Raw genomic sequence first — 202,598 nt, 5'->3', positions numbered from 1 at the left:
AAGGTAGCAAGTTAGCATATAAAAACTCTGAGTAGAAACATGGTTTAACCAAATACTTTTTTGTCCAGGATAGATAATCTCTCAAAAACAAAGGCATGAAAACTAGAGCTGAAATGAGTAGTTCATCAATTAGTTAAGCAAAAGAAGAATTGACCTACAACTAGACTGATCATCAACTGCTCTATTTCTTCATCTTACATGGGAGTAAACTATTAAGATATAATTATCAAGTTTTTGACAGAACAAGTTTACTGAATACTTATATCACTTATACTGTTGAGAAACAGAATTTTCATACGGTTGCAAATAATGAATATATGTATTATTGATTAATCTGTTCAAGTGTTCTCTTGACTAATCAATTGTTTTGACCACAAATAGTGTAACAGTGGAGAAAATATTTACACCCGTTGATGCAATGACTACAAGGTATCTGTTCATCTACACATACGTATGTTTGGCTAAATGTATTATTGGATCATGATATAATTGATGTTTAAAGACCTTTGATCGATTAATCAGCAATCAAAATAATGAGCCTTTAATGCATACACTGTGCAGGTGTGTTGTGTGTTGGGTTATTTTCTGCAGAATAGTGGTCACCTGATCTTGGGAGATTTGTCACATCCTCAGACTAATTGTGGTTATTGTCCCCAAGGGTGAGGAGCTTCAACATGCATCACTTGAGTCTGATGCAAAACAACAACAACATTGTATTCACAAGCTAAATTGAGATTAAGGGAGATATTGCTCCAATCTTTGCAGCTGCACATGGCTGCATCGTTCTCTCAGACCTGGCACTTTCAAATGCATTTTGCAGACTACTGAAAATAACAAATAATGAATCCAGATTACACAGACCATTTTGCCCTGACATTGCAATGGTTCTGTAAGATCTTTTAAATAGCATCATGACTCAAAGTGAATCCAAAATAGGAGTTAAAATGAACTCTCTCTAATGGGTATATGCCTGTCTAAGCTACATTACTCTTCCTCTCTTAGTGGACGATAAGCTGCGACTCAATGAGCTACGCTGCACTCCACTTTAGCACAACAGAATCCACCCTGATTCAGGCAATTTAGTGTGAGTGCTCTTCAGCATCTGCCTCAGCTGTGCGCCACACAACAAAAGCCCAGGGAGGCGGAGAGGTGAGCGTCTGCGCCCCATCATGCCATGCTGTGTACTCCTGTAATGAGTCAGTATTTAGATGGGTGGAAACAAGTCCAGAAGAAGATGCAGAAATTGTGCTTGTGGGAACAACTCAAACATAGGGGAGGGATAGCCTCTGGAAAAAGAACAGGACAGAGATTAAGTGTCGTTCATTAAATAATTCTGACAATTATGTTAAAACAATCCAGATACAGCATCCACGACAAACATGTTTTGTTTGAGAGACGGGAAGGAAATGCTGAAAATAATAATTATTCGATTTTCATCCAGCTTTGGGCTCCAGTAGAGCTGTGCAACTTGTGCAAAGACTGAGAGAGAACAGCCTGTCACGAAGTCTAAAACAGACATGCATAATCAGTGAGATGGAAAGATTCTTGGAGACTGAATTCTGGGGACTGAGCAAAGAGTTTTTTATTTTCGACTTGAATCCTGTGTTGCAACTACATACAAGAATGGGGGGTCTGTGTCGCATGAACAATGCCTGAAATGTTAACATCTCTGTCAACACAATGAATCACCACAGTCTGTCACAAAATAACACTCATTCTTCCACATTAATCATTACAGTGCTTCTCCGGTGGCTTCCCTGTTACCGCTAGTCACGACACACGCGCATGAAAAAACCCACAATGCAACAGCCCCGCTCACTACCAGAGAGAAAGCCATTAAGGTTCAGCAGAATATAATACACATATGCTGTGTAAACTGGGCAGAATATCATGCATCTCTAATTATTACTGTAACAACAAAGAGCCAAAAAGTGGGAGACAGGCAGGGCGGGAGGGCAGGAGGGAGGGAGCCACAATGACCACTCAGCGACAAGCTGCCTGAGACTACACAGAACCCCGAAGCCTGGCACATGCACACAGCTCTCTCTGTGTGTCCATTCAGAAGGCAGACAAGCTGGGACGAGCCGGATAAGCCTGCCTGTGACTCCAGCAGGAAGAGGATCAATAGGAGGGAATGCACCATTTCAGATACAGCCAGACAGAGCCAGGGGCAGGGCAGAGAGGCAGGGCAGCACTTGAGTACTCATTATGTTGTGTAGGATGACACAGTGTGTGCAGCTACTCCTGGAGTCATCTATGATTGGCGGAAGACAATGCAGATCTATTGGAGATTAGGGCAGACCGCACAGTTATTGGATAAAATAACTAATTAAAAAAAAATAAAACGCACAATGAGTGTGTTGCCAATCGCCATAAAGGTTACAGAGCTAAGGAGGATAATTGTGCGAACACGTTGATAACAAGCAGAAAAATGGTCAATAGAGGCCCAATTTTGACCATGGAAATCTTTTTTCCCCTTGTTTGCTGGCATACGAACAGTTGGCTGCAGCTGAGCGTTTGGACATCACCCACCAGCAATCAATCAAATACTGATGTCCCACCTCCCATACTAACAGAGTCTGAAATTAACACCTGCCAAGAATCAAATGCCAGTAAATAAACAAGGGTCGCCCACCATAGCAGCCAAGATTATGATGCCTCAGCTGGTCTTTTCCTGCTCTCAGATTTTGTCCCTGCTGACCACCGTACACTTCCTCTAACACGGATCCAATCAAATCAAAGCAAAACAGTGGCTGGACATCAAACAGGCCTCAGATTAACAGCCTTTTATGCTGGCTCAATTGAAAAAAAACTGCTAAACTCTATTTCCCTATTGACTGTATGGTTATCCAAACTAACACTGGTCTAAACATAACCACAAACAAAGAGACAGGATTCTACATTTGACAAAAAAAGACATGTCGGCTCATTGTCTGTCAGGAGCTTACTCAGATACTTGACGTCAGATTTCACTTGGGGCAGCCTCTCTCATGTGGTGAAGGTGTGTGAAGGTGGGAAGTGTTAGCTCCAGATGCTGTCACCTCCATCAGACAAAGATTGCAGATTGCCTCATTAATGTTGTCAGGCTCCATTCATTCAGGTTAATTCTGACATATTTAAGAAATAGGAGCTTTGACACCCAATCCTAGGCCTTCTCGGTCAACTCTCCTCTCGTCACATGATATAAATCAGCAACTCTGTGACGTGACACTGCTCTGTAGCTGAAGGAAGCAGAAATGTATTAAATTAAATAAATTAAATAAAATTACAGTGGAGTTTTCATTTGATGAACGTGGGCGCTACTGAACCACGAAAATTAACCTCACAGGTTTTATGTAAAAAATGAAGTAAGATGGTGGGCAAGTTATGTAATCAGCATGTGCTCGGACACATGTAGCACCGACTAACAGATTGTAAAATGATGAAATAATAAGAGAGCTGCACAAAGACAAACTGAAGAAAGTGACTTCCTTTGCATCATCAGTCAAACTCTATCTAATGATGCTGAACATTTAATAAAAATTATTTTAGTATTGATATCAAAGACAAAATAAAACCATTATGCATGGGAGACTTTTCTCTAAATGTTTATTTTTGTTTTGTAGATGTTGACTTTTTAGGAATTTATTTGGTGCTGCTCTTTATATGACATTTTCATTTATATTCATTTTCTATGTATTTCATTTTCCATTACCATGTTAATATTTTAGTTTATCATACATTTTCTTTTCTGCTTCTTTATGTTGCAGTTAGTGAAGCATACAACAACCCTAGCAGTGTGTTGACAGCCTAGATTTCAAAACATAAAAAAAGATAATAACCCAGTGTTTTCTTATGTCTGTGTAGCGAGCTTCCCTGCAAAAAATAATTCAACCTCAAAGTGACATTCTAAATGTAATTTTCGCTGTATATACGGAGAGAATCTATATGCATAGGGTATCCTGCCACCTAACTAACCAGACAACTGCCACCGAAATGCCATCAGTTTAAATCATCTTTCTGATGAGTACGTGCCGCGCATCGCCCTGCGAGAAAATCAGTCTCTTGCTAACCACATCAGGATAAAAAAACGTTTGATCGTCACACAGTCAACTATGCTCCACTAAGGAGCTCATTTGTTTTATCCTATTTAAAATTAGTTATACTTTCGAAGTCACCCATGGGGATATTTGTCCTATGAGTGCGACCTATCTTATCTATTTAGGGGGATTGGGCAACCATAATGCAGTGCCTGGGGACTAGCTGCAGATATGAGGTCAGAACCTTGTTAAGATGCAATAGCTGGAAAGGCTGGGAATCGTTCAAAATCTTTGATGTTTCCTTAAAGATTATTTTTTTAGTAACAATTTAAAATGTTGTTTCAACAACAAAATTACATTACACATCATGGTAAAAACATTTAGGTTTGTTTTCCAACTCCTTGGCCTTGTTACACACATCATAGAGTTTTACCTGGACATTCATGTAATGTAATTTAAGACGGCCAATCACTAGCACTATTTAATCTTGGTAAAAACATGTTGGGTACCTATTGGCAAACTGAAACTGACACTGATGAGATTCACTCCTTTATGCCTTAAAAAGGCTTTTTGCAATATGGTATCAAATCTATAAAGCATTTAAGTCAATACCATAAAAGTATTAAAGATTGGTGCTCAGGCCTGAAGGAGTATATATTAATGTCTTTCATGTCTTTGGAAACCCAGAGAAAATCCATACAGACCCTGGCAGAAGCATGAAAACTCCTTACATTGTACTAAGAGGCAACAATACTGGTCATATTCATGTAGAGAAAATCCTTGATTGCATGTGTAGCTTGATAGCTTTATGGTCTTCACACACTGTCAGAGGCTTTCTGACAAGGGTATGCTTGGTACTCCACCAACACAACTCTGTTATTCAAAGCCATCCCTGATGCACCTCATTAATCCATGCCACATCTAATTGTGCTGAGCCATTGCAGCCAACCATTTGTATTCTTAACAGTGCCATGCTCTTCCTAAAAACGTTACCACTGCAAAGTAATTAAGGACGCCTACGACAAGAAGGATGAGGATGGTTACCACCACACCAGCTCACTTCAGGACCTGTGAAGGTTATCAATAATATTTAGACACTTTCAGAATTTAGACACTTTCAGAATACCAGACTCCTTTAAAATATTGACTAATTCATGCTGTGTACAGTACACAACACTGTGGTTATATTTCATCACATCCCCTTTTCACCAGATGCCAAATAACAAGACAGTAAGATAAGCCTATCACTAAGTAAAAAGGCAAAAACAAGATCTGGACAAATATATGTGTGTAAATTTGCTCGATTCCAGACAAACACATTAGGATCCTCACACCTAGTTAGGTATTAGTTATCACAATTACCCATATTCTTTGAATAACAGAAAGAGAAACTACAGCATGCAAAGGAAACCCTGACAGGTGGGTTGCCAGTGTGTTTAAAGCATCCCATGTGCTGTCTGTGAGGCTTGGGGAGGATAAGGTTTAAGGGAAGGGCATGTAAGGTCACGGTCAGTTAACCGTAATAGGTATCTCGTCTCGTGTCATCTTTCAGTCAGCCACAAGACAAATGTTGTGAGTCAATCATTTAGCACTTAAGGCGGGACAGCAATAATATCTGACTAGACAAGCAATGACTCATAAACAACCTGTTACTACACCTGCTCAGGAAATCTGTTCATGTTTACCGCTAGAATTAACTGTCAGGTGTTAATTTCTACACAAATCCAATCCCCAGTCAAGACATATATCTTGCACAAAAATTCCCTGCACCTAATGATAACACAATACCCCATACCGTTACTGCTCTGAAAGAAAGAACCACAAAAGAGGCATATTGTCTGAATAGCACTTTATTAGCTTCATTAAAGGTAGTAATTTGAAGCTGGATCATGCATTTCCCTCACGTTCATGACAGAGCAGTCAGTGCAAGGAAAGCCCAAGGTTGTGTTTTGCATTCTCTGACACCGACTGACTAGGCGTGGTCTGTCTACACAACGGCTCCACTGAGGGCGACAGATGGCACAGAGACACCTAATGACACAACATGAGCTTACATACACACACACACACACACACACACACACACACACACCTTGTCGGCCAATCAGAGACTGGACTGTAAAAATAGACACTGGGACAGGGCTAGCCTCCAGAGAGTTGACTACTCTATTTCTCAGGGCTAAACTCTCCAGAGACATCTGCAGAGGGGGAAGACTATCGCCATTAATCTAGGCACTTAAAACCAGGGTTGTGATGAATTAGGGTAGGGTAATGCCTTTTTTTCTGAATTTATGCCTGCTCGTTATACGTGCAATACATGCTGGTTTCAGCTAAGTGCCCTGGACTGATTTCATTACCAGTGGACATACATGGATTTTAGTGTCCTGTACACCTTCACTGGATTTTATGCTATTATACTTTGAAAGCGGAAAATAAGGTTTAACACAAAGTGCTACAGGATATCCATTTGCACTAATATCACAACATGGGCCAGGATCTGTTATTAATAGATATTAATGGATCACATTTGCTGAACATTCAGACAACAACCAGTCAAGCTGATTACTACAGATCCTTTAACATTCATTCAATTCTGTCTGTATACTCTACACGTTTGAGCTGCAGTTCATTGAATGTTCTGTTACAAATCCTATGAGCTGCGCTACTGGAATAAATTTGCCAGGAGCGGAAAAAAACTGTGAAAGCCAGACCTCATAAATTCAAGTGATCTGAGAAGTTCTGTTTGAGTAATTTTTATTCAAGTCAAGTCGTCCTCTATTTTACTGGAGACTGTACTCTGTCCTCAGTGTAGAGCTGCAACAATCAATAAACACTCATTAAACAAATAATTAATAAGCAACCATTTTGATATGAGAGTTAAGTAATTTCCAAGCAAAAATGCTAGTTTCTTGCCAAATTATTGACTGAGGGAGTAACGTCAAGTAAAAGACAAGGCCTGAAAATCAGTCTGTATTAAAATGTCTAAAGCAACAAATTCTACTTGCAACAAGTGGAGTGTCCTTAGGAGGTAAAATATGCAATGTGTCTGTGAAAACAAATCTTGTCCTAGCTGATTGTCTTACAGAGAAATTCTACTACTACAACTATTTTTCATGCTAACTTATCTGTGGATGGTATACAAATCAGTCTACTAATGCAGACAGTCAAACACTTTAGTTAAGTGCAAATAAACAACTTGATTAACTTGATAATCTAAGCACAATTAATCAGTTCAACCACCAAGGCATAGATTGCACCTCTTTACTAGAAGCATTTCTTCTCTGGTCATTTAATACAATATCTTTTTTGGACACTAGCAAACTAACCACGATTTCCTCTGCTCACAGCAAAGTGCTGCTCAGCCGTGGTTCAGCCACATTCAGTCTCACCAATTTCTTGGCAGAATAAACTGTGAAAATTATCTTTCACCACAATTTTAATGCTACGTTGAGTAGAGAAAGAGAGAGAGACTACTGCCTATCACCTGAAGTTCTTTACGTGAACTTTTAATATAATTACTGCCCTTGTGAGGTACAAAACACTTTGTTAGAGATTTGTTATGTGATTGAGGCAGGTGTAAAACGGAAATTTGGTTCATTATGAAATTGTGGCTGCCCCAGTCTGTACCTGTTGATGGTGGTGTTGGAAACAGAATATTTACAGTCACTTCAAAAATATTCTGTTCCCTGCACTTTTTCAGTTGTAGATGCAAGATAGCACAGAGAAAAGTGAAAATGTTATTGATGAGACATTTTTGTATAATAATTAAGTTGAAAAACTGAAATCTCTCCTTTATTAAAGTAACAAAATTGAAACTATTAATTCAATTACATCACACTCATTGCAGCTTTGAGTCCTCTGTCTCTACAAGCTTTGCACACCTAGATATAGAGGATTTCACATTCTTTCCTGCAGATCCTCTCAAGCTCTGTCAGATGGGATGTGAAGTGTGTCTGGATGGCTTCAGGTGAATCCATAGATGTTCTATTTGGTTAAAGCCTGTACTTTGGCTGGGCCACTCAAGAACAGTCAAAGACTTGGCCAGGAGCCACTGTGTTTGTTACTGTATGATTTGAGTCATTGTTGTGATGAAAGGTGAAACATGAGGATTTCTTCAAGGTATTTGTGTTTGGCTCTATTCACCCTTCATCACGATGCTACCAGTCTCCCTGTCCCTACTGCCGAGAAGCACCCTCATAGTTTGATGCAGATGCCCTCATATTGCTTTGTCATATAGGAATGGTGTCAGGTGATGGGAAGAAAGTGGTGCTTGCCAGAGATAATGCATGGAGATCTATCACCCAATTCAAAATTACATTATTTTGTTCTGACATGCAGTTTGGATTATGGGACCTTATGCACACACAGCTGTGCGCTTTTCAAAACTACATGAAACCAATTAAATTAATCCAAGGTGGACTCCTGTCAAGTTATAGATGCATCTCAGGGAAAAATAAAGCAATTTGGACCAAAACCCATCACGGCAAATACTATATATATACTTTTCAACACTTAGTGTGCAAAGGTGAAGGGGACTGCCTAATTTCTGATGCCAGTGTCTCTGTAGCCATTGGTCATTGGTTTGAAAGTGCCACTGGTTTAGTTAGACAATGAGATGGGAAAGACATGTGCAAAAACTGTTAAAAGCAGTAAAGGTTTCCGATCACAAACTTGAACATTCAACCTAATTTATCCATCAAAAAGGAGGCACGATATGTAGCCATAACAGTAAAAAAAAAACACATTCCAATAATTGCGCATGTATCCAGATTAACAAGGCAGGACAAACCAGAGCAAATGCGTTGTGAGTCTTGTGGAAAAAAATAGTGCCTGGCACTATTACACTCCAGCTCCAACCGATTCCTCCTTCCCTTTATATCATGATACATGAAACCCTGCGTAGACCCACTTGTCCATCAGCCACAGTAAAGCTGCTTTCAGACATGCACTGAACTCAGCAGATCCTCCGCATTTTCTACGGAGGAGGTGCATGTGTGAATGCAAAAGTCAGAGTGAGAGGTTCCAGATTATGTATGGACTTTCTGTACCTGGCCTCCTAGCAAAAAGTCTGTAGAAAGTCAGGAGAATTCGATGTGAGAACACAGCTGGGGCTGCCAAGAGCCAGTGGGGGGTTGATGACGCTTCTAACAGGAATATATATATAATATATATATATCCTGGTGAAAAAGCGGTCACACACATAGAAGACATAGACGAAGATGTAAAGAGAGTTTGTAGTAATAAGACCCGACACCGATGTCTGTGTTGTCAAGAAAATCACATGATCTACGCAGCAGAATTAATCCGTCACTTCCTGCCTCTGCCTGCTGCACCTGGCTGCTCCACCTCTCGCCTGAATAATGAACAGATCTGTGCAGAAAACCCTGCGCTGTGTTGTGCATGTGTGAAAAGCAAACTGCGTACACTCTGCATCCAATCCTCCGGACTTTACCCGCAGGTCATGTCTGAAAATGGCTTAAGACAGAAGAATGCTATAGATGCCAAAACTGCTGTTGTCAAACATCCTTAAAGCTCCAGAAAGGTGGCTTGTATCTGCTCCTGTAACACCAACCCTGACCCTGTTCAATCATAATGTGTCTTAACTGTGTGTTGCTGTAGCCACTCAGGCAGAAAAGGCAGCCATGTGCTGTCATAAGGTAGAGAACAGCTCTTCTCTGCATATACTCTCCTCAGTAATGGTGGCTGTTGTGAAGGGATTTCCAGGGGGAGTAGTTACGCAAGCCACCAGTATGCCATTGAGAATACAGTTGATGATTAAGTACATGCAGCACAGTCACTGATTTCTTAAGATGTATCGTATGCAAGTGATGCTTTACACAATGTGTGGCTCTTAAAAACCTCTCAATGCTCCAAAATGTATTTGGCAAAAGAAGGACGAAAAACAAGCTGTGAGTTGTGAGCCTATAGGGCAATGGGTCAGTAAATTATAAAACCTAGCTTGAACTGCACCCTCCTTATAATGAGTTAATACTAACAGAGCAGTTAAGCTAATAATCTTTAGAGATCGGAGGTTCTCCTTAATTGTTCTCATACATTTAAAGGTTGCATGGAAACCCCATCTCTATGTTGGCCTTGTTACTATGAGTGTTGATGTGAGATAGTTTAATTTGCTTCAGAGGGCCTGTCATCTGCCTTTGCGCTCTATGGCATCCATGGGAAAAGATGCACACTGGGGTTCATGACACATCCGGCTTCTGCTGGCAAAGACAGCAAGATGGCTTTCAGGCAGTGGAAGTTACTGAGTCATACTGCGAGGAGATCCTTCAAGGAGGAGCATGAGAGACATGGTGAAAAGGACCGAGGCCGACAAGCAGACAAGCTGGCAAACATACAGTGCACACAAAAAAAGAATGGCACAGTAGTATGGTTTGTTTGGATATTTGATTTTCCTTTGGGTTGAACTAGTGCTATACTGAGCTTACACCATTATGTATTCACACCGTGTGATGAAGTCACATTTGTAACCCTGCACGTCTTTTCTTGTCCCTGATCCTCTTTCATGTTCTCACTCTCCGCTGCACACTACCCTCACTGGGAACAGGCTTCATTAAGATTTTAGTGATCAATAATTAGACATGGTATTGTTATCAGGATCAATATTGCCTCTAAATTAAACTGAAATCCAAAGCAGACTGTTTATTGTGTTCATTAAATCTTATACCTATATCCATTACGTATGATATTTAACACGTCAATTGTCACAGATATTTTATGCTCCAATTCATCTGCTGCTGTTTACGTTCACTCTTTTGGGATTAATTGAGATTGAGTAAAGAAAAACAATAAATGATGACTGCTTTTACCTGCAGTGAGCTGTTTCATTTCCGTAGCCTGAGTTTATTGCAGTTCTATAATGAATGAATGTGAGTATCACTTTTATTCACTTTACCCCCATAGTTATCAAATAGTTAATACCACTCAAAAAGCTGCTAAGAGTTAATGTCATGCAGTGTGAACGATGTAGTGTCATTTCATTGTTCACAGTAATTAGAACACATGTCAAACTCAAGGAAATCCCGATTAGAAAGTAGCAGCTTCCTCTTTCTGTTATGGGACAACACATGATCATTTATCAGTAATCTGTTCAGTCAGCACAACTACGTACATAGCAGTTTGAACATATGTAATAAATGAGTGTTTATCTTCATAAGATTGTTTTCATTTTCCATCTGAACGTCGAAGGTCCAATTTCCTATGCAGCAGCATCCTTGACAGTTTCAGTGTTTACAGGTTGACGACCGTTGTGCATCACTGGCAAGGCATAATGCATGGATGTTTAGACTACCTTATTGTTTGACTTCCATTAGACAGGTACGCAAAACAACCTAATGTTCATATTAATCATAAACATTATTCAGGACTCATGCTTTTTACTGGGCATCATTGGTACACGCACAGATGGTTTAATGGGATGTTTTACTGCCTGCATTTAGATTAACAGCTGACTGACATCTTTGTCAGTTACTAAAGCCAGATTTGAACAAGACGGCTGAGCTGGAGTGGAAATAAGGTAGGCTGAGTATGCAGAGCGACAGCCTAAGGGATCTGTCACTCAAAACTAAGCCACTGTAATAAATCATTATATCACAGAGAGACAGAGAGAACCTACATGTTTGGGTCAACACCCAGAGCTTGTAACCAGAGGAGCTGTTCAGACGTTTTTTCTTTGTATCACACAGTGAAGCCGCAATTACAACATGCCATTGTCACCAAATACTGTGTCTTGATATCCTCCTTTTGAGCATCATAAGGCTACAAGTCAAACCTTTCAGAGTTCAATGCAAAGACTGAAGCCAAGCATTCAAAAAGAGCTGGACACAGGATTACTTGCACCAGATCCCTTAAAACGTCTGCGTTAACACAGAGTCACAGTGAAACTGAACTAACATTATGTTGTTAGTTCGTGTGGAGCTCTGATCACAGCAATATGGGTCCTAGAGATTTGACGGGAACTCCCCCTGTGGCAGTTCTGAGTTCTTTGGCAAGTGTTTTTTTTCACAGCCATTAAATCAGAACCACACAAGATGAGGGCAAAACAACTTAACAGCTGTGTAGTCGAAATGAAAATGACAGCAACTGCTATGAACAAGTTGCAATGAATAGCTACTGTACCACACAAAGGTAAATCCAATGATCAACAACAGGCTGCCAACAGTTTTTCAGCCTCTTAGATTCAGATTTCAAAATGGACAAAACAGTACAATTACAAACATCCCAGAAATGGTGGTTGTGGTGTACCAGTCCAAGGTCGAGGTTACCAAGCCCAACAATATCAAAACAGCCTTCAGCGTTTCAGAACAAATCTCATTCAACCCCACCATCCTGCGACTGAGCAGTTAACTGTGGTACCCAAGTGACCTCTGACTCAAAACTTCCTGCTACACGTCCTGAGTGTGTTTGCGTGTGTGTTCAGGGTAAAGGCTGTTCCATGCTTCTGCGTTGAAGCTATGCCCTAGGTATGTAAATCGGGACCAATTGCGTAATTACATTTTGGGGGGGTAAATGTCAGGGTACGGCTTAGGCTCTGCGTAGGGTACAGGTCATTAGCCAGGGTTCATACACATTTAGACCAATGGATTTCCATGACTTTTCCATGACTTTTCAATAACTTTAAACCAAATTTCCATGACCGAACATTTTGTGAAATCTCAGTGTATACGGGAAAAAGTGACAAAATGTAGTATTCAAACTAACAATGAGAATTCCAAGGCATACAGTATACCTTAAATGACACAAACCCAAGTATGCCTGCTTATATTTTGAGCGTATTTCTTTAAAAGCATATGAATTATTTAAAACTCAGCGGGATGGGCATTCGATTAAATTGTCTTAATTGATCGTCGGGAGAATTAACGATCGATTTTCGATTAATCATTAATATTGTATATTAAAATTCACTATTTATAGGCTATATTAAAATGCAGTAAAAATAGAAAAAATTGTGTGTTTCCTCATTGAGGTCTTTATTACAAGATGAACAACTCTTGTGGCAGTTAAACGGAATCCGTTCAATGGTTACACTTGTAAATAAGCGCTGCTGCAGCTAAGCCCCGCTGAGAGAGCAGCAGCTAGCCGCTGAGAGCTAGCTCGATTTGACGGCTCTCGACCTCTCAGTCCGGTCGTTGTCACGCCCTCTATCCCGGAACCCCTCAACCAGACCCGGGTCTGTCCGGGTTCCCTTTCCCGTGGACTGACAGTCCGTGTGCGGACATGAAGCCGAGCAGCGAAGGCTTAGCTCCGGGCTGCTTCCTCCAGCTGCTAACATCCTCGCTGTGCTGCGTTCAGGGCGACTCGGATATTCAGACCTCCTGCCACATAGCGAACATGCAATAATTTTCATCAATGAAAAAATAATGTCATCGACAAAATTCTAATTGATCAATTAATCAATCGTAGATTAATTATGCCCATCCCTAAAATGAAAGACATGAAAATATGAATATAACAAATTTCCCTGACTTTTCCAAAACTTTTGGGAGATTATTTTTTTCCATGACTTTTCCAGGCCTGGAAAAACACATTTTAAAATTCCATGACTCTTCCAGGTTTTCCATGACCGTGGGAACCCTGATAAGCATATGCTACAGCTTCAACGCAGAAGCATGAAAAGCTTCAGTGTTTGGTTTAATGTTTACAATTCAGCACTCTCAGTTAAAACACCTTAATATTATATTAAACGTTCAAGCCTCTTACAACTCGTTCTACAATCAGACTTCACACAGCCAGTGGTTATATCTGATTGGAGTCAGTATATGAAAAAGGATGGTAGGTGTTGTCAGTGTGTGGTACTAGTCTGAATCTCTCTGTGTGTTACTCCCTCCTCGTGAAGCAGGTTGTCGTGACTCTGTGAATGAGGAAATATGTGGCCCAGTACTTTGCATTTATCAGCTACACACATGGCTACATACACCTCAGTGTGAAGGGAAGTGACTGTCATAATGAGAAAAAGGTAAAAAATGTGTTAAAAAAGGGTGGTCACCGTGCCATCTGTTACAAGGGCATTAACAACAGAAATATGTATCTATGTACTGCAGAGTGCAAGCAGTGCAAAGGCAAATGTCAGTGAACGATGGTGTAATGCCCTTTCCGTTACTTATTCATTATTAATTTCAAAACATGCCCACAGGTGCATGTTAAAATCTCAGATTGCATTGTGTCCAAATTACCACCATGATATAATTTTCACATCTGAAAGAAAATCAAACAAACAATTGACTGTGTGACATGCTAACCATAGCAATAAGGATCTCAAAAAGGGCCCTGAAAATATTTCTGATTTAATATAATATTCATCTTGACAGTATTATAAGAGGTGACATGTAGGTTTCTTTCTATCTTTGGACATGTCTATTACACAATTTAGATTGCTCTGCTTAAATGAGGTTAATTCCCATCCCCAGTGATATCGCTTTCTAAATTTTCTTTTCCTTCTAGTCCTCTGAAATCCTAATAAAATATGATCAACTGGAGAATAATGTGACACTTAACTGATCCCTGTGGCTGTAGGCTAATGCATTTATGTAAAAAAGGTGATTATTGCATATTATCTTTTCATGGGTAGGCACATTTTCTGTGAATAAAGAGCCTTTGAATAAGAGTTAGTGGTTTTCTGGGCACGATTATATATAAAATCTTTCCACTGTGATGCATTAGATCTAACCAAATTTTTTCACATGTAAAATTGCTAGATGGGTTAAAATACACGACTGAAGTACTTCTCAAGGCTCACCATGTATAACCTCATCTGTGGTAATCACTGACATCTTTTCCTGCATACTGAATAGATCAGAAACAGTTATGGCTGATACTGCTCCCCTCGAGATAGTGTCTCCTTACTGTGATCTAATTAGAGGTTGAAAATAACGTCTTTCTTTCCTAAATGAGCATCACTTTTTTCTTCATTATAATATTAATTCATGCCATGACCTTGTCTGATACAGAGGTATCTCCAAGTTGCCAGGCAATGACTAAGCCATAGAGCAGTATAACATTAGAGATGGTGACACATTATGGTGACTACATAGAAAAGAAGCCTGAGGCATGGCAATACCGCATTTTCCCTGCTCCTTGCATGGTAATGCATCATACAGTGTTTCAATAATGAATGCACCATGATGTGCATGGATGCACGAGAGGACACACACACAGACTGCCTCTCTTCAAACTACATAAAAGAAGTTGAAAGCTAATCCTAGCCAACAGCCTATTTCTTTATAACAGTAAAATTAGACATGCATTTTCAGACATACAGCAAGTTTGCTCTCAGTAGTTTTAGTTGAGAACAGTCATCTCAAACTCATGTAAATTGGGACATGGGTCCCTTTGGCATGGATAGTGACATGATTTTAAGCTAATTTCCACTGTCAGGGGCCACAGGGGCCACAGATAAGGCTGTGATGACTTGGTTTGGTTCGGATGAGGTCTGCTTTTCCCTGCTCCTCTCAGTGACAAATAAGACAGGGAGAGGCACAGAAAGGGAGCCAGAATGTGCAAACTGTTTGTAAAAGCCTAAACAAATGAGGAAATGTCTCTTTATTTCTAAGTCAGTAGCCTAGTGAGAAAAGATGGTACGTTTTGTCAAGTGTACCCAGATTTACACAGCCAAAGGTGACTGGTTATGGAAGATCAGAATGGAAAAGAAACAGCCACATCTAAATGGCTCTGAGTTTTTTTGGCAATTGTTAAAACAGAGCTTGAATCCTGTACAAGAACATTAATATCAACATATTTTAACCAAAGATAAAACTCAGTAGTCACATTTTCTGCTTTGGGTCATTAAAACATACATTCAGTGTGTAAAGTAGTCTCGCCTATTCCCTGCAGATGACTGAACACCCTGTCAGATATTAATTCTGTCCCTCAGAGCAGTGGAAGTGGAGAGACCATATGCCTAAAGGTTTGACAGTCTAGGGTTACATGTTCACAGGGATATGTTTACAGTGCTGGCCCCTGCCTTTTTTTTTGTTTTAACTTAACGGATGACAAGGACGCACTGTTTTAATTTCCTGATAGCTCAGAGATCTTAGCATTGTTTTCATTTTGAGAGAAGCAGACATAATATGAAATTCTTAAGATTATGATGTTTAGGTTAAAAAAAACATTATGTCCTGTAAGTGGTGTGTTTAAACTGATTAATATTAATCCATGATATAAACTAACAACTCCAATCTCAGGGGAATAAAATTAAGGTTACTCCCTCCACAGAAATTAATCACTGAAAAACAAAAACCGAATAAGCCCAGAGCCTGTTCCTCTTCTGCGAGCAAACCCTTAGGAAAGTATGTTTATGTTCCTCCCACAGTGCTTCATGGGGTCATGTGCACGTGTAATGTCATCTTCTCAGCCTCCTTCGGCAATGCATCTCCTCTAAACTCTCTCAGACCTGGATCTGTCTGATCCACTCCAATCACTGAAGCGTCAAGTACTACTGGATGGCACAAAACCACAGCCCATCCTGCCTCTGCTTCCTAATACTGGAATAAAACCATTGCAGCTGTGAGATTTAAAAAAAAAATATATATATAGTGCAAATTATGACATTGCAGAGAGTCTACAGTTCAATTTACAGGATTCAGATATTGCACAGACTGTTTTACAGTGATAAAGAAAAATCTCCTGCACAGATGTTAGAGCCTCAGTTGTGCTTACTTGAACATAAAGGTTTATTACAACATGGATCTGTATATAGTGAAAATCATTGGTACAACGCGCATGCAAACAGCAAAAACCCCAAAACTCCAAAGACAACAGAAGCATTTCAGTATTATACCAAGTGGGAAAGAACAGATAACAGTCAAGGTCACTATGAGTCACGTCAAGGTGTCCATTATCCTTAATGAGTGGAGGCTCTCAAGGTTCACATTATCAGAACACCAGAGACAGGATGGCAACTCCCAACACAAAACATCTCATTTTGGTCGGATATAGTTAATGTCATACACAATGTTAAAAGAGAAGAAAAGATGTATTATTCATATATTCCCAGACGCACAGTTAAAGAAAACATATCAATATGAAAGTCTAAATTGACAAAAGATCCAACACATACATGGCTGACAGTAGCTTCCCCAGATATTGTGTCTAAATCCTGTTTTTTCCATGATCTTTTCCATTATGAAACAAATTCCGGTTCAATACACACCCTTTAAAGCTTAACGGTAGATTGTCGGGAGACACTTTGTCGGGAGACACTCTGTTCTCAGCAGATTAGTTATTTGATAAGACAAAACAAAAACAACAGAAGATTGAATCTATAACAGCACTGCATCACGTCAGTGGTTATCTCTGGCTTGCATTGATACTGGCTCCTACTCGCCTATATCCTTCCCCTCCCCCTCCTCCTTAAAGATGTTTTTCGCCCTGAGCTTTGCCTAACAGGTCAGCAAGCATGTGGATGAATTTTCTAGGTCGTTACCACTGTGCTAACTGCTGTACTTGGCTTCAGTGTCGCTCCAGACTGTAAATTAAGATGAAAGACGCGTCTTCAATTCCTTCTGTTGTACAAAACTGAAGCCAAAATATCACAGATACGGGTGCCGCCATATTGGGCTTTTTTGACCTTTTAGTTTGCCAATGTCCCATCCATTAACATGGAGAGGACAGGATTTATGTTTGTAACCAGCCATCAAAGGGGTATCCAGATTTAGCTCTTCTTTTAGGGAGCTGTTATGTTGTCTATCTTTATTTTACAGTCTATGGCCAAAGCTTGTTTTATTGGCTGAACAGAACACTTTTTCAGCAAATCACAAAGCATTTTATCCGTGACTACAAAACAAGTGCTAGTCTCATCCAATTATGAAAGGAGAAGCATACACAAGCCCAGTCTTAGGGGAAGATACATACATATGCTGCATCTTGTCTTATTAGGTTAAAAAATACATGTTCATAATAAATAATTGCTGAAATACATTTTGCATAACTCCTCCAATAGAGCACACTGTAGCAGCCCTGTGTCATTTTAATCAACAGTCACATATGGTGCTCAAAAGGTTAATTACTGACAGAAAATAAACTGACATTCCATCAAGCCATTTATAAGGGAGAAATGCTCAGCTTTTCAAATGTAAAATTTGAATTGACATGCTGAAGAAAATAATTTAAAAACTATTCATCTTTTAAAAATAACAACAGCAGCAGCTTCAAATGTATCCATTTTAACTGCATGTTTATCCTTCCTTGACATTATGGGTTTTATTTGGACAGGGACAAACTACAAAGGTCTTTACTATCAATCAAGCTATGTACCTGGGTAAAACGTTTGACTGTAGTCATTCAGCAGACTAAGAAAGCAACATTTTTTAAAACTTGCCTTTTTGGGGAGAGAGAAATCTACTGTTGGACTTGAAGCTATTGTTTTTAGCATTGACGATCTATACCCATGAACAAAACTAAGTCAGATATAAAGGTCTGGAGACATCTGTCAGTTGTTTTGTTTGCTCTGGAAATGGAGCAGCATGGAGCTACGTCATCAGTTCCACATGATCTGACTGATGATGTAACACAGACTAAGAGACACAATCCTACTGTAAACTACAGCAACATTTTCCTGTTGAAAAGAGCCATATGGTGGAATGTAGGCTTGCATCTCATCAGTCCCACATGTTGGGGATATTCCGAACTTATCTCTTATCTTGCCCAGCTTTCCTTTCCCTTTCTCACTTTGATTTCCGGGGGCTATATTTCATTTTCTGTCAGAAATTCAGTCTTAGGGCAACATGATAGCCAAATGATTAAAGCGTGTACCACACAGGCAAACATGCCCAAAGCAATGGGTCCTTGACTCGACTCCAGGCAAACCGAACCACTTATTACATGTCCCCTCCTCTCTCCCGATATTTCCTGTCTCTCTGCACTATCACTATAAAACACAAAATGTCAAAAGGCCAAAAATAAAATACCATATAGTTTTGAAATTATTCCATATTTCACCAACCAGCTTGAAGATGCTTGAATAAAAGATAGGTCAAGAGGATTTCAAGGCCCCTTAAGCATCCAGTCTGAAAAGATGTTAAAACTTTCAAACCAAATGTTACCAATCGTTTTTGCACTTGACACCGCAGTAGCTCAATGGAACACAATGGGCCTGAGAGAGCCTGTGAATAAAGAGTGTATTGACCCCACACCACTGGAGGGCAGTAATTGGCCTCTAAGCTGGTTTGTCAAAAAAAACTAAATAAGAAGCTGCAACGATTGAAGTGGCCCCCATAATTAGCAAGCAACTCACAGTATTTTTATTGCTAACAATAACATTACGTCGACTATGAATTCAATATATTTCGTACTTCCTTTCCTCATTAAGGCAATGAGTCAGCTAGTCTGTTTTTTATCACAAACAAGGCAGTAAGGTAACAAGAAACTAAGGTGCAGAAATGCAGAAGATGCGTCAAACCCAATATTGAAATAGTGTCAGAATTACACAGTTCATCTGCAAAGTATATTTTGTCCTCTTCAGAAGAATTAAGTATTGACGGCTTAACTATAAATTCATTTGATAAATCTTTTAGCATTTTCATCTGGAATATCGCTGTTCTTAAAATGCTAGTATGAATTTCTTATATCTTCAGATATTCTGACATGATCAGTAACTGCAAAAATCTAAAACCATGTTCTCTCTCAAACAGAATAAAGAATTTTTAGAGGGATTTATTCCCTTAATATCTTACTATCATTCATTCTCTATCATTGTTGAGCTCATCTAGTACGACAATTAAATCAGGAGGTGTTTCCAGTTATTCAGAAGTACTCTATTAAATTCCATGTGCTGTATTACAAGGGTGTGTTTAAGTCAGCAGTGCATAAGTGTCAAACACTTGAAGATATGCTCACATTCAATCATGGAATTAAAGAGAATTTTTAAATTTACATTTGCACATAAAAACCTCCAATGAACCCAGGATAAATTGAATTACCATTACAGTGCAGCTAGGTCTCCACTCCCACTGCGTTTTCCTCCCCTGCCTGAGGAGCACCCCTGTAAATATCGGATTGTACATAAAGGATTAAAAGGAGATGCCACGAAAACCCTGAGCCTGAGTGTAGCAGAGAGCGCTACTCCAACCATAAGCTCCTCAAATTACTGATTCTAATCAAAGAATGGGCAATGCGAAGCAGTAAAACAACGATTAATCGGCCAACATCTGGCCTTTTGAGTTAATCGGCATTGATGTCTGCACCAGTAAACATAAAATATCTACAGACATTTGAATAACAGGTTCTTATGTTCATCTTTTCATCATATATTTTTTAATTTGAAATACGTAGAGGTTCAGATCTTAATTTTTCCATGTTTTTCAGTCAAACAATTTTGTGTGTCATTGTTATTATAAATGTGTTGTTTTGAATGAAAAAAATGAAAATTACAAAATCAACATTATAACAGAATCATATTTCGTCCATCTCTTTCCTGCTCAATATCGTCATCTGCCATAGGGTTGACAATGACTGCAAAGGATATTTACAAATGTAATTTGACACAAAAATCCCTCAATTAGACTTACATAACGACACATTTGACCAACTTAGAGGATCTCATTTCAAAGCCTTTATCGTGGCATCGGATTACATAACAGATGATTCAGAGTGGAAGTTGCGCTTGCTATGCATCAGTGAGCCAGAGAGACCAAATAATCCAACACTGTCCCGGAGACACCCACCCTGCATGCACTTTACTTTCAAGGAGACCCCTCCTCAGTGCCACCATCACACCCGAGCAGGTGCATTGAAAAAAAACAACATGCGTGTTATTTTTGCACAATGTACCTTTAACTGAGCCTGTGAGTCAACCCAGGAGTCTGTTCGTGTGCATGGATGTGTGTAAGTGTGTGTGTGTGTTCCTGTACTTATGGATTTGTGAGGACCTACTACAGCATAGACCCTACAGAGTGAGGACATTTTGACCGGTCCTCACATGGGCTATTTGAGGGTTTAAGACTTGGTTTTAGGGTTGGGGTTAGAATTAGGGGTTAGGGTTTGGCATTCAGTTTGGATGGTTGAGGTTAGGGTAGGGGTCTGGGGAATGTATGATTTCAACGAGGGTCCTCACTAAGATAGAAGTACAAGTGTGAGTGTGTTAATGTGTGTGTGTGTGTGTGTGTGTGTGTGTGTGTGTGTGTGTGTGTGTTGTGTGCGTGTTTTCCTACAAACAGAGGAGGGAGCCCCGCATCACACCCCGTCAACAACAAACACGTCCCATCCCGAGCACGATTCTAAGCGGGGACATTTTCTTGATAATCACCACGCCATATTTCCATTCACTTGCACGCTGATGCAATTTTTTTTTCGGAGCAGTTCTCCTCGAGCACCATGATTTATTTAGTGCACAATAATAACGCTAAGTCAGCGTGTGGGGGGGGACTGGTCACGCAAAGACAGCCCGGAGCCAGAAGATGGTTCCAGAAGAAATAATGATAAAGAATAGAGCCCGGCTCCCTGATGGAGGCGGAGGAGCACCTGCTCCAGGAGAATAAGCGGAGTGGTGGTGCCTGGCTGCGGGCGGAGGGAGAGGGAGGACCCGGGGAGGAGAGAGAGGAGCTCCCTGCGGTCCCGGCTCACTCAGTGGAACGCGGGTGAAAACACACAGAAAGAAAGAAAGAAAAGAGATAGAAACATGGAAGAGGAGGAGGGGAGAGGGGGGGGGGGGTTCTCTTACCTGTGCTGCCCCAGAGAAGCAAGGCTAGAAGAACATCCCGTGACTGGACCATCGCAACTACCCAGGTTAACGTGCGAGTAAAGCGGCGAAGCCAACGTCTTGTCTCCGCTCGGCTCCCTCGGGTGTCCTGCCTCTTCTTCTAACGACGGCTCATCCCAGGAGGCGGGTTAGGGGAAGGTTATAGGGTTAGAGCCGGGCGGTGGTGATGACAGGCGGCGGTCGGAGGCAGATTAGCGGCGGTGATGAGCGCCAGTGCACCGTTCAAAGTCTGACTGACAAGCAGGGCCTGCTCACACTCGTGGATTCATCCGCATGGGCGGAATAAGAAGCACCGCCCCTTAAATAGTGCGCTAGGGTCCTCAAGTGGAACCAGTGTGTTGGGGAAACCCCTCCTCACTGTCATAATAATAAATATAATACACTTCGTACTATGGATGTTATTATACGGATAGTTCACCGGAAAAATTAAAATCTACTCTTTGTCTAGTAACCACTATGCCAATGGGGGGTGGGGTAAAGTGTTTGAGTCCACAACACACTTTTGGAGTTTCAGTGGTAAACAGCCAAATCCAAATAACATACTGAAGCACTAATAACAGAGGATGAACACACCTGTAAATTAGTCATCCTCCACAAACCCAAATAATTTATCATCTATATTATACTGTTCCTTAATTCAGGTTTACACTATACATTTCTAAGTAGAGCGCGGAGGGGGTCCTCCAGTGGAACCAGTGTGTTGGGGAAACCCCTCCTCACAGTCATAATAATAAATATAATACACTTCGTACTATGGATGTTATTATACAGATAGTTCACCGGAAAAATTTAAATCTACTCTTTGTCTAGTAACCACTATGCCGATGGGGGGTGGGGTAAAGTGTTTGAGTCCACAACACACTTTTGGAATTTCAGTGTTAAACAGCCAAATCCAAATAACATATAAAACATACAAATGTCTTACAAGTGTCCTAGAGCCCTGACATTCAAATTGCAATTGAAACCACGTAATTTACTCCATGTTAAAGCCTGAATATCTGCACTTATCATCCTGGCTGGAGCCACATTCACGCTAGCTCCTCTATGCTCTCGCCCCAGGGCCACGTGATGACATCAGTCATACTCAGCAGTAACTGAAGCTAAGCAGCGATGCTACCCAACACATCCTTGTGGAAAGCTTCTTGTGCATAGTTGTAGTAGATAATGAGTGAATTTTCATTTTTCTGTGAACTATCCCTTCTATAAGTTGCATCATAATTGTACTAAAGCACTAATAACAGATGATGAACACTTCCCCAGTCTACACCTGTAGATTAGTCATCCTCCACAAACCCAAATTATTTATCATCTATATTATTCTGTTCCTTAATTCAGGTTTAAACTATACATTTCTGACAATATAAATCTAAGCGAACTGTATATACTGTACATTGTACAAATGCACCACCGTCATAAGATTAACATACCTCGGGTATATAAATGCATCCTGTACATAACGATCCATACTTGCTCCAGCAGCTCTGCACTCTGCACCATATGATTCACCTACACCATACAAGTAACCTGTATGTTATCGATCCACATTTGTTTGAGCATCTTTGCCCTCTGCACCACTGCACCACTGTCCTCTGGTCAAAATTAGTCAATTCTTTTTGTCCAGCCTTGCACATTTTTGTTTCCCATTGCACTGCTGTCTTGTTTAGTTTATCTCTATTGCACATCGTGGTCACGCCAATTTTTTGTACTAGTTTCTTTTGGTCTGCTGTTAATTGTCTATTTGTGTAAGTACACTGTATGTGTACTCAAACATGGCAAATAAACCCGATTCTAAACGATACAGGGCATTTTGTGTCTCTTTTTGCTCATTGCGCGTCTATCTGTGGTAATTTTGTGTCGCTGTTGTTTTGTTTCTTTTTGTCCAGTTTGTGCGTTTGCGTAATTTTACGTCAACCTATGTTGTGTTGTGCATCTCGTTGTAATTGCTTCTTATTCCTTTGTACCAGTTATTTTCCTCTTGTTGTCATTGTTTGTCTCTGTGCTCCATATTAAACTATTTAGGGTCATTTTGTGTCATTCTAGTAGCTTTTCATGTCAGTTTGTGTGTTTTTCAAATTGTGTTAGTTTCTGTTGTTTTGCATCACCTTGTAGTCACTTTGAATTTCATTGTACCAGTTTTCTTTCTCCTTGTAGTCATTATGCGTCTATTTGTGGTCATTTAGTGTCACAGACATTTTAAATTTAATTTGTGACCAATTTACATCAAGTTGTGGTCATTCTCTGTCTCTTTGTATTTGCATTGCATTCCTTTGTACCAATTATGCATTGTAGACATTTTGAGGTTCTTTGTCATCATTTTGTGTTACTCTGTGGCCATTCCTGTCTCATTGTGGTCATTTTGTGTCTCTCTGCAGATACTCTGCATCTAGTTGATGTCAATTTATTGATTTTCTCACATAAGATCTCAACAGTTTTCTTCAAACATAAGGCTCCCTGACCCTTGGGGCCCCTGTGTCCTGAAGGCCTGTTCAGTAATCGAGCCACACCTTCAAGCTCACAAAAGATGTTAATTTAAAGACATTATTTTATTCGCTAAAGATGTCCAACAGACAGTCAGCAGCTAATTTGAAAACTGATTTATCCGGACAGTGATTTCCAGATTTTAAATTTGATAATATTATGGAACTAATCAGCGTGAATCAATAATTCCAATAATTGTAAGTTCATTCTAATTACTAGCATTAGAAATTCTCAATAAAACCCCCCATGGTTGTTTATCTTTCGGAAAAGTACTGTGAACCAACACAGAAAGTAATAAAAAGTCTTTTTCATATTTATATGTTCACTTAACTGATCAGTTGTGTTTTTATCAAAGATGAATCTTCAAATATAATGATTCACAGGTAGTTTGCATGTCTTGAATTAAAACAGAAGCCCCAACATTTTTAAAAGCAACTGTAAAATAAGCCAGTAGAACTTTTATTTCATAACAAAATACTACTGAGAACTACAGTCAAACATTTGAAATGTAACATGCAAGAACAACAAAAAACCACATTCACCGCCTCTACATACTTCTGTAAAGGACTGCTATGAGTCAAATACTCCCTTGACACCCCTCAACCCACCAGTGACTAAAAGAGCCTTATGCAACACACTTAACTTAAAAGTGAATTCTATAGTACCTGAGAGAACAGCGATGCAAGAGAAAGGGGGCTGTTGTTTGCTTGCACAGCAGGGTGGGATCGTTGCACTTGGCACCATGAGCGAGCAGTTCCCTTTGATTTGCCCTGTTGGCCAGCAGTGAGACGCAATGAGCCAAAATCTAATAAAATAAAATCTATCTGTGGGCTGGCTGAAAATGTACGGTGGTCAAATGTTTCACATTTTCTGAAAACCCTCCAACAGCGATATCCCCCCACGCATACCATGGGTGGCCCCAAAAATGTCCACAGACACTCCCTTTTTCAGCCCCCTGTTTCAAACGACCATCAACCAAGAAATATCCAGACGGAGCAGAGAGGAGAAGGGCAGCGGAGGTGAAGTGGGCTGGCTTCAGAGAGCTGTGGGGGGAGAGGGACCGGGGTTTGATTGGCGTTTGTGCCTCAGCATCACAGATAGGAAAAGTATGACTCAGCTGATGAGTCACATAAATGCCCTCTGAACATAACGTAGTGTTTTATTCAGTGTGCGTTTGAGTTGCATGAAGCTGATGTAGCTAGATTTTATTTTTAGGTTGGTGTTCACAAGTGTCTTAAATTTCCCAAAACATTTCAAGAGGTTTCTCCATGCCCAAGTTATTACTTGAGAAATCTCACAGCTGCAGTCAGCCAAATTCCTTGGTGCTAATTAATAAAAACTTGACTGGCGACACAATTAGTCGGCAGAAAAATGACTAAATCACATCATGCAAGAACTCTGTGCAGCATTTTAACTCAGTCATATCTTCTGTGCGACAGCGTAGCTTGAACTTCCACACACGCTAATCTTCTTCATAAAAAAATACTTTTATAGAAGAAAATTGTACTCAAACATCACCCAGAGAGCCATTAAAGCCATTTGCGTCAAACTGAATATGTGAAAAATCACATATAACATGCTCTTTCATTGACTCAAATCCCTCTCATAACTTTGCCAGAATCTATTTGGCTTTATTTCTCGTGTTCAAACACATATAGCAGTGGATGTAGTAGTAGTACATGTTCCTGCTAATCATTTGTTGTATCCTTCTCAATTTGGTAAAGAGAACCACAGGAGTGAGCAGGGAAACACTCATTTTACAAACACGTACATGTCTCCCCAAAGTAAAACATGACCTTTCATTACACAGGGCTGTCTGAAGGTATTTTGTATTGGTCCATCTCTCTGCCTTCCTCTTTTAGAGTATCTCTCCCTTTCTGGTCTCCATCCCCTTATCCTCTTTCACCCATTTCAGCCTTGGCTAACATGTATATTCCCCTGGCTTTACGCCTACATGCACATATATGTGCGGTCCTTCATGTCGACTTTTACAGTGGTGATTTCTTTCTATCCATCCATCGCTCTATCTATCCGTCCACTGGAGAGGATACACGTGAACATCCTCCGCTGTAGGAGGTTTTAAAATAGCTTATCTCTTACCTCCTCCACTACTGCAACAGAAGGAAACACACAGTAGTGCTGTGAACATTGGTTTCTGGGTCACGGTAGGAAAGAAGAGGTCATTTGTGCAGATGGGGAGGGGTATGCACATGTGACCAACGATAACACCCAGACCCTCTCCCTCTTAATGACTGTGGTGTGCATTACATAATAAATCAGGCAAAATAAAATCAAACGTTGACACATCACTGCAGTGTTTCTGTGGATCAGTGGGTTGGGAGAAATGTAGAATCGTGGTCTGACAGAATGTTGTATGAGTTTTATTTGTCCATAGCTGGATCAAATGTACAGCAATTTCCTGTATAATTCAGACTGTAAACAGGGTGGGCTATGAAATTGAACTTAACCCACCACAGCCAGAGAGTCACAGGTAGAAGGCAGACGGGCCAAAGCCAATGGCAACTCTAATTCAGCGTTCTGCAGTCAGGATGAATGACACGGTGAAAAGCCTCAGAGCACATCCCTGTCCTTCAATTATCACCTGTAGTGCAGGGAGACTGAGCCTCCTATAATCTCAGGACTGAGGGGTGTGTGTCAGTTTGCCTGAGTGGGAGATGGTGTTGTCAAACAGTGGATTCATTGTCCTGAGAGTCTGTCCTGCGGGGCACACAGGGCTCCTTTGTGGACTGCAGATATTAATCTGCGTAGGCAGAGATCTGGAGGAGTCAGACTAAGCTCACATACAACCACACACATCAGTGCACACAGACACACAGATGGACTCAGCCATATGCATATTCATTACGTAACAGAAAAAAAGAGAGAGAGGATGCAGTGTCCAGTCCGGTGCTGCTTCCCCCATCATAAAGATTTCATTCTTCAGAGATGATCTACACAACACATTTAAACTGTCGTCACCGCTGTGGGCCCAAGGTGTCATTGTTAGATGCCATTGTAATGTTCCACCCAACATCCATCATCAAGCACAAAGAGGACTCAGTTCCACTCGTTGTCCAGTGTCCGAGTGCCAGACCAAGACAACGCCTCACCTCTGTCGCAGCAGCTCAGCACAGGGAAATATTCTGTGACCAAATAATCACAGTCGTTAAAGTCAAAGAACTCAATTGAAATACAAAGTAAAGTATATTATGAGGATTATTTACATTTTGAACGAGGGTTTCAAAACAGACAGTTTAAATTATTGTCTTAAATATATTTAAATACTTCTGTTGGATATTGAAAATCTCCTTTTGGTACAGTCAAACAGCAAAGTATGCCAAACATATTTTGAAGCCTAACGTACATGACATAACTGCAAAGAATGACAATATAATAACATTAAAAACAGAGACACCACAAGTTAGGGTTAAATCAACATCATCAACATCTTAAATCCATGCTCTCTAGCTCATATAAGTGTTATGGTTGGTTCCTTCATCTCCTGTATATCTGCAAACCAGATATTCTTTTGAACGATATAACACCCTTTAAGCTTTTCCCCCTGTTTTAGTCTTAAATTAAATGAAGACAAGATCGGGCAGCGTCAACGCACAAGAATGTAAAAACAAAACCAATCTTGAAGATTTTACAGTAGACTCATCTTTGAAATCTGCTGCCACCTAGCGATATTAGAACACCACAGCATGGAAGAGGAGCCTAAGATAAGATTGCATCACGTCCCTGAAATAGCACCTCAAGTGTGATGTGGTCTTCCTGACACGTGGGGGCAGCATATCTCTACAGCTAAGTGGCCCACACAACATCTTGCTGTGTAATTCATGCATGGATAGAGTACAAAGACAATTAGGAACTAATGTGAACTAATAGTGATCACTTCTCTACTGTAAATGTGGTGTAATTTGGAAAATGGTGGATAATGGATTTGCATCATATGCCCAACGGTGTCTGGCCTCGAACCCAAACTGTCCGACTCCGACCCAACACTCCAGCTGGATGGGAGGTTTAACACAAGCCCACTGCAGTGGATCTGAATGAATTGAGTGCAGTTGTGTTTGATTGATGGTTTTCTCTTCCTAATGTTGTTTTCAGGCAAATGCTGCTACTTGGTTGTTGCTTAAAAAAAATCTCCCTCTCAGCAGTGTGCCTCTATTTTTCTGTTTTTATTTTTGTGATATTTCCACACCATTTCTCACACATCATTTTGTCACTGAGCATACACATCCAAGCACTGGTACATGGAGTTGTTTACATTCATATATCACTGTTACTCTGGACGGTGACAAATAAAAGCAGCTGTCAAACCCCACTGTGGAGGCAGTTGTTCTGTTTTTATATGTTTTTTGCAGCAGGTTTTCCAAGCTGCATTTCTATTAAAAAAACACAGATTATCACTGATGACCATCACAAATTGTTTTCTAAATGTAATTCAAATTGGTGAAAAGAAAAACTTCTGGAATTGTTCTGCGTTTCTGTTGGATGTAACCGTTCGATAAATTAACTCTATTTTTAGCCCCATAGAAAGATTTAATATGCTCTGAAAACAGATGTTACTGTCACCACCATCAGCACACACACACACACACACACACACACACACACACACACACACACACACACACACACACACACACACACACACACACACACATACACGATATGCCTCAGCCAAATTATTGTAATAGATCCATGTCCAAACATAATTAATATAAATAAATTGTATAAATTCATCACATCACAAGCAAACAGCCCCCTCCCCAAATGCCCTTGTCATAGTTTATAAATTGTACTAATGACTTAATGAGAGTAACCAGATGATTTGAAGACTTTCACTGCGGACTATCCTCAAACATCCTGCAAACTGAGCTTAGCATGCAGCAGCTTCAGTGATACGCAGTGACAGTTCGCATCAGATCCTCGGTCTTTCAAGAAGCCTGTCACTTTGGATTTCACTCAAGATGTCTGACGAGCCTCTAACACACTCAAACCCCATCTCAAACCCCGGGCTATGCAGAGCGCTGCTCTTAAGAAGCTGTCTGCAGTGTGAAGAAACTCCAAAGAACTAAAAAAGATGAGAGATGTGTGAAATGAGTGATTGATGAAAAGGATAATCTTGTACATGCACCGAATGGGATCAACACAATGAATACACAAAGTGGAGTATCTGCAGTGATTATACCACAACAGGTTACAATAAATAACCTACTGGGATAAAACAGACGCCCAATCTTGAGCTAAACTAGGTCATTGCTTTCCTTCTGTGTGCTATGTAATTAACTATTTTCCCTGAATATGTCGCTGGCTACTTTGGGACTTTTAGTGTTATTGGGTTCCCAGTAGGGAGCCCACGTATAAGAGCTTGGCTCGGTGTGTTTGTCCATTCAGTCTTACTTTAACAGGTTTTTCAGTGTTCAGTGTGAATGTGAATAATGTTTCGGCCTCTACGAGCCTCTCGAGGCCGGCGGGGCTGTTATCCTGCGAGCCAACCTGGAAGTTAACTCTGCCACGGCTCGTTGGCTGCACAACCCACTCTAACTTCAGTGGGGTTTTGAATGTGCATTTAGATTGATGCCGAGAAAAAGGTGTGAGTGTAAAACACAGGCAGTCATCAATGGAAATAGAAGTGAGCTCTGTTTCGACACACAGCATATCAATAGCACTATGCTGGGAAGTCTTTAAACCAGAAAACAACAGAATCAAATCTAGAATAATATCTTAATTTATATATGACTTCTCAAAACAAAGTGATAAAGTGCTTCACAAAAGTAAGAATGCATAAAATAACATAAGAAACACATCCCGAAAAGAGTACATAAAAGAATTAAAACGTTAAAAGTGTGACTGAAATTTAAGCATGACCATCCATTACAATCATAAAAAGTAGAATAAGGTCAAATCAGGGATTGCTGTATGATAAAAACACATGTTCAGCTTTGGTTTTAAATTCACAAGATCCTGATTTTTACACACATAAACATCACTCAACTATACACGCATTGGTTGAGGTGAGTGATGTTTATGTTTGGTTTCATCAGAATCTATTTATAATTCTCTGACAAATCGACCAGAATGACGCAAAGCTTCCCAATCTCCTCCAAAATTCCTGTATTCACCCCTTGATCCGGAGTCGCTCCTACACACACTCCTACTCCTACCCATCTTCTTTCTTGACCTATACCACATCCACAAAGAATCAAATGCAGGTGAAAACATAACCGTCTTAGAGAAGCTATATAAATACAAAACAATTTATTTTTTGTTTTTTTAACAAATCCAGATTTATCAGCCATAATATGTTTTGAGGATTCTGTAAAAACACCTCAACGATTTAATTTTACCTTGTTAGATTGAACACTGACTTTTTTTGAGGATTAAGTTTGCTCACTTTCTGGAGGAGAGTCAGATAAGCGGACTGATACCGCTCTCATGTCCGCACTGAAATATGAAGCAACAGCCAGCAGCCAGTCAGCTGAGCCTGGAAAACACAACAAGCCTGACTCAGTCTAAAAGTGACAAAATCTGCCTGCTAGCGTCAAAAACTGAAGTGCAAAATACGATTACATTTAAAAGAAAAAACAAATTCGAGGGGGTTATGTGCTGGACTATTTCTTGGCTATGAGCAGTTGTCAGGCGACCTGCACATATTCCAGGAAATCACTGCTCCGAGCCAAGAATTAAGCTTAGCTACGCTCATCGGCTGCTGAATGTAGCCTCACATTCAACAGACAGATAGGACAGTGGTATCATTCCTCTCATCTGATTGTCCACAAAGAAAAAAAGTGCATTTCCCATAAATATAGAAAATTAGCTTGAAAGATTTCTCTTATTTAAGACATTTTAATCAAACTCTATTAATTTCCCAGTTATTTTTTAATAAGAGATCTTAGATCGTGGACAGTGGTGACGCATCGTTTTGAATAAAACTGTGTTGTAGCTCAGGGTGTAGTGGTGACTCTGGCATTACTCTCATTTCCAACAATATTTTTTGAACTTCAAACAGAATAAGATGAACTTTGAAGGGTAGATGTTCAATTTTCCTACCCTTTCCCTTCTATTGATTGCGTGAGAAAGATACTGACAAATACCTTTTGCCTGTTGCTCATTTCCTTAGACGCCACTTATAATTCACAGAATTTTCCATCACCGCTCTTCTTTTCCCTTCATTGTAAAGTAACATGAGCAAATTTGCTCCTACAACTTAATCCAAATTCAGACACTTTATACTTTTTATTCAACATCCAAAACTTTAACATGGTGCATTTTAACAAATTATATGAAGATGATTTGACTTGGAAATCCCATCAATTTCAACCTTTCCCAGACACATTTGAAATTGTGCATCAAGCATTTGCTATCTTTAAAGTGGTTTCATACATTTTCCACCCAATTCTTCATTACACTCCCTGTTATGTAGTCGGAGGGAGATGGATCCAGCATAAGTCTTTACAGTTTTAGTTATTTCGCCCTTTGAAGTGTTGCAAAACAAAATATTATAAGCAACTATTTATTCATGATTTCTTCCGAATGTTATTTTCTGTCAGGGTTTTTTGCTTTTTTACTTCGCTCTAATATGGAATGGGAGATGATTGACCCTGAGAGGTCTGAAGGCTTAAGATGTTTTATGTTTTATGTCGGGAGTTGCCATCGTGTTTCTGGGTCTGTGAGACGGTCAACCTCGAGAGTCTGTATCTCCTGAGGATAATGACTTACAGGGAAGTATCTGTTCCCTCCTATTTGCTATTAGAGTGAGTATAAGTCACAAATTGACAGACATATTCCATAATTCATTTTTACCCTTGATTTCCTGTGTGTTTCTGTGTCTGTTCTGGGTTTTAGTCTGGGTTTTTTGTTTCTGTGTTATCTGTCCCTGCTTGTATTTCCTAAATATCCCTCGGGATCAATCTTTCTATCTAGGTCTGGGTGACATAGCCAAAAGTTATGTCAAAGTAAAAACTTTCAAGATAGAGAGATCAGTCGATATGGATGACTATCACGTTAAATGTCTCAGTATTATTTCTTTTTAAGTTTAAAGACAGATTTTACTTCTCCTGAGTAAAGGTTGTGGTTTTAAACTCTTATGAGCAGAGAATGACAAACAACTGATAAACAGCAAAACATTTAACAAATCTGAGGTGTGATAATGTATATCTCCTCACTATGGTTACCCAATGCATAAGCAATATATTGATAAATATAAAACGTTTGTTGTATTGGTTATGATAACAATTATATTGTGATAAATATTGATATTGTTTATTGAAAGAAACACAAACACAATACACATAAGAAAAACGAACTGGTTCACACCCGAACAGGTACAAAGTCCTTCAATTATATTTCCAGTATAAGAGGAACATGGATCACAATGTGTTTTCTGTGTTTGTCATTAGCATCTTGGACGTAAAGATGTAGCCTCTTTGTTGTTACCCTTGTGTGTTGATTGGAGTTCAAGACAAACAGCGTATAACGATGGCCGCCTCCTAGATTGGTCTTCTATCGTACCTGTCTGTGATTCCAATTAAGAGAGCGAAACCCCCCTCACATCATTGTTTTGCCCATTTTTGAAAGAGAAGAAGCAGGACTGCGATCCCCGAGTGCTAATTAATTACACTGTCTAATGGCGCGTCTGTCCGTCTCTATCCACCTGGCCCATTAACTTTCAATTCACAGACTGGATTTTTCACAACCTCTGTACAATTAAAAAATGTCAGGACATGCATTTCTCAGCTCATTCCGCTGACAATTCTCACAATTGATTGCCTTCATTAAGTTATTAAATTGCATTTAAAGAAAAAAAAAATAAAAAAAATTAAATGACCCATTTGATAGCTCGTCAATACAGCGCCCTTTTACCAAGCTAATTTGATGCTGCTGCGGTTTGATATTAGCGAGTCCATTCAGTTCAGCTCTTATCCCTCATTCTGTCTGAGCTCAGACAGTGTTCGTATGCATGTCTCTTCTGCCTAATTCAATTCATCACTAGAGCAAAAGACAGAACTATCACACTGGTGGCTTTCTGCCGGATGGTTACATTAGAGCCTTGCTTCATACACAAAAGCACAGTGACAGGGGATATGTAAAGTGAAAAACAGTCTGACTGAAATCTAAATTTAGCTGTGGTTTCATGCTTATCATCATTTACACAGTCTCCTGATTGTCCAGGCAACGAGAGCTGTCAGGTTCAGAGCCACATCCAGAACACAGTCCATCTACGATTCATCCATTTAATACTACTTTCTTACAGTTTTACAGGAGAGCAGCCCATCATGCAAGTTCACCTTGTGCGAATGTCTTCGAATTTGATTCAAGGATTCGCTTGGACTTGAAGATGAACTGTTTTGGTCGATAATGGTCAAAGAGGATTGGCAGTGGAGAGGTTGGAACTGTTTTCTCACAGGTTTGAATCCTGGTCTCGGCCTGGGCCTATTTCTGTTAGGAGTCTCCCTGTGTTTTTTCTGCTATTGCTACAGCTTCCTCCCACAATTCAAAGACATGGGGTTAGGTTTGTCTCTGTATTTTGGCCCTGTGATACACTGGTGACTTGGCCAGGGTGGATCCTGCCTCTTGCCCTATGTCAGCTGGGATTGGCTGGGATAGATCGATGGATGGTCCTCAGGTCAAGGTACATGTCCTCACATCTGTACCAATCTTCATGTAATATATCAGGAGCAACGGGAGGGAATTTTATTATGGCTGACACAAATACCCACTTGGACTCAAAGATTAACTTGATTTTGCTTAAAGGTCAGAAGATCGTGGCCTCTCGGACCTAACTAAATGCTTTTTTAAACTCAAAAATTCAGAGTAATCATTGGAGAATACATGTATTACATATTTTTTTACTAAATTCCTTCAAAGTCTTATATATATATTTACATACCACAGACATAGATGAGCAATTCCACCCTTACTCTATCTATCTATCTATCTAGATGTGTAACTTCCTGTTCAGTCCATGTTATAACCATGTTGTGTTTGTAGAGTTTATACAGTCCATATTGTTACAGTCCATGTGTTGTAGAATGTATACATTCCATGGTGTGTCTGTAGATTTTATAAAGTCCATATAATGTTTCTGCTCAGGTGAGTTGAAGGGAATCTGTTTGAAAACTTTGAGGATGAGTAGAGAGAGAAATCGAACCTGGAGCAGATTGTGGAGGACAGACAGGCGAGTGGGACAACAGATCACTCACTGTTTGTTGTATAGATTGTATATAAATAACCTGATTTGCTGTCTAACTCTGGTTGTAACTCACTTTAAATAGAAGAACATCTACAACAACCACACTGTGTTTCTTCATAACGTGTGTGTGTGTGTGTGTGTGTGTGTGTGTGCAGACTCTCACTTCTACTTTATTTTTATATTCTACACACCTTTATAAACTTGGCCACCACTTTATGAGGTACACCCATAACTGTTGCAGCCTGATTCACCTATCCTATAATATAAACTTGACCTCAATGGAGATTATGATGTGCAGTTCTAAAGGGGGTTTTAGAGGCTATGATTTGTTGCACTGTTTACAGGTGTTTCTGGTATTTTTGCTCATCCTATAAATATTAGTGTCAATAGGTTAAATATCAGAAACACCTCTCAGTATATTCAAATAATATCTTCTTTTACTAAATATGTAACAAAACACACGGCGTCCTGTATTATGCTGAAGGAAATATTGAAAATGCAGAAAAGAGACTTTTAACACATATCTGGAGAGCAATCACTTTGTTAATACGAAACAAAAAGATTAAATCTCAAACAAACCCTTCTTATGTGAGATCTGAGAAATGCAAAGCTTTGTTTTTAGGTTCATTTAGAGTTCTAATAATCTTAATCGTTTAGTGTATCCGTGGCCTGTGTGTTTTCTGGTGAAGCTGTTAGAAAGAAAGTGTCATGTTTGTTTCTGCTGGAGAGTGGAACCAAAGAACCTCTCAAACCTCTCATTTCACTGTGTTTTCACACGGTGGCCGCAGCTACGCTTGGATTCTTGACATCACTGGGGTAGAAACTCAACAGATAGTTTGCTCATCTGCTTTGTCCAATGCAAACAAGGAGAGTGACACGTTGGCTGGCATCTTTGTTGTGATTCAGAGTTGCACTTTAAGAGGAATTTGCATGCACATTTTCTTTAGCAGCTGGTACATACTGATTTTTGGAACCTGCAAATGTCTTTAAATACAGTTTCTACAATGCTGTGGGGGGTATTTAAAAGGATTTAGTGATTTTGTTTGTACGGGTTCCAAGATTCAAGAGACTTCACTGTGATATTTAAAGTAAAATTGCATTGCACTGTCCCATCATATTCTTATATTGCTAGTCCTCCACTTACACACAGAAATGAGGATGTGTATTTAACCCAGCACATATTTGTAGCAAGTGAAATGTGACAGCTGTTAAATTTACAAAGCGGCCGGAAAAGAATGCCGATGCAACTGGCTTCAACAAGATAGAAATCTAGAGTTTTGTGAGACGCACATTGAAAGAAAGTTGGCAGAAGACATGGGAGGAATAGAGGAAAGAACTGGTTTTAATGAGTTCAAAGTGGGGGAAGTCAGGTGAACAGGAAGGAGCTGAAGAGATCAAGACTACTTGGATTATTGGAAACAGGTGAACATAACACAGGCAGATGTTACCACTGTGGGTAAGAGACAACAGAGCATCTGAGCTGTCAGAAATATGAGATGAAAGAAGGCGTCTGATTCAAAAGCTCCAAGATAAAAGTACACTTTGATCAGGGAGATAAAAAAAATAGAACTCTCGAAATGAGAGTTATTAAAATCTAATTTGGGAATTTGAGGGAAACAGGAGTTTTTTAATATTGTAAATCCTTGACATTTTGAGTCACACTCCAGACCAGTTGGTGGCAGTAAAACATCAATTCATTTTTTCTCCAATCCCTGAAAAGAGATGGTCTGTTTACCAGAGACAAAGCTCATCGGCTTTCGTCTGGTCACAAATTACCTCTGGTGACACCAGCCAATAATTTGGGGATCTTGGTGCAGACAGTGGATATTTGGACATAGATTCAGTTTTCCTTTTGATCTACTTTGTTTACAGTTCAACTAGTTTATTTTATCACACACGTCGCTGTCTGCGTTTGAACACAGACAGATTAAAGAATCTAGACGATGTTGTTCGGTCAACGGTTTAGTTTTTACCTAAGCTTCCGTCCCTAAATCTTGACAGATTCTTCATACTCACACACATAATCTTAAATACATAACCAACCTGCTAGAACTTGATCCTTGTCTTAGCCTATTTTTGACAATGTCTAATGCCAAACAGCTGCTGGAAGTTTTTGTGCAGATGAGTAAACAGGAATTACATTAATACCGAGGATAGGTATTTTCAGATAGTTTAAATCGAGAGTTTATTTTTTTCTATTACGTCTAAGCAGATTTACGAGTGTTTAGTTGCGACGGACAGTGGAAGTTTTGATGTCCTTGGACAAAGTGAGTCATTTCTCATTACACGTATAGTAGCCGTCATATCTTGATGTGCCTGAGTTATGACTCTGAGGAGGACAATGCCATCTGGCACTAAAGGTTTTAAAGTATTCTACAGTCACTGCCTCCACAAGCTGTGTATCACAGCCACTTTACCTCTAGCTAAGTGGAGTGAAACTTTATTAGCATATACCAAACATCACGAAGCGTCGTATTTTCTGCTCCTGGAGTTGAGGTGCTATGAGTCATATTTCGTATTTATGGTTGAGAATAAAAGGCCAACCCCAAGTAGAACATAAACACACACTTCAACCTTTAATTGTCTTTGTTATGCTTGTGCATAAGTTGTTATCAGGAACCCAGAGCCAGACACGGTGACTGGCAGCGCTATGCAAGCACAGACTTCTTGTTCATAAATGTAATGATTAATACAGATTGTGTTGTAATCTGAGAAAGCGTCCTGGCATGAAGGATGAGGATTATATATTTTTCATCTGGGAAACTAATTGAAAAGGCCGTTGATGGTGCTGTTATCACTCATGTCCCCAGCTGAGTTTGGTCCAGGGTGAGATATGAGTGACAGAGAAAAAAGGGATACTTAATGAACAGCATATGAGTGTTGAATCAGGCAGGTTGTGCTTTGTAGACTGGGACATCTTTTAATAAAGATATCTGGTATTAATCAGTATTCAGGCATTCAGATTCAAGTGATAATACCTGCAGTCTTTTGCACTCACCTTTGTGATGGTTGAATGAGTTGGCAAAGTCGTCCTTTTGCTGGAATACATCAAATATTTCAATGTGCAGCCCAAGGATATGTTTCTGTTTAATTCATGATATGCTGTACATTCATGTCAGAGAAACATTTGCATGAGTTATTCGTGCACATATGGAATCAATTATTCTTTGTATGCATGAATGTACTTTATTTTAAATATCTACTGTGATGCAGTTGGACTGTTTATAAATTGTGATCATTCTGCTGTCGATGGAGATGACCTGTCATCTTCAATCCCTGCAGTGACTGGACGATTTGGTTTTCCCTCTGCACCACTTCTACACCCATCACATGTAAACCGGATTTTCTTGGAGCCAAAACAAAGTTGTTTTATTACAGATACTGGAAACATGGGGGAATTGATATGTTGGCTTTATCAAAAGATAATCAAAATAAAAACTGAACTGTAAATTACATACATTTTACAGAATAAACAGATATAATGTGTTAATTAAAGTGCTTGAGACATGCTTGTGGATGGATTTGTTTAAACTTCTGTCCCGAGCCAAGTTAGCTGTTTCCATGCTCTGAGCTGTAGACTAGGCTTACAATCTCTTAGCCGTAGCTTTAGATTTAGATTTACTGTCCAGTCATGGTAGTGTAGGGCCTCTTGTCCCTACTCTACCATGACTGGAGAGTAAATCTAGAAGAAAGTGAAAATCAAAATGTGAAATTACTCATTTAAAATGCAATGGTACAGAATCTACTTGTGACCCCTTATCCCAGGTTATTGCCCCTTGAACAGTGTCAGCGTACGGTAAGTTTATTTCAGTCTCCAAAATGTTGTATCTGTCCTTGTGGTTTGATTTTAATAGTTTTGGTTGTGTTGTTCTTGTTCTTTATCAGTCGCATTTGAGGGAGTTCAGCCTCAAGGCTTGAAGTGAATATTCAGTGGTTTAGAGAGAAGGAAAAAGAAAAGTCTGAAGAAATAATCATAATTTTGCAAGATCAATACTTATTCTCTTTCTTATTCCTGTAATTGTCTCATTACCCCTTGGATTTGCCTTGAGATCCACCTTTCAGGTTGGGAATAGATGAGGGCGATTATCCAAGAACAATCATCACAAACTTGTTAACTCAATCACAGGCTGCACTCTGAATTTCAATCTTTTCTCCTGAAATATCAAACCTGAACCAGCCTATGGACTCTGTTTGCACCGTTTCAAGCACATAGAAGTTCCTGGCAGATCGAACTGTGCATCCTTGTCTTGAAACCACGTCACATCTTAAAACTGCACCACATCCTTACCAAGAATAGAATGTGACTGCTTCACTCACCTCTTTCCCTCATTTTCTGCTTTTATCATCTTATTTTAAGTGCTCTATCTGTCAATGAAAACTGTTTCTGGACCTTGTGAGATCCAGACGAGTGGGGTTGTGCCGACTTGAGTGAAGCACTCTGCATGTTCCCTCAGATGCTTCTCTTTTGAGGGGGTATAACAGATGTGTCATATTAACTCTGTTAGTGCTGATCGTTACTCTGCAAAGTTTACAGATCATTTGTCAGTTTTGCAAAGTGAAAGCTGGGATTTTGGATTTTCAGTGAAGCAGATTTTTTACAGTCACTCAGAGCTGCAATCTCTGCAAAGATCACCTACATCTGGGACTTTTGCACAGCAATATTTACAAGCAGATTCAGAGGCAATTGACATATAAATCATCCATGAGGCAACTCAGATGAATAGACGTTTCTGTCGAGAATGAAATGGTTGTGTTGGTTCCATCACGTTGACCTGTTATCTCACACAGAGGAAACATAAAGCAGAATGCATCCCCAGCTGAACATTCATTGATGCCGTGTGAGCTACACTGATGGGTTTTATTAAGTTCCATTGAAAAGGGAAGAGCATATAATTCAATTCTCTTTTTCTCACTTAGAGAAGATTAGAACAGGTGAGCTCATTTTCTATTGTCAGAGGCAGAAACCCAGTTCCTGGATAATAATATCTAAACAGAAGATTGTTGGTATATTTTCAATCTGAGTTTATAAGAAAGATGCCTTGTGCTGTATATGTGATTTAAAGACAATAACATTTTAAAAGCAGCTGTGACTTTTAAGTTAGGATTTGTGTTTAAGCTATGCCCTCAGCACGGATCTATATGGATGGGGTTTGTTTTTTCTCTTTGGTCCAGCAGACTTCCACGGCGCCTAGAGGGATCCCCTGACTTTTCCTCTCGCGCCAACCTCAAGTGGATTTCTGTGGAATTTGGTTCAGACACTCAAGTGATAATTGTCTGCATGGTTGTCACGGTGTTGTGCAATAATGGTTAGGAGTGATACCATAAGCTAGTGTGCCTTTAGGCGTTCAATAAATTTGGTTATCAAAAATAGAAAATAAAACATTAATATTTAACATATTAATATTAAATCATAACTTTAGTTTGACTAAGTTCTCGCGGGGCACCACCCTTCATAGAAGGGAAAAGATAGCCAATTTATTGATTAAGATCAGTCTCATTTAGATCTAGTTCAATTAGAAATCTTAATATTTACTATTAAAGACTATATAATGAACAGTTAAGGTTTATAGAGTTCTTGACAGTGTAGAGGTTGGCAAACTTCACTTATGCAACATTAATGACAGGACAAGGTTAAAAGAAAACATTTATTATAAACATAATAAAGTATTGAAACACAAGTCACTAACAATATGTGCTAACTAACAAAGATGTGTGTGTGTGTGTGTGTGTGTGTGTGTGTGTGTGTGTGAGGGTCTCTCTGGTGGCTAACAAAGAGAGTCACACCTTCCTGTGGTCTTTTAAGATCTCTAAGATAGCAGGCCCCCCCCCCTCCTTCTGGTCGGGGGACGTAGCTAAGTAGGTGAAGAGATATGCGGGGTCTGTGAGAATGCTAATCAGAAAATGGCAGGGTCTTTGTAGAGCCCAACTCACATTAACCTTGATTTAACTTGTAACACAATATCACCACATATATCAAACTTATAAACACCACACAGAATCAAATAAACAGTCTTATTTAGCCTAGTAAAATTATTAAGCCCAGATAATGTTACCAGTCCAAGGACAGGGAGAAAGTTGCTGTGCAGTTCGGGTAGCAGTTCTGGCTTTTGAAGTCTCTGGTTCGTGTGGTCTCTGCTTCCGCGGTTCTGTTGAGCTGTGCAGTTCAGTTGCTTATTGAATCTGTAGTTCTTACCTGCAGGACACCGAGTCGCTGCAAGGAGTTTAGAAGAAGCTTGAGATGCGTGGAGGTTTTCTTGAGAAGATGAGCTGGAAGCTCGACCTTTGACCTCCAGTTGTTGGAAAGAGGAGATTTGAGCTGGAAAAATCAGGTTTCTCCACTCGCCGATGCAGGAGGAAAGGCCTGCGGCCTGTTGTCCTCAGTGGTGATCGGTGGAGGAAGAGAGGGAAGCAGCCTGGACCCCCCCTCCTTTGGAGTTGCAGGAGAGGCGGCTGACCGCCTGCTGTCTTCGGTGGGGATGAGGAGAAAAGAGGAAGACTTTGGGGGAGCCTTGATCTTTTATAGACCCGGTTGCCCCTTGGTCATGGGACCAGACTGACCAATTGGAGTTGACCCTGGTAGATATTCGCACCTATGTGCGAAGATGCTGAAACAAAGGGGACATGTTGCCTCCTGGGAGTTTGAGTTATTTGACCTTCTCAGGCCAAAGAGAACATGTTGCACTCTGGGAGATTGAGTATTCTCCAGCCCATGCGGCTTGTCAGGACAAAGGACATGTGCTTTCAGGTTTTGACTTCCAATACAGGCCTGAAAGAGAGGCCTGCCTTTTTGCACAAAAACCATGTCCCAACAACGGTAACACGGTAATTAGATTGTCTCTCAGTAGAATGCATACGTCCACCGAGACACAACTGTCCCCTTAAATTCAATGAAATCGCGCCACGTTACGCATTCATAGATACCATTTTCCTATGGCTGTTTTTTTTAATCATCAAGATCCATAACTTATTAGCTGGGAAAATCAATTAAATAGATGATTTTGAATTCATTCATTTAAATTCATAAAGTAATATATTGTGCTTAAACTAATTGGAATACCTCAATCCCAGAAACGTGTTATAAATTATAAATAAACATAATTTCCCTCCATAATTGATCAGAACTTATTTAATGCTTTTGGAAACTGGCGAGAATGAAGTAACTGTCTGTACTTATCAACAACTTCTAAAACTGTTGGTCACCAGGATGAATGAGTTGTTTCCATACAGAAGAAATCTTCATACAGTACGTATTGGGACACGATTAGTCCTGAAGTTGACATTGTGAGCTTTTCCGAAGCAGCAGAGTAGATGAGTGCATCTCAACTATGACTCTATTTATGCATTAGCAAGCCTCACTTGGAATAATAGTACCAGGCCCCATCATACATCAGCAAAATAGATCCTTAGAAGACACTGTTTACACAGCAAAAGTATAGTTCATGTCCAGCAGCAGCAGCAGCAGCCACTACTTTATCTTGCCTTTTTAAAGCCTGCCACTGGGCAGGCAGCTGGAAGACGTGAAACCAAAGGTCAGGTTGGGGATGAGTAAGACAGTATCCGGAGGCCATTAAGAGGCAGAGGGGGAGGTAGAGAAGGTGCTGAGGCCAGCGGGGCTCCTCGTGTCAATGCAGATGATCTCCATTCATGTTTACTCAAGAGTTTATTATCCTCAAGGACAAGTTGTAAACAGTAAAATATATTAGATTCCAATGGTTAATGGAAGGCTTAGGGTGCATGGTTTTAAAGCAGATTCCCACTTGAATAAGACCCCTCTTGAACTTACAGTAAATCGCGTACAAGGATTTCATCGAATTTTACCGGGAAAGTAAAATGATAATGACTTTACCAGTTTGAGGACCATTTTCGTAATATTCATCCGCACAGATGAACGTTGTATGGTGAGGCTAAACTATAAAGAAAGGAGAAGAGGAGCGTTTTTCAATATGTCTGATCTTTATTAGAGATTTCCGTTCTTTCTTTGTCCTCTGAAGTAAAACTCCAAATATATTTCATTTTGTGATAAAGTTAAATATGAGTGTTCATATTCCGCAGGTTGATCCAGCTGATTTTAGATGGATTGCATCAGAAAGTGTGTTTTATGTATCTCATTGTATTTGACTGTGTGTTTGAGCCCTATCCTTCAAACTGAGCTTTGAAATATGTTAATAGTCATGCCTCCGTGATAGCATCATGGTGTCTGGATACCAGGGCTGAGGACCCAACTATAGTGAGGCTTGGTATTACTGAAAATATGTGAAATTCTTTAATGTGTAATTAGTGTGTGCTCAAACACTGGAGCATTATTTATGATGATATTGTGGCCCAGTATTTATTTCACAGACATGACATACATTATGAGGCCAAAATACCAGGACAGCTCCTGTTGCTAATGAAGTCTTTAGATAATAAGGGTCACAGTGTAAACACAAGCCACCATTCACCCCCCCGGTTGTGATTTTGAATAATTCAGTGTGTGAATCAGTGAATGTAACGAACTGCGACTCTTCATCAGTGTGTTTCATTTCAAACGTGGCCTCTTTCTCTTTGCACTGATTTCCTGTCTGGTTCGTTGCTGTGTGAGTGATGAGGAGAAGGTGGAATTTTTGTTACATTCTTCATGATGAGCTCACTCGCATGCATGTGGCAACCACCTGCAGTAAACAGTATGAAACGGCAGCAGCAACACTGCCTACAGTCAGGGCGAGTGTCTCACCACTTTCCTGGTGTGGCTCCTTGTAGCGTGCAGTGTGTGTCCCTCGCCGCCTTGCAGTGCGCTACAGGCCTGATGACACACAGGACTGCCGCGGCTCTGCCTGTGGAGACACGACTGTAGTGCAGGGACTATTCTTTTTGTCCTAGTCTCTCTGTTTGTAGCTTTACTGCAGGATCAGCACTTGACTGGAGCGTGGCAGAGGCTCTTCCTCTCGCCACTCTGTCTTTGTTTGGCTGTATGTTTAAACCTTTTCAAGTGTGTGTAATTGTGAGAGCTGCTATACAATGTCTAGAAATGCTCTTTTTTTAAAAAATAGCCCACTTCTCATGGTCCATGACACACATTGTCCTCCGGCATTTTAGCTCACGATGTTATTACATGTTCATAATGAACTAGACAGGATTCATTCAAAGGCGTTGATAAAGGACATTGTGAAACCCCGACTATAATTAGGGTATAAGTCTCAGTCTTAGAAGGGGAATAGTAACACACCAGCTGGTTATGAAAATCCTTGTAATATTAATGTTATGTTAAATATGCCTTTGGTCATATGCTGATATTTCTTCTGAGATAGTCAGCCATTGGACAATGAGTAGCTTTATAAATTACAAATACTTGAAAAACATTAATTTCCCTCAATTCAGTTGAAACTTGACGCAAGAGAAAAGTTAAATAAGACCAAATTAAGTCTGGCTAAAACACTGTTTTTCACACCTGAAGAAATCCTGTCTGTTTTTATAAAGACCCTCATAACACAGTTTCCATTCATTAAAAAAGGAAACCTTTTAAACACGGGGGAGGAAAAGTAATCTGTGATGCTAAGACTGTAACTCAATGAACTGTGACTTTTACACACAGGTACGGGTATTAAAAAGTGAACCTTGCTTGGGAAGTATTACTGAACTAGATTGTATAGTGTTATTTATTGTTTATATTATTGAACAGATTTGGATGGTTAACCAGTAAAAAGCGAGCTAAAGCTAATTTACAGCCCTGTTTAGGTTTTATAAGTGCACTTTAAATCAGACTGTGTTGTACATGACTGAAAACACACTCACAGATATATCATTTCACTGACTGTTTGTTTCAAAGAGGATACAAGATGATCACATTCACTGAATAAAAAAATGAATAGAAGATGTTAAAAAATGTAAGGAAAATATAAAATATGAAAAAAGCTTTTATTGTTATTCTCTCTCCTTTCTTTAAAGGTCTGTTCAGCATAACAGAGGCAGCAGCAACATATTGTTGTGTAGTATTATCATAACAATGGCAATTTACATACAAATAAGTGCACTATAAAGTCCACTTTACAGTTTACAGGCCACTAACTATCTAATTAAAACACCCAATTAAAGCTGAAAAAACTCATGCTCCTGAAAGGCCAACTCAGAAAAATGTAAAAAGAGGCGTCCATTCAACATTGATACAAAGATTAGTATTAAAGGTCCAGTGTGTAAGATTTAGGTGAAAGGGATTTATTGGCAGAAATGAATATAAAATAATCCTGGGGATGTTTTTACTAGTGTGTTTCATCTAAATTTACAAATTGTTGTTTTCCTTGCCCTAGACTTGACCCTTTATATTTAAGTAATTTAAATTTACACTGGGATCAGGTCCTCTCTACTGAGGCCGCCATGTTTTTAAGAGTTGTCTGAACTGGACAAACTAAACACCTTTTGAGTTTTTATGACAACTGAAGGCTTCCACAGGTTCTCTCATGTGAGGTGAGGGCTATTCAGCTGCAACATCAAACTTCACCACTAGATTTCACTAAATTCTACATACTGAACCTTTAAGACTTGCGTTTCAGCTTTATTTCTAATTTGGGGTAAAATTCTAATTGCTGCAATATTGTTCACAGAAATATTCATTTACGAGCCAGTTCTCTACAGTTAAAGCCTCTGGTTGTTTTCATCTATAAAGCTTTTCAGCAATATTTTACATCTATTTTTTCAATGGACTCATCAGAAGGTTTGACTGTTTGGAGTTTTAAACCTTTTCCATAAAACGGGTTAAAACATATTTATTATCCCATGTTTTCCAAAACATTTGCAAACATAAAGAATTGACGGGATATTTTAAAGTCATTTTATTGTCTCTTTGATTTCAGTAATTGAAAAATGAAAACATTTTGATGTGTGAAAGAATATTCTTAGGGGCTAATTTGTGTATCCAATAGGATTACAGATGATTGCTACATGCACTGTCAAGGTTAAAGCATTTCATTGGATTTTCTAAGGTTTGCTTTTTGCTCTCAGTTGGTCTCTGAAGTGTGTTTTGCAATGTAATCAGTGGAAATGAACAACACAGACCTGGGGAAAACATTTACTTAGTTTGTGTTGAATACTGTAAAATGGCATATAATAAACATGGTGTCATTTGTTGAGATGTAAGAGTCATAATGGGATGAACTGGTACTCACACAAACGGATCAAGAGTCTGTGAATTGAGGTCAGGTTTTTGTTCCCGAGCAGCTCCTCCGGGAACTTAACTCTGGGTGACTGTTTCTAACCTTGAACCTACATGTGCTACAGGTCTTTACTGTGGCTGCCATTGGAACGACAGCTTGGGGTCAAATCTCGGTCAGGGCAAAGATAGTTCAGTAGTTGAGGCATCTGAGCTGCTTCCACTGAGCTGACGAGGAAAAATGTCACCTGACTAAATACAGAGTGGATATGAGTCAGATACAGAAGTGTGAGTGACCATCAGCCTCCTCCTATACATGACTGACATCAAGCGACACACATGTACAAATGAGTCATTCACTGATCCACCTCACCAGGACTGACAGTGAGGACATTTGACTGTCATTCAGACTGGATAAATGTGGGAAGAGAGGGTGCATGATTCGAACTGAAGGGGTAGAGTTACCAGAAGGCAGAATAACAGATATGCAGAGCATGTACAAATACCTGGATATATCTCACAGGCCAATGGGAGCCATGCTACCACACAGACATAATGGCAGTAGTGGTAGATGTGGCAATTCCAGCTGACAGTGAAGGAGCGGAAGAAGATTGAAAAGCACCAGGGGCTTAAACAGCAACTGAAACAGATTCTGAAAGTCACCGCCAAAGTTGTCCCAGTGGTATATCAGCTTGTTTAGAGTGACAGCGCGTGTTAATGATATTGCAAATGGACGGAATTATCTGCCTCATTAATTTCCTCCATTAAAACAGAAAGATCAATTGCCAAATGAAAACAATGTAACAAAGACGTGAACCTTGGTTCAGACTTTCAGCTGTAAAAAAAACACCCATAGTTAGCCAAGGTAATAGTTCTGGATTAATGGTTTAAATAGTTTGCTAGAAGTTATGAAAATGAACTGTGAGGGATTTTTGGTTGATATGTGTAGTTTCTTCAAAGAGGTGGTATTAATGTAAATTTGACCCAAACAAGCTGAACATTTACAATTCATGTTAAAACAATATACAATTAACATATACAGCAATAAAAGCCCAGTTTTAAATGAATGAACATAAGAGGTGTCACTGAATCTGCTCTTGACTTCACAAGTGTTGTGTTTTCAGTGAGAAAAGTTCCCCTAAAAATATACATGTACGATGGAATGGACCACTTGAAGCAGATAAAAAGGTAAAGTAGGTCAATGCATCCTTTCAAACCCCTAAAAGGGTTGAAGTGGCCAGAGATGCAAAGTGCAGGTCGCCATAGGTATAACTGCTTGTTAAATGTAACAGGGCGTGTGATATAATATCCATACCCACGTCCAAGCCTTTAGTTTGCAAATAAACAACCATCACGTTTTTAGTCATCAATTAGGGTAAAAAAGGGACTATATCATTATTTTGGTTTTCACAGAGTTATTACCTCTCTGACTATCAGTCTTGCTAGCTGCCGTTAGCGTACACCGGCAAAAATCACTCTTCAAACTGGAAGAGTGTCTCTGTCCAGAAGAGCGTAGTCCTGGGAAAGGCTAAGATACTCGGGAGAATTCCTCAAACCCCCATTATCATCTCTGTCAATCCCACGTGATGTGTTAGTCCTCCTCAAGCTTTGGTCAAATCATTATTTTTTGGGATTTTGGGAGTTTATGGGATGTTTTTGCCTGATTAATGTGAAAATGTGTTTTTTGCTCCACGTTCAAATCTGTGGTAACATTCTCAATCTGACTGAATCTGGTAAAATGCTTGTATCTGATTTATTGCTTTAGAAAACCATGCAGTCTGCAGTCTTTTCATACAACAGGTTGAAATTCCTTGGTTTTGCTGCTTCCATGGTGAAGCATGTTTTTATGTGCCCATTGTTGGCTAAAACCAGTTATCTGTGTGTATTAATATGATGTTATTACTGGTATTATATAATTGATTTCACTTTGAAACTAATGTAGAAAATTATAGGCATGGTGTTCTTCATTAGGTAGCCCCCAGCCATTTGGCTCCCAGCTCAGATGGTCATGGACAGTTTGATGCTAATGATCCTGCATTATGCTGTTCAGTCTACTGTATGTAGGTTAGGTGTTTTCAGCCAAGCATTCCAGCTGTGTCAATATTTCCAGTAAAGCGTCGCTAACAATACATCAACGGTTGCTATGCCAACAAGTGTCCACAAAGCTTTATTCAGGTCTTTTTCTACTCTTCTTCTATAAAACATCATTGTTGCATACAACCCCTGTTGTGTTACTGTGCTATCCATAATAATGATTACGTTATTTTATATTCATGCTTTATTATTATAAAGTCAAATAATCCATTTTACTTCTACTTCCACAAGGTGTACTCACCTCAAGACTTCTGCAGATACCAGGGGCTACATTAAAATATTTAGCTGCTCAGTTTATTTGAATAAATAGAAATGATGAATTGATTAAAACAAAAACAAATCAGTTGTAACATTGGTAACTGCAGTTAAAGTTGAATGTGTGGAAGCCAGTTGACAAGCGAGCCTACAAGTTTCAAGATTTAGCTTATCTTAAAGTTTGAATAAAGAGATTTTCAGTTTTATTCCTCACTAGAATGTGTGAGCGGTGCCTCGTATCATGGTCCAATTAACGGCCCAAAATTTAGTCCAACCAAAAGAGGTGGTCTCGAGAAAATTAATAAATAGAAGAAATCCCTGGATTGCCTGTGTTCTTCGCCTCCAACAATATCATATTTTAATGAATAGGAGGTTAATTTGATGAATTTAAACTGTTGTAGAGTACTGCGCCTGACGCTGTTAGTAACACCAAAATACTGTAAATTGCTATGTGAAACCAAAGCTAAAGCAGATTAAAATGTCCCTTAACCCTTCATGTTGTTAGAATACACAGTGAATTCAAAAGATAAACATCCAGTTAAAAATTCATCAACATTAAAACAACACTACAGTCGCTTAAGGTGTTCTTGACTTCACAAGGGTTCTGGTTTCAGTTGCAAAAGATGCCCTCAACATATACATGTTAGATTCAATGTCCCTCTTGAAGCAGATAACAGGTAAAGTAGGTCAATACATCCTTTCAAGCCCCTGAAAGGGTTGAAGTGGCCAGGAAATGCACAGTGCAGGTCCCCAGTATTTCAGAGTTCAGACTAATACAAATGGGAGGACTGAAACAATATTTCTCTTGGAGACACATGGAGACAAGAAAAGCACACTCAGGCCCATCCAGCCAACTTGACATACACTATACTCCAACCAATTTATTACCATTAAGCCTCTCTAAGGTTCCATGTGACTCGTGATTTATTACAATCATCTGCCGTTTGTCTGTGGCTTTGGTTGTACACAAAATGGCCTGCACTATCATTGGCTGATAAATATGTGCAGCATGTGTTTAACATTTAAGTGTTTACGTGCTTTCTGTTTTGGGGGAAAAAGGCAGAGAAGGATGACGATCATTACCGTGTGCCATTTATACATTGTATTTATTGAGATTTGAAAACAGTGAATCCTATTGCTTCAAATGAACAGATTTATGATGTATTTGTGCAGGTGCATGTTTGCTTTCTTTAGCCGCTGAATTCACAACAAAATAATGATTATTTAACAATCAACACCATGGCAGTGACTTATTAAATGATTAAAACAAGCCCCAAGATAGTTTTGTTATATTCAACAATATTCTTTTCATCAACACAGGCATGGATGTGATTTTACAAGTGGTTTCTACATGTGCGAGTGTGACCAAAAAGAGGCAGGAAAACCAATTGAGTGCACATGTTTCATCGCTGGAAGGCGTAGAGAATTGATGACCTGTGGTGATATATTTGGAATATAATTTCCTGTAATAATTTGCTATGGATGGAGGAAGGATGGAAATTTGCTGTAATACTATTAAAGTTTACAAATCCCGTTGTGCTAGAATAAGTAAAAATTGAATGTGAATACGCTTTAATGCAGATATATGGACGGCGCAGGGGCCATCCATTACTCCGCCCGTGGTTCAATCCTGTTATGTTACATATCATACACACGTTAGTTTTGTTTTACATATTATATGAAATCAATTGAATTTTGCATTCTCTTCCCTGTCCACATACGTCCTTAAAGCATGAGCGAATTTACATTTCATTTCAATAAGCCTTGTTCTTGCTCAGCCATCGGGGGTCACTTACAAGGGTCTGATTCAATTATTCTTCCTTTCACAACAAGAGGAAAACATTTTCATGGTGAATGGTTTGCCTAAATAGATTACCATCTCAAATAATTCAATTTCCGTTAATTTGATTGATTTTATACCAAGGGGGGAAAGAAATCTTAATTTAAAACCATTGCATTTCTAATCAAACATTAACTGCAAAAAAGGCCTGGGCGAAAATCTTTTTATTACCGGTTCCCCACTAATTTAAATAGAAAATGCTGACGGCTGCCCTATTAAATGGCACCACTGGTATTCTGTGTGTGTATGACTGTGTGTGTGTGTGTGTGACTATAGCTTATATGCAAGACCTCCAAAATAAACTACTTAACTGTTTGCAAGCCGCATTGACCATTCCTCAAGTAATATACAGATAAGAAGAGCGCATGCACACACGCACACACACACACACACACACACACACTCACAGAATCTATGGCTGGCCATTACTACAGAGGACCCAGATGAAGCAGTTCAGTCATCTGATCCATTCGCATCCATTATTCATCCTGCTCGGGGAGACGGAGACGCTGGGCTTCTCTTCTCAGAGAGACCCCGGAACCCCATCTATTCTCATGAGCAAAGGAAATGCCATGCAGTAGTGCATCAGCGGCACAGCACAAGAGGGAGAGAGGGAGAAAGAGGAATGGAGAGACGAGGAGTGAAAACAAAAGTTGGGAGAGTGGAGGGTGTAGCGAGAGTGCCTAAGACCTGGATTGAAACACCGGGCGTATTGTAAATCAATTTATAGCAAAACCAAAACAAAGAAAGTAAAAAATGCACCAAACAAAAGTACAAAGAGTGGATACATAACTTATTGAGCATATCTCCACCAGGTGCATCCTGCAGAGCAATACCTACTGCTGTGGTGTTGGAAAATCAAGCAGCCTGGCCCGTGGCGTGAGGAGCAAACACCTTGTGGAGACACCCTGTGAGTGGCAGGCAGAACTGGCGAGCTGCCACAGATAATAACATCTGAAATAAATGTGATGTGTGGAATTCAATCTGTAGTGATAGGGACGGCTGCAGCATTAGAGTGAAGTTCTAAATGCTATCTACTCATCCATGGAATGAGGACTGACACGCAGTCTCAGAGAATAGATTGTGCAATTAGCAGCCTTTGTGCTGTTTTGACACAATGAAAAAGGGAAATGAGATTCAGTGTTGTCATGCATGCTTCTCTGTAGCTCTGTGATTCCACCCAAGATATTCCCAATGTACCAGCTTTCAGGTGAGAATCAGTCGGGTGAGTTGAAACGGTGAGATAATAACAAACACACACACACACACACACTGAGGATGAGAGAGTTCACTTGGACACCCTTTATTAATAATCTGCAGTGTTTAATTTCCATTCAATCAGTGTGGTTTTTAAATTGTGAATTTCTGATGGGTGTTCTCACCTCCCCAGCTCCCAAAGCTTCCATTATACGCTGTAATACTCCCTTCAAAGAAAAGGGGGCGCTCTTTGAGTAGGCAATGCACAACGTGGCTTTAGGATCAGAGTTTCACCAAACTTCACTGACTATTCCTTTAATTAAAGTGGGTTTGTGCAATCAAACTCTTCTTTGAGGCTTCAACAACAAACAGATTTCCACTGAATCTGCGTCATTTTAACTCCACATGTTTGGACCTGAATTGCCTGTGATAAGTGGATGTTGTTCCAAAGAACCCAGGTTTAAATAGCTTTCTCCTGTAAAAGCATCATAAAACAGTAGAATACACATTCCCTCTAACAACAGCAGCAGCCACTGACCTGACTCCTCTAATATAAACAAACTAAATGCTGCTTTATGTGAGAATTATTTGCGCTCCGGCCATAAAAACCAAAGTGCAGACATAGTTGAGTGTATGTTGGTGTGCACCCACATGAACTAACAGACCATAACCATAAAAGAAAATGACTCTAATATTCCTATTAAGTGTCTGTGGTTCTCTGTGGTGAGTTTATGGTGACCCCACCAGCCTCCACGGTATTTTACACATCCCATGGCTTCACTGTAATATGCCTCCAATACTCCTGTGGAGAATAACACCGTGTCTTTGTGGTCCAGTGACAATAATACACTTACTAGGTATCCGTGTAATAGCCTATTCGTCTGTGATTTTATAGGCCTGGGTGTCATTGCAACATAATGCAGCCAAATATGATCGCAGGCTCCCTACTCGAGCCCTCCCTCCGCCTCTCATGTGCCTACATTTCCATCCCATGGCCGTCTCTAGGTGATTTAGCGCCGCCAGTCTCAAGCAGGTGTCCAACATGGCGATCACGGGGAGCGGATCTCTCGCTGTTTCTCTCTCGGTTTTCGTGATTTCACTCGCGTTTCTTCCGAAAGGTAAGTTTTTGATTTGTTTTATGATGCTCCCCCTCTCTCTTCTATTCTGCGTGTGTGCGTGTGTGTGCGTGTTATGCAGAATTCACCCCCCCCAATCCGCAGCTGAAGCCGGAGGAGAAGTTGTGGTGCTTTTACGCTCTGGATGCGCACCAGTATCCCCCTGAAATCCCAGCATCACTTTTGGTGCCGCTGTGGTTCCGCTGGGTTCCCCGGGACTGTGGGGACCCTCATCCCGGCATGAAGCTCTTCACTGACGGGGGTGTTGTCCTGAGTTTTTACTGCAAAGCCCCGCATGCTTTGAAAAAAAAAGTAAAGAGTGCTGCACGATGGCACATGTGGAGAGAAAGTATGTTCCTGGGCAGCGGTACCCGCGAGTGAAGCGGTCGTGCCGTGCATGGATCGGGGGCAAGTTGGAGGCTGTGCTCGCTGGAAGCCTGGCTCTTTATTCTGAAACGAGACCGATTCTCCGGACGCGAGCTCCGCACTTTCATCCTTCAGTCAAACCGCATTAAAGCTCCACAGTGCAAACTCACCCCGAGGTCTGACCCCCCTAAAGTCTGAGCTTTACGTGCGCTTTGGAGGAAGAAAACACGCATTGCAGTCTCTCACAGTGTCCTCTGGCCGCACAACTGCAGCCTGTGATGCCTGTGTGTGTGTCTCTGTGTGTTTGTGTGTGTGTGTTCCAGTCCGCAGTCTCAACTTCTCTTAGTGAGCCTTGGAGAGGATGTAAATCTGCCACGGAGCTGTTTGGCTTTCACAGCCTGGATGTGCGCGACCACCGCGGTCCCCACAGTCCGATCACACCCCGTCATGCCACCGCGGTTGCATCAGAGTTGCATGCGTCAGTGTGTCTTGTTATTTTTTTTTTCCTGGGAAACGTATCTGCAGACAATACTGACGCATATGAACCCATTAAAATGTCAGATTGCAGCCGCTTTAAATCCTCCCTCCAGCGCCCGGGTGGACATGTTGTGTCGCCAAATGGTGAGCAACAGTTGTGATGACAGGTTTACACATGAAGTCCAGCGGAGTGACTTCTGAGTGGTTTAATTTCCCTTTTAGATATCACCATTAGTGGCCGTAGTTCTAATCTGCATCACCCATCAACAGGTTTGCTCTACGTGTGTGTGTGTGTGTTTGTGGTCAAGCATGTTGTGAGCACCTATCCTCAAAGTCACCTTACGGGGACTTCTCCTCTTCTTTGGGAACCTAACGTAAATCATTAAATTCTAAGGTGAAGACATGTTTTAGGGTTAAAGTCAGGTAAAGGTTAGGTTAAGGTAAGGGTTAAGTGAGTAATAACTGGTTAAGGTTAGAGTATACTTCTCAATGAAGTCCAGTGTGTGTGTGACAGAAACTGAAGTTACAAGTAAAAAAAATCTTTTATATATTTTTTTTACAGCTCCTTATTACGAGCATTTCATTTCACAGTTGTTGGATTTATCGTGCCCTGTGTTGAATTGCAGTTGAATGACATTTACAGAATTGCCCGGCGTCTCCATGTCATATTAATTTAATTAACCTCTCAGCCACATAAAATAATGCACCAGGAACAGGCAGCCTCAACCTCAGGCTGGAGACAGCGAGGGGCGGCAGCGGCAGGAAACTGATGCAGTCTCTCTCTTTCTAGGTGGATTCAGGACAGAAATGTTCTGATGTGACCTCAGGTTTTTTCATTTGTTTGTTTTTGTCTCAGCGGCCGCGAGCAAGAGAGAAAAGAAAAAGAAAAAAAACAATCTCTGGCTCTGTGAAGTGCTGACAGTCTGATTTTAGACAGCTCCCAATTTGTCCTCGTTAATAAGGCAGAATCAGTGGATTTAAACTTTGTCTCGTGTGTCTAGTGAAAGACTCTGAGAAACTATCTGGGTATTGAGTTTATTATAAAATAGACCAATGAAAGAAGGTGAATAAAGAAAGAGGGAGGGAGGGTGAAAGCTCAGCCTCAACATCATAAGGTAAAGCAGCTCTCATAATGACTGCTGAAGCTGAAGAAGCTGCCTCGGCCTGAGCGTCCTGTCGTGGAAAACGCTGGGACTCTGCATCTTAACACAGGATCTGTATTTCCCTTAGTGCGTCTCCTGGGGTTCGGCCTGTTGTAGCATATCAGATCGTCGAATTTCACGAGGTTGCATAATCCCACTTATTGCCAGTTAAAAGTCATTCGTCAGGACAGAGCGATGGTGACGCGGATCAATACGAGCTGTCGCAAATCCTCTGGGCAACAGTGAACGACAGGATCCTGCAGAAACAAAAAGGAAACATACAGTTGTTACGGCGCTCTCGGTTCGCCTGTTGGCATGTGACATGGCGAGTGATGGAAGATGTCCGTCTCTTCGGCGCTCACGGGTTTGGCTTTGAAACAGATGTTGCGGGAATCATCTGGCGGTGTGCAGCTCTGGCCTCAGTTTGTGTTTGTCTGAGCTCTCCCCAACGTTACCATAACAATGTTGATCTCCTGGTGGTTTTTGCTAAGTCTCTGTCAGTGGTGCATATTCAGGCCTACAGGAAGTACATGCACACAGATAGGGTCATTCAAAAGAGCAAAGGACTGGGGCTGGTTGTAGCAGTACAGCTATTCTACTATGCAGTATACTATAGAGTAAATAGGAATTATTATTTAACATGTGGGCTAAACTTAACTTCCCTTGGGTCATTTAATCTATAAACATGATGAATATTTTATAAGTTACCTCCAACAAGGAGGTTATGTTTTCATGGCCGTGTGTCTCTCTGTCCGTTAGCAGGATAACGCAACAACTGCTGAATAGATTTTCTTGGAACTTGGTGGGAGGATGAGACATGGGCCAAAAAAGAACCCGTTACACTTTGGTTCAGATCCGAGAATGTTTGTCTCTTTCTTTAACATTGCAGGATAGGGTCATTTTCCAGGGCATAAATCATGTCTTGGTAAAATATAACATCAGGCCTATTTAGAGGACTGATATTTATGAGTGTTTGCAAGTTGATGCAGCTTTATTGAATTTAAGGGAACTGTTGAGCCTCAGTATGCACTCTGTTGTCTGCCATTGGAGTTTTAAAAAAAATCATTTTTCTTTTGAGTATTACAAATGTTATTCTGCTAAATAACTGGTGGGCATTGGTTGCTGTAGTGGAGTAAGAAGTCCAATTATTTCCCCCTTAAATGTAGTAAATTAGAAGCGTAAAATAACATTAAACAGAAATATGTAAGTGCAACTACATCAAAATGATTATTTTACTTTAATCTTCCAATTACTTTCTCAATTAGTTGAAATAACACAACAAAATAAAAGAAATGGTCATCACAGTTTCCTGAAGTCTGAAGTGATCCCATTAAAATAGTTTTAGTGTCAACGGTTTTAATGGTTTACTACAAGGCAAAGAATAGCAGCATTCTTCCTCAATCGATTAAATGATGATCAGAAAGGCTGCTGATACATTTTCTGACCATTGATTAATTGAGAATTTTGTTTCAGTTCATCAGTTCCATCTCTGTGGCAAAACAAGGCGGTCTTCTCTGTTCGATCTGTTTGAAATACCGCTAAGAGTTCAGTCCTGTGATTCAGGATAGATTTCATATTGCACCTAATGGGCCACAGATATGTGCCCACTTGTGAAGTATTTCATTGGCTGTATGTTATAGATCACCACCGTACATCATTTGTAGCAATAATATACTCTTCTATTTAAAGAAATTGAATTTATTGCTCATTAAATTTACATTAAACTCTGCTTAATAAGCCTCACTCTAATTGCCAGATAATGCATGGCACTACTTTATGCGGTGGCAGCTAATCTGTCTGGTGGAAAGGGAGGGGCTGGCAGGAGGAATGGCAGCTGATGCATGTAAGGAATTTGGCCATTAGAAGCAGATGTAACAAAGCAAGTCATGTGGTTCTCTGCAGTTATTATTTCACAGAGGACAACGCACTACCATTGCCGTGTCTCTCCCGGTGCATCTGCTCTGAGTTTTGCAGCTGCACGTGTCGTTCTCGCCAGTAAATCAAATATCTGTGTTTACGCCGTCACCACCTTGCCTGCGCGTGGCAACGAGAGTGCGAATGTGCTGCAAACTTCACACTCCCTTGGCGTTAGCTCATAAAACGGGCCAGAGTGCGGAGGTGGCTCGCAGCTCGTAGTGAATGGGGTGATTTCACTTTAGTATTTGTCCTTCCAAGTCTGAGGTTGTACCAAGTCAGCCTGTTTTGATAGAAAGAAGTTGGTTATGAAAGTCCATGTTTTGGAGGGGAAAAAAAGAAAATCTCTTTCTGTCCTTGACTTAAAAATCTTTTCAGTTTTTGAAACACTCAAATCTCACCTGAAAAACATCACCTTGGGTGCCAGGTGCAAGTGTTTTCTGTCCGCACACTCAATAGTTGGACCTTCAAGTAAATACTTTATCTGATTGTTTTGTCAAGGTCGCAGGAATGCTGCTAAAGACACGCTGTCACTCAGAGTCATATAGTAAATATTAAAAGAAGAAAAACTCTGGACGTTTCTGTGTAAGGGATTTGCACTGTGGTGTCAAACTGAATGACAAATCGAGGATGATCAAAAAGGTGTCTGTCTGTCTGTGTTGAGACGTCGTAAACAGTCAATTAGCAGAAACGGACAGATGACAGGTCCTTTCATGATTGTACGGACAGAAGCTTCCATTAATGACTGTGCTGGGGTAATGAGGAGGAGAGCTCATGTCTCCGCTCATGAATATGACATTGTTCTCTCTGTTCCCTGGATCTGAGAGGCCTCACTCTATTGGCTGGGATGCTTAGACGGTGACAATCAGGTCTGCGGTGAAAAAAATGGAAATGCGATGTTTTTGTTTTGAAAAGGGCATAGAGTGCACATTAGTATGGGTGATGGAGCAATTACAAGCCACCATTAAGGCCTTGGAGCAGCCAAAGCACAGCACTCTGTAAAGGAAGAACTCCTTCGGGCAGATATCCTCCATGCTACAAGTCAAAAACTGTTTTGAACAAATTAGATTTAAGTTTAGAAAAAGAAGACATCCACAAATGGTTTAAAAACATCCCCCCTCAGTTCCCAACATATGTTCGGCGAAGTATCGAGGGTCACACTCAGTCTGACCATTCATCCGTCTCTGGCACTCATCGCAGATGCCAGTAATTGTGATTTCACTGGGGCTGGAGGAGATTCAAGTTTCGGCACCTTTAAACCTTCCCTAAGTTTTAGTGTTCTGCATTGCCAGATAATTTATGAATTAATACAGCAGGGGAGCTAGAGGGAGAATCCAATTACTACTTGAATTCAAGTGGCGGCTTTTGCGGCGCCTATCCCGTAATATGATTCCATGTTTTTTTCTTATAAATGTTCAGCCATTCAAATGTTAAAGAATATCCAAACAACTGTACTGTAGATTCTCCACCAAACCATTTTTGTACAGTAGCCTACTTCACGGTTTATACCGTTTATAGCTGCTGGTTGTGAAGCCAAGTTCTCATACTTTGGAAGGAGCTGAATGCACACTCCTCTTCATGTAAGTGTTAATGAGGGACAGATTCTAAAACGTATGAGTGAAAATAACACACTTGAAATCTTTCCATCTTTCTCTGCAGCTTTATGTAAATCGTGAGGTTCTGGCTTGTGTTGAGACAAATGTTTCAAGATTAAACTAGACGGATGTCTGAAGATTACATTCGCCATGTATTGCCTAATTTACTGTGTTAAAGAATAATTTTGGTGTAATAGTGCTAACTAGATAAACACAATTAAACACAACTTTTTTGTGATGGGCCGTTCGCTCATTCAGACCTTAGAAACAGTCTAATGGCAGGCCTTTAAAACAACTGCTCATATTGTTGTATAGTTTTCACATTGTCACTTGATATATCCTATTTATACAATTTTCATTATAGCCACTTTCATATTGAAAACTGTGTCTTTATAGTCTTATGTGGTCCCTGATAATGGAGACACCATATCTATAAATTATCTCGAAACGCCATATTTCTATAATGTAGCTGATAACATTTTCATGAACCTCATCTCATTGCTCCTTTAGGGTATTTTCAATGTCTCTCCTGCTGGGTTAAGAACATCTTGTCAGAAGGTTGTGGATGCATCTCACATTATCAAAAATGACACTGATCAGCCCAAAGGAGCGTTCTGCATAATTTGTCTACTCATCCATGTGTCACATGCAAGAGAGACATCACTGATCTGACTCTCACAAATATTGCAACCAGCATTTAAAATGACAACTGTTTTGGCCGAGTGAGAACCACAATTACAGCCTGAAACTACAGGGAACGTATTCCCTGACTGACGAAGGTCTAGACAGGGACTGTCCTGTCATGTGAGCACAACCAAAAGAGAAGTTAAACCATAAAGAGAAGCGTGAGAGTGGCTGAGCCTCAGACGTGAACTCACAACATTAGGACTAAATAACTGCTGATCAATGCGGAGGAGAAAGGACTCTTTCAGAGAGCCAAGTCTGAATCTCTAATCTATAAATTCAGTTACCCAGCTCCCACTAATCCACTGCTTCAATTGTAACGAAAACGATCCCGCTGCCTTAGACAGCGGCTGCACAGTCTTTTCAAACAGAAGGTGTTTTTGTCTGGGCCGACCGAGAACAATGAGCAACAAGTTGGCTCATCATTGCATTAGTTTTTTGTTTTGGTCACATTTAAAGCTATTGATTTTAGGGGCTGTTTGAGAGTTGGTTGACCTGCCCTCCCTCCTCCGTCGGCCCAGTTCTATCTCATATGTCCACTGTGAACTGACGGCAGGCCCATTGTCTTCTGTAGAAAACCCGAAGGGGAGAGTTTTCATCTACCGGGCTGGGCAGTTGCGACAGGTTTCGGTTTCAGAGTCGCTGCACCTTCCTCTCTCCTCTCTGAGTTTGTTTGGACAGATCCGAGCCTGATAAAATAACCACTGTGTGCCCTGATTCCTCTGTAAGCCGCAGCGCATAGGTGGGAGTAATGCAACACCACTGGAGAAAATCAAAGGTACAAGAACTGTGTATCAGTTTAAGTGGCGACAGAATGCAAACACTACACTAATCAATAAATCTTACATTGCAAACAGAGGGGGGGGGGGGGGGGTGCTGCAGCTGCCACACTTCACTGTTAGATAAAGAGTAAAGATGTAAAAGGATCTAATATTCCAAGATTTATATCCACAGTGAGATATTGGGACAGCTACTGTTCCTCCTCTGGAAGCAGTCGCCCCCTTTCTCGTTGGAGGGCTGTTTGTGAATGCATTTATGCAGACTGAATGAAATATTATTCCCTTACACAGCAGGACGCAGCTCAACTTGGGTGCAACATTAGAATAGCCGGGTCCTTCCAAGTCTCCGTGTTCCTTTTCAGCGGTGCCCCCATTGCACCATAATGCTCCTCTAATTTTGTTTGAACAATACACGCAGGGATGCCAGCCGGAAAGAAAACAAACAAGTCTCGAAGAAACAACATAAAGGCCCAGAAAATGAGAACCCCCCCCCCCCCTGTAACGTAATACAATGCAATGGCTTGACAGTTATTCTCACCTTAAATGTTCCAGTTTTGGTTAAGGGTTACTTTCAGTGACTTATATATTAATATATATATATATATATATATTTCTTCATAAGTCAATTAACTGACCACTCATTTATTGTCACCACCATTGATTGCATATTGACTCTGTGGTCTTTTCTGAGGTTCTATTTTGTGGGCTTCATTACATTAATGGAATGGTTTCTAATATTTTATTCTAGGGTATGGCTCGGTGAAAAGAAAAATTAGTCGAGCCTGACCAGAACCTGGCAGGCATCCTGTTTTTTTGTGTTCTAACCTGATTACAGGTACCTGCAGCTTAAAAAATTAAGCACATAGACCAGCCAACATTACTTAACCGCATCCGATTGTACTTTAAAATGTTTGCGTCTTGTCCGAACTCGTCGGTTCCCTATGGGCTCAGGTCGGGTTTCAACTCCTCTACTTCTGATAGTGTTTACCCTCGTCTGTATGTATGGAGAAGCAAAAACTTCGGAAGCACCTCATCATGAATTAACTCCAATATGACAAGATCACAAACACGATCATATCTGAGGGTCAGTTTGACATTTTGGGAAATTATTCGAGACCACTCTCATGCCACCTGCTGGTTATAGCTTCGTTCATAACATACAAGTGTAATCAATGCTCTTATCGGATGCTTGGTAAGAAAGTGAATAAGTGTATTCCCCCAAATGTTGAATTTTTCATCACATCACTGACAACTATCAACTTTTAAAAGAGGCAAGTTTCACAGTAAAGGTTTATGGTTTCACAAAATAGAAAACTCCAGTAATAGTCCAGGCAAAGTAACCCATTTTGGAGCAAAAAATAGAAGTAATTGTAAAAGAATTTTTTTCAGCATAGATTATTTCTATGAGGTGTCCAGAACGACATACTAAAAGTCCTAAGAAATCCTAGTTGAGGAAATATGTTTAATTCTCATCAATGTGTGCCAATAAGGCCCGGCAACAATACAACCCAAAAAGACTATTTTTTTCCTTTACTCCTATCAAAATGAAACTTTACACAATGAAAGTAGCCATGAAACGTAACATTTTTTGTATTACAAGTTTCTTTGAAAATGAATTTATGTATGTATTTGTAATACATATGAATGGTGTTTCTGCCTATGCAAATTAGAACATATTCAATAAGTGTGGAGCTCATGTGCTTGTCAAATTCATTTCAAAAGAAAGTTGTAATACAAAAAAAGTTACTTTTCATAAATACTTTTACTATGTAAAGTTTTATTGTGGTAGGAGTAAAGGAAAAAATTAAGCCTATTTGGGTGTATTTGGGGCATATTCGATTAGTGTATAGCTCATTTGCATATTCAAATTCATTTTTAAAGAAACTTGTAATACAAAAAATGTTACGTTTCATGGTTACTTCCATTGTGTAAAGTTTTATTTTGATAGGAGTAAAGGAAAAAAATAGTCTTTTTGGGGTGTATTGTTGCCGGGCCTTATTGGCACACATTAATGAGAATTAAACATATTTCCTCAACTAGGATTTCTTAGGACTTTTAGTATGTTGTTCTGGACACCTCATAGAAATTATCTGTGCTGAAAAAAATTCTTTTACAATTAGTCGGTCGTAAAACGCTACTTTGCCTGGACTATAAGGCGTCTGGTTCTTAGGAGATTATTTCATGTGTGCATCCAAATGCGCTCAGGTTTTTACTTACTTGAATACTTTAATTTATACTTGTCTCGTAGCAGCAGTCGTCTTTGTAGTGAAGCTGCCGAAAAAGAAAGTTGATGGTTGCAGAATTTACAGTCGATGCAGAAGATTTTTGTCCCATCTCCAGGTGAATCATAAGAAAATTACGATGCTGTTTACCCAGGGGAGAGCTGTTGTCCGACAGGTTGATGCCGCCTGCCTCTGAGGCATCATGCTCTTGAGTTATCGGCGTGACGATGGACCCATCTTAATTACTCTGATACAGCAGTATAATCTGTCATTGTCAGGCAGATCAAGACTGTGCAAACCAAGCACCGGGACTCATTCACCCAAACCAGAGGCCTATTGATTACGTCTCATACTTGAGTCATTGCGCTGCGGAGAGACATGGGAGGCAATAGAGCTAATGGAAGGGGGAAACTCAAAGTCACATTGCTTACATCTAAGATGACAGGTAAATGTATTTGAAAGGAAATATGGGCTTGATCCATTGGCTCCCAAACAACCGTCTGTCGATAACTAACAAGGAAAGTAAACACCGAGCTGCCAGACGAACAACTGCCCTGCAGATCGCAAGGGGGGGGGCTTACTCCTCGGCAGCTTCTCTCTTCCTAAATCAAATACATATCTGTGCTCAGCATAAATTAACATTTGGATTTGCTGTAGCCTTCTGTATAACAAAAGGATGTCGAACATTTCCACGGCACAAGTACACCACTTCTATCACGTTGTTGACTGTTTTTGAGAGGATCAGGTCAGATGCAAAGAGGCACTAACTACTATTCACTTTATGAATACAATGAGACTGACACACTTACCTGCTCGGTGCATGAACTGCAACTTCAAAGTGCCTCTGCCAATTAAGCCTAACAAGGAGACAGTAAAACTTTTCTTTTTCCAAAAAAGAAACTGTTTTACTTTTCGAGAGGTGTTCCTGTTTCGCACAATTAGTTTTAATTACCCTCTAAGTACTGGATTGTGGGAGAAAAGTTCCCATCGTCAGCATCCTCAAAAATCAACATTTCTTTTGTAGTCTATGAAGTTACTTTTTCAAATCTACTCTTCTAAGGTGCGAACAAGTGAGTGAACTCAACTCGAAATCTGATTGAAATAAGTATGGAGGAAAGATTTTAATCAAAGATTCCGTATCTACTGACACAAAGAATGTATCTGTCTTGGAATCTTTGGTAAAACAATATTAACAATTCCCTAAAGAAGACATGATGCTTTTGTCTTTGCTCTAGCGTGTAGTAGTTCTAGGAATATCCCAAATTAAAATTATGAATCTGAATTTGAGCATAATATTCCTCCTTTAAGTCTAATTAAGCTATTATAGTTAATGTTTGCTGTGATATCTGAGGTAGTCAAGGTCCCAATTCATATTTGTATTCATCATACGTTATTTGTGCTACTATATACTCATATCCCTGCTGAAAAGATTGAGCATAAAAGGGAAATCAACATATTTGTGCTTTTAACATCCACAGCCTGATTTCCAGCCTCACAAGGTTTTCTATTCTTGAATTTAAATATGTACATGAACAAACTATTGCAAAAAAGAAAACCCCCAAAATATTGCGTCACAAGCTTTGCATCCACTCTTGACACATTTTTCTTTTTGCTCATAGCTTTGTGTATGGTTTTTGTTTTGGCTCCTTTAATGCCGGAATTGATATTTATTTATTTCCAGTCTCTGTTTTCCCAGAGGGTTCTAATAGGAGTGGTGAGGCTTGTTGACTCTCCCTTAATGAGCTATGGACCTTAATGGAGACAGCAATGCAAGTTTCTTTTTTCCCCTTCATCCTTGTGTGCTGATGTTTGTTTTTGTAATCTTTTTTTTACCTCTCTTACAGCACTTTATAACTTTCCTATTAAAAGTCTTGTATTACTTATATCGTACAAAACTGCTCACACTTTAGATGGATCTCAGTGGCCAACCTCCATTAATGCTTTTCATTTGTCAAGATAAGCCGATTCCACTTGTCAGATTTGCACAGAGTTAATTCTTTCATCTGTTCCTTTTCGTCTTTGTTCCAGCAGTGTACCAAGTATATTTGCATCTATAACTGTATCCAAAACTATTTTTGATACTGTTGTGTGAGAGTGCTCTAGAGTTTTATATCTTTTTGAGCAGCCACACCCATTCACGCTATACGCATCAAATGATCTTTTATTAGTTTATTTTAATTACATTAAAGTACTGATTCTTTTATAACTGACATACCTGCTCATGATTTAATGCATCAAAAACTATTACTTCAACTTCTGGTTCATATGAAGTTGCAGCACTCACCACGGTTGCCTAATATGTATTTCTGTAGAGCCATTTGTGCACTTTAGTTCATATTTGTACGTGGACTTGAAGCTACAGGAGCATTTTTGTGACAAACTCATAAGAACATTGTACAAAAAACGTGTGCAATAAACGGGACAGCTCAGCGACAAGATAACAAAGTGGTCGCCTCTCGCCATACACCTCCAGCGGGTGCAGTGACAGCTCCTGAGCAACAGGGACCTTTGTCTTTGTGGATGCTGCCATGGCTTACAAGTGGAAATCCATATTTTAGTCAGCACACAACCCGAAGGAACGAGCCAAGTTCATTCCTCACGTCGAGGTAATTTTAGTTCTTCAAGCTCTTTCCTGCAATCAGGTCTCATTTAGTTTTGACAGTCCATGATGCTCCCATAAATTTAATAGGTCATTGTAAAGCATGCGCCGTCTCTGAAACTGTGTTTCAATTGGTTTTCTGTTGTCCTCCGAGGCAGAACACATGGCAGCACTCATTAGCACAGAGCTGCTGTTTGGTTCCCCACCTATCTTCTGTGACTTCTTGCTTTTTGTTTGCCTTGATGTTATAGAACAATAATGATTCAGCTTCAGGACAGGTTTACAGAAACTAGTGAAATGTAGGAACACAGTGGCTCAGCGCTGCAGAGACTGAACTGGACTCACCCCCTCATTTCCTGTACAAACCATGTATAGATTTTCTTCTAGTTGCTATTACAGTAGCTGCAGCGCTATATGCCAATGTCATTCCCTTATGTGGAATCCAAGGACTGTAATTTCATGTGAGCACATGACACAAAGCACGACTTTTGTTGTTAAGTAAAAAACATTTCTTCCTATGATGTACTCATTACTAAAACACTGAATCTGGTTAATGTGCACATCATGTCTAAGTACATAGGGAAAACTATTTAATGTTGTTTATATTGGCACATATCAGCAAATGCATACCAATATGTCTGTGAAAGAGAATTTCGGCAAATCGTATATGAGCTCCATAGTTTTACTTCTTTACTTCTTCTCTGCGTGGTCTAAACTCACCAAATGAAAAGTTTGGTTTGTCAGCGTGAGTCAAATTTAACTCTGCATGGTAAACCTCAGAGGAAGACAGAGCTACTCCAGTCTAAAAACAGATATCAATAAATGTAAACAGCACTGGCCTAGGGATGTCATTAAAAAGAATAGCATGTCTAGACCTCATAAAGCCAAAAACATATTGTCATTTCGAAGCAGCAGGAGTTATTGCCTGTGAGCACTAAGATGACATCCATCAATTTAGGGTTTTATTGGAAAATGTAGATAGGCTGCTTGGGAGATGTAAATGATTTACTTAGCATAAAGTTTTGCTTGAACAGGCAGGGAGATAGTGTAGTTAGTGAGGTTAGGGAAGTATGGTTGTGACAAAGGCGGTATTAAAGCAGAAGCTGATTTCCCAAGCCTGAGAGATCCACCGTCTGTGCATGAATAAATAGGCTGGACCTGCACAACATGGATTATTCTGCTTCAAAAATCAGTCGACTTAAGGGTTGTCAAATGCCATACATGTGTAATAGGATTGTTGTACATGATTTCATTCTGTCACTTGCACTTAAATGTCATATCTTCTAAGGTTTTCGCTGATTGTTTCTCACAGTTTGCATGAATTTCTGTTTTATTTCTCTCTGCCGTTTTTTTTCTTCATATTTTGTACGTTCAGGCCAATTGAACAGAAGCTCCTCTCTTTTAAGATTATTTTCACTGAATTTCTGAAGCTGTGTAATAAAGACAGTTTATACAACATGTCTCATTACTGCCTGTCAGTGCAGTAAGACAATATGTGAACAGATTAAATTAACATTTTACATTTGGTGCATGGATGTTTGGTTCCTCGCCACAATGTTTTCTTTTTTTTTTATGCTGGAGCGACAAAGTACGCAACATTTGTATGCAGCGGTTGTGTATCACTCTGACATGTTGGCCTCATCTTTCAGTAAATCTCAAATCTACATTTATTCAAATGCGCTCACAGCGCTGACGGTTGACACTGCATAATCCATCAAAATGTTCCATTTGAAGAGAGGCACTGGAATTATTTCGAATCATCAGAAAGCGGCCTTGCTGGTGCTGAAGCCGGCGTAGAAAACGTTAAGAGTTTGAACCAGAGGATCAGAAATACAATGTGTTGAGATATGGCAGCTATGCATGGCATGCAATCCTCCAGTTGTAAAGTATTTTCTCTCAGTCTGACCTTGTCCTTCTCTTTTCTAATGTTTCTTCCAACACAAGAGAGCAATTGTATTTCATCTCAGTTGTAGTTGTGAGAGAAAAGACAGCGTAGGTCACTATGAGGAGTGAAATAATGTCTTTTTTCAGGGATTGGTATTGATTCAATAAACTGGTTCTCAGTTCGGTCAGTATGAAGAAGACACTGATTACATATGAGACACGTTTTGTTTTTATTGCGATAAACTGCACAATTTTGTTTTACAGTCAACTATAAAAACACAATAAAGACACACTATTATCTCCACTCTGATTAAATGAGAAGTCTTAAAAGACTCAGGAAACCTTTTGAGATTCATACACACCTAAATTTCATCTCCTGTTCATCAATTTACATTTTCGAGTTGCGTTAAATAACCATAACATATCTATATATCAATATCTGCAGAAAATAGAAAGTTAGCTGTTTCTTCCTTTCCCTGTTTGTATCGGTCACTCATCATGTTTATTCATTCTCGTTTGCTACGTAGTGTGAATAAGACTTTAATACTTTGCCTCACCCCCGAACATGATTTATGCCTAAATCACGAAAGGTAGATTTTCATAAAATTTCTCCAATGATTCATTTCTTATTGTTTTGATTGAGTAAACCTTGGCTGCCATAGTTACATATTGTATGATTAAGTTTAGTTGTAGTTTAAGTTCATATCTAGTTGTTGTGAACAGTTCAAATTCCCTAGTTGTGCTATATTGTGTAAAATATCTGAAGCACGTGTTGCACAGAACAAAGATGTGATTCAGTCTTTTCACTGACTTGAGTCAAGGTCTCAGTTCAGTGTATTATGTTATACTTTCATGGACACAGATATCAGCGCTGCACTTCATGTGTGTATTGGGAGCTCGGAGGCGGTTTCTTTCTTCTTTGTTCCTGTGTCCAATCCCAAGGTTGGAAAGTGTGGTTCAGGGACCCATGTGTAAAGAATGAATTAAGCAGCATTTCTCTCTGCTTCAGTTAAGGTCAACACTGTCCTCTGGATCTCAGTCACACTTTTTTATGTGTTTTTAGAGATGGAAATTGAATTTTGTTAATTAAATTCATGTAAAGCTCAAAACACTGGATCACCCCCTGGTAGCAGTATATGTCATTTAACCGACCTCGTGTAAGTGGATGGGAGTATGGATAAACTAAAAAGTTAAAGTATATGTGACAATTTTAAGGTAGTTCTCCACGCCATCACTACATCGCAAACTCTGGCTCTACATGACGATATGGCAGCACCTATATCCAGGATATTTTGGCAACATGTCAAAAAGAGACGCGCCATTCATCTCCATGGTCGATACTCTGAGATCTGTTGTACTTTAGATGTAAAGGACAACAGCCTTTATTCTTAGACCCTATGACAGGAAAAGACACATACTTTAAGTCCACTTACTTTCACTTGGCTTAATATAATGAGGCTACAGCAGGAGATTGTTAGATTAGCTTAGCATAAAGACTGGAAATGTGGGAAACTGCAGAACTGGCCCTTCCCAGGTGAAAAAAATCCTACGAACAACACTGAAACCTTGAAATAATTAAATAAATCGAGGGTAAACATAGCAGAATATGGATCAGAGCATATATTTAGGCTTCACCGTATGGGACCAGACCCTTCACTTCATATCCTGTACAAAGTGCAGCCTGGAGATATTTTTGCTTTGTGCAACACAAAGAAAACGTTATCAAAGTACGAGCAGATTTATTGTGACGTGTGTTTTTAGCTATTCACAGAGAACATCAGTGCTTCAGAATAGAGAGATGGCAGTCGTCTCTTTGCCTTGATGACTTGTTGATTAGCAGCACATGTCGAGGAGAAGCGAGCAGAGGGAACTTTCATGGTTACACGGATGACACATTGAGCCCACGGCTGTGGATGGGTTGAGTGACACCTGCGGGGAAACACCTGTCTGTCAAACTATATCGTAAGTGTAAGTTACGTTATTAGGAAAATGATGACACCTCGTTCATATGTAACGTGTAAAGTACGTTCATGGTAAACAAACTATCAGTGTCGTGTGTGACATGTTTTTGTCTAGTCAATATTTATAATTGTTTGTAATGATTCCTTAGACGCACACACGCATGTCAGACAAACCCGCTGCATGTTTGTTTTCGTCTCCGTCCGCCGCTCTTTGTGTTGAGTAGGTCACCTCAGAATATTCATCACCTCTTAGGTCATCAATGCTGACGTAACTTGCGGCAAAACAAACCATTTCACTCTCTGCTCTGTGGCTGAGTATTGCCAACCCGCACCACCTCGGCCATCAGGCATCCGCGATGGCATAATTATGGAGTATTAAACCGTCACAATGACATATCAGTCAGACAAGATATGCACAATGCCCGTGAGGCCTACTCGCGTTACCCTAACTCTTGTCAGAATGGCCTGAAAAATGGAGGATTGTTTGCTGCCGGATGATAATTACGATCGGTGTTTATGAGACCCATCAAACCTTCAGTCAAGAGGAGCTGCGCCTGAAGGTGACTCATGGATGTATCGCGTCAGACCACGGACGCCGTGGAACAAGGCTTTCAGACAAGCTGTCTCCTCTCGCCGAGCCTTTTAAATCATCATCACTCCAGCCATATGATGGTTCACATGATGTATCACCTGTTAGAGCCGCGGCATACGCACCAGCAGCAGACAGTGACAATGAGTCTGGCAGCGAGCCGCTCAACAGCCGCAGTCGTCTGACGCATCTGTTTCCTGTTATTAAGCCATCGCTCGCATGCTGTTGTGTTAAGCATCACTTAAACCGCCAGTTAGATTCGGGGGATCTTTCCTTAGGCCCCCGCTTTTTTTTTTTAACACCACAGTGTGTATGGCCGGTTGCATTTTCCATGACTTCAATCAGCTTGAAGAAGCTTGTTAGGCTGACACCTCCGACACCGCTGCGATTCTGCTGTCCGTCCAGACGTCGGCCAGCTCCTGCTCGGCTGTCCGCACGTTCACACTCTCCGAGCAAACCGGCTTTCGCTCATATTCATCTCTTTTGTGTCGGTTCTGATTGTGATACTCAAGCTTAATTGTTGACATGTCGACACAAGGACGCACTCAGACGGATGTTACAACAGAATTCATACGGAAATGATGTCATTAATCACCTTTTAAAGTTTTTTGCAGGTGGGTGATTTTGCTATTTATGAATAACGGTGGAGAGATGACAGGAAATGAGGAAGGGGAGGAGGGATGACATTCAACAGAGGGCCCTGAACAGACGTGGGGTCGTTGCAATCACATGATCAGCATCAGGAAATAAATTCAAGTTAAAGTGATGGTGCCTCTTTTCCTTTGGTCCAGATACATTTAATTAAACAAATGTCATTAATATATTTCTACAAGGACATTTTGAGTACTCTCAGATTTGTTTTCACTGATATTAATGCATTTCAGATCATCATAATTAAACAAGGAAATCATTTGGAACCTTTCAGATTGCTTTGATGATTTTGCCAAAAATGAGTCCATACATCACAGGCTGCTAATTTTATTATAACCCAAACAAATTATGAATGAAATGTTCCTGAAATGGTATAAAAACATTGTTTCATTCTGTTTTTCTTTCTACCAACAAATCTAAAGAGAGGAGACAAAACAAAAATTAATTTATTCTACCAACAAGTAGTTTTTATGTATCTGAAGCCTGATGTACTGGAGCTTATGTGCCATAGAAATTGACCGTAGTTTTTTTACTCTTACTCATAATTCTTCTATTTTTGCTGCTTTTATTTGACAACTATTCTTGATAAAGTTGAAGTTGTAGGCATTTATTAAGTTTGATCCGCGTAGGTTAAATTAATTATTTATCAAAATGGAGTGTTCAGTTTCAATATAACTTCTGCTGTTGATCCAACTTCAATCATTCACCTTATCCAGATATATATAACTTGGTGCCATTTCAGTCACGAACGTACGTGATTCCTATTGTACACATTGATGTACTCTTTGCAACTTTTCCGCCCACACTGCAAACGTTTCTGTCGTGTATTGGATGTTCATTCATCACCGTGGAGATGGACACGGAGCAGGGAAGATGTTTGAACAGAGTGATGAGGAGATTTTCTTTGAATATTCTTAGAATTATCTCTCGCTGCATTTTCTCTCCGTTACAACAAAGTTATGTGTTTAAGGAGTCCAGGAAGGAGGCGCACGATTCTGTTGAGCTTATGATTTGTTTGCAAATTACTCAGACGATGCCACGCGAGTGTTTAAACTAAAACTAAAGTACAACACAGCTTTTTTTCTTTCCGGTAGCAGTGAGCTGTTTGAGTGGAGCTGGGTGAAGGAGGGATTGGAGGAACACACTTCTCTGTGAGTGAGAGCGGGAATTGATTTCACTCCACTCAGATACTCTGTCGCCTATCTGCATTGGAAAAGGCCCCTAACAAGTGCCATGTTTATCCCTGTTTGAGTAATGTTTGTAAAAAACGACAGTGCTCAACTGTTAAAAAAACTAACAAATCAAACCGTTTCATATATTTGCACTGAAACAAACACTCGAGTGCAGGTACTAGCCAGCTAAAGTCACGTTGGTGAGAAAGAGGAAGCAGAGGCAGCTGGTGAACCTGGTGTGTGTTCATGTGGCTGAGGATTTTATTTCCCATGTACGTCTCTTTACCGTGGCATTAATAGCTAGTATGGCACGTTAGCATTAAAGTTGGCTATGTTGCATGTCCCGAGAATAAAAGTTGCTTAGTTAACGCCACGCATATGCCAACCTTATACTTTACCATGACATTTAGATTTCTCCTTTTATTGTCTCTCCACTTTAATTGAACAATTGCCACTAACAAACCAAATAACAGGTTGTGTATTTCTGCTGGAGATATTTTGACTGAACATATGACATTCTGTTGGTGAAATAAGGAATATATGTTATATTTGCCAACATCTAACACATTAAACAGAAATGGTAACAGTGGGTCTCATAAGTATCAGCAAAAACTGTGAAATGCCAGAATTGTCTGTTAAAAACAACACCTACTTGGAGTGTGAAGTAAAACCAGGTTATTTTAACCAAATCTCTTTACTTACACATGAAAACCAGGAGTCTCATGTCACAGTAGCAGCTGCAGGGATGTCCCTGTTATTCTCTTTATTTCTTCTCTTCGCTCCCATTTCTTTGTTTCTCTCCTCTTTATGTGCCACAGCCTCTTATTACAGTTAGAGGGCAGGTGTGTGGCCTCAGCTGGGCATTATCCCAGCCCAGATTGTCCTTGGACCCCCGTGTCTGTCTCATAACCTCGGCCGCGGCAGCCCCATACATCACCCCGGCTGTTCTTAAAGCTTCCCTTACCATTGATTAATCCACTTTAGTCCGATTCAGAAATGATCCCAGGCAAAGCATCAAAGCACTTCATGGAGGTGATTACTCACTCATTAGCCATATGTTTGACAAGTGTGTCCTCCTGGCATCTGGAACCTCTCCATTAATCACAAACACAGACCCGACAGAGGGACATGATGAAATGATGAAATATATATATTCTGACAGAGTATCAGTGAGATGATATTATTGATGGATTACACAGGGAACTGTCATAAGATTGCACGTTATTCACTTGATATATGGGTGCCAAAAATATTTTTTGGGTCATCTTTGCTGCCGCCATTATTCCTCATGGACCATGTTTCAGTTATTATCGGTCTGACCCACTCGGAGATGGAAACGCTCTGATGTCAACACGTGTGGCTGCAACCCGATGAAGAGGTTTTAAGCGAATGGTCTCACCCGACACCTAAACACGTTTTCCTCCACATAATATAAGGAGACACCCCTCCCCCCTCCCCGCTCCGAACCACCCACTCCGTGTCTCCTCTCCCCTGTCTTCCTGGGCGATCTCCCCAGGCTGCGAGGACAAGACAAGACAGGATGGGATAAATTATAGCCACAGAGCCCCGGCTCCCTCTCATGCTTTCATTTGCACCAGCAATTAATCAGCCATCACTGGAGAGCCCTTGCATGTCAGGCTGAGGATTTTATTAGGGATGTCCTTTATGGGCCTTAATGAGACTTATGTCTTCCTTGAGTATTTCATTTGCTGCACATAGCCCGGCTGCTTGTAACCTTGAGGTGAGGAAGGTTTTTTTTCCGACAACACTAAAGCTTGGCAGGCCTTTGTTACTCACCTCTCAATGATCTTGAGTTGATTCGCTCTTTCATCTATTGCCTCCCTCACTATTCCAAATCCTCTTGTCTTTCATTCGTCTAATTTTAGACACAATTAGGCCTGATTTGTTTTATTTCATTCTGACATTCCCCCTGGCTTCTGCTTTTCCAATGCTGTGTTAAGGGAGTTATTGAAAACGTGGCAAATCACCCTTTGGTTTTGTTTGTCTTGTTTTTTTTTTTTGAAACACAGAGATAGACAGGGCTGCAGCACAACAGCTGCAGCAGCACGATTAACATAAAGTGCAGAGGAGGATCAGTTCAATACAACACACTGGTTGACTGGGTGTACAGTGAGGTCCAAAAGTCTAAGACTATTTTATCACTGTAGGTTGTATTTCAAGTCGGCTGGTTTATCTGTTTAACTGTTTCAAGTAATAAACCTACTCAAAATTCCGAACTTGAATATGAGCAAAATAGGTCTCCTTTATATAATAAGCTCAAATAAAGATAGTTAGACAGATGGATAAATGTATTAGTTTGATCCCATGAGGGGGAAATTGCCCAAACCCCGAGAGGGAGAAGATGTGTCCACACAGATATACAATTTTGCACATCACTTTGACAAACAAGCTGCTGTTTTAATAATGAAGTCAGTCAATAATAACTGTAGCTGTAATTTGATTTTATGCTGTGCAAAGCAGAAGCAGTTTTTCCACACAACAGCATGATAGAGTAGAATATATTCAGAACTGATCCACTGACAAAAAATGCTTAAATTACAGAAGTGAGCAGTAAACAATGAGGCTGGTGTCAATTAGATCAAATTAAATGGCCTGTTCTGCTGTGAATTCCTCGTGCAGGAGCGGCCGACTCTGCCACAACCAATAAAAACTACTCAAAGAGAGATAATTACCGAAATGCAAGTACCTTGAATGACAGAATGGCCGTCATTACAAAGCCTATAGTGTCAGAAACTGGATGTTAACTCGCTGAAAATCTTCAGGATTAAATAACTTCTCTTTGCAACTTAATACTTTTCATCCAGATGGTTTTTTAGAAACTTTAAAGACTCAAACTTTCAGAACAACATCAAGACCATCTGTGTATTTCAAAGATTGCTGGAGAATCAGATGCTCGCCTCTGTCTCATATGTAATGGCAACACATGAGACGCACAAACAAGGAGTTAACCAAAGAGCAGATGCAGTGGTTTCTCTGAAGCGCAAATAAATATTTGTCTGTTCTTCATTAAATATTCTGCATGTTAACACAATTTAACTTAAACTACAAGGCAGCAAACCAAACATTCAATTCATGTTTTCTTTTTAAGAAAATGTAACACTAAAGTAACACAACAACTAATGCCAGACACACTTGTAGCCATACCGTCTAATATCCCTCATGATTTAGCTTTTTTCTTTCTGCTTTTCTTATCACGTTGTTGGCGATTTTGAAGCCGACCTGTTCTGTTTTGAGCGCGCCCCCAAACTGCCGCAACCACAATCATGGCGAAAACACTGGAGTGGGCGTCACCCAGTTAACCCAAAACCACGGAGTCAGCCAGTAAGAGGATATGGAGGCCATCTGGTAGCGTTTTTACAGTATGGTGTGGCAGTTTGCCCGCTCGTTCTACGGGAAGGGTCGTATGACGGTCATGAAAGAGCGATTCTCCAGAATCCTCCAAGGACACGGACATGAATATTCTCAGTTCAATTTTCTGGGTCAGATATAATCTGGAGTACACGACCTGATCACATCTGTCCCCAGGTCGTGAAGCGTGAATGATCAAAGTCTGTGACCTTTAAAAACTTGAATGACATCTCGCATTTCTTTAAGCTGCATTTTTTTTTGGGGGGGGGGGGGGGGGGGTTGTCTTTAAAACTACCTCCTTTTTATTATGTATGACATCTCACTGGGCTGCTGTAAGTTTGGAAAGAACACAAGGAGCTAAACTAAAACTAGAAAGTCAATTATCATTATTTTGTAAATAAAATAAAAAAAAGCCTGTAAACACCAGTAATGGTCCGTAGTGTAAAAGTGATTTTGAACAAGAATATTTATAAATATTATTTGAATATTTATATAAAAAGGTACTACAGTTAACATTGAATGAAAGTGCTCAGTAAAACTGTAAAAAGTGAAGTACCAGACTTAATAAATCATGATAAACATAATAAAGAACAAAGGATAAAACTTAAGCAAAACTTGGATGTGAGTGCATGTTTAACTTATATAAATAATAATTCAACCACAATTAGTGCGTTAGAACCCCAGTTTCTACTTCGACAATATTCATATTTTTATTTCCAGGATTTGCTGTATAAAAATACATTGACACAGGAGACAGCGTTAACATGTGTCTTTGCTCTGATTTCATGATCAACACCTCCTCACCACCTACTCTTCAACGAGGTCAGCCAAAACGCAAAGTGGGTCTTTTAAACATTTTGAATCTCTAAGAATAATATTTCAAAAAGCACAACTCCTGTGTGGAAATAAAACATCCACCTTAACCTTTTGTATTTAAAATATGAAAAATATGAGACATTTCCATCTCATCATCCATCCACATGACATCCTTAAATATGCTGCAGCTTTTCATGACCCAGTTCACTAGTGAAGACTCTTCAAGCATCTTTCAGCTCCTGAGGATAGTTTATTCAATATTGTCTTTTTTAGTTCACGCCATCAATCTGACAGTTACAGTTGCTTGGTTGCAGATTAAGATTTTAATAAGCAAACATGCTCCATCACCAGCCTTTATGATGATGATTTGTTTTGACTTGACTGACGAACTGTATTTAGTCTTCTCATGTTAATGCATCTGTCATAATAATCTATAAATAGGAGTGATAGGAAGAAAAAGAAGCTCAATCAATAAAAGTTTTTTTAAATGACACATAATATAAACTTAAACAGATGCATAACCGATAAACAATACAAAAGTTATTCAGAGCAGACTAGACTTCAGCTTTATTAAAGAGGTGGAAACTTAAAACCAAGTGTTTCAGACATAGGCTGAAGAGAGGAGCTGCAGCAATGGACAGTGAGAGGGAAGGGATGTGTTTTCTGAACATCGGAGCATGTAAACTGTTTCAAGTACAAACCCAAATTAAAATTATGAACTTAAATATGAGCACGATATGTCTCCTTTATATAATATTCTTGAATAAGGATAATTAGATAGATGGATAAATATATTTGTTTGATCCCATAAGGGGAAATTGTCAAAAATAGAGAGGGAGAAGATGTGTCCACACAGATATATAGTTATGCACATCATTTTGTGTTATTTTGAATAATATGAATATTGTAATAAGGACTTTTGGTTCTGCCACACACACACACACACACATACGCACGCACACACACACACACACACACACACACACACACACACACACACACACACACACACACACACACACACACACACACACACACACACACACACACACACACACACACACACACACACACACAGAGTAAGACTCACCAGCCGCTGGCCAGCCGTTTGACAGCCAGGTGGTTCAGACTTTGGAGCGCAGCAGCTTCAGTTAATTACAGTTACACATTTGGATCTTGTCAATGGCTAATTTGCAGATGAAAAAACGAGTCAAAAACTTCTGCTTGCTCCAGCAGCCTAAGCGTTGTTTTTGTCTTTCCTAATGGCTTGGGCCTGTCAAGTGGAACAGGACTCAACGGTGCCTGCAGCCCAGTCTTTAGATGCATAGACGGATAAAGTTTACTTTGAGAACTGAAGTACAGCCAGAAAATCGATACTGAACTGAGACAAGCGATCTACGGGAGCTTTGATGAAGTTTGACAGAGGCTGATGCTGCTTTCAGTCTGTGGTATGTACGAAGAAACCACTGGTTAGAATATCTCATTAGCCGACGAGAGCAGCAGTCATTAGTTGATTAAAGATGTGATAATTGAATCATCTTTTTATATTTCAAGATATTATATTTATATTTACATATATTCTCTGGTTCCATAGTTTTAAGATGTGAATATATCATGTCTTCCTCATGTATGTTAGCGAACTGAATATCTTGGTTTTGCATGAGATGAGCGATCTGAAAACACATCCTGTGGCTGTGGGAAATTATAACAGGCATTTTTCGCTATTTTTCTGACATTTAGGTTAAACGATGGGCAGATTTCTGGATAATGAAAATAATCATTAGGTGACGCCTTAGAGAGTGCACTGATTAGAAGTTATAATTCAATTTAATTCCGAATGAGCCCAATCTAAATGTCAGGTTTGTGAGCACACATGGGGACATTCACTGTATTTGTTGCTTAAACTCCTCCTGTGAAACCTGTGCACATAGTGATTAACAATATAGTGAATGTTAAGAATAACATTTTAAATAAAAAGCTTAACAAATTGACATACATTAACAAACATCTCATCCTTACATCTGCTTAAACGGCCTTGTGTGTGTGTGTGTGTGTGTGTGTGTGTTATGACTAATTCATTACGTGTATATATTTCTCATAAATAAAAGGCGGTTTAAAGTAAAGTGTTACCATCTTAATATAATATTTATAAATGTGATTTTTAAAAATGATGGACCTTTTTTCCCTTTTTCTGCTTACTGGAGAACAATGGTGAATATAAAAATATATGCAGCTCCTCAGATGGAGAACAATTGACGCAGAAGAGAATATAATCATATCAAGGAATCTTTAATATTAAAGCTGGAGCTGCACCGTAGAATACGAGAGGGACTTTGTGAACCCAGAGAAGAATTTATTCTCCCACACAGGCCTCTTACCCTGTGATATTTATTGTTATGAGCCAGTTTAAAATGTACCCTTACCCCTGGTGTTTTTTTAATAGATGCCTTCACACTCTGCGACTGTATTTCATTATTAATTATCTGTGTAGAAGCTCCACATTTCTGGTGACTGGCTCAGGTAGCAAACAAATCATATACATGTATATACATATATGAATAGGCTGTAGTCCAGTAAAGGTTTTTTTGAGGGGAAACTGAAGTCGCTGGAAATGAACTGGTGATCTTCGCTTGCAAGGACTGTGAGGCATCTGGAAGAAAATGAGGTGCAGGCTCTTTTTTTTCTGCATTTTTAACCCAATTAATTTGTAGTTTGAGGTGTGACAGCGGTGAGAAGCACAAGTGGAGAAGCAGAATAATCAAATGACTCCCTCCCTGGGACTTAATAAACCAGAAAGTGCTAATTTCACCTTTGATTGCGTGCGGTATTTAATGCCTAAAGAAAGCATATCTAACTTCTCATCATGTGCCCAGTGTGCCTACTGTTTAGTGCTGCATGCGTTACAGTGCATCGTGCCCTTGGCAGCGGAGAACACACAGGAGACTGAGATGGGAAAACACAGTGACTCACAACGTTTTAGACATTGATCTGAAATAAGACAGGAAATCTCTGCACATTTATCCTCTAAATACTGGAAAAGATAAAGCCCCTTGAATGTTTTAATTATCACACGATAAAAGAATGCAGCATTGAAATTCCAGTCACAACATACACCTGTGGAGCAGTGGTTATCGCCTGTAGTAGCTCGTACATAAGATCTTCTCCGGCTAAATATGTTAATTACAGAACAGTTGAGGTTTAGCTAATGCTAATATACACCCTCTTCTCGCAAAAACAGGTTCATGTTAGAATGTACGTTACAAAATACAATACAAGGGCCCTTGCAGCTTATTTGAAATTCAAAACATTACAATTTGCAAATCTGAGCCATGTGTTTAAATGGGTGTTTTTCTTTGGAGTACCATGGTTTTAAAGGAGATGAGAGAATACTCAGATCCTTTGCTCAAGGATAATCACACAAAATACTCAATACAAGTCCAACAGTGAAATGTTAAGTAAAAATAAGTATTAGAATTGCTAGATTTGTTGACAAGACGTCCAAAACTCAAGATTATTCAGTTATCTTTAAACTAATGCTACAAATACTCACACTGAGAAGTTGACAGCAAGACCCTTTTGACTTTTCAAATTTTTTTGATTGATCCTTTATTCATCTATGATATGAAAAAGAAATAAAATAGCTAAGTTGTTTGATCAATGTCCACTGTATTTATACAGCACATTTAAACGACCTTGGTTGACCAAAGTGATTTACAAAGTAAAAGGTATAACAAGAAAAGAGCAATATATAATAGTATCAAATCTGCTAGGATAATAACGTTCTCAACTCGAAAAGAAGGACAAATAAAAGAGATGTGTCTTTGAGGATGTTTTGAAGCTTTGAAGAGAGGGGGCAGATCTACTATCAGTCCAACACCTAAAGTCAACTCTCAGACAAACAACAAATGATCTTGTCTCAGCAAATGTTTGGTAACTGTGTTTTTCAAAGAAAGACTGAAGTGATTGATTTGCTGATGATAAGTAAATCTATCATAGATTAACTAATCGTTGCTGCTGCACTTTAACCTCTGTCCTTTGCGATAAGTTCAGTAGCCAATACTCTGACATTTAATGCAAGAAAGACCTGTCCTAAACAAAGACGTGTACATGGAGAACTCATTTCCATGGCAAGGGTTTTTATATTCCCATCTCACACGTTACAGCAGCAGCATTCATATAAAAGCGGACTTGTCGGTGCCTTACAAGATTCCGGGGGCAAATAAAGGAGGCAGACTGAGTGACTTTTCAGCACAGCCACCCACCAGCTGCCGGAACATAAATAGTAATGTATCATTATGGCTGCGCTGAGGGAAAACACCCTGTGTTTTAGTTCTTTGCGGAGGTCATGTGGCAATCGGTGGGTGTGTTCATGCAGCTCCTGCTTAGAAAAACAGACTAAATTAGACCTTTATGATGCAGCCACGTAGACCCGCTGCATCTCAAAATGACAGTTATGGAGATTTTTGTTTTTACTTCTTTTTTACTCAGAGAGAGACGGAGAGAGAGATGTATTTTCAGTGCCATTGATTGTGCTGACACTGGAAGCTGATGGAAATGACCCTAAAATAAATTACATTTGTCTACTTATTTAAGTCCTAGGAATATCATACAGGAGGTATTATTATTGTTTAAAGGAGGTGATGGCGGTGGGGAAAATAAGATAAATGAATCTTTCTGATTTGCGGTACATATACGCTGCAGGTTTGTCAGAGACGCTCGGCGGCGGATGACTCGGTGGTGTTGCCCCCACATGATGCAATGCACCGCAAGTCCATATTTCTTTGAACCCAGGCTTTCATTGTAGTCTAACAAATATTTATTTTTTGTTAGTGTTTTGAAGCCTTTCTTTTGTTCTGAAGTTTAGCAGTTGCCACAAATAAAAGTCTCTGTAGATAAAAGCCAGAGGAGTATTATTCTCAGCATATGTGCTTCTTGCTTTTTCCGATTAGGATCTGTAGGATTTTTGGAGATTTAGAGAGGATTCAGTCCTAAATATTCCTCTACGAGTGCAGAGAATTGTAATGCAGTCGGAGACAACCCATCATATTCTGGTGTTATCTCACCCTCTGTGCTTTTATCTCAAAATCGAGGTGACAAATACCAAAAGAAAGGCGAACACTTATGATAAAATTTGACAGTGCAAAGAGGGGAAGTCATATTACAAACTAAAAAAGGAGATTTATGGTTTCAATAGCGGAAAGGGGATTATGGGTTATTTCTCCTTTTTGAAAATATAACTATCTTTCACAGAACCACAGCTACTGTAATTTATCTTTACCTTTTCTAAAAATTCATTTTTGGTGCATCCTGTCTTGAGCACAGCTGATCATCAGTATGTCCTATTTCCTTACAGCAGCTTTTTTTCGTGCCCCTGCAATTTCTAACATAGAAATATTTGGCTGCCATGTAGCCTGACAGAGTGCTGATGAATTCCTGGAATGAGTTCCATGAAGTGGCCTGTTTCCCCCCCCCCATGTGAGAGCAACTGTTACATATTCATGGTAAAAGAAATAAATGAAGCAGCCTTCTAAGGAAATGTTGATATTCGGGAGGGACCTCCATATGATTTACAAGTCTGTTTCATTCACTGGTTTCCGTTTTGATGAAGCAGTCATCGTCGCTCCGAGTCGTCTGTAGGTGTGTGGCGCTCACAGACGGCCAGCTGGTTGGCCTGTGTGGTCTGTTAGTCTGGTCTCAGCTGACGTTCGATGTGATTGAGTGGTCAGCGGTGATGGGATGTGGACAGGGATTCGTCTTTGTTTTCCTTCAAGGTGAAGTTTAAGTGATTTTCTCTGTAACCCTCATGAAAGCAAGATGGGTTTAATGGCTAAGTTGGCTCAGGAACAATTCCTTAATTCTGGCCGTTTGTTGTCCGCCATGTTTTTGTTTATGCTGAGCCATTCTGCAAAGTGCACATTCATAGTTTGCAGCTTTCATCCATCTACTATCTATAGCGCTCGGCTGACGCTGGGCGAGAAGCGGGGTCAACTCTGGACAGGTCTCCAGCCCATACATCTTTTTAATTCAATTCAATTCAGTTTGTAGAACATGCATCATCTCAAGGTACTTTACATGGTAAGGTAGAGACCTTAAACATAGAGAAACTCTACCATTCCTACTATGAGCAGCAATATGGAGTCTGTGGAGAGAAAAAACTCCCTCATTAACTGGAATAACTTCTCCAGTTAACCTGACCCCAATCTGCATGTGTTCGGACTGTGGGAAGCTGGACCACCTGGAGCAAACCTACACACATGGGGAGAACAGGCCAACTCTACACAGAAAGAACCCGTGGCCACGACTGGATCCAACAACCTTTTGGCTAACCACTGCACACCGTCTTTGTTTAAGCCTATAATACAAAGCATTCAGCAAATACAACAAATTCTGCTTGCTTTTCATTTATTGTAGTATAATTGTTTTTGTTAAAACTGTCTGTATTCGTGGGTGGGAGTTCTTCAGATAACCCAACCCCAATCAGACATGAAAAATTAATTTTCAAACAAAAAGACTTGATCTGACCTGGAGACAGTCAAATCAAGACCTAAAAAAAAAAATCCCCCGCAGATAATTAGATGTGGTCCAAAATTAGAGGCGACCAGACCATCATAGAGGGAGAGCTTCAGTTCGAGTGGCAGCGGGGTTTGCCACAAATTAATGAGCAGTCTCAGAGAAAGAGAGGAGCACGACTTCATTTACTGTTTTCACTTTTATCTAATGTCAAAAAACACAATTTTGACACTCAAGCTGTGTGGCTCTTTCAATGCAGTTTTCCACTCTGGTCAGGAATGAGATATCTTTAAAACCATTGAAGTATTTGTACAAACAGATATTCATTGTCCCCAGAGGATGAATCCTATCTTTCAGGTTGTGGCTTGGTGGTTTTGTTTAGTTTAGCCAAAAAAAAACACTGTGTATTTTGAGAAGGCAGTATGCATGATCCAAACTTCAGCCAGCCACCAGGATGCGATTGAGATGCTTTGACTTTTTCTTTTGGTAGCCATCACGTCGTCCATCTTTAAATATAGTCTACAGTCACAATAATAAGCACACGGTTGAGGCTATGGTGTTGTCGTGGATAAACAAAACAACAGAGGGAAACAAACAGCGGTCTCTTTTGTCTAAGTCCTGTGTTTTTGTCGACCCACCCATCCCCTGCAGCCTCCTCCTCATGGCTGCTAGAGGTTGCCGTGCAATAAAACACAACTGGCTCGTAACAAGGTGCCGGCACAGACGACCTCTGGCGTCTTGTTTTAACAGGAGGACACTCTCACAAAGCCCGGCTTCCGATGAGGCTTGAGTCTCCATTTTCTTGTTGCGTTGTTTTTGCATTGGAGCGTCTCTACCTTTTGCAGTTATTAAATGTTATATTTTGATTTGCACCAACGCCATCAAAGACAGAAGTGCCACGTCGCTGCCGAGAAACGGCAGAAAAAGGTTTAACACAAAGCTTCTCATTCACACTCGAGGCTGCAGTTCACAGCTGTCAGAGATTTAGACAGAGTTCAAACAGCCACCGTTTTTGACATTTTCACTGCTAGACTGCAGAGAAGAGCTAAATATCATTTCACACCTCACCCATCATGCTGAGCCGATCACGCTGAGCATCTGCTATCAGTTGGGATGATACACTTAAAGGAATTCACAGGTTTCTAAAAAAACATTATTTTTATGTTGTTTTTTTAAACAGTTTTTGTTTTTTCTTAAACGATATTGAAGCGTTTTAGTGTTTGCAGCAACGTTTGTTTTTTCACATGTGATCTTTTAGCAAGAGAGCGTCCACATTGTAATTTCCAAGTGACCAGGTGTGATTTGTGTTTTTTGAACGCTATAATCATTTGCTGTCCTAACACCAGCACTGGGTTGTTGCCTTATTCTACTTAAGATAAGGGTCCTCAAAGGGTTCTTCTTGAATGGCTGAGGTCCTATCAGAACCACCTGCTTGTGAAAATCCTTTTTGTAAGAAAGGGTTCTTCAAAAGTTCTACCAAAGAGACCTTTTTCTGAAGAAATTATTGTATATCTGGAATCTTATGGAATCCCCATAATAAATGTATATTACTTGAGTTCTGCCACAGTTTCATTATCATTTTATTTCATTTTCTACAATAGTCAATGATGTTCCTGTTTTGAATTATGTAAATTGGTTTCTACCACATTTCCTTTTTGAATAGATTTTACAAAGGGTTATGGTTTTATTATGGTTATTATGGTAATTATAACATTGTGTGTAGGTGTTGAAGGCTGTGAATCCAGCCCAGGTCCCTCAGTTGAGGGGCAGTTTAAGATACATGACTCAAGCTGATAGTGGCTTCAGTTATGGTGCATCTCATGTACACAATGTGTGTGTGTGTGTGTGTATTGGAGCTGTGGTTCGATCCTGAGTCTCAACAATGAACGCTTTGTAATATGACTTAACCCCAACACTAACCGCTACACTGATCACTCTAGCCGATCGGGATTAGTGGTAATGCATTCTAATAATAATATCAAAACAAACGACGATGCAGCTTATGAATACTGATTCGGATGTAGATTACCATGACAACGGTTGATGCTTGGAAGCATTCAGGTCTGGCCTTCCAGTGGACGGACAATAAAGGTGGAGCGTGTGATTCAGGAGAGACGGTACAAACAGCAGTAAGCAGAAACAGTAATGGTGTGAAGTCAGGGCATCATATTTTCCTTTCAGCCACATTTAATTTTACCATTATTTTATTGTATTGATCATCTTATACTTGTACATCTATTCAGAAATATATGGCCTCAGTGCTTATTATTATTATTATTGTTGACAACCTGAAATACCTGAAATAATTTCCAAATGTGTTTCTGCTATAGTTGAAAACACAGAATGAGACCTTTAATAATCAAGTGTCTGAAGATGGACCTTGAGAAGCACTGAAGACATTTTGAAAAGTAGTAATAATAAAAGATATTATAATAAAATAATTCCATTTGCTGCTTCGCTTTCAGGGTCCTGTTCTTGTGCCCTTTGTCCCACTGTCATCATGTCTTCATGAGTCAATTCAATAGAACAGAAGCCAAAACATTACCTGAGTTTACATGTGTTTACTCACATTAGGTTTAATGTGCGTCGATGTTCTCAAACAGAGTTTTCACAATTAAATACAACACATTTGCAGCATGTTATCAAGTGTTGAGCTTGAACTTGTTATGTGAAATATTTTTTTATTTACACTTAAACTGTGAACCAAAAGACATATGAGACTTTAGAAATGTTGTGGTAACATGGAGAGATGAATAAAACTAATGTTGGAGTGTCGCCCATTCCTGCATTCAAATCTCTCCAGTCTCATTTCATTTTATTGACTGTAGAACAGTGTTTTTCTGTTTATTTCCGGCGCTGCAGGACAACGGGCGGCGTTGACGAGAGCGGACTCTTCTCTGGCTCTTGAACGTGCGTCACCCTGAATCATGTCATCTGATATTCTACCTTTTCCTCAGCCCCTGGATTATGAATAAAATAATCAGTGTTTGCTCAATGAAATTTCTACCCCACTTCCTCCGGCTGATGATTATCTTGTTTAAAGTATATCAGCTGGAAAATATCCTCTGTAATTTGAATGCCAATGATTCCACCAAACATGTTTGGGGAGAAACATAATATTGTGAGCTCTTATTGGTTTTTTATCTTTGGAAATGCCTTAGCAGTTTCCATTCAGAGGCTCCAGATTCTATGAAATGTGCAATTAGACAACCCCGGCACCTGTGAATATGACCTTTATAGCACGAGAATAGACTTTGACAGTGTGTGCATATCTGATCATTGTTTCCGGATAAACAAGTGTGTGTGTCTGTGTGTCTGTGTGTTTACGTAGTACTGTATATGTGGGAGATTGCTGGTTAGCCTTGCTCCACCTCAGCTGTGACCTAAAGCTTTCTCTGCGCTCCCAGAGGCTTTAATGAAGATGCCGTGAAGCGAGAGTCCGTCACCTCTCTCTTCAGAGCACACAAAAGCTTTTGCCAGGCCATTATGTTCCTCAAGGGCTCTATTTTGTAAACACATATTGCTCCGCTTGTGTGTGTGTGTACCAGTGTGTGTGTGTGTGTCCGGAGGTTTTTTCTGTTTAGGTGGGCGGCCGGGTCAGTGGACATGTGAATTGAATGACTGTCAGGTTTCAGACTTTAGCCTCTACTGCTAAAGCTCAGCCATCTGGCCTTGATGCAGGATGGGAGGTATTGAACCCTTCTTTTTTTTTTTCAGACAGTTTTCAAGAGTTACCAATAAGGATTTTATCCGAGGGGAAAGAAAAAAAAATACATTGCACACTGTCGTCTGTGAACACTCTCTGATTGTAAGTGCTGTCTTCTTCTCCCTCTGAGCTCCTCGCCCATTAATGATGAGCCGTTAAAATGCTCCAGCAAGTCTAGCATTCCCATCAGCAGTGTCTGGACTGATATCTCCCCTGAAGGATAATTTTGCAATATTAATATTCAATTGTGATAACTCTTAAGTCTGTCTAGTTTCTGCATCGGTGCTGCGAAGATAAGCTTAATAAGTACAGTGCTGCGTCTACTATAGGAGTTGAAATGAATAATCTGTTCCTGGTTCTGCTGGCGTGAATTTCTGGAGTGAGTTAGACAGATGGTTATAGCCAGGATTTCAAAGTGATGGAGTAAAACTAACGTTGCCTGCCTTCGCCAACTCTAATTCTTTCATCCCAGTGAGTTGCACTTAACGAAAGCAGTCCCTTGTTGCCTAAATGAAAGTGCACAACAAAGCGAATCTGCTGACTGTCACTACTCAGCACATCAGGCTGCCTGGGTGCCATAACGCACTGAGCAGAGGAAAGTGAAGCAGCTTTCTGCACTCGACTGCTTCTTCCTTCAGGCTGGTGGAGCCCAGAGTCCTGAGAGGTAAATGGATGAATGGAGGCTTTATGGAGATGAGGAGGGTAATGGTACTCTCTTCTCAATCCCAGTGGCTGGAACAGTAGCTCTCTGTTTCTTTTATCAGAGACATGAAAGGGGGACAATAAGCCTCTCTGCTATCAACAATATGGTGTCATTTGAAGCAGATTATCCCTCTGTCGAAGTAGAGGAAAATAAAAGGCTAGGAGACAATGGGTAGAGTTGAGAGCCAAGGTTTCTCGTCCCGTGAGGAAATCCACCGTTCTGCTTTGTCTTATTTCGAAAATCTAATCTAATCTGCCAAAATGCCCACTCATTGTCATGTGTGGAAACATTTCACACTTATTTTCCTCGCTTAAATGCCAAATTCCTTGCTTTGTAGCAGAATGAATGTGATAAATAATAATCTGGTTAGTGTTAGCTTTGTGCTTACTGGTACTGCTATGTCTTTTTATTCGTGGAATTTCTCCTTATGCAGCGGCTGGCGGTAAGAAGGAGGAAGCTCAAGACAGCGATTGTCTAACTAAAATTAACATTTAATACATTCAATGTTTCTCTCATATGATTTGGGCTCTCCAGAAGGATTTTTGACTCACTCAACATTTAGGCTAACCTCATAAATTGTGCTTAGAAAGAAGCATCAAAAACCAAAAGCACCTACTTAAATAAATGGAGAACCACAGGGGGAGGCATTTTAAATGGGGCACCTAATTGTAGAGTTAATTTGTTGTTGTTTTTTAGTTTCATTCACAGACTGGTCCAATTTTGCACAAACAAATGGTTTCCTCGGTGATGGTCCCATGATTAAAGTGGCAGGTTGCTGTGTGGAAGATAATCTCCTCTACCAGCAGTTAAATATAACATTATATGGGACCAGTATAGTTGAAAATAGTGGAGGAAAAATCACACCTCACTTAAGAGGTAAATGCTGTTAAACCACGTGGCATCAAAGCACAGACTGTATATAAAGATGGACGACATGATGGCTCCCCAAAAGTGAGGCCAATGCGGCCATCCCCCTGGTGGCTGGCTGCAGTAAATGTCATACACGCAACATCCTTCATAGTTCTTATCAAACCAGTCAAGCATTCATTCTTACAGCAAGCTGGTTTTAATAAGTTAATGCTATTATAATGGGGTGAAACGGCATTAAACTGACTCACGATGCAAGATGGAAGAATTCTTATCTGGGAGATTTTGGCTTAATATCTGAGTAGGGAGAGGGAGTGGAAACATCAAAGACACAGCTAAAACTTTCAACTGATAAGTGAACTTCAGTGTTACCCTCTTCTGAATTCTATGATGACACAGTTAACATTGGGTCCTGTTTCCCCTTTGGGTCGAATCTGTCTATGTAATATCAATCTATCTATTGAGTATCTAACGATATGCTGAATATCGATCTATCACCAGCTGTTATGATCCTCTCTCACTAAAGCTCTCAGCTGCAGAGAAGCTGTTACCACCTCTTCCATCTTTGCTTCAAAACCAGCCACAGGCTTTGAAAGGTGATAGCCCTCCACTGTCCAAATTAAGAATGAACATTGTCTTTGAGAGGCACAATTTAGCACCATTAGTTTTCCTGCTGCTAAATGCATCTCTAGCTTGAATTGCCATTGTCTGTGAACTACAGGAGAGAAATAGGACTAGGAGAGGGTATTTGCATTTTGTATTATCTTTCTTATTGCTGAATTTGGAAGATTTTTCCATCGTTTGAAAGCAGAAAGTAAATAGTATCGGATCCAGGACCCCGAACGTCATACTCTAAAGGAAACTATACCGTAATTGCAAATAATAGCAGTTGTAAAGAAATGAATTCAGCCTACGTGTCATTAAATGCTGGTGTGTTTGAAGAGTGACGGAAATTATGATCAAAGTTAAATGTTCTGTGGCCATGAGGGAATATGAGATTGAGGAAACAGTATGTGTGTGTGAACTAGAAAGACAGAGAGAAAGAGAGAGAGACACAGAGAGAGAGACAGAGAGAGAGAGAGACAGAGAGAGAGAGAGAGAGAGAGATGAAGACGGCAGAGAACAAATTATTGGGATCAAGCCAGATGCTTCGGGTCTCCATAGAAACTCCCCACACTTCACACTCTTCTCTATTTTCCTTCCATTTCTTTATTTATTTTTGTTGTCAGCAGGTCCAGAATAACTTAATTAAAGCTAAGATAGGCTAGCATGCTGTGCGAGATGACAGGAAGCCTTAGATGATTTGTGATGGATTACTGCATTTTATCTTCCCTTTATTTACTCCACTGAAACGCACTGAAGCTCACTGTAATGCCAAATGAATGTGTGATAAACAGTGTTTTTGTGTTTGCTTAGAATGATTTAACAAACACGTCTTTGCAAATATGGATGTGACTCCCCCCCCCACCCCCCACCCCCCACCCCTCACTTTATACATAATCCATGTTTTTGTTTTGAACTGGTGTCCTGCTGTCTGTGCAGATAGAAGTGCTGGTGGCAGCAGTGGGTACCTGTGAAAAGCTGCGCTGCAGAGCTCGGCTGATAAACACAACTCTTAATTGGACATCATGGGGGGAGTAAAAGCGCATCATCTTCACTTGAACTGATTAACGAGCAAAGTTTGTTTTTCCGTTTATTTTCGGTTTATGTAACGCCGTCCCAGCGATTTAACGTGGTGCGAGATCAGTGAGACTTCTGGAAACACAAATTGGCTTCAGGGAGAAATTCAAAGTTGAGCGTGATTTAACACTTGAGGATATTTTAAACAAAGACGGGCTACTTTTTAGACCTTCAAGGTTATTTTCCCCAGACAGACACCACCTACACATCCGAAATACAGACCTAGTTTCAACGTGTCTTCATGAGAAAAATGTAAACTTCAGCTGGTATCAAAAACTGGCAGAGCTGTCACACGCTGTCAATCAAACCACTGTATCAAGAGCTCTGTCAATCATACATGAGAAGTTTTTTTTCCTGGGCTAAACTACTGAACATGTGTTGGATATTTTAACGCTCCAAGCTTCAAAATGAAGTTCACAGTGGATGCACTCAAGTCGCCTCGAGTCAAAGTAACACAAACACTGTTGAGGTGAGTTATTTTGTCTTTAATGGCTGCTGAGCTCCCAGGCGGAGGAGGTGAAACTCTGTTCAGACCTGCAGTTGGTTAATCTAAACCTATGAGTGGTACTGGGATGGTTAACTGGGGTGGACATTTGTTCCAAAACATTGGGGGGGTTGCTTCCCCCCCCGTAGTGTAGTATATAGAGCTGCCACTACCTCCGAGTTGCACTTAAGACCGTGTAACTGGGCTCTGGCTTCGCGGTTTTCTCTTCCTACTAATGGACTGTCCTCAGCGAGGGGTGCTATCCATCACGTGCACTACCTGAAGTCTGGAGCCTCAATAAAGATTAGGACTGTTAAGGGAAGATGGATGGCCCCTGTCGCCGCCAAGCATCATCCCCAAATGCCTAAATTAAATCTAGAAATTCTCCTGGGGAGCCTAGATTAGCCTTGTAATAGCAGACATGAGGCAGGGCAGGGCGAGCCTTGGCCTCGCTATATTACTGTAGCATCTCTTGGAATATTTATGAACATTAGCTTTAACAGTCATTTTAAGGTTAGTTAAAGAGGACTTAAAAAGGCGGTAGGAAATCTCACCATGGTTTGATTCTCTATGGAATCACTGTGGCGTGAGGGTATATTCCCAACAGGATGAGAGAAGCTGAGAGACGGGACGAGCTAACTGGCTCCTGCCTCCTCCCTCACCTTCCTTTTCTTTTGCCTCGGGGAATTAGTCAAAGAGCGAAACAATCGTTAGAGAAGTCCATATTAGATTGACCTTTGTCTCTCAGCTTACACCTCTTTTGGTCTTTTAAAAGGTTTGTTGCTCCTGTGGCCTTTTAAAGCCAGTGGTTATGGATTTGTTTCCTTTCATTGAGATGGTTGACTGAGGTGACATGGTTTTAATTCACCCTTTAAAAAAGGAAACAAGCACACGCGGGTTTCATAGACACAAGGCTTCCTCAGCGTTTTCAGTGCAGGATTGCAGTGTCAGCTGTTGACATTGGTAAATCTTTTTACCACCACGAGGGCATGATGAGTCAGTGAGCACATGAATTAATTAATCGGTCGCCTTCTGGACACATGATGAGATATTTAAGTCTTTTGGAGACTGTCCAAGGCAAAGTATTAACAGTGCAAATCAAGATTTAATAAGTCTTTTATTTCAGATTACTGACATTTGTTGTGATCAGATTTTTATTTTATTAGATAAAGCAACCTAGAGCTAATGAAAAATAATTGATTCATATAAATATTGATTCATATAACATGATGATCTGACCAATAATTACTAGTATTTGGTTCTGCTTTCCTTGTAATTTACCAATTAATTAGAACCTGAGTTAGATGACAATATTTTTCAATACTTTCAATACTTTCGGTCGACATATTTGAGTCACACCCACCAACAAAAAAAGATTGTTGTAAATTTGATCCAAATTATTTTTAAACACAAAATAAGAGCCTTGTGTTTAAGCTAGGTCATATTACGAAGTGGATTTAGATCAAAGATCATAGGCCTTCAAAGATTGACGATGTGTCTCCACTACCTAAACCAATATCAGAGATACAGGCAAGGTCATCTTGAGCTCTTGACTACATATAGAGTCAGAGTCTGTGCAGCAGTGATTGAGGTGTGGAGCCGCAGTGTCACTATACACACGCTTCAGCCTCAGCTGTCAGTCATGATGTTTAACCCTGTGTCAAAGGACGAATTAAGACCAAAACATAGGAATTAGTGAACTCATTAGGGTTGACGGAAACCAGCGCTGGGAAAATGTATTTGACATATATATTATTTAGTCCATGTACCATCCACCAACATGGATGAGGTGGGGTTTATAGTCTACACTACAGTCAGCCACTAGGAGGCGTCCCAGAGGATTTGGCTTCACTTTGTAGATGTAAAGGAGAGCATCACTCTGTCTTTGAGCAGTTTCATGTTTTTATCTCCAGGCTCTGTCAGCAAACCAAACCTTTCAATTCACTTTCAATATGAGTGGGATCTATCTGTTGTATTTTAATATTAATTTCTAATAGTTTTTTTCTCAATCAAACTGAATATGTTTGCTTTAATGTCTTGATTAGGTAAAATATCACAGCACTCATCTCTGGTGCTCTGCTTTATATACAGTAAACTATAAATCCTCAAATAGAGGCCAAATAATGACAGAGTCTCAAATAATAGCTCCAACAAAAGGGTATAATTACTATAATAGCTCACATGGTAAATTTAGCATAATGTCCATTTCCTCATCACTTCAACAATGGAATCTCATCAATCTGCTGCTGAGTGTCTTTTCTCCAGAAATGCTGCTTTCATTCATTATCGTGGTTTCCAACTGCTTCTTCTATGATTATATATACAACTCTTCCTGCATATGTTTCAAAATAAAGGTCTGAAAGGTACAGGCAGACATCATTGAAAATAAACAGCTGCAATTCAAGGAGATAAATGCATATAAGATTTATTTATGCAATGAAAAAAATATCTATTGAGCAATAATACAATTAAAAGCATAATGTGAATATAAGTGATTAAAGCCTTTGAGTCACCAAAGGGTTAGAATTTAAGAAACATTAAACTCATTGTGATTTTCATTATTATTTTCTTGATTAATCAGTCATTTGGTTTATAGCTGCAAAGTAACATATTCAAAATACTTTTTTGTTTGTCAGGGCAGGCTTCTTTCTGCGGTTGTCTCTAATAGAGGTAAGGTAAAAAAAATATGCATCCAACACTTAGTGCTTCTCCTTTGGTGCACATAGTCACAGCGCTGAGTTGTGCTGAGTAGAACAACACTGCATATTTAAGCGCCGATCACAGTCAGGATGTTTTCCCCGTTTATATATTAAATGGCTGATAGTGAGCAGTCTGAGCACTGAAGGATTTGTGGTCAAACGATATCGCCTTGCTTTAAAAACAACAACAACATTATATATAGATCGTAAAGGAAATGCTGGGCTCGCTCCGGATGTATTTCTGATTATTATTTTTACTGCCAGCGTGTTTGATAGTCTGTCTTCTGTAAAACCCAGCGCTCCGGCTCTTGTTCTTTCCCTCGCCCAGGGGAGAGTCGCTGCCAGTCATTTTCAGTTTGAAGTGTAATGAACTGCCACCAGTCTTTCTTCCACACTTTCTACTCTAACATTCAAATCTAGCATCAAGAACCTCACGCTGCCGCTTCTGCAGTCGGTGGTAAGTGTCTCTCCTCCCCTTGTGTCAATGTATCATGAAAGGTTTTTGTAATTTTTTTCTCCCCTCCTGCTGCCAGCAGTGTAAAGCCCCATGTGTATCATGTCTGAGTGCTGCAAGGGTGGGAAGGAGTCGCTTTTCTCATTTCCTCTGACTGTTTTGGAACTGAATCACATTAGCACAGTGACAGGGAGTATGACTAGACCATAAAACATCCCGCTTTGCCTCTGTCCAAATGAGAGATGGCTCTGCTCAACACTGCAGGTGCTTGCAGGAGCTGAATGATGCAACGGGAATATTGAAAATTACTCCGTGTGGCTGTTTCCTTTTTAGGGCCGGCCTCCCGGCTGCATCTCTGCCTTTGATAGCTCACATTTACCATCTTATCAGATTTAAAACCATTATTGCCGCGCCCAGCGCTGGCTGTTTTATGGCCGCTGCGTTGTGCGCCGACTCCTCGGGACAGGAGACACTGTTGAGCCGGGCTCACAGACCAGGGCAGTGCCAGTTATGGGTAACAGGCCAAAATGTGTCAGGGGAGCTGACTGTTATTATCTGCGATGAAAATCCATGCTATCCTGACGGCTACAATTAGTGTCAGCTGGGGTATTGAGTCTTTAAAAAGGACTCCTGGCCTTTTGGCTCCCAGCCTGTCTGGCTATAGATGTCTCTAATGAGTCATTAGCCGCATGGCCTCTCCTCTCATGAGTCCACCCCATAATGGCACACCTTTCATCTATTTTACAGAGAGGCTGTCGTTGGTCATTAGTACGGCTCTGAAGTCCTATTACCTTTACGTCAATGATGAATGAATAGAATGCGTCTGCCAAGAACAATATCTCTTCGTATCCCGTGGTCAGCCATGACTCTATTTTAATTCAATTTCTCCCCTACCATTAAGAGTAATTGATAATTGATGTGGTCTAACTTCACTGTCAGAAGATGTTGAATCTTTAAACTCAAAGCGTGGGTCCGGCGCGTGTGTTGCTCCGTGTTTACTGGAGGTGTGAGTCGTGCTGTCTTCAGCGGTGGTGGTTCGCTGTCACAGATGATGACTTGACACTGACGTGATCCACAGGGAGCTGCTGCAGCTCCTTGGAAGGAACCTGAAATAACGAAGCCGCTTCAGTGGTTTGAAATGCAGCACAGTGCCCGAACACAGTTCCATCTTGCCCTTGTCTCTCAGTAAAATTATGCAGCTTTTGGATTGTTGTTTTCTCTTCATGTCTTTGTTTTTGACACAGGAGCAAATTGTAAGTGCGTGCGGTGGATTGACAACCTGGGCGAGCTCAAAGTCTTCAGCTCAGAACTGAGGGCAGCATCAATAGGGTCCAGAGGCTGATTTTGCATAACACAGCCTGAGGGAAAAAACCCAAACAAGCACTTTTGTTTTTGACTTAAAGCAGCTCATCACCGCAGTGTCAGTTTACACAGACTTTGTACCTGCTCATGCGGTTTCAATCAGATATTGTTGATATACCTCATATTGATTGAGCAGATGTGTATCTTTAAATACAATACAAACCTATCACAGCCTGAATGGGGAAGTAATTGCTTCAGGCTTTGGGTTAATTATTTAATCAGTTGATGTATTGTTAATCAATTGTCATAGCTGACAAATCTGCAGCCTTTTTTAATTGAATAGTCGTTCAGTGTTCTGCATTAATTATCTGGAGATGAAACTCTTCACACGTCTCTGACACCACAGAGGTTTACACATCGACCTGTGGACGTCAGTGCTGTGAGTAAATATTCACAACCCAATTCATTTACTAAGATAAACTTGGTTCACTGAACTTTATTCTATTCTCTGTCATTGATACGGAAATGAATGAACGCCGAGCTAAAAAGTAAACTCCTCAAACACCTAGATTATATGAAGCCATTTAATAAAAAAATTGGCTTAAATGCTCTATATTAAATAATATTTTATCAATTTTATTGTATAGATTTAATTGATTCGTTTTTTTATTTGACATAGCAAAGTCAAAGTCTAAAACGTTAAACAAAAGTCATGATAGCAACTTATCATGTCATTATTTTGTTTTATTGGGATTGTTACTTGATGTTGACTTTTAATAATTCACTTATTATCTCCACATTATAACTTAATTTATCTTATTATCTCCTTAATTCAACTTTTATCTTATTATTAGAGCTTATGTTTCATTCTATTCTGTTTACTGTTGTCTGCGGAAATGAGGGTTTTCCCCGGTGCAGGCAGACACACAGGGAGCCATGCACAGCTCCACTCACAAGTACAGTCTGGTGATAAATATTATCATGTCATCTGAGTCTATTGACTATCAATAAAGATTTATAATAAATAAACAGTATTATCGTTGTTATAGCAGTTGTTAGCTCTGTTTGGAGTCTGCACCTAACATTTTTCTATCTGCACTTTTATAACATTGTAAAAGTTGTGACCTTGGTTAGCGGTTCAGCTCCATGTTGCAAATTCATGGCTCGGAGTTGTTTGTGAAGCGGGAAACAATCTTTGCTTTGCTTAATGCTGCTAAAGGCTGGAAAATTAAAGTCTGTCCTTCTTTTTTTGGTCGTTTCATCAAGGCCACAGAACAGCAGTGGCAGAGCAGCTTTGTGAAGCGTTGGTAACAGTCACACTATGGACAAAAGCACTGGACTGAATCCTGAAGAACAGAGATGACTAGATGCGGAGTGAGGTTATCCAGTGGAAATCGGTGAATGGAGATCTTGTTATTTCTGGGTAAATAAGATGTGAAAAGTGGCTCTGCTCTGGAGATCGTCCGTGGCTGTTTCAGGGATCGCAGAAAGCTGATGCTAATTCTGTTGAATGGGCGGTTGATAGCTCCGACCGAGGGAGACCCGCTCAGGTGGACAACCTTGAACTCCCCCCAACAACTGAGCCACCGAAGCATTTTGACTGATCATCAGTAGAAGTCTAGACAGTTCGCTTTGGCCTCTTGTCTCCCAGGCGCTGTGTGGACCAGTCTGTCTGTGTGAGTCAATCTTTGTCCTGCTCTATTGGCTGTCACAGTTCAGCCAATTAAAAAAACCTATCTGAAGCATCTGGGGTCCTGAGCTCAATAGAGAGAAGGATGGAGGCCTTCTTTTTATATGATGAACCTGATCAGCCAACTGGGTACCAGGCCAGCGTGACCCTGCTCGTACTCATTCATAGCTAATAGACATGTTTTACTCTCATTTCCTCCTCAGAGTCTAACCTACTGTATATTTCACTATTGTTAAACTCTCTTTATGGACAATTTATCTTTTAACTATCTAAAATCTTATGTGGTCAAACTTATCTTAATCCCTCATAGTTCACATTTTTAAGCAGTATATCAATGGATAATAATATGTGGTAGAATACAAGCACGTAATAGTTAAGAGTATTTTCATTCATACTACATATATCTGAGGAATTAGCCGTCACTTACCCATGTAGTAAATAAAGTGATTGAAAATAGCCCTACCTTTTACAATTAACATATATTTTAATGCAGTTTTGATCATTTAAAATATCTTATTATATTTACATCTGCTCATAACTACATGATGTCAGACTTTATTAATTATGTTTTAACTATAATATAAACATTAATTTACAGTGTCTATACTGTTTCCTTCTAATTAGCTAGGGTTACTTATAGTAAAATTAGCCATTATGTCAGTGGTTGATAGCTTCCGATCCCATCCAGTGTTGTCTCTTAATCATAATAACAGTGCATGCTTTCTTTATTTTCCTCACTACAGTTTGTCAACAGCAGGTACTTGATTGATCAAGATCCCATTCGGTGAAGTGCTTCACACACGACGTGCATCTCCATTACTTTCTCTCGGTAGTCGTGCAGCATCCTTCCTCAGATTGTTCATTTGCCTTGTTTGTGAGGCTGCTTGGCTCGGAGGAAGGGTTTTGAGGTCCCTGGACTCAAATGGGTACAAATAAGCAGAGAAATGGATAAGAGAGTGTGAAGAATCAGGCTGTGTGATGTAACATCCGGCACTGGAAGACACCCTCGTCTTTTGATCAAGCCGAGTGAAAAACACTTCACACAAGGCTGTGGACTGAATACTGGGCTCAATGCCTCCCGGGCTGGAACACACATCCCCTCAACCTGCTTTTCTTATTTTCTCTCTTTGATTTTGGTACAGTGGTTTTATACTCTGTGAATATTCAGAAAAATAAGAGCAGACCGACACTTGTTGCATTGATTAGCTTTCCAGCCATTTCACACCGTCTTCCCGATAAAATCACAATTGTTCCCTGAGCAACACACAAGTGCATGGACCTTCATTACCGCCTGTATTTAGACACATAAGAAAATGCTGAGCATCAGAATATATGGGATAATCTCCCCTCTCTCCGTTTCAACAGAAGCTGGAAAGGGTTAAAACTCTGTGGAAGTACGCTGTGCAGAGGAGAGATTGGCTAATCTGTGAAAGCGAGTCCAATGCTCACTGGAATATTATGCTCGCTGATTTAATGTCCTTTCTGTCTTTTTCTCCTAGGTAAGCACTTTCTCGCCGCTGTGTTGGGGATGGGGGTCGGGTCGCTCGTGGTGGTGGCGGCTGCCAGTGCCTGCGAGGGCTGGGATGACTGATTGAGGTGATGTATTGCAGTGTGTCCGCTCACAACAAAAAAAGCTGGAACTGTTGATTCCTCAACACGTTGACATTTGAAGACGCGGCGGCCTCTGGAACCGTAAAGCTCCTGAGAGGAACTACCCACCCAAAGCAGTTCACCCAATTAGGTTTCTCAAAAGGAAATTCCACTGTCATAGAACCTGGTTCTTGGCTGTTTTGGCATCGGTTCACATCAGTAATGGTATTTCAGATGTGGGAATGCAGCAGGTCCAATAGGGCAAAGTACACGAGGCATCAGCTAATCAGACAGGAACAAACCTCCAGGAGAGTGGAAGGTGGTAAAATTAAAAAATCTATTTGTTGTAGAAATCCATCACAGTTCAACTTCGCCACCATGGAGACCGTGGATTTGCAGTAAGGTTGAAGACAGAACCCCGGATTTAAAAATAACATGAATAAAACAAAACACAAGAAACTAAACTAATGAAAAACGGATTTGTGTCCACAGCTCGTGCAACACAACATATTTGTTTGTGTTTATCTTAAAACTGTTGTGATCAATAGCTGAAGGGTCACTTGTTGCAGTGAACCAAAGATAATTTTCTCTTGACTCTGCAGTTCTCAATTCCTCAGAGAAATTTTTGCCTTTTGGGTTTGACCCAATACTGTTTTAATCCAGTGTCATTGATCTCGTCAGGGCTGTTCTTGGCCTCAGCAGGTCGTTGTTCTAAGTAAACAAATCTAGCAGAAAAAAGATATTTAATTTGTTAGTGTTTAAAAAAATACTGTGAAGGAAAATCAGTTGGGAAATCAAAATACAAATGGGTATCTATATAACAAAAATGGAATCCCTTCTTGAATTAGTGAATTTAATGACTTATTCCTATTTCAAACTGAATTTTAAATTCCATCAGTTATCTATGAAGCAGTATTTTTTTTTAATGATTTTCTTACTCACAGTTGTTGTTTTTGTAAATATCAATAAAATGTAAACTTTTTTTATTGCCTATTAAAATAGGAAATATTTATTTATTTTGTAATTAAGTTATAGATACATAATTTAACATTTTATACATTTTGATGCCAACCATTATTGTACGATCATTTATTGGTTCATGAAATGCTTTGTGATCATACGTTATGACACTGGTGGTCCTACATGCAGTTCAGGCCTTAAGCAGCAGTTAATATTCCTGCAGTATTGACACTGTGATGGAACTCCTTCCACATCAGCGCAGCAGTCAGGTTGTGGTGTGTTCCGCTGAGCCTCCATTATGCATGAGGCCTGACCACCCGTCACCAGCTGTCACCGAGCTGACCACTGAATCCCATCCGGGCCCAGGGGGACGTCACCGTGGTCCATCAGGGAGGGTGTAAGACGAACCCATTGACACGGAAACTCCCACCCCGGATTCCACTTACTGCAGCCCTGCTTCTCCTCGCGGTCGATACCCCTCTTCCCTCCCAGGTTGGGTATCTCTTGTTCCCGGGTCCAGAGGTTGAGCTGCTTTCTTTTTTTTTCTTTCTTCCGCGCTGGTTGTTTCCGTCTTGAGTTGAAGTGAGAGTGAAGCTTTTAACACATCCTGCTCATTCAATGCTTTGCTGTATATTGTTATTCACACAATCATGTCAAAGCTGATCTTCTTACCTTAAATAATAGTAATAAAAATCAAAGTATTGTTCTTCAAAAAATCAACATTGAATCAAAGCAAACCAAGATATTAGAATACATGGTGTAATATAATACAAATGTAAACATTAAATTACATGAGATGATAAGAATGTATAAAACAGTAGGATACATATTTAAAAACAGCAAGATGGGGTTTATGCTGTTTATTCAAGGAAATCAAACAGGTTGCATGTTGTCTGCCTTGCTATGCTTTGTACATTTAATGATGCTAGAGTATAGAGAAGCTAAACCCCTGGAGACAGGACCAGGCGTGTGGTGAGATGCTTTCTTTGGCAGCTGCATTTGAAGTATATTTAAAAAGTGTATATTTAGTTTATATTTAGTGTATGTAAAGCGTAAAGGCTGTATAATCCATCTTAAACAGCATTGCAGTAGTCCTGAGGATGAAAAAGTAAGAATCAATATCTCTACATTGGACGGACGAGATATGGTCTGACTTTCGCAATATTTCTCAGGTGGGAAAATGCGGATTTTGACTAAGCCAGTACAATGTTTAAATTCATTGTGACATCCAAGCTTTTTCTGTTTTCATAATGCCTCTTGTTGTCAGTCAATTTTGTATTGACTGAGTATATAATATTTTTTAAACCTGTGATTTTTTGGTGTAACGCTGACATATCTTCATCTTGATACAGTGAATTTGGCAGCAGAGAGTTTATTTACCCATCCAGCAGCTTAGGAGCAACAGTATCTTTCTTTTGGAGTCATGTTGTGCAGATGTATTCACGCTCCTCTTCTGTTTTTGGTCTCTTTGGTTCTTTTGCTTCTAAATGCTCTGCTCTGTTCACCAGGGATATCTTGCATTATTGGAGCATGTTCACATTTGCTTATGACTTCCTGTTAAGTAGCCGAAATCAGATAACTAAGGTTCATGTCTTTGGTGCATTGTTTATTGATCTGGCTAGTTTTTGACTTCACATTGTGATTTAGTGAGCCCACTAAAGAATATTGTATGATACACATATGTCCTGTCGTCCTCTCCTACGTGGGCTGTGTCGATACTCGTCATTGAGTGGTATGAAGACAGAATTGCGTCTGATGTTGACGTGTTGTCAATTCAATTCCACATAAAGTGTTCTTTCCATTTGAATGGAGAAAATGAATGAATCAGTTATTTTGGTTGCCACTGTGATATCAATATGGTACTACTAGTAGTATCACCATCTTCAGGTGACATTAGTTTGATTATATCGTCAGAGGCAATGGCTAAAGGCAATCCTGCAAGCCCCCTCGCCCTTCTCTCCATCTTTGGTTTAACGTTGGCTAAGCTTCCTGCGATTGGTCCCAAGGTCCGAACGATGTGTTCGCACATTGCAAATGAACGGAAACCATGGTTCAGTTTGATAAGAGATGAGACCGCCTCTTTTGGCTTTTAAAGATTTTGGTCAGTTGATCTGGACCTTGGTCCGAGGCCCCTCTCACTCCAGATTAAACTGTAAAGTCTGAAAGTCCGAGCAAAGCAAGGTAGGTGTGAAAACATCTTTAGACGGAGGAGGAGCAGGACTGATTTAGTTTTAAGCAGTTTCTGTACTATGACCATTCCAGAATCAATACTGTGATTTGTCATGTATTGTGTAATATACTGTGTGTATGTATATATACTGCTTATACTCTTTGTAGGTTTTTATTGATAATACATATTATATAATGATATTGTTTTCCAGGGTCTGACTGTAGATGAGTTTATAGAATACACTGATCGTATGCGACCTCAGCGCGAGGTCAATCATCTCTAAAACCGTTAATAGTCTCTCTGCCCTGCCTGTATTGATGAAGTCATGGCTCTAATAATCACCGTCTGTGTTTATGCGTACAGTATTGTCTATTCAGCAAGTCTAAAAGTGGCCTTTCAGAGCAGATGGTGCTGGAGGCAGGAGACCAGCCCTCCTCTCACCTCAATCTGGATAGCAGGGCTCATCACTCCCTGTCTGGATGGGATGGAAACGAGTTCGCTCAAGGCGAAACAGGAGGCAGCTACATAGCGAGCCTGGTGGAATCACTTTATGTGTTTGGTGTGAATATGTAAAACTGAAGAGATGATCTTTTCACATCCAGTAGCTGTGAGCTGTGGGTTCAGAGAGGTTGTTATTTGAGAAGCAGTAAAGTGCTCCCCCCCCTGATTTTTTTTCTTTCCTAATGTGCCATATGTTTGAGTGAGACACCTATCTAATGTCCTGAGGAAGTCTATAGATTAGTCTTAATAAGCACTTACCCAACTGCAAATACACATAACACAAAGCCTGTATCACCGAAACGTCTCAGGAATAATCCTTATCACACAGTCTTTGTATTCCAAGATCTGATTAAAGAAAATTGAAGGGACTCCGTTATTGCTGCAGCTGTGCAGCTAATTACTAATGTGACCAGTTCTTCCAAATTATATCTCAATCACACTTTGAGCATTAGAATCAAGTTTTTAGTTGAGAATGTGTTAGTACAGTAGGTTGAGCTTCTTGATGACAAGATGAATCGTTGGAACTTTTTAAGAAGAATTTCAAAAGAATTATAAAATGAAAATTAGCTTTTCTTTAGTTAGTAATCATAACGACTGTTGTAGTAAAACCTATATATGAATATGTATATATTACTGTATTACAGATTGCATCACCTATTCCATTTTCTTTACTTGAGCCTCATTTTGTCTCAATGCATTCCAGAGAGATCCATACGATGCTCCAGCTTTATCTAAATGTGTTGCCCGGCCAGTAACCTGTAACTATGCAGAGGACTTTACACGCGGGACATTTGATGAGCTCATAAATGTGATGAGCTGTCAGAGCGGAAACAAACCAGTGGCATATGGAGCAGTGAGGCAGTCCATAAGACGTCTGAGCTTCTCTCTCACTGGGGTTTGGAGCAGAGTTAGTGCAGAGTGCTCAGCCCAATGTAAAAACAGAGATATGGATGGGTTATTGAACAGGCATTCCAGGCCCAGGCCCAGGGGCCAGAATAGGTCAGTGTTTGAAGTAAATATTTCTTCTTAGAAAGTCGGATCAAATGATTAGAAAGAGACACAAAATTATCAAAAAGGAAGCCATGAAAGCTTCAGCTCGACGCCACCTCCTCTGAGCTTCATGTGTCAGCTTGCAACGTATGTTTTGTGTTGTAAGCAGATCCTTTCCATCTTCTCGGTAGAAGATGATCCTGGTCTTATTAGTTCAAAAACTTTGTTCCATAATATGTTTGCCGCGATCCTGCTGTGTAATGCTGAAGCTGCTATAGTGCATGGTGATTGGCTGATGTTTTTTATTTTACGGTGCTGAAGCTCAGAAAAGTGGAATTTGTCTTCTGTACGAAATGAAAAAACAACAGTTAGGAGAAATATATGAATGTGCAAAGACATCACATAGATATAGGTATACATTTCTTTCCAGTCGAACTTGTCAACAGAAATAATTGTGTAGTACGTCTACCATGACATCTGGGATGCAGTATCATCTTTACATGTTTACATTTGTCATTCTCTGTTTATTCTAAATGGTAAATAACCCTAAACATTTACATTGTACTTATCTCAGTGCTTTACAAAGAGCTTCAACATTTTTTTGCACACTCACACACCAGTGGCGGTGGACCTGCCAAGAAAGATGCTCGGGTGCAGTGACTTTCCCAAGGACACTTTGGCACAGGGGGAGCTGGAGATTGAACCACCATCCCTGAGATGATAGGAGAAACACTTTTTACCGTTTGAGCCACAGCAGCTCACTTTTTAAGTCAGTTTGTTTTTCTCCGACAGACTAACTGTGATTAACCTACAAAGCGCGCACAATGGAAGTTGTATTTTTCCATCAAGTGAGAGAATATGTTCTATGTCTGCCAGGTACTGAACCTGAATCTCATTCATAACTTTGTCACTAATATAAAGGTCACATTAGCATTTGTGTTGATAAGCAGCTGGTATGCAGGACCTATAGCACGCACGGCTCTGCTGGTGTTGCCGGGGTTGCACATCACATGGGCTTGTGTTGGTTATAATTGGTTTAATAATAATTCACTGTAGAAGTAATATAAATAACAGCTAAGGAGTCAAAAGTCTGGAGGTAATTTATTTTACATTCAGCTCCCAATTCCGTGCATGTCCATGATCAGCAAACTAATGGAAATGGCTTTTGGTTCCGTAGGTCCATAAGAGATTAGTTAGTCTGAAAAGTTTTCGTTCCTCGTCAATAACTGAGAGTAAATCCTGCATTAATTTTGAGCAGTGGTACGTAACCAGCTGCTGTAAAATCTACGTTTTCAGATGTTCAGGTATATGTTGAATAAATCATGAACCTAATACCCTTTGCGGACTTTTCCTCATATAAGCCAGTATTTTAGGAAGCCTTTTTTTAGAAGGATGCTTCGGGGCTTTACCTGAAATCTGATGCTGAGTGGTGAGTTAATGCATCAGGATGAAACATCCATTTATACATTTAATATACCTCATAGGTCAGCGTATGTCCATATATTGTACATGCTGTTCTGCACTTGTCTCTTCATTATTTTTAAGGGATCATATAGAGTTATAAACCTGAAATGATGATTCCAGAGTTATCTTATAGCTCATCACATTACATTCACAGCTAAAACACACTGTATTTATTAGGACTAATCCCTAAAATGTTAATGTCCTCCAACCCTAAACAAACATATCGTACAATTTGTCCCGACACCCACATACAACCAAGGGTCGTACCAGTTACTGGCATACTGGTCATTTGTCGTCATGGTAACAAGCTTTGGTTAAATTTGTGTTGGTTAGATTTAGAAAAAGATTCTGTTTTAGTTAGAAATAAATGTTTTTTTAATTGTTTTTTTATGTTGTCAAGCTTATGTTGAAGGGACTTTCATTATTTATAAATAATGTGAAAACATATGTGGTTTAGGCTGTGGAAATTACTCAGGACTTTGTTTCTCTGTCACAGATAATGAACAAAAACATTAGTAGCCACGATGTGACTCTTACAGTGAAAACATACACCATGTAGTTTGGGCTTTATAAAGAGTTTAATGTTCACTGCACTGTTCTCACTGGACAGATGAGTAATTAATATCCCTGCAAATATTTCAACATTAAAAGAAAAACAAAAGTTGAAACTGTGTCGAAACCAAGACATATAGATCCAAAATAAAACTTGAACCAACAGTGGATTGCAGAGTCAGCATTATCATGTGCAATAAACTTTAAGGTTGAACAAAAATAGTCCATACCACCGTTAGGATATGAATTTATTCTCTTAAAATTTACATTTTCTTATGTCTGTTTTTTTTATTACCTAAGAGGTTGTGCCACAGACCTGCTGTCAACAGCCTGTTGATGAAATGTCTGCAGGAATATTTTTGATAAGGGTAATAAAAACAATAAGACACAGATGCATAAGGTGTATATCTTCTGACCTTGATAATGTAAATGAAATAGCGAAACTGCAGGAGAGAAATGAAGAAGTATCCCAACTAAATTCAAGGACGCCAGTGGGCACTGTAAGGTTTCCTGTTACTGTAACCTGCATGTCTTTGGATTACCAGAGGAAACCTTTGTTTGGAACGACAGTAACTTCCACCCATGAAGAAAGAAAACAAAGAAAACTGATTTACCTACCCATTAACACCACGAGTTTGACATCTTAAAGTGGACCTGTGCATCCCTCTCTCTGCTCCGTGCGTCTTACTTTACCAGTTAGCATTTTATTGCAGCACCTGCCTTGTGCAGATTTCTTTTTTTCTGCTCGTATTTCATTGAATTTTGGTGTTTACACTCAATAATTATGTGCCCGTGGCGTACTGGGTGTGTGTGCGCGTGTTTGTGTGCGTGTGGGCCCTGACACTGTTTTGTGTCAGTGCATAGAGTATCTGTGTTTTTTCATAAATCCATTTTTGCTGGTTGTCAGAACTAACGCTACTGTCAGCAGCAGTTGATGGAGCTGCACTCTGCTGTAAGACTCTCTGATCTATCAGCTGTGACGTAATGCTCTCCTCAATCACCCGCCCTGGGAACAGTAAATCAGAGTGCTGCTGCTCTGTGTGCTGCTAATGTATGTTCCCTGCTCGCTGCTCAACTACCTACCTCATCTGCAGCTCAAACAGCAGGAGAGCACTCTGGGACTTGTAGGAAATCTTCATCACTTATCAACACCACATTAAAATGATTTACCGGCACAAAATGATAAGGTGGGCTTAGGACATGCGGTTCTGCTACAGGACGTCTAAATATAGATTTTGTTTATGTATTTGGTTACTTTGCAAAATACATATTGTTGTTAAAGACATGGTTGGACTGAATGCAGAGATGATGCAGCAGATGGAATAAAGATAAAGACTAAACACAGACCATCTGAATCTTTGCCGGGAGGCAGAGTGAAGTAATAAAACTATACGAAACTCAAGATCAGCTTTACTGCCAATCCAATTTGATTCTGCTGCGTATCCATATGTTAGTGTTCATCAAACAAGTCTCTCAGATTGAAAAACAAAAAATGTTGTTCACTTGTGACGAAGAAAAAGACACGAAAGCATGATTCAGCAGCAACAATATAATATAATCTCTGTGGTCATGGTTGAAACAATGATCACTTGTTTGGGATATGATCATGATCATAAAAGAAACAGCATTCACTGTCTGCACAGCACAACAGAAAGTGAACAGCAGTCTCCCGTGTCAGTCCGACGTGTAGTTGCACTATCTAAGCTCCCACTGTGGCCTTTGTGGCTTTATCACTACTTCCTCCTTTACTCCTCATGGACAAGAGTCCCTTGAACTCGTAAACATCTGTTGCTTTTGGGCTTTTGACGACTGCTGTGAAGGGGGAGAATACGATAGGAGGCATTTTGGATGTGCAGTCATCAACTAAACCGTTGATGAAGATGCAATGGAAGGCTCAATTCAGATGAAACTCCAGCATATGATGTACTAATGTACTAATTTGTAGAAGTCATCTGTGCCACAAGGGTCGTTACTGTCCTGTTGCACTGTCAGGAGATTGGTAACAAACCCTAAAGAGAAGTGTGAACATGGATGTTGAGACACGGACAGAGCGAGGTCAACAGATGGAGCTTGACAGGACAAGCTGAATCAGTCCCTTCAGATAGGACGGCTCCCACACAACAAAGTCAGAGTGGACAATAGGACACTGGCTGAGATTTGAAGAGTGTACCCACTGGAAGACTTGACTCCAGAGCGAGCTTTGGTAGTTGGAAGGATTATTGCTAGGGTCAGGATTACAAAGTGGTGGGGGGGAGTTTCTACAAAGGACATGATCTTTTAAGTGTGACAGGAGTCAGGTTGTTGGCCATGAAGCAGAACTGACAAGAGAGGGGCTTACTACTCTGAGATCCAGGATGATGAGGGAACTGGAAGAAGTAGAAGAAGAAGAAGAATATCCATCTGGTTTGACAAGAATTTAATTAAGTCTGCTGGATGCTGCATCTTTTTATGAGCCATCAACATTTCTTTTTTGTCACCATCAATACAGCGTCCCGTTTCAAAGCAAGCAGCTCTTGTTGTCATAGCATCTCTTCGCCGGGACAGCTGGTGGCAGAATTTATGGACGGGGATGGAGTTTCTCTAAAGTGTTTAGCACCCAGCCTCTAGACTAACAGAACGTTATGGGGTTGGAATGGATTTGTAAAGGCACAAAAACCAACGCTTGATTTGAAGTAATGACTTTCCCCAGAAGTCCAAGTAAGTAACATGGAGCAGGAAGGGGATTCGTTGAGAGAAAGTGCAATAAAAAGTTTGAAAAACTTAAGAAACGCCGCCACCTCTGCTGTGACCTGAACAGGACCCAGCTGAAGGTAAACAAACGTCCTGATGTCCAAACTGTCGGCACTGTGTCCAACATCTCTTGTAACTTTCCAAATCTACCAATCCCCACTTCACAGAGGGATTAACAAGGTGTGTGGAGGTGAGAAAGTGTTTGGGATTTCAACATCTCAGTCAAGCTCCCTTTATTTATTCTTCACACGACTACTGATGGGAAGCTTCTCACCCTGGCTTCGAGTGTGGCTTTTGGAACAGGGTACCTCATCTGTAGACTTGGTCACTCGACACTTGATATGAAGTGGTAGGTTTCCACGGACATGCTGTTAGAATTACTAAGCGCCGTCACATTTTCTTTTTGCACAGTGGTTCTCTTTTCTAACTCCCCACAGATTCTCCCTCACATCTTTTTATAAAGGGACTAATAAAGCATCTGCACTATTAAAGGGACTAATAAAAGACTTCTTATTGACCCCATGACATTTTTCATAGGGAGCGAGGAACTGTGGTTAGGAAAGGAGATTTCTTTAACTTTAACTTTTGGACCTTTGCTATCAAGGTAATTTAACGATGGACGACATGACAGCTCCCTTAAAGTGAAGTCAAAACATATCAGGCGCCTCCTTGTGGCTGGTTGTTGTATAGGTCAAAAACCTGGCCCCCTCCGTGTTAACAAATGGGACATGGGCCTAAAAAGACAAAAGTTAGAGTTAGGGTTAGCTTTCTTTCATTTTTATATAGTTCTTATAATTTTTTTGCAGGACAGGAAGAAGCACGGATGCATCGTCCATCTTTATAACCTTTGGTCTGAAAGGATACATGGGCATGTATAGAAAAGTATGCCAAGAATCAGTGGTAGAAAGTTATATTTAAAATTATCCATAAGGTGCTACATATAGTTATGTAAAAGTACATAACTATATGTAGCTAAATTTACTTTAATGTGTTAAGTGAAGGTAATTATGCAGAATGGACCCTTTCAATGCGATTTTAAGCTAAAAACCCACATTTATCTTGGCTGAAAAAGACAGAAACATTTCTTGGATGAACAAAGTTGTTACAAACTCCTTTTCTGTCTATTGACTAATTTGTTCAGCTTCAACCTATAGATGTTTGATAAATGTAACAGGTTAAAAAATGAAACAACAGACCAGACAGAAGTGACTTCAGGTCTGAAGTGACGGGTGACAGCTGGAACAAGTTAGAGCTGCAGGTAGAGTTTCCCTCTACACTTGTTATCTCTGACCCAATTTATCATGTTGTTTTTCTTTTGTGAGGTATGGCAGACATGGCCACTGCCTGACAAGCCCTATCCAAACATATACATTAGGATCCCCATCATAACTTCTGAAGTGCACCGCGCAGGGAAGTGTAAACACAAATCTACAGTTTTGTCATGAACAAGATGAAAAGGTGTGCGATTCAGCAGCACAGAGTTTTTTTAGTGTCTTATAAATCTTTAAACAGTTAATTTTCAGACTTTCTCCAAATATAACACTAAAATGCCAAGAGACACGACTGAGAAATACCCAGTTTCAAGCCACCACATTTTGCACCATAGTCTGCACGTGTCGGCTGATCTGCAACACACAAGCTCCAGAGCAAACTTAGAGCTATCATCCGTGATTGTGAGGAAAAAAGCTTTATCAACGTTTCCTCAGGGCAGCAAGGTCAGACGCATCTTCACAATCCCAAAGATAAATGGATCAGGTTTCCACGCCACATGTAGTTCAGGGCCTCGTCTGCCAGCGGCCACATAATCACAGGCTTTCGGCCTTAAACACAGGGTTCTCGGTCTAGTGAGGCTTGTCAAAACACAAAATGTCCCTAAGCTAAAGGAGTGGTTTGACGTGATCGATGGACACCGAAGGGGACATTACTGCGGATTCTCTTCAGTGACCTGCTCATTTTCTCCAGCCTCACTTTGTGGGATAAATGCAGCATGTTTACGTTGAGATTTGAGAATCTGTGATTGTGGGATTAGATCAAAATACCACCTGCGGTAGCTGTGGAGGACGCACAAGTTCCACACCGGTGTTTACGGAGAGCGAGGGGAAGACCGTCTGCAGTCAACATGCGGCTTTGCACAGATTTGCAAATCTAAGTGTAGTTTTTAAATGGGGTAGCATGTACACATTCCCCCGGCCTGGATGTGAAAAGGATATTGGCGGGTGAATACCCCACATGTGTCTGTATCCATCTGACTTGATATTGCAACAGGTGTTACCCTGCAGATAAAATGTGAAGTGAGAAATTTGATTTCTGGTTGAAGGATAGACATTTCTTATCATAGATAACCACTTTACTTCTGTCATAACATGTCTCTTTCTCTGAGTTCAGCTGCTCGAAAAATTCTGCGTGTGTGTGTGTGTGGGGGGGAGATTGTGTGTGCACCTGTGTTCGTTTGCTTGACATGCATATTCTTAGGTTGCATTTTGTGTGCTGTATTTCTCTCTTCTCCTTTCCTCCTTTGCTCCAACTCCTCCTCCTCTTTCCCTCCTTTTCTCTCCTCTCACCGGTCGAGACAGCCCCCCCCCCCCCCCGTGAGTCTGATTCTGTTGGGTTAGGTCCTCTTAAATGATCTAATGTCTTGATCTTAATATGTAATGAGCCTTGAGATAATGTATATTTAGTTTGAGATGCTCAACCAAGAAATGTTGCGCAGGTGGTGGATTGTCAGTTTTTATTTTAAAAATCAGATTTTAAGTATTTAAACAATACACAGAAACTTGAATTCCTTTTTTTTCTCTTTTGGTGTGAGTGGATATAAGCTTTGATGATGCTGCAGCTGCGTTTCATATTTTGTTCACTCTTAATTGCAGGAATGAAGCGCTTCAGTGGAAACCACGTCCATGCGTCGCTGCTGGTTGTGTGTCTCCCTCGGGAGCAGTTGACGTGTGAGAGCTGGCGTTGAGTTTTACTGACTGCAGCGTGTCGTAGAACTGTACAACCCACTAACGCTGACACAATATGTTTTCTTTTTTCAAGAAGTGCACATAGCATTGTTAGTGCACCTCGTCTCTTTACAACATTAAGCGTTTGGCAGAACCCACTGGGCTGTTAACTCTGTGTTTCACTCACAAAGTGAACGTTAGCCAGCTCGATGTTGCTTTTCATTCATGTTACCTTTACAGTCAGCGGCCTGGTTGACGTGAATGTATTTACATTGAGAATGGAAGCAGAGATGTTTGAGTCGTCCACTGCAGTCCTCCCTTCTCACACATGAAAAGTTTACTCAGCCTCAAAACACATGAAACTGTTTAAGACACAGGGTTTGGGATAAAATAGGAGTAACTGCCTCTGTCTGGCTTCTGTTGTAAGGAAGTATAAATGCTGTGTGCATTTGTTATCCAATGTAACGCAGCAGAATGTATATGAACTATTAAAAGCTATGATTTCTAACGTTGCAATCGGAAAAACAACCATCATGTAATAAAAATAGGAAATTAAATTGTTAATGTGTTATTTTTGGCCTGAAAAATTGTGTCCAGCTGGCAAGAGAGATGCAGGATCGTGGCTCAACGTTGGCCCTTTTCAGGCAAATGGCTTAGTCTTTGGCAGTAATTTGTGCAATATCATAACTGATCCCTGGACAGTGGAAGCTGAGTCATTTTGGCAAATAGGCACGTCTGTAAGCTATAGGCAGTCACCTGTCAGAGATCGAAAAAAATCAACAAAATGCAGCCTACTCTCGTCACAAGAGGCGATTAAATACAAAATAAATACAAACGGACAAAATAACATCCTTCCTGCGACTGAAAGCTGTTCTGAGATGTAAATTGAGATTTGCTTTCACGTCTGTAGTCTTATCAATGTCTATTTTCGGCCCCCGCTGGTCAAGCTCTGCCTGCCTTGCTTGTCCTGAAGCAATGCAAGTGCACTAATGGAGCTATAAGAGGGTTTCTAGAGGTTTACAGATTGACTCCTTTCTCTGGTTAGCACACAAGTAGATAGAAAAAGAAAATGCTCCAACTTTGAAATCGTCTACTCAAAATGATAAAGCATTTGATGAACAAAGAGTATATATAGAGTCAATCTCTCAATGGTTCGAAGAGGTTGATATTCTGTGTATTGACAGGACCGTTTCAAATTTTCTTTTAAGTCTGAAAATATCTTGTCGGTTCAAAAATTAAAGACATAGAAAGAAAGCAAAAGCTTGAACATGTGCTTGATCATATAACATCTCATTGTCAGGTTTTTAGTTTCACAGTTGGGAGCTGAGGGCCTTCTTCCTCTGGACACACGTAATTCATTTTAAATTAAATAGTTGATAGAAAAATACATTTACTCTGGTGTATAGTCAACAATTAGAGTGACCAATAATAAAATGTAAATTCAATACAAACTGATTTCCCTTAAAAAATGTGTTTTATTTTCACTTTTACTTAAAAATTAATCCTGTATAGAAGTTCATGGTTGATAGTTGATAGTGACTCATTTGTATTCGAAGCCTCCCCTAACACCAGCAGTTGCCACCGATTGTTTTGATGCACAACTTTTTTAGTGAACAGGTTTTCTTTCCAATCTCTCGGTGCTCCAAGTCACTGAGTCCTGAAATCTCCAAATCAACTGAGGAGCAAAACAGAACATGAAGACGAAGTAACCTCTCAGCGAGAGATTTGGAGAGGCATGATCCTACAGGCTGCTCTGTTGGTGCTACTTATAGAAGTACTGGCACCAATTCCTCTCTGTTTATAAAGCTGGCAGGCCCAGAGCATTGGGGTGGAGTCAGTGGAGATCTCTGATATTTGGCAAAGTCAACAGTGGTAACAGGAGGATACTTCATCATAGTCACAGTCACTGTCAGGTACATGAGACCTTGCCAGCTTTTTCAATTTCTCCTGGCCGCATAGCAATTTGCCAGGCGGAGAAATAGCAGTTGAATTGCATTCTGTGCGTAATTTTATTTGTATAACACAGTAGAGGGAGTGACCTAAATGACGCTGAAGGACACCCACAGAGATATAACCAGTAATACAGTCTGAGGCGCTCTCGTGCTCGGCTGCTGCTGGAGAAGCGTCTCTTATTTGCTGGTAGGAGGTCACCAGATGGCTTGAAAGTCACCAGGCTTTACCCCTGACAAACTGGGAGCCTATCTAGTGTCGACTGTTGTTTACTTTCCGGTGTGAAAGTGTTGGCAAGTGTAGGTGTAACAAAAAACAAACACAGTTTCCCCCTGTGTAATTCTTGTGTCGACAGGGCTTCGGTGCTGGATGACACAAGTAACAATATCACATTTTGTCACTTATCTTAAAGGAATTAGTTTCGCTTTTTGGCAAATGTAATTATTCCACCTTAGTACATTCATGTACCAGCTCATTTACAGCTCAATAATTAACATGGTTGTCTTGATTTTGTATTAATTCGTAGAGTAAAATAAGACAGTCAATGATTTTATTATCTTTCTCTATCTCACCGGCTGCCACCAGCATCGTTTTTATTATATATATATGAAATGAGAATGGTATTGATACTCCCATCGAACTCTCGACAAGAACATAAATTCCAAAGTCTAACATTAACACTTTAAGTGAAAGTGTAAGTTGCTTGCTGTCTTTCAAAGAACAGAAGCTCCGAAGAACGCTGCCCACAAATTGAGACACAGCTATTATGTCTTGATCCTATCTTGGCTGCTAGCATGGCTAAAAGTTCTATACAATTATAAATTCTAAATTTCAAATTCTACATTGTCTTAAATGTGAGGCTTTTTGTGTTTTAAAAGAATACAATTATTATCTTTCAATAATGGCGTGATTGGGATTTTTAATGGTGCTTCACGATTTACTGAAAAAGCAATAAATGAATCGGTTAAATGACAAAAAACTGGACCAAACTAGTTTATGCTTCACTAGAGGTAAGTAGAAAAAATAGTCTTTTGTAATTCTGGTGAACTAAACTCTAAACTAAACAGTTTTAATTTTATCACAGTTCCCAGTTTGGCTGCTGGCTCGGACCGCTGCAGTCGGCTCAGTAATGCAGTCACAGCACTGCCTCGTGTGGCAGCGTGTCAGGATAAGTGCAGTTCACTCGGAGCATGTCAAACAGCAGTATTGGGCTAATGGATTTCCTGTGTGACTCGTGGGTTGTTTCCCTATCGACAGGAGAGTGGCTCAAGTCCTGCCATTCACGACACTGGGAGCTGATAACGCGGGGAAAGGGGAGAAGACAGTGCCACAGTTCACCTGTCACTTTGGCTCCTGCTCCAAACGCTTGCTGTTGATTTGACTGATTGAAGACAAGCCCACTTAAACAAAACAGAGTGTGTGTGTCCCGCTGCGAGTGACACAGAGACAGAGCACGTTGGGATAAATCGGCCTCTTGTTTGCGCTAACATGGCTGACTTGACCCTTCGTGGGCATTTCAAATAACCAGAGGGACCTGACAGGGACAAAGTTGGAGCTTAAGAGAGGAAGTCGCTGCTCGTGCTGACATTACCGGCCATCTGCTTTAACTGGTCGACTGGGAGAACGCCTCAGAGGCACGTTCATAAACCTGTGCAAGCAACTTCCCGAGTAATGCCGAACTGTGTAGAATTCTAAAGACTTCAATGTGATTTAAAACCAGCATTTATCTCCAAAATTCTACAGGGAAACAATTATAAACAGGGTTTGGTGAACTTTGGATTAGTACTTGAGTTTCAGTTTAGCGAGAGGGACGACACATTCAAGAGTTTCATTGGCTCTGTTTTTGACTCCAAAACCACTTAATCGCTCAAGATAATTAATAACGGCGTGTGTTTTTATTTGTCTAAATTTTGAGGAGGACCTATTTTAATTATCTATTAGGGATTAGTAACAATGGTCCCACTCCCCACAGCTATAGATGACGTCATGGATTAGTTTGTTTTGCCTGATCAACAGTCCGCAGCTGAAAGATTGTCAGTTTACGATCGTCACACGATCGTCACAAATCCTCACGTTTTAGCACCTGCAGGGACCAGGAAATACTCAGTATTTACGCTTGAGGAATGATTTAACCAATTAACCTTTTATCAAAAATATTTACAGTTTCATTTTCAGCTAATTATTGAATAGCCTTATCAGTGCAGCTCTGTCTCTTAATTCTTTATTTGAAAGATTATTAGTATTGAACCAATTTGCACCAAGCTTGCTGGAGGGATAGGAAATGAAACAGGAGAAAGCAAATATATTTTGTTGCAGATCCAATGAGATAGTCCTTGTTTTCTGGTATTTTTCTGTCTCAAGGTTTTGAGATGAATCTGTGCGTGTGGTGCAGATTCGGACACAGTAATAATCTCACCCTGTTGAAAGAAAATGTTTGGTGAAGGAATGGGCTCTAGTGAGTGCCATTCTCATTTTTGATTAATTTCACCTTTATGAAATAACAAGTGAGTGGAGAGAGTAACCATGCTGCGAGGAGTCAGACATGCAACAAAGGTCCAGTTCATGTTGGATGTTCCTGTATGTGCCTTAACCCTTCAACTATCCAGCCTTGTCTACTAGAAATTATGTTTATAATAACTTTTCTGTATTAAAACAGACCACATCTTTTTTCTAACCTTAAACAAGTGTCTAAACATGACCAAAAAAAACGTTCATATTGAACCACGCATATATTTTGGAATTCCTTTCACCAATAAGTTCAGTGCTAACCTATTTGCGTCTAGCCAAATAAAGAAATTGTCGCAAATGAGTTGTTTATAGTTCTATGAGACACAGTTGTTTTACTGGAACCTCCAGATAATTCTGACTCACATGCACTAACCTGGCAGACGCAGCACAATAGCTGATCCATAACTTTAAACTGAAATACAGCATTTTAGATTGAAACATTATGAGCTGTACATCTGTATGTTGGAAGGCGATGAAACGGCGGAAACATCAAACAGTGTTTAATGTGTGTGGAAACTTGGTGATGCTCAGTGATTCATAAACGCTGAAGAGGTTTGTCAGGTCCCAGTTGAGGCCGATAATGTCGTCTAACTTCACTGTGGCAGTAAACTCTGCTTTCATATTTCACCGCGCGCTAACAACGCGATGACAGTTTTGTAAAATGCAACAGTCAGATGTTCTGTAATGTTTGCTGAAGGTTGGATGTGAGGAAAGGAACAGATTGCAGCTTTAAAATGAGTTTTTATCACTGAGGCCCTGGAAATTTAATTGCGCACATTTCCAGTGCCGTATTAAGCTGGTTTTTATAGATGGGAATGCTAAGTCTCAGTGTTTTGTGACTGTGTTTCTTTTATGGCCGTGTGTGTTCAGACTGCTGTCCTTCTCTGGATTAATAATAGCTGTGATTTTCACGAGGTGCTACTGTATCAGCGTGGCTCTGTTCCAAGATGTAATTTGGCCAGAGAGCATGAACCAGCAGCAGAATGAATGACTGCATATCCCATTACCCCCAGTGCTGGCTTTGCGTTTTGTCCTTTCTGTCGTGGAGCTAAACTTAAGGTATTTCTTTATAATAAAAAAAATCTCAGCATATCTGCAGAGTAGAATGAAATAGTGTGATTTCTTTCCCTCAACAACATCCGTCCTGATTTACGCCTCACCTTATTCCTACAGGAGAGTGAAATCTTGTGAAAAGTGGTTATTGCTGGTTGCACCGCGAGCCGCAGGAATAATGTAATGACATGGTAAGATTTGGAGTGAAGCGCTCGCACCAGCAGGATCGCAGAGTGACCTTAGACCAGCTAAGTGATGGTCTCAGCTCGGCTCCAGCTGCCCATTGTGTTTGCCCTTGGCGTCCCAACATAGTCGCTGGTGTTGAGGAGTTAATGAGGACTGCAGAAAGGTTAAGTAAACAGGAGGGGCCAGCCTAACAGGAAAATTACTACTGCCATCATCACAGAGCATGGCTGAGCAGAGCTCGGGCTGCTCTCATCATTATGTCATTCATCAGCTCTGATTTTAATGACGCGTGGGTGATTTCCAGCCGCAGATTACAGCAGCAGGCGAGTCGTACCTATTGGCAACCACTAGCTGCTCAAATGCTTTGATTCTAATTGAGGTCTACTTTGCGGAGTTAGGTAATCAAGTGCGGCCCTCCTATTTTCTCCTCTTTTTATACACTACACAGTTCGGTATGTGAAGCAGAAAGTGGTTGGCGGAAAGTGGCTGTTTTCAGGCTCGCCATCCCTCACGGTTGTGAACGGCTCCTTGGATCTTCCCCTCAGGACGAACACAGCCGGCCGACTCCCTACATACCATGATGGATGACGGGATTGTTATTCAGCATTCCGAGTCTCCGCTCGGCTGCCAAGCTGCTGTCTCCTCCGATGGCCATTGTTCTCCGGTCGGCTGGAAGAGTCACCTTTATCCGATTGAAATAAATGAGATATACTCAAACTGAGACATTAATTACAAAGTTTATCTCCCGGCTAAAGTACACTAATAAAGGACTCTAATAAGGCATCCATCAAAGCTAGACTCTGTGGATGTGGCTAAGGGCACCGGCCAGAGGTCGAGTGATTTGATAAATGACAGTGTGTTTGATGCAACAAAAGATATTACACATGTGTCCTTCCACACGCCCACACTAGATTTGTACAAACATGCAAACACACTATTTATAGAAATGTCACAAAACGGATCAGTTTTGTGTTGACATCAGTATTGTCAATGTTTTGTTTGTTTTGATGTGACCTGCATTGTTTCATTACATGATGTCAACTTACTATGCTGACACAATGGTCCCAGTATGCCAGCTTCAGACATCCAGTCATGCAGCTGAGTGTGGTCACGCACAGTGATTGCTTGTCATCATACAAAAACAGCACAACAACTGTAACTACTGTTTCTGTGTGCTTGCCTGCAGACAGTTGTGACGAATGTGCCGTCTGCCCTGTTGTATTCACTGGTGACCGCTGCGGGCCGGGCCAGAGATTAGCCCTGCCGGCTCAGAGATAAACTCAAAGAAACAACCGACGCGACCGAGAGAGTAGTTTACAATTGATTAAGGTTTTCTCTAACCTGACCCTGTGGCGGTGCATGACTCTTAAAGATTTTCAACCATAACACTGCATCATATTTGTCATAACAGCCATTTTTCCCACCCCGAATGATCCATTTACTGTCAACAACTGACTTTGAGCTATGTTATCTTCAGCCGCTTGTGACCAGACAAGATGGCGGTAAAGATTTCGCAGTTGTATTATTTTGCCTCCTCTGCTGAGCTGTCGCGCCTCCAGAGGTGCAGCCTTTAAAACACCGGGCGGAGCTCCGGTCACACCGCATCTCTGCTCCCGGCCAGATGATGCATTCAGTATACAGCTGGGGGATTTTCAGGGACTACGAGGGCGAGTCCCAGAGAGACGAAACACATTTGTCAACTTAACATGTTCAAGTTTTCACGCAGGCGCCACAAAGAGCCCCTGTAAACATTTGTCACTTCTTCCACGTGCACCAGATGGCAGCGAATTCGTGATCAAACTCCATATTCAGGATAGATTCTAGTCGTGTTTAGTGCCTCTAAAAAACAGTTTCTTCTATTTCTCTCTCTTTAGTTTTTTTACTGGATGTGAAAGTGGGACTTGTTCAAACACTTGATTCACAGATGAACTTTGAGGTGATTTACAAGTGTTTCACAAGAGCAAAGCAACCCTGCTCTAAGACTGCTGCAAAAAAAAAGCAAAGGAGAGCTTTTCAAAATAAGATATAAAAACATCCGGGGAACCGATACGGATTTATACAATGGTCGTTAATTTTCCATCTTTGTGGAATCTAATTCTATGAATTTCCTGAGCCTAATGATAACAAGCAAGATATATAGAAGCAGGATATCTTTCAGAAGCAGACTCATATAAAGGGCTGTGAACATAACTTGTCTTATGCTCTGCTCAGTCCTCAAGAGCCCTTTTTTATTCTTGTACAGAGAAGCAAATTGTCCATGCAGTACAATTTTAGTGACCATATTGTGGCTTTTGGCAGCGACTCAGAATGACTGTCTGACATCTCCACTGCTGCTCTGCTCCACTAAGATTGCACCAGCTGTCTGCCGTTTGCTTTCTAATGTCTTCTTTGTTAACATTTTATCAGCCGTCTGATAATGGCGTAACTGCAGGGCAGGCTCCCTCCAGCACTGGACTACAATGGCACGAAGGACGCGTGGCAAAGATCTGCCGTATGCATGAATCAAAGCAGGGCAGTCGAGCAAAATGCCAGATCTGCTGGTGATCAGTGCATTAATAGATAAAAGTGCCACTAATTAGCTCTGAATGGTGAGAGTTAAACTGTTTCAAAGAGCTGTCAGCACAAGTACATAATCTTCTCATCTTGTCTTTTGTGTGCGGTGCATTAAATGGATATTACATGTGGTGACACATTGAAAGAGCAGCTATAATAAGACATACGGCCTTTATAACAATAACTAAATTACAACATTTGTGGTTGAATTGTGTCCTAATTGTCAAACAGGTGTCGTCACGCGTGTAATACATCACACCGACACAAAAGCTTGTTCACCAGTGAAAAGAAAATGGCCAGCGTACTCAAGTGTACTACTTACAATATGCAAAGCAGCAGCTTCCCCTCATATGCAAAACAGGCCTTTTACTCCTTAAGATCTATTATTCACTTTCTTGCTTGCATATCCAATTACTAAATGAGCTTTGACTCATTCCAACAACTCCAAAAAAAACTCTATGGTAGCAATTAGTAACACCAGAGGGTAACACGGCTTGTCTCCTTGTTGCTCTCATATTGTGATCTGTGCTGATCATGCAGTTAAATTTGAACTCGTCTCCATTCAAGTGAGGAACAAGCTACATACTGTATTTAAATTTACATGTTCATTTTCTGAACCTGTGGCTGTTTCCTGCACAGGGGATTGAGTCCAGGTTTTCCTGTGATAAACAGCTGCTAGATAAAATCAGACAGAATCAGACAAGATCAACCGTCTGCACACAGATCTCCCACTGTTTGGTAGCACGCTGTGATCTGTGGTTGCCTTGAAAGGACAGTGCCATATTGCAGAGGGAAAATAATGTTACAGGAGCTTGTTTCTCCCCATCGCTGCAGCAGAAGTTCACCCCTGCAGGCTGACCAAAGCTCTGTGGTTTGCCCAGGGCAAGCTGTCTTGCTCCTGCCTCTGCGGCTCATCTGTCATTGGCCAGACCTAAAGCTGCTGGATCTTTGCCTCAAGACTTTTAAAACTCTCTGGCGAGAGGTCATACATTGAATTAGAAAGCCAGTGGGGGAAATATCTCGTTCTGGAGCAAAGGCAAGTATTAAAGTGCATTTCTGTGGCAGCAGAGCCTCAAGCATCACTTGCCCTGTCAGTCTGGACCCGGCCTGTCATGAGAAGTTGCAGGTTTTATCCCAGGGAAAATACATTGAAATATCATGGGTGAGTTTAGTGTTCAGTTGACCTCTCAAATTTAGTATTGATTTGTGGTTTCACCAGTTCACGAATTCTCTTATTCTTTTTTTTTCTCATAAAGACAGGGTGGTAACTCCAGCTTGTACTGTAGGTGCAGTCATGGAGGCAGTATTGAAATCCTATATTGAACATATTTGGTGTACAAATGTTTGTATATTTAGCATTTCCAACAGATTCAATAATCTATGGTGGTACAGGGGGTGCACATGCATGCAAAGGTCATGCATGGGAGGTTCAGAGTGACTGGCACACACTGCTGACATTACTGCCCTGAAGCCACATCTGCAGTTGAAGCCATGAGGTCGGACTGTCTGTGTGGCTGGTAAAAATATTATTGACCATAGCAGGAGCATGTGTTCGCTCGCAGTAGCACAAGCACACTGAAAATCAGCTGTTTGAGCAAGGTGCGGCAAATAGTTCTGTAAGTAATGCACAAACCAAGTTAGAGATCTCATGTTATTTTGAGATGGTTTATTATGAGACTGTGGCGGGAATTGGGAAACTGCATTTAGTGATACTACTAAAATGCATTTGGATCATTTATCTCTGACATATGTATGGAGCTAACATTTAAAATGTTTATTTCAAATGCATTATTGTTAAAATCCATATTTACTAGATTACGGTATATCTTGGTGTGTCATCGCCTCACCGCCAACTGTGGATCAGTGGAAGAGTGTGAAACCATCATCAGAGCACGTGCACGCTCTTCCTCATGCATGTGCACGGGATGAACAAAACGATGAGCTACTTGGGAAAAACCAGGTCAGAAAAAGACAAAGCTGCCTGGATACTCTTCATTTTGGAGCGCCCCCAATTACCCCAGTCTTCTGGAAAACATTTAGAGAAAGCATTTGTATGAGGAGGACATTACCATTTGAGGACAGAACCCAAATACATAACGTATAAAAAAGGAGAACTTTGGGTAATCATGGCGGGCATCACTGTGTTCAAAATGGCACAACAGAATAATAATGTACCCTGGAAAACTAACAAGCCACTGAAATGTAGGGAAGCACGAGCCTCCTCCCCCAGCAGCATCTCTCCACTTCAAGTGTTTGTCATTCAGCCTAATAAGGTGGCCTCAACAGGGAACACCACACCAGCAACCTCTGCATTGGAGAGCCTGGCTTGGGGGTTATGGAGGGTTTATGACTTCATTACGCACCTCGACAGTGAATTGATTTGCATAGGGCTGCACACGAGTGGAGATGTGGGAATCAGTTTTGTCATAAAAGCTCTCTGCAGAAACAACGTGCAGTTTCTCCATGCGGTTCGAAAAACAGTTTGTGCAATATACGAAATGAATGGGTTTTCAGATACATCCTTCAAATAGTGATGGATAAAGAAATGATTCAATTCAACTGGTAATGACTCGGAGATGTTCTGAAAAACAAAGACACATGTTAAAACCCATCTGCACCACAAGATGAATAAAATAGACCGAAATGTGAACAAAATGCAAAACGGAACGAAATTGGATATTTAGTCAAATTTATAACAAACTGCATTAAAAGTGATGATTTACTGAAATAGAGATTCATATCCATATTTTGATTTTGGATACACAATCACACCAAATCTGTGAAGTTACATCAAAATACCAACTTTGTAAATGTCAGTCAACATTTTTTAAGTGTCAACGATTTCAAATAAAATCCTCTCATATCTAATTTTTTTCTTTTTGTGTGAAAGAAAAAAACAACAACATATTCAGGAAAAGCTAAAAGTATAAAGCCATAAATAAAACAGGATAAATAAAAAAAATATCTGCCACGGAGGAAAACAGCTCCATTATTGTGACTGTCTTACATATTGTTCTGTTTAATTATTCATCTTAATCAGTGAATAGCAAATATGTTTGAATAAATCATTTATTAACGGCTAACAATTAAAAAGTAAAACTGCCTTGAGGTAGCAATTTTCCTTAATTATTAAACCAAACAGCTCGCCAGCAATGTCCGGTCAATCGGGTTCATAGTTCAAACTCGGCTCTGTCGACTGGACCCCAAGTTTCTCATCTGCAACGAATCGCCTGCAGGTAAACTTTAAACTGAACAAATTATTTTCTCTCACTGAGTTCAAAGCCTCAGTTAGGGCTGTAGAAGATGAATCCTGTGGGAACTATTGTTTTGCATAAGTTGCTCTCTCTCAGGCTGTGGCAGAGCTTTCTCTCTCATCTTCCTTCCTGTCTGTCTCTATGCCATTGTTTTTTCTAATATGATAATGCATTGTTTGTCTGAAACTTTATATGTGCTGCCCTCTTGCCCACATCTGGCTCACAAAATAATATTTGATCTCTCGAAAGAATAGATTAAAGAATAAAATTAAAAATACAAAAATAAATCCCTCAGTGATGGTCCAGAGTGGCTCGCGGTGCTTAACTTCACCAAACGTCCTTTTTTAGCAGAGAGAACTGGCAGCTGTTTATTTCAGGCAGTAGCAGAACTCGGAGGATACAATCTGCACATATCACAGAGTCATTAAGATTCACATGACTGCAGAGGAAAGGAAGATAACACAGTGCTGTTTATAGAGGCGCAGGTAAAAGACCATTTATGGGAGTTCAATGCAACAAAAATGACCAAAAGTATGTGGACGTATGGACAAAAAATCCAAACAGCCCAACATGAAAGCTTAATAAACAATCCATTCCAATGCCAAAGGCTTTAAACCTCCACTATTGTATAAAGGCTTTTCCATAGGACTTAGGAACCGGGCCGCTGAGATTTGCTCCCATTCAGCTACAAGAGCATTAGTGAGGTCGGCCACTGATGTTGGGTGATAAGACCCGGCTCTGAGTCCTCGTTTCAGCTAATCCCAATGGTGTTCAGAGGGGTTGAGGTCACAGGCTGTGCCGGCCATTCAAGTTCTTTCACATCAAACTCAGAAAATAATTTCTCTATGAACCTGGCTTCATGTGCAGACACTCGTGTTGAAGCTGGACAGGCCTGCTCCAAACTATCTCCATAAAATGAATGTATCAGCCATGAAAAAGCCCCAGAACAAAGATACTTGTGTGTCTACATACTTCTGTCCTGTGTGATGCATAGTGTTTGGAGTGTGGAGGTCAGCAGCTTGAACACAGTCTCGTGCCGAGGCGTCCTTGGGCAGATGCTGAACCCCCCCAAACATTGCCCCATTGTGGTGTGTGATAAAGAGTTGCAACAAAGACACACTGTACAATTGTGTGGATGAATGGCAACAATTTACTGTAAATAGCTTTGAGTGGTCATCGGGACTCGAAAGTCGCTATATAAATAAAAAACATTTACAATAGGCCGGATACAGTAAACTGGAAGAAAGTAAACAGCATTTAAGTGAACGTGCCCCTGGTCGACTTTTTAGATGCCTTACTTAATTGCAACTTTAATTAAATTCTGGAGTATGTGTTGCTTGCCATCCCTGCTCTTTTACAAAACTAACTTTTCATCCAATATCTCCAAGGTTTAAAGGTCCTTAATATCTGAATAATTACCTTGTATTTTTCAAAGTTTGCACGGGAGAACAATCTAATTGGTGCAGCTTTTAAGGGAAAAGGGAGACGTATAAAGTTTAATTAGTCCTTTTGAAGATTTCCAGATGAATTTCCTTTAGAAAAAATAAACCGCTTCATTTAAACCGAGGTAAACATTCATTATTTACCTCTAGTCGTATTCTTTATACATTTTGTTGCTTCTTGTTTACACCTCAACCAAAGAGGTTATGTGTTTGTTGCGGTTTGTTTGAAATATGAAAGGGTGAAAGGGAAACTTGACTCTGTGGAGGGGACTGGGATACGTTTGCAGTGGATTCGATTAAGGGGAGAGATCCTGAAATAATTTCCACTTTCTTTAAATTGTGATTAGTACGTTTATCTTAATTTTTGTGAATTAATAATGAATTATGCAGCGATCTCCGAGAAAAATTGACATATGAAAGAAAAAGTCTATAAACAGGTATAAATTTGTGTTGATTTGGATAATGATCAAGATTTTTTCATTCGAAATCAGTTTTTTTTAGGGGGATGATCTCTATTCAGTTATGGTAACAAATATTCCTCTCAGCTATATCAGAGCTTTATCGTATTTTGCCTGTGGTTAATGTGAGCTGTCTGCATAGCATACGTGATATATGCCAATACGTGTATATACAATGTGAAGGTGGCCAATAAGTACCTATCTAGATTGATTATCACTTTGTGTTTTCTGGATTCCTGTCATGACGCAGACTTCCTGTCGTGTGTGTTGCTGTCACAGAACACAAGTTCAGTTAAATAAAACTTTTGATATTTTTTTTGACTGCACTGAACAGTGGGAGGTGAAGGATGACGGGACAAATGTGGAAAGAAAGAGATGGGGGGGGGGTGACATGCAGAAATGGTCCTCAGCCGGATTTATGAAGCCAGGATGTCGTGGTTAAACGGTGTCTGCCTCAGACCCCGTGGCCGGCAGGACGCCCTGTGAGCAGCTCTCCTCACATTTGATGAGTAATACACGAGAGTGACTTTTCGACATGAAAAATGGTTTGAGGCGGAATTCAAACAGGATCACAATCATGAGGAATAGGTTATACTGGAGATGTTGACAAGACAAATGTTTGTTCATTGGGTTGTAATAATCTGTAATCAGAGCACAGCAAATGTGTTTTCCATCAGACTGTTTTGTAGTGCTGATAGATTTGAAAAATTGCCCTAAGACTGTGATCAAACACTGGATTCACATCATCTCTAACAGCCAGTATTAGAACATTTTGTAAACAGTGTTTATCTGTAATCGCTGTCTTTTTTTCCTCCTGACATAGTAAAAAGAAAAAGGCACCGTCCTACCTCTTTTTTCCTTGAATGAAGGCTGGCATTTAGAGTGGAGATGATGCGTTCTACACAAATGCTGTCGGCTTTAGAAATCTCACCTTTGGGTGTAAGTAGTTCCTCAAATAGCCGTATAGATGGGCAGAGTTTTCCCAGAGTGAAGATGTGTCCCACACTTTGCACAGGATGAGAGCACTCAGTTCTGTTGTGCAGCTTTGGTAGAGACGAGTGAGACGGATAAAGTTTCTTTTACTTTGTAGATGATTTTTCCCAGCAGTACCGTCTATATACAGAAGACTTGATTAGAAAGAAATGTTATTATTACATTTGTTGAATATTTTAAAATGGTGCCTGTGGATAATCCCCATATAGGATGACTTTTAAAATACATTTAGCATAAATAACACATAAACATGCAGTGGCAGTGTGTTTTGCAATTTTTTTCTTCAATTATAAATTAGAGATGTTCTGATACCAGCATCAGGAATGACGGGTCGGTCATCTGCAAGTACGCAAATCTATGTTCCGATCCAATAACACATCATTATAAGAGGCTATATCAGTTTCACCCAGATAAAACTGCAATTTTCTTTTCCCAATAATCACTTCGTCTTCTCTGCTCAAAAACAGCAGGTGCACCGCACTGCCACTGGCCAGTGCAGTTTTTAGAGCGATGAAGAAGAAGCGATATCTGGAGGGAAGTAATTGCTATATTTTCCTCAGGGTATTTATTTGTGTTCTTTTGCAGTTGTGACTGTCAAACTAATAACACAAGTTCCATGATGTTCATTATTTGTATGTATTTCTTTTTCAAAGAGTTAAAACTAAGCAAGGCCATACAACAACGGGGAAGAAGCATACAGCTCTTAAAATATGTTGTGCAATAGGAGTAAACTTGACGTTGGCTAATTATTAATAATCATGAAATATGATTATTAAAATAATAAAAGATTATTTATTTATAATAATTAAAAAATTGATAAGGCCATAACTTATCGTAGAGGGGCACCCTGGTTACAGGGACGAAATCAAGCTATGAATATCTGTCTCATATGATATTGGTTAAATTAATAATCTTAATAGTTAATATTAACGATTATTTAATAAACAGTGAAGGCTTCTAAGTTCGAGCGCAGGCAATCATAATCCAGCTGTATTCACACACTTATGCACAAATAATCACAGACTACAGATACTTTAATTACAAAAGCATTTATTAAAAAGGGGAAATACCGTTAATGTTATTTAATGATTCATCATTTTAACAGACTCCAATATTTCAAAGATAAACACAGCAGCAGCACTTATCACAATTCAGAAAATACATGTAAAACCTGCGGTCTACCTATGTATGTCTGTCTGTCTGTGTGTGTGTGTGTGTGTGTGTGTGTGTCTGTGTCAAAGTGTCTCTCTGTGTGTGTGTGTCTATGTATGTGTATGTGAAATAAAGTTAGTGTTATTTAATGATTCATCATCTTAACAAACTCCAATATTTCAAAGATCACAACAGCAGCAGCACTTATCACCATTTAGAAACACATGTAACCTCTGGTCCATCTATGTGTCTCTGTGTGTGTGTGTCTCTGTCTGTGTCTATCAATGTGTCTCTGTGTATGTGTGTGTGTGTGTGTGTGTGTGTGTGTCTCTGTCTGTGTCTATCAATGTGTCTCTGTGTATGTGTGTGTGTGTGTGTGTGTGTGTGTGTGTCTCTGTCTGTGTCTATCAATGTGTCTCTGTGTATGTGTGTGTGTGTGTGTGTGTGTGTGTGTGTGTGTGTGTGTGTGTGTGTGTGTGTGTGTGTGTGAGAGAGAGAGAAAGAGGGGGGCGTGGCGATGACACAGTCACGTGGTGACGTCACCTCTAAGATGGAGGCCGACAATGAAACGAGGAGTCATTAGGCTTAAAACTCTCAAAATGGCCGCTTTGGAAGTTAGATCCAGAATGGGAGGAGAGAGAGAGAGAAGGCGTGGCAATAATAGACTCTCAAGATGGTGGTTTAACTGGCGTTATTCAAAATGGAGTTTATGTTAATGACCATATGGCCTGAGCCCACAATGGCGGTCGCCACATGAATTACACAAAGGGATTTTCAGACAAAGCACAACATATTTTAAGAGCTGCTTGGCTTTGGGGCCGTATTGCTTCCAGATGTGTTCAGCCTCTCTAAGTATAGATTTATCTACGTGACATGAACTGTATATACAGATCGGAACGTTTGTGTAGCAGGTTCAAGAGATAAGAGAGAGAGAGAGATAGAGAGCGTGCAAGGAGAGAACGAACTCTGAAAAATATGCCATAGATAAGTTAACAGTGGTTTCAACCCTCAGCCCTCAGGCGAACGTTGTGGGCTGAGGTTCTGATCGGTAGAATCACTGCAGACTCACACAGACGTTAACAGCGCGGCCGGAAGCTTTCCTTGCGGCCCTATTCACTGTAACACAAAACATTGCCGTCAGACCGGAAACCGGAAGTGGCAGCTCGGAGTAGCCGACTCATCACGGCTAAAACAATGAAGAAACACGGAGGTTCCGCAAGCAAATAACAAAACGCTACGTATTAAAACTAACATCTGCCCAGACAGTTTAAGCCTCTTACTGTGACCGTGGTTTCGTGGGGTGCATGCGCGTTCCGCGCGGATATCCCGGAAGTCCAGTGAACAAGCTCGTAGTCTCTTAGGCGAGCTCCCGCTGTTCCGCCTGGAGCAGCGGGCGTCGCGCAGGGCTGAAGAGGAGCGGATTTTCTCGTGCTGCCTCGACGGGATGACGTTGTCCTTCTTCTTCAGGGATGTGCGGCTGCGTGGAGCCGGTTGAAGATTGTGTGGGAAAAAGAAAATCTGTGGAAAGTGCCGGAGTCCGTCCCGCGGGTGCACTTCAAGTTAAAACAGCAAACAGTCCTATCAAAATAAAACTTCGACTGAGATAAAAGAATGAAATGAAATGAGTTAAAATAAACGTCTTATCTTCTCCATTAGATTGCTGGGTTAATTAGGAAGACCCCGGGGGGGGGTCTAGTGGAACGTCAGCATCGGAGTACAAGAGAGTGATTTCTGTGATTCCAGGGGTTTTGTACCCCTGGGAAGAGGCCAGCCTCCTTGGAGGAGGGGTCAAGGGTCAGTGTGGCCTTCGGCCAATTGAAAGGTCAGAAGTCAAGTCTCAGGGAGCGGCTTACAGTGGGGTCCTTGAAGGACCCAGGAAGTGATTTGCTCTCACATGGAGATCTTATCTCCATGTGGTTTTTTTTATGTGAGGGGTTTCTCTCGGCCGGTCTCAAGCTTTATGACCCATTGTCTGATGGTCAGCACACTGGGAGTCTCCCCCAACAAATATGTTATTTAAGTTGTTTGTTTTAAATGCACTGGTATCGGATCAGGATTCTGTATTGGCTGATATACAAAGTCCAGGTATTGGAATCGGTATCAGGAAGATAAATATGTTATTGGAATATCTCCCTGTTCATATACTTAGCATCATGTTCACTATATATAAGACTGTTCCTTATGCCCAAAGTCTCCTATCCCGATTGAGATCATATCAAATCCTAATAACAGGACGTAAAGTTCGCCACTCATACAGATTTTTACCATATAAATTGTTCATGTCTTTGCAGATGTAATGTCTGATTTTGAGTAAATTGGTCCAAACATGCAAAACCACTGGTTTGGTCCTTAAAGCTATAGAAAGATTTAAATAATGACTGAGAATGAGTAAGTGCTTCTCGTCTGGTGCTTTAAGTCAGGGTTTATGTTTTCCAATATTTAACCAAGACAATACTCTTCTCCTGAGTTTAAGCAGCTGCTTTTACTTACCTGAACATAACCATAAAAACACTGATCGTGCTGTAGTTACCACAAGTGGAAAAACAGATGATGATTCTGAACGTTTGCAATTACCATTAGTTGATAAAATGTTAATCTGTCTGCAGATGAATGTATCAGTATTTTATGAATTGATAGTATTGATATACAGTTGATGAGATTAAAATGACTGAACTTCATCATTAGGAACATGCCATTAATATCATTGTGTCTGAACAGTTGATTTGCTGCTGCTGTGTGTTTTGTACAATCCAGTGACTCTCTCAGATGTGGACCGGTGCACATCTGGGGAGCTGTTTTGTAAACCAAAACACTGAACATGGACTTTTACAACCTTTTTTATGTCCATACATAAACATTTTAATTAATACAAGCGATGTACTCTGAAATCCAACCCCAACTCCTACATGCTGCAGTGTGTACTGTCTTTTAACTAATTACTCATGGCCAATATTGTGTGTGTGTGTCGGTCTAAATTCAGGTACTGTATTCTAATAGCTTTTAATTCTACTCAAATTGCTTCGGAACACGTCCCATCCGTTTTTTCTCTCAGCTGTTTCATACAGAGGCTTGAGACGTGCTTTAGCTGGGGGCAAATACTAATAATGCAATACCCATTCGTAACTGATTTGATATAAGCCATTAAATGAAGGTCTTGGCAATAAATTGTAAAATCTCAGATGGATAATTTTCATTGAATTATGGTGCATATGTAAATTAGCCCTTTTCATTTCAACAAGTTTCGTCTCACACTCACTTAAAGTTCAGCCGTCTTGGATAATAACTCTCCATCCTCTGATAATTAAGGCGATAACTAAATAGGCACAGTAGCCTTGAGATCAGAGCATCAGTGGACGTTTTTATTTGAAGAGGTAATCATCAGGGGCAAGCGTGTTTCATGCTTGTCGTGATTTTAACGCAGAAAAAATAAGCATTACAGTTGCAGTGATGAGAAATATTTTGTTTGTTAGTTAAAATTTGTTATTTTATTATTCATTATAAGTTATTTTAAGCATCAGCCTCAGAAGTAAACTGAGGTGGTATCAGAATAAAGTCCCGGGCCCTTGTGGCTTGCTCTATGTCAGTTCACCACATGGTTCCGACAGTAATATCATACCAACCATCACATTTTTCCTCGGTGGAATTTAATGAACCCCTGATTTCTCTAAAAGCGCCACAATGAGTTTGATATTTGTGGTTTTGAATGAGGACTTTTCAGTGGTTTGCTATTATATTTGGTTCTGACATTCACGTCCCTCTTAAAATGAACTGTAATACCTGTGGTGATCAATGCATGTTTCTGACAGCGCCATCATCAGGTCAAAATGTAAGTTCAATTCAATACTTTAGTTATTTGGCAACAAATACCTGCAAATCTGTTGACATCCCCATCACTCTCTGTTATTTAGTGTTGTGCTAATTTACAAAGCCAATATGTTGCATGCTAACAGTAGCATTACAACATGCATGTTGGCAGGATTTTATTACCACCAGTACTTGCTTATTAGCAGTACACATTTTTATGTGACACAAGCTGTGGTGCAAAGTAAGTAAGTACCAACATTTACCAAGGTTGTGTAATTAAATGAAATATTTAGGTGGTATTGGTATTTCTGAAATGTATAGGCCTACTTCTTAACACTTCTAGTCCTAAGTTTTACTCCATTAGATTAATCTGACAGCTGCAGTTACTATTTAATTGACGCATTAAAACTTTCAAAACCTATTATGAGCATATAAAATATTATTGTTGTACAGTGTATTAAAATGACCTAACTGTGTAAAATGTGTGAATTTTGCCCTAGGGATCAATAAAATCTTATGTTAACATATTGCTGCAACTAAACCAGCGACATCCTTAAAAAGAACATTTTGCATATTGAAGCTGAGAGATGATCTGCATTTCAGCTGAAGCACTGAAGGTTAAATTTAGTATCAGCACGTCCTTAAAAAGAGATGCATAATGAAAAGCAAGTGTTTTCAGCAAAAGGCAGAAGACTTGAACTTTACCTCGTGTCATTTATTTACACAGCAACACGGTCCTCTGTGCAGGCACACGCATCCAGTGAGAAGAGAGTACATTACATTAATCTGACTAATGAGCTATCACATTGAATAAATAAATCTACAAGAACAATAATGTATTTTAATAAGAAATGCTAAAGGCCACTCAGATGAAAAATTACCTCTCAAAAGTCGTAGCCAATGGAATAAATCTGACTTCCCCTTTTTGTTGACACGTGGCCGCCGTGCGAAGTTGATTTTAATAATTGATCAGCAGAAAGTGCTTGGAGAGAGCTTTGCTGATAAGCAAAAGAATGGGTTTTTGTGTTTGAATCACAACATCCCATCGATCCTCTTTGAATAACGCTTTGTGCAAACGTCACAGACTTAGGGAGTATTTATGGATCGCTCTTGACCTTAGCATTTCCCTGGGAGATTGTGTTTAAGGCTATGGAATTGACTGGAAAATCTGCACCCAAACAATGGACAAATCCAAAGAGACAGCAATAATCAGAGAGGAGGGATTAGCAGTTCTCGCCCTTATTTCGTTTCGTTTATTTGTCATTCTACAAAGACATACATCCTCATCAGCGGCAACCGAGGTGGAGCGGCCTCACCTGCATGTTGGTCGCTACTGGCTCGTATGCTTTTGCGAGACCAATCTCATTTGTCACCTCGGATCCATCAGCAGGTATTTGCCTAAAACAGAGATGGCACTGGAATATTTTGCAGATATCTTTTGAATTATACCCCAATCCCTTTGAATCAATGTTTAATGTAACATCAGGACCATCGCTGCAACCTGATGGTCCAAAAAAATGTCATAACTGTGTTTTGTGCAGAATAGCAATATGCAGCCCCAAGACATTTTAGAGGCTTTGTAAAAATTTTAACAATTTATAGAACAAAAAATGTTTTAGCTTTTTCTTGTCTTGACATGGAATCCTAAATTGATTTCCTCTTCATCTGGTCCACAAAGAAACTTATCCTGTCGTTAGCTTTTTAATCTCCTTCGCTCGCCTCACTCGTCTGCTCCCACAATCTGCTGATTATCGGGTCAAAGTGAAGATGCCCAGAAATGAAATTGTTTAAAGATTTGTTTTAGAGAGTGGATTCTCTCTCCCCGCTGTGCCAAACTAATACGCTGCGGTTTGAGGGAGAGCAATCAAATGGAAATGGAAATTTGAGCAGCTTAAAGATGACGCTCATCTTTCCCTGAAGAGCTTATGAAGGTTCCCAGAAAAAAAGTGTGATTCTCTGTTTCTCTGCAAATGAATGTATAGTGGCTTTTGTTCACTGCCTCCGGCTGTTATACGTTGTTTACTGGGTCTGATGTCTGGGATTCCTGCATAGAACAATAGAGCATCTTCAGTGTTTTATTGTCAAAGGATTGGATTAATAGAATAGCTTTATTAAAACTTTATTAATTGTTTATTAAGGATTTATTAGATCTATTAAGCAACTCCATCATAGGTCTCTAGGTCTTTAAAGCTTGAGATTTCTCCACAGGTCGGACTAACCTGAAAAGTTTGAGGTGTGTAATATCTGTTTTTTCTCTTTTCCAAAACCAAAAACACAAGATTAAAAGTGAAAGGAATGGATCAGCTCTGTGTGTTATCATGTGGAGATTACAACATCTATTAGAAAAGGACTGAAACAATCAAAGTCTGGTTGCAGAGGAATTCTAATACACCAGAGTTCAGAGTGCAGTCAGCGGCTCGGTCCTGCTCTTCGGGTCGAGTGCGTTTACACTCCAGCAACACCAGACAAACTTGTTATTCATACGATTATATTCATTCCAGAATACTTAAAAAGCACAAACGAAAGAGCACATGCACCCGAAGTCCTGCTTCTCCTAATTAGTTCCGAGCTAATAAATGGTTATTTTTGCCTAAGTCTGATATTGATAGAGTAGCAAGAGACACGAATCACGAGGAGAAATAAGGGCCCGACATGCATGAAAGGCTCCAGCCACATCCGACCCTGGAAGTTGGGGTTAAACGGGGCGACCGGTCGAAGGGATTCTGATCTGTTCGCCAAGTTCTGTCCCCTTTGGTTACTGCCTCTACACTTGTCAAGCTTTCTTTCGCTGCGTGGCAAGTTTACAAAGATGACAATGGCAGATTTACCAGTGAAGTGCACAGTGATTATTCACACAATGAATGTCTGATTAGACACAGAATAAAAAAAAAAGCAGCCCTTTCATTTCTGGCCAACAACAGTTTTTTTCTTTCTTTTTCAGCTGAATTCATGACGAGCAGATTAGATTTAGAAAATAGTGAAAGCCTAAAATACTAAAACGTAAACTCCATTACTGCCATTCCCTGCTTAATGAAGTTTTGCCGAGCCAGCAGAAGGATCTCAATGAAAGGACGTCGTGTTCATGACAAATCTCAGTTTGCTGCTTACAACAGGCAGAACCATAAAATGTGTTTTTAATTTTTCAGACACATTATGGAAACAGTACTGAAAATGGTGCTTATTGGTTCCTGTGTGAACTGCTGACCTGGAGCAAATGCCCAAAAAAATGTTGGGGTGCGTGCAACCCTGTGTAAACACCCAGTAGAAGCACTCCCATCATACGTCTGGGCAATGAGAAGGACCTGGCACTGCTCGCTCATGAATGCTATGCTAACGGCGTTAATCGACGATAAGGTAGAAACTGTTTGGCGACATTTTGCGGAAAACCATCGACCTAAATAGTGATTCGTACACAAATAACCATTCTAAGACTTTTTTATGTGCAGATAATAGAAATTAAAATCAGGTCTGAAAAATAGCTGACTCCGAATGGATCTAACAATAAACAAAATATATTGATTAGAACAACAACAAACTTTTACTGGTCATGAATCGAAAAAATACTTTCTTATTCCTAAATTTCACAATATGTGCTCCATCGTGCAGAAATTACCCGAGCTGTCAAAAAAAAGAACGGATGATTCACCACTTCCTCACCTGAATTCATGATATATTAGGATCTCAGTTATTGTCCATAATTATATGACTTATGCGCCTTTGTTAAATACTGCTGAATTTGCAGTTTTGCTCAGATTTTTTGCCTTTGGACGTACAACACTCATGGTTTACATCGACGAAGGTGATTTCTCCTTTTTAAAGCTTTTCGACACGACTGACTGAGGCAACAAATTCAAACACCTTGCCTCAGTGATATGACAGTGATGAAAAAAAAACGAGACGCTGAGAAGAAAGAGAGGTGGATGCCAGCGAACAGGATAGTTGTCGCCACGAAGCAGCTGCTGATCTGTAATGACACTGATATATTCACAAGATAATCCCGGCATGTGTGTGTAGATCCTTCTTTTTGGCGCTCTGAATCAATACAGACAAAGTAACCACCAAACACGGAGCTACGTGGAAAGTCTGGCAGCTGTACTTTATGTTGGTGTTCCGCTTAATATCAATGCCTCGTCCGTTGCATGTGTGCACGTTCCACCGGGGCGTTGCCCAAAGGTGCGAGCGTTAATATTCAGTTGTGGGGACCAAGTATTAGCAGTGGATTACAGGTGACTAGCAGGCTTTAGAACCTCTTTCCTGTGATACCCTTTGAATCAGCTCACTCCCTTTGAAGTCGTGTCAGTTTTAGAATATCTTTCCCCTTTTATGTTTAAACATGGGTGTTTGCGTTCAAGGATTCTTCTTCTTCTTTTTTTTTTAGAGGGAGGAGATGAAAGCATCACAACAGTCAGAATCCATCAAAGAGCGGGAACGGAAAAAGAAAAAAAAAAAACTCTGGGAAAAAGTCCTGCACATAACGAAGCATGACTTGTTGAAACAACGCGGGCGGTTGTTGTGTCTGCGCCGGGTGATTAGGGCGCATGGGGGGGGGGCTACAGAGTTGAATGACAGGTGGATCCTGACGGAGCTTGCTCGCCGCGCCGTCACCGAATGTGATCAACTGATTGTGTGTTTCGCAGCAGTAATGATCTTTGCCGCGTTTGCGTAATGTGCCAGGAGCTGATTCGTATGCTGGAAGAGCCGGCTAATTGTTCACAGTGCACCCCCCCCCCCTCCAGTCCCATGGCTCCTCTGATTTGGATTCATTTAGCCTGTATTTTACCTCATTATACAGGCCTGTGTTATTGCCAGGTTGCATGTGAGGTATTTTGCATTGTTGAAATTGACTCTGGTCATTTAATTTAAAAACCAACGGTAGCACCTCTTAAATACTAAACTGAGAGGAGCAAATGTAAAGTGAAAAGCGAAATATATTTGAGGAATTTTCTTTTGTTTCTTTGCTGCCAGACAAACTCAATATACTTGATTAAAAAAGATCACCCTCTTGCCGTTTTATTTTATTGCTCTCGACAGTGAGCTGCAAAGATATCTTTTATTTAATTCCTCATATCAAAACAAAAAAAGCAAAACACCCAAGCTGAACTTGGCAATGACCCGCGCTTCCCGCCACCTTGTACACAAATCTAACGCGAGGGGCCATTATTTATTTCGAGGAGCAAAGCTGGCTCGCGGCGAAGAGCAGTAAGGGCAGGAAGAAGATGTGCAGCTACAGTTCAGTAGGTCTGTAAGCTGAGGGATGAAATGTTCTCTGATGCTGATCTTGCCGTTGCTCGGGATCCCAAACAGCAGCACAGAGAACTGACAAAACCGACTATTTACTCTGGCATTCCAGTGGCAGTCTCCACCCGGTCCAAAACAAACAACACCCTGTGCACAGCCCTCATCTTCCTGGAAAACACACTCTCACCGGCGTGGTTTGTGCGTAATTCCCTCAAATGCCATATTTCTGGTCATTAAAGCTCCAGCTGCCTGTGCTGCTGTATTGGCACTGTGGTCAAATCGGACATGTACCGATTCACATTTGAATTTGAAAGGAATCTCCCGAGTCGTGATTCAAGACTGCCGAGCAGCTTCCTGCTGTAAGTGTGGCGTCAGCCCACAGGAAGGTTCAGACACTTTCCGTAAAGCTCTCCCTGACTTTTCCTCGTTGATCATTATATCTGATTCATGCCACTCGCACTCTGCGTGACTGTGTGACAGAGTGTGTGCGAGTGTGTGTTCCTGCTATGCGGCTTGGCAGCTACCATTGTGTGGGCATTGCACCCCTGAGGGTAGTACCCCACAAAGCAAGTAATGGTACTAAGCATGCAGATAGAGGACTGATTTAGACTGAGAGGCGTCTCTAATCTTATGAGGTGTCAGCAGTGTTATGCCATAGATTAGGCGACTCTTTCTCTTTATTTCCTCCATGATCATCATCTCATCTCCTCCGGCAAGGACCGCTGTGCAGCATCCCACATTCACATTTTATTATTATTACCAGCTGCAGTAATAGCAGCTGGATCGTTGCCGTTATATTAGTTGCTGTATCCGAAACATGATTTTAACATTATTTCTATCGACAGAGGAAAAGGATTTAATGAATCCCAGACACCTCACAGTTGGGTGTTGAGACTCGAAACTTTTTTACCGCAGACAATTTATGTTTAAATCAAAAATGTGGAACCTAATGAAAAACTATTGAATGTCTCCTTCGATTTGTAACCTTGTGCAAGACTTAATAATCATATTTGTTTCCAGATTCAAGCAAACTTCCTGTTTGAATGAATCTTTGCAAAGCTATACCACCACGTATCATTTAATCATCTCTGCCGTTTTACCACCGTGCCATCCCATATAAAAACATAAATATGATTTTTATGTGATTTTTGAATTCTTGTAAGGTACTTTTGTTTAAGTACTGAATCATATGTCAGACTATAACCCACTATAAGTTTCTATTTTTATTGTTTGCTTTTAGTTCCATGTACTGTAGAAACATCCTCATAATCTATATGGGAACTTTTAAATCGCTGTCCTCACTCAGATCTATATCTACTTTTCCTGACCTCAGATGCTCCTGCTTTTTTTCTGACTCTATTCACGTTACTTTGTTTAGTAGCGTTAATTAAAATGGTTTATCTTAAGTCAGTGTTAATTTAATCCTCTTGGTTTTCGTCCAGATTGGAACACAGATGTGGTGTGAGCAGTATGGCTGCTTGAGAGCCTTTATGAATCATTTCATTATTTCCCCATGCTGTTATTCATATTTCCATTTACTTTTCTTGAACACTGTTGTTTAGAGCGGTGCGAGTGAACAAAGCGAGCGGAATGCTTGTGTTATTGTTTTTGATATTGAAACCAAAAGAAACAGCTTCATGACGCAGAAACACTCCGTATATGAGCCGAGGGAAACTGAATGTCAAGTGACTCAAATGACACGTTTGAGCCATTGTTTTCAAACACATCCACACTTCCATTGCAGAGCACAAGTGTGAAACCAGTATTATTTATTCATCAAAATGTCTGAATTTTTTGCGTTTTCCAAATGTGCACAGACAGCTGAAGCAGTGAGGGAGAGACATCACCTTTATCTGTGCAGGGAGAGCCAAGGAAACAGTGTGTGATGTGAGCATATTGGCTACATGCACCCGTCTGCTGTATGACCACACAGATGCAATAAGCCTCTGTGAAAATCCAACAGTCTGTTGCACTAGTTTTCTTGGCGTGTGCTTGACTGGAGTTGAGTCTTTGATGTTGCGCCGTAAGATCTGAAACTCTGATCTGGAACTTGACACGTATGACACTGTGTGAGATTGCATCAGGAGATTTGGCACATGCAATATAATGTTCTGACCCGAATTCCCCAAAATCCAACATCACAGCCAGATGTTTTCTCCATCCTTATATTATTGCTGCTACACTCAGAATAAAATGACTCATTCCCATTAGAATAAGCTCAGAACGTTATACCTTTAAATTGACAGTGCAATGTATGCTAATGGTGTCAGAGCTTTGGTCGCACGGTGTTTCCCAGAAGTAGTTAGAGAGGTGTCTCAGCTGTTTCTGAGAGAGACGTGGAAAAGCCATTACAACTTAAACTGTGTAAATTGCTGCAAGCAAATGTGGCCGCACCCTAAGTCATGTGATTGGTAGACTCACAACAAAGTCAACCTTTCAGCCCCAAACACAAAAGCGGCTGTGCATATAAATGCGCGTGTGTGTATACTCGCTGCATTACATTGTTAATTTGTTTACAATCTGTGCGAGCGGGGGCACATGAAGATTAAAGAGGTAGCGTTGACCTATGGAAGCTGGAAACAGCGGTGACAGAAAAATCAGAGCGTCGGGAACCGCGGCGAGGACGCAACAAACATTGCAAAAGAAAATGAGATTCAGAAACAGTTCGATTGATCATAAAGGTTCAGATATTCCCCTTAACAAGCTTAACAAGCCGACTCTTCGCAGACTACAAATGGTGACCAGATAACACGGATAGTACATTACACAGATGCACTACAGTAGTTAGCAGAGGTTGGTTAGTGCAGAGGATGGAGACTGTTTCCATGCTGATACATGGTATCTGCAGCAGTGGCAATGAAATAACATCTTATTTTCGTTATTTTGAACAGCTTATGGTTATTTTTATTATCAATTATCTGCCTATCACTTTCTAACACAGTGAAGTTAGACAAGAGAAAGTAGAGAATCCTCAAAGTTTTGCCAAATTTACAACTTTCATTGTACCTTCTCTATCAGTGGGAAATTGCCCTTCAAACAACTGCTGTATTTCCTGGCTTTGTCCAGAGTAGGCAGAATAATATTTCTGCAAAGAGATGTAACTGCAGAATTTTTTCTTTCAGTTCGAGTCCTTTTTCAGGTCAAATCTGTCAATATTATAAGAATCCACAGTTAACAGTTTACATCCAATGCCAAGGCTGAGTGAGGCGCATTGTAAAGGTTTGAAGTGGCTCGGTAAAAAAATATGTGTAGTGCATTAGTCGTGAGCCCACAATTTGTCACATCCTGTCACAGACCTTCGTATTGAAACTGGAGGATGTAACCTTTTTTCGAAAATTTCCTTTTTATGAAATATGTTCCAAAACATATCTCAATGTGGAGAGGTGCTGTGAAAGCCGTCCGTGGCCTTGCATCGCTGAACGGTGCAGAGATATTCCCTTCGAAAGTTTCTGAGCTAGCATCGCTCTTCTAACCAATCAGAGGAGGCCAAAAGCAGGGGTGGGAGTGAACAACTGCCGATCAATATGTTAATGTGCCTTTAGTCCGCTGCTCCTCTCGAGAGTGTAGCAGAGCAGAGAGAAGGACGGAGCAGAATGGTTTTCCTCTCAGTGTCGAGCCAGCAGCAGCTTCTTTTCCAGAACTTGCATATTGTAGCGTTAATTAATACCATGACCTTTGTCTAACGTTTTCAAACCCCAATTGCAAATTCACAATAGTTTATTCACAATAACCAAGATCTTTTTCCAAATTGTTTGAAGGGGGCCTCAGGGACCTGTTCCCACCAAATGATACCAAACCACATCCTTCCAATCTTCCAAAATGCATGCTGTGTATACACATGAATAATAGTTAAGTAGTAAAGTGCAAACCTCCACCGCCATCCCAGAGAATTCATACACACACATTTAGACTTCTAACCAAAACCAAATAAAGTCTAAAATCCCAAGAGTTTAGTAGCATGGGGTCTCATTAGGGTGTTTGGGACTGTGGTGTTGTTGCAGTCTCTCATACATAGCTGACCATTTTCAAATTAGTTGTTGCTGTAGTCCAAAGTAATTAGCTGTTCTCGGGGTGGGGGGGTAATTGCCAGCTTTTCCTACCCTGCTGCAACGCCCCTGATGACACTATGCTTGCGTTGGATAGGTGTTGAAACTGAGAATTATCTATACAGCTTAATGGAGGTATGAGCCAATCCCAGTGGACATTAGGTGAGAGGCCGGGTACAACCAGGTCAGGTTGCTAGTGTATCGCTGGACCAACACACAGACACAAACAACCATAAATGAAGCTTGGTGAATCTTTAAGATACATTTTTATTTATCCCACACACATGCACAAACATGCACAGACACACTCATGCAATTGAGGGAAATGTGTCCTCTGCTGTTGGGGGAGTAAGGTGCCTTGCTCAGGGGCACTAGACAGGGTAGGGAGAATAGTCTTTTGATTTTTTGGACAGATCCAGGTTCGTCTTTTTTGTTGTTATTGCATCCAGGTAAGTTTTTGTTGTTTCTCCGTGGAGTCGAACCAGCATCGAACCAGAAACCTTTTTCTGCCAGTAGTCCAAGTTTCTGCCACTAGTCCACCGCCACTCACATACACCACTCTATTCAATCTACTGTCTCCAATTTAACCAATTTGACCTAGCCCAATATTTTTGGACTGTGGGAGGAGGGTACCCAGAGAAAACCCAAACAGTGAATGCAAACTCCACACATTAAGGCCCTCGGCCAAGCTGAGGTTCAAACTGTGCACCCCTCACTGTGAGATGACAGTGCTAACCACTGTTCCACCGTGCCGCCCGGCATGGGAGGAAAGTGTGGAGAGAAAAGAAAAAGTCTAAAATCAAGACGCAACATTTCAGAGAGTGAACACACATGAATAAGTTTGTAGACTGTGGGAGGAGCAGTGATTAACTCACACAGGGAGGACATGCTGACCTGCATGTAACTGTCATGTCTCCTGTTTGTCTACAAATCTTCTCAGCAGATCGCGGGATGTCTGCCGTAGATGCAGCGAGTCAAACAAATGAACTTGGAAAGGCTTGTTTGCTTTTGACTCGGCGCTTGTGGATACGCTCCCCCTTTGATCACATGGGTTTCTGCCTGTTTCATCCCACGTTCAACAAACATACAATCACAGGGATCGGAGACTAAATTGCCCGTTGGTACTGTGGCAAATGTGAACCCCGGCGAGCCTCGCAGCCACTGAGGCTAATTGGTATCCAAATATAGAATAATAAACCTGTGCTTTGCCCACACTACTGGTCGTCATGGTTATACCTCCTCAGGGATGAGTTTGAATGCCGGCACCAGTCAGACTGATAGCAACGCTGTTTTTTTTCCCTCTCTCTCTCTCTCGCTCTTTCTTTTTTCAAATGCGCATGAGTTTACGTGTGTGTTTCTGGCCTGTCAGTGCGGCACATCAGCAGTCGTAACAGGCGGTCCCTGCGGAGGGCAGACTGACAGGTAGGTAATGATCAAAGAGGCCGTTTTCTGTGTTTCATGTTGGGCTCAGAGAGAGACACATCTGTACCGCCGGTGCCTCTGCTTTTTAATGGGCTCGGGTTGCAGATAGCACTCACTCATCTCACACACATGCACACACACACACACACCAACATGCGCATGCATACAAGTGCGAGCACAAACTCGAGTCGTTTCTGAGACTCCTCACCCTGACAGCTACTAACACATTTCTCAGATTCAGCCTCACTCTCCCCTGTGCCACATTCCCTCCCTTCTAATAAATCGCTGAACTCCCGCGGCCTGCACACCGACTCTCAGTCATCTCAGACTGCCATCTGAACTGTATCGCACGTCCATAAAATATTAACCTGAAGGGGAAACACAGGCATAGCCACCCAGCCTGTCTCCAATCTGACCACCCCCTGCCTGGGAAGCGGGACTATCTATCCGACTCAGGTGCCAGGCCGCGCACAGATATCTCACCTTCAATCTTGTGTCCACAGTTGCCGGTGGCTGTGTGGACGGGTTTGTACTCCGCTCGCCTCTGTTCAGCCTGCCAGTTTCTGTTTAATCAATTGGAGCAATTCCGATTGTATTTGAGCAAGGCCAAATCTCTTCTCAGCTCGGATGTTGCTGGAAACGAAGTGCATCCTTGAGGATGGCGCGAAAACAGCTTCACTTTATCTGGAAGATTAAAACTTCAGGGTCACGGTAATCTGTCCTAATGAAACTGTCAAGTCATCTGAGAATCGGTAAACTCAGTGTCACACTGCCGATTTGGGCACTCGCTTGTGCGTATGTGTGTGTTTTAGCCGACTGAGTTTAGACATGAGGCTTTAAATGAATGATTGGCAGACAGGAGGGTTATTTGTTTTGCTATGAGAGGCAAATTAACTAGCAATTAACCAGCGTTAAGGTTTTAAGATAACCAATCAAATCAAACTCCGAACAGGAAGAAGAAGCACAAGGATCTGATTTAATCATCTATGAGAGCTCCTTCTCTCTGCCGTGTTAGGTTTAATCTCTTAATTTTGCAGGAGCATGATTCTTTTCCACTTCCATTTGTACAGGACTCACATAGTGTCTCCATGGCAGTGGTCTGAGACTCAATAGGCCTTTTCTTTGCACAGACACTATTTGAAGTAGGTTGTATAAATGGTGATTCACTCAAACATCAACCTGGAACCTTCTTTTACAAGTGATTGAACAATCGCACAACTTTATCTTTGCTTTTCATTAAATTGTACCTGAAGAATTTACGACAACCCCGGAAACGAAATTCTCCCTCAACCTCATCCACAGTCACTGAGGTTTGAAGCGAAAATAGGTCACACAAATGCTGAATCATGCTTCATTTCATTCTATCATAACTCAGCATGGACTACATTAGTTAAGCCTCTTTAACATCAAGGTTTCCTGAATATCCCCTATAGTGGTGTTACGTCTGGAAAATCCTCCTTATTCTACATTGTCTGACAGAATGACATATATCTCTATCCGCTTGTCCCAACTCTTCCCTCTTCATTGGAGCGTCATGATGTTCAAAGAGCGATCTATTTAATACCATTGCTCCATATTTTTATGATTGCACCATTCTATCAAGTAGAAATCCTCTCAGACCTGGAAATATAATCCACTAGTTCTGTTATGTTTTGTATGGATGCATTTGAATTTGACTACTCCCATTGTGTCACGTGTATACATGTATTGCTTTGCTTCCCACTGCACAAGTTGGAATCATTGCAAGCATCGGTTTTTATACACTCTCTGACCAATGTTGACGTTTGGGAGCCAATGCTGATATAGATAATACGCTAAAAAATTTTGAATACCAATATATAGATTGATATGTATATATATATATATATATATAGTAATGGATCCTCCTATCAAACCAGTATGACAAAGAAATTAAATGAAATACAACCTCAATTAAAGACATTTTCATTATTTTAAATTGTAAACATCAATTCACATCTTTTCTGCATTGTTTATTCTGTACACATGAGCACCAATAACGATATTTCTGTGAAAGCCTCTCATTGGCTGATCATTTGCCAGCTGATACATCACCAGTCTGTCATTGTCTTGTCAACAAACGCCAGTGAACTCAAGTCTGATTCTTTTCTGTTACACACTCAAGTCTGGAAACGTCTCCCTCTGAAAAGCAACAGAATCTCTGAAAGGCAGGAAGGGATGTGTGGCTGCAAAGCTTCAAATGATTGATATCCATTTGTTTTGCCTGCTTAATACAACATAAACTCTCCAGCGATTCATCACCAGAGTGAGAGTTTTTCACGGTGCCTCTGCAAAGCCCACTAGAAATAATTCATTTTCTGCGAGCTACGATCCAGGCACTAATGTTAAATATTCATGCAAGTCCAGTCTAAATGATGTGGCCATTGGCACACGGTTAGAGCACACTCTGTGGAAGGGAGGAAATGTCAAGCTGTGAATAAATGAGAGCAGTGAAGCCGTATATTACCCTGCCATTGTGAATTTACTATAGTTGCCATTTGCTACGGCCACTTCAAATAGATCTCTTATATAATCAATACACGCCGTAAAATATCGAGCATATTGCCACGCTGGCAGTAATCTGGACTTGTGTTTGCTCATCCTTTATTCATTCTCCGTATTTGTTGCCTAATTTGTGCCTCATGAATGTTTACAGAGGACTTTGTGCTATTTCTGCGGTAATGTTCGGCGTGTTCAGTGAAACAGACTATCAAAGCAGAGAAGTTGACTCTCTTCAGAGATGTCGATGCACCGCGAGCTCCTCTTGTCACATGAGATCAATACGGCTTGTGCCTATGCAGCTGTTAAGGTTTGATTCGTATTGATTGCCACATCAGACGACTGCAATCATTTATGAGATGCTTTCATCGCCCGGCGTGCTGATACGGAGAAGCTGTTGTCATGGTTGCACAGAATTTTTTTTTGTGAATCCTTACAGGCCATCGTTCCCGCCATAACATCAGTAAGCACAGTGGAGAGAATGGGCAAAATGTGATGTTGCTAACTGGGTTGAGTATCCATTTGGAGTACCTCAATGTCCGCTGTGCATCTTTGGATGGAATGGGAAACGTTAACAGGCGTCATATTGACAGACTCACGCTACCAGTACTCATTTTTAGAGCACACTCGTGCACACACATGCACCAACCTCTCACATACACATATTTCCTCCTGCAGTCTCTGACTAATGAGGCCTGGGGCTAGAGATGGTTCCATCAAGGAACTTCCCCCTTTCTCTCTCTCTCTCTAACACACACACACACACACACACTTCCTCCCTCTCTCTGGGCTCTCTCCCCTCTCAAACGCGCACCTGATTGATAGCAGTGATTTGACTGAGAAAAGGGAAATGGGAAATAGAAAAATGGTGGAAGAAGATTGGAAACAACGTTCTGATTATAAACTCTGTGAGGAAACAAAAGGCCTCCACTCTGCCTTTTCTCTTTGCACTGAGGTAGCAGGTGTGTGTCTGACAGGTGCCTGATTGAGGCGCACAAAAGACATTACAACTGCAAACAAATGGACATGTTTAGTGTCCCAGGATGCAGTTAATGTTTTGGGCTGATAGATGTGATTATGAGCATACGAGCTGAGGCAGCCAGAGAATGGGCACAGGTGTTATGGAGAGTGGGGCTGAAAAGCAGCCACGTTATTGTTGTGATGATAATAATCTATCAATACAATTAATGGTATATGTCATCGCCAAGGTCATCAGCCTCGGGGGATGTATTTAATATGTCTCATATTGTAATAATGGAGCCTCTCTCTGCTGGAGACACATACACAGGAGGTGGGAGACCACACAGATTAATCATTTTAGGAACAAAAGTGTGTGTTAATAACGTCCGTTATGTTCTAAATTCACAGATTTACTAAATAACCTCAATTACCTTGATGCCATCGCCATTTATTTTGGTCTTTCTATGTTTATGTTTGACTGTTTCAGGACAAAAAACAATAGCACTTTTTATAACAGTGGCATAAATTAGATGGAGCCTCCTCGTGAAAAGGACTTTGTGCATTCCACAAATGAGAAAGCGTCTTGGCCGCGGCCCCGGTGGTTTAATATTCGCTGAGAGCTTCCAGACAGTGAGTGGTGGTGCAGCAGCTGTCTCTTGACCCTGCCGGACCCCCACTTACCCCTCTGACCACCTCCTTTCCACTGGGCAGGCTGTGGCGATGACAAGCCTGTCAGAAGCTTCTCCTAATGTCCTAATTACCTCTCTCTCTCTCTCTCTCTCTCTCTCTCTCTCTCTCTCTCTCTCTCTCTCTCTCTCTCTCTCTCTGTCTCTCTCTCTCTCTCCCTCTCTCTCTCTCACCCACATACACACACAGAAACGCTGGTGCAGATGTACGCACGATCACAGTGAGTTAGCAGATATGCTGGCAGCCAGACTGGAAAGCACGCCCTCACAAATACACCATGCCTCTGTTAACATTGCTCATGTGAGTTCTCCTGGCAACAGACCACATTATAGGGGGGGTGCCTCTCTGTGTCTCCAGGATAGAGGGAGAGAAAAAAGGATTCCTCCCTCACGACTGTTTGGAGGCTTTGATTTGAATCGTTCTGCGTGTGTTTTGATCAGACTCTGAGCTTCGGTTTCTCTCCTGTGGTATCAAACGCTGCACTCCTGCTGCACCGGTCTTTTTAAACTGAAGCCAGGGCAGAAAAAGAGGCCTCTCAGAGCCTGCAGCCTCTGAGAGAACAAACCACATGGATTTATATGCAGTTTCACCCGAACAAGAGACAATCTGAATGAGATGTGATGTGTCATTTTGCCAGAGGTTAAGCTTTGTCTCGGCTTTGAGCTTGAATCCTGTCCCCGCTGAATGGTTCAGGGTGCAGAGCACATTGCCGCTGCTTCACTTAAGTCCGCGCTCAGTCAACCAGTCTTGTTAACATAACAGAGTGGATGATTGTGCCTCGTCGGGAAAAAAGAAAATCATTGTACCTCCCAGCGAACGCAGTTGGTCGGTGATTTATAGACCTCTGAAGTTGTTGCATTTGTCACAATCAGCGTGACTTAATAGTGTATTACTATAATACTCCTCCTGTCTGGTATTATGCTGATTTGAGACATCCTGCCTGGTAGAATAGTGTTGTTTCATTATGTAAAATTACCTTTTGATATATGCGTCACTGTGATATTAAGCAGCCAAGCTTTATTTGTACCACGTTTCTATTTTGTCTGCATTTTGACGCTGTTTTTTTTGTGGTGTTGGTGGGGGGGTTACAGGGAGAGCTCGGTGCCTGTCTATTTGAGGCTATGTGTAACAACAGCCTGGCGTCTACAGTTGTCAGAAAAGTGTTAGCGCTCCTTCTTTGTCTTGACACCGCTGTGAGAGGCGAACACTACCTGAGCTGTACAGAGTTGTCATTAAAGTGGCTCCTGGCTTTTTCTTTTCCCCTCTGTCAGCTGCAGAGACATTTTCATGTGTGGCGGTGAGTGACAAGACCAGGTTCACCAATGAGATTACACGGCTCCCATTGTCTTCAAAGACGACACTGATGCTGAAACGTCTTAATACTAGCCTTTGATTCACCGGGACGTCCATCTATTGGTATTTATGTGCAATTGTAGATACTCATAGCACTTAGCTAAGAGGAGCCAGGGCACCAAATTCCATGCTGCTTTTTATCTTCCAGCATTTCTGAAGGATTATCCCTTAATCTCCCGACCTAAAAGCTGTCTGCAGCTACAGGTGTCCTGGGGAGCACAACACAAACACTCCGGTCATAGATTGGACATTCACAAAGCATATTCAATCAACGGTGAGTGAGCAATTAGCCACCTCTATGGGGATATTTGCTAAATCTCCTCTTTATTACAGTTTATCAAGCAGCAACATGCTTTGCATCTCCTATAAGCCGACCGGATAAATATGTTGTGGTCTACTCTCAGGGGGGAATTAATCTGAATATTCCCGGTGCTGTTTACAGGTGAGCGTTTTTCTGATACCTCGCTGACAGCTCAGGGTGGATTAAGCCGTACCCGAGAGGTGATAGAAGCAGAAGTGGGTAAGATGCAGCTAAATTAGCGCTGTGATTTAAGAATGCACAAACAGCAGTTTTTACAGCGGAATGAAAACACTCCTCAGAGGTTGTATAAATGCATGATTTATTACAATTCAATTCTCCAATAATAGGCATCGAACCTCATTTATGAACCTGGAAAGAACAATAACTCAAAGTCGACTTTCTGGTTTTCTTTAGAGCTTTCAATAATATTGCAGTCTTTATTGATTGCTGGAGGTTTCTCCGTTTTCATGGACCTGGATGGGTGGACATGTGACCAGATCATTATTATGTAATCGGGAGCAGACCTCTGTTCTTGTTGGTTTAGAGTTAAGCAATCGCAAATCTAGGCCTGTTCACTTGCTCGGTCAGCAGATTGAGAAGAGCTGCTGATAATTACTTACTGACAAAGCACATTCATGAGTGGAAGCACAAACATTAAGGAAAACAAGCTCCAAGTCCAGACGGGCACCAAATGCAAATTTACAAACAAATACAATTAACAAATATAATACAAGATGCCATACTGGAAGTGCAACAGGACCATATGGGGAGTAATTTTAAAGCAATAAAGGAAATGTTTAGGTTTCGACCATGTTTGGAAATTTGAGATTTGAGATGTGAGAAGCCACCTGCTGGAATCTCGTAGTCCGGCTCCGGAGATGACCAGCGTTCCTGGGGAGAAGAATCTTATCATAGCTCTTTGGGAATCAATCTGTCGTCAATAGAGTTTTGAAAACGGTGATATATTTGTTGCTGCCATACATAATAGCTTCATTGGATAGTTTCATAACAATAAATAAATCACGGCAGCATCGTTAATTGAGCTTTACTTTGGTTTTTAATGTACATTACAGATTGAATAACATGCTTAATTGACTTCACTGATTTTTAAGTACACCACCCACCCTCAGCCCCCTGGTGTAGTAGTTGTTGTTGCATGTTTTTCTCCTATTTGTAGGTGAGTGGGTATTTGATGCAGATTAAACAGATGCTTATTTTCTGAAAATGTTATTGATAGGTTAGAAAATTGGAAAAGAAACAGCCCAACACCAGATGAAAACATTTTCTTTTGTCTAAACAACAGCGCTAAAGCCTAAAACCCTTAGTTTGCCATCATATATGATTAAGATATCCAGAAAATATTCACATATGAGAAGCTGGAGTCTCTTAACATTTGGCACTTTTCCTATCGACTTAAACCTAATTAATGGTTTCTCAAAGTTGTAGATGACTAATTTCCTGCTCACTAACTAATTAACAGATTAAGGGCTTGCATCTCTTTAATGGAATTTGAGACGGACCGAGTGAGGAGCCTGATTTTAAAACTCTGCACATTGTGGAAACTCACCAGAACTAGTTCACATACGCAAAGGGCATTTCAGTCTGAGTTTCAATGTAACATGTTGTCATGCAATTCTTTAAAGCAGATTTGAAAATAATTATCGCCGACATCAAACACGAGCATAAGGTGCTGGAAATTCTTTTTTTTTCTTTTGGCGAGGACAGCTGAAACTCTTTGATTGGTTTCTTTTGTGAAAATCCTGACCTAAGAAGTCGTCCCTGTTTATTCGGTTCACTCTGCAGGAGCTCGCTGCTCCGTCCGATTTCCTCAGAGGAGAAAAAAGTTTGAAGCCCACCTTTGATCCTTCTAATTAAATGAAAACACAGTGGGCTGCTCACAGTGAGACAGCACAGCACACACACACAATCAGACAGTACCCAGTGTGGATCTCTATGGGGAACTACAGAGTCCCAGCGTCCGACTCGGCTGTGTCCTCTAATGCGCTGCGATCAGAGACTTGGTTGACATGCAACACGCCGCAGATCATGAGCATGAAATAAGCAAGGGAATGTTTTACCTGAAAGGAGGAGCATTAATTCAAAGGCATCGCACTAGTACTGAGGAGAAATGTTGTCTCATTAGTGTTACCCCACTGCTTTTACTGAGCTGCGATAGAGAGAGAGCGTGCGAGCGAGGGAGGCTATGTGCCACTCTCACCACACAGACACCCACTCTCCAGAGATCTGAGTTTGCCTCAGCAGCTGAAAAATAGTGAAGATTATTAAGGATTCATCGGGGTGGCAGTGGGTTGAACACGGATGGCTGAATACCAGGACGTGAAGGCCCTCAGCTCTTACAGAGAACGTGATGTATTGTGGCAGGAAACGTAGCATCGCGGTGGATGGGGAGTGGAAAATGCTACACTTTTCTGTTTCCGAAACATAATGCTGCTCATTGTGTGGAACCCGGGAGAATGAGATTGGGATGAAAAGGAGAAAGAGGTGAGGAGACAAGGACAGACATTATTTGGAGGGACGGCTGGCCTGTCTGCTCTCATCCCCGGGCGTGATTGACAGATTGGTGCAATGGCTGCACTGGCACGAATGCCATCACAAGCATTTTCCCCAGAAATCTGTCTATCAGCGCTGTCTAAGCAGAGCGACAGCCATGACATCTAATCACAGGCGAGCTGGCACCTCATAACTTCTACCTAATGTGCTGCAGGTACAGAATAGAGAAGGGGAGCGGCAGAGGCGCCACAAGAGCTATTTATAGGCCTTTCAGAGGCCACCAGCAGGAAGTGGATGATAGTGAAGGGTTAGGGAAGGTGTCACCGCACTATATCACAAGTCCCTCTGTTTATATATAGACCTCTGTTGACAAGATTAAACGCTGAGATGCCCCAGTATCCGGCTGATGCGTTTTTTTTCTGGGTTACACTCCTGACAAAGTAACACAAAATGAGGGCAGATATACTACACATACAAGATGATAATGAGTCATTTACATAATGTTTCTACAACATTATAATTACCTGGCAATTAAAGCAGCTCAAAAGCCTCATTATGGGCTGTCCTGGGGGCTGATTGGACTGGGACGCATACGGAGCGCTCGCTCAGGCTCCGAGTTTCAGACCGGCTATCAACCTCAATCACTCCGGGTCTCTTTTCCTTCAAACTGCTTTCAGCTGGAGCAGAATAGCCTCAGAAGTCTCATTACATTCAATTATCACACAATAAAGACAGAGGTTTGTCTGACACTGGACAGCCTGATATCGCAGCCGACTCCTGGACAATGTTCAAAAGTTGTTTCCCGTCGCGTGTGATTTGTCACTCACACTTTTTTGTCCCGGGGGAATCGCTGACACATTGAAAATGCACAAAGGCCTGTAACAAGGACATGTGTCATACCTTACACCCTTATTATGCCGGCAATGACAAGTGTGACAGGCAGTCACTTCAACAGACTGTATGCTCAGCACTGACGCTTGCATTGCTCACAGCGAAGCCCCGAAGTCAGCGTGGAATGTCAATATATTAAAATAGTGTGCGTGAAATGGAATAAATGTAGATATGGACGTGCGGCAGTGGCCAGGGGGAGGAGGTGTGTGTGCATGTGGGAAAAAGAGAGAGAGAGGGAGAGAAATGGGGGGGGGTTGTTTATGAATAGCAGACAATGAATGATGGAAGCTCTCCCGAGGGTGCAGTCCCTGAGCACTGCTGCAGGGACTTGGGAACATGCCAGTCTCCCATGCCCTGTGAGATGCCAGTTTGGGTGGGCACTGTTCCGAATGGGTGCTCTCTCTTCTCCAGGATACACTGCAGGTCCCAGGGGAGCATCTCCAGGCAGTGGCTGCTCCATAGCAGGGCTGGCTGGAATCTTAATCAGGGACACGATGGGCAGGAAACAATGTCCACATATCCCCTCTGTTCCTCCATATTAAATAAACATACAGGGTAAACGGATGACGGGATGAAAGTGGCTCATTATGTCAGGATTTGGGATATTGTAGAATTTGCTCATCACGATGCCCTTTTGTGTATTTCTCTTAATCTGTGCTAAATATCGTAGCATATATGCAGCTTTCATTTGATGAGTTGCAATTTGCACCTGGCAGTTTTGTGTTACCAGTGGAAAGTGACTCCCTGCTTACGTCCTGTCAGCTAACACCTTGTCTGTTTTCTTCTCTCCCCCTCTCATCTTCGCCTGCGCTGCAACAGGAGCTGCTGAAACCGTGACAGGTACTCATTCTTTCTCTCTTTTTTTTATATTTCACTACCTGCTGTTCATTTGGACTTGCTCGCGTCTATCGGTGTCTGTTGTCTGGCTGTCCATCGCAGCCTGTTCATCTGTGCATATTTACAAGAATGGCTGGTTATGAAGGAGAGAGACATGCACTCACAGTGACAATCCATTCTTTTTATTCTCTGCTCTCACATCAACACACTGCCACATGTAGATTTCAAATTTCTGTCCAGGCTATGTGGTCGCCACTTTAGTTTGCTGTTGTCCTCTTGACACTTTCACTGGGGTCTGAGGTTACTCACAGTACCACAGATCTTCAGTTACAAAATAAGGCTCTTTCGAAAAGTCAAATATGTGTACATGTACAAATATATATAGTCAAATTATGAATATTCTTATCAAGCCAAAACAACATCGAGGAAGTTTCTTTCTTCCACTATTGCTCGTGGACTTAACCATTTTAAATGTAGAAAGAATGAAAAATGGCTACAAATTATTCACTAAACAATTATTCTCGTATAGAGTTGTTCGCAACAGAATATATTCAAATAACATTTGGCTCTTTCAGCACATGTTGTCATGATGTGTAAGTGTGTATCTCTCTTCTCCCTGCGCCAACGTCTGCACACGAGCACTTCACTTAAACAGATGCACTAACCCTGTTGTTCTTAATGTCCTTTCTAACATGGTCTGAGGTTAAACAAAAGTAATTGTGTAGTTTTGGCTGCTAGTGTTGAAGCTAAATTAGCCAAAAAGCCAAGAAGTAAGAAAACACATTAATAGTACCACTTTCTAATAAATGAACAGCGTGCAAAACACTTTCATCTTCCTCATCTAGGAGCAAACCACAGCAACATCGCTGCAGGACTTAAATGCACTTTGCCTAAAATGTGTTTACTTGATTAGAGTTGGAAGTTGTGAGGTGCATTACTCCTCTCTGACAAATGTCGGCCTGGAACATGTCCTAATGCAGTAAAGTAAAACATTCAACATTTAAAAGGATGGAGTTATCAGCTGAAACAAATTCTTTATAGAAATTATTATTTTTCTAGTGCTAAGTCAAAACAAGTCAATTTTTGCATTGCCTGGTTGTGAACATTTTCTTTTGCCAGGTGTTTATTCTTCAGAATGTGGTATCCAATCACTTAAGATACACAACTTGTATATTTTTATACCAGAAAATCAACACCCTGTGATGTTTCCCCTGGTAAAATAAGAGAATGTTTCTCAGGTCAAACATCCTTATTTCCTAGTCATGTGGTAGCATCCCTATACAAACGGTTACACAGAGCCTCTGAGAGAGCTTATCTGTGGTTCTAAAAAAAAAAAAAAAAAGTCGAAAGATGGTCAAATTAGTGGGTATGACTATTTTTTGAAACCTTCCCATGCGAAGGATCTCTGAGAAATGGCACAGTGCTAATTATACCCTGAGACAGAAGCCTTCTCGCTTGTGAACATCCTTAAAACAGCATTTCATCACCAGGATCAGGGTTTAATGACTGAGCGGGATGAGGACAAGCGGCGGTGAAAAGGCATCATCAGAGACGGAGAGGGGGAAACTTTTATTGTTAATGACTGTCTATAGTCCTGGTTGTTCCTTGAAAGGACACGACAGCGCTGACTCGGGGGAGGAGGAATTGGGGGTCGGCTGTCCGGCTCTTTGCTTCCTCTTTCATGTCTTTTGATGTCCAAACAAGAGGGAGCAGATCAAAGACGGAGCCAACTTGATTCAAAAGGTGCCTGTCTCCAAACTTCTAAAGGGAGGAGCCGCTCCGCTAATATTTCCTGATTTCGTCAACTTTTTCTCAAAAGTGGCCAGGCCGGGTGCTGCTTTGCATTTTGAGTGCGGCTGATGAGCCCGGCCTCCCTGCCAAACACTCGACACCAGATTGTACATCTCCTCAGAGAGAGCACAGACTTTTGAAGGTCTGTATTTCCCTCTGACTGTTTCATTCAGTATGTTGTGATGCGGGGAACAGGAGGGCAGCCATGTGTAGAGATACAGGCACTTTACTCTTCCAGACAGCTGCTGGAATGAGTGTGAATTTATCAGCCAGTCATCTGTGCCATGCCTCTGCCCACTCCCCCTCCATCCCAGCCCACTACCCAGAATTAATGACTGCCTCCCCTCATTTGCACCCAATCATGACCGGGATGCAGAGGCAATTGAAAATGTTTACTCCAATTGCGAAAGCCCTCCATGTTCCTCAAAGTGGCCTGTTTTCACTTTGATGGGATTGCTAATCACAGCGACGTTATTTATGTGTGTTTTGAATTGGAGATGAGCCTAGGCTGGAATATTGGAGGGGTACCAACCTTGCTTGGGGCTGCTAAACCTTATGGAGAATTCATCTATTTCATTCCCTTTCTCTCAGTCCAGCAGATTGGGAGCAGCGTAACCTTGCTTTGAGGCTGCTCTCTGTTGCCGTTTTGGCTGCCAAATATATTATTTTTACAGCAATGAAATAAAATAGACATCAAAACACTTTGCATTGCTCTTGCCTCATCTCCAGGGTCGCTACGTGCACGTTCAGAGGAGCTGAGCACACCTGACATCAGCTCAGACTTTCATATGTATGACCACACATATCCAGTATTATCTCTGATGTTCCGTGATTATCTTGCACTTTATTTAACTATAATTTGTTCACTAATTCATTGATTCTCAAATCTCAACCCACCAAGCCACGTTTCTAAGGAGCTATGAGGAAAAACATTTTTCTATTATAAGACATAGTTGTGTTCTGTTTGCACATTTATAATTTAGCACAGCCTGTCTACAGCATATCTGTATGTATCATCTCTCCCTGTCAAGCCCCCAATAGTAGGATACTGATTTTGAAGTAAAGTAGTACATTGGATCCAACCCAGAATTAAATCCATATTGGACGACCCTGCACTTCAAGATTTATGTCTAGTGCCAGTGTTTCATACCAGTGCAGGAAATATTGTGCCCTATATGTAGCAAAGTGGAAATTAACGGTGTGGAATGGGCATGTCGCAAGTCTGATTTTATGACCTGAGTTCATGTTGTTTCACAGACCCGCAGTTAATGTTCATTTTTTATTAAGTGAAGCGTTAGCCTGAACCCTACTGAGAAGTAATAGTGAGACAGTTTTAAGGATTTATGCTTATTCACTTTCCCTTTGCGATTAAGATGAGAAAATTGATATTAGTCTCATATCTTTTATGGTAAATATTCACCAAGTCAGCTAAACTTAGCACAAACATTGGAAACAGGTGCAAACCACCTTTGCTCGAAAGCGACCAAACATGCAAGCATCTCTACAGCTCTTGAGCGATTACATTATAACTTGTGCAAAAAAAAAGGAGCAGACCAGCCAAGTAATAGCATAACTCCTTGTAAAAAGGTAAATGGTAATATCCCAGCTAGGCTAGCTGGCTGCTGGCTGTGGCCTTGTGGCATTAACCTTTGCATCCTTCTGAAGGTTAGATGAACTATTGGTTTATCCAGTGTATTTGCCAGAACCACAATCATTCCACAACCATTACCACACCGCCTGCAGAAAAACACATTGGCATTGGATCTATTCTGAGGTTGTTCAGGTCTCATCTGGGATCAGTGTTCTCATCTGGTAAGAGAACAAACTCTGAAGACATCCTGCTGACATCAACACCCATTGACCTTTACAATCTCCTGTTTTACTCTTTTACTTTTGTTGCACCTGACAAGTCAACATACTCTAAAAACTGTAAGTCATAGCAGTCAGACAATGGCAATAGCTCCGGGACATGAAGGTTCTTCAAAACTGACACTTGATTGGCTCTATTCCCACTTAAATCAGTCGGTAACAAAACGTTCCCACTTCTTAATATAATCCAGAGAACTGGGTTTCAAGTTCAAATTGGGATTTTCATGTTTGCCTCTGGCTTTGGACAGTAGCCAGGCTGATAGCAGTAGCCACTTTGCTATTTGGTCGTTGCAACCATGACACGTCATTTGAAAAAACTGGGGGTAAAAAGTTAAATTATTTCCCCACTAATTAGGTTCATGTCTGTGTCCTGTTTGTCAACTAAAGATATAATATTTAACAATTATTTTAAAATATGTGTAAAATCAACAAGAACTATTATTACTTATTTCTACGACTCGCGTGCTTACATCATCCAAAACGTTTCCAAAAATGTTCCAACAAAAAGAAATCCACAATTTCATTTTACTTGAGTCGAATCCGCTTCACCTGTGTTTCTCTGCTGTAACTGCCGGGGCAAACAAAGTATGATGAAGGAGCTACACACAGTTGGCCAGTGAACAGTTTTTTCCTTCCATTGTTTGTATTCGTCACTTTTCTTAGTAACCTCAATAAAACTTTAACAAATCACCTCATCCGCGAACACGATAAAGGCGTCAAACTAGGTCTTTAGTTACTGCTGATTAAAAAACTCCTAGAGGCCAAAGTAACACATTGTACATTTAAATTATTCACATTGACAATCATCAAATATAATCTGCATTAAAACTCAGCCATGAATTAACGGTAAACATTTAATGGACGGTGTTTTTTTGCCACTTCCCTTTGTTCTGAGCCTGAGGCCGGCGGCAGATTGTAATGAAATGGGTAGCTCATTGCATCAGACAGGTCTGAGGAGCGTTTCTCCACAGGAGGTTAATTTCTTATTTCTTGCCGCGTTCACCGAGTTCATTTTGAATCATGTTAGTTTGGCTGTCTATTCTCATTATCACTATCTGAAAATGCATTTTTTTTTTTTTTTTTTCTTCCCTCCACTTTGTAAATGTCAGAATGCAATCGAGGTGTCTGACAACGTGGGCATGCAAATGTGCTTCTGATGTTTTCTTGGGTCTGAGGCTGAGAGTGTTGTTCTACCGCTGGTGTGAATCTAAGACGTTTAAAACATGCTCTCCATTCTCCTTATGCTTTTTTGGCTCCTGACAGATAAATATAGCACAAGGTGATTTTTGATTCTCTCTCTCTCTCGTGGATGACCGGGCGGGGACAAATCCAGGCTTTTTGTGTTGGGTTTGCTGTCGCGTGTAAGTTACGATGACAAGGTCCAGGGTCTGTGTGTGGCAACAATGCCAGTGTACAGAGAGGGACTTAGACTTTTATTCCTGGAAATACAGAACAGAACCGCTGAGCACACATTGGTCACATGGAACCTCAGATGGAGGGCTCTGATAAAGCTTAACCATAAACAGCATCCAGTCTGGCTCATTGCTCTCCTCTCTCTGTAACTCCCCCTCTCTGCCTCCCCTCCTCTCCTCTGCCATATCCACTACTCACCACTTTCTTACACTCTTTCTTTCTCTGTTTTCCTTCCTACCCTCTCCCTCTACCTTTGTGGGCAGCAGAGCTAACAGCCCATCTGGCACTGACTCACAGGGCCCACCCTGAGCTGGGGGAGATCAATAGTGACAAACATTGCACATGGCTCTTATATTAAAAGGATTAGACATGACTGCAAACAGACAATCTACACACGGCCGAGTCACATATCTTCACCCTGTGCATGTGTTGACACGCAGTCCCCACAGTAAGACATATAAATATTTGATTGTACAAGTCAGGGATGCTTGTCTGCCATTTGAAATGTCAGTCTGCCATCTGTCTTCTTTGTCTTTTTTCGTGAAGTCGACGGTCTGAACCTGGCAACCGACAACGTGTCTGTGATCGAGGGGGAGATGGCCACCATCAGCTGCAGAGTGATGGACAACGACGACTCTGTCATCCAGCTGCTCAACCCCAACAGGCAGACCATCTACTTCAGAGATGTTAGACGTAAGTGCCCGCGCCTCATCTTCCATTTACACCTTGCAATGTGTTTGGGGTGATTGGATTGCAATCAGGCAGAGCTTTACCACTTGAAAGTGCAGGTGTAACTGCACCAGCAATTTATTGCCGACAGATTGTGATGCAACCGGCCAAACCACTTGCAAAGGTGATCAGGGACACATTGTGCTCAATGAACACAAGCGTTGTGCATCCACATACTATAAGGGCAGAAAAAATGATCGCACACAACTGTTCCATACGGCCTAGATGGCAGCGGCGAGGAAGCTAGCAGCCTTTAGCCACTAAACACATGAAGCGTATGGATGGAAAGACGATGGAAGAGGATCTGACGATAGCTGGTATAGTGTGGAAACTGGAGATATGATATCATTTCTGACAGAAATGATTAGTTTTGTGTAAATTAGTTCATCCTCCACATCTGGAATAAGCAAAAACCAAATCTACATATTGCAGGCATTCCACTGAGTTATTTATCATTCCATAACATTTTCTTTTCTCAGATACCAAAACCTTTTGTTGCTGGAACATGATAGAATTAATTAGGTAATTCCTATACATGACTGATTAAACAACTAGTCAAATAATGGATTAACTGATCAACATAAAAACTACCTACAACTGTCTTAAAAATCTAATCCTGACCTATGAAACTTTTGAAAAATAATTACTTTGACCCAGTTTTTTCTTCTTTAAAAAAATTCTTAGACTACATACAGTATATTCCTTCTCCCTTGTCTCCTGCTTTCATTTATTTGTCTTTCTTCATGAAGCCCTTTGAAAAGTTAATTTTCAAAAGTGTTGTAAAAATAAAGTTATTATAGTTGTTATTATTAAAATCTATGAATATGCAAATACTCTTTGTTATATTTAACTACCAGACACTGAAAAGTCCATTGTCAGTGTGCATGAGCACCATAGAAGTTTCCACATCACACTCGTTAGTCACGTAATTGACCACTATTGTCTCCAAGCCAGATGTAGATGTTAGAGAAGCCGCGTGTAGAACCAAACGTCTTAAACTGAGACTTCAGGTGAACACAGAGAAACGTTTCCTTTCAGCAGATGAACATGACAACAGCCTCTTCGTCTCAAGCTCTCTACACACGTCTTTTTTTTGAGTGGAGGGGAGCTAAAAATACAAAGATGGCGCCAGCTGCTCAAATTGCTGCATTTGCTTGTCTGAATATCTCAGGATTTCTGACGGGTTGTCGACAAAACCAGACAGTTTGGGCTCTGCTGTGCTGGAATAGATATTTTTCACCACACCAAACAAATTAATTGATCGGCAGAGAAAAAAATTTATTGATAATGAAAACTATCTCAGAGGTAAATGCTATGTCTGGTGTCACACCTCAAGATCAAATCTGTAGTTGAATAATCTCAACATGTGTCACCAAGCTTAGTCTAAACTTTGTGCATATTTCACTGCAGTTGTGTTACAACCATAGACTGTATGTTACAACGTGTAACACAAGACAAGCTGCTACAACTGTAAATTTTTTTCTATCCTATTATTTTCTTTCCACATTAAAGCCAACGTATCAGATATCACTGTTAGATCAGCTCGAGCTTCGGGTCAGAGTCTGCGGGTAAACCTGATTCCATCTGCCCTTGACTCTTTGACTCTTCTGCACAAGTCATTAAGCTCAGAACACGACGAGATTAATATGAGATAATTCACAGTGCCACCAGGATGGGGAATACTTGTGTGTCCTTGTCACTGTTCGATTTTAGCGATAATCTCTTAGATTAGGATAATATTGAACATTATGATTATGCATGAGCATATGGGCTACTTCTACTTTAAACCAAGTTTTTGTCTCTGTGTTTTTTACCCCTTTTTGTATTTGGGATCTCAGCCAAGATTCAAGGTGAATGAGAAACACCCTTTATTTCAGACTATATTGCATCCCAGCTGTTATTTCACAAGTCTAGGTAGTGAGACGTGCGTTTCATTTTCTCACTCGCGAGGAGCACCCGGGGAGTTTGAGTACACATCTTCGCCATATTTGTATAAAATACCCCGAGCTGCCTGAGAATATGGCAGAGGAAAATGGATTGATGTAAAGCATAGGTCACGTTGTGCTCTGCATCTTGAAAGTATTTACTCAGGCACGGAGGAGTAGATCGAGATGGGGGGTGTTTCGGTTTGAAAAAGCTACAGTGAATAATTAGCTCTTGCACCCTAGCACCAATCAATATAAGCTCTGTACTGTTAAAAAAATCTTTCCATGAGTTAAAAGACAACCGTGTCCTTCTCATTCTTTATTGAGCTGCTTCATGTGGACCTTTAAACATTTCATTTTCTCGGCCTGAGTCAATACAGCGCCTTTGTCCAGTTCAAAACACAAATGCTTTAGTTTATCTTCAATTAGATCTCAATATAGGTCTGATTTCTGACAGGAGGCCGAATGTTATTAGGCTGCTGCTGCTGTCTAATGTCTGTGCTACTTGTAATGGGGTCTAGTGAACCCCATGGCAGCTCTATTCCAGGCTCTGTTCCTAAAGGGCTGCCGGTTCTGCGGGGACCCCCCTTCAGCCGCTGCCATTGTTACCTGTCAAAGGGGCCGCTCGACACAGTAGCAGCTCTTTGTGTACAAGGAAGCAAACAGCAGTGACACAGGGATACGCCGGGCGCTACAAGAACAGCAGCTACGGGCGAAGCAGCAGCAGCCGCCGCAGCCCACGCAAACAAATATCAGAATGGAAGCAGCTTCACAGTACCACTGACGGCCCAATAACCAAATTTCTATTGCAGCAAATAAAGATGAATTATGTCATAGGCACAGAGGCTGAGCGAGTCTGGTTGGGATGAGCCCTTTATTCTGCTAGATATATGCAAAATGACATGCAATTCGGCAGAGTTGTCATCTGAAATGGGAAAAATGAGCTTTTATCAGCGAAGGTGGACCTCTGTGGATGGTGATGCAATATCAGACCATTATTTATTCACTGCATCTTGCCTCGGGAATTGTCTGACTTTGTGTTACAAAGGTTTAATGCTTAAAGTAATATGCCTCCAAAAGACGTCTCTCCTTTTTGCTTCAAATACTTAACCGCTGTTGTTGTGGAGCACCCGAAAACCTTGTTGCAAGACAAGGCAAGTTTATTTGTGTAGCATATTTCAACGACAAGGCAATTCAAAGTTCTGACATATAAAAGGCTTCATGAGAAACTGTAAAAGCACCATAAGAGAATATAAAAAGAATTAAAGGGTGTTTCATAGAGAATAATATAATACATAAATAAATTAAGAAATCAGTGAGTAATAACAGTGCAGAGTAAGAAATGAGTAATCATTCGATTTAACCAAAGTTCCTGGAAAGTCTTCATTATTGATTATTCTAGAACTAAGAGTAGCAGCAGACCTGCAGTTCCCTGGCTCCACATATGTGGAGCATAGAAGCTGAACGCTGCATAGAAGCTGAACGCTGCTCCTCCATATTTAGTTTTGACTCTGGGGACAGAAAGCAGACCTGTTCCAGACGACCTGAGGGGCCTGGATGGTTCATATCGTAGCAGGAGATCAGAAATATGTCTTGGTTCTAAACAATTCAGTGCTTTATAAAGCAACAGCAGGAGTTTGAAGTCAATTCTTTGACAGACAGGGAGCCGATCTCACAACTGCAGTGAAATGAGCTGTTCTTGTTTTTAGTGAGGACTCAAGCAGCAGCAATTTGAATGAGCTGCAGCTTTCTGATTAATTTCTTTTTTTAGAAAGACCAGTAAAACAATATAGCAACAATATAAAAATAATGCAAACTTGTGAAAGAGGTAATTTGTATTGATGACTTATTAACCTTTTACCTTTATTTTGTTGGGTTTGTTCATTTCTTTCTTTGTGTGAGCTTCAAAACTCAGCTAACCTACCTAGCATTGCATCATAACTTATTGCTCAATGTTGTGTTGTGTATAAGAAACATCTAATAAAAAAAGGTCTGTATCTCCCTTCTGCTCTATGGAGATTTATATTTGCTTTGACGTCATTTTATAGCTGTCCAACCCACTACGTTATCAGGACATGATATTATGAAGTGTCACGTGACTAAATAAATAGTTATTGCTCACTGAAAATACTGATTATGACATATAGGTTAATTAAAATACAGAACAATGTATTTGTTCATGTGATCTTTAGTTTCTTCACCAAAATACAATTAACCAAGAACAGGTTTACTAATCCATAATCTTTAATCGTATATAAAGATATAATTTTATATTTATATTTAATATATAATATATTAATAATATATAATATTATATATTTATATTTGTCGTCTGTAAAAATAAGGTGACTGATTTCGATTGCATCAATTAAATGTGATTTCTTGAGTCTTGAGAAACTGTCATGGGCTTGTTTTACTTTTTAATAGAACAAACCATCAATCCCAAAAGATATGGCGAAGACGTTGTAGATACATCGAGGTGAAAATATGCCCAAATAATAACTATCAAATATTTATTAAATGCTAGATGCTGTGCAGCCTTCATGTAAAGCCTGGTGTGAGAGGTGTTAACTTCATTCAGTGTCGCAGAAGTGAAGGGTTTCCCTCCTTCGCAGGTGCTTTGACTCTCAAAGCACATCAGTGTCATTGTTTCCCTTTGAGGAGCGACTTCCAAAGATGCACTCAAATTATATTGGGGGGGATGAGGTTTCATGTTGACGCTGCCCCGAGACCTTTGGTAATGATCATGGTGTTCAGCGTAAATCCTGACGTGAATAACAAACTCCCCGTGCTGTAAATAGGGCCTGAATAGAGTTCATTAGCTCGACAGATGCAGAGAGGGCTTGATAAAGAAGGCAGGTCAAAACATCAAAAGGACTCCCAATCAAGTCAACCAAAGCTGTTTATGTAAAAGACTGCTCGGGGATCAGGGTGGGCCGAATGAAAAGGGAGAGTGAAGACTCAGAGAAAGACGGCTAACCTAGTTTGACAACATTAAAAGAAAATTCAGCCAATCTATACCGGCATTAGTATACAGATTCCTGGCTGCTCTTGATTTAGAGTTTCAGGCATCCAACCCTCTCTACCTCGCCGCTGTGATTTAATTCATTATGTATGTTTGAATGCCTCTCCTCTATCTGGAATATGTGAGTTTGACGCATCCATCCATGACCAGCAGCAGCCCATTTTAAGAGTTCCTAGCTTGTTAGGAGTCTTCATGAGCACTCTTCATACTTCCCTGTCTCTGCCGCTGCTCCGTGGACTGTAAAGCTACTTTATAAATCAACTATGAATCATTTTCAAACTCACTTTTCTTTTACTCAATTAAGGAGAAAGCCCACAAAAGGGCAGCACTCCCCCTCCACACTCACTCACACACCTCGCTCTGCCACTGTCTCATTTTCTCATTTTCTCCTCCCGACTCCTTTGTCTTCTTCCATCTCCTCTCTCATTCTCACCCCTCTCCGCTCCCCATTCCCTTTTCGCTCTCTCACTCCTTGTCTCACGTTTGTGTCCCTGCCCTCTGTATCCACACTGTCTCTGTCTCACATGTATCCCCACAGCTCTGAAGGACAGCCGGTTCCAGCTGGTGAATTTCTCTGACAACGAACTGCGGGTGTCTCTGTCCAATGTGTCACTCTCCGATGAGGGACGCTACGTGTGCCAGCTCTACACGGATCCTCCTCAGGAAGCCTACGCAGACATCACTGTCCTGGGTAGGTGCACGTGAGGGTGCACGCGTGAGCCCCTGCGCACGGATCACACCCCTCCTCACACACTCTCATTGTATTCCTGCTCCATTATAGATATGGATATGAAATAATAGTCATCTCTGATCCTGTTATCTTTAGCAACTGAAACAAAATGTCAGCCAATTAGGCCCTCGCGGTGCTCGACAGCATAACGAAGAGGAGCAGATGCTGAAACTGATGGCTCAGACCGCGCTGCTTTTGGCAGCTGTGTTGACTCTGTGAATCCCGGTGAATGTTGACTTGGCTGCTCCAAACGATTCCCTATTGAGAGTCAGCTGTGGCACACTTTGATGCTTTGCAGCGAAATTACTCTAGTTAAGCTTTATTATACATGCAGACATCCTGGGGGATTGAAAGGAATTAAAAGCACTTTAAAGTAATTACTCTAGTTGTACAATTGAAACCTAGCTGCGGTATTTTCTGAACCATGGGTTGCATTGAAGAGTCCTTGAAGTAAACCCCCCCACCGACGTTTTGCATTCATGTAACTGGAGCTAAGCAAGTTTGCTGTGGCGCTAATGCTAATGTGGACAAGGGGAAACTGAGCCCTCCCACAGTATGTGTAGATTTTACATGTAACGATATGTTGTAATCACACATACTTGACATATAGCTTTCAATAAACCTTCATAATGAGGGTATGAAACACATCCTTAAGTAATTCTTTATTGATGCATGAGTCATGATGATTTAATATATCATTGAGTAGATACATTATATATTCATTCTGTTTATTTATAAGAGGTTATTATGTGAGTATATCTGTTCAACTTGGTCCAAACTAAAATATTTCAACAACTGTTTGAAGGATCACATTTTGTACAGATATCCCTACAGGATTCATATTTTATGATTTTCGACCTTTCCTCTTGAACCATCGTTTTTACTAAAAAAGACAAGTGAAAATAATGTGACGGTGACAAAGGGAATGAACTTACAGAGAATTGGGACTCCAGTGTGAAACTCCACTCGGCTTTACTGAGCTTTATAGTGAGTTTCAGCTGATTGTTAAACTGCGTTGGTCTCACAGCGGCTGAAGCAAGCAGCAATTCTCAGAGAAGAACTCTGAAAAGCATTGAAGTTTACCTGCTCAGCTCCAAACAGCAGACGCCAGTCAGGGTGTTCTCACACCTGCACTTTTCAGTCCAGTATTTCAGTTTGGTTCATTTTCCCCCTTGGTGCGATTCGTTTGTGCAGGTGTGAACACAGTAATCGCACTTGAGTTTGGACCAAAACAATCGCACAAAGACCCTTTAGAGGAGGGGGGGGTAACAGCCCAATCTCAAACAAACTCTGGAGCAGTTCACTTGTGGTGGGAACGGAATCGGACCTCCAGCAAGACCAACTATCAGATGTATTCTGCAAGCTTCAGCCAAATTACTCCTCTAGCCTGGTAAAATTTGCATTCTGGGGTTGAATGATGCATTCAATCAACAAACGTTAACTGGAGACCTTCCTCATATATTTACCTTGTTGTTCCTGATCCAGACATCTGACCAATGAGGTGAATGAACCTTCTCACATGGTTTGTTTTGATGCATTTTGATCCGCTTGGATTTTTCTACGTGAAAAGAAGCTGGGGGAAAAGGCTGCAGGTTTAGAAACTCTTCCAAAAGAGCGCTATAGATGGATAGATGAACTACAGGTCTGGAAATGCACTAGCTGGTGAACACAGGGTATTACACAAAAAATTCTAATGTGTTGGTAGAGACCAAAGATGGAGCAATAACAAGGTGGAAAAGGGGAAAAAAACTTAAAGAAATCACCTGACTTTTCATCTAGCACCATTAGGTCAGCATTTAAATTTCCTTCTACGAACCCGTACCTCCAAAGGGAGCATGCAACTGACAGAAATATGGCAGAAATAGATTTATTACATGTGCATATACATATAAATGTGCATTTGAAAGTGGAGGGTGGCAAGTTTAAGTGTTGCTCTTTAACATCAGCATGATACCATGTTAACAGGCTAATTAGCATTTAACTCGAGGCATCCCTGTATCCACCTACACTATCCTTTAGCCGAACTCGCTGTCAGTTCATACGTTCATTATTGCCATTAAATGAGCTAGAATCCACTTCAGCTCAGAGAGCAGGAGAGAAATGACCCTGAAGTTGTTGTTATTTTAAAATCAAATCATTAAGCACCTCCACGTTTCTGCGTGAGCCGTCGTTGTTCATGTCTCAGTTACAAGATACAGCTTTAAATCCCCAACATTCGCCTCAGTAACATCCAGCAGGTGGCTGTTGACAAGTGAGGGGGGAATGGACAGCTATGTTAAAGCAAAGAGAAGACTCACACTACATCGTTAACTGCATGTTAATAGGACACAGGAAGTAGTCATTACTTTACTGTTATTTTACCAATTACATTGACAAGTTACACAGTTGAAGTCATGTTGGGATATTAATTTTCCAACAATGACTTAATGTAGATTTAGTATAAACAGGCCTAGATTTCTGTTTTCAGAGAAGCTGTTCAAACCCAATGATCTGAAATGTCCTTTCCTTTTAGCTTTTTTGTGACATTTATTAATGTAAAATTTAATTGTGATTAATTGATGATCTATTCAGTGTCTAATGACTTGATTCCTTAATGGTGAGGAACAGGCACCCATGCATTAAGTGCCCTTATTATTATTAAGTGTCAACCCAATTCTGTGTGTTAATATCGTGGTGCTGGTGTCTTTCTGTCTCTGTGGGTCAGTCCCGCCAGGCAGCCCAATCATTGCGAGCCGCGAGGATGTGGTCAGCGAGGGGAATGAGACGGAGCTCACCTGCACAGCCATGGGCAGCAAGCCAGCTGCCTCCATCAGATGGATGAAAGGGGAGGAAGAACTGACAGGTCAGTAGAATAACAGCCTCCCGCAGTTTGCTTTACAATGTCCAGGCCTGTCCACTTCTCTAGGAACCCTGTTCTCTGGAGGCTCTTCCTCTGTGTGCAAAATGTGGTTCTGTTGGAAAAACATTAACGTGTATTCTACTGATTATGTTAACTGACTTGTATTGGAAGATGATCACACGTGGCATATAGGGCTGGTGGAAGAGAGTTGTTTCTTTATTTACTTTTATTTTACCTGTGTGTCAAATCCCCTTATCCCTGCAGTATGTGATAATCAAATAAGCATTCAGAGCTGCAATCCAAGCTCATGTTATATATGTTATACATTTTTCAAAACATATGACCTTAAGCCATTTTCATGTTCTAATTTCCATATCAACCATTTGGTTTAGATTCAATATTTTAGCTCTGTGACACCTTGACTGCTGATGGACTGTGCTTTTAAGCCTAGACATCCCTAAATGTGTTGTATGTACACATGGTGAATGTGAACTTTGCACATTTTACTCATTTCAGGGCTTTGACCAGCTGCAGGCTGTCAGGGTTTATAATCGGGGTTGGTGAAAAAACCTTATTACCTCTCAGTTATGATTAGGGGTCATCAATTATTCATTATGGCCTTATTGTACAGCAAGGGGAGGATATTCATTTTAGTCATATCGTATTTACACAGAGTGGCTATCTGTAGGCTTGTTGTCAAATTATATATGTATTAGAATGGAGTGGATTCATTTGGCTTGTTGAGAGATGAAATATTTAGACAAGAGCGAATCTGAAGCTAAATGCCATCTGTGCCTCCAGTGTTCCCTACAGGAGTTGAAGTCAATTTCTGTTTATGAGTTGTGGAGTGTTGTGAAGGGGAGGGAGGGACAACAGAACGGTTGGATCAGCGAAATGCCATGTCTGACATGCTGAGTGGGGCTAATCCGTAGTGGCAGTGGCTGCATAAGGAGAGCCAGGGAGTCACGTCCTCCTGTGCCCCAGGAAGCACAAATCACTACTCATTATGGACGTGCTCAACAATTCATTAGCTCCTGCACGTACTGAGATTTAAAAAGCACACATCGCGCTGGTTTCGTAGAATCTCTGTGATCATGTTTGTCTCACGTCTCCGCGTGGGCAAGGCAGCTGCGATGCCAGGAAAGAAATTTGCTGGCTAATTTAAACACACTTTTAAAATTGGCCGAATTGGTCTCGCAACCATTTATCATGCTGGCAGGCGCAGGACTGATGGGCTCTGGCTTGAGAGAGACTCAACACACAAGGTGGCGAAATGCCCATTAGCATAAATGACAGCTGCAATATTATTTAAATGTAGCGGAGCCCAGAGCTCGGCTGCTGCTGCTGCTAAATACAGGAGGAGATTTGTTCCATCGGACAGCTGCATTTAAACGATGTGTTTTTAACATTTGTATGTGATTACGTGAAATGTAATCACATGATATTTAATCAGAATTCTGAGTAGATAGATAGAAGACATTTAACAAAACGCTAAAAGAAAGACATACTTTGTTTTGATTTGGTGGCAAGCAAAGTTTAAAATTGAATATTCAGACAGATTTTAACATTCATTATGGCAACAATCAAATTTCTGGTATTTTTGGGGGGGGATTTCTTAGCAGATTAAATAAAAGCATAAATAAAAAAGTAAAGTAGGTGAATAAATAATTATACATGTGTATTTTCATGCTACAGAAGACACTCTTGTACCCAACAAAAAAGTTAAAGAACACATCACTTACTCATTGAAAGTTGTTACATGATATGAGACCAAATTCCATTCGACAAAAAAATGATGGTGTCGGTTTCAATTTTGGAATATTTCATCTTTTCAGTTTTTGCTGGAATGTCCGTAAGTTAACTGTGGGTGGAGGAGCTCCTGAGATACACAGTAGGAGTGTAAGTTCTGTCCTCTACTGACAGATACAGGATGGGAGACACACACCCTGTTCATACGTGACATTAACATGTGTCTTGGGTGAATCTGTTCACGAGTGACTTCCTCTGAGGACGTCACCTGGTATTAGGACGAGTCCCGTTTGACCACTTGTGATGGGATCTCACTTCCCTGCTCTATATGCAAATACACACGTACGTCAATTCTGTTTGCAAAGAACAAATGCGTTGTGGCTTTTAAGCCAGTCCGACCATGACAGAGAGAGAGAGAGAGAGAGAGAGAGAGGGGCGATGAGGGGCCGAGCGAATCAATGCGCTGCGCACAACTCTACCATGAAATAAGATTTTACTCGTTTGAAATATTAAAAATAAAATAAAATGTGGTAGGACACACATAAATTGATGTAAGGAAAATTGTAAAGATATGTAAAGCAACGGTTAAGTAATAAGAAACAAAAATCTCAAAATGATTTAAACTAATGCATCAATCTAATCAATGGTTTCCCTGATTAGCAGATACAAGTATTAAAAAGAAAGTGTACTTTTATCTATATATTTTTTAATACTGTTTATAAGCTGTAATAAATACTTTCTAAATCTAAGGCTGTATAGATGAACTGGAAACTTTTTCTTTTGGGTTGCCAGGTTGTGAAAAAAGACCTACTCCAGCCTGATTCGCTCGTCTTTAATTCGTAAAGATCTTCCACGAACCTGGCAACTTAAAAGAAAAAGTTTCATTGAAGGAATGAATGGCTTCTAACTCAGCTTCAAACATTAGTAAATTATTCAGCAACTTCTTCCAAGCAGTACTCTGTACTCAAGTTTGTAATCACATACGAAACACATAATTAAAATGCACTCGTATAATAGCACAAGTATAACTTCGTATTGATCCAGTGCCATTTTGGCATTCATATGATCTTAATTATAGCCCCGCTTTATTAACGGTAATGCCAGTGCAGTGGCTTGATCAGTTTGCAGCTCTGCAGAGAGCGATGGCAGGCACCAGAAGCCGACTGAAAGAAAATGTCACCCTGAGAAGAGGCTATGCTTGATTGCGCTGGGATTGATCGGTGGTTGATGCTCACAAGAGCGTTTGATTTGACATCTCTGCTGCAACACTCAAATCTCCTCTGCATTCAGATTGAAGTCCTTGCACGACCTGATCCACGGTTGTTTTCCTCGTCTCGAGTTTGGTTGACACTGATAATTGACAAGCGTCGGTTGGCCTGTACGATGATAATGGCTTCATCTACACGAGTCCGATCTTCAAACCAGTGCGCACGACGTTAAGACGTTTTTCACATTAAAATTCCTTTTCCGAGAACGATCAGAACCAAAAATAATTAATACTAGAAATCAAATTATTTTTTTCCGTGACAGCACTGGGACGAATGGGAGCAGTGCTATTTCCCTGACCTTGAGATGTGTTTGGCTTGTCCCTTTGGTACTTTGCGTGGTGCAGAGGCCAAATGAGAGGCACGACATCTGGGGACGCTGCAGACAAGGCAGCATGAGATAGAATGGGGCCATCATACATATCATTGACATTGCACTGAAGACACTCTGTTGAAACTTGCAGTTATACAATTATTTTCTGCAAAGTTTTCATCAAGTGTGGTGCAGACGTGGCAGATCATATGAGTACACAATTTGATACAACATGGACACACTCTGGATACTGAGTGGATGATATGCTACTAAGCCAAGAAGATTGAGAAGTACCAGGGGCTGAAAGAACAGCTGGAGCAGATGTGGAGAGCAAAAGTTGTTGCCTGTAGGAGCATTAGGATCTGTGACTCCAAACTGAGAGTCTGGGTCCAACCGATTCAAGGTTCGACATCTGAAGTATCTGTCCAAAAAATTCAGTTCTACATTGTGGTGCAGAACCCGCAAACTCTCATTGGTCTGTAGAGGTGCTGAGAAGAAATGTTTCTTCAACTTCGTAGGTGTCAAATGTGTCTTGATATTCACATTCGTAAACTCGTACTTGTTTGGTCTTTGTGATTGCGTGCTGTCTAAATAGCTCCTCATAGGAAATGATGTTGTTCTTTTGCTATTTAAAAATTGAAGAACTCTTTTATGTAAATGTGACATTAAAAAGTGTTTATTTTCCTAGCTTCTTTTTATGCATTAGCTGTACATTTTCATAACTTGAGTACAGTCGATGTTCTACATCTTGTAATGTCTTTACTCACTGTGGGAGTTAATGTGGTCACATTCTAATAAATGAACTGTTTGCCATCTGGCTGAGTCTGTAAGCAAGAACAAAGATGCTCACAGTTTCTAAAACAAAAAGTCCTTTATTTCTGTTTTCTCATCACAGTCGCGCCTTTTATTCCCGCTGTTATTATCATTATGTTCCTGTTATTACTTACTCACTCTTCTCTAACAGTCGCTGTGCTTCGCAAACAGCCTGTTCTCTCACCGCACTTGGCAGAGTGGTCAAATTTAATGCCCTCAAGCGCATTGACCACTCACTGATCCCAGTACTTTAGATTTTATGTAGGCAGCTCTTGGGTGGGTGGATGAGTGGGTGGGTGTGTGTTACATGGGGTTAATATCCATCAAGAGGCCACATATGTGTGTACCGGTGATCATCAACTGTGGAACAACAGGGTTTTGCCCTGGGTCCAAGCCGGGCTCCCCAGCGACAAGGCTGAAATGGAAGTGTGCTGCAGGTCAGAGTGGGGCTGTAATTATTTCCTCACTTCATTAAGTGCGAGTAAACCATCACACACAGCACTGCGGCTAATGCCATGCCCCTGTGGCATTGTAATACTCTCTAAATGAATGCCCCTCTGACAGCCTAGGGCCTAGTGGGCAGCGGATTACTGCAGGGTTAGCCCCTACAATGCTCAGCCCTCAAGCTGCACAGGCATTCATTATCAGGCTTACAGTATATGACCCAGCCGCTCCTCACCGCTCTCATCACATCCGGAGGCCTCTGGCTCACCTGAATCCTCCAAAGTCTCATTTGGACACCACATCACCGAGTCATGAATTAAATGTAAATGCAATTTGAAAGCACCGCAGTTTGACAGGTAATGTGCTCCTAATAGCCACGACTGTTTGCTCGCCGCGGTCACTGCCGGCTGAGGCGCCTGCAGGATTTCAGATTTGTTTTTGAGCGGTTTAGCCATTAACCTTTTTCCCATCTCACGCTTGTGATGACTTTTCTAGGGGAGACAACCGTTGAGGAGACGTATGACAGGATGTTTACCGTCAGTAGCCGGGTAAAAATTTCTGTCACCAAAGAGGATGATGGAGTACCAGTGGACTGCATCATTGACCACCCAGCTGTGAAGGACCTCCTGGCTCAAAGACACTTGGAAGTGCTATGTGAGTGACCTAAAACTGTTTTTACGGCACCAGAGATTGTTTTGTGTCTGGGGAGCTTAACTACTCTCTGATGGGGCTGTGGCATTTATTGATAGCATGGGTCTAAAGAGGCACATCTCATCAATCAAAGGTGCATAAAATTCAGATATTTAGTCAACTCACAGTCTAGGGGGCACCAAATTTACTTTCAACTGCAAGCAGATAAAATATATGTAATTTTTTTGTTTAATATGCCAACAATAATCTGTGAACATGTAAAGATTACAAGAATAAAAAAAATAACATGCACATTTTCCCTCTTAATCTCTATTACCATAAATTTAAAATTGACATAAGTTCCACAAATGTAGCTTGGATGGCTGTCCTTAATGTCCCACTGGGCACCAGGTCAGAGTCTCTGTTTGAAATAACTGTAAACTTCTGTCGTGGGGAAATCAATCAAATATTGAAACTATAAAGAGACACAAACTACCACAAAAAGACGCAACATAACCAAACAGAGAAGTGAACTGAATTGTGCAAGATGCAAAAAGACAAAAAACGAGATGTTAAATAAACAATGTAACTACAATTGATGCACAAAACGACTACCGACATTGTAAAACAACCACAAAGACACAACTACAAAGAAAAACAAAATGACCCGAAACGAGTCAACAAAAAGGTTGATTGCCTACTTTGCCTTTGCTAGTGGAGAACTTAGCCTCACTGCTCTCTCACCTCGCTGTCTTGCCAAATTAGCGTGGTCACCCAGGTGTCAGGTTTCCATCACAGTGCCGATCGGAGCTGGAATAAAACCTGTGTCCACTTCAAAGTCATTTGACCGGGCTGTGAAAGCCGATTGTGTCCATGCCCATTACAGATAAAATCCAAATGTTAATTTGACCAGTGGAAAAGGGGCTTGAAGATAGAATGACCAATGAGAGAAGACCAATTATAATAAACTGCCACACACAGATGAAGAACAACTAGAAACTTGGAGAAAGTAAACTCTTTCTGATAAAGTGTGTCTGGTGCACACACTTTGTATTGGATCATCGATGCACTATAGGATTTATACTGTCTGCAAGGTTCTCCATAGATCATACAGTCCTGTCATTCTAATCTCCCAGCAGCCTGTAAAATACAATCCCCACAGGGGAGTGAAAACTTTTACTCTGGTGTCAGATGATGTTTAGGTGTTCTTTAAATGGTGCATTGATTGAAGAGGTAACACCAGCTACCTTACACTGTTAAACATCAAAGAAAGGTTATGGTATCCTTTTGTAGTCTGGGTAGAATATTAATTTTTTCTTCAGGTAGACAACTGTTTTGTTTGACCTTTCAAGGAAAAAGAGGGAGCTTGACTGGAATCGCTTGACATTTTGGTAATCTTTGGTGAGCATTGATAAGAGGAAAAAAAACTTTTCGCTGAATGTAGACTCACTGAAAGTCGACTGAACTCACAGCATTATCGTTTCATTAAGTCGTCTGTTTCTCTCAGCGCTTCACCTCAGAGCCCACGATCATTTCACCTTTTTCTTTTAGCTGCAGGTGTTGGAAAAATAAAAAATCTGTTGTATTCATGACTTTTGACACCGGATCTCTGTAACTACTCACCTTCTTTCCCTTTTAGATAAACCAGAAGTGAAGATTGTGGTTACATATCCTGAGGGTTTAACCAGAGAAGGTGACAATCTAGACTTGTCGTGCATCGCAGGGGGAAAACCACAGTGAGTGTTCACGGATAAACTACATGTACTGATACATCATTTCATATTGTATATCAGCAGGTGGAGGGGCTCGTCCACATATGTCTGATTTTTGCAATTCTTATATCTTAAACTATACTTTTAATTTGTGTTTTGGGGGGTAATCCACTTCCATTGAACAGAATTCAGCCTATTTGTCAAACTTAAATGTAGGTAAGTATGTAATGAGACTTGTATTTTTCTATTAAGTACATTGTAAACTACTTGTACAAGTACTTTAAAGTACTTTTACTATGGACGAGCTGCTGAAGCGTCTATATTGAACCTGATGTCTGTTCCATCCGGGCGAAGTTTGGGGATCTGTGTGTGACAGGAAAAACCCAGAATATAGAATGGCCATATGTCAGTGTGAATGTGACTTGTAGTATAAAGCGCTTTCAGTGGTTATTAAGACTAGAAAAGCTCAATCTAACTGCAGTCCATTTACCATTTGCCACATTCCCCTTCACCTTCACATTTCATTATACCATTTAAATGTTAACAGTTGTTAGCACGCTGTATGAAGGACATCATTAGACAGGCCCCGCCAGTGGCCCCTCCTCAGACCATCTCAGATTTGACCTTTATTTCAGATTTCTAGCGTGGATAGACAGCGCCTGAGTGATGCGCGTGTGGTATTTGTTCTCTCCAGTCCCCATCAGATCAACTGGCTCCGGGTGGACGATGATGTGCCGTCTCACGCTGTGGTCACCGGCTCCGACCTCTACATCGAGAACCTGAACAAGTCCTACAACGGCACCTATCGCTGCGTGGCGTCCAACACGGTGGGCGAGGCCTACGACGACTACATCCTCTATGTATATGGTAGGTATTACTTTTCATTGCACCCCGTGTTTAAATGCCTCCATCACTCTTATTACACCAGAATTCAGCCCGTATTGCTGATATACTGAGATTTATAGACTCAACTACCAACTGCAGCTTTGGCAGTCAGAGGATTGTATTGCACCGATACGGATTTACTGCAGCGTTTGTGCAGTAAACAGATTCACATTTCAAACATATATGGATCTAAGCCATTAGTGAGAGGAACAGGGGGCTTAATCACAGAAGGTGGCTGCAGATGACAAATCCACAGTGCTCCCAATTTATGTTGGAGATTTGAACTGCGGCTGTGCTGTTAATGCACAAAGACGAGATTGAACCGTACAGAGTGCAAAGAGAAGGATAAAGTGGCTGTTGGCTTTGGACTAGTGTGTTAGAAACCCAGCAAGTGAGATTTCTCCTGGTAGATTTATATTTAAAATGTTGGAGTAGAGAATGGATCAGTTGGAAGAGTCTGTATTGTCTCATTCTTACACACTTCTGACATTAAGGGGCCGTATGAGCTGGTGTACAACGTTTTTATTTCCCCCTTCAATAGATTCATTCTAAGACTGATATTTTTAAAAATCGTTTTCTTCTACATTTAAGTATGCATTTCACTATTGCTCTTTCAGACTACAGCACCACTCTCATGCACTGTTTACAGTTTGTTATCCTCCTGCTCAAAACATATCTAAATATTTCTACTGACCTTGGAACTGTAATTGCATCCTCTTTTGGGGCTAAGCTCGGGGCAGTTGAACAGAGGAGGAGGACACTGCCAGCTTAGACCAGGATTAGGCTTCATCACATCCTCACATACAGTGTATTCCATAAAATCAAAATGAATTCAAAGCAAATCATGAAGACTATGACTTGACTCCTGGATATGACTATTCACCTTTACTTTCTATGATAAAGAGATGGGCTCTGGTGCTGTTGACTCACATTGAAGTGGGTGGAATGTCAATGTGCTCTGCAGCCAACCAGTAAAGGACAATAATAGGACGATTTCTCCCAGGACTAGACTGGAAATGTCGTGGATGGTTTGATCCCCTTGGTGTCACCCGCCTTTCAGTGATGCCACCTTTTCATTTTACCTTTATATGAATGTCACTCGTGGTACACGCATAGCAGTTTTAATATTTTTATTGGGAGTGTCAGAATCCCAAAACACAACAATTGATAGAAAAAAATCCAAAATACATCAAATACATTAGTAATACAAGGAAATGCAGTTACTGTTTCCACCGCCACTGAATTCACTCCACAATATCTGAATATAGTTTCAACGTCTTTGCAAACAACTCAACTGTTTAAAGGTGCACCAGCCATCTTTGCACTTAAATCCCAAAGCATGAACAGCAGGAGGCAACTGTTTGAAGTTTTGAGAACGAGGACGACTTCATCATTCACAAATCATGAAACGTGACGTCTATGCAGTACACACTCCTCGGACCTTAATTCCCTATTTCTGGTGGCTGGCAGGGGTGAATGAGGACGAGGGGGAAACAAATGTGCTGCAGGTGCTGCCATTGTTGGAGAGTTCAGCGTTCTCTCCTCGGAGCGCCTGCTCCCTGCTGTTTAGAAGAACGTTTTGTATTTCGCTCCCAAGTTTCAATTTGTTTCTGCCTGGGTCCCGAGAACATTGTCTCCCAGAGACCGTACACGGAACAAGGAGAAAAGGTGACTCCTCTGCACAAACTCCCTGCTTCTCCAGTGTAATTATCATGTGTGTAGAATGGATGCATTTAATTAAAAATCTTAACCTGGTGTAGTCAATCTTGTATCCCAACTAAAGACGTCATATGTTGAGGGGGAAAAAACTTATTATGACTATCATCCAGTCTGTGGGGATTGATTCAGCTTGTACGTTTTTTTCTTTATTGAGCAAAAGTATTTTCTCCAGGAAACCTTTTTATAATGAACATTCATGTTTCCAGAACTCACTGCTATGGCAGAGTCGGATATCTGTCGACGGTTTCAGGCAGGTGTGAGGAGTCATGCTGCTTAGAGAATAAAGCAATCAAATGAAATGTGCACCTTTCCAAAAATTGTCACACTGTTTCTGGTGAAAACATTCAATGGTGGGTTATAATATTTTATACATCACACACATCTAACAGATTTTTAGATGTTGTTAGATTTAGTCACCGGAACCAGCAGTCACATTAAAACCCAAATAACATGTAATGTTGTAAGCAGCTGTTGAAAATAGGCTCATTGAGGTTTTTGCGATAGAGACGATTGCAGGTTGTAGACTGGTGCTATCGTTTGGACTCTGGTTGTTTTGGTGGAATGCATTTAGAAAAGAAATACAGTTTGCATGTCAACACTAATCGAAGGGCAAGCAGTCATTTTAATGGAAGGACAAGGTCTTGGGCAGAGGAGACCAAAAAAGTCAGGAGAAATCACAGAAGAATAACTGGGAGTGTTGCGGATGCATTATGTTTAAATAACTAGGGACTGAATTTCTACTCCTGGAAATATGAAAAATGTCATCACTGGCTTCTGACTGGTTTAGTAGATAGGTGTTGTTGATGTGAGGAAAATGCGGGAAGAGAAACCATGTGGTGTTTTACGAATGTCTTAAAAACTGTTCAAACACCGCAGGGCCTCACTAATCCAAATCTCAATCTCAAGGTACACAGCTTTCGGACAGGCCCTGCTTTTTTCTCATCGCGGAAGTATTTTCAGTTGCTTGAAAAAATAAAAAGTCTCCCAGCACACACTCACACCATTGAGCCCCATGTCTGACGTTCAGCAGGTCTGCATGTAGATTGATGTTCAGAGAAAGAATCTGTGTACTTCACATGTGTGACTTTGCCACTGTGACATAGGTTTCCTGTGAGTCTCCTAACTCCGCCGCCCCATGGTTATTCATCATCGTGCTCTGCCAGGCAGATGATGACATCTGCTTGTCCCCAATGGGCCCAGTAATGATCGCTCCCAAACAAAAGGACGACACATCCCGGCAAATCGCTTACTCAAGGCAGACTTATTCAAGCTTTCATGACTAAACTGTTGTGCGAAGATTCTTCTGGAACCAAGAATTTAACGCAGCCTCTCCTGGAATGAATCCCCTGATTGTGTGATTGTGTCGTGTCAAATGCAGATATTTGAAGTAGTATTATAATATTGTAGTTATTTGAGAACTTGTGAAAGATGTGTGTCTTGTGCGTCATAACACTTGCATGAATGATTGAAAAGCAATAGGAAGCGAATGTTCTCTCGTTGAGGATTGCAACCTACAGTATCTTTATCATCAGTGTTTGTGCCTTTGGCTACGACTCCTTCGATTAGCAACGTGCTATTCACATATTTTAACAGATTCCATCAAACACTGTTTCTGTGGTGCAGGAGGATTGGAAAGCTCTATGACTTCAGTTCCCTGTAATGAGACACAGGAGCTTGGTAAGAGGTGTTCATAACTGCGTATAATTATGTCTGCAACTCCCACACCTCTTTTTGTCGAGGATTTAATGCCAGAAAAAAATCCTGTTGTGGTCCATATGAGGGTTTGTTGTCCCTGACTAATCACGCTTGCTGCAGTGGCTTAATCCTTGTGTGTTTCTGCAACGTAGATTGGTTTTACCATGATAACCTGTTTAGTGCAACCTGAACCGTGAACTAATGCATCATTCCTACTAACTCCTGCAAACCCCATTCTCATATGTGTCTACAAAATCTGGCATTTTATCTATCTGGCATTTAGTTTTATAAACTTTTAAAGCCATCATATACCTGTTCATTCAACCAACTGCATGCAACAAACTCATTATTTTAAAGAGTTAATTATGTTATTGTTGAGGGTTATTGATAAAAGGTCGCCCGTTTGTCCTTCAGTTCTCCGTCCGTCCATCCCTCTGCCACCGTCTACTTCAGGGCTCTTCTTTTTCAAAAAGACGAATGACCTTTCACAGTGCGGCAGCCCCGACAGGTGTGAGACCGATGTAAATCCACGACAAATCAACTCCCCATTGCTGTGAATGTGTTGTGAGGATGTGTCGCTGGTCGAACAAAGCCTGTGAAAGAGTCTTGTCATGCTGCTGTCCGCAAGGGTGTGTCTGCAGCAGGCGGTGAATTGTGCCCCCTGGCCAGTGTGTGGGGGGGTGCGGGAGACTCGTTGGCCAGACAGGGGCCTGTCTCTCTATAACTCAAACATACTGTCTGTTGGCAGGAGACCAATGCGGCTGTTACCAACTCAGTTCAGCCACAGTTGACTTTTTGACCCATAAATCTTCCACGGACAAGAAGTCAAAGAATCTCAAGCCAGTGGAAATTTGGGGTTTATCCGGGTTTTTGATACAATGTGAGAAGACATGACTCATGAGCGGCTGTCCCTGTGACTTTCACAAATAATGATGCAAAATAATGAGAAACAGCTATCAGCACTAAATCTCAAGATTATTTTGTCTCAATAAGAATAAAATAGATAAGACGTAACGACCCTGTGTTTTTGAGGAATGCTATGCGACATGTCAGGTAAACGGAGCGATACAGCAAGAGAAACAAATAGAGAAAAAGAAGAAGAAAAATATCATCCTGTTGTTGTTGTTGTTGTTGTCGTAGACAGGCAGGTTTAAGCAAGCGTAGATAAACAATTTCTCCAACATTGTTTCTCTTTATGGTTAAATTTTCTCATATCAAATTCCTCAGTGATATAAATTCTCCCTGAAAATACGGCCCCTCCAAAACACACTCATATTTCAGCCCTCATAATGCTGAGCCCAGAGTCATCCAGCCTGGAAATTGCCCATGGAGAATTCTTGTTCGGCTGGATATTATATGTGCCACATCCTATCCTGGCCTTTGTGAAGACCCTCTTCCCTGAATGGCCAATTTCCCTCTTCCAGACACTGACATTTCAGCTATCAGACTGCCTTCAGTCACAGGGAAGGAAATCTATCCCACCCCCCTCTTCAAATACTGTCAGAGCAGAATCTCTTCCTGATACCCTGATACCCCCCTACCTCAGTCAACACTACCTCCGCCCGTACACTCCATCCCCGGCGGCAACATTATGCTGTCCTTGATGTTTTATCATTAGTTTGGGAGTGTGTGGTCCCCCACTGCTTTCTTTTGATGGAGTGCAGACAGTAAAGGCATGGAGACAGCCAGCTAATTTCCCCTGCTGTGACTCTCCCACAGCAAGGGGTTGTGCTATCTCCTCTGCACCAGAGCCAGGCAGATACACCCCTGACGAGGAAGCTTTCAGCCCTCCTCAGTACCACGGCACACCTGAATTGCCCTCCATTTTGTCTTTCTGATGATTTTCTTTGAGGGTTAGCACCAGATCTAATCAGTGCGGGTGGACGATGCAGCCTGGAGCTCTGCTGTGCTGCAGCGGGAGGCCACCAGAATAGTTTAATTTGTCGTTTGATATTAATTATGGAGAGAAACCGTGGAAAATAGCAACAGCTATCCAGGATTGGCAGAAATTATTATTCACTGTTAATTTGAAAACATATCAATAAAATAAATCCAGTAGTTTAATGTGATACAGCCCAAGTTGTCTTGGTATTTTTGGACATGGTAGAATAGTGTGGCTCTGTTGATGGTCTTCCAGGTGTTCACAGAAATATATCAACAAGTTATAGATAGATTCCCATATTTGGTTAATGATCCCCAGAGGATTCATCCTAATGAATGTGAATGTGATCCCCTAACTTGTCCTACAGTACCAGGACAGTAAAATAATTGTTTATTCTGATATGTTTTGGGATAATCATGGTCACCAGAGGATGAATCCTAAGGATTATGGCGGTTGACTTTTTATATATATTATATTTCATTTTTGTAGCAGTCATCTTTTCCCCATCCATCACTTTTATTCAGACTGAAATCATTCCTTCCTCTTTATAACAAACCAAAGAGATGCATTCTGGGTATAATTAATCTCAAAGTTTTTCTCTTGGGTGATCAAAATACGTGCATAGCTTCTAGAGAAAGTATTTCTATGTAGTACCAAATTCCCATTTTCGTTTCCTGGATGGACTTTCTGTACTGAGCTTCTGTGGAGCGATATTAACACAAAAAAGATCTTAAAATGATTTTTTTACCCCAAAGTGCATCAACCTTGGGAGACATCCACTCGATCGATGACTCAGACTATTGAAGCCTCATTTTAGCTCCATCACTTACATTGAAATTGCTTTAAGAAGGGAACTCTTAAGGGACAGTATTAACTGGAGGAATGATCACAGCAAGCAAAACCTGTTTGAGTGTTCAGATGAGCCAACCCGCCTCACAGAGCATCCAGCACCGACTCCTCACCCATTTTCAGACGTGACCTACGGGTAAAATCCGGAGAATTGGCTTTGGTTAGTTTACAGATTGTTTTACCCCGAGTTTGCCTTTCACACATGCACAACGCAGCCGGAGGTTCTCTGCACAGACGCCTACACAACATCAACAAGTCCTCCACTTTGCTCAGGTGAGAGGTGGAGCAGCCGGGTGCAGCAGGCAGAGGCAGGAAGTGATGTGTTCACTTCACTGCGTGGATCACGTGATTTTCTTGACAACACTGGTGTCGGATCTTGTCACCAAAAACTCTCTTGACATCTTGATATTTATTTTTTATTAATCTCTGTCTGTTGCGCGTTAGAGGCGTCAAACCACCCCCCCGCCCCCACTCACTCAATCCAGTGGGGGATCCCATGCTGGGTTCACACATCGACTTCTCCTGGATTTCTTTGGACTTTTCTAGTACGAGGCCGGTCGGAAAAAGTCCGCAGAAACTGTGGAGCACATCTGGAAGCAGCTGTCGTCTCTTCAAAATCACCTCAGCACAGAACATGTGCATGTTATGGTTTTATAGTGCAGCCTCTTCAATGACCTTTGTCTACTCCTTTACACGTGTCGTCCTTTATTTCTTACACATGTTCTTTATTTTTTTTGACTCTTTTCATCTAGATGCTCCCACTACTATCCCCACACCCACCACCAACCCAGTCAACACGCAAGGTACTGTATGCCCCCACTACTGTCCCTCTCAGCAATCGTGTGTGTGTGTGTGTGTGTGTGTGTGTGTGTGTGTGTGATTGCATGCATGTATGACCCGCAGCTAGGGGACAGAAAAGCATTGTACCTGAGGCTGAGACAGTCTGCGGGTGACCAGTTCTAATCAGATGGTGCTGCCGATAGGTGACATTGAAGACAGGCGGCGCAGAGACACCTGTCATAGCCCTTTCCAGTCACATGTTTGATCAGAGAAAAAATGTAGAGCCTGCGCTTTGCTGTCCTGCTATCTTATCAGCATCTGCAGCCATATCTCAACCGGCCCGTCCGTCATATTATAACGCCCTTTGCATCTCCCGGACAAATACCAGTCACATTTCGTCTTTGAGAGGCCAAAAAACATCAATAACTATTTTCTCAGTGACGTGTGAAATAAATGAAAGGCGCTTCATTCACTGTTTATAGCCGAGTAACCTTTTGACAACTTCTGTGAGCACTATTTAAGACTTTGATTTATCTCTGTGGCAAATTTTTATTTCAATATTAACCATTAAAAAAAAAAAAAATGCTATTATGTCAAAAGCACCACTAAGGCTACGCAGATGGCAGAGGCAACCTTGGGAGTTGGCATTTGGATATGCCAAAATGTGACATTTCAATACAAAAACTATCCTTAAAGAATAGATCAGTTCATCAATAGCTGCTTTAGAGATGTGGCAGGTTTGGCCCTTTTGTCATGACCGCTCTGCAATTCATGCAGTCATGAAAATGTAGAGCAGCAACATTCACATAATAAGTGTGAAACCCGATGTGATGCTGCATCATAAACTCTGCTATTGTAATGAGGTCGGATACAATGTATTACCACGTTTATTTCATCTGACAATTTAGTTTTTCGTTGTTATGTATTTTATTTAGATTAAAAATAGAGTCAAGAGTCAAAAATAGATCTGTCTGTCGTCACGTGGACGATCACTCTGACAGCTCACCTCGCCTTTGCATTTTTTTTTTTAATTGCCTCTTTACGTTTGAGACTTGGACTTCAAACCTGCTTCTTTTCCTGTCTGAGTTTTTTCGCGGCGTGTCCTTGATCATGCTGCAGGAGAACGGCATCATTTCATTCTCTCTCTCTCTCTCTCTCTCTCTCTCTCTCTCTCTCTCTCTCTCTCTCTCTCTCTCTCTCTCTCTCTCTCTCTCTCTCTCTCTCTCCCTCTCTCTCTCTCCCCTCCCTCTCTCCCCTCCCTCTCTCTCTCTGTCTGGGTGTGGCCCAGTCAAACAGGAAGTTGCTTTTGCGGAGCTGTGCATTACTCTGCATTTCCATCCTAAGCTCCTCTCCTCGGAATAACACTGATGCAGCCGCCTCTGTGTTCTCTGCTGTAACATTCCAGTAATTTCCGAAAGACAGGCTTGAAAGAGGATTTACCATGATTTATGCAGTACATGCTGGGAGGATGTAATTGAGCTTTCTTGCAGTTCACTACTCTTCTAAATACCCTGTCACAGGGGCAATGCTAAGCTGGCTCGCGGTAGATTGCTTTGCGCTACCTTAATCAGCATAACAGCACAGTATAGCATTTCCCTCTCGCCTGTAAGGAAGTGTACGGCGTGATTTCTTATTCATACAGTATAACCCGGGCGTGAATAGGCTGCCACCACCATGCTGTGATTTTCTGCTGTAATCAGAGGCCACTGAACTACCACTACTTATATATGGCCCTAATTTTAAAGCTGCAATCAATACATTTACACTTCTCACCAGATATAAATCAAGTTTATCACAAAAGAAACCCTCATTATTTGACCAACTAACTGATTATAATTTGAAACAATCGTATAAAAGACAATCAGCTGAGCTTGTGGTTATTTAAATCACTTTTATGGATATTATTACATAGTTATGGGTTTAGTTGTACTGTACTGTAATAAGTAGTTGTCATTCATCTGCCACACTCATTGATTTTTTTATATATTTTGTAATGAATAATTGACTGACATTATTTATGGATGTGTTGATGTTATGAGCATGAGATGCTTGCAGATCAGATTTTGTGTTTGTGTGTGTGTGTTTGTTGTTTGGACCTTGCTTTTATTATTGTATCAATTTTTTTATTTGAACATTTTTATGTGGTGACCGTGGGAAGATTAGCAACTGCCATGTCAGCTAATTGGAATTCAATGAAGTAGATTTAGTTGTTTGTAGATTTTAAATCCACGAACGTAGGACACGTTTACGTTTCTTTACTGGATGGATTAACTGAATGGACAGAATAAGCTTGCGGTCATTCCCTAATCCACACAAGCAGCACGTCTGTTTTCCCTTTGGATGGAAGAAAACATGAAAGGGGATTTATGAATATTGTTAACTCAGTTCCTTCTCTGTTTGAATCATAATTGATCCGAAAAATAAGGTTTTGTTCAAAATGCTACAATTTAACTTTCAAGGTTTTCCTCTTTGTACCTGTTGAAACCGAAGTGCCAGTTGAAGGCCTAATTATGTTAGTGTGTGTGTGTGTGTGTGTGTGTGTATGTGTGTGTGTGCAGATTAGTCACGTCTTTCGTGTGTTTGAAAGTTTTAGGTCTTGTTTTTCTCCACATGCCCAAATTAGCTGATATTCAGCTTTTAATATAGTGAATTTTCAATGGATACTGATGTATGGACCATTTTTAACTTATACTGAACTTACACTTTTTAAAATTTCCCTTACAAATAGAACCAAATGGCGTAGATCTTTATATGAAATCTCCCTGTAATTTGCATCTTAATAAAAGCAAACTTTTAGGAAATCATGATGAAAGGTTTCTGGAATTTAACAGGAAAGTAAAGGATGAAAATTTTGCCAACAATATTTACTAAAGGAAAATAACTTATTTGACGTGTTGCATCAAGAGAAACTTGGCAGAAATCGTTCTTCTCTCACTGCCAAACAGGCAAACACTCAGACATCTGAGAAATATAAGTGTTCAAGATGGACAGTAGGCGCTTATAGCACCACAGGAAAAAATCACACTGCACAAGTCTTTTGTCAGTGGTTGTATTTCTTTTGGGCAGAGGGTCGAGTTTACCCAGAATCCCCAGCTCTGGAGGAGTAAAGGGAGTCTGTGGCAATAATGCTCCAGCTCGTCAGATGCTCAGAGATGATCCAATTCAATGCAATGCAGGGACATCATATCCCGGCTAAGCCTCAAGTAACCCCCCTCCCCCGGCTTTCTGAGAAGAGCCAGAGGAAACGACAAGGAACAAGGAATAATGTTGTAGACTTGACTGGAAAGACCCACAGATCGACAGTCCAGGGATAACTGCTGTTTGGACCGCAGCTAGATAAACTGAAGACATCATCCCTGTCACTTTGAAAAATCTTATCTCCTATTCTGCTCTTATCATTTGTGTAGTTTGTGTTGCATTTGGTTGCTGGAGCATTTTGTAACCTGAAATTAATACCTGCAGACATTTATATAATGATCTCTGTGCTATGATTTTCAAGTTAATTTATCTTGATCCAGTGCACATCAGTCAGAAATAAGTGTAAGAGTAAATTACATCTCTCTTTTGTACAAAAAACACAAACACAACAATTACCTTTCAAACATTATCTGTTATCTGTAAAAGATAAGTTAGTACAGTTCAGACTTACATAACATTTCTAGTTTATTAAACTGCCATTATTATATGAAATACAACAATCAGTTTCAGGGTATTTTGCGATCTGTTCTATTCATTCAAATGCTTGTGCTGTTCTTACTCTTGCACATCCCCTGAAACCAAACACCCTTACATTGCCGAAGTGTCCTTGGGCAGGACGCTGAACCCCAAATTGCCCGACAGTGCATGAATGTTGTGGGTTGAAGTGCTGCACATCGATGCACTGTATGAATGTGTCTGTGGGTGAATAGCAAAACTGTAGTGTAAAGAGCTCTGAGTGGTCATCAGGACTAGAGAGGGAAACTAGTTCTCTGAGCTCGACATTATTCCGGTTTATGGATCGTACTTGGGTGTAAAATAACAACCAATAATGGCTTCGCAAGCAAACATTACACTGCACATGAAGTTGAGTCAGGCTTACATACTGCACCCATCAGACTTTATAATACCACCAACCATAATTAAGTTTTTTATTGCTTGCATTGGTTAAGCTGTCAGGGATTTGTCGATCCTAATGCCTTTAACATGCGGAGCACAGAGTACATACATGACTTCAGGGTTATTCTGACGCCTTTGTTATGAAAAACGTGGGATTTTTCTTTCCCCCAGCGTGAGTTAAATCGTGTGATTTAGCATCAGATGGCGTTTTAGGAATCCATTTCTGGCAGGTTTTCATACATGTTCTGTTTGCTGTTTTCCTCCTTCAGCGCTGGTACATGTTAGGTGTTGGCAGGTTTCCACTGCTGTTAAGTCTTGGGATTCCAGCTTCAGCTCCATGTACGCTATTGACTTCAACAAAGACTGCTCCAAGTGCATTTAGTATTCAACATAATTAGTCAATAAACATCCACAGGCGCTGTTTTAACTCTCACTTGTATCATTTGTCTTTGAAGTATTTCATTGGAAGAATTAAAGAATCATTTAGAAATGCTAATTAGTTTTTTCCTCACATTTGTTTACTCCGATTCAGGACGATTTTGAGATTCTTCTGACCTGCAGTTTTTTTTCTTTCTTCTAAACAGTCATTAAAGAAAGAAAATATCATAATGGTCCATTTTAATTGGTCTCAAGGGAATAAGTTAGTAATGCCAACCCACCCTGAAGTTAAAAGAGTTATTTATTGCAGTAATATTGAGCTCTCTTTCTTTTTTCATGGAGCAGTTGTAAATGGTAACGAGAGCTCTACTTATCACATTATGGGTTTGGAGATTGAATGTTATGTGCGAATGAACTCAATTTGTGTCAGACTCATTCTCTGCAGATAAGGTGTTCTTCTGTGGCGTCTTACTTAAGGCGACTGTAGGAGCAGAGGAGGGATTTCTGTTATTCTGTCAACCTTGTTCCTCGCCCTGATCTCCACTCGGGGGGGGAAAGAAGTTGAAGAGGGAGCGCGAAGTGGAGATGGGTGCGAGCTGCCTTTGTACACGGAAATGTGAAAATCTCAAAAGACACAACAAACAGCCAAGCGGTTCAAATTCACTCCACAATTTCCATTCATTTGCCAATTTATTAGTTAGTCAGACGTTGTGTTCGTACATTGTTGTGCTTGTTACAAAGAACTCTGGGAATCTATTAAATGGCCGTGCAGTGGCATTGAAATTCAACCGAGGGCAACATTGTGCTGCGTTGATGGTCTTCAACAACGGCAATGAGAAAAATTATTGGGGTGAGATTGCCCATGAGTGCTCATCTCATTAAGTTCAGTTCCTCTTTCCGAACGACAACAAATACAAAAGCCACGGATGTCGGCAGTTCAATGCTGCAAGACACTCCCTGAGCCGATTCTGCAGCGCCGCCCCATTGTCCTGCTACTGTCCATGAATGGTTTACTGCGAGAGGCTATTCAGTGCATGTGAAGGCTTTGCTCTACCAATGCAAGAGAGTCATTGTTTCAATTATGTCCATGTAATTACATCTATAAATTGTAATGTGTTTGTGTGTGTGTGGGATGGCGCGTGTGTTTGCATGTGCGTGATAGGTCTCGTTCTGTGACCAGAAAATAACTAATAAAAGAAAGTGAAAAAAAAAGACGGGAAAACTGAAATTATGTTCCGTGTAATAAGCCTGGTGACAAGTTCACAGCTCAGATCTCCGCGGTGACAGATAAGTCTGACAGGACGCTCCGATACTGGCCAGAGTGGCAATTAGTCATTCCAGTACAGAGACAGAAAGGTGGGACTGTAAAGCATGTGGCGCTGGGAGTTCAGTGAAGCAGCTTCCACCACCGCACAGACACGAGCATCAGTTGCAAATCCTCTTTATTCCCCCATAAATCCCCACGGCTGTGCACATCCTGTCAGGACGGCGGTGTGGGCATGTCAGCACTCCCCGATCGACCCGTGAGCCAGGCTGCGCTGGCGGTATGGACACCGGCTACATTACAGACATAATCAAATTCTACTTATTTCAAGTGTGAGGCCACAAAGGCCGGAGTAATAACACCGCCTGTCATTTGGAGGCTCTCTCTATTCTAAGCCCCTGGTGGTATTATGAATGCATATGTATTGAACATGAACGGCCACAGGGAATCACACTCCTGATCCCTGGATGTGTTCGAGCACCGGATGACAAACTAATTAAACGCAGGAAGAAGGTGGAATGAAAGTAATGGAAACATGACATTTGGTGAATAAAACCTGCTCTTGTTGAGGTCGGAGATCCACATCTGCCCCTCTGGAGCCTAGAACTTCCTTTTCACTCCGATTCCAAAATACAGGGATTGGACAAAATACAATTTTTTTTAATCGAGGTCCAGGAGAACTGCTCATAGAGACGCTGATCCAACCGAACCAGGGGACTGTATAAAGAAGCCATCTTATAGTCAGCCCTCTTGGTACAGTATCCTGAATCCTGCAATCAACTGGCTCTGTTATATATCTGGGTTTTTATATATGACAGCATAATAACGACATTATTTTATTGTGGTGAACTATTCCTTTGTTTGTGAGAAGCTCTCTTTTCAAACCAGCCTGGTTCAGCAAAATGATTCTTCTGATCTATAAAAAAAAGTCTGTTGCTCTTTATCATCTGTCAAACTATCAGATTTTACAGTGATCTACTTGGTGTGTGTGTTTTGTTTTTTTTTTATTTATTTTTGTCAAGGTTTACTAACAGGGATTTCCTTGGTCTTTTCTTCACCTCATCTCACAGAAACGGTTTCTGTAGAAATGTCTCAAAACGCATTTAATTAAGTTTCCCCCGCCAAAAGTGAAAAAGGTTGCATAAAGTATTAAAAGTCTTCAATTTAATTTAAAGTTGTCTTTTTTTGTAGCAGCAATGTTTGCTTATGAGGTTGCAGCTTGTTGCAACAGCGGCTTGAGGCATATTAGAGGAAGCATAATTATATAATGGTCTCATAATGCGCAGCTGTCTGTTTTAATCTAAACATTTTTACAAATTAATAATTTTTTAATCCAGTGATCTACTCATCCATTGTCTGATACTTATCACACTTCAGGTAAACAGAAGATACAGATTTTTTTTTTTAAGTGTGTGATAATAAATAATGGTGGTTTAGATTTTAACTTTAACCTCCTGGTTATTATTATGTGAGCTGGGTATGACATCTTTGTCATGTGATACCTTTTTAAAAATTGTCAAATTGATGCAGCAGACACATCCTGACATTATTATGGGCCAGAAAAACATTTCCCATAATTCCACCGATAGAATCTTGTGAAATATTGAATATGAAAAGTGATTATCTTGAAAATAATGTCATTATTTAGCTTAACTTTAAACAAAGAGCTCAGATAGCACATTATACGCAGGTGTTAATTGGACGTGTGAAGTTGCTATTCGCGCAGAGCAGATGATTTCCCCTGCTGTTATGATAAAATAATGTTAAACCTCACATTGTTGTCAGATGTTAATGTTTTTACACCCACTGCAAAAAAACCAACACCTTCAAATGTGAAATCTAGAATACCATCATCATTGTTTTCACTCTGATCCTCCTACAGAAGACATTATATTATATAACCGCATGACCTTTATGTTAAAAATCATGTTACGAAACAGCTAAGACCTTCATTTCATTGCATTATGTAACATGTCTCATAACCTCCTTACATTATAATGCACTCATGCAGCAACACTGTGACCGAAACATTTCTTGTGTGTGCTACGTTAAATTTGATGTTTCTGTGGCTTCTTCCTGTTCAGTAGTAAACTCGATATAGGCAACATGATATGCAACCAACCATAGCAGTCGATACTGCAGGTGTTATGGGATTTTAAGTTCCTCTGTGACATTTTTGTGATAAGAGTCTCAGCGCTTACTCTGGCCAGATTTCTCTCTCGGCTAAATAAAACTCTCCCTCTGCGAGCGGAGGGGGCTGAGACCCTGCATGTTTCCTGGTGGAAGTGTCAAAAGGGAGACAGCGGTGAGCAAGGTGAGGGCATGGAGGTGTAGGGAGGCTGAGAGGGGGAGGGGAGGAGACAGAGCTGCACACAGGCCATTTAGCGGCTGTATGTTCATTAGCATGGAGCATGAGCCGTTCTCCTCCCGCCGGGACTGGGCTGTGCTATCTGGCATCGCCGATACAGTAAACAAACCTCACACATCCCTGCTCCACACACACAGCGACGCGCAGCTGTGGCTCGCTCCGTGCAGACGAGTCCATTTCTAACGACGTGCTCAACCGAAACAAAACTTTTCCTCGTTAATTAGTTTCCTCGCAATCCCACTTCCAACGTGTCCTGCTGCTAATTGAATGCAACTTAGATTGGGTGTCGTTTAAGGTTGAGATGTGAACGTGTCGCTAAGCTCCTCGACTTCGCTTCACGTCGCCATGTTGAGAAATTCTGCACCCTCCATTCGTCTTTTATCAAAATCATTCAAGTCCGGAGCATGACTAGTGAGTGATGGAAAATTGAGCTGCTCTCTCATGCAGCAAAGAACAGCGCAGCCCTTCCCTCACCAGCCACTCCTCCATCAGTGCAAATGTGCACAGATATAGACTATTGATGAATGTCTCTGAACTATTCTGAGACTGGAAATTTAAAAGCTTAAAATTTCTTTTTTTTGCCCTGTTCGTCTGTGGTGCTCTGATAAATCTGGCTAAATTCTAGACAGTGATACTCGCTGACACCTGAGGCAGCCACGTATTTCTCCGCTTGGGGACTCCAGGCGCCAATTTATTTCCAAACTCGTGTCTATTCCTGGTGATTGAGCTCTATGACTTCCAGAAATGGCCTCTTAAATCACAATGTATTTTACAGTGTGTGAACTCTCAGTGAAATTGCAGACTGTGTCGACGGGTTCATGGTGAAATAACCAACCTAAAACATTTTCCAGCGCCGCTCACTCAAGGGACCTGGGTAGAGCTGCCTTCAACATATATGCCTGGTTTATAACTGTTCACGTCACTGGCTTATTAGCTTAGCACAAAGATTGTTAATGAATATTCTTCGAATTGTCACTTGTAAAATAACAAAATGTCATTTTTACTCCATTGATTTACAACACAACAAAAGAGCTGTGTCGTGTTAATTGATATTCTTTATGGGAGCTCTCAGGTGGATTGAGAACAAAAGAAATAGTTTATTTAGCAGAAATGGCCTCAGCTTTGAGTATACTCCATGTCTGTGTGATTTATTTACTACTGTAGCCCTGTGACTGACTGAGAGGGTTTTCTGATCATAAAATTATTTACCGTTATTGTCCTGTTTTCAGACTCCAGAGCCGGTGAGGGGGCACCGCAGAAAATTGACCATGCTGTCATTGGAGGAGTGGTTGCCGTGGTGATGTTTGCCATCCTCTGTGCACTCATTGTTCTTGGTCGATACTTTGCCCGACACAAAGGTAAAGCACTGGCCACGCAATCATACTTGATCATGAACACATCTCAGAGTTCAAGTGTTTTTTGTTGAAAGTGGAGCGCGATGGGATTGAAGTGCACACGAGGATGAGGAGGCGGAGGAGGTGTGGTGGCTAATTTGTCTGCGCTCTTTTTGCAGGAACTTACTTCACGCACGAAGCCAAAGGGGCGGACGACGCGGCCGACGCGGACACGGCCATCATCAACGCGGAGGGGGGACACAACAACACAGACGAGAAGAAGGAGTACTATATCTAAACTGGACGGGCCAGGAGAGACGGGTGGGAATGCTGCTGGTGATGGTGGTGGTGATGGTGGTGCTGTAGGAGCATTATGTCTAACTCTTGATTGGTTACGAGACGGCTTGAGGGCAGGGAGGGTGAGATTTAAAGTGGAGGAGAAGAAGGAAAAGAGTTGGAAGTAGGACTGCCGGGGCCAAGGTAGTAATAAGAGGCGTTGCTGAGTCTCCTATCCGACCCTTCCTGGACTGCCGGGGCCTGTTCTGTACAGTTCAATTATTTTACAGACAATTTTGTGCCTTGTTCTATTTCTTTTGTTTATTTTGTTGGTTATTTTCCCCCGTCACATGCTTGTTGGATTGGATTTTCTTTCCATGTATAGACACCTGATCCTTTGTTGCATTTGGCTTTCGGAGGAGATTAAACGAGCCTGGTGTTTGTCTGTGTGTGCTGCAGCTGGCGTTTGGCTCATGTTCGCAGATCTGAGGAGCCAGCTCATCCACACCTTCTTCTTTCTGTTGAGTTATCTCAAGAGTTCATTAACTGGAAGACAGTGTCAACACGTTTCTCCTCACCGGGTCCGAGTGAGGACACAAGGTCTTCAAGGTCACTGTGTTGATTACTAATGTAACAGTTGTGAGTGATCATGGTTATTTTAGAATGTATTTGTTCCTGACAGTGAAGTAGGAGTGCTGTTAAGTATCATTTCACACCAAACGGCAAAGTTCAACCGGTCCCTCGATGGATTCAAGAAAAACAACAGACGATTAGGTGTGAGGTCAGTTTAGCGTTTGTTTAGGGTGTTGTGGAGTACAGTCTAAATCCTTCTGACAGCTGTTATGTGCCATAATATGGAATTCAAATTTCTGTAGAGAAAATCTGAGATGTTTGTTCATTTTAAATCTCTATATCAGGATTATTATTTAATTTTTTTGCAGATAACATTCACTTCGGTTTCCCACGGTCTGTTGCAGCTGGTCATGAAACTGCAGCCAACAGCTAATTAGCTTAGCTTCCAATAGTGAATAAAAATACAATAACTAACAACGCACCATTAAACTGCACTAAACTTCAAACTGTGTGTCATTTTAACACTATGATTCTGTAAAAGTTAAAAAGACAAGAAAAAACACTTGGATCAGTTTTAGAGACGCTCGTAAGTGGATTTGTTTCGCTTGGACAGAGCTAGGCTAGCTGTTTTGTTTTTTGTGCTAAGCTAAGCTAGCATCTTTATCGTACAGGCATGAGAGTGGTTATCAATCTCTTCACCCTGCTCTTATCAAGAAAGTGAAAAAGTGTATTTCCCAAAATGGAATTTTCTTCAAAGTCTTGATCTATATTATGTTTTCAGTGACCATTTTCATCAAAATCCGTTTTTTTCCATCCATGGGATGGGTGGACCAAAAACATGGCAGAAAACAATGCTCTAATAATTCGAACCAAAAAAACGTCTTCTCTGTTGGCAGACATGATTTTGGCTGCAGGGTCAGATACTCTGTGGTGCCTGAAAGAGACACCAGTCCTGCTGCTTTGATCATAAAATCAAAAAAAAATAAAAAAATTTAAATGTGCTATTTGCTAGGTATTAGTACGGCCTGCTGTGCTTGCTTCTGGTTCTATTTTCACATTTTCATACCACCCACATGGTTGACCCTGGGCCGAATAAAATAATTATGCCAATGTCCATGTATACAATGGAAATCACTTGTATACAACAAAGGCGGAGAGTCCACTTTTCAGAGTGCTCCTCTCTAAACGATTTATTTTGATCAGATAATACAGCGTATTAAGCTGTAAGCATTAAATGTTACAAGGACTTTGATTTATTTTATTTTCCAATGTTTCATCTGTTTTATTTGATTGCATTATGTTAAAGGGAGGAAAGAGTGTCACACTTTCAGCGACATACCCTTTCAGATGAGGTGCAAGGTATGAAGGTATTTCTGCATATATCCACACATGAACCTTGCTTGCTATACAAAAATTTTATTTTGGCCTTGGCCTTACCTGAGTAAGAAGAGGTTCAGTCATTGCAGACATGAATCAGTTACATTTCCTTTACTATCTGTAAGGACATTTTACCTTTGGGTTTGGATAACTTGTGAGAGCTCTTGGCCTTTACAAGTAATCAAAGATTTGCGCCGAGCTTTAGCCTGGGTTTGAAAAAGATTATTTCCTTAGTGCTCAAAACCATCACAGAGGAGCCGTCTGCTGTTATTTATTTCTTCTTTTCTTTTTGCTTAAATCTTAACATCCGAGCTTGCAGACCAGAGACGCCTCCATGCCTCTGACTCTGCTAGAGCTCGAAGAGTAAAACCTGTTTGGTAACTAGTGTGTGATTTCATTGTATTGCCTGAATCAAGAAAATCTGTACATGTATTTTGAAAAAGGATAACCACTGCCTTAAACCCACCTCTTGATACGTATCATTCAAAATGAAAAGACTGAAGGACATAATTTAGTGCCTTCGTTGATTTTGAGGCATATGGTTAGTATCATACAGTATCCTCATGAATACTCTCACAGTACATCTTGTATGTTTCCGTTCTTTCAAACTTACAGGGCCAATACTCATCCACGGTGTCTATATTAACACACCATTGACTTCCATCAAAAAAACGACATGGAGCATAAATAAAAAAATAAGCTGGAATATGTTTCATCTTTGTAAAAATTAAACAATTTTTGTTTATCAGGGTGGTAAGGCAGCTTCCAGTAACTAGAATATCGTATCCCAGGATGTAGTATTTATTGTATCAATTAGTTATCACAAAACACTTTCAATTCGGCCATAATAATTTTCTCTACTTCACTTCATTTATTTTTTTTATTTGGATTTAGTCTTAAAGGACAAGGCTCACTAGTATTACCAGAGAGGAATACAGTACTAAAAGCTGTAATAAGAATCACTAAAAGTATATTTTGGCGGATCTTAGGGTTTTGGTGTCATGGAAACAGTTATGTGCATGACAAATCTTGTTTTTCAAATGGTTATGAAGTGACAGCTGCTCATAATCGGGGAACATTGAAAGATTTACGGAGGCATCATTCTAATCCAATGTTTGACTTTTGTTTTTAAATACTTGATATTTAGTATGTTTGTTTTCACTCTCTCAGGTTCATGAGTATTAATAGTTGTGTTTTTTGCATCTCAGGTAGAATGCAAATTTACGGCCCCAAGTATATACTGTAGTACCACAGCTACTCAAAACGTGACGAAATCACAAGATGTACATGTTTTTCTCAGTTGTACATGTTTCTGTGTTCTTAATATGGTGCACTGTTACAGTAAACGTTAATGTTTTATTTTGCATAGACTTAGTTCACAAAGACAGAAAACTAGATTTGTTAAGCAGACAAAAACTATGTACAGTCAGTGTCGACGAATGTTCATGAAAACTTCTTCTTCCTCTGTAACACTTTGCTCATATAGTATTGGTTATTTAGTAATTCTAGGATGTGACCACAGCCAGTTAAGCATCTGTTTGCATTGAGTCATACATAAAGTTTCATAGATGAAAAGATGGCGTATTTACTGTGTCATGAAGTTTTATGAATGATCTGTAACATGTCTTGGATATTTGGATGATACTCATGTTCAAAGCCTGGGGGGGAGGGGGGGGGGAAGCTTTGGTTGTTTTATTGCCCCCAGATGGTTGTTTTTGTTGTTGAATCTTAAATTTCTCTCTGTACCCAGGCAACATTTTTCTTTTGTGTAGTGAAGAGGATGTTTCTCATATGGCCATGCATATTTTGTATTGGTTAACACCAACATTTTTACAAAAGAAAAAAAAATGAGAAGAGTACTTGTCTTAATAAAAAGATATCAATGTTTAAAGCGGCGTGCTGTTGTGACTTGATCAAAAAGCCTGGTTTCACTTTGTAGTCCTGTCCTCCTTTTTGGAGAACAGCAAAATGTATTCATCTGTATTTGTTGTAAAATTCCCTCCTCCTGTCCAATGTGCTGAACACGCCAGCTGGATTGGACCTGTTCACTTCCTCCTGAGCCGCTGATACTTGTCAAACTCACAAAGAGGAAGCAGATCTTGCGATGTGGCAAAAATACTGTACCGATGTGGATTTGATATGGGTGAGCGGCAGCAGCAGCAGCAGCAATCTGAGGTTCCCATCAGTGACTGACACATGCAGTGTGGTAAAGACAGAGTCGAGAAAGGTTTCAGACAAAACTGAGTGACAGTGACAGGCTCTGGGGCCCGTGTTGAGGTTTCCGACTGAACACGTGCATGATAGCGATTTGACAAATTGATAGGCATTTGGAGGAACACGACGTTATTCATAACCATAAGCTATTCTGTCATCATAATTCTGTCAGTGCCACCATTTCCCATTACTTTAAGTGATCCATCCCAGGTAAAGGTCAATAACATTACTCAAACTTTAATGGGAATAGTTTAACCTTAGAAACCAGCCACTTCGCTCCCTTACTCATACAATTATTGAAATATAATGCTACCCTCAAGGAACATTAAATACCATATTTCTTTGAAATACTGCAGATTATGGGATTTTCTCGATGTACATTTTTTTTTAGGTTGAACTCCCAAAATTAAAAACAGCCACGAGCATTTGCTGTTTGGCTTCTGCCGGTTTTCAGTGCACCGCGAATACGTGAATGCAGCAGTGTGATGTTTCATTAAGATGCTACTAATTCCATTTAAATGTTCAACTTTAATTCGGAATGACATGTTTAAGTGTAATTAGCACAATGGGGAAATTGAGAGTGAACGAATGTCTGAGCATGGCTTGTTTAGCCGGTTAATTGATTGATTGAGATTGATGGCATGTAGCACTTGGCTTGGCTGAGGTATAATTAAATGATGTGGGAATAAATAGTGGGGGAACAACCGTGAATGCAACAGGCTCTGTCTGCACACTTACCTCCTGTTTAGCACAAATACTCCACGTATCATTTTCATTTAAGTTCTCTTCTTTTGAACCCATAAACAGCATGATGACAGAGTTTCGGTTAAAAACATTTTTTTTAAATCAATCCAATAATTTATAATCGTTATATCACATTGTACAGAACACACTGCACAGTATGAGAGCATCACAACACTGTGTGTGTTTACCAGAAAACAAAAGACTGCACTGGTTATTTTCTCAAAGGTTATACAAACAGCAATGAAAGAAAATGTGAAGTGGGCTATTCAAAATTATGAAGAGTGTTTTCTTTAATCAATTTTGTACCCACATGCCCTAACAGAATAAATTCAAAGCTTCATCGACATCACCCATCTGTTTCAAAATGTGTTCATTTAAATTATTTTATACTGGATCTTATTCAATGCCAGTTATTTAATAAATGGATGTCGTTTCACTTTTTTCATACTTCTGATTTCTTGTAGTCTTTTAGTCTCGACCGATAGGAGTGATAAAACCTTCATCAATTGGATTTGTATGAAAACTGTTCATTCATTTCTTTCTTTCTCTTCTTTTTCATTAGGCTACTTTAAGCTAACTGCTTAAAATGTCAACAAGGTCAACTATTAATTATCAACAGCTGTTTATCGTTACTTTAAGCTAACTATTTCGACCAAGATCATTAGCATATTTCTAGCTAATTAGAACAGTTAATTTATTACTTACTTGCTATTCCCACAAATGATCTATTGTCTATATTATTATATTTAAAGATTTCAGATGTTTCATCTCATGCTTTTATTTAACTAGTTCAACTTTTCACCTATTTTAGCTAGCTGTTTATCAATACTTCTCGCTGCCAATAGAAACCACATTAGCATTAGCTACCTTTGAGCTGCCATCCACTCTTTATTTATTTCACACAATCTCAAACACCTAGTTAATTAATTTTGACTATGATTTGGATCAGCCAAAAGATTGGATTAGACAAGAAGATTTACCGATTCCAGACATTAGTCGACAAGTCTGACACCACTTCACCATTCCTTTGATATGAACGTTTGATGTAACATCTCAAATGTAGTAAACTGTATACAACGGCTTACAAGTGTTCAAGACAGTCAGAGGCAGTCGGCCCTAAAAGTAGTAAACCCACAGGGGGTTACGTTGAGAAACATGAGAAAACTGTAGAACTAAACCTGGTAGAAAATCTTCAAAATCGAAATATCAGCTGTCACAGATTCGAAACTATAAAAAACTAAAATGTATAACTGTTAAAGAAAAAAATCAGAGAGAGAAGTTGACTGACTACAGTAACTCATTCAGTTTGCTAGAGTGACAACCCCTGCTGTGAAAGTCACAAACCCAAAGACGTCCAACTGAACTGAAATCTTGTAAAGCTGCAAAGTGCTGTTAAATTGTAGAATGGCTAAATGACGATAAGAAAAACACAGTTTATATCCAAGCACTAAATGTCACCAACCCTCCAGTAACCTGTGATTTAGTGTTTTGTATTGCAAGGACAGCATGGTGTTGTAAGGTGAGACGTTAAAAAGCATTAAAACGGTGCCAGTCCAACAAAGTCAAGCAATGGCAAGAGCAGAAAACACCATCTGACTTCTTTACTTGTAATAGTATGAAATTCGGGTGGGAAGATATAATATATATAAGTCATTTCCCATGAAACTGATGAGCTAGTTATTTCAAACAACGATGAAGGACAAGCCACAACACACTTATATCTGACTACTACAGTATGACCCAGAGAAATCTGCATTAATTAGACGACACACGACCAGTTTGTTAATCCTGGATGACAGTGTCAGGGAGAAGAAGAGACTTGTGTTGTGAGGTGATTAACTCCAAAGCTGAAAGATGCTGTGAACAGCACTATAGGCTCTAATGCCGGTGATGTTGCTGCTTGATGTTTAATACTCTGATATTTAATCAGAGATTGATGTTTACCAGAGGGAGAAACTCTGCACTGGGAGTCGATGTGGAAGTTTTAGGTGTGATTAATTAGAAAAAAGATATTACCCCCCCACCCCACCGAAAAATGGAATAAATAAAGGTTAAGTGTCTCAGACAGGAAAATCTGTAATTATCTGCCGAGCCCAAGCTTCAAGCAGCATCCTCTGAAGTTCCCTTCGACCAAATCTCAAGGTGACTCCTCTCTGCAGAAGCAAAGTGTTCTTTTGCCAAATTTACATTGATGTTCCGCTTCATAGCCACCACCTAGATACAATAAGCAAGCCGAGTATTTCGTATATATCTTCTCATCTTATCTTTCATTCGGCTTCGCTTGTATGCAATCTCCATCATATTTAGTATTGTTGATGCATAATTAATTTCCATTTAGGTTGATTTTTAATTTGAAACACTCACATAGCTGTTGGTGATTATCTTTTTGAGATATCCACAAAACTGCTATTGTTGCACTACAAGTTTATTTAGTCATCCAGCCTCTTCATTTAGTCATCCAGTCTCCTCCTGATACAGCAGTGCGTCTCCGGATGCTTTTTCCACTTATGTTTTGTGTGTGTTTCTGTTGTCAGCATATGAAAGTGTTCTATTTTTGTGGGACAGCCTGTTAGTCTAAAAAAGAATGTCGGTACACAGCCTTGAAGTCATTCACGTGTGAGCTGCTGAGTTGCTGAAGGAACACTAGCTGCCACCTGAGTAATTTATCAGTCGGAGTCTTTTTTTTTTTCACTTATTAAATTAATTAGATAGGTAATTAAAAGTTACATTTTCTAATTAAATTGGCATTGAATTCAAACACAGGGAAAGAAAGGCATCATGGGAAGAAGTTCATCAGCTTGAATGAGCTTGAACTTAAATTCAATTTAATTTTTGAAAGATGTGGATAAGTTAAAAAATTATCTGTTCCATGCTCTGTAACCGCTGCAGTCATTCCCTTTTGAAATATGAATTACAGATAGGAAGACACTGCACTGCTTTACAAACTAAAATGGCACTCAGTGGAGCGCACACCTCGGCCAAGGCCCAGGAGACCCCTCCAATTCACTGAAGCTGCACCAAATCCCGAACACTCATTGATGTCAGTTCCCTAAATATGCCTGGTTTTTGTTCATCAGGATTCATGCATTATTTCCTTGGAAATAGGTGAAATAAGTTTTATTACTGTTTACAACATTATGATTCAAGGTAACTTACTATGGTGTTGGCTCATCAAAGTAGATTCCAGAAAATGGAAAAGTTAAGTTGCCTTTAAGTTAGAAAAAGGGTTTGTAATATAATGTAGCCTTTTTAGCCGTGTTGTAAAGCAAATTAATGAAATATAAAACCTTAATTTCATGGCTTTGTATTGATGAAGTCCTGCAATGAAAACACGAGCTCTACTAAATGTGCCTCCTCCTCTCTCAGCTTCTCTGTCCTTTTGGACGTAAGTGTAACATAGTTTGGCTTGAGGGCAAATTGAGATGTGAGGCATGCAGACTCAACAGAATTCTTGTTTTCTGAGAGGTAAATATTTCATTCACAGTGCTCTTCATCACATGTAGAACGACAAAACAAATTACAGGGGAAACGGCTCAGGAAATCAACCTTTTAGAAACCGAACAGGAGCTGCAGGCTGTTAGCAGCACAGCTCTACCTCCACTCCACGGCTGGACTAACACTGCGTTCCAGACAACTCTGATGTCGGATATTCCAACTTGAAATGTCCGACTTCCAAGCGTTCCAATGCACGGTGATGGCATGGCTTCAAACGTAAACAAAGATGGCTGACCGTAAGAAGCTGATGTTTATTTGGCTCGGGATGAGACAATTCTGTACCAGTGCAGCCTCCTGTCATACATAAACGAGGCAGAGGAGGGGGAGATGACACATGAGGCAACAGACACAAATATTTTATACTTGAAAACACCGTCCAATACATACGAGCGAGAGAACACGCACTGTTACTCAATCTGAAACAAGAGTCAGACAGAGGATAGACGAGACTCAGCGCTACAGTATCTACGTCACCATTGTTGTGTGACTTCAGACAACTGCTTCTCCGTAAAGTCGGGGTAGATCAAACTTTCCAGGGTTCACAAGTCGGAACTCCGACTTTGAGTGGCGTTCCACTTGTTCACGACGGCGGTTCTAAATGGTAGTCTACTACACAATATAACTAATCCTAACACAAATCTGCTGAATGCCTGAATAAGATAAGACACCTATGGGAAAGGATACCCCTCCACTTGGTTTAGCCCAGTGACATCATTGCTGACATCATCACAAAGCCCTCAAAACCAGGAAATGTTGGGCTGCAGGACTGCGCAGTAGGCCTGCGCAGTAAACCTGAACTAACCATTCAACAATGTGGTAATGGAGGAAAGTTCTACAAGAGAAACGTACACAAACAAATATGCATTCGTGCTTTTGTTCTGAAAGCTTCATAAATCTTGAACTAAATATATAAGCATTGAACCATGATATTTTAAAGGCAGCTTTGCAACATGACACTAAGTAAATTACCCTGGAGTCAGAGGCAACCATGCTAAGCTTTAGCAAGTGAGCTTTGAGCAACTTAGTTTTAAGGAAGTCTTTACTATTTTCCCCAGTATAATGTAAAATGTAGCTACTAACTTATTAATGTGTTATAACACATTCCATTTGTGTGATGTTGGAGCACTAACATAGTTTTAAAATGTGGGTTTATCTGGACTTTTTTACTAGTTTAAACATCCTAGTGATGTTTGATGTGTTATCAGTGTATGGCAATGCAGGTAAAAGGCATATATTGCAGACAAATACAGAGAAATATTTATTTGCAAAGGATTCAGTCTTTGCTCTTTGAAACTTTGCTCAGCAGAACTTTTTATCCAGTTTGCCCACGTGGTCAGCTCACACACGTCTACACAGTGTTTACCTCCACACAGCTCAGTTTAGACTATACACATGCGGAGAAATAATCCACATGTGGAGCATTATATTCACACTATCACAGGGTGTTCATTTCAAAGCATGAAAAGCCAGAGATGTGGTAAGTACCCACTGTTGGCACACTCTTACCAAGTCATTGTGATGTGAACAAAGGGAAACCTGAGCAGGTGAAACAAGAAGAATGTGTAAGAAAAAGAACAAAAGAGACGAGTTAATGGAAACAAGATGAAGCACACTTTCTACAGCACTTAATTAGTATGCTGAGAAATAGTGGTACTAGCACCGCAAATGTTATTTTTGAGATCTTTCTATTGGTCCCTGAGTATTTATAACAAATCTGCTCTCCAATCATATCAATACTTACCTTTATACACATAATGTAGTCCTTTACATTTATTCATGACAGTTTCACACATCTTGCTGTGTTGGGTAAGAAAGGTTTGTTAAGTGATCTAATTAGAATTGTGCAGCTTTTGTGGTAATTAGTTGCATTTACATGCACAGTAGACCCACATTTTCATTCACTTAAAATACACAATTGCTTAGAGAACCTGTTGCTACAGCAGTTACTAGTGAGGTGAGGTTTAGAGAACCAGCTCACGACAAACTTTTATTCTATTCTCCAAATATTGAAGAAAGAATGAAGAATAACGACACAGGAGGGAGGTAATGTAATTAGTTTATTCAACCACATTACCTGTTAGATGCGGTTTTCTACGCTGAGACCTTAAAAACATTTCCCATAGAACTATTCCCCAGACACCCTAAAGCATATTTGATTTGGTCCAATTTAAAAAAGGGCATGTCAGAAAGATAAATTATAACCGAGCATGCTTTGTTTCTCAATGGAGAAATTAAATTGAAGTCTTAAATGAATTCCTAAATACTTATGAAATTACAGAAGGTGGAGCCTGGAGCAAATGAGGCTCCATGTTCTGGTCGGTTAAATGACTGCATGGATGTAATTACTTTTCTGCTCAGTTATAGGTTTCTTCATTTCAACACCTAATTTTCAGACCCTGTCACGTGCCTCATATCTCAGCGGTCTGACTTTAGGGAGACTGAGCAACCTTAAATTAATGCCGTGTGTCCAATCGCAGCGGTGGCACAAGCATTAGCAGAGCTGGGCGTCCTTTGAGTCTGCACAGCAACTGAGTGCGCTGTTTACTCTGGCCTCTCATCTGATGGCTAGACTAAATGCTCAGTGATCCGGATGGGAGCTTTAAACAAACACTCTCTTTTTAATTTCTGATGGATAAAACCCACACACTCTCTCGTGTTTGGCTTTTGTTCCCATTTCCTCATTAGTGATGCCTTGTGGTTTTGAATTTAGCAAAAATTCAAAAATCATCGAATTGAATTCAATACCGCCGAGCCATGCCCCAAATAACAGATGTATCGTTTACAAGTAAATGCCTCCGATGGATTCACATGGCTAAAGCTTATTCAGCTGGTGGTTACCTTTTGAACCAACTGTAATGCCGTGGATAATTACATTCTGTTTCTCGGGGTATTATTTATCAGTTAAAGGTCAAGAGCATTATTTGCTATACAAACTGAGCCTGGCATTGTATTGGCCGGCGCACAGTCTAGTTGCTTAGTCGCTTAAATATGCATGTGGAAAGTCAAATTAGAAAACTGAGTCCTAATAGGCAGCCATTACTGCAAGTGAGGAGCCTTTGTGCAAACCTGAGGTCTAATCACTTATTCAATCACCAAGCATTGTGTCCCTGCTCTCCTCCACCTCGCCACCACTGCTCCCCCTGAAAAGCAGCTGATTTCCTATTTCAAAAAACCATGGATACACTTGAGTAAAATATATATTTTTGCACCTAGCCAGGGCCTAATTGGTTATCTGAAGCACTAACAAGGTTCTCAGGGTATCTAATTAAATGAAAATCAGTTGTCATGTTAACTTGGTAATTTGAGTCCTAAATGAGTCATAGATCTCCTAGAACTTTCTTTCTCTTAAGCAGGAATCAGACGGCTCATTTATCCCTGTTGGACCGTTCTTTTGACACCACACAAGAATGCAGCTTCTGATAATTACAAATTCATTGAGATGTTGAAAAGATAACAGGATTGTGCCTAAAAATATAAACTGCCATCTACTTTTGAAGGTCTTGAGGAACCTATTTCTGGATTGAGGGAGCCTGAATGGCAGAGTGTGGGTCACACTTATCCTCTGTCACAAAAAATAGGAGCAGGACTGAATAAACTATGCTTTAGGTCATATGAGCTTCATTTGCTCAGTATGATGTGTGTTTCAAAGTAGCAATAGACAATATTTTTCACTTTACCTTTTCATTATGAGGTAAATGTTGGTCGCAGACGGTCATGGCTATAGAAAAATAACATCATCTGGTTCACTTTCACTGCAATTCTCTTTGCCAACGAGGACAAAAGTTTGCTCGGCAACAAAGGCACAAAGGCACAAAAGAAGGTTCAACTGAATCTTTTACGCTGCCTTTATCACTGAGATAAGGGTTCCCGGTTTCGAATTAGGATTCTTGTTTCGGGGCAGTTGACTGATAGCTGTAGCCATGTTGCTAACTCTGCCACTATAGCAACTAGAAATCAAGAAGACGTTTCGAAGTGTTGGCTGCTCTTAAATGAGCAGAGTTGAAAATTGCAATATTCAGTTATGATAAATGAAAGCATTCCCATATTTGCAATAGTGCCACCACGTACCATTTGGATACGCTGCAAGGGAAAAGATGTCTATTGCCACTTTATAGGTCTAGTGTGGAAACGCCTCACCCGTCTGTCTCTGCAAGCAAGTGGGAGAACCTACAGTGGCCTTTATGTGACGTTAATATGCAGAAGACAGGAGCCTGTTTCTGGTGTGTCCTTTAGGGGCTTCTGTAGAAACATGGCGGTGCAACATGCAACAACTCCGTTGAGGAGGATTCACTCCCTTTGCAGATATGAAGATTTTATTCTTCATCATGGCAACACAGCAAATCTAAGTGTCAGGTGAATTTACACTAATGAAAAAAATTTTGAATGTCATGTTTATGAAGTGACTCAATTTTAAAGGCAAAGCCTTTAAATATAAACAAACCAATATAAACCGATTCCACAAGAAGCCCCTTCAGGACTGATATATTTTCAACTGAACAATTCTACTATTTAAATATTCTGCGCACTTCACAGTCAAGATCCATCAAAGGAACAACGAGGGGGTGTACGTTCATAAAGTTCCAATAATGTTTTGTAATGGAACATTACACTGTAATGAACAACCAAAAACGGTTCTTTATATAGCCCCTCAAGTGCCGTGAACCAGAGACTCACAGTCACTGCCTGTGATACTAATAGATCTGCAGTCACAACCATTAAGCATTTTAAACTGTTCCTACATAATGTAAAGAGTGGATCATTTGCAATTTGGCTCTTCTCTAAGGAGCCATCTCCTCGTGGTAACTATTACCCAGCAGATCACCTTCCCCTAGAGAGAGGACGCTCCTCTCACCTGGCACCTGCTGCTGTTTGACATCACATGCCTCACAGATCCCATCTCCGCATCTGGACGACACCAGATGTTCCAGAATAATTTTTCAAACGGGTGAAAGTTCCCTCGACTCGCAGCCGAACCTCCGCTTGCACCACGCTCCTTCCAATCTAGACACATCGAGATGTGCACGCAATCACCGCTCAGATATTTCTTACCTGGGAACCTTCACTGCGGTGAGGGGAGGTGAAAGCCCAGAGGGAGGGATAGCAGAGTACCTTTTTTTTTCTCAATCATTTCATTTGCCCCCTGCTGAAAAATAAGACTTTAACCTGATCCTGAAAGGTTGCATGTCCCGAATGCATCACAATGTCCAAAAAGCAGATGGCTGTCTAGCAATGCAACAATTCTTTCTCTGAAGCGCTGAATAAAACATGCATATCTTGCTGTGATCCACCGAATTCAATAGCCTATAGAAAAGGATTGCTCTCAACGTAAACCATTTTGCTAGAGGCCGTTCTCTTTCCTCAGGTCCAGTCTCCCATAAATAATTTGCCTTCAACCTTCACATGCATAAAAATTGCAACTTGTTGGTTATGAGAGAGAACAGTGAGGATGCACTTTGAATGCCAATGTGGCGATGAATAAACAATGGCTCACTGCTCCAGGAGCAATGCAGAGCTGCCAGGAGACATTGCTCTGAGTCCGCGGGCTCTCTTAATGGTTTCTGCCACAGACCAAGCCTTTCACTCAGCTGTGAATGGGAGGCTGTTTGGATCTGGAGGGGAACACTTTAATAATTTCTAACAAAGCAACAATTCCCAAGGCGTTGCGGACAACCTTGGCTGATTCTTTCTGATTATCCTCCAGCCACTCGACTCACTTTAAACCTTGATTGAATGGGCTTTCTACAGCAACAAGCTTATGGAAAATGAGGAACAGCCTCATACCCACTCTCTGAGCATGTCATCTGCAGCTAAGGTCACTCCTTTTGCCAACTGGAGGGCTCTTTCACTCTGAATATATTAACTCTTATTTCCATATGTCTCTACGGATCTTGACAGTTCTTGTTTTAATCTCCCTTGAAATTTAAAAGAAATGCAAACAATTAAATAGACTGGATCCTCTGCAGAGTCTCTGGACAGATATGAGATTTCTGACATACAAGACTCGGATCTCGCCCACAATGCAATAAGAGTGTTGTAATTTTGTTTTTGTAGTAGTGCTATAGTGCCACCTGCTGGTTACTAGACAACACTGTGCAAGTACTACAAGTAGCTTTCAAACTGAACCTGGGGGGGTTGCAGATAATTTATTGTGGATAGGTAAGTGGGACAAAATACACATTATGTTCATTGTGCTCTGGGACCTTTGCTTGTATTTCCCCCCCCAGAAATATACAAATCATGCAACCTGGGAATGGAAAAACACGGAATTCACAGTTTGTGCTTCTTGTGTAGCGAATTTGTTGTGACAAGTCAGGATCAATCCCAAAAGTGTTGATCCTAACTTTCAGAAATCAGTAAATCATTCATTTATTGTATACATTTTTTAAATACCAAATACTTGCTGTTTCTAAGCCTCTTAAATCTCAGAAATTTATTTTATCAAACATGAGGGAACTGAATTCATGTGTTTTGTTTTGGCTGTAAAACAGCACAAAATATTCAAACAATGATTAATCAATTAACAACAATAATTATCAGCAGATTAATTAATCAGGAAATAATTGAGCAACCTTACTGTTGTGTGAGTGCCTATCTGCTGCTGTTGTGTGCAAAAAAACAGTGATAAGCTATTTAGATCAGAAAATTAACAGATTTTTTCTATCATTTAAATCTGTCATGTGTTTCAATATGAATGTAATTAAGTTAATAATAAAGCTCCTATCAATGAGAAAATAAGTGTGTTATTGATATCAGTGATTCTGGCCTGGTATCACTTAGCATTGCATCCAATTAAATACAAAATAAAACCTTTTACCAGACCTGTGATCCACTCCTCATCTTGCAGCTTCCCACTAGCAAAGGCGGAATTTCTGCCCAATCATTGGCTGTCTAGTTGCATTGTGGGAAAAGATGCCCCAGCTAAAAGCAGCCAATAATTGTTGGATTTATAGAAAGTAGATCTTTTTTTTTTAAATAGAGTTATGATGTTAGAGGAGTGTAATTACAAAAAGGCATATTATTTTAAGTCAGGGCGAGCAGATCTATCCCAGACATAATTGAATCATATCA

The 202,598-nt window shown here is 40.6% G+C and overlaps 1 protein-coding gene across 2 annotated transcripts; it reads left to right on the top strand.

Moving 5' to 3' along the window:
• Window positions 1-51,955: 51,955 nt before the first annotated feature.
• On the top strand, window positions 51,956-187,149 carry cadm1b (cell adhesion molecule 1b). Of its 2 annotated transcripts, none has more exons than XM_061073591.1 (11): window positions 51,956-52,031; window positions 148,338-148,358; window positions 153,975-154,121; window positions 159,646-159,798; window positions 162,542-162,679; window positions 167,756-167,914; window positions 169,530-169,626; window positions 170,297-170,469; window positions 177,385-177,435; window positions 186,747-186,875; window positions 187,031-187,149. In XM_061073591.1, the coding sequence occupies exons 1-11, from the start codon at window positions 51,956-51,958 to the stop codon at window positions 187,147-187,149; spliced, it is 1,263 nt and encodes a 420-aa protein (XP_060929574.1). The 2 variants fall into 2 exon arrangements, with proteins under 2 accessions (XP_060929574.1, XP_060929575.1); XM_061073592.1 differs by lacking the exon at window positions 148,338-148,358 and adding an exon at window positions 150,272-150,288 and having other exon boundaries at window positions 51,956-52,035.
• Window positions 187,150-202,598: the final 15,449 nt, after the last annotated feature.

The sequence above is a fragment of the Limanda limanda genome, chromosome 6 (genome assembly GCF_963576545.1).
Source record: "Limanda limanda chromosome 6, fLimLim1.1, whole genome shotgun sequence".
In the NCBI taxonomy this organism is placed as follows: domain Eukaryota; kingdom Metazoa; phylum Chordata; class Actinopteri; order Pleuronectiformes; family Pleuronectidae; genus Limanda; species Limanda limanda.
This window is presented reverse-complemented; position numbering and strand designations above follow the sequence as displayed.

What these genes read in the sequence shown, in the direction of transcription:
- cadm1b (XM_061073591.1), top strand. Translation starts at nt 51,956, where the DNA reads ATGGCGATCACGGGGAGCGGATCTCTCGCTGTTTCTCTCTCGGTTTTC. An exon ending in ACTCGCGTTTCTTCCGAAAG is followed by an intron (nt 52,032 to 148,337) that starts GTAAGTTTTTGA and finishes GCGCTGCAACAG; the next exon opens with GAGCTGCTGAAACCGTGACA. An exon ending in AGCTGCTGAAACCGTGACAG is followed by an intron (nt 148,359 to 153,974) that starts GTACTCATTCTT and finishes TTTTTCGTGAAG; the next exon opens with TCGACGGTCTGAACCTGGCA.